This window comes from Musca autumnalis, unplaced genomic scaffold (genome assembly GCF_047663935.1).
Source record: "Musca autumnalis isolate F117 unplaced genomic scaffold, ASM4766393v1 scaffold_4, whole genome shotgun sequence".
Taxonomy (NCBI): domain Eukaryota; kingdom Metazoa; phylum Arthropoda; class Insecta; order Diptera; family Muscidae; genus Musca; species Musca autumnalis.
In genome coordinates, this window is record NW_027411977.1 from 174,348,366 (window position 1) to 174,564,364 (window position 215,999).

At 33.9% G+C, this 215,999-nt stretch overlaps 1 protein-coding gene across 7 annotated transcripts; it reads left to right on the forward strand.

Annotated features, from left to right (window-relative positions):
* Positions 1–70,288: 70,288 nt before the first annotated feature.
* Positions 70,289–212,261, forward strand: sff (BRSK family serine/threonine-protein kinase sugar-free frosting). 7 transcript variants are annotated; one of them, XM_073983488.1, is made up of 16 exons: positions 70,289–70,623; positions 127,414–128,124; positions 140,935–141,029; positions 170,401–170,627; positions 170,694–170,844; positions 171,124–171,339; positions 171,674–171,873; positions 178,465–178,689; positions 182,124–182,647; positions 182,713–182,871; positions 182,937–183,103; positions 210,530–210,634; positions 211,024–211,099; positions 211,170–211,339; positions 211,407–211,537; positions 211,597–212,261. In XM_073983488.1, exons 2-16 carry the CDS (start codon positions 128,037–128,039, stop codon positions 211,700–211,702), a joined length of 2,640 nt encoding a protein of 879 aa, XP_073839589.1. In that variant the 5' UTR covers positions 70,289–70,623; positions 127,414–128,036; the 3' UTR covers positions 211,703–212,261. The 7 variants fall into 7 exon arrangements, with proteins under 7 accessions (XP_073839589.1, XP_073839592.1, XP_073839590.1 ...); XM_073983491.1 differs by having other exon boundaries at positions 211,618–212,261; XM_073983489.1 differs by having other exon boundaries at positions 182,139–182,647.
* Positions 212,262–215,999: the final 3,738 nt, after the last annotated feature.

Sequence of the window (215,999 nt, forward strand, 5' to 3'; positions counted from 1 at the left end):
TTAGAGAGATTTTTATAAAAATATAATTTTTTTCGAATTGTTCCATATCGACACTAATGACACAAATGTGCAATATTGTACACCTTATGGAACAAAACAAAGTGGCAAATTTTACGGAAAACCTGACCAAAACTCTAAAAACGAATGGACTTCGCTGGTTGCAATTTCCATATTTTTTAACCCTCAGACGGTCATTAAAGGGGTCTTTTTGGCGCCTTCTCATATATATCAGATCAAAATATTCTACAAATTTGTTCGCCATCGACTTTTACTATAGGTCTTAGAATACACCAAAACTCTACATCTTACTAAACTTCGCATTTCTACAGTTCTGGAAATATTTGAGTTAAGATTACTTGCAATCCTTACACTTTAGGTATATAGTGTCTTTGGCAACTTTACTGACAAGAATGCGAAGAATATTTTTCATAACAAATTAACCCTCGTGTGAGTCATAAAAGGGATCTTTTTGGTCGCTTTCTCCATAAATCTTTAAAATCTCCTATAAAATGTGAACGTATTAGATTAAAATATTCTAGAAATTTGTTCGCCATAAAATTTTACTATAGGTCCTAGAATACATCAAAACTCTAAATTTCACCGAAACTCCAGGGTTTCGGAGTCGAGGTATTTTTGGCTCGACTCCGACTCCAGACCAGTTTTTTAACGACTCCGGCTCCGACTCCGATTCCGTGTCGACTCCGAGAGTTAATTCCTATACCACTAAAAATGAATAAAATGTGCACACATTTTTAACTTTTTCCTATATTTTGGCCTGTATAGGCTAATGTGTTAGTTTTTCCTTACATATTCATTAGAAAAGGCATTCGTTCGAATACATTCGAACATATCAATATTGTTTCTGCCGAATCTTACCTTGAAAATAGCAAATTTAGAAAGTTTTTTTTTTGAAAATTTTGCCTTTTTAGGCGAAGATGATTTTTAGTATTGATTTTTAATTAATTTCTTGTTGGAAATCGAGTTTAATGATCAATAATGCATCTGAAAAAGGAAAGCCGACGACTCGAAAGTTTTTGTCGGTTTTCCGTTTTTGCACGAGTATATTCTGGACGGACTTCTTCTGCGTGAGAGAATCTTTAAGCTTTCAAAATATGTGAAAATGAAGGGGCAATACAAATCATAAGGACTACATGCAATAAATATTATAAGCAATTCAAACTGGATGTAATCCAACATTTTAGTGCGCTTAACCTTAAAAGGAGACCCCCAGTTGTAAAGCTCAATAAAAGCCATTTTTCATGATTTTTCAGAAAAAACTATGTAACTTTTTGTGTGATTTTTTCCTTCATCTGAAAGCGAAAAATATTACGAAGTTTTGAGACCGTCTACGAAACCCTGTTTTTATTAAAGCATTTTGCGGTGCCAACCAACTCTACCTCGAAAACTCATAAGCCAATTGTCATATATTTTGGTGGCCGATTGTTCCCATCCAACGCTCATACTATGGCAATATTGTTCCGATCGACTTAAAAATTTGATCACATATTCTATGCTATTTATACTAAAATTCAGCGCTCACATTTTGAACTTTGGTGTGGAGTGGATAATTTTATTGAAATATTTGAGATATATTGTGTAAACAACCCATCACGTAGGCAGACAGATGTTTTCTGGAACTGAAAAATTAGCACACGAAAAAATTAGCATGAAAATATTCTACCAAAATGTTGCTAGGAAAATTATATGTAGCGTCGGTACACTAGGACAAGAAATCGATATTGTCATGTTTCCATCTTCCTTTATCACTTTTACTCGATCCTTTCTCATGAAAACTCTATGGTTATGTATTTCATTGAATTTCGTATATGCTATTGATTGTGTAGAAAACTTGGATACACATGAATAATGTCTGTTCCTGGCGGACAGATCCGGTTATTTGAATGTCTACATCTAATGCCCTCATTGAGTACATAAAGAATCCTAGAAGAAAGATTCGCCGTTTGTCAGACTTCTGAGTTATGGCGGGATGAATCTGTCGTTGACAAACAACGAATTTCATCTGAATTTTATATATAGTTAATAGATTATGCGAAATTTACCGAAATACATAGAGACCACAATGCCTTTAATAGAGGACAAGGATGATTTCTCATAAAAAACAGGATGAGAATACCAATGGACCTTTGTGAGAAGACCAGAAAGTCTTCTGACGAAAGAGGTTAAAGGTCCAATCTTAATTTTATTGTCATAGAACTTTACTTTTGTTTTCAAAAATGTAAAGAATAATTTGGATCAACAAAATAGGAATGAATAGACTACACTTCAGAGGATAGTAAATATCCTGTGAATTGTCCTTTAAATTAGTATAAAATACCGTTTGCATATATCTTTTCTTATAATTTTCTTTTAAAATAAATAATGATTTAAAAAAAAATGTTCTTGTTCCATCTTTAATCTTATGTTTCTATAACGTGGAAAAAATTTTGCTCGGAGTCGGAGTCGAGTTATTTTTTCCGACTCCGACTCCAGCAAAATTGCTCGACTCCGACTCGTAGACTCCGACACCGAAACCCTGGTATATACACTGCCGCTCACTTGAATAGAACCCTCTGCAAAATTTTTTCAACCTCCATTTTTTTCCGAATTATACAAGATATGAAGTTTTTAAGTTTTATTATATTTTGTTTTGCAAAATAGTCTGGCTTAATCCCATTGTTGTTGTTTTATTATTTTAAAACAACTAATTTATTAGTGGAGTAGTTTTAGTAGTTTTATTATATTTTGCTTCATGTGTTTTGAGTAAACTTAGTCATTCATTTGCATTCAAATCCAATTTATATAAGAACAAGTAAGCAAAGGCTATATTCGGACATGGCCGACAATACGATACCCTACACCACTACCCGGCGAGTTAGCTTTCAGCAAATCAAAGTTTCTTTTGGACAAATAAGCTCATTGTAAGAAATACATTTTTGGAGTCTGCAACCTTATCACATTAAGTTTAAATAACAATATAATAACTGATCCACAAACATCACAGAAGGGGCGGGGCAATAGTATGGGGCCTACTGTTTATCGCCGAGTCCGAAAGGCATGTCTTAAAACACCACCTGTAGAGAAGTTGTACATGGTTGAAATACTCAGAAAATGTCGCCAACTTTACTGAGGGGTATTTTGCCATGGTTGGAAATTTGATGTTTCCTGGCCGGGAATCGAACGCCCGACCTTCAGCGTGCAAGGCGGGTGTGCAAACAATTGTACTATGGTGGCACCAATAAGTAATTTTAGAACGGACATTTAGTCTGGACCTAATTTTTTGCATATTTTGACATATTTGCTAAACCATATGCAAGACTTTGTATTTGTATTAAGTATTCGTTCATCACAATTTTCGACCTGAAATTTATCGGTATAGGTCCAGGTCTTCATATAGCTCCCATAGAACCGTACCTCCCGATATCCGGTATTTTGAACGTTGTGGCCTCAAAATCAAACTGAAATGGCTGTCATTTTGTATTCAGTCTTCGTTGGAGGTAAAAAAAACTTTCCACCTGAAATTTGTCGTTATATGTCCACGTCTTCATATAGCTCACATAACCAGATCCTACCGATTTTCTGTACTTTGAAGGTTATGGTCTCAATATCCCTCCGAATTGGCTAAAATTTGGTATTAAGTCTTCATTGGGGGTATTAAACTTTCCATCTGAAATTTGTCGGTATAGGTCTAAGCGCTCATATAGCTCCCATACAACGAAAGCTCCCCATTTTCGACATTTTGAAGATTGTGGCTCTGGTTACAGATTTCTCTATTTTATTGACTTGTCTGAAGTGAATTTCAAACAGAAAAATGTACACATAAACATTTTAGAAGATATTATTGAAATATATGTAGCATACGAAAATATGTGAAATACAGAAATTTTCCATATGCAAAAATAATATTTGCATATGCATAATTTATACATTTCGCATATTTTTGCATATGTGATATATTTCGATTGGAATTTAATCAGAAGCCAAAAATATGGAAATTTTACAAAAATAGGTGTTGCATAAAATTCCGCTGTCTACATATCATTGAGCTGATATTAATCGGGGTGCTCTCATTGATATGAGAGAAGTCTCCATTGTCCCTACTGGGATGTTTGTGGAACAATTATATAGTGTACATTTTAAGAAATATTCTTAAATTTGAAAATTGGCGTTGTTTAGCAATTTCTGCTACATCTTTAAATTTTGGACAATTGGACAGGTAATATGATAGGGTTCCACTCAATTTGTAAGAACTGGGAATTTGTCTGTTATTATAGAGCATGGGAGGAAGATGTGGTTCTCTTCACAAAACTCATTATATCTTAGGTAGTAGGTCCGTTGCCAAGCACACATATTATTGCAATTTTCATCAGATGAAAGATCGGTAGTTAATTTTTCATATATAGGCGACTTTGCCGGTATATGGCCTCCAGGGATTCAAATATGGACCAAAAATAAAATGTTTTTATTTAGCTTACAAAAGTAATGGTCCATTGCACCCGCTAAATAATATCAGATCATCATCAAAAATTGTAGGCATCTTCTTCGACCTAAACCCCTACCTCGTGCAAAATTTCGTGACTATTGATCTATAATTGCGACCTCTAGTATGTTTTTGATTACATTACAAGCAAAACACTGGATATATTAGGCTGTAACTCTGTTATCTGACCACGTAAATCAACTTAATTGGCATTAATTGAAAGGGCAAGAGTTGTCCTTCGAAATATTATTTGTGTGGTCGGAATGTGTGGTTCAGGAATAAAGATATTACCGGTATATTAAAAATTTTCACAATATTCACACAAAAGTTGTGGTCCATTTAACCCTCTAAACATCATCCGATCACCATCTCAAATTGCAAGCTTCTTCCTTGTCATATAATCTTACATTATTAAAAATTTCGAGGCGATCGGACTATAATTGCGACATACAGACCCGCTACAAAATCGGATAAAAATGTTGTTTTTGGTCCATTTCACCCGCTAAATATTTCTCGATCATCACCAATAAGAATAGGGATCTATTCTGGCCTGAACCCGACCTCCATACAAAATTTCGTGACGATCGGTCCATAATTGCGGCCTGTAGCGTGTTTACAATTTATAATGGACAGACGGACGGACACACATCTCAAAATCGCTTAATCTCGTCGAGATATGAAGATTGGTATACCACATTGGGGGTCTCCGACAAATATTTCGCGGTGTTACATGAACTTTTACCAAAACAAACTTATAATACCCTTTCCACATTGTGGTGTAGGGTATAATTATACAAGGAAAACAAAATAAAGTCAAAAATTGAGGTAAAAAATTTGGCTCATTTGAATAGAACCCCCCTTTAAAAATTGGGAATACAGAATGATTGTATTAGAATATCGATGCATATTCACTATATATTGAAAACGAAGTACTTTCAGTAACATTCAGTAAAAGTATATCTCCCTCCTGATTAGGGATACACCCGTATATCCTGCATTGGCAATGATTCTTTAAATAATCAAGTGTAATGCCTAACATTGCATTTTTCTTCTAACAAGTTTATTTTTGGAAGCGTACTGTCTGCAAGAGTCGTATATTTTATGCAAAATTCATTCCCATATATTTTAGAGAATATTTACCACTGTATAAGATGGCGGCCCGTCCAGGATATTGGCATTTCTCTTCAAAATTTTAAGTTTTGATGACTCGAACTGTACAAAAGTTTATAAAATCGTGTTGAAATTGCCGCTCGGTATATTCGAAAATGCTTCTCACTACTGGAAATGCCTGTTTTAGAACTCCTTTGTAAATTGTCGTGCACATTTAGGGTGAATGAAATTGACGCCCATGTCCTTCAAAATTAGTAATGCGTTCCAACACCATAAAAACACCTTTATCGCTACATAAACAATTTAGATGGTTGTCTTCCACTCAATATGCGCGAAAACAATAGTTATATAGTTATGCAATTGTTTACTTGATGAGGAGAGTCCTTAATAATTATGAATGCGTACGACAAATTACAAAGGAGTTCAAAAACAGGCATTTCCAGTAGTGAGAAGCATTAAAGTACGCATTAAAGTACGCTTAAAGTACGCAAAATATTCAATTTTTACATGGTCCGTCGTATGTTTTATATATTTTTTCATTATATATTCACTGTAATTATTTCAAAAACTGTTTGTATCGAACGTGCAACATCTCATTAATATATTAGTGTCGAAAAACCTACAAAAAATATTTGTTTGTATCCGGGAATAACGAAATTCTGGGTAAAACACGTAAAAACCGATTTTGAGGTATATCTCAAGAACAAGAGCTGATAGAGAAAAACCTCGACCGGATGTGAAAATTACTAGCCGATTTCATTTAGAAACATCAAAAACTTCGTTTGAAACGAAAGTTGTGTTGACCAGTGTTATTAAACAACGCGGGCTTCGTTTCCCATACGTTTCATTACAATTACAAATTACAATTACAAAAACAAATATTTGTTTATTATAATAATTTAAACAAAAACTTAAATTATGAGAAAAAAATGTTTTTCCAAATAGGGTCATTTTGACCTGCTTTTAGGCCCACTTACTAAACAAGAAACGTATATATATATATATATATATATATATATATATATATATATATATATATATATATATATTCATAACTACACGCAGTGGGGTCTTATAAACAATATTTGACAATATTTAGAGTAAATTGATATAATTGTTTTTCGATTTTTTGGCCAGGTTTTTCGGAAATTTGTCCACTGTGCAAAGTGACAAAAAATTCTTTATTTGCCTCAATAAATTAAAAACTTCTAACCCCCTGTTTTTGTAAAAAAAAATTATTGTTCTCACAGGAATTGTCAAATTTTATAGATCGATTTACTCGCCTTAACGCAAATGTGGAACGCTGATTTTTGAATGAGGAAATTTTAACTATATAGAGAACCTACGAAGAATTAGGTCTGTATGTCATCTAGGGGCTGATCTATGGATGTCCAAATTATTACAGATATAGAAGAACGAACAAAACACAGTTACAAAAACAGGGGGTAAAGGAAAATTAAAGTTCTGATTTTTGAAAAGTGTTTTTAAACTTGTAATTTTTTAAAATATAAATGTTATAGCTCTAAAAAGTTTAGGCTCGAAACATGGATATCTCAGAAGCTAGAGCAGATAGGAGAAAGCCGACCAAAAATTTAGAAAGAGCATACCAGAAAACCCTAGAAACCACATGTATCTCAAAAAGTCAAAAATTGCATATAGAATTCGTTAATTCTGTTAGAACATCAGCCTTAAGGTAATGTCACATTAGGCAAATATTTGCTACAGCGACCGGCAGTGTGCGCATACTGAGAGAAACTGAGCGTAAATAATGCATTGACATTTATGCTCACTTGCTCTCAGTAAGTGCACACTGCCGGTCGCTGTAACAAATATTTGCCTAATGTGACCTTACCTTTAGTTGTACCGATACATCAAGCAGTAGTAATGCAACGTTCTTTCCAAGTAAGAGCTACGCGCTTGTGGAATTCTAAAATTCCTTATAGTGAACGAAATTTTTCTATGTCCTGCAATCATTTTAAAGCAATGTGCATGTCCTGTTTTTAAAATGAATATTATTTAAATGAGAATTTCCTTGTCAATGACATAAATATATTTTTTCTGCCCATGTTAGTTTTGGTGCAGTACTATCCATATTCGTGTTAAAAAAAAAAATAAAAATAAAATAGTTAAATGATATGTTGTATAGTTTTTTAAGACATTAATTTTATATAGCGTCATTTTTATATACTACTTTATAATCGTGTTGGCCTTAATCGGCTTTTGATTATATAATGGTAAATAAATGAAATGAAAATGAAATGAAATTATTTCCCAGGTAATCTAAAGCGAAAATCATATGAAAATTAGACGACATTTCAAATAAAATTTTCTGAAAAGTTTGTTGATAATATTAAAAGTTTTGGATGGGGATTTGATGGGTGGGCTATAAATATACAATTTTAGTACAAAAAGTTGATATCAACTGCACATGGCCAAAGTACCGTTATCAAGAATTAAAAATTTAAATTTGATAGAAAAAATATAAATTCTTAATATTTCGTAGGTATATCTTTTGATTGCCACCTATTGCCACCTTGGCTCTTGATTTCCGTTAATTGGACATCACTTCCGAAGCGAAATGCGTAAAAACATTTTGCCCATCCCTGCAACCTTCGGAGATATAGGGGTTCAGATTTTATATAGCCCGCATATATATCTTTTCCCGATTTTGCTAGAACTTGTTCAATTTTAATCGAATAGCCTTCAAATTTAATATGTGTTATTTTCTAAGACCCTTGAATAGCTACACCGATTTTCACAAAAATCGGTCCAGATTTGGATATAGCCCTCATATATATCTTCCCCCGATTTTGCTATAAATCGCTCCATATGGGAGCTATATCCAAACCTGAACCGATTTTTGTAAAAATCGGTGGAGCTACTCAGGGGCCTAAGAAAATACGACATTTTAAATTTGGATGCTATTGGACTTAAATGGGCCGAGTTATAGCAAAATCGGGGAAAGATATATATGGGGGCTATATCCAAATCTGAACCGATATGGACCAAAGTTGAAATTTTTCATTCCTATGCCATTATAAGTACTTGTGCAAAAATTCATCAACCCAGGTCAACTCCTTCTATTTTTGTCCACCTTTGTATGGGAGCGGCAAGACTGTGCGACGATATATCATGTGATATGCTATTTCAATAAAAAAACGCAGCATAGCAATAGCATATTTTTATGTTTTCAGTGCTGTGCTGGTAGCAAATTCAAACAATGATTCAATCTTTGTTGTTTTATGTAAGCCGTTGTTACACATTCAAGTAAATTTGATTCGTCAGAGACACCTAGGTTTGGCAATGTGAACTACCGAAGCTATATAATACAATAAGATGGGACCTTTTCATTGCCAAAGACATACAATCTTAAAGATTGGACATCATGCAAAATTTTTTAAATTTTCATATTCAAGCATAGAGGGCGTTTATGTATAACATACAATTAACAGAAACAAAAGCGTACACCAATGTGAACTATGTTAAATATAACATAATTCATGTCACAATATTGTAACTTCGCATTATGTTAGACCACCTGCACCATCTGCCGATGTATAGTAGCAATGGAAATGTCTTATCTTGTTATGTTATACATCTTTGTCATTGCTACTATACATCGGCAGATGGCGCTGGTGATCTAACATAATGTGATGTTACAATATTAGGTATGTTCGTTTACTCTATAATTTGTTAAAATTTGTACAAGTCCAGTAACTTCTTGTAAAACTAAGGTCTTTTGCATTGAAGTGTAGAGTAAACGAACAACATCCAGTAACAATTCGTACCAATTTTGAGTAAACGAACACACATATTGTGACATGGAATTCACACTGGTGTACGCTTTTATTTGTGTTGTTTTCTGTTAATTGTCTGCTATACATAAGTGCCCTCTATGCTTGAATATTAAAATTTAACTCCATTGTGCATGATGTCCAATCTTTACCATTGTATTGCTTGGTTTACATTTACGAAATACACTCGATTTCAACTGTCAAATCCAAAGGTTAAACGTCAAATGAAATCCAGATGAGATTTCATTTGACGTTTGAGCTATGGAATTGACAGTTGAAATCGAGTGGATTTCGTAAATGTAAACTTAGCATATGTCTTTGCATACACCTTACATAGGTAGACATCACATGACTTTAGTGACATCTGTTTATGAATATGAATTGTGTTTTGATGTCTACAAGCAGATGGCGCTATAGGACCTAAGCCATATATTAATTAAATATAGACAACGGAATGCTTTTTCTTTATTGTCAGATTAGGATGGCGCTGCTGTGCGAATTTAATTTCCCCTTAAGAATGAGTGAAAACATTAGCTTTGTTCCTTTATGTTAAAGTTTCTTAATGTTTCACCACTCTTATAATTTTTAACTCGAAAAGCGTTTCGTTACCCCAAAAAGTAGTAAAACTTGAAGCAAAAGTTAAGAGAGAACATGCCGAAATGTCTTTCTCTTTTACTACTTTCTGCCCGACAAATTTCGTGGAGTAAAAATCTGTCAAACTGCTGATTTGACATTTATTTGGAAATTAAGGCAAAAGAAAGCAACGCACACGAAAAATAGAAATAAAGAAAATAAATAATAGCAAATTTAAACCAGTAAAATAAAGAATTAAAAAACAGTGAAATTTATTTTGTTTGTTGTTATCTTTTAAGCAGCCGTATTAGTGTTTTTTAATATTGCTGCCAGATCTACTAATTTTCCGTTCCTTTACTTTTGTGCAAAACTTTTTACCTGAGAGCAATTTTGACAGTTTTCTCTTTTGTTACTTTTACTATTAAAAAAGGTAAAGGAACGAAGAAGCTACATGTATTCGTCGGAGGCCCTATAAAGTATATGTATATATTATTGATCAGCGTAAAATTGTAAGTCGATATAACCATGACGGTCGTATGTTGAAATCAAGATACAACTCGCAATTTTAAGATAGATTTTTTTGGTACAGAAGTTTCTATTACTCCTAGGATGTTTGGTATTGAAAATATAGAACGGTAACTCTCGATTTTCGATATTTTGAAGGTTTTTGTCACAATATACCAACGAAATGGTTGAAATTTTTAAACTTTCCACCTGAAATTTGTCAGTATAGGTCCACTCCTTCATATAGCCCCAATAGGACGATACCTTCCGATTTTCAGTATTTTGACGATTGTGGCCTCAATATCCCACCGAAATGGCTGAAATTTGGTATTTAGTCTTTGTTGAAGGTATAAACTTTCCACCTGAAATTTGTCGGTATAGGTCCACGCCTTCATATAGCCTCCCATAAGACGGTACCACAATACCCACCGAAATGGCTGAAATTTGGTATTTAGTCTTCGTTGGGGGAACTAAATTTTCCAACCCAAATTTGTCGGTACATGTTCACGATTTTCGGTATTTTGAAGCTTATAATATTCCAGTGAAACGCTTGAAATTTGATATTTAGTTCGTTGGTGATATCAAACATTTTATATGTCGGTATTGCTCCACGTCTCATATAGCGCCCAGTTAGTGGTCCCATATAACTTACGGTGTTTTCACACTGAAATGGCTGAAATTTTGTACTTTGTATTCGTTGATACAAAAAAAAATTCCAGAAATTGGTTACTATAGGTGCACGCATATCCTACAGAAATTGGTAAAATTCGGTATATATGAGGAAACACGGCATTCCTGTCAGGAATTGTCGGTATACGAAATTTGCAATATAGTATTGCGGGTACACAGAAATGGGTAGAAAACCTCCACGCAGAACATTATCAACATACACGTAGGTGAATACTTTGGTATGTACGCAGGTACCTCCAGTTAGCATTTTACACTTATCGTAGGTCTCGTAGGAAAAGGCATTGACGTGGCGCAGAATTTAGTACTTTAATAAAGATACTAAGTGTTCCATTTTACTTTAATCCAAATTATGGTGAAGGGCACTGAACCCCATTCTTACTTGTTTATATTTAAGTGGAATAAAGGTTATTTTGGTCACTAGTGGACAAAAGTTCAATCATTCTCGCAACAGGAAATCATTTTTGAGAAAAAAGGTCAAGAAGTGTATATAGAGGACAACAAAAAAATTTAACATACATATTAAAAGAAATTGAGTTTATTTGTTAGTTTTTTAATAATTTAAATTTTTTAATGTCATGTTAATACGGGTGTTTGAATTACTTTGTTCGCTCTCACAATGACTTAACCGAATTAACCAGTTCAAACGGCACGATATGTATTTCATGTGACATTGTTAAATTTTTCCTATTTTTTGGGAATGGGCCTAATACCAAAGGTGTATGTAATATATGGGCAGGGTTCTAAAGCGTTCATCCATATTTATGAATAACATGTTTGCTATATTTGACTCCAATGTATCTAGAATCACTTATTGAACTCTATAGACTTCAAGTCCATTGAGCAGTTATAGAAAAAAATCGACAGAGAGATAAGTAGAAGCCTATCTTATTCCAAAATATCACCGGATTACAGCAAAACACTCGTGATTTAATATTTGTAAGCTACAATAGGATGACAAGAAGTTAAAAAGCAAAAATATGCCTTTATTTTTTTTTAAAGAAATACAAAATTTCTTACGTTTGGCGAAAGTGTAAACTTTACTTTGACGCGTCAAATTTTGGGCTTTTTATGGGCTTCATTTATTCCTCAATGAAACTTTGGAAGGGCTTAGTATTTTCTTTACTTCAATTCGTTACTAAATAGTTAAAAAAAAGTTACAATCACATCTTATATGTATGTATAATACCCCTAGATCGGTGTAGTAATGCAATTAAAAATTTTGAGAGGTGTAAAGTTTACTTTGGCGCTCACTACATTCTTGATAAATGCGAAATATTTGTTATTTAGTTTTGATTGAAATATACACTGCCGTGTTTGGATTAAACTTAGTCATTCATTTGCATTCAAATCCAATTTATATAAGAATTATTCAAGCAGAACAAAATGAAGTAAAAAAAAGCTTGGGAATACAGAAAGATTGTATCAGAATATCGATGTATATTCACTCATTTGCCTTAAAAGGCATGTAATTATTGTCAGAATTCATAAAACGGGATATTAACAGATTAGGGTCTCTCTTTGACCTCTCGGCTAAATAAAAATTAATGGATCAAAGAAATTCCAGCTTATGCTTGGTTTACATTCGACGTCTTTTCGTGATTTCGAAGGCGTTTCGTGATTTCGCGCGAAATCAAGCAAAATTTATCATGATTTCGCATACAAAAATGAAATCATCTCATTTCGTGATTTCAGCGAAATCAACATCGAAATCACAGTACTCATGATATACAACCCTGTTTTTGCCTAAAAAAAGTACCAAAAGTAGCAACACTTTTCACGTATCACAATAAACAAGGTCAAAACAAGATGGTCAATTGCTGCAACAAAAAATTTTAGTATCAAAATGTGTAAACAAATGTGAATAAAAATTGTGATCCCGTACTTTTTTAATGGTAATGTTAGAAATGGTAATGTTTCCCATAAAAATTTCCTAAAAAATACTGGAATGAAAAAATGACGGTAATTGCAAAAACTCCAGCAGAAATGTCAAAATCATATTCAGATGCCAATAAACATGCTTCTAGTTTTTACTATGCCAAATTTGTATAGCAGAAAACAGGAGAGGAGGGTCTTTGTTATTCAGCGCTATTTTTGTTTATAGAAAAGTGCAAGTTTTGCTAGATTTCGGAGTACGGGAACGCATTTGTAACACGAAAACTTCTGCAAGTAGTAATATTTTGCAGGTTTTGAACACAACTTTTATCTATCAAAATTTATTTTATATGATGTCTCAACGATAAAATCATTTTTTTTTTATTTTTTCATTTGTTAGTATTATACACAATTAATACGATATATAGACAATTTTTGAAATAAAGCAGTAAAGTTCTATATTGTCGTATTTTTTGATGACTAATTCAATTTACAAAAGCTTGTTTTGAAAATTCATGTTCCATCAGCTGCGCATATGCATCTACCTTGATTATTGTGATATGTTTGAAATCAACAAAAAATAAGTGTAAACACCGGGATGTATTTCAGGATTTCGCGAAATCCAGAGGATTTTGGAGCGTAAGTGTAAACTTGGTATTAATTTCTGTTTAGGTAGGCGAATGTTTAAATAGGGAGGCAAAAGCAAAACGGCATAAGTATTTTGACACGTCATAATTAAGTTACTTTTGGCACTTAGTCGTACATTTTGGTACCAAATTTAATTGCTTTACCTAAATTATTAACTTTTAAGTAAAAATGTGCTTGACAGTACTAGATTTTAAATTAAAATAGGGAATGTTGTTGTCAAAAGCTGTAACGAAATTTTAAATTACAGTTTCGGTGATAAGTGTAACTAATGATTAGATATTGCTGTAGTTATCTATTTATTTTGTAACGAAAAAATATAAAATACTGGAAACTCTGTAAATATGCACGATCTAGGCAGAAAATGTGAAATTAGAGACGTTGCTCTCCGCTAAATAGAACAGAATTACAAATCTAATCTTACTAATGCACACAAATCCTCATCTTCTGAGCAATCAATCATGTCAAAAAAGATCTCTATTAAGACTAGAATATGACGGTCCCTACAGGATATCCGCATTTCTTTTCAAAAATTTGAAGGACTTAGGCGTCAATTTCTTTCACCCTAAATGCGCACGACAATTTACAAAGGAGTTATAAAGCAGGCATTTCCAGAAGTGAGAAGCATTTTCGGATATCCCGAGTGGCAATTTCATCACGATTTTATAAATTTTTGTACACTTCGAGTCATCAAAACTTAAATTTTTGAAAAGAAAAGCGGATATCCTTCAGGGGCCGTCATATTCTACAGTGATAAATATTCTCTAAAATGTATGGGAATGACTTATGCGTAAAATATACGACTAAAGGAGACAGTAAGGTTCCAAAAATAAACTTGTTGACAGAGAAAAGCAAGCTTCGTTAGGCATTACACCCGATTATTTAAAGAATCCTTGCTAAATCAGGATATACGGGTTTATCCTTAATCAGGGGGGATATACTTTTACTGAATATTACTGAAAGTACTTGGTTTTCAATATAGAGTGAATATGCATCGATATTCTAATACAATCTTTCTGTATTCCCAAGTTTTAAAGGGGGGTTCAAATGAGAAAAAATTTTTACATCAATTTTTTACTTTATTTAGTTTTCCTTGTACAAATTGGATTTAAATGCAAACGAATGACTAAGTTTACTCTAAACACACGAAGCAAAATATAATAAGACTTAAAAACTTCATATCTTGTATAATTCGGAAAAAACATGGAGGTTAAAAACAATTTTGCAGGGGGGTTCTATTCAAGTGAGCGGCAGTGTACATATGTTTGGACAGCAAATGAAGACATCAGTTGGTATTAATGTATCAACTTCTTTTTTACAACATGGAAAAATGTATTAAAACACCAAAACTTTGAGAATAAAAATGGAAACATGAATGAACAGAATATACAACCATTAAATAGATAGGGTAAGCGTACCAATAGTCGGCACTTTAAAGCCCTCGGCTCATATGGTCCGTTTAGTGACACGTTGGGACACACGTTGCCCCAAAAAAGTTAAATTATGTTTAACTTTAATGCGGCAAGCCATATTGTTGTTTTTCAAAAAACTTGGCATCACTTACACTTTTTCCATGTGGTTGATGAAACGCGACACTCAACGCACCGTGTGTGCAGAGACCTTAAGGGTTTGTCTAACCTCAATCCTTCTCCATTCCGGGTACATATTTTCAAATGCAATGAACTGAAGCTTATATGCTTCCATATTTCGTTTACTTTACGATGAAATAAAAAAATTGAGTTATTTATTATAAAACTTGTGCAATTTGCGAATTTGTTAAAATAGTGTCATTTTCCAATTGTCGGCATCACATGTTCCAATAGTTGGTACATTGCATTTTAGTAAAGAAATGTTATATGTTTGATGGTAATTATTATTTTAAATAAGAAAAAACCTATTTTTACACACATATATTTATATTTTTAACGATATTGCTATTTAAAAGTAAGTAAATTAAAGATGTTTTAACGTTTTTTATTTACTTAAAAATTTTCTTTTTTACATTTGTTTTAAACATAAATTAAATAATTTAAAAGGTCAACAGTATTTGAAGTATTTGTTAAAATGCCAATTAATTTTGTATCATAAAATACGAAATTTTCAAATAAATAAATTAGTTGGAACCTATAGTCGGCAACTATGACCCCTTTTCCGGCATGCCACTAACGTACGCATATTTTATTCAAGATATCGTTATTTTATTCAAGATATTTTAATTTGTTAGACTTTAAAGTATTTAAAATTTTTGTGCAATTTTGAGCATGTTTTTAAACCAATGCCGACTTCTGGTAAACTTAACATATTGCTGTCCCAACATTCAGCATGGACAAAAATGACAGAATTAAAATTTTTTAACAATAAATTTTTTTAAATTCTTCATTGGACTATTCATTACTAACATAACGAGAATTTTTTTGCGGAATTTCAATAATACTGCTATAAATCCTTAAAGGAATTTAATTATCTGCATCAGGCTAATGCTTATATTACATAAATTTGCAACTATTAAGAAACGCCATTGAAGTTTTCTGCTCAGGAAGGTTTTTTCGTGTGCAAAATAATAGCAGTGAAGGTAAGCCAAATAAAATGAGCATGTTAAAAGCTACTCATTTATAACTTTTTACACTTTTACACAAAGTATTTTGAAATGAAAATAAGACGAAGTACTGACAATATGTGTGCAAATGTGGATCACCACTGCCTTTAGTGCATCATAAGCCCAGATGGCCATTAACATAAAAAATTTAAATTTTTTAAGGAAAAACTTACCACATAGTGGAAGATATCGTTGGTATTTTCTCAAAAATTATTTGTAATGGTGGAAAATCATCGTACGTATCCTCAGAGCAACTAATATCCATAGTACGGATACTATTTTTGGAATTTAATGTAAAAATGATCTGATAAAGCGAAGGAAATAAAACCAAATCTTTTGGAAACATGCTAAAAAACAATTTTTGTGGATTGGCATGGTCTTCATTTTTGTTATCGAGAACTAGAGCTACAAGTTTGCCAAAGATCTAAAAATGAAAATCCAATTGGTTTCCGAGATATGAAACCAACAACTTATAAACATAAACTAAGATTGGCCGGTTGTAGATGAAGTCATAAAGTGACCGGACAGTTATGGCAGATAGATTACACTATGGAACACTTAAAAAGTCATTACGTTTAAAAATAAGAGCATGTCGAGACTATAAAAATCGCCGGTATCGATTTTTAGTGGTAAATAATATAGTCTACCTGCAATAACTGTCCGGTCACTTTATGACTTCATCTACAACCGGCCAATCTTAGTTTATGTTTATAAGTTGTTGGTTTCATATCTCGGAAACCGATTGGATTTTCATTTTAGGATCTTCGGCAAACTTGTAGCTGTAGTTCTGGATAACAAAATTTAAGGCAATACCAATCCATAAAAGTGGTTATTTAGCACGTTTCCAAAAGATTTGGTCTTATTTCATCCACTTTTCCAGATTATTTTTACATTAAATTCCAAAAATAGTATCCGTAGTATTGATGTTAGTTGCCTTGAGGATACGCAGGACGATTTTCGAGTATAGCAAATAATTTTTGATAAAATACCACCGATATATTCCACTATGTGGTAAGTTTTTCCTTGGAAAATTTAATTTTTTATGTTTATGACCATCTGTCCTCCAGTGATGCACTAAAGGCAGTGAAGATCCACATTTGTACACATATTGCCTCTATTTGGTCTTATTTTTATTCCAAAATACTTTTCAACTCTAAAAAGTTATAAATGAATAGCTTTTAACATGTTCATTTTACTTGGCTTACTTGCACTGCTATTATTTTCCATACGAAAAAACCCTCCTGAGCAGAAAACTTTATTGGTGTTTCTTAATAGTTGCATATTTATGTAAAATATTTAAGCCCGTGCGTTCAAGTACCTTATAAGCATTCGCCTGATTCAGATATTTGAATTGCTTTCAGGATTTATAGCAGTATTATTGCAATTTTCGTACATAGCAATTCCACACTGCTATTATTTTGCACGGTACTGTATACCAAAATGAATGTCTCGACGAGCTGAGTCGAGTCCGTCTATCCATCTAAACCTTGTAATCACGCTACAAGTCGCAATTTTAATCCGATCGTGACCAAATTTTGGGTGCTGGTGAAGGTCCCGGAGAGGACCAAAATCAATAGGCTTCTATTGATTTTGGTGACGGTCGGATAATATTCAGGGGTCGGAATGGGCAAAAAACTTGTTTGGAGTTTGAAAAAGCAAAACCTGCTAATGAAAGTAGAAAATGTCACCATTGCAACGATGTAACGTAGGTTGTCGTATGTGGCCAAAGAACGAAGATATCGCAAAAGCTGCTAATAGAACCCAACTTTCATTTTTGCGATTTTAATAATAATGACGAATATTACAGCTTTGGTTGGGGACCTTCCATAAACAAAGTCTGACTATAAAAGTAGAAAATACTATATTTACAATGATGCAAAGTAGGTTGGCGTAGGTGGCCAAATACCGGAGATATCGCAATAGTCGGTAATACATCCCATTTTTCCATTTTTTTGTAATAACGCTACACGTCGCAATTTTGGGTTAATGGTGGTCCTACAGAGGAAGAAGCCTATTGATTTTGGTGATGATCGGATAATATTCAGGGGTCGCAATGGGCAAAAAACTTATTTGGAGAAAAGGCCAAAGATTTATTTCAAAGCGAATATCTCTCTTCTGTAAGAGGGTATATCGAAAGCAAAACCTGACAAGGAAAGTAGAAAATATCACCTTTATAACGATGTGAAGCAGGTTGTTATAGGTGGTCAAACATCAGAGATATCGCAATCGGTAATGCATCCCTTTTTTAATTTTTTGTGCAATCACACTACAGGTCGGAATTTTGATCGGATTCTCACGAAATTTTGGGGGTTGATGGGGGTCTCACAGAGAAAGAAGCATATTGATGGTTGCGTACATCCCACTTTTCCATTTTTATACCCTATACCACAATGTGGAAAAGGGTATTATAAGTTTGTTTTGGTAAAAATTCATGTAACACCGCGAAATATTCGTCGGAGACCCCCAATGTGGTATACCAATCTTCATATCTCGACGAGATAAAGCGATTTTGAGATGTGTGTCCGTCCGTCCCTCCGTCCGTCCGTCCGTCCGTCCGTCCGTCTGTCCATTATTAATTGTAAACACGCTCCAGGCCGCAATTATGGACCGATCGTCACGAAATTTTGTATGGAGGTCATGTTCAGATCAGAATAGATCCCTATTCTTTTTGGTGATGATCGTGAAATATTTAGCGTGTGAAATGGACCAAAAACATAATATTTATCCAATTTTCTAGCGGCTCTGTAGGTCTCAATAATAGTCCGATCAACGCGTAATTTTAAATAAGGTAGGAGTATATCGCAAAGGAGAAGCTTGCAATTTGAGATGGCGATCGGATAATATTTAGAGGGTTAAATGGACCAAAACTTTTGTGTGAAAATTGTTAAAATTTTTAATATACAGCTTATATCTTAATTCCTGGAAGTGACATTCCGGACAAGTGAGATATACTTGAAAGTGGAACGCTTGACCTTTCAATTGATGCCAATTATGTTGGTGTGCATGATCAGATAACAGAGTTACAGCCTAATATATTCCGTTATTTGTTTGTAGTGTAATAATAAACTCGCTAGAAGTCGCAATTATACTCAATAGTCACGAAATTTTGCACTGGGTAGGAGTATAGGTCGAAAAAGATACCTACAATTTTGAATGATGACCTGATATTCTTTAGCGGGTGAAATGGACCATTACTTTTGTATGAAAAATAAAAAATTTTATTTTTGGTCGATATTTTAATTCCTTGAGGACATATATATTTCGCAAAGTAGCCTTCATATGGAAAAAAACTACTGGCCTATCCTCTGATGTAAATTGCAATAAAGTATTTGCTAGATAACGGGCCTACTGCCCAATATATAATGGGTTCTGTGTAGAGAACCACATTTTTATCCCATGCTACATATTGTCTCTCCAAAAGTTTATGTAACACCACGAAATATTCGTCCTAAACCCCTTATTTGGTATGCCGAAAATCATATCTTGACGAGATAAAGCGATTTAGCGATGTGTGTCCGTCCATTAAAATTGTAAACAAGCTTAAGGCCGCAATTATGGACCGATTGTAACGAATTTTTTAATAAGGTTGGGTTCGGGCCAGAATAGAAATGATTAGTTTTTGGTGATGATCGTGAAATGTTCAGGGGATGAAATGGACCAAAAACAAAATTTTAACCAATTATGCAGCGGCTCTGTAGGTCAAAATAATAACCCGCAAAATTTTAAATAAAGTTTGAGATTATGATGAAGAAGAAGCGTACAAACCAACGTGAAGATCAGATAATACTTAGCGGGTTAAATGGACTGAAACTTTTGTGTGAAATCGGTAAAAATTTCAATAACGTAGCGGTTAAACAACGGAAGTAGTAGTACTATATAAGTGGGTTTGATTACATTTTACGTGAACTAAATTTTCCTTTCCTGCTACAAAAATGTCTTTGTCATGCTAGATAATTTTTTGGTTTTGGTCATAAGTATTATACATTACATCTCTGATATTTGATAAATAAATTTTCACAATCATTGAAAAGAAGTTCCATGGAGAGCGATTGTCCAGGGATAGTGGTATAGGGTATCCCATGGTCGGCTCCGTCCGACTATAGACTTTTCTTACTTGTTTTTATTTGAGTTGGACTGAAGATGCACTTAAATGCGTTTCTACAAAATTTACCTGTATTAATGAAGCATTCAGATCAAAGGCGCTAAGCTATCCCAATTTTAATATTTTTAATTTTACCAGTCAAAAGCTTATGCACAGGGGTAGTGGTGTAGGGTATCACATAGTCGGCCCCGACTATAGCCTTGGCTCACTTGTTTTTTTTAATTTTAATATAAACAAGTAAGCAAAGGATAAAGTAGGACGGGGCCGACCATGTGATACCCTACACGACGCTGAATGTTCGGATTTGATCCTCAGGCCTGGCCACACCAAATTTTCAACGGTGGCAAAATAGTAACAGTAATGTTGGCGATATTTCCTGAGTATTTCAGTCATGTAAAACGTCTCTACAAGTGGCAACTTAGGATACGCCTATCGGATCAATAACTTAATGTGAATCCATTGATATAAGAGAAGCCTCCCTTGTCCCTACATGTTTGTGGAACAATTATATAAATTATACGGGTATGTTCTGCGACACACTTCACCTCTCACTTCACGCCTCAAGCATTTTGCTCATCCCATTTACTCCTTTTTGCGAATTTTTTGGGGCTAAGAATCATTAGGGTATTTAAAAAGAAGAGTACACCCTAGTCCGTCCATAAAACACTCGAAAATAACCGTAAATTATGTGAACGAAATGCTTGAGGTGTGAGGTGAGGGGTGAAGTGTGTCCCAGAACATATCCGATACATTTCTACAAAATATTCGAAAATTGGAAAATTCACATTGATTAGCCCCTCCTGCTACACCTTCAAATTGTCTTTGAATATCAGTCCTTTTTGGAATACACCTAAAATAAATAAATAAATATATATACAATGCAATTCGCTATATCTCTGATATTTGATACTTGGGAAAATTGTGAGTTTATTGAAGATCTATCGTACCTCAAATAGGCTTGATAATGCAGTTTTGTGCTTTTCAGGGTATTTCGAACATAGTTCATTGTGGGTATATATTGTGATATCAAAAATATATTTTACACCCGTAGAAATAACTAGTAATGAATAGAAATTCAAATAGTTCAAACAAATTTATAGATCACAAAATTATTCATATTCAATTACTCACTAAAGAAGATAGTATAAATCAGCTGCGCTAACGGTGATATACTCTCAGCCTCTGACAAAACAAAGAAACAAACCCAATAATTATGCCATATAAAAATATATTGATTTTCTATCACGAGTTTTCTTCAAAATACGCGGAATCTGTAGGTATCGTAATGTTGGGCTATACCAAATCAATTTTAGCGAAATAACTTCTGATTTTTGAAAAAATTTTAGTTGCAGGGGTTTTTGGAACCTTTGGACCATTATCTCAGGAAGTATGGACTTACCCCGGAAAAATTGTACCGTTGCAATAAGGACCATGTAAAGAACCATCTTCAAAAAATTGAAATAAATCCGATATGAGTCCTCAAACTGCACTTTTCCCTAATTTTGTGTGGGAATACTCGAAGTAGGTGACCGATATAGTCCATATTCCAAGCTGATACATGACTGGATGAAATAATATGATGTGCAAAGTTTGGACCAATCAGAAAATCCCCTTGAAAGCAATCTTGCCGATTTGCCATTTTCGGCCATAATCTCAGGAAGTATACACTTGCCATTGCAATTTTACCATCGTAGAGTTGGCCGCAAGGACAATCTTCTGAAAAGAAATTCAAAACTGTTCGAAAGGACTCTTAAATTTCACTTTTCAGAATTCTGTGTGGGGGGTACCCGAATGTGTAGACAGATATAATCTTACCCGATCTATATCTGTTAGGAATAATAATATATGGAAAGTGTGGACCAAATCGATTGCTCACTTCGCCAGTTATCGTTCACACAATTTTTCGAAAAAAAAATGAACTTTTGTGGGGGAGGTGTGGACCTACATATACATATAGCCTATATTCGAACTTAAACTAAGTTTGGGAAAAATATTACGAAGTATAAAATTTGGTTCGAATCGGTAGATCCGTTCGAGAGTTATCGTGATCACCAGTAAGAGAGATAGACAGTAAGAGAGTCAGATGAACGAACAGGGCTAAATCGACTCCAAATTGTCTGAAACGAATTTAGTCCAAACAGGCTTGGGTTCTAAAAGCATTATTTCGATGAGGCACATCTTTGGTCGTAGTTTGTACAGTGTCAGGCATAATTATTTTGACAAGTTTGAAAAAAAATGATGTATTTTGTTTTTTACCGTATTAGTCTTCTACAAAAATATGAAAAAATATTCTGGCTAATCCTTTACTAGAGTACTTAAAATTAGTAATAAATTTAATCAATTCAAATATACCCTTGCACTTTTGTAATGGAAATAAAATTTCACTGTGTGGCATAAGTATTTTGACAAAATTGTTCTATTGATTTTTAGACCTCAACAATTAAAAATTTCTTATTTATATTTTTGGTTATTATTAGTTACGGTAAAAATAATATATTTCACACACACATGTACCATTATGGACCCATTTACGGATCTATGTTTCAAGGATATAGGGATAATCACGAGATTTAATATTAAACAAGATTTTCGATGGCTTTTCCCATTATCTCGGAATATTTTGCGGATTTTGACCTTTTTATTAGAGTAAGAATTTGTTTTCTCTTAAAAATGTGATATTTGAAGGAAATATCTTTAAGTTTGAACCGAAATACGCTCCAAACGTGCCCCACAAAATCCAGCCTAACCATAGTAGCAGTGTTCTGCCAATGAATACATAACACTTCGATCAGTTTACTACCATGTTGTTATGAAAGATCGTTCAAAATGCCAAAATATTCATTATAGTCCACAGCAATAACGATAAAAATTAAATATCGCGGTATTTTAAACGGTAGACTATTCTGATGCCTGCCGGCATTTGGGCACGGAAATAGCATCACAAGTACATTAATTTCACAAAGATACCCAACTTTTTGTGGTTTTTTGACTCAACCTCACAGGAAAGGGTATTTTAAGATGAATTATGTTCAAATAGATTTTTATCAGTCCACAATATGCTCTGCCACAATGATTGTGGTGGGGTAAATGATTTTTATTGAAAATCTAATTGAAAATTTTTGTATCTCTGTCTTATCAACCGAGTGGAATATCAAAATATGACTTCAAATTAATATTTGTTCTAATGTCTAGAGGTTCTAGTCTTAACAGAGAACTTGTTTTGACATATAAATTGCTCAGAAGATGAGGATTTGTGTGCATAAGTAAGATTAGATTTGTAATTCTGCTTTATTTAGCGGAGAGCAAGTTCTGTAATTTCACATTTTCTGTCAGAATCGTGCATATTTACAGCGCTTTTAGTATTTTGATATTTATTCCTTACAAAATAAACAGATAACTGCAACAATATCTAATCATTACTTATATTTATCACCGAAACTGTAATTTTAAATTTCGTTACAACTTTTAGCACCAGCATTCTCTATTTTAATTTAAAATCTAGTACTGTCAAGTATGTTTTTACTTAAATGTTAATTATTCAGCTAAAGCAATTGATTTTGGGACCAAAAGGTACGATTAAGTGCCAAAATTAACATAATTATTACGTTTTGCTTTTGCCTCCATATTTAAACATTCGCCTACCTAAACAGAAATTAATCTGGAATTTCGTTGATCCATTAATTTTTATTTAGCTGAGAGGTCAAAGAAAAACCCTAAGCTGCTATATCCCGTTTTATGAATGCTAACAATAATTATATGCCTTTTAAGACCATTGTAGATGCCGGGCACTGTATGTATCCCCTTTACCCAAAACCCTGAGGTATAAAATAGGAGGCGATGCGACCCCATGCTGCAATATTTGTATAAATCCAATTCAATTGGACAATTGAACTGAAAATTTCAGGGTTTAAAATGCTAACGCCATATTAGCAAAAGCACAGAATATTTGCAGCTTTGCCTGCTAAAATTTCTTCGAAATATGTTTAGCAACAATGAACAACGACAACAACAAATTTCACAAAAATATTGCTAGCGATGCTGAAGCTATTTGATATTGTTGCTATAATAAAAAAGCATCGTTCACGCATACTCATATTTTGCAGCACACTTGATCAACACATATCAGAAATGAGAATAAGCAACAAAGTTTCAACGGCTTATGTTTGGTTTACATTCGGCGTCTTTTCGTGATTTCGAAGGCGTTTCGTGATTTCGCGCGGAATCAAGCAAAATTTATCATGATTTCGCATACAAAAATGAAATCATCTCATTTCGTGATTTCAGCGAAATCAACATCGAAATCACAGTACACATGATATACAAGCCTGTTTTTGCCTAAAAAAGTACAAAAAGTTGCAACACTTTTCACGTATCACAATAAACAAGGTAGATGGTCAATTGCTTCAACAAAAACATTTTAGTATCAAAATTTGTAAACAATGTGAAAAAATATTACAAATTTCTTAAAAAATACGTGAACGACAAAATGAAATTGCGAAAACTCCAGCAGAAATGTCAAAATCAACGTATCAGCTATCGTATTTAGATGATAAAGAACATGTTGCTAGTTTCTACTATGCCAAAATTGTATGGCAGACAACAGGAGAATAGGGTGATATCGGCGCTATTTTTGTTTAAAGAGAAGTGCAAGTCTTGCTAGATTTCGGAGTACGGCAACGCATTTTTAGCACTAAACGGGAAAACTGCTGCAAGTAGTAATATTTTGCAATTTCTGTAGTGCGATTCTTTAACTCATTTTTTGAGTTACCGACAAAAATCGGTAAAATTAAAACGCATAATTATGAATGAAAAGTTCTAATAAAAATGACAACTCTCTTGCTATCGGTAGTACTTTACGACACATTTTTATTCGTCGCTAACTTACCGAAAAACATCTGTAATTACCGAAATTATAAGCATTTTAATTTTACCGACAATTGTCGGTAACTCAAAAAATGAGTTAGAGAATCGCAATACTGAACACAACTTTTATCTATCAAAATGTATTATTATGATGTCTCAACGATAAAATAATATTTCATTTTTTCATTTGTTAGTACTATACACAATTAATACGATATATAGATATTTTTACGATAATTTTCGAAAAAAAGTTGTAAAGTTCTATATTGTCGTATATTTTTGATGACTAATTCAATTTACAACAACTTGTTTTGAAAATTCATGTTCGATCAGCTGCGCATATGCATCTACCTTGATTATTGTGATATGTTTGAAATCAACATAAAAATAAGTGTAAACTCCGGGGTGTATTTTAGGATTTCGTGAAATCCAGTGGATTTTAGAGCGCAAGTGTAAACTTGGCATTAGCCAGGTTTTCAGCAAACAATTGTTTTTGATATCAGGGTTACCAGTGTAATGCATTAACAAGTAAAAAAGCGTTAAGTTCGGCCGGGCCGAACTTTTCATACCCTCCACCATAAAATATTCTGAACTAAAATTGAACAATTAGTTGTCATTCCTGTCCCCAACTTTAAGTGGGTACGTTAAAATGTCAGATAATGTACATAAAATGCTTCATTCGGGAGGCCCTTATTAATGGTGCCTATATCTATGTATGTTGACAATTTTTGGTGGGCGAGAGATTGGAAGGTACCGTTATATAGGGGTTATAATAAAACATGGACCTATGTTGACAGTTTTTGATGGGCACCTTTAATATCAAATAACTCCTAATTCGGTTAAAAATTGTAGCTAGAATCCTCAAAATACCGAAAATCGTACATAACGTGGGAACTTCAAATGTCATTAACAGCTAGTTCGGAGGTATGTGGGCTATACGAAAATATGAACTTAAATGAACAATTTTTGTTGCAGAATTTTTGTTGGCTTTTAAATTTCAAATTACAGAAAGTTCATCCAAAAAATAAAGTTAAGGTACGGAAAATCGGGAGGTTTGTTTTGGGGCTATACCAAAACATGGACCTACGTTCATAATTATTTCGAATATAAGTTTTTTGGTCACTAGGAACCCTAAATATCAAATTATAGCTAATTCGGTCTAGAAATGTGAATTTAAACGTCAAAATACCTGAAATCGGGCGGTAACGTTATATGGGAGCTATTCCAAATCATGGACCTATGTCCACTAGTTATGTAAGTTTACTGACATTTAAGAACCATAAATGTCAGTTTATAGCTAAATCGGTCTAAAAATTTAACTAAAACGTCAAAATGCCATAAATCGGGGGTACCGTTATATGGGGGCTATACCAAAACGTGGACCTATGTCCACAACTTTTGTTATATAAGTTTATTTACACTTAAGAACCCTCCCTTAATGTCAAATTATAGCTTAATCGACCTGAAAATGTAGCTAAAAACGTCAAAATACCGTAAATCGGGGGTACCGTTATAAGGGGGCTATACCAAAACGTGGACCGATATAGCCCATCATCGAAATTGACCTGCCTGCAAACAAAAGACGCATTTTCCCAAAATTTCAGACAATTTTGGTGGAGAGGTGTGGTGACCACTAAGAACTTCAAATATCAAATTACAGCTAATTCGGTTAAAACTTGTAGGTAAAATCTCAAAATACCGAAAATTAGGAGGTACCGTTATATACCAAAACATGTACCTATGTTCATAATTTTTTCGAATATAAATTTTTTGATCACAAAGAACCCTAAATATCAAATTTTAGCTAATTCGGTCTAGAAATGCGACTTAAATCGTCAAAATACCTGAAATCGGGCGGTAACGTTATATGGGGGCTATTCCAAAACATTGTTCTACGACCACTAGTTTTGTTATCTAAGTTTATTGACACTTAAGAACCCTAAATGTCAATTTATAGCTAAATCGGTCTGAAAATGTAGCTAAAAACGTCAAAATACCGTAAATCGGGGGTACCGTTATATGGGGGCTATATCAAAACATGGACCTATGTCCACAACTTTTGTTATATAAGTTTATTGACACTTAACAACCCTAAGTGTCAAATTATAGCTAAATCGGTCTGAATATTTAGCTAAAAACGGCAAAATACCGTAAACCGGGGGGTACCGTTATATGGGGGCTATACCAAAACGTGGACCTATGTCCACAACTTTTGTTATATAAGTTTATTGACACTTAAGAACCCTAAATGTCAAATTATAGCTAAATCGGTCTGAAAATGTAGCTAAAAACGGCAAAATACCGTAAATCGGGGGTACCGTTATATGGGGGCTATACCAAAACGTGGACCTATGTCCACAAGTTTTGTTATATAAGTTTAGTGACGTTTAAGAGCCCTAAATGTCAAATTATAGCTAACTCGGTCTGAAAATGTAGCTAAAAACAGCAAAATACCGTAAATCGGGGGGTACCGTTATATGGGGGCTGTACCAAAACGTGGACCTATGTCCACAACTTTTGTTATATAAGTTTATTGACACTTAACAACCCTAAGTGTCAAATTATAGCTAAATCGGTCTGAATATTTAGCTAAAAACGGCAAAATACCGTAAATCGGGGGTACCGTTATATGGGGGCTATACCAAAACGTGGACCTATGTCCACAACTTTTGTTATATAAGTTTATTGACACTTAAGAACCCTAAATGTCAAATTATAGCTAAATCGGTCTGAAAATGTAGCTAAAAACGGCAAAATACCGTAAATCGGGGGGTACCGTTATATGGGGGCTATAGCAAAACGTGGACCTATGTCCACAACTTTCGTTATATAAGTTTATTGATACTTAAGAACCCTAAATGTCAAATTATAGCTAAATCGGTCTGAAAATGTAGCTAAAAACGGCAAAATACCGTAAATCGGGGGGTACCGTTATATGGGGGCTATACCAAAACGTGGACCGATATAGCCCATCATCGAACTTGACCTGCCTGCAAACAAAAGACGCATTTTCTCAAAATTTCAGCGTTCTATCTCCATTTTTGTGGATGCTAGAGTGATTACCACAGACGGACGGACGGACGGACGGACGGACGGACGTGCACAGATCGACTCAGAATTTTACCCTGATCAAGAATATATATACTTTATAGGGTCGCAAATGAGTATTTCAATGCGTTACAAACGGAAAAACAAACTTAATATACCCTCCATACTATGGTGGAGGGTATAAAAATCACGATATAATTAATTCCACTTTTTCGTTCAAAGGACATGTTATTACTGCGTTGGCAACACTAATCACAAAAAACACCCTGTGTGGTTAATTCGCTGCGACGAATGGTCAGCCGACTGCTAAATACGAGTATGTTGCGCGGTTGTCTATTATGCCTAACGAAAAAAAGATTAGGTGTAAAAAACGAAATAAGCAAAAATGTACAAAAATAAATATGCGTTCGGTTGCTTATTTAGCCGTGTGTGTGAATATTAGTTTTGTTCTCGTACTTTTTAATAGTAAAACTCGTAAAAGAAAGAAAGAGAGCAAAATTGTTGTCACACAAAAGTTTTTTCAAAAAGTTCGGGAACGCGAAAATGGAAAAAACGTCAAAAAAGCTGGAACAAATGTCAAAGTCGGCGTAACAGCCAATCAGACACCGGCATTCATGTTACTATTTTTTACACGCTCAAATTTGTCGAGTAAAAAGTTTTTAAAGAGAGCGTCATTCAGCGCCATTTTTGTTCAAAGAGAAGTGAATATTTTACAACTTTTTTGTGTACGGGAACGGGTTTTCGTGTAAAAGTCGTAAAAATCGTAAAAACTTTCTACACCTTTTTCAGATGTAATTCGAATTATTTTAATTGTAATTCGATAATTCTATTTGTAATTCGTAACATTTCATTTGTAATTCGAGAATTCCATTTGTAATTCGAATTATTCCATTTGTAATTCGAATTATTCCACTTGTAATTCAAATTATTCCATTTGTAATTCGACTTATTCCATTTGTAATTCGAATTATTCCATTTGAAATTCGAATTATTCCATTTTTAATTCGAATTATTCTATTTTAAATTCGAATTATACCATTTGTAATTTGAATTATTCCATTTGTAATTCGAATTATTCCATTTGTAATTCGAATGATTTCATTTGCAATTTAAAATAAAATAATTCGAATTACAAATGGAATAATTCGAATTACAAATGAAATAATTCGAATTACAAATGGAATAATTCGAATTTCAAATGAAATAATTCAAATTACAAATGGAACAATTCGAATTTCAAATGGAATAATTCGAATTACAAATGAAATAATTCGAATTACAAATGGAATAATTCGAATTACAAATGGAATACTTCGAATTACAAATGGAATATTACGAATTACAAATTGAATGTTACGAATTACAAATAGAATTCTCGAATTACAAATGAAATGTTACGAATTACAACTAAAATGTTTCGAATTACATCTGAAAAAGGTGTAGTTCTGGAACACAGCTATTGCGTAGCAGTTGAAGTGTAGAGCTAATGCTAATGTTTTTAGATGCTGGCTTTTAAACCCTGGAAAATTTCTCTGTCATGATAGAGAAAATTTGTACGTGTTTATAGCTATGTTCCTTTACTTACCTGAGGTTAAAATTTTTACCATTTGTTACCACTTTTAACCTGCAAAGCGTTCCTTAACCCCAAAAAGTGGCAAAACTGGCAGCACTTTTTAAGAGAGTAAGAGAGAGCACATATGCCTTTCTCTTCTACCACAGGCTACCAGCAAAATTTCTGCAGGTAAAAAATGGTAGAACTGATTTTCCGAATTTGTTTGACGATTATTTCACAATGAAGAAAAAAATGGACGAAAAACAGAAGAAAAAGTCGAACGCTGACAAAACAAAATTAAAAACTGTGAAATAAAAGACGAAAATTGATTTTTTATGTTTCTTTTTGACATTGCTACCAGATCTACCATTTTTTCGTTCCTTTACTTTTCTGTTAAAAATGTTCATGTTAAAATAAATATTATTAGTTTTCACCAGAATAAAAATGTCCCAAACGCCCACGGATACATTTAAAGTGTCGAAAACAGGCAAAAGAACAGCAGAAATTAGTTGGAAATGTTTAAATATCAGAACTTATGAAAATGATGCAATTGTCAATGGAAACTGTGATGGATGATAAGCTGATAAATGTTTCAACGAAAGCTGATATTGAGGAAATCAAAAATCACATAGCTGATATTGATGACAAATTTCAAAAATTAAAAGAGGAAAATCAGTACATGCGGAAAGAAATCGCTGCACCGAGGGCTGAAAGATCAAAAGACCACATTCAATTAAATAGACTGATTGAACAGAGTAAGCGGAAAAATGTATTTGTCAAGGGTATCAAGAACAAAGGATCACCTAAAAATCAGTGGAAAGCGTATTTCGAAATATCCTAAAACTTAACGACGTTAAAATTGTATCAGTCCGGGTGATATTCTCATCCGATGCAAAAATAACCGCGATTGTGGAAATGCAAGACGAAGACATGGCCAGGAAGATATTTCGAAATGCTAATAAATTATCTGGAACAAACATTGTAATCGAAAAAGATTTAAGCGAAAAAAGGCAACAGGACAAGAGAGTGTTGTTCCAGTTAAAAAAGAATTACTTGCCATTGATAATTCACATAAAATATTCATAAAAAACGACTCAATGAAGATTGGATAAAAGTGGATGGCTTGGTCAATGAAGGAAGAATTAATGTGTGGAAAAAATAAAGCAGATAAGGAGCTGAAGGAGTTGTATGGAGAAAAAATAAATACCCTAGATCTTAGTTATAACTCGCTATTAAGTAAAATTACTCAAAAAACTAGATGCCAGCAATATAAATAAAACTAAAATTGATATTGATGATTATTTATTAAAGATTTTATCATATAAGCTGTGTTCCTTTACTTACCTGAGGTTACCATTTTAACCATTTGTTACCATTTTTAACCTGCAAAGCGTTCCTTAACACCGAAAAGTGGCAAAACTGGAAGCAATTTTTAAGAGAGTGAGAGGGGAGAGAGAGCGAAAATGGCTTTCTCTTCTACCACAGGCTACCAGCAAAATTTCTGCAGGTAGAAAATTGCAGAACTGATTTTTCAACTTTTGTTTGACGATTATTTCACAAAATGGACGAAAAACCGAAGAAAAAGTCGAACACTGACAACACTAAATTAAAAACTGTGAAATAAAAGACGAAAATTGATTTTTTATGTTTTTTTCTGACATTGCTGCCGGATCTACCATTTTTCCGTTCCTTTACTTTTCTGGTAAAAATGTTCATGAGAGAGCAATTTAGAACAATTTTGACACTTTTCTCTTTTAGCACTCTTACAATTAAAAAAGTAAAGGAACAAAGCTATAATGTGCACGGCCTAGAAAACAAAATTCTGTATGCTGACTTTTTTAAATTCATAAACTGTTTTGACTTATTCTTTCTATAGAAACCCATATCTGCTAACAAAAAACATACCAATTCAACAAATATTTCGGCGATTTTGATCTATTTTGGAATTACGCTATAAGAAATAATCGTTTTGGAAGAGGAATTGGCGGATATCTAATAGGCATCAAGAAAAGTTTGCGAAATGCAGGACTTATATATAATCATACAAAATATGGAGAAATAAGGATGATCTTATGAAACTGGATTCTCTCCTTAGAGAAATGGACATCGTAAACTCAATAATAATTGGAGACTTAAATGTCAGAATCGGATCTTTGCAAAGAAACATCGATGATATATTTAAAGAAGCATTCTATGCTGGCCTTGAAGAAAGGAAATCCAAGGATATAGAAATCAACACAAGAGGTAGAGAACTAATAACCTTCTGCTACGACCATGGACTGGTAATTACAAACGGGATGACAAGAGGTGATGAAATGGGTGAATATACATTCGTTCGCGCTGTTGGGACATCAGTAAATGACATATGTATGATTTCACAAGAACTACTATCAAAAATAGATACGTTTAAAGTTGTTAATAAAACTTGGTCAGACCATATGCCGATTGTGTTGTCCTTGAGGTTCAAAGTTAACTTTACCCAAAATAATGAAAAAACCCTGTTACCAAAACTAAAGTGGGATAAACGCGGTTGTGTGGAATATCAAAACAGAATCACTGAAATCGTCACAAGTCGTAGACACGAATCGCCTTTTACTGTTACCGAAATCGCCAATATAATAAAAGATGCACATCGTGCTATCCCCACTAGAACAATACCGTTTACAAGAACAGAAAAATTGTTCAATCTGACTTGCTTTAATGCAAAGAAACAGACATTTGCATATTTAAACGAATTCAGGAAGCATGCAACTGCAGAAAATAAAGATAAATATTTACAGTCTAACAAGAGGTATAAAGAAACCTGTCAAAACGCCAAAGCACAATATATGTACTAGTGAACTAGAAAAGAAGATAGACGGTGTAAAAGATACTAGAGATTGGTGGAAAATTGTAAGAGAACTTCGAAATGAAGAAAACAATAGTGGTATACAAGTGCAGGCAGACGATTTAAAAATGTACTTCCAACAACTATTAAATCAAACTCAAATCTCTCCAGACATGGAATATGCCTACATGCACTGGGTAGATGAAGACTTGGACAAGGTAATTAGCATAGTGGAGGTTAAAAATGTGTTGAGTAAGGCCAAGGTAAACAAAGCCCCCGGAGAAGATCGTATACTGTATGAATTTTACAAATATGCCACTACTGACTTACTTATGGAAATAACAAACACCTGCAACGTACTATTTGAAAAAGCGGAAGTAGTAGAACGATACTCCGCCTTTAACACTGAATCAAATCAAACAATGCTGGATACAGAATACAAATTGTCTCTTAGATAACATACGAACCAGACAAAGAAACCTTATACTCTCGAAGGCGAATAATACACAAAGAATCTACAAGAACTTACAACCAAGTCTAGGTGCATCGTATTTTGTTGAGCCTTTAAAGCAGGAAGACATTACTTATATACTTAAAGCTAGAAGTGATATGATTGCACTAAATTCTAATAGATATCAAGTAAATGCAAACCCAGGATGCTCAATGTGCAATACAGGAGAAACGGAAAACATACAGCATTTTCTAGGTCGTTGCCCTGCACTTAAAGAATTTCGCATTCCTTTCTTCAATAAACATTTAATAAATGAATGTGACTTAATAAATATCCTCAATGGAAATGTTGTTCCATGGAAACATTTAGCAAACTTTTTAAAGAATTGTATACGTTATAGAAGCCAGTTGATATCAGAATTCAATGTATAAAATATAATTCTAAAATATCTCTATCATTTACAAATCAAAAATGGACACACGGTCTTTGACCAATGTCATTACCATTTAACAATAACTTATTCTTTTGATATTTATATTGCTGTCATTGTTATAAAAGCTTAAAATTTGAATAAAAGAAATGTTCATGAGAGAGCAATTTTGACACTTTTCTCTTTTACTACTGTTACCAATAAAAAAGTAAAGGAACAAAGCTTTTGATTACACTACAAACAAAAAACTGGATATATTAGGCATTAACTCTGTTGTCTGACCACGTACATCAACATAAGGTGTGTACGATAACTTCGCAAGTGAAAAGTACTTGCAAGCACTCAGCAAGTTCTCAGTAACCTCTCTCCATCAATTTTACTCTCTCGAAGCCAAAAATTTGCAGATTGGTATCGAACAGCAATTTGCAAAAACTTGCAAGAAGTCAGCTGATTTGATAAACAAGAAGTTGGCGGCAATTGAAGGTTTCTACCATTTTGTTTTAATTTCCATTTATCACCACAAACATCGTTTTCAATAATTTATAATAATATTTTTTTTTCCTTTTTTATATCTATTTATTTGTATAGCGTTGGTTTATGTGTTTGCCAAGATGTCCGCCACAAAACATTCGAATTTAAATCAGCTGATCAAACTTGCAAATTCTTACAAGAAAAAGTTTTCTTGCAAAAACTTGTAAACAAAACTCTCCAATATTCTCTGACAATTGTCTCCAAATTCTCTCTCTTTTACTTTGCAAGTTTGTTATCGAACAGCATTTTGTAAAAATTTATGCAAATTTGCTCAAACTTTTGGGTTACATTGTGCAACATTTTTAAGGTGATTTTGTGCAAACAATTCGAACTCAGGATTTTTTGAAAGTACAGACCCGAAAATCACCATCTTCGAACTTTATATAAGGCTCGCAGAAATATCGCGATAAAGTTCTGATGCATAAATTCGGTATTGTGGGAGTCCATGGAAGACGAAAATACCTTTGGTTTCTTTGGGTCACTTCGTTTTTTGATTTTATAACGGTAAATGTACTAAAAAACGGGGTTTTTGGTTTTTCAATTTGATACGGACATAACTTGTTTTTTCCACAGCGGACTTTTGCAGCATATTTTTTAATTAAAAAGTGAAAATCATGTCTTTCGAACAAGCCATAATTTTTAAAAATAGGGTAACAAATGGGTTGTTTATAGTGATTTAAGTGTGACAAAAACGCATTAAAAACAGGAAAATGTTTTTCCTCGTGCTCTAGGCTGCGTAGAAGGCACCAAACTGCGTATTAATTTATTTTTATCAAGAAGGAAATTTAGTTAGCTTTACAAAATGGGGAAAACCAATGAAATCGGTTGAAAAATGCGTGAGTTATGCCATCTTTAGTGTTTTAACTTTTTGGTTTTTCCTTTATAAAAGATTGGTAACTTGTGCGTAATTATAAAGTAGACAAATTCAATTTACAATCATACGCCCAAAGGTACCAACTTTTATAAAGGAAAAACCAAAAAGTTAAAACACAAAAAAATGTCATAACTCATCTATTTTTCAACCGATTTCATTGGTTTTCCCCATTTTGTAAAGCCAACAATTTCTTCTTGATAAAAGTAAATTACTACGCAGTATGGTGTTTTCTACGCAGGCTAGAGCACGAGGAAAAACATTTACCTGTTTTTTAATGCGTTTTTGTCACACTTAAATCACTATAAACAACCCATTTGTTACCCGATTTTTAAAAATTATGGCTTGTTCGAAAGACATGATTTTCACCTTTTAAATAAAAAATAAGCTGTAAAATTCCGCTGTGGAAAAAACAAGTTACGTCCGTATCAAATTGAAAAACCAAAAAACCCCGTTTTTTAGTACATTTACCGTTATAAAATCAAAAACGAAGTGACCCAAAGAAACCAAAGTCTTCCATGGACTCACACAAAACTGTATAAATGCATCAGAACCCTTGCAAAAAAATTTTGTCAACTTTTGTAGCAGAGTGTTATTAGCATAAAGCCATATTTACTAATTATCCAGAGAGGTCTTAAACTGCACCTGTCTGAAAATTTCAGAAATACTCTGTGGAAGGATATCGAAAGAGTGGATCGATATTGTCCATATTCGAAGTTGATCGAAATTTGGACAAAATATCACGAAATCCAAATTTTGGACAGAATCGGTTGATCTGTTCGAGAATTATCGTGTTCTCCAGGCAGCCACCCAAATGGACGAACATAGCTAAGTGGAGTCCAAATTTTCTGAACACATTTCTTCCAAACACTCTTTGCCCTTAAAACCATTATTTCGATGAGGCACATTTTGACTAAAGGCTGAGAGTATAAAAAATGTAGATTGGGAAAATTGTGTTTATGGATTTTTGCTAAAAGAATGTACACATGGATAGACCTTGGATTGGCGCCAGAATTTCATTTCAAAAGAATTCAAGACTGGTTGCAAAAGTTTTCCTAGTTCCTGATCAACTTATGAGAAGATCCACGATAGGAAACCAGAATTTCTGTAAGTGAAGTCCGACAATTGTCCCGCGATTGGGTGCTAGAATTTTATCATGGATAGACTCACCATCGCTCCGCATTAGTTCTCTATCAAGAAAACCACTATCAGCCTTCAGAAATTCTTTGCGATAAAATCTACGATTGGACACCAAAATATACTTAGGGAAATAACTACAATTGGTTTCTTTATGACAATAACAACGATTGAATTTCCGAAATTGACCATATCCTGACACGGCAGCGTGATAAAAGACAAAAAAGAAGACACATATCTCGGTGTTTTTTCCTTTATTTATATAACTCCTAAATATACCTGTAAATATAAAAAATACTACTGGATAAATCTGCATAAATCAATTCTCTACTAGTCCCATTTTCCTTCCATAAATTGCTCAATAGAATTCGAGTGGAAAATTGTAGCCGTGATTTTGAACTTTTGTGAAGTAGGAAACAAAGGAAAGGTCCTCAACATTCCATGTAAACAACAAAATTAAATGTTAAGATATTTCTAAGGTTTTCCGATTGTATATACTTTCTTTTGGTCTTACCGAATTGATATCACTGAATTACATAACATTCACTGTAGTTGTGAGTTATTTGATAAATGATACACCCAAAAATATCTGCGATTATTAATATACCCATTGTTTTGAACATACATATATTAACTCTGATATATTGTCAAAAAGACAAGGAACATTGGCCAAGAAATCTTACGTCATTTTAATTAAAATATAGTAATGAACAATATTTCATTAGTAATATAAGTCTAAAATAAGGTTTACGTCTTTGCTAAATAAGAAATTTTCGCTAGCATGAACTTTCAAAATTTTGGTCAGGTGGCCCCCCCCGAAATGAAATCCTGGCTACGTCCCTGCTCAAAATAGATTTATCTCGTCGAGATATGTAGATTGGTATACCAAATTGGGGGACTCCGACGAATATTTCGCGGTGTTACATGAATTTTTCCCAAAACAAACGTATAATAATACCCTTTCCACATAGTGGTGTAGGGTATAATTACAGACATTAATATGTTGACATCTTCACTAATTTTTTCTTAAAGAACATGCATTTTCGGTTGTGTGGAAACACTCATTAACAAAAACTTAAATTTCGATATAATAAATTAAATTTTACACAAAGTTAGGTGACAATATTAGTTGTGTTTGTTTACTCAACAATTTGTAAAATTTTTTACAAGTTCAGTAACTTCTTGTAATCGGCTAAGGTATTTTGCATTGTACTGTAGAGTAAACGAACAACATCCAGTAACAATTTGTACAAATTTTGAGTAAACGAACACACATATTGTTGAAGCGTTTTTTTAGATTTTGTTAAACGCCTGGTAGACTATACACTTATAACATGTTTAAGAGCATTATCTCGATTTATTTGGCATACATTGACAACTTAAATCGACTGGATTTGCAAAATCCGCCATAGTCTAAACGTGACCTTTACAGTCTACTGGTACATGCCGAACTTAGAATCACTTACCCTATTTAAAGGAAGGAAAATTATGTTTCCAATTCATATCAACTAATTTAATTCGTGTACTTAATTGTGAAGCGAACAGCGTAATTAAAGCAATGGTGTGAACATGGCATAACATTTCTTCAAACGCATCATATTCAATATTATTTTCTTGTACAAATTGATACACTCTAGATTTCTAGTTCTCGAGAAAATCATTGATATTGGAGAAGCATTTAGATTTTTTTAATTTCCAGGCATACGGGATTTTGTGTTTATATAAAAATCCTCTTCGTGACCGCGAAGTTAAATATATTAGGTGTGTTCGTTTACTAAATAATGTGCACAAATTTGTGCAAGTCCAGTAACTTCTTGTAATCGACTAAGGTGTTTTATACTGCACTGTAGAGTAAACGAACAACATCCAGCAACAATTTGTAAACATTTTGTATTAATAGTGGAGTTGTGTCGGCTCAAAAGAAACGTCTCCGTGAAAAGAACGAAAGTATCCGTATCCAGCTCATTCGTTTATATCGTTCATTTAGTCTAAATCTAAATTTTAGATCAAACCCGTTCGTTAGTATTGTTAAGGTTACGAAGTTTTCGGCAAATCACACACACGCGACCCGAACGCAAACTAAGAGAGCATATTTTTTACTTCAGTCTTGTACTGAATGTCATGGAAGCAGGTTGATGCCGCTTTATTTATTTTTTTTTTGGTACACTGAAAAGATTTTGCACTTGTACAGCAAATATGTGGAGGGAAGAATTTGAAAATGATATTTTTTTTGTATTAATATTTTTAATGACGCAGAATGCCTCGTCTGCAATGCAACAATAAAAAATGTACATACAGTGTTGTGCATATCAAAAGCAACAAATCTAGGATTTTGCAGTAATTCAATTTTTGGATCCGTTACAATTTTTAAAAATCTAATATATTGTGGCCAGTTGTTCTTTATTATGTACAGAGAGCTTCCAACAAGTTGTTTCTGTACTTTGTCGATGGATGGGATAACAACAACAATATTATTGGCTGATCCTCGAGAACGGGGATTGCAAAACCAAAGCAACAATAGAATATTATTAAAAATGGCAGTATCATCGGTATAAATTAACTGTACATTTGACTGAAATTTGTCTTTTGGGGCATGGTAGTGTCATTTTAGAAAGAATTTGCATTTGTTATCCTAACAGGGTTGCCACTTTCTACCACTTTCCCCATGGTCTGGGGAAAATCTCATAATACCCTCAAATCAAAAATTTTTTCCTTCATACAAACATTTAAATTTTAAAATATTCATTCGGAAAGTGGATTAATATCAACCGTTCTTTTGTTTGCCGCATAATAAAAAAATTAAACAACCGAATAGTGGTAAAAACGATTCATCCTGGTGTAAACCCCTTGAGGCCATTGGCACATTGTGCCTAGAAACGTTGGGGAAACTTTAAAAATAATGCGAATAGAAACACCCAAGTATTAGTTGGGGCTCTTATTTCCGATACATGGCCCAGAGTACTTCGCAGAGGAAGTTTTGAAACCAATTTGAGAAGTTATACAGCTCCCAACTCAAACAACACAATGGTCAAGAACCCATTGTTTCAACCAATAGTGAGTAAAATATCCTCATATGGCTAAATAATACAGGTTTTTTTTATATTTTTTGTTATTAAATATTATTTTTAATATAATTTATTGAAAATAAAATAAAAAAATCTTATTGGGTCGCTTAAACCATATAAAACATTGAATTTTCTACCAGTGTTTCATAAATTCTCTTCCTTTGGGTATGTCAATGGTTTCTTGACCAGTGTATAACTTTTCAAATTGTTTTCAAAACTTCTTCTGCGAAGTACACTAGGTCATATATCGGAAATAAGAGCCCCAACTAATTCTTGGAAGTTCCTATTGGCGTTATTTTTAAAGTTTCCGCAACGTTTTCCGCCAAAATGCGCCCATGGCCTTAAGGAGTTTACACAAGGATGTAATGTGCTTACCAACATTTGATTTTTTAACTATTTATTATGCGGCAAACAAAAGAACGGTTGATATTAATCCACTTTCCGAATGAATGTTTTAAAATTTAAATGTTTGTATGAGGGAAAAAATTTTTGATTTGAGGGTATTATGAGATTTTTCCCAGACCATGGGAAAAGTGGTAGAAAGTGGTAACACTGTTAGGATAACAAATGCAAATTCTTTCTAAAATGACACTACCATGCCCCAAAAGGCAAATTTAAGTCAAAAGTACATTAATTAACATCGATGACACTACAATTTTTAATAATATTCTATTGTTGCTTTTGCTTTGCAATCCCCGTTCTCGAGGATCAGCCAATATTATTGTTGTTGTTATCCCATCCAACGACAAAGTACAAAAACAACTTGTTGGAAGCTCTCTGTACATAATAAAGAACAACTGGCCACAATATATTACATTTTTAAAAATTGTAACGGATTCAAAAATTAAATTACTGCAAAATCCTAGATTTGTTGCTTTTGATATGCACAACACTGTATATTCATCTTACCTTAGGTGTCATTATAATACGCATACAAAATATCATTTAATGACGGGAAATGAGCGAAAGAAATAATATGCCAGCTTAAAGATAATTTAACAAATAAAAAAATAGGTGTCATAATATTATAAAAATACAAAGGCACTTATGATAATGCCACAATCAAGGCCTCATATAAGATTGCTTTGAAATTGGCCAAGAAATGTAGACCTTTTGAAGATGGGGGGTTTTTAAAGAAGTTTTTATGTCAGTATTACCTTTTTTGTAGATACTGGTAGAAAAATGGAAGACATTTTTAAGGAGGTGCCATTATCTCGGTCCATAATAGTCCGCCGGACCGAGTCAATAGGGAAATTCATAGGACATGAAACAAAGGAGAATATTCGAAATGTATCTATATGTATCTGCTTGCTTTGATGAAAGCACTGCTATAGGGGACACAAGTCAAATGCTAATTTATATTAGAACCATAGACAATTTGTTCAATGCATTTGAAGAAATTTTAAAGTTGAAATCATTTTATGCAAATGTAACTGGAAAAGCCATTTTTGATGCATTCGGAACGGAGGTTTTATCCATAATACCCATTTCAAAATTGTCTTCTATTTGCACGGACGGTGCGACGGTTCTAAAGGAAAGGATAAAGGTTTTGCGGGAAATTTGCTTAGATATGGAATTAATATCCCAATGATACACTGCTTATCCACCAAGAGGCCCTATTTGCAAAAACCCTTGGGTTTTTAGAAATAATGAAAACTGCCGTTAAAATTATAAATCGGTTACGAGGAGACCACAATTCTCTGACTCACAGAAAATTTATTTCATTTTTGGAACAAGTGAAAGCTGATTACCACGAGGTTGTAACCGAAAAGACATCGTACAGTTTTTGAAGTCTGAAATATTGACAAAAGACAAAAAAAAAAAAAAAAAAAACATTGTTCCACAACATCCCATACGGGACAAGGGAGACTTCTCTCATATCAATGAGTGCACCCCGATTCATATTTAGCTCAATGATATGGGACCTACTGTTTATCGCCGAGTCCGAACGGCGTGTCCTAAGACACCACTTATAGAGAAGTTTTTCAAGGCTGAAATACTCAGGAAATGTCGCCAACATTACTGAGGGGTATTTTGCCACCGTTGAAAAATGTTTGGTGTTGCCTGGCCGGGGAATCGAACCACCGACCTTCTGCGTGCAAGGCGGGCGTGCATACCATTGCACCACGGTGGCACCCAAAAGGACAAAAGACAACAGAAAGAAAAAACAAAGATTATATTTCAGCCATTGAATCTCCAAATTTCCTGGTAGAATTTGTTTTCTTAGTATACATACGAGCCATATTAATAGTTTGAATTTAAGCCTTCAAGGCCGAGACAAAGACGTATGCCAATTATTACATTCTCTCGACAGATTCACTAAGAAATTAAGTTTTTAAAGGAACAAATGGAACAAGGCAACTTAACGTACTTTCCAAATGTGGCTGAAATTTATTTTAAATACAACATATGTTCCAAAAATGATATATTTTGTAAGGAAATGAATAAATTTCTAGACGATTTCAAGGTCAGGTTTAAGACATACATGCATTGGAATGGATGGCCAATGTTTTTGATGACCCATTGGAATGTTCTATTGAAAATATCCCCGAAAATACTAAAACGGAATTGTTAAACATGGGACAAGATTTTTCGATACCTCTGGATAAAGGAATAACATTTTGGAAAACCATTTGTCCCACAAAATACCCATCTTCCCGAAATTTGGCATTAAAACTATTTTCAATGTTTGCCACAACCTATACATGCGAATCAACATTTTCCGCAATGCACAGTGCAAAATATGAGCACTTTAGCGGAACTTTACTAATAACTTTTAAAGGAAAAGGTGTAGATTCCTAAAATTTTGCACAAAAGTGTGGGGCTCAAATTGGGCCACATAGACCCGCGGTTTCCTGTAGCGCTCATGTAACGGTGGCTGCCGTTTTTACGTTTTACATTCATTTTTCAATCGATTTTGATGCAAATTGGTATATTGAGTTTTCAGCGGATAGAAAACTTATGTACAAAATATTTTCAATATAGGTTCGCGCTTTGAAAACCTCCTCACACAAAAGCTGTCAACATAGGTCTACTTCTGGGTGAAGCCCCACAACCCTACACATCTATTAAGGAGTAAAATGTCAATATTTTTTGTTTTCATTTGTATCTATAATGTTTATTGGTCCATTCAACAGGTCTGCACCATTAATTTTGTTAATAATGTCTTTCAGATCAAGTTCAGGTCTGCACTGCATTACAATTGTTAACGTATTTTGGTATTTGCACCACAGCATCTAAAAATGTTGCACTATATGTAAATCACCAACATTTAGAGGTCAAAACTATGACAAATTGCGAGAGGTTTCTTAATTTTACAGAAATTATCATTGTTAGAATTAGTGAGTCCATTTCTTCAAAACACAGTCAACAATGTCGTTCATTGTCGCGTTTACCTTCCACTTTTGGAAAATGCAACTGAATGAAATTCCCGAAGTCTTTTTAGAAAATCTTGAATATCTCCAAAGACCGCACGATACCGCACCAGTTTTATAGCTTTGCGAACAGAGGAGAATCCAATCTTTCAGATTATATATATCTTAACACGTGAATGTACGGAACTCACTTTTGAAATGTCCACGGAAATAAAAAATTATAATTTTGAAAACTTCAAAAAATCACTTCTTTCCGACTAAAATTGCACGAAAACAATAAGGGTTTTTTTGCATTTTTTTAAAGTGTAAAATATCATAATTGTTTTGTAAAATGTTAAGAAAAATAAATCATGGCATACTGACTTACCATTTGTCCGCGCCACTCCATTTTTTTAATGAATCAAAAATACATTTCTTACAAAAAAAAAAAAATAAATAAAAGTGCAACTTTAAGTGCATTTTTAAGTCGTTTCGTGAAGTAAATCGGCAAACTGAGTATGGACCATTTGCAGTGGAGTACTTAGCTAACGAATTCAATAAAAGTTTTATTAATTGCATGTACTTCCAAATTTCCCACTGTGCAATGGCCCATATTAAATGCAAATATAGGAATAGCTTAACAGACAGCCACTTAGAGACATTACTAAAAATAAAATGTTATGATAAATACATTGATATAGATAGTGTAATTGAATTTGACAATTCTAATAAATAAAAAAATCAGTTTATAATAAGCATAATTTTATAAATTCTATGAAATAAATTTTGTTTTTTTCATAAACCTAACTCATAGTTTTCCTAATGTCGATTAATTTAATTTTCAGTTTTTGAATAAAATTTTCTGTTTTCTCTGTTTTTGTAATTTTCGACTTTTAATGGCACTTTTGAAAAAAGGCGCTATTGCATTGACAAACATGTTTTTTCTTATGCTTAGAAAGTCTTAAAAAATAATTTGTATATGCAATTTGTTTTTTCTCTCAAAAAAATTAACATATGAAGAAAAAAACTCTTCAAATTATGAAGTTATTTATATTATTTTTAATTTAAGCCATACAAGGCGAACGCACCAACAATATATTTTTTCATTTCACACTCAATATGAAAATCATCACCCTATTCTGTCAGTGTAATTTTACCCACACATAAACAATTTAAGCGCTCGATCTTCTTGGTCGGCTATGGTTTAACGTTGCTCTCTCCACACACACAATTCAACTCATTGAAAAAACATGCATTCACACAATGACACCCCGTAAAGTATGCAATAGAAAAGTATGGTGCCTGACGCTGTATTAAACTCTGCTCCAGCCATGCAAGAGAAAGATGGAGACATACCACACTTATCATTAATGGAAGAAGAAGTAGATTTTTCTGTTAATACAAATTGTAAGATAACGATTTCTGTTAATCTTAAATCAGATAAAAATGTTAAAATCTTGCCAAGAAAGTTTCTAATCGCATAAAAAACAGCTTAAAATTATTAATAATCCAAAAAAGAAGATATCAACAAAAAGTAATACTAAATTTACTAATACTTTAGACGACGAATTATAAATTCTTTTTAACATATTAAAATTTTATATGTATATATATTTTAAAACTTTACTTTTAAAATAATTTCTCTCTTATCTTACGATGGCTGTCAAAATAATACAATGGAATATTAAGGGATACGTAAATAATTATAATGAATTACAAATAATAATTAAAGAGCACAATCCCCACATAATAACTTTACAGGAGACCCATCTATGTTAAATTCGAAATATACCGGTTCCAGTAAACTACAAATTGTACAATATTAATAACTCTGGGAATAGCTATGGAGGGGCTTCTTTGTTCATCCACAGTTCAATTCAACATAAAGCACATATTTGAAACTCGACTTTTGACACAATATATGCTACAATTTCGTCCAAATCAAAATTTACTATTGTCTCTACATATATCCCCAAATATGAATTTTAATTTAGACCAATTAATAAACACATTTCATAAAATAAAAACGCCAACGTTGATAACAGGTCACTTCAATAGTTGGAATAGGCAATGTGGTTCTTTGTCGAATAATTCCAGAGGGAAAACATTATCTAAGTTTATAAACCAGTCAAAAATCATTCTTTTAAATTATGGTTCTCCCACTCATCTGTAAACACATAATTCCTTCTCCCACATAGATTTATCTTTTTCATCTCCAGAATTGGCTATTGGTTGAAAGTTGAAAGGTTCTTACCGACCTCCATGGTAGCAACCACTTTCCAATTTCCATAACTTAATTGCTAAATAATATTTCAGATCCTATTAAAATTCCACCTAAATTTCGTTAAAGATTGTTTGATTTTTTTCAGCAACATGCGCCCTGTCAGTTATAATGTTAACAAAGAAGCAGCAAATATAAAAAATATAGTTCATCAAACTGCGAATGAATCCATTCCATTGGTTACATACCAAAGATCAAAGACCGTTCCATGGTGGAACAAAAAATTAGAAACTTTGAAAATGGAACGAAATAGAAAGTGGAACAAATTTAAGAGAAATATGACAACTGAAAACCTGATAGAGTTTAAGAAATTCAATGCAAAATTTAAGAGGGAATTAAAAGTCTCAAAACAACTTAGTATTGACAAGTTTACGGGGGAAATAATTCCATTATCGTCCATCTCTAAGATATGGAGTAACATAAGAAGATTTAATGGTTTAAATGACAACAGAGATATTCACTGTATAAGAAATAGCGCTGATGACAACAATATCTTGACAAAAAATAATGACATTGCCAACAGATTTGCTGATTATTGGTCGAAGGAATCTGAAGATAGCAACTTTCCAGTAGAACTTGTTCAAAATAAAAGTCAAACCAATCCCACTATTGATTACACCCCAATTGACTCAGCACTATCCATAGAAGATCCAATTTCTTTAAATGAATTTAATGTAATTTTAGTCACTCTTAAGGGTAAAACACCAGGAGACGACCGCATAAATTATAAAATGCCTAATGAATTAAAGATACGACTAATTAAGTTATACAACAACATACTCATTACCCACATACCATAATCCTACAAAATAAGCACAATTATCCCGATTCCAAAACATTCAACAGATAAAACTCTAGTGAACTCGTACCGACCTATTTCCCTTAATTCCTGCTTCTCTAAAATTATAGATAAAATTGTTTCTAATCGACTCCGTTGGTTTATGGAATTAAATAAACTTCTAAGCAGTCGACAAATTGGATTTGTACCGGGAAGATCTGTTACTGATAATCTGCTGTACGTAGATAATCTAATAACAGATGCTTTATCAAATAGAAAACACGTCTCATGATAACATATGTTTATAATTTCATACTAAATAGACAGATGAAGGTAAAAGTCAAGAACAGTGAGTCCAAATTATACCCTCTTCATAATGGAATCCCTCAAGGATCCCCCATATCCGTTATATTATTCCTCATTGCATATAACAAGTTATGTAATATTCTAGCACAATTTAAAGACATTAAATTTTGTGCATACGCACATGATTTTCTTTTAATTAGACAATGTAGCAGAAATACCTATAATTTCGATCTCAACCCTATTTTAAATAGCATCAACAACTGGAGTCATTATTCGGGAGCAGTTTTATCTGTAATAAAATGCAAAAACCTTCATATCTGTCGCAAAAAAATTTTAATTTTATTATGAATACAGATTAATGTAGAATTCCCACAGAGGAATCCATAAAAATTCTGGGCGTGTACTTCAATTCAAGATATACTTGGACCTCTCCCATAGAATACCTTTTGACTTCAGTGTCAAAACGTCTTGATGTTATAAAATGTCTTAGTTCTTCTAAATAAATAAACAAACGTAAATCTATATATATAAAAGAGTAGTGAGGTGAGTGACTGACTGACTGATTGACTAACTGATTCATCAGCGCCCAGACGAAACCGCTGAAGCTAGAAAGTTGAAATTTTGGGTGTAGGTTGCTGTTGGTGTGTAGGGGAGAGATAAGGCTGGGTTTTTGGAAATTCGACCTAGAAGTGTACGAAAAGTACTAAAAGGTACTAAATATGGTACCCTTTGTATTAGGCAAACGGTAAAAGCTAGAATTCTAAAATTTGGAATGAGGGTAACTGATGGAGAGCTAGAAAGATGTACCAACGGGTTTTTGGAAATTCGAACTATAAGTGCACGAATAGTACTAAATGGTACTAAATTTAGTACAATTTGGATTTGGGTGAACGGATAGAGCTGGAATCCTGAAATTTGAAATTAGGGTAACTTGTGGAGAGTAACAATGAAAGGTTTTTGGAAATTCGAACTATAAGTGCACGAATAGTACTAAATGGTACTAAATTTAGTACAATTTGGATTTGGGCGAACGGATAGAGCTGGAATACAGGTATTTGGAATGAGGGTCACTGATGAACAGTAATAATGAAAGGTTTTTGGAAATTCGAACTGTAAGGGTACGAAAAGTACTAAATGGTACTAAATTTAGTACAATTTTGATTTGGGTAAACGGATTGAGCTGGAATACAGACATTTGGAATGAGAGTCACTGATGAAGAGTAACAATGAAAGGTTTTTGTAAATTCGAACTATAAAGGTACGAAAAGTACTAAATGGTACTAAATTTAGTACAATTTGGGTTTGGGTGAACGAATAGAGCTGGAATCCTGAAATTTGGAATGAAGGTCACTGATGGAGAGTAAAAAAGAAAGGTTTTTGGAAATTCGAACCATAAGTGCACGCAAAGTATTAAATGGTACTAAATTTAGTACAATTCGGATTTAGGTGAACGGATAGAGCTGGAATCCTGAAATTTGAAATTAGGGTAACTTGTGGAGAGTAACAAAGAAAGGTTTTTGGAAATTCGAACTATAAGTGCACGAATAGTACTAAATGGTACTAAATTTAGTACAATTTGGATTTGGGTGAACGGATAGACCTGGAATACAGGCATGTGGAATGAGGGTCACTGATAAAGAGTAATAATGAAAAGGTTTTTGGAAATTCGAACTGTAAGGGTACGAAAAGTACTAAATGGTACTAAATTTAGTACAATTTTGATTTGGGTGAACGGATTGAGCTGGAATACAGACATTTGGAATGAGGGTCACTGATGAAGAGTAACAATGAAAGGTTTTTGGAAATTCGAACTATAAGGGTACGAAAAGTACTAAATGTTACTAAATTTAGTACAATTTAGATTTGGGTGAACGGGTGGAGCTAGAATCCTGAAATTTTAAATTAGGGTCACTGGTGGAGAGTAAGAAAGAAAGGCTTTTGGAAATTCGAATTATAAGTTGCCGAAAAGTTCTAAAAGGTACTAAATTTAGTACAATTTGAATTTGGGTGAACGAATAGAGCTGGAATCCTGAAATTTGGAATGAAGGTCACTGATGAAGAGTAAAAAAGAAAGGTTTTTAGAAATTAGAACTAAAAGTGCACGAAAAGTACTAAATGGTACTAAATTTAGTACAATTTGGATTTGGGTGAACGGATAGAGCTGGAATCCTGAAATTTGGAATGAGGATCACTGATGAAGAGTAAAAATGAAAGGTTTTTGGAAATTCGAATTAAAATTATACGAAAAATACTAAATGGTACTAAATATAGTACAATTTGGGTATGGGTTAACTAATTGGGCCGGAATCCTGAAATTTGGAATGGGGGTCACTGATGAAGAGTAATAAAGATGTACCAAAGGTCGAAAAGTCCTAAATGGTAGTGAGTTTAGTATGATTTGGATTTGAAGAGCTGGAATCCTGAAATTTGGAATTAAGATTACTGTTGGAATATAGAATTGAGATATGGAGGTAGCTTTGGAAAATCGTACTAATGTGCACGAAGTAGTACTAAATGGTACGAAATTCGCTATAATTTGTATTTGCGTGAACAGATTATTGTTAGAGTGTAGGATTGAGGTAGTTTTGGAAATTCGTACTTATGAAAAATTGCTAAATGGAACTACATTGGCTATAATTTGGGTTTAGGTGAACGGATAGAGCTGAGATATGAAAGTACATTTTGGAAAATCGTGTACGAAAAGTGCTAAATGGTACAAAATTTGGTACCTTTTGGTATTTGCTATATGGTATAGAATTTTGTACAATTTGTGATTTTGTAAAGGGTAGAACTGGAATTTTGAAATTCGGTATTAGATTAGCAATTGGCGTTTAGAGTGGAGGTAGGGAGGAGGTTTTGAAAATTCGTACTTATTTATACAAAAACTACTAAATAGTCCTCAAATGGGTTTCAGGGGAACTGATAAAACTGGAAAACTGAATTGGGGTTAGGATATATGTTGAATATAAGGAAGTAATTTTTGAAACGTTTACCTATGTGTAGGAAAAGTTGGGTAACATGTTGATACCAAAACCATTTTAAATAGTTAAGGTACTAAATTTGGTGTTGGGTGTAGGAACAAAGCTGGGAATATATAATTTAAAAATACGCTATTTGTACAAAAAATACGAAATGGAAAAATATTTGTTATGAAGATCGCTCTAAAGTTTGAGGCAAAGTTCTGAGTTTGAAAAATTGTACTGAATATTGTCCCATTGATTTGATGTTAACGCCAAGGAGTTTCTAAATAATGTACTGAAATTAAGTAGTCAAACGTGAAGTATCTTTTCAAAAAATGTTTTTTGTTCTGACCGCTTTGGTATGTAAATTTGAAAACGTGGTCCAATGCGACAATTTTGTTAACTAGAAGGTATTTACCCCTGATATTAAAAAATTTTCCGTTATATACGGTTGACATACCGGTGCACATTAAGTACAATATTTTGTAAAGAAATTTTCTAACCTTTCATGCCACAAATTCCGAATTTCGGTAGGAAAATGTGCAGAAGATCTTCAAAATACTCTAAATCTTTAAAATATCTCTTCTAATAAACGTGGATTGAAGTGGAGATTTTTTTAAATTAAACTTCTATATCCTCTGAGTATTCAAGGTCCAAATTTAAAGAAAATTGGACAATATACATTTGTTCTTTTTTAAAAATACACTAAGTCGAGAGGTACCGTTTATGGGGATATACGAAAACGTGGCCGAAAATTTAACGGACCTATTCGGGTTCTGAGCGAAACCGCTAAAGCTAGAACCTTGAATTGTGAATGTGCGTGTTGTTAAGAAGGGGGAGATAAAGTTTAGTGTTTGGAAATTCGTACTGGAAGAGAATGCTGTGTTAGTGAAGGGGTAAAACCAGGAGTCAAATCTGAAATTTGCAATATGATACGTAGTTTTGGAAATTCAAAATAAAAAATATGGTAGTTGTGTAGGGATGCGATACGGCAAATTTTTTTTTTTTTTAAATTCTGACTACAATCGAAAAAATATTGGTAATAAAAATAGGTCTTAGTACAACAGAATCTCCAGTATTCACCATTCCCGTATTAAATATTGTTTATATATATTTCGTTTCCTTTCCGCATACGAAGTAACGGGCATTTGCTAGTACAACGTATAACACTGTGCAACACTGGAAATGCAAACAACTTCTAATGGGCATTTTCTGAAAGTACATATTGAGACTACAAAAACCTTAATTGGGTTTTGTGTTCTTAGATCGGGCTTAGATTTTATGGCCTCATCTAAACCGGTCCTTTTTTCCAGTGATCCGAGCTTTATCTCAGAAACTAATAAGAATTTTGCTTTGGAGTCTTCAGCAATATTGTAGCCCTGAAGTATTAGAACTTATGTGTCAATCAGATGAACTAGGAAAAGTTGCATCCAGCGCATCAAACTCGTTAAAATACAGAAAAGTTTACATAATTTCTGAAATTCTGGTCAGTAACAACTAAACTGTTGGGAGTTGAAACAAGTAACCGTTCTAAAAATTTTCCAAATAATGTGACCATCATTTCTTCAGAACATTCTGAAACTCTTAAATGGTTATTTCACGTTGTTTAAGGGGTATTTCATAACATACCTTTTACAAAACTTATTTCAAACAATGTTCACACAGGCTGTTTATTCTCATGTTGGGGATTTCAATGAATTATTGAAATATTTACCAAATTGTTGTTCCAGAGAATATTTTCCCAAAAGGTAACATTAAGAAAAATTAACCATTTTGGGAGATACGCTGCGAAATATACACGAATTATAGACATTTTAGATTTATTATAAAATTTGAGACAATAAATGCAGTTTTTCGAGTTCCAATTATTTTCTTCTTGCTTTTATCTACAAGTTTGCTGCAGATGTTGAAACAAGATTCGTATTGGTTTCAGAGATAAAGCCCCGATTTGTTTTCAAAATTCGATCTTTAACCATGTTTAGATGAGGCCATAAAAACCGAACCCTATCTAAGAAAACAAAACCCAAATATGGTTTTTGACCATTGGTCCTCTACTTTCATAAAATTCTGGACAGAAGTTGTTTGCACGCAATTGGCTCAAAAATGTTGCACAGTGTGATTAAAGCTATAATAACTAGTAAAATAGAATATGGGATATTCCTCTATGGATGTTCTTAGAAACAAAACATGAATAAAATTAAAACTCTGTGTAACAGCGCTATACGCATTGCATTGAACGCATTTCGGACTACGCCAGTTAATAGGTCTGTCTGGTTACCCTAAAACTTGTAACAACTTGTACGAATTGTTGCTGGAAGTCGTCTGTTAACACAACCAAATCAGCAAAAGAGAGCGATTCGAGAGAGACATTTCTTTCACTGAGAGTTTGCAAATTCTTGCTGGACAAATTTCTTCTAGCAAGCGCTAGCAATTCTTCTTCTTCGTGAAAACAGTCAATCATCTGTTTTTAGTTTTTTGTTGATTTAAGGTTGTGAAAATTAAAAACAATTTGTTGTGGAAATAACATAGTATAATTATATTGTTTTATGGAGAACAAATTTGTAAAGTGGAAAAAAACTTTATTGTTTCATTTTCTTTTTTATTTTTAATAAAATACAACGTGTTTGCTTCCTTTATTGGCGGACAAATTGTTCGGCAGCTGATTGCTTGCTGGTTTTTGTAGGAAGGTGTCTGTTTACTTTTTACAATTGTCTAGCAAAAGAGAATAAAAACTACTTTCTCTCTGAGAAAGTTCTTGCTGGGAAAGTACCAGACAGACTTAATAACTTGTTAATTGGATTAATCGAGCTAACATGGCCTAAGTAGTTTTGTATTGAAAAATGAATTCTAGCGAAATACCACACACTCAACCATTACGCTACGATCGTTTCGCCTGGTGGTTTAAGCTTGTTGTTTGACACCAAACCCCCTACAATTGAAGACATAAGGGATAACGCAATAAGACGTCTATATAAAAATATTTTATTTTGTATAGAAACTCCAAACTCTACCCTAATCGAAAGAAATATAAAGGCAAAAAAAGAAAAGAGAATAATATCGACTAATTTTAGAATTACCACTCATTGCAAAAATAAAAATTTACCTTTAAAATGTAAAAAAATAGCCACTTGCAAATGTTTTATAAGGGACATAAATGATTGTGTATTATTGTTTAAGCTGAGATCATAGCTTAAACAATGAACAATTAACATCTAAAAAGTTTTTTATTCAGTTATTCCAGAAATTAAAAAACAAGTTCAATAATTATGAATTCCTTTACACGGGCGGATCAAAGAAAAACGAGCTCGTAACTTTTAGTATTACTACTGAAAATTGTACTATTCACAATGCATTATTGCCAGGTGAATATTCATCAATTTTTACCGCTGAAATTGTTGCTATATATAATGCTATTAATTATGCTAAAGAGAAAAAACGAAAATTTATCATATGTACAGATTCAGTGGCATCCAATAAAGCAATAACGAATATTAACAATAATGACTACTATCCAAAATATATCAGAACATGTATCTCAAATCATTCCCTCTTTCAAAGGCAATGAATTTGCTGACCAATCGGCAAGGGATGTTTTGAATGCTCCAGTACAAATGTCAAATAACTTTAATCTCAGAGACACCAAACAATTTTTTAGAAGAATTTTGGACACGAATTTCTTAAACGGTCTAACAAACACATCTGCATGGTACAAAGAAATAAATGAAAGCAAGATCACAATTAATGATTATTTAAACAGGAAAATCTTTCGAGATATGGAGAAAAGAGAAGTTGTCAAATTAATATGTCTTAGACTCGGCCATACAAGAATCACTCACGGTAATTATATTGACAAGACACTCCTTTTGGAATGAACTTTTTGTAACTCAGACTGTGTTTCGATTGAACATTTGTTGGACTCCTATTCTAATTTTTATATTTTTAGAGACTCTATTTTTGGAAATGTTATGCCTACATCAACACTGAATTTTAATCAAGATAAATATGTCTTAGAAATGATTAAGTTCCTTAAAATAACAAAAATACTTAATTTAATTTGAACTCATATCCATTAATATTCCATTTGGCTTAAGACCTTAGTTGTCAGGGACGTACGCAGGATTTCATTTCGGGGGGGGGGCCCAACTTGACCAAAAATCATGAAATTAAAAAATGTTGTGTAGCGTTACGTAAAGCTATTTTAATGGGTTATGGCCACTTATAAGAATCCATTTTCATGCATTTGTTTAAGAAATCTATTAAACCTTGAGTTACCTTTTTTTATTTATTTATTTATTTATTTATTTATTTATTTATTTATTTTTTTATTTTTTTGAAAAAATCTTTCTGACAAATGCCCGCCTATAAAGCACTGTTTTTACTAAAGCAGTTTACGGTACCCACTGTAGTTTGAAAACGAATAAACCGATCAGCATATATTTTTGTGGGATCATTACGAACCTAAAAATCTTGTCCATTATCGAAACGGAATTAAAAAAAAATAAATTTTTAAAAATTTTGAACAGTTAAAATCGAAATTTCGATTTTAACAAAAATAAAAAACTGTAGAAAAATTGTGTTTTTGTTGGACTCCGTCAGCAGTTTTTTAAAGACTCTCTCGGTTAATCACATGCTTTATGTGTATAATAGTCCCACAAAAACATATAAAGACCGGAGCATTCGTTTTCGAGCTACAGTGGACACCGGTTTCAAAAGTGCCTCTTCGAGGAAAAGACGTTTTTAGTTTCTATGCTACATACAAAAAACAATAAATGTTTCCCTTCGAAAGCTCATATCTCGGTAAATTTTTGTCCGATGGTCTGGAGATTTCGACACATATTCTATTCTACATGTACTTCAAAATGAGCCAAAAAATTAGATTTTTCGAATTTTATATGAAATATTGATACATAGCATATAAATTCAATAGAAGGAATTCATAATATTTTGGATACAATTTTAAATATTTACAGAGTAGGATATTTAAAATTGAAAATAGAATATAATCATATAAGTCCACGTTATGGTTTATCGCAGAATTTTACAAACACAAAGAATTGCCGTTGTCGTTGCTATAGCAAGATTTTCACTATTTCGATGATCTTAGCCTAATTTTTAAGAATATCGTCTGTCGTTGATATGTTTTCAAATGAAAACATTAAGAAAAATTTAACAGTTTTGGAGATATGGTGCGAAATGTATACAAATTATGGAATTTTTAGATATATTATAACATTTGAGGCAATAAATGTACTTTTTCCAGTTCATTATTTCTCCAAATATTTTAGTCTGGCCCAAGGTATATTTATACAAGGTAGAAGTGACAACCTGCTGTATTCTTACTATTTTTGTAAATTTAGTTTTCAAAATGTAATAGGGTCTACTCATGAAATTTGAAACTTCGAAATTTGCAACCATAAAATTATTCTCTTCACCGTTAACGTGTAATAACAATGAATTACGACAGTTCTGTATGCTCTTTATTTACATTTTGATTCAAATTTGTTCTATTTTAGAGGATTTTCAAAATGTATTTATGTCTTTCCTGAAACAATTTTCGGAACGAACATATTATTCAATATTTATTTTTGACAATTAATTTTCTTCTTTTTCTTAATTTTTCCTTACATAAATTTGCCTTGGTCTGGCCCTTATCTATACGCAGAAAAGTTTATGTTAGAAAGATGTTTGGATCCAAACAAATATATGTTTGGGACCGGTTGCAAACAATTATATGTTTGGATCCAAACATAATATGTTTGGGTCCAAACAAAAATATGTTTGCAACATTTTGTAACATATCTCAATTTGATATGTTTGGGTAAAACATATTTTTTATGTTAGAACATTTTTTTCATGGGTGGAGAGAGGTTTGTCAACGAGAGTAATAACAGTGCTCTCGCGGCTGTGGAATGCTCTTTTATAATGAAGAGTTGTGTGTATTGTATAATAGAAGACGTAGAAGCGAAGAAGGGGGCTTTGGTGCTTTGATGGCGTGTATGCGTCAAACTCGTGTGTTTCTTGTTTTGTTGTTGTTAACCAACGTAGTGGTTAAATGGTATGAATTATTTTGCTTTTTCTTTCTTCAGTGTTTTAGTTGCCAGCGTAGCGTCAAGACGGTAAAGTGAGTGAATTAATCAGTGTTTTGTGTTTTCTTAAACAAATTGTGTTTTTAGTAAATTAAATGCCCAATACATTTTATAATTGAATCGGAACGTTGAATGGAATTATTTTATTGGACAAGGAAGAAATCGCATTTAATATTGGTAATTGCATACATACTTATGTATATTTGAAATATGGCATATCCATATTTATTTAATACATTACATAATCATTTGATTCTAGATGCCGATTCCCCGCTGATGATTTCAACTATGAGGACAATTTGTTTTATTTCACTATTTCAGCTAAGGAGAAGCGTTCAATTAAGTTTCTATATATTTTTCCTTTTTAAAAGTGTGACTATTTACAAATTATTTCAATCAGTTTTTTCTTTTATTAAAGTGTGTCATGTATTTCTTTGGAATTTTGTATGTACCTATGTGTTTGTTGTTCTTTTTCCTTTCAATAAACAACCTCAACATTTGTGTGTATACTATAGAGATAGCCAGTGAGTTCTTACTGAGAGCAAATGAGCACACATTTCAAAGTGTTTTACATTGAATTTTACGCTCCCTTGCTCTCAGTAAGCGCCCACTGGTGAATGTGTTTGTTTTTTTTGGTGCCTTTTGGGTTTGTACTTTTTTGCACCCAAACATATAAAATGTTTGCACCCAAACATAAAATTGTTTCCACCCAAACATATCTTTGTTTGCACCCAAACATATATATCTTTGCACCCAAACATAAATATCTTTGCACCCAAACATATATATGTTTGCACCCAAACATATATTTGTTTGCAGACCCAAACATATATTATGTTTGGGACTGTTGCAAACATATATATGTTTGCTGCAAAATATGTTTGGGACATATGTTAGAGAGCCGTTTTTTTTTGTGTGTACAACTTTGCTTCAGAGGTCAGAAGAAGATTTTCATTGGTTTCAGAGATGTAGACCCGAGTTGCTTTAAAAAGTCAATATTTAACAAGGTTGGATAATCCGAGCTGGATCTGACTCAACAAAACCCAACTAGGGCTTTTGTATTTTGGGTCTGTACTTTCACAAAATCCTCACTTCAAATTGTTTGCAACAAGTTTACCTTAAAAATGTTGCACAATGTTATTTACCGGAGGAGATAGAGTATGATTCCAGGATTATTTTTACTTTTAATATTATGTTACAAAAGAAGCGTTATAATTTTTGTTCTTCTTAATTGTACGATTAGAAGTATTTGGACTCGATGACAAATACTTTGATGGACTTAGTTCTATATAGTTTTGACAAATAACAATCGATCCTTATTGAACCCCACATAATTATTCGCTAATAATAAGATAATTAATTTTGGAAACGGATCTTATTTTGAGAGACACTCTTCTCGATAGTTACCGCGCCCATAAGCTATTTTAGTTGGTCACCGTAGTACTTACATTTTTGTCAGGAAGCATGAACTTGTCCACGAAAAATAGGATATCGCTGTAAACAAAACTACAAATGTCCAAAGGATCCTCGAACAGTCTTTAAACTGCAGCTATGTTAGACTTGTATGAGGGACCTGAAGATGTTGTCCAAAAAAATTCTCTTGGAACTTGATGTACTTTTGGAAGTAAATTTGCGAGTGGACCTAGGTAGTCCATACTAGGTTCGATTTTAGACTGAATCGGTTAGTCCCTTCGACCATTTTAGTTAACAATTTTTAACTTTTATGGCAGAGTTACCGATATAACTTAAATTTAATTTGGACAAAACATTACGAGATCCATATCTTGGACCAAATCGGTTGATCCGTTCGAGAGTTATCATGAGTTCCAACCTGCCAGACAAACAGAGATACAGACGGACGGACGGTGGTAAGTACTTCCATCTTGTCTGAAACGAATATCGTACAAACATATGTGGAGTCTAAAATCATTATTTTGATGAGACCTATTTGTATCGTATCCTAGTGTATATAATCTCGTAACCTTAAAGTCTGAGGCTACAATTATACTTCGGTGATGATAAGGAAAAAAAAATAAAGTGACGCACAAAAATTCATTTGTCTTCATTATTTTCTCATACTGTTTAGCAGCTAATCTGTCTAAAATAGGATAACAAAATTTTGGCGATGCCAGTAAAACAAATTCCTAAATGGCTTTCATGATGTAGTCCAAGACCGACTCTTCATACATTTTATCCAATAGACATTTTTTCATATACTTCCATTCCACAATGGTCCCAAAACTAAATTTTCTGGCCAAAACTATTTCAACGTCCATTTTGTATTGAAATTAATTATTATTTATAATAAATGTGTACAAACAGCTATTCTTACGTTTTATCGATCAAAATGACCAAAAACTGACAAAATTTGTTGAACAGGATGGTCCCGTTTTGTGGGGTCTAAACAAAGACATTGACCTATGTTAATCATTTTTGGTACGAAGGATTCATATCTTCCAAGAGGTCAAAATACTAAATTTCAGCCGAATCGGTCATAAAGTGTCGCTAAAATCCACAAAATATCCAAAATCGACCGGTAATTTTATGTGGGGCCTATGACAAAAAATTGACCTATTTTCAAAAAAAATATACATACTTGTTTTCTACACTCTGAAACCTTTGAATATGAATTTTAAGGAAAATCGGTTGATAGATACTACGCACAGTCACAACAGGTATTTACAAAAAATTCTCCCATCTTAAAATAGAAAAATCCACTTTATTTTAACTGTGGCAAATTTGAGCACGATTTGACTTCTGAATTTATTAGTACAGACCCCTTCCTATCTTTCAAATTCGATTTGGAGGTGGACATATTTGGACAATTTTTTAAAGGTTTAAGTATATTTAAAAAATATTGGTAAAAAATAATTTTTAATATATATAAAAACATTGATTTTCACTTCTGTATATTTATGCAGCGACGCAATACAACAAAAATTGTATATTTTCTGTTCTGTTTTATTTTTACATAAAAAAGTGTCAACTTTGGTACTGCGCCAATCAACGAATACTAACGTTATTTACAAAAACTAATTATTTTCAGATGACTTTATTTTATTATTCTGTGCAAAAAAAATTAAAATTTCGAAACTTCAAAAGTAGGGTTTTGGCCAAAAATTTCCTGATTGAAACCTATGTGCATTCCCAGAATACTCAACTATTTATTTTTGTTGTTACAGAATGAGTTTTAAGCTTCGAGAGCTATATATAGTTCGAATATGACATAAAGTTGGAGTATATTCATTATGGAATTCGCATTTGATAGTGGAATGATATGACATGAAGAATTCAGATTTCATTGGAAGTTTCTCTCAAAAACAGCATACAAACAAAATTTTTTCAAATATTTTCTTACAAAACTTGTTAATGATGAACATTTTCTGTTCAGAAACTTAAGAAAAGTATAAGTTTTAATTTGAAATCTTCAAACATACAAACATTTTTATGAGAAAAAAATATAATAAGTAGTTACAGTAGCTTAACAAATTTTGTTCGACCAAACCATTTCGGGGGGGGCCCGGGCCCCCTGTGCCCCCCCCCCCCCTGCGTACGTCCCTGTTAGTTGTCATAGCCATATTTTAATATTTAGCTTGTAATTATCTTAGTTATAAGTAAAATTTTGTAATAAATAAAACATACGCTTTTTTGGGAAAAAAGTATTTCAATTCACATTGGCTGAGGGTATATGGTAAAATTCAAATTTCCTTTACAATTCCATCGAGAAAAAAATTAAAAAAATGTTGACAAGCACATTCACGATTTTTGTTACATGGGTTAAGAAAAAAATCGTGGTTTCAAATATGTTCGCGTTCACAAAATTGGATGCTGCGCCCAAAAGTTATGGGGGGTTTTATTCCCTTATAAAGAAAAAATATTTAAAAATTCCCTTTGTGTTGCAATACCAAAATTTATATATAAATCGGTAACAACATTTAATATCTATCCGTAGACGCCTAAATATTAGCTAAATTTATTTTCATTTTCGCGGAAAATCAAAAAATAATGAAGGAATCTTGGAGTAAATTTTATTTATTCTTTCTCAGAGTCCATAAAAATCTCTAAAAAATAAATTAAAAATACGTACAGAATCTTGACAATGTCCAGAAAAATGTGAGACCAAAATTTTATTGATTAGGATTTTAAATTGCATATTGCAGCTACAACAAAAGACAAAAGTTTATTGTTGGAACATTATTTCAAGAATATATTTTTTGGTTTAATACGAAAAATTTGAGAAAATTTTTTGGAGTTATTCTACTATTTCGCTAAATTTCCTAACAAAACCTGAATTATTTTGCTAAAACCTCTTCAAGGAAAATAGTTTATCATCGTGAAAGTATATTTGCATAGTGTGATAACCAATAGAATTAGGAAATAAAGAGTGATATTGATATTACAATCAAAGAAAAAACATAAAAGTTAAAAACCGTATAACGCGCGAAATAGTTAAAATCAGTTGAGGCGCATGTGCTTTTCGCATAGAGCGAGTGCATCTCTGTCAATATGTTTGCATTTTTCCATGTTTCATTTAACCGCAAAAGTGTGCCATCAGTTGCATCTTACTACACCAAAATGCTTCATGTGGGCAAAAATAACGCGATGTTCATGTGATTATAAGGCGCATCCGATTTCAGTGACCGCCTGTTAAAAATACGTCAATAAGACAAATTTTATACAGATTCGTCAAGAACCGCGGATGTGCTACCTGATTCTATTTTTGGTTAAATACGAATACTACTCCCGAATCTCTGAAATTCATGACACCCCTTTTTGACAAATATTATAATCGTGCATAAAGGATTCCATTTATGTAAAAAAATTTAAGGGCAATCGCGGTTAAGTATGCGGATTAGTCAAAATAAAATTTTGCTTATTTTCCTATTTTCAGGGTATCTATATCAGCGGTTTTAGTGGATGGATTCGATCGCGGTAGGGCTCATTGAATCCGGCGCGAAAAAAAACTAAAATCACGCGGGGTTCAAGGGTACCTGAGTCATAGTTGTAAATTTTGAAGCCAAAAAATAGGTTTTTAAAGAAAAATTACGCACCAAAAATTCGACTTTGGACTCCTATTACTAGGGAGCTGTGGGGAGCACACTCATGAGATATACATCAAACGACGTGGAATCACGAGTTCTACAATCCAATAAATAGATTAGGTCATTATCTGGTTGCGCCCTCCAATTATAAGAAAAATTCAAATAACCCCGATTTCAAAACTTCAAAATGTCAGCATCGATTTAAGAGGGATGCACTGTATATATCGAGAAGTCACACATTAGCATCATGTTGCCCAAGGGGTATTCTTCAATCCTTTCTTTGAGCTCAGGTCTGAATTTTCCCTCGTTTGACCAGAAATCAAGAAAAAACACAAAAAAGCTTGCTAACTTCAACACATTTTTACCCATTTTTTTATATTACCACCAACGCAGCTTCCACGAAAATTATTTGTTATGGTCCATATTATAAGATCGTGGCTAAAACACTTCAGTTCATGTAAACATATTCATATTTTATAAAATATATTAACAGTTCACGACTTATTAAATGGTGAACCTCAACTTCAACGATTGTAAAACATTTTTGAATATTACCATATCTCTGTCGGCAAAGCCGACTGATACTTTTTTACTTGTTTCAATATAATCTCCTTACGTCATATAGCTCGATTAATTAAACTAATTAACAAGTTGTAACGAAATTTCGAATAATAGTTGTAGCTAATAGCTGTAGTTATCTATTTATTTTGTAACGAATAAATATCATACTACTGAAAACGCTGAAAATATGCACGATGTAGGCAGAAAATGTGAAATTACAGAAGTTGCTCCTCGGTACATAGAGGAGAATTACAAATCTAAATTTACTTATGAACACAAATCATCATCTTCTGAGCAATTTCGATGTCAGAACAAGTTGTCTATTAAGACTAGAAACTCTAGACATTAGAAAAAAAATAATTTGAGGTCATATTCCACTCGGTTGATAGGGCATAGCTACAAAAATTGTCAATTAGAATAAAAATTTAATATAAAGCATTTACACCCCACAATCATTGTGGCAGAGCATATTGTTGACTGATGAAAATATATTTAAACATAATTCATCTTAAAATAAAATTTTCGGTAAGCTTGAGTCAAAAAACGGCAAAAAGTTGGGTATCTTTGTGAATTAAATGTCCTTCTTATGCTATTTCCATTCCCAAATGCGCCCAGGCATCTGAATAGACTGATCCACCATTTAAAATACTGCGATATTTAATTTTTTATCGATAATGCTGTGATCTGTAATGAATATTTTGGGATTTTGAACGATCTTTATTAACAACATGATAGTAACCTGATCGAAGTGTTACGTATTCATTTGCAGAACACAGCTACTACACAGAAAAATAAATTGTAGCCATTTGCCGAGATAATGGGAGAAAATCATCTAAAATATTGTTTAATGGTTAATCTCTTGAATATCCATATATCCTTGAAATATCGATCCGCAAATGGGTCCATAATGGTACAGATGTGTGTGGAATATATTATTTTTACCGAAACTGATAATAATCAAAAATATAAATAAGACACTGTTGAGGTATTAACGTTCTAAGCCACTGCACAATCGTAGCATATTGGTTCGCTAAAATTCACTTTTTCAATACAAACTCCTTAGATTTTGTTAGCTCGATTAATTCAATTAGTTAAAAACTTTCATAAAAAGACAATAAATAAGACATTTTTAATTGTTGATGTCCAAAAATCAATAGAAGAATTTTGCCAAAATACTTATGCCACGCAGCGAAATTTTATTTTCATTGCAAAAGTGCAAGCGCGCATTTGAATTAATAAAATTCATTACTAAATTTAAGTAATCTAGTAAAGGATTAGCCAGAATATTTGTTCATTTTTACAGTGTTTTATTTGTGTAGAAGACTAATCCACTGTACTTTGTGGGCTCAAAAATTATTATTTCGAGAAGTTACAAACGAAATAACAACCCTAATATAATATGGTGGTGGGTATAAAAACATCAAAATACATGAAATGGGGCGTCATCGTTATACACGCAGAGAAAAAAATATGTTTGTTCCAACAATATTCCAAGAGCAAAATATATATTGTTAACATATTGTTGGATTCCTTATGTAGTATTGTCAATTCAACAATCGTTATTGTCACACCGAACTATATTATGTGTTCTAAATATAAATATGTGTTGTTTCTTTGACACTATAACGTTTTGGACCAAACATGTAATTACGATAGTTTTGGTTAGAAGTAACAATATTTGTTGTTGCAATTCACAATAGTTTTGGTCAAAATAGACAATAAATATTGTTAGAACTTACAATAGTTTTGGTCAGAAGTAACAATATTTATTGTTGCAATTCACAATAGTTTTGGTCAAAATAGACAATTAATATTGTTAGAACTTACAATAGTTTTGGTCAGAAGTAACAATATTTATTGTTGCAATTCACAATAGTTTTGGTCAAAATGGACAATAAATATTGTTAGACCTTACAATAGTTTTGGTCGGAAGTAACAATATTTATTGTTGCAATTCACAATATTTTTGGTCAAAATAGACAATAAATATTGTTAGAACTTCCAATAGTTTTGGTCAGAAGTAACAATATTTATTGTTGCAATTCACAATAGTTTTGGTCAAAATGGACAATAAATATCGTTAGAACTTATAATAGTTTTGGTCAGAAGTAACAATATTAATTGTTGCAATTCACAATAGTTTTGGTCAGAAGTAACAATATTTATTGTTGCAATACGAAATAGTTGGGAACAAATTGTATACCTACCTTTTTAATGTGTTACATTTAAATAAAATATAAAACGTTTCATTATATTATTTATTTCATATATGATTTTTAAAAAATTTAAATAACACTGATTTGAGATAATTTTAATTTCGATTGACGCTTATTTTATTTAGTTTAACAAAGATTCGTCTCTTGATGTGCAAATAAAGCATGTTGGTAAACTATTTCTTGTGATTTATTCGGTCAGCAAAATTTTGAATCCAAGTTGTTAGTAGAATTTGAAGCTAAATTAGAAAAAGAAAATATGTTAGAAATATCGCTTAGTAAAAGGACAAAAAGAAGGTACTTACTAATTAATTTTATGCCCAAAACAAAATCTGTTGAAGAAATGTATTGCTGCACCAAATTACTGAATATAACTGGTTTTAGAAAGTATTCTCATTAAAAAATTCCACTTCTGTTGTCGGTTTTTAGTTTTATGTTTTCTTAACTAAATTTAAGAAGTCTGCAACAAAACAATCCATAACCCGCTAAATAAAAAAATAGCATCATGAAGTTAGTTAAAAACAGACACACAAAAATACGCAATAAAATACAAGTGTCCTTAGTATTCGTTTCTTTGGTTTTCATTGAGCATACATTGCAAAAATTATTAGACTGTTGCCACGCGCTCTTTATATTTTAAATTAAAATAGAATTCCGACAATTCGTTCACAAAAGCACAAATAAAAAAGCTGTTTCTATTTTCTCTTCGTATAATAAGTTTCAACCACCTTTTTTGTTTTTAGCTCTCCACAAAACACACACACATAACAACTTACATACGATAGTAGAAGAACAGATTCAAAAGAGGTGATGTCGAACAACAATGAAAAATAGTGTTGGTCAAAATGGACAATAAATATTGTTAGAATTCATAGGAGTATTTGTCAGAAGTAACAATATCTATTGTTAGAATTCAGAACAGTTGAGGTAAAATTAACTATATTTACAATAGTTTTGGTCAAAACTACAAACGCGTGTTGTAAACATTATTCAGTATAAAAAAACCAAAAGGGATAGACGTTTTCAAGAAAATGTAATTTATTGTGTCAAAGATGTATGAGTTATCGGAATTCTTCTTTAATATCGCCAATTCTTCTTCAACCACCACTTTTATATTTAGCGCTTCACAAAAACACATGAGAAAACAAACAAAACAAAAAAAACTACATTGCATTTTAAAAGTAGATAACGCGATAAAAAATGAAAACGCCGACAGTTTTAAAATAATAAAGAATTCAATAGATTTAATAATGTATGACACTTTTATTATTAGATTTTTGCATTTTTGTGTTGGAATGTTGTTTTTATAAGTTTATAATAACTAATGTTTTACTTTTTTTGATCCACTTTCTTCGACTGTTAAACAAAAACTAATTAGGGACAAAGAATGCACAAACACAAATAACTTCACCGGCTGCCACACATAAACTAAAGAGAGCAAAACAAGAATGCAGGTACTAGAATCCAGAGCAAATACTCAACAAGTTAACGGGAGAGAGTATAGTCAAAAATATGTATTTTTGAACTAATAATAGAAATTTTCAATTCAAAATTGTGTATCTACTGAAAAAAAAAACAAAATAACAAAACGTATTTAAAACTACAACAAAAGCTAATTTTTTAAATGACAATACTTTTTGTAAAAATTCCAGAGTATGATAGTTCCTACCAATCGGTATTGTTAATAATTTTTACAATATTGCGGAATTTCGAAAGTTGTTTTTGTTTTTTATGTTTGGAGCAAAAGATTGAATTTTTGGATTTGCAATACAATGCTTGAACAAAACAAATACAATTTTGGAACAACATTTTATATTTTTGTTGCAACAAATGCGAAAAATATTATTTCCCTGCGTGTACGGGTACTGGTAACGTGTTTGACTACTAAGTGTCAAATTAAATCCAATGTGGGCCGAAGAAATTGACAAAACCGTCAAAATACCTGAAATCGGGCGGTACCATTTTCTGTGAACATATTTTATTCTGGAACGTACGCAGGATTTTTTATTCTTATAAACCTTTTAATAGTATTTGGTGTACTGTAATCTGACAAGGTATTTTATTAACTCAGCATTTTTCTCTCTATAAACTACGTTTATAATATTTATCTGAATAGACTCTGCATAGTTTTCTTTAATTCCTAAGTGAAACCTTAAAAAACGCAGAATAATTTGAATCCGAGAGTGCAGATTGGACTTGCATTGAATATTTCCAATCAAGCTATTGTATTGATAACATAAGAAAATAATATTATTTGATGTCATCAAAACAAGAAAACTTTGCTATTTTACCAGAATTGACAGGGTGCATGTAAGCCAACTAAGAACTGTGGAAATTTACATTAAAAAAAGGAGTCGGGATACAGACTACAGCTCATAACTCCGAATCCTTCTCGCAGTATTGTTTGGAACTACAAACATTATTTTTGGGCTTTGCCAAATCATGGTCGAGCTAATATCTCAGAAACCAACTTTCAGAAACTTTTTGCTCCTGACAAAATACTACAAGAAAAATTAAAAGCTTTATGATTTGTGTTCAGGGTGTATTCCCCACTTTTGGTATAATGTTACAGAAAAACATTATATATGTACATATTTCATAAAACTTTGCTATTCATTGTTTTAGTTATTATTTGGAAATAGAAATCACACATTTTGACTTTGATTTTCTGGAAAACAAGTAAAGAAGTATCAGTCGGCTATGCGACAAAGATATGCCCTCAGTCTGTGTGAATTGCGACTTTCATCTATTACAGATCGAATACCGGCTACACAACTAAACTCTTTTGTCTCAAAAGTTATTACGGTGCTCCTTAACTAGGTTTTCACGATTTTGCTTGGAATCCGCAACCCCTATCGAAATGCTATTAAAGAATGTGAAAAAAGTGAAAATTCTTTACAAGATTGTCCTTTATGATGTCTTCGTTGCTATTACCATTTTTGAGATATAGAAGTTAAAATTTTGAAAATTTACTGACTGTATTGTCTCCTTATAAAACAAGCTCATGACTGCAATTTCCCAACTTAAACTTATATATTTCAAAAATGGTACAACCTAGGAAAAAATTACGAAAACCAATCTAATAGAGAATTTTCACAGCCATAAGATTTTTTCTAGTCCCATTTCGATAAGACTTACCTTTTTTAAAGCAAATACCTAACAAAAACAAGTAAAAAAGTATCAGTCGGCCTTGCCGACATAGATATACCTTCAGCCTATATGAATTGAAATTTTTATCTACGGACAGATCGAATGTATTTAGTAGAGTTGGGCACTCTCGTTCAATTGAACGATCCGGATCACTGTCCTCGTTCAAAGACGAATGAGTAACATCATAAAAATCATCTTGTGAAATTAAGTATACGCAGTTTTGTCAAAGAAATTACCGATGTTCATTGAACGAGATAGTGATCCGGATCGTTTAATTGAAAGAGATTGCCCAACTCTAGTATTTGGGGTCTTTTCAGAATTTGTTGCCCTTTTTGGACCTTTGAACTGTGGACTAGGAATAAAGTTGAAAAGTGTTTCGGAGATATTTGACGGAGGGTACCGACATAGTCCATTATGGAAGCGGATCATATATTTTCGATAGATATCGCTCCCACTAGTCATTTCCGCGGGTCATCTTATAACTTTTGGACGAGTATGCTTCCTTGTCTACTGAAAAAATAACATAGCTGTAAAGAAGACCACAACGAACAGCATCGGTATATGTACATTTACATCTTCGAACAAACACTAAAAAACTTTTACCGCCGTAATGGAGGCAGCGAATGCAAGTTGCAACAACAAAAATTAAAGTGATTCGAGAGCAGTCCTTAAAGTGAACTTATCCGAAATTAAGGAGCGGACCGATATGGCTTATCCTCAAACTTAAACTAAGTTTATACAAAATATTACGAAGGCAAATTTTTGACAGATCCGATCGTGAGTTATCTTGCGCACCAACCACTACACACGGTGTCATAGGTTTTTTTTCCACCTTTCAGGCTATTTTCTCAGGAAGAATAGACTTGCCCCTAATGAAACTTGTACCGTCGTGTGGGGTGCGGTAAATACAAGTTGCTACAACAAAAAGCGATTCGAGAGCAGGTCCTTAACTGAACTTTTCCGAAATTTTGTGTGGGAGGCACCCGAAAGAGTGGACCGATTGAGGCCACATTGAAACCACATCTAAGCCTAGCAGAAATTTTACGAAATGCAAAGTATGGACCAAATCGGTTAGTCCCTTCAAGAGTTATCGTGCTCACAAAATTTCCGAACATTTTCGAACTTTTGTTGGGGAGGTACCAGAAGGAGTGGACCGATATAACCCATCTTCGAACTTCAACTAAGTTTGGACAAAATATTACGAAAGCCAAATTTTGGACCAAATCGGTAGATCCGTTCGAGAGTTATCGTGCGCTCCAGCCAGCCAGACAAACAGACGGACGGACATGGCTACATCAACTCCAAATTGTCTGAAACGGATTTCGTCCAAACATACTTGGTGTTTAAAACCATTATTTCGATGAGGCACATTTGCCCGTGGGTGCCACCGTGGTGCAATGGTATGCACACCCGCCTTGCACGCTGAAGGTCGTGGGTTCGATTCCCCGGCCAGTCAACATCAAAATTTTCAACGGTGGCAAAACACCCCTCAGTAATGTTGGCGAAATTTCCTGAGTATTTCAGCCATGCAAAACTTCTCTACAAAGTGGTGTCTTAAGACACGCCGTTCGCACTCGGCGATAGACAGTAGGTCCCATATCATTTAGCTAATATGAATCGGGGTGCACTTGATATGAGAGAAGTCTCCCTTGTCCCGTATGGGATGTTTGTGGAACAATTATACATTTGCCCGTATGAAAGTGTATATACCCTCGTTAGGATAAATGATGAGTGTATAAAAAAACTAAAAATGTGACCTGAACTTCTATATCTCAAAAAAGGTAAACCCTAGGAACAAATCATAACGGACAATCCCCTGGAGAATTTTCACAGCTACACAATTTTTTTTTAGCCCCATTTCGGTTTCCAAGCAAAATCAGGAAAACCTAAAAATGTGAAGTTTGACCGCGATTTATTTAAAATCCCTCCAGAGATTTTTTCTTGTTTTTGGATTTTTCTGATCTATGAACATTGCTGTTTCAGAATCCGCGTAGTTGTAAGCGGTTTTCATTCAAAGTTAGTTAAGGTGCACCCTGCATTACATTTTTTATAGGGGGCCATACAGTCAGTACTTTGTCACAATTTGAACTTCTATATCTCAAAAATGGTAAAACCTACGAAAATAGAATTGAGGATTTTTAGAAAATTTTTGCTACAACATTTTCTTTAATTCTATTTCGATAGTTCTTGCGGTTTCCAAGCAAAATCGTGAAAACCTAATAAAGCCCTAAAAATGTGAACTTTGACCGCGATTTATTTGAAAATCCCACCGGTGATTTTTGAGTTTTTTGATTTTTCTCATCTATGAACATTGTAGTTTCAGAAACCGCAAAAATTTCCCAAGTGTAAGCATGTATTCATGGAGGTTTTAGAATTTTAAAGCTTCTTTGTACGTATGATTTTGCAGATAAAAATATCGAAACTTTTGGGGTATTTATTTTTACGATTGTGGACTTTCCGAACAAATGCTTATATTTGACCTTTGGCAAAAGGTTGCACATTTGCGGAGAAGGCAACTGAAGGAATGTACAGTCATGCCGCGACAATCCATTTTGGAAGCTGGAAACCATTCCTTTCGATAGTTATAACGCAATTTTAATTGGTCAGCGTCTTAAGCCACTGAACATTCATGTGAATGAAGGACACATATGCAATATTAAATATAAGTTATCACCTGGAACGAATTTACAATGGCACATAATAATTTAAGAAGCAATTCAGCTTTAGATTTCAGACAAACACTTCCAGTTATACTATTCCAGCATATGAAATAAATGCATGCCTCAAGTCATCAGCTTTTTGGCGGTATGTTATATGCGACACAAACAAATCTCAAAATTTTTTATTTATAACCACTTGCAGATCCCGACAAATTAGCGATGCAATAAAAATACAATCGCTGACTTAAGGTAACATAAAACTGCTTCAAGGGCCAGAAATGCGGACCGGGTCGGCTAGTTTAAAATAAATTTTTTTATCAATGATTGTACTTTCCGTTAGTTGTATTCGAACAATAACTATTTTTTCTTAGTATTTGTGAAAGATTTGTTATTTTACCAGAAAGGTAAAAAATTATATTAAATAACATTTAACCTTAACAGCAGTTCTTGACATTCAACAATTAACTATTCTTTATTACTATCTAATACTGTTTACCAACAAAACAAAATGACAAAATTTTAGTGAAGGCAGTGAAACAAATTTCTAATTGGATTTCGAGATATAGTCTACGAAAAATTGATTTCTTTCATTTCTTTTTTTTATTCACACAATAGTGAACTCGTAGTTTTCTGGATACAGGATAAGTGTAAAGCGTTGAGACCTCTATTAATCTCGAATTGGCACATCAAATATGGAGTAAATTCGCTACGAAATTCTGCGTTAATGAAGTAATTCATAAATTTGAAAATATTTCTTACAAAACTTGTTAATGAATTACATTTTCAGTACAGAAAATTCAGAACAATGCGCCTAAACCAACCAAGGAGTTTTTGTGGATTCTGAAACTACAATGCTCACCCTGCGTACGTCCCTGATTTTATTGTCATACTGAGTTTTCTTTTCTGTTGGCATCACCATATTGAAATAGTTATTACAAATTCAGGAGCAATATATTAATAACAGTATTCATCGCGATATCAAGCTTACGCAACAGTATAGATATCTGGAATTGTTATTACACTTTTATTTTTGTGCTGATTGTAAGAATTAGTAAGAATATTTATTCTTTGACATTTGGCATCCCTAACAATATTAACTTCTCAATATTGTTTTTGTCAACAGCGCCATCTCTTTTTCATATTCTGCAACAGGAACTGCTTAAAATCTTCGTAGCATAATTTTAGACTGTTATGTTGGAATATGTATTTCCCGCTTAATTTCACCACATCTAATAAGTTCAGTAAATAAGGGTTGCTGATTGCATTGCATTCTTATTGGGGGTTATATTTCGACAACCGGAACATGACGTCACTATTCACGTTTTCTTTACTCTTCATATTATATGTCAACAACTATCACAACGATGACTTAACAACTACAAACCAGAAAAAAACACTGTTGTTCACTATGTCCTTGTCAACCCTCTAATCTGGATGACAATTGTTAATGTTGCTCCGTAGTTACAAGTTGACGGGCTTATTTTGTTGTTCAATGTTTATGTTTTGAATTCATTGTAGTCTGTGTTGAGTTTCCTATGAACCAAGAACGAACAGGGTGAACATGAAATATTTATAGCTCCAACAGGGCTCAGGCGCAAACTCAACCCAGCAGTAACAACATTTTGACGTAAAATCCTCCACATACAGGAAGAAACTGAGAATATGACAATTGCTGAGCTTTCAATTATGGGCGTTTGTCCGTCTGTGTGTGTGCGCCTGTTTTACTCGCAGTTACCCTTATTCGTTGTACCAGCAAAATCAGTTTTAACTCATTTGTCTTACAAAGCACTCGTCTCTCCTTAGAACCGAATACGTTTTAATTGCATTAACGATTTCACAAAAGAATATATATGTTGAAAAAAGTTAATAGAAACAGGCTTTGAAAAAAGGCAATCGAATTATTAAAATATAACTAAACTCGGGTATTTTTTATTCGCACATTTAGACGTGGTGATTAGTGAACAAATTTAAAAGCGAAAAAATTGGAAAGTGCAAAAAATTTTCCCCCATAAAAGAATAATTACCAAATATGTCTGTGAAAAGGAAAAATGTGTGTGCATTTGTATGTGTGTGTGTATAAAAAGTGTAACCAAATGTAAGTGTCTCTCATTCAGGAAAAAAGAAAATTCCATAGAATTTTCACAGCAATGCCACCACTTTGGTGATGCAATAAAATTTTGAAATGATAGAAAAACGAATGGATAAAGGATATCGAAAATATTACCAACAGTAAAGGATAAAGTTATTTTATTGATAATTTTATAAAAATTAAAAAAATAAGAATATTTTCTTTTTTGATTGCGTACAATAAGTGATGTGTATATGTATGTATATTTACCACTAACATTGAATTGTTGTAGCTGTGGTCCCTGCCTCTGGTGCTACATAGCTACATACATATATAGTTTTCAACGTATCGATTTTCAGAGCCAACCCAACAATCTAAGAGCCAAACGGAAAAAAGTCATCACGGACATCAGCTGAATTTTACTCAACACTAGAACAAGCGCCGCCATAGAAAGAAAATAATGTAAAAGAACCAGTATAACAGATATGCCAAATGATGGGAATGTCTGTTAGATTGGCGATTTTCTCAAATCGAATTAAGCCTTTTCTTTCTTTATTTATTTTTTTTTTGTTTGAGCAGGGAAATAATTAAACTTAAAGGAAAACTGAATAAAACAAACTGAAGTAAGAGTGATGTACAAAACATATAATCTAGACTTGTTAGATAAACATAGACAGTATATATTACACTGTTTAATGTACATATGTATGTATGTATGTATTTACAGATGTACGTTAGGGCATAGATATTCTGTCTATATTAAAGCCCCTTCCATTTGTGAAATGCAGTTTCATTAAATGTTTTTATCTGTCATGTTCGTTGCTAAGTTTATAATTATATAATTAAGTACTTAGATATAAAGTCATTAATTGTATTATAGCGGTCATTATAGCGGTCTTTGAATATTTCAACAAAAGCATGTCAAATTAGAGTTCTCTCAACTACATTTGCTGCAAATTTGGATGTACATAAAAGTAGTATGTACATTAAATCTACCTACTAAGTGATAATTTATATTGAACAATTCCACAGAGGTTTGATTACATTCTTGGTAAACTATTTAGAGGAGAATTGTAAGGATTGACGATCAACTGCACCGTGCACTGACAAAAAAAATAGAATGGAACATCACTTTTTGTTATGAGATACACGTTTTTTGTCATTTCTAGGAGGATGGTGGGAATATGTTTAAGAAGGATCAGAAACACATAAGAATCCTCATACCCATCAACAAATTCCCCAATAAATTGCATTAAAATATGGACCTTTGTGTGGGAAATAATAAGACAAAAACATTTTTCATATTTCATGTTGATGCTGAACCTGAAGTGCAACATATTTTAATTTGGAATCTTTCCCAAAGGCCTTCATACACATAAATGTCTATGATTTGGGGGAATATACATATAAATATGTATTATTGGGGCCAACAACTGCCAACTTCTTCTCAAAGTCAGCATAAAACACGAAACGATAGAATCTTCATTTCTAAATGAGCATGCTTAAGTTCGATTGCAGAAATAGACTAATATGAAGAGATAATTAAATCTCCGAACACTCGAAAAAAGAGAGCAGGCATTGAAAACAATTCGAACTAGAACACCACCGAACCTAAGTTGAACGGACGGTAGAACGAAAATACGAAATAGGGAAAATATGACCTTATTCACCATATTTCCGTATAACTCGAACATACTTTCCTTTGAACCCGGATGAGTTGAGCCTCGTTTCTAAGGAACTGAGCAAGTTTTTAAGAAACGTTCGCTGATCTGTCTCGGCAAGTACGCCCTTCTCCAAAAAAATATAACATTGTTATCAGGTCCGCAAGGACCATCCACTGTAAACCTATACACCCAGCAAAAATCCGGATCCGTTGCAAAGTAATATAACAAGATAAAACTATGTAAAACCATGTAATGAGTACGGTAGCACAGAAGTGTACACCCGATTTTTTTTTGTTAACAATATAAACAAGTAAGAAAGTATAGGTCGGCTTTGCCGACAGAGATATACCCTCCACCTATGTGAATTTAAAGTTTCATCTACGGTCAAAACGAATGTATTTAGGGGTTTTTCAGTATTTTGTGGCATTTTTTGACATTTGAGCTTGCCGACAAAAATCTGGATTAGGACTAAAGTTCAAAAGTGTTGCGGAGTAGCTGCTTAAAGAAATGGACCAACTTGGTCCATTATAGCAGTCGATCTTATTTTGGGAGTCATATCTTTTCGATACATATCGCGCCCACTAGTCATTTCAGTGGGTCATCGTATAAATTTGGATCATGGACTTGTCCACGGAAAACATAATATCGCTGTAAACAGGACCACAACAAACAGCGTCGGTATACATTTCCAAGGATCTTCGAACATACCCTAAACTGCACTTGAACAAAAATGTTGAACTTTTGTGGAAGAGGACCGATATGGGCCATTTTAGAAGTTTGCACAAAATATTAGGAGATCTAAAGTTTGGACCAAATCGGTTGACCCGTTTAACAGATATCGTGCATACCATATTAGTGACATTTTTTAGATATTGGTTGGAAGTATCGGAAGTTGTGGAGCGGTATTGCCCATCTTCGAACAGAAACTAAGTTTGGACAAAATATGACGAAGGCCAAATTTTGGACCAAATCCGTTGATCAGTTCGAGAGTTATCGTGTTCTACAGCTACTACTTATGGTGCCATATGGGTTTTTACACCTTTCGCGCAGTTTTCATAAGACTTTGACTTGCCCCTGAAAAAAATTTTAGTTATTGAGGCAGAGAATGCAGGTTGCTTCAACAAAAATCACAGTGATTCGAGAGCAGGCCTTAAAGTGAACTTATCCGAAACTTTGTGAAAGTTACCCAAAGGCGCGAATAAATACAGCCCATATTCCAACCTGATCTATATCTGGTAGATATATTAGGATGTGTAAAATATGAACCAAATCGGTCACTCCATTCAAGAGTTATCATGCGCACATTTTTTTCTGAACATTTTTGAACTTTTGTAGGGGAGGTACCTCAAGGAGTTGAGCGATATGGCTTATCTTCGATCTTAAGCTAACTTTGGATAAAATATTATGAAGGCCAAATTTTGGACCGAATTGGCAGATCCGTTCGAGACAGATGGACATTGCTAAATCGACTCCAAATGGTCTGAAACGGATTTCGTCCAAACAGTCTTGTGGTCTAAAAACATTATTTCGATGAGACACATTTTGCCCGTATGAAAATGTATATACTAGGGTTATGACTTTTTAACTTTTTTTCTCAAAAAGGATTTCCTGTAGTGAGAATTAATGAACTTTGTCCTATTAATGCCTTAAATAACATTCATTCCATTTTATTATAAGAAAAGGTTCCGCACAAACCACTTTTAATTTTTATGATATATGAAATAAAGTTATATATAATATTAAATGATATATATATTATAAAACGATGATAAAATTAGTTAGAAACAAACGGTTATGTCATTTTGGTTACGTCGTGTGCCGCCATACATTGTTTTCAGTGAAATATCTTATAGTGAGTTCAAAAAATTGTCAAAAGTTCTGAAAAATAAAAACTTTAAAAGCTTTTTGAGCGGAAGCTTTTTTCGAATCCAATTATAATTAAGATTTTATGCAATCTTAGGTAAAAACTCATCAAAATATCATACAGGGATAAGAGGTTGCAAAAAAGTCATAACCCTAGTATATACCCTCGGTAGCACAAATGCTGAGGGTATAAAAACAGTTGGCGGTGCACATGCATGCGTTTGTTCCTAGAAGTTCCCATGATCAAATTCAGCAGAGATCAAAATAAAATAAAAATATGAAGTATGTTGAAATTGAAAACAAATTCCACCTTAACTGTTCTTAAGATAGAACATCTGTTTTTTAGATTATTTTTCAACTTCTAGTGGCCATAGAATAACAAGTCATTCAGTGGTTATGGAATAACTAGTTATTCAGTGCGATATGTCCTTGTAAAAATAATGGGTTAGAAGGGTATTTTGTAAGTACCAGCAAAGTACTACCAAAAAGTACTTTAAAAAAAACATTAGTTAGTAATTATTTTTTGCCGGGTTGTTTTCTTATTAGGACGAAGGTCATTATTTATGAAAGTTTTTAATTAATTGAATTGAGCTAACATGAATTAAGGAGTTTGTATCGAAAAAGCGAAGTCCTACATACCTAACCAATATGCTACGATCGTTTCGCTTTTGGTTATTCAGCTCATCAGGCATATCGGATGTGAATGGTTAGAAGATAAAAGGCTGAGTTTGGGACTTCACTAGCATTCACTTTTTCAATACAAACTTCTTCGGTCATGTTAGCTCAATTAATTAAAAACTTTCAGAAATAATGGCCTTTGTCCTAATAAGACAACAATAAATAAAGTAATTTACATATATACAAATTTGATAAGATGTAGATTAAGTATTCAGAAGCAGTATTACTTTTTCGTTTTAAACTGACTTTACTTTCGGATAGATCGATCTGGGAATAGAATTTATTGAATTGGCGTGGTGCATAATTATAATCATAATTAATTTGAAAATATTGAATTTGAAGTGGTTGTAAGTTTCTTGTTTGTGGGGAGATGCCGAAAGTAGTGAACATTTATAAAACCCTATGCCAAAATTCTATTACGTAGGGTTAATGACAAAATCTTGGAGGATGGTTTCTGGCAAGTCTTGACACAGCCTATATATATATGTATTCTTTCTGCTTTCTAGTCCGAAACATGCCGTCTGTACTTTATCGGAATTTTCTATTTTTCTCTCTCATTAAGACTCACACCACTCGGAGAAGGAGAAGAGGCAGCGAAAACTACTCGAACCTTTATGGATAAATAGTAAGTTGAACGGGCCGTATTTTCCGTAGTAGTTCGATCATACTCTCCCTTGTTCGCATGAGTCTCTTGCTCTTTTCATCGTTCCTAAGGAACTGAAACATGACACTGAATCTGAAATGTCCTAAAGCTGCACCATCAGGATTTGCATCCTTGAAAGGCAAACGAACAACACAACATATGTATGTATCTACCATCACCTGTTTGCAATAAAGTTTCGCTGTTCCGTTTAGGGAATTACGTGCTTCCCAAAAAATACCCTTGTGATCAGGACTACAAGGACAATCTACTGTAAACGTATACATATTCCCGATTTCTAAGTAGGCGTTTAAAAAAAGAACAAATATTTAGATTTGTTGTTGTTCAACAGGACTTTATAGACTAAATTCTGCCTTAACGATCATAACATCCAAAAGTATTTTGAGTCTTATGACCGTTGGTCGTTACTTCAGATTGTCACGTTTATATATTCTTTCGTTCTCGTTTTGGTCCCTAAGCTGAATTTTAGACTCAAATTTATAACTTTTGTTCTGGAGGTACCAGAAGGAGTGAGGGTGAAACAAGTCACTAAATTAGGTGGCGCAATATAGAACAAAAATTCCATAACCCGAATTAAGATTAGATTTTTAACCCAATGATAATTTACTTTGTCCTTCCAATTTTGAAAATCCACTTTTCGATCTCATCGTCAATTGGTTGCTCCACCAGAGCTTCTGACTTCCCGCTTTGAGTATACCGAAAGGAATTGATATTGACAAACAACTTCATTCGCGTTCCTCTTGCCAATTGGAGCTAACTATCTGATGAGTCTCTCTCATTATTTAGCATTGTTTTAGCTTATTATTGAGATGCCATATCTTCAATCTAAACAAATTACAAGGCGATAGACCTATATCCTACTTTACAATAGCTTTGTTCCAGAACTAAAAAGTTTTTACAATTTTTACCACTTTTACACATTTTTCCCGAAAAAGCGTTCCCGTACACAAAAAAGTTGTAAAATGTTCACTTCTCTTTACAATACAAATTTGGGAGAGTAAAAAAATATTAACATGGTTGTCGGCGTCTGATTGGCTGATACGTCGACTTTGACATTTGTTCCAGTTTTTATGACGCATTTTCGATTTTTTCGTTCCCGAACTATTTTAAAAACTTGTGTGTGTTCTCTCTTTTACGAGGTTTACTATAAAAAAGTACGGAAACGAAGCTAATATTTTTTAAGACCTGTTTCTGTATTCATATTTTCAAACAAATAAATAACCCCCCATACCAGTTGCTGATATTATTCGAATGTTCGGCACAACTTTCGACAACGACTATCACTGTCGAATGTTTGGCAAATATTTTTCTTGTGTACACTAGCACGTTGTTCTTTTGTTCGTCCAAAGTTCGAAAACGATATCATTTTCGAACATTTGGTGAATGTATGTATATTGAATTCAGATTTGGTGAATATAGTGTGGACAGAATATTAACATCAGAACGCATGAATAACGGTGGCTTTTAAAAATCATTTTACAAATTACCGTAGCGTTTACGCAACATAAGCTATTTTATTTTTCCTCAGGTATTAAATTTTATGGAATTCCAAATTAGTGGACTAGAACTTTTGTGGAACAACATGGAAAGGCTGCTGTATTACCTATCGAACAAAAAGAAATTATGAAAATATCTTTATTCGTTCAAAAGTTACCGATTTTTGACCAGGAAAGCCGATTCTGAACCACTGTGCACCATCATTTCTGGAAATATAATGTGTTATTTGCCTTTGCACACATTTTCGTTTCGACATACAGAAACAGGCTGTAAGATTTTCTGTGTTTTTCGCAATTTTACATTCCACTCGACAGCTACAAAGCAAGTGAGTGATTTTGACATTCTCTTTCTACATAAGACAGTCCGTTCGAAATAGATAAACCCTAAATTTACATGGAAAAGGGTAAGTTTTTGTGTTTTTTTCGCATGGCTTGTCGGTCGCATAGGTTTTCGTTTGGAAGGAGTTTACATGAACAGAAAATGATTTTTTTCAGTTCAGAAGCGAAAGAAGCTTTTCGGTCGACAAACATAAATAGGCTGTAAAAGACTTTTAGATATAACGCAATATTTCTAGTTATTACATTACTTTTGAGCAAAAGGTAGCACAAAAACTTTAAGACCCCGTACATCATTGTAATTTGCATCAATTTAAAAACCGGGAGTTTCTTGATTTGTCAAATTCTCTAACATTCTTGCGACATTTGGTAGCATGGAAGGTAAATGTACATCCTTACAAACAAAACAAAACAATAAAAGTACCAATTTATTTATTTCAGTTATCTAACCGCTACTTTGATGTAATTTTCAAGGAAGAGGTCAAGAGCTGATTTTCAAGTTTAGTTTTCGTAATTTGCTGGAATATGCCCCTAGAAATTAAAATATTGACCAAAAATAAAATTTGGATATTTTTCCTCAAAAATTATGATCCATTTCACCCGCTAAATACTATTCAATCATTATCCAAAATTATTGGCATCTTCTTTGAACAAAAATGTATCATTGGCTGAGTACACATGCGGCATCAAAAGATGCAAGCATCACCATTTTCGTACTTTTAGTGTTGCATATATTCGTAATATTGTAACAAGCGTAATTTTGTTACAATCACGTCGATTTTACATAAATGTTATGGTTGTTATGGTATAAATGGTTAAACCAAAATTATTCTGAAAAAATTTCTTGAAACAGGTACAAATATTTTTAACATTTCTCGATAAATGTAAATAACAACCAAAAAAATTGTTAGGTAAAAATGTGTATACCAAACATAGGGTTATTAATTCTATGAGATACAGGTAATAAACTCCGGCAATTTGTTTCTTTAGAGTAAGATAACCCCCAATTTATAATACTTGGGGGCTGGATTCTTGTTCTACGAAAATTTGAAATGAAAAATATTTTCTTCATAAAAATGTTCATTTGACATTTATTTGCTTTATAAAAGTTTTTATTTCAAATTTTCCTATAACAAGAATTGAGCCCCTGTTGTGCCATTTTTACAGTGTTTTATTTTACTTGCTTTGGTGTCCGTTTAGTTCATATCTGGTAACCCATTTTTAACACAGTTGCAGTTGACCAATCGAAATTAAAATTTGCACACTTTTCAGATTTGGATGACAATACATGAATATGAAATCAAAACCAATATTGGCCCATTTTTTACAGTGTTTTTACGGTGTTTTAGGTTTAGGTTGCTTTTCAAATCTGGTAACTCATTTTCCACACAGTTGACGTATCGAACTGAAACTTTGCACACCTTTCAGATTTGGATGACAATACATGTATATGGTCCCATTTTTTCCTATAGCCCCCATATAGCGGTACCACCCGTTTTTAGGTATTTTGAGGATTTTATCTTAATTTTTAGCCCGAATCAGCTGTCATTTGGCTTTTGGGATTCCCAATGATACAGACATTTCCCCACCAAAAATGGTGAACATAGATCCAGGTTTTGGTGTAGCCCCCATATAGAGGTGCCACCCGATTTCAAGTATTATGAGGATTTTATCTTCATTTTTAGGTCGATTTGGCCATAACTTAGCAATGGGACCCCCATTTGGTACCGAAATTTCCTCACTAAAAATGATGCGCATAGATACAGGTTTTGGTATAGCCCCCATATAGCGGTACCACCAGATTTCAAGTGTTTTAAGGATTTTTCTTCATTTTTAACCCGAATAGGCTATAATTTGGCATTTGGCATTTCCCAATGGAACTGAAACCCGATTTCAAGTGTTTTAAGGATTTTATCTTCATTTTTAGCAGAATTTGCTGTAATTTTGCATTTAGAGTCTCCAGTGGTACAGAAACTTCTCCACTAAAAATTTTTGACATTGGTCCAGGTTTTGGTATAGCCCCCATATAGCGGTACCACCCGATTTCAGGCATTTTAAAGTTTTTATCTACATTTTCGGCCTAAATTGACTATAATTTTGTTCTCAGTGGTCAAAAAAAAAAATTATTTACTAAAAAGTTAAAAATAAAAAATAATTTAAAAAAATAAGTTTCAGTGTTTTATTTATAAATGCACTTCAAACTAGAAAATAATTTGTCGCTTAGCCTCAATAAGTATATTCTTTCTCATGAAGGAATCTCTTAAATAAAACGCTTGTATTTAAATTATAAATGGTGGCAAAATTAAACGGCAAGCGTTTTATTTGAGAGATTCCATCATGAGAAAGAATATATTTATTGAAGCTAAGCGACAAATTATTTCCTAGCTTTAAGTGCATTTCTAAATAAAACACTGAAACTTAATTTTTTAAAATTATTTTTTATATATATTATGTTTATTTGTAACATACAGGTACAAAATTCTTTAAATAAACAGAGTATATGGTTTATATTAAATAATTGTAAAATACCATTTAATGTACGATTGCATCATGATAGTATTTTCGTACATTTTCTTTCCCTCTATCACAACACAGCTAAAAATGCATCTTGCGATGCATGCATCTTTTGATGCAGCGTGTGTACTCAGACATTGTTAAACTATAACTGCGAACTCTAGCGAGGTTATGGTTACACTACACACAAATAAAACTTTTGGACCACTGTATATACTAGGATGTAATTCTGTTATCTGACCCCGTACATCAACGTAATTGGCATCAAAGGAAGGGAAGGTCAAGAGATCGCCTTCCAAATACAACTTTCGTGGGCGGAATGTGTCTACCAGGAATAAAGATATAAGATATACATTAAAGATTTTACCAATTTTCAGAAAATAGTTTCGGTCCATTTTACCCGATTCGCAAGCTTCTTCTCTGTCATAACCCCAAGCCGTATTTAAAATTTAGCGGTGATCTGACTATTATTGCGACTTACAGAGCAGCTACAAAATTGGATAAAATGTTGTTTTTGGTCCATTTCAACCCCTAAATATTTTACGATCATCGCCAATCGATCGATTTTCACCGTAGATATTTGGTCTAGTGGATTTTTTGCTCAGTACAAACCCAAGAATCAGAAACATGAAGCGCTCGTTAAGGTTTTTTCCTTCCATACAAATCGCCCCACCCTAAAACGTATGTATGGACCAAGCCTAATTTTATATATTTAAACGACTTAAGTCAATTTTTTTATTGGCAATAATTTGACATTTTGGATTCCCAGTGTTCTAAAAAAGTTGTTAGGTTAGTTTAAAGTCAACAAAACGTCGGTGTCCACAGATTGGGGGAACTGCAAAATGTCTTTTTTACTTATTGAAACAGTAAAAAAAGGCTAAACGAAAAACTTGGATCTGCTTTAACGAGTCGACAAAAGGAGTAAAGGACCCAGCAAGAATCCATAGGGTACTTTCGAATGCATCGATAGCATCAAACGAAAAGATGGTACATGGACAAACTCCGGTCTATAGGGTTGCTCAACAATGGAATCAGGGCCAAGGTTTCCAGTACTGTTGTAAGTACTGCCCAACATGCATATATCAAAGACAAATCGGTGGCGATGCAAGAGAAATATGTAAGGCTAAAACTAGCAGCAACATAGAAGGTTGAATCCATTCATAATTCACACTCTAATTTATGATTGACGGAATACTCAGCAGCAGGATAATTGAAAGAAGTTTATACCTGGGAATTTTTTGCGGATTCTGAAACTACAATGTTCATAGATGAAAAAAAATCAAAAACAAAAAAATCGCTTGAGCGTTTTTTAAATAAATCGCGATCAAAGTTCACAGTTTTAGAATTTTTTAGGTTTTCACGATTTTGCTTGGAAACTGCAAGTCTAATTGTAAAAATATTGTAGCTGTGAAAATTCTCTACAAGATTGGCCTTTATGATATTTTCGTAGGTTTTACCATTTTAGAGATATAGAAGTTCAAATTGGGACAATACACTGTGTCTATCGCCTCCTTATAAAATAATGACAAGTCCGGAGCGCCACTTTAAATAAAAACCGCTTACGCCTGGGATGTTTTTGTGGATTCTGAAACAGCAATGTTCATAGATGAGAAAAATCCAAAACAGGAATAAATCGCTGGAGGGATTTTAAAATAAATCGCGTTCAAACTTCACATTTTAAGGTTTATTTTAGGTTTTTGCGATTTTGCTTGGGAACCGATATGGGGCTAAAGAAAATGCTGAATCTTTGAAAATTCTCTAGAGGATTACCGTTATGATTTTTTCCTAGGTTGTACCATTTTTGAGATATTGTCGGTGTCATGCCTTAGTGTTCCATACGCCATTTCTGACTGTCAGGGTTTTCGCGTATGCTCTTTCTGAATTTTTGGTCGGCTTTTTCCTATCTTCTCTAGTTTCCTAGATATCCATCTTTCGGCCATTTCAGGTATGACATTAATATTTTAATAACTTACGAATTTAAAAGTACATTCCAAAAATCAGAACTTTAACCCCCAGTTTATGTATTTCGAAACGAAAATGTGTGCGCATGAAACACACCCAAACTTTAGTTTTTGAAATATTATTGCCTTTGCTTTTACTTCAAAACAAAAAACAAATTTGAAAAACACACTCAAATTTGGTAGTTTTTCTTGCGCATTCATTTTCTTATCGACATACATGAACAGGCTGTAAGTTTCGATTTAGAAGGTTTGAATTTATTGAGGCAAAGATGGGAATTTTTTTTGTCACTTCGTTCCATGTGATTTACATTATTTTGCATTTGTGTCATAAGTGTGGATATGGAACAATTCCACAAAAATTATATTCTTAAAAAATTCTCTATAACTATTTTATTTAAACAGATAACTCTATTATTTCAACAGATAACTCTAACTTTTGGCAAATATGTTCTATATACTATTCCTAACAAATCTAGTCAAAAATATAAATATTTTCTTCAGTCATCTCCAAGCAGTTGTGACGCAAACATTAAAATGCGATTATCTCAAAACGGAAAAATGGCGTATGGAACACTTAAGCATGACATCGACGATATATATGTTTAAGTTGGGAAATTGCAGTCATGACATTGTTTTATAAGGAAACGATACAGTCAGTGAATAGTCCCAATTTGAACTTCTGTATATCAAAAATGGTATAACATATGAAAATATCAGAAAGTACAATCTTGTAGAGAATTTTCACTGCTTCAACATTTTCGTTAGTTTCCCAGCAAAATCTTAAAAACAAAAACCCTAAAAATGTGAACATTGACAGCAATTTATTAAAAATGCGCTCCGGAGATGTTTTTGTTTTTTGATTTTTCTCCTTTATGAACATTGTTCCTTTCGTTTAAAATTGGTTCAAGAGCACCGTTTTAAGGAATTTGATAAACTACGAATCAAAACTATTACTTTTGCTGACGATTCTGACTATCCGGAAGTTTCCACAAGCTCTATCAGAACTCCAGCAGAGTTGGACATACAACAATAATTTGGGGTGAATCCTTCAACAACGGAGCTGGTTCTGTTTACGAACAATATGGAGTTACCCTTGAGCTCTATTTAGAAGCCAAGTATCTCGGCAGACTACCAATTAACGTGGTAAAGGAATGTCGAAGAACGTGGGTGGTCAAATAGCTCTACATTAATGTAAAAAATTCATTGGCAAGGCTGGCGACTGAGACCACATTATCCATTGGATTTTTACGACTATCGTACTCCCCAATTCTTAATTATGGTTCCATGGTGGAATGTTTGATTGTATACATAGGCGCCATTTTATGTTCTGCTTCATTGGATCTTGTAGTGTGAGAACTGGAGTTGCAACTGCACTTCAGCTTAAGGAGATTCACGAAACTTTTGTGGTTGCAAAGAATTTGGCTTGGTAGTCCGGATTATCGTAGCCAACCGAAAAATAGGTAGAACTGATAAGAAACATGAAAAGGAACATAGTTGGATCTATCTACGTAGATAGTCAAACAGGTCTCAGACTATAAGTCGGGGGATTTTGGACTGCAAGAACGCCTTGGGTAAAACGGGTAAATCGATGTCTAATGTTCACGTCCTGGAGACTGCAAATAATGAATGATCAAACGGTCCAATCTCGGAAAAACTACTGCTAAGCCGAGCCAACAAGTCTCCTTTCTGATAGCTATAGATTTAATGAAATAGTCACAGAATTTTATATGGAGGGTATATGGAGGGTATAATTAAATTTGTCATTCCGTACAAGTTTTTCGGTATAGGTCCACGCCTTCATATGACCCCATAGAACGGTACCTCCCAATTTTCGGTATTTTGAAGGTTGTGGCCACAATAATCCGCCGAAATGGCTGAAATCAGGCACTTGGTCCTCATTTGGGTTATTAAACGTTCCATATGTAATTTGGGTCCACGCTTTCATATAGCCCCCATAAAACGTACCTCCCTATTTTTGGTGTTTTGAAAGTTGTAGCTTCAATATTCCTCAAAAGTTGTTAAAACTTGGTATTTAGTGTTCGTTGTGGGTATAAAACTTTCTCCTAGAAACTTGCCGGTGCAAGTCTCCGCGTTAGTATAGCCCCATAGCCCCATTTTGATTCCATCAGAAATAGGTATAGATCGTCTTTTTAATATGGCCTCCATGGAACGGTACTTCCCGAATTTCGGTATTTTTAAGGTTAGCCACATTGTTTTACCGAGCTTGCTGAAATTTGGTATTTATGAAGAACATCAACGAAAGGAAACTTATTTTTCCATTTTAGTTCAATACAACTCGTGGTAGAGGGTATAACACAGGCATGCCAACTTGGTGGTTTTCCCGCTACTTGTGGTGATTTTTGACATGCAAAAACCACTGTTTAGGAGTTGTGGCGATTATATTTAAAAAATCGCTACAGTAGCGATTTTGTCGGTTTAACGTAGCGGTTGTAGCGATTTTACGCAACATTGTTTATTGTCATCACTTTTAAAGCAACGAAAAAGAATAACGGATCCTTCTATGGATGAGTTGATGTGTGTGGAAATAAATCAATGGTGTGCACGGCCATCCACTGGTGGTTTCTGTAAAATACTCTTAATTTAATTAATTCAACAAAACTTGGGCGTTTAAGTATTTTTTGTAAAAATTCTTTAATAATTCATTTGTAGCACGATTTTAGGTAACATTAGTGCTTAAAAATGTCTAAATATGTAATGAAACAATAAGAAAAATTAAATATTAATTCTCTCTTAAATTTTCTCTTTTCCTATTTTGCTCACCATTGAAATAAATGAAAGAGAATTTGTGGTAGAGTAATGTGCATTGATGTCCAAAATAAATGAGAGAGAATTGATGGGAGAGTAATGTCCCTTTGTTAAACAACGGCTGGCATAGGAAAAGACAGAGTAAATTTGGTGTGTTTACGAAGTTGACTGACAAACAGATTTATGTACATCTGTGGGTATGCAACTTGTTCTTCTTTTTGATTAGTTTTCTTTATTCTGTGTACTAACGCGGCTGTGTGCCTTTACTTTTTAGTCTTTTGTGTGTACTTATTGTCTTTATTGTGCAGTCAGTGAAATATTCATACATTTAGATGGCAGATCGCGTTCAAAAATATAGGAAGGCATGGGAATCGGATGTTTTATTGAAGAAGTGGATAAAACCGATAAAAGATGAAGCAAAGGCTTGGTGCAGTTACTGCAACTGTGAACTAAAAGCAAAATATACTGATCTCATTCGTCACACAAAAACTCTGAAACATCTGAAAACAGCAAAATCAATAACAAACTGTAAACAAAAAGAAATTTCGTTTAGTCCCATCGCATCGGAAAAACAAGCAAGCCAGGCGATGCTAGCCCTTTACACTGCAGTGCACACTTCGTTCAAATCCATAGATCATCTAGGGGAAATTTGTAATACCGCATTTATGGACAGCAAAGCAGGAAATATTTCTCTTCATCGCACGAAGTGTGCCAATATCATCAGAAATTTGTTAGCTCCACACTTCATAAGAAAACTTTTGGCCGACTTAAAAGATGCGCGATTTAGTCTTATTTTAGATGAAGGTACGGTTAAATGCAATTTGTATATAAGTACGCATGCATAGAATTATTTTTGAAATGTAATGTGTTATAAATATGTATTTTTGTATATTACATTTTGCAATTTGGTATGGCGTTCACTCACACTACCAATTAAATTTAAAAAGTGGCTACACTAAAATTACTTTTTCAATGTTATCATATTTCTTGCTTATCTTTACTTTTATTTATATTTTTTAATTTAAGGTACGGATATTTCTGTAGAAAAACTCTTAGGTGTTGTCGTTCGTTTTTATAGCAGTCAAAAGCAAGAAATCGTAACGACCTTTTTAGGTCTGGTAGATTTAAATGGTGGGAAATCCGAAGAACTTTTGGATGGCCTAGAAAGACTGTTAAAACTATTCAGTTTGGATTTTAAAAACCTTTTGGCTATTGGATCAGACAACGCCTCTTCTATGATAGGTGTAAATAATGGTTTGTTCAGAAAAATTAAAGACAAATACAAATTGAAAGATCTTGTGCTGATAAGATGCGTTTGTCATTCGCTGCAATTAGCTGTGTGTGCAGCAACAGAAAAATCGTTGCCAACCCATTTGAACTTTTTGGTCAAAGAGTCACACAATTGGTTCGCACATTCATCCGTTAGACAAAAGCTGTATAAAAAGATTTTTATGGTTATTAACAACGATGAAGCCATGCCCACAAAAATTGCAAAGGTTGCACCAACTAGGTGGCTTTCAATTGAAAAAGCAGTTCAATCAATTTTGAAGATGTGGCTCGAATTGAAGACTCATTTTAACATTGTAGAAGACAACTCTTTCGAAGTGAGGTCTCTAAAAAACATGTATAATGATTAAAAAAATTTTATATATTTAACTTATTTAGCATCCGTTTTATCAGATATTCAAAAGGTAAATTTGGCATTTGAATCACAAAATGCTGATCATACAAAACTGTTCACAGATTTGTTTAGATTATTAAAAAGTTTAACTAATAGTATTATGTTGCCAGGAATTGAATTCGATTACCTTGAAGGAAATATAGAACTTGTTCTAAATGAGCACTGTTACCTTGGGTACAGTTTTGAAAAATCTTGCCATGACAACAAAATATCTGATAGTGATAAACAGAAAATAAAAACAGATTGTATTATATTTACAAAGTCTCTTATATATGAAATAAGAAATAGAATTCCGTCAAATATAAAAGTATTAAAAAATATTTCATTATTTAGCGTAGAGAATTTTTTGTCCGTTCAAGGACAAAAAGTAATAAATTTTGTTCAAGAATTTATAACTGACGAGGAAGAATTAAATGAAATAGAAACCTGTATAAAGAATATAAAACTTTGTTCTTGGAAGAATTTAGAACGGACTGATTTGTTCTGGATTGAAATTCATAATTTTAAAAACGCATCAAATCAGTTCCCTTTCCGTAAACTATCTTCTTTTGTATTAAATCTACTTAGTTATCCATATTCGAATGCAGAAGTTGAAAGAACATTTAGTATTATGAATTCTTTTAAAAACAAAGTCAGAAATCGAATAGGTTTGAACACTATAAATTCTTTAATTCATATAAAATATGGTTTAAAATATGACAACGTTTGCTGCTCTACCTATAAAATTCCAAATGAAATTTGTGCCAAAATTAATTCCAATGAAACATACAAAAAATCGGAATATTATTTACACACTGTTCTATTTCCAGAGGAACAAGAAGAAAATGACACAGATTTATTTGATGTTTTGTTTTAAGCAGTGACCGTAATAATTCTGAAATAAGAATAATTTAAAAACTTATTAAAAAATGTATCAAATATTAATTTATTAAAAATGAATTAACAAAAAATCTAATATTTTTAACCTAAATGTATATATAATATATAAATGCATACATTTTAAAAAAGGGCAACAAATTTAAAAAAATATTTTTTGTGAAGTGTATGTATGTATGTCCTTTTATAAAAAAATGAGTTTTGTTTAGTTAACTATTTTTTGTTTAAGTTTTTGTTTGTTTTATGTTCAAGACTGATTAAAAAATATACATGTTTAAAAACATGTTTCCAAATAAATGAATTCAATTCTAAAATATGTATACATGACGTGCGATTTTTTATTTCCTCTCTTTAGCTCTGTTCCTTTACGTTCAAGAATCTTCACGTTTTACAACTTTTTACTCGAAATGCGTTCCTTTACTTCAGTCACAATACAATTCATATGGGAGCAGTTTTAAACTTTTACTACTTTTGCCGGTTTTACCATTTTCAGAAGTAAAGGAACAGACCATTTATGTGTAACAATTGATACTCTCCGCCGTTTTAACACTTTTTTGTAGTGTTTTTTGGTAGCGTTTTTGGTCTTAGTCAGTAGAGATTTGTGGTGGTTTTTAACACACCTTATGTGTAGCGATTTTTGGCTCGGAAGAGTTGGCATCCCTGGTATAACAAGTTCGGCCTGGCCGAACATAACTCGGTTCTTACTTGTATTTTTAAATATTAACTTCAGTTTGTGCAACCATCAAGCTAATTTTTTCTAACGCTGCGTCCTTTTCCCCTTCCTAACATACGTATTTCATTTTAAATTAAACATTATCCAATGTTCGCCGCTAAATAAACTTGGGGGAAATGGGGAATTTCAATCTGTTTAAAGCCTAAAGCAATATGAAATAAATTGCATATGGCGGATGTTGATGCCATTCGACATCATAAAAGGCACGAGACCACGAGGCCACAGTGTTGCATTTAATTCAATAATTAACTTTATTTGGTGAATACAACAACAACGAAAAAATGAAAATCTAATATGTATTATATGTGGATGGAGAAGTGATTTAGTTGTCTAGGGAGGCCGAATAGACAAAACAAATAGCTAATTTCCTGAATGGCCATTACACACACATACACATACATACATTAACGAACATTGTCGAATTTTGTTCATTGTTGTAGTTTTTAGGATTTGTTGGATAATTAACACTGGTATACAAAAATACATAAATAAAGAACAACTAAAACAGATAACAGATTACCACAAATATAGTATGCTCCCCCTTTCCATCATTTGTTTGCTTTTGCTGTTAGCAGCTGTGTTTTAAACTTTTACGAATGCTGTCAACGTTGTCTCTGCCACGGTTGGTATCAATGCTGCTGTTGTTGTTGTTATGGGGTTCAGGGTGTTTTAAAACAAACAAATGTCAAAATCAACCCCCCATGTGATTGTCAATGTTGTTGCCTCTGCTGTCGTGCCACTCATTTAGTTCTCCTTTTTGTTGTTGTTTTTGCACTTGTTTCTTTTTGTTTCATTTCTTATAGCCCTCTGGGTGTGTTTGGTCTCCTCCAAACGGCTGTGAGTGTTCAATGTGTACACGTAGTAGTACATGTGCCTGTGAAGATTGTTGCGTGGGTGTGCGGGCGGGCACGGGGCTAAGGTGGATAGCGGCATGTTGTGCTTTCAAATTGTTGTTCTCTCAACAACTATAATTTTCTTCAAAGTCGTCGTTGCCGTTGTTTGGCGACGATGTCTTTCTCTTGCTGTGGTGAATTTTAAATAAAATTACGTTGCTCAGGAAAAAAATCGCTTAAATTTCTCAGGCCTTAGGTATCATACGGAATACGAATACGAAGAACAAGGAAATAGGGGAAAATAATTCAGAAAGAACTGAGCATTCCAATGCGTTGCTGTTTGTAATTTTCAAGTCCCATTCATTTTCGGATTTTCTTTCAAAAATGTGTGTGGGAGTTACGCATACACGCGCACAAACACATTTAAGCACAAAAACATGTCCTTGTTACCTTATCCATCGGAACTGTTTTGTATTTGTTCGTATTTTTTCGCCTTCCGCTTAAGTTATTTTTAATTGCACTGATCCGTAGGTATAGTTCAGTGTATATTACTTAGGGTTGAGTGTATTCCATGAGATTGAAGGCAATAAAAAATCGCTGTAATCGAATATTGTGGTACTTTTACGACATTCTTTATGGCAACCCGCAACGTTCAAATTGTTTTCTTTTATAAGAAGAACATACACACACACCCATATAAACATAGATGTCCAATTTTAAAGATATTGGATAGTAGGCTCCTCTAATTGGCTCTGAGTGGCTTGGTAATATGGAAATAAATCTACTAAAGAAAATGAGCAGATGAATGATGTGCAACTAGAAAAAGGAGAGAGTGTTATGTTGAGATTACAGTAAATATAATATTTATAGATATGGCCAAAAACATATGGCACAAATAAGAAGTCGTTTCTCATCGTTTGAAAATGATATAAAAATAACTGATGATTACTAAAATATCTTTTTTATGTAAATAGTTATTTTCGGAGTTGTGCTAGTCATAATAGTTGACTAGTTGACTGAAACTTTTTGGGAGAATTCAATAAATATTTGATACAATGAATATAAAAGAAAATGTGTAAATTTAGATTTGAGGTCTCAGTTTTATATATAAGTTTGCGAAAATTTTCACGGAATTTACTGAAGACATTTCTCATCCAACCAAACCAAAAAGCACAATTCGTATCCCAAATTACAGTCGAAATCGCTTATAACGACGGTCAAGGGACGGGCGGAATTCGGTCGCTATAAGCGATTGTCGTTTAAAATGATATTTATAAAACTAGGTGAATTTATATTTTTTGCTATTTAAAAATGCATAAGCGTTGGATTTAACGATCAGATCTGAGTTTTGAAAGGTTTTTTAAAACAATTTGTTTGCTTCTAACATCTTGTGAGTAAATATGGGGGCTATACCAAACCCTTGACCGTTTTGTAACGTATAGGAAACCGAATTTCCCCAATACATCTAATTCGATCTGAAAATATTGCTTAAAACGTCAAAATTCCAGAAATTGGGCGGTACCGTTATATGGGGACTATACCAAAACGTAGACCTATGACCATAATTTTTGGTGGTAAAGTTTCTGTATCACTGAACCTAAGTCCATGACTTTTGGGGGAAAGTTGTTGTTGTTGTAACAGTATTTGATATGCTTAATCTGGTTCTGGGTCTGTCTACTGTTCGAGGAATATTCTGGAGTTAGTTGAGTGGGTTTGGCAGGGCAGATGAAAAGGTGCAGTGTGTCGGGCGGGCATCATCGATCTTTGTCCTATAGGAATTTAGAGGGCTGCACCATCCCGAGCGTATTTGAGCCAAAACTATAATTTAACACTGACCAAAAAAGCCCCTCAAAGATCTATCTACAAAACTACTCTGGTTTGTCGTGTCAGTTGACGCTCCTCCACTGCGATAGATGGAGGAAGTCTCCAAGGACCGCATTAGCACGATAGTTGTTTAGGGCATCTGCGACTGCATCCTTGTGAATGTTATTTAAACCTGCTTGCCAGGCTTGTTGATCTAGGGGTTATCTCTTGTAACGTTGGACCTTACTTTATAGATCACGAAGATCCCTCTTGACATAGGATGGCTCTCACGGTAGCACCCGAGCAAGTTCTGCAACGTAAGCATGTCATTGTGTTGCTGTACCGGAAGAATCTTTGTCTCTTCTTTGTAGATTGTCCACTGAAGATATGACTGGGCACCTTGTCGCAATCCTCAGGGTGGCATTCTGACAAGTTTGAATATTTTTTCATCGCGTTGTACTTATAATCGCGGACTATACTGGCCCCGCATAGCTTATCACAGACCAACGTATCGCGTTATATGTGGTCAACAAGGATTCTTTATCTGCACACCAAGTGCTGCCGGCTAGGGACTTGAGGTCCTTGTTCCTACATCTCAGCTTTGGCATGCGTGAACGACATGAACATGTTGTGGATTATGACCCCTAGAATTTTGGGGTTGTTTCTTGTCGGAATTCTACTGCCATCGATCATGACATTCAACTCTGTTTTCAACTCTGTCGTCCATTTGGTGGCGTTTTCCTCTCGTGGAAAAAGGTGGTAAGATCGGTCAAATAGGAGATCAGCCATTTACAAATGACATTAGGGACGGTACCTGACGCTAAGATCGTACAATCATTCGCATACTTTACAATTTCAATGCCGACTGGAGAGTATGGAATATCAGAAAGGTAGAGGTTAAACAGCTCCGGAGATATCACCCCACTTTGGGGAACTCCCTTTTTTCACTATAAGGGACTTGGAATTCTTGTTCCGGAATTCCACATATGACTGGCGTTTCATATTTGGCCGGATGGTTGTCTGGTCCATGTGCTCAAACAGCCTGCTTGACCAAAAACCATGAAAATTTATAATGTTGTGTAGCGTTACGTAAAGCTATTTTAAGAGGTTATGGCCACCTATTGCGCCAAAAAAAAATATATTTCATGATTTTTTTTACACGAAATCTTCCTAATTTTTAGAAGATTTTTTTCATTTGGAATGTCGAACCTAGAGCTACCTTCTGAATTTTTCTGTTGAAAAATCTTGCGTAGCTGTGTGACAAATGCCCGGCTACAAAACACTGTTTTTACTAAAGCAGATTGCGGTACCTAGCGAAACATTTAAAAAAATATATTAACTGTTAAAATCAAAATTTCGAATTTAGCAAAAAAATTATAGTTTTTTCGGCGCCCGTCAATAGTATTTTTTAAAGTCTCTCGGTGAAGCACAATATTTCTGTCTATAATAGTTAAACAAAAACATATGAAGAGTACTCGTTTTCGAGCTACTGTGGGCACAGCTTTCAAAAGTGCCACCTCGAGGAAAACACGTTTTTAGATTCTATGCTACATACAAAACATAATAAATGTTTTCCTTTCAACGCTCATATCTCAATCAATTATTGTCCAAACGACTCGCAATATTTTGCTATATATACTATCAGTTAGTTAATTAAATCATAAATTTCGATTTTTTAAAATTTACTATATGCTTTAATGTGTTGGAGGGTACAGTTCGACCCGAATATAATGCGAACATAACGCGGATAACTCGAATCCGCGAGTGTAGATTAGACTTCTATATCCAGCTAGTCTGTCGATAACCTAAGAATATTATACATATTATTTTATGTCATAAGAACGCTACAATTTTACTTCTTTGCCAGAAGAGATGGAGTCAGTGCAAGCCAATTAAAAACTTCAGAAATTTAAAACCGTAAGATACAGATATAGACTTCGAATCTTTTTGCAGTACTGTTGGAGACTACAAAACTCAGAAACCAATCGGAAAACTGTTACCTAAATCCTGACAAAATGCTAAAAGTCGGGAAAATGCCATGATTGTTGTTCCGGCTGTATTCTGTATTTTAATATAATGTTATAAAAAAAGGGTTGTAATTTTTTTTAATTGTACGAGAGATATCGTACGCACTACTTTATTGAAACATTTTGAACTTTTATGGCAGAGATACCGATATGACTTAAATTTAATTGGTCAAAATATTACGAGATCCAAAACATGGACCAAATCTGTTGATCCTTTCTAGAGTTATAATGAGCTCCAACCTGCCAGACAAACAGTGATACAGATACATATTATGTACATACATATGTGTAGTCTAAAATCATTATTTCGATGAGGCACATTTGTATCGTATCCAAGTGTAACTCAAACCCTAAAGACTGAGGCTACAATTATACTTTGTTGATGATAAGGTAAAAATCAAGTGACGCACAAAAATGAATTTTTCTTCATTATTTTCTCATACGATTTAGCAGCAAATTTGTAAAAAATAGAACAAAAAAAATTTTTGCATATTACTAACTCGATTTTAGATCGTAACATCTTAATAATGGAGTTTTTGCATTTGGGACGAGCGTTGTTTTAACATTGAATAACCCTGACATATTTTTAGATATTGGTCAATACCGTGAAGACCAACAAGACTTTTGTAATGTTTCATATAGAAAAACAAACATTCACAATTTCATATGCAGTATTTTTATAAATTTTTATTTCAATGAATCATTTTATATAACTAAGTGAAAATTTAATGTGAGAGAAATGTAATAAGGCCCTTTTTCATATTTTTATTCCACCTATGATGATCTTAAAGTTCTCACTCACAGTACGTAATTTCATTTCGTCATTTCATGTTTCATTTGTTGAAGATTCGTAGGCATGCCTCTGTTCTGCAAGCGCTTTTAATTGACATTTTGTTAACAAAAATAACATTATATAATTACAATGACCATATTGACATCTTCTGAATGGATGCATCACTCCTTTGAACGTAATAATTAAGTATCAATGTTGTAATCCGAGTAAAATAAATTTTTATAAAGGATTTCCGTCTCCGCTTCAAATTTGCTTTATCCATTTATTGTTTTTTATTTTTTTTTTCTATTTATGGACAGCAATAACGACAGCCTCAACATCAAGAATAAACTGTGATATACACTCGTGCATACAGTTTGTGTGGGTGTGTGTGCACTTGCAAGTTAAGTGTCATTAAGAAAAGTAGAAGCATTTCTCGTCTTTCGTTTCATTCGTGATGTTTTCAATATTTAAATTGAGGTTAAGGAGGGTAAGAAATGTTTATTGCATTGTGTGGGTGAGTGAGCATGGCTTTGTTTCATTCTTTTTAGGATGAATGGAGAAAATAAAAATTTAATGTCGTTTTATGTATGTACCGGTTGTTAATTAACAATTTGTGGTTATTGTTTTTACGGAAGTGTTCTTGAGATGCGTTTGTTTTGGATAATAATTAAAAATCATCTTTCTTGATATAGTGTAATTAACATTTTACTGATATTGAGAGAATACTAATGCCATTTCCAGGAATGCAATTAAATATTAAATTTCGTATTTTTATATTTTCTTCTAGTTGGAGATTCTGTAAATATCTCAGTTTTTGTAATTATTCTCTTTTTAATAGGATATAACTAAGAAATAAAGCAGTTCCAATGGTACACAAATTTCGAGGAGCTCTCGAACTATTAATTTCTGATTATATTAGGGCTTAGAAAGAGGATAAAATCCTCAAAATACCTAAAATCGGGTGGTACCGTTATATGGGGGCTATAGGAAAAAATTGACCAATATTGGTTTTGGTTTCATATTCATGTATTGTCATCCAAATCTGAAATGTGTGCAAAGTTTTAGTTCGATTTGAACTAAACAGACAGAAAATAACGCAAGTTAAATATAACACTGTAAAAAACTTTCGTGTAAAGTAATCATTCGTTAGTTGGCCCTCAACAGAAAATTGCTTTATTTTTTCATTTTGGAATATCGTGTTCGACCTCGTCTTCCACTTGGAGCCATCGAAGCCTTGACCTTCCAGTTCTACGTGTACCGCCATGCGGCCCACAGTCTATCAACATATTTTTTCCCGGTGAAAATTCTGTAGTTTGTGAACGGGTAAAGATGTGTATTTTCATAATTTTTGGTTCGACAGGTAATACAATCTGTTGTTGCAGAGGAATTCAAGATTGAAATTCAACTTTGATTCGATTGATTTTTTTATATCTTCCTATTTTTTAAATGTCATTTTCATTTGTTTTTCATGTATTTATAATTTTTACACAAAAGCTCAGATATTTCAAATAAAGAATAATAAAAAATTAATCTACAGTGTTTTATTTATAATGCTTTAAAAGCTAGAAAATAATTTTTCGCTTAGCATCAATTTGTATGATGCAATCTCCCAACAAAACGCTTGAGTACCGTATAATCCAATTACTGCCAATGATCGCCGAAAATGTTGGTAAAATTTTTAAAGTGCCTGAAATCGTATTGTGCCGTAATATGGGAGCTATACCAAAAACGTGACCTATGTCCATAATTTTTGGTGGGGAAGTTTCTGTATCTTTGGTAACTCCAAATACCAAGTTACAGCTAATTCGGGCTAAGAATGAAGATAAAATCTTCAAAATACCTGAAATCGGGTGGTACCGTTATATGGGGGCTATAGGAAAAAAATGGACCCATATTAGTTTTGGTCTCATATTCATTACTTCGATTGATCAACTGCAACTGTGTTAAAAACGAGTTACTAGATGTGAACTAAACATACAGGAAATAAAACAAGTAAAAAACACTGTAAAAATGTCATTTGTGTATGCCACGCCACTAGAGTTACAACACACAGTCCTATCTCCTTTCTTGTTACTAACTTGTGCTAACTAGCTGATGCATACACCTTATTAGCGTTTCGCCTCCGCACAGTGGAAAAAATGCAGATCTGGCGTGCAGAAAATAAAAGTAGATGTTTTACGTTATGTTTTTAAGTAATTATGATAAGAATAGCTGTAGATTAACAATTTTACTTCATTTATTGACTTATTTGTTCAATGTATATAATTTATATATATTTTTGGTATAATTCCCATAAAACGGTACCTCCCGATTTTATTAATTTTAGCCGCATTATCCAACTGAAATGGCTAGAATATGGCGGTTAGTCTTCGTTGGTGGTATAAAATATTCCGACAGAGAATTGTCGGTACAGGTCCATTTTTTGATATAGCCCCCATAGCACGGTACCGCCCGATTTTGGCAATTTTGAAGATTTTAGCTGCATTATTCAATTCAAATGGCTGAAATTTGGCATTTAGTCTTCGTTGGTGATACAAAATGTTTCTACAGACAATTGTCGGCACAGGTCCATTTTTTGATATATCCCCCACAGCCCGATTTTCGGTATTTTTAAAATTTCACCACATCATCCAACCGAAATGGCTGAAATATGATTTGAATATACATAATTTGTAGGGGAGTGTATAATAGGACTTCAAAGTCACCCCATCCTGCACTTTTTAGTAAAAAAACCTGTATTTGAGAGTTTGTTTGGAGACGCATCACTACATTAATTTGAATACTTTCACCCATGTTACAGGATGCGTAGGACAGCCATTATCAATTTGTGTTTTCTTATCTGCTATGCTGTGACCAATTCCAAGCGATATCTGATCTATTTTATCAAAAATTTTCCCAAAATCATGAGTTTATTTGAACCAAACATTAAAAAGCATCCTTCACCAAATTGACATTTTTCCTTAAAATTGGCAAAAAATTAAAAATTGAGAAAAGGTCGCAGGAAATAATTTAGGACGTTATTCTACACATGATATATAATTATTTAAACAAAAAAATCGAAGCAGAACTCTATACATTCCCACACTAGCACCCTATTTAAATTGAGGAAATAAAAAAATTTAACTTACATTTATTTAGCCCGAAACATCGATATTAAAATAACCTATGGGGTTTAAAACTATTTAATCTAATTAAATACGATACTATTACGGTATATCAATAATATGTTTAAAGAATACATACGTCTATCGCAATTCATGGTTAACATTTAAAAAAAATCTATTTTAAATGTACCTTTATTACGTTCTCACTAACTATTCTAATTATTATATATGCCGTTAAGTAAAGTCAACACTCTACTTCAATAATGTACTAACGTTTTATAGTTTCTTTCAAGTCCATTTTTTTGATTTTCTGCACGCTAGATCTGTATTTTTTCCACTGTGCTCCGGTTTTAAACAGCTTGTCTTGTAAGCCATCGGCGCCTGCTGCCTTATTATTCTTCAGCCTGTTTATTGCCACTATTTTTACATAATCTCGGCCGGGCGCTTACTTTCAATACCATCTTCTGGGATTGGATCTGTAGCATTTTCATTGTCTCTGTTATTATTGGATACCAAGAGTTTGGAAAAGTGCTACATCCATATCCTGAGCATACTAGTTATATCTATTACCAGATTATTTTCCTATTCCCGCTTTCTCATTTCACTTTTTTTCCTGCGGAAAATACGTTTCTCCTCTCTTTTTTTCTCATGTGCTACTGTACATGTAGCCCTGTATGCCTGCCATATTCTTCTCCTTGGTAGCAGCACACCACCCCTGTTTATGCCATGAGTTCCTTGGTGGAGGTCTTTGGTATGAAAGTATGGATTTTATGGCTGTTTGCATGGAGCGGGCAATACTTTACCACGGTGCCGATATGTTAACGGGACGAGTAGTGCTTTGAATAAGAAATTGGACCAGTTGGGTGGGAAATGCTGTGGCTATCTGTTGCGATTGCAGCTTACATATGTCGATCTTCCGTGTTGTATTTATCTTTGCTGCAACAAGGTGGTGATCCTAGTCGATGTTTGCTCCTCGGGTCGACCGTACATCCAACACGCTCGATGAATGTCTTCCATCTATTACAACGTGACTAATTTGATTTTTTTTTTTTTTTTTTTGGTGTGGAGACAGCCATTTGTCCTTTTGAATCTCGAGATGCTTAAATCTGGTACTGCTAACAACCAAGTTTTTTGTCGCTGTAAAGTCTATCAGCCTCATTCCATTGTCAGACGTTTCACTGTGGAGACTAAATTTGCCGACATTTGAAATTTTTAAATTTTTGTATTAAAATCGTCTAGAATAATGGTCATGTCATGGGCAGGACAACGGTCTTCTAAACGCTTTGGTCTGCTCGCCTTGTCTTCAGTGGGATCTTGGAAAATTTAGCATTTGCCCAAATTGTAGCAAGTCTTTAATTCACCGCAACCAAACTTATGCATTATGTCATGGTAGCTATAATACAGTGCCTTACCTTTAGGTGTTGCTGTGACGCCTTTCCAAATCCATTGTATTTCCTGTATGGCAGTAATATCGAATTTGTACTTTGCAAATACATCTGCCAGTGCTTAAACTGTGTTAAAGTCTTAAACCTAGATAATGCAAAAACTGTGCCTGTGCCGATTTTAAGCACGTCTAGAATTAAGGACATGGGCAAAGAATTGAAGCTAGTAAAAAAAGCGTCGAGTTCGGGCTAGCTCGACATTTTACACCCTCCACCATAAAATATTCTGAACTTATATGAACTAATATTTTTTCTTTCTGTGAAGAAAATACCAATGGCCACAATTTTAGGTGGAATGGTTTTTTGACAACTTAAACCCGCAAAAATCCTAATTAATAATTCGGTCCGCTAAAAACTTGAAATCGGATGATACCGTTATATGGGTCTATGTCCATAATTTTGGATGGAGAAGTTTTTATGCCCTGGGAACCATAAATGCCAAAGGATATTCAATCTTCGTTTTGTTGAAACATACCAAAATCTGGACCTAACCATTTTTGTTTGTTAATTTTTATGAGCACTGGTAACCTCAATTGTCAAATTACAGGTAGTTCGGTCAAAAATTAAACTATCATCACAATACCTAAAATCGGGAGGTATCGTTATAAAGGGGCTATACCAAACCATTGACCTATGATGAAAATTTACAAGTTTTGTGACTAATGGCAACCTCAAAGGTCAAATTACAGGAAGTTCAGTCAAAAAATGTAGCTAAAAGCCTCAAAATACCGAAAATCGAGCGCACCTTTATATGGGAGCTATACCAAAATATGGACATATGTTGACAATTTTGCTAGAGAAGTTTTTCGACCACTAGTGATTTTGGTTTGATAATATTCCGGGTTCGGAATGGGTAAAAGCTTCTGCGATCAAATTGCCAATGTGTTAGTCTTCGAATTTTCTGCAAGACTTAGAATTAAAGCAATTGAAGTTAGGATGGGTTAAGAAGAGAGGCGATACAAAAAATTGACGTTCCCAATTTTTTGTATCGCCTCTCTTCTTAACCCATCCTAACTTCAATTGCTTTAATTCTAAGTCTTGCAGAAAATTCGAAGACTAACACATTGGCAATTTGATCGCAGAAGCTTTTACCCATTCCGAACCCGGAATATTATCAAACCAAAATCACTAGGCTTCACCAACAATTTCATGTATAAAAACACATGAATAATTCTTTTTGTACCTTACCTCGTATTTTTGTTTTTCTCAACAATGACATTTATTATTATATAAGTGGAAGCATTTGACTTTTTATCGATTCAGAGGTTTTGCTGGCAATGTTATACAAGAAATTATTTTTTTCGTGTTAGGTTAAGTGCTATGCAGGTGGGGCAAGTCCTTGCAACAAATTAAAAGCTATATAATACAGGTGTTTTCATAATAAAGTCATCTCACATACATTTATATAGATATGTATGTATGCATGTATGGGCGAAAAAAAGACTCATAAAATAAAAATCATTTTGTGAAACGTGTTGTGCGGATTTTATTCCTTTCGACTTTGATAAAAAGAAATGGTTTGGAAGAAAATATTTTTTCGATTGTGGAATGTTGTCGATACAATAAGAAGTGGATTTTTATTTTGAAATGTGTGTGTATTTTCATGGGTATCGACTAATCCAACATAATGTCACCGACTGCGAATGTATGTATGTGTAGCGATGTAAAGAGTAGTAATCGTTAGAGTGAGGCTTCTCAAAATACTGATGAGACAGCAAAAAATGCCAAATATTGCATGGAAATAATAAAGAATAACAGAAAACATTCAAATCATGCAGCGGCAGTAAACAATTTATTCTGATGTAACCAATTTAGTTTGACCTAAATTGTATAGAAGGTTATTGTGTGGTTAAGTAATAAAAAAGGAATTTCCAATGAATGCTACGAATTCCTGTAGTATTAAACGGCTGGTCTTGTTTACGGTCTTGATTGCTGTATATACTTTACGGATTTTTATTGAATATTACTTATTTCCTTTTTGTTTATTTTTCTGTATTTTTGATAAAAACAGGGAACTGGTATTTGTCTTTTTAGGCACAGTTTCGTAAAAAATATTGTTATCGAAATTCAATTCATTGACCTTAACAATATATTTTCTTGGACTTTTATACATATTACACTTTTTATATAAAAATAGTTTTGTAGTCTTTAATTTTTTTTTCAATATTTGTGTAAACTATTACCTATTATATAGAAATTCGCAGATTGTAATGGATATAATTGATAGCTTTTTACCTGTGGGTACATAGGTTAGTGGCGATAATTTTGCCATGATACCAGGGTTTCGGAGTCGAGGTATTTTTGGATCGACTCCGACTCCAGACCATTTTTTTTACGACTCCGAGTGTAATTTAATAATGTAGTAATTTTAACTTTTTCCTATATTTGGGCCCATATAGGCTAATCTGTTGGGTTTTGCTAACGTATTATTTAGAAAGATCATTCGTTCGGATATAATACTCAACTACAGAACATAAATATGAAGTAAAATTAATACCAATATTGTTTCGTCTGTATCTTACTTTAAAAAACGACAACAAAATACAATATATAAAGTATTTGTCGGTTTTGCCGGTTTTTTTGCGACCGAAATGGCTGCCGGTATACGACTTTCTTTCTGAGATTTGTTGGTATTGGTCCATGTCTTCATATTGCCTCCATACAATGGTACCCAGCAAAAATTCGGATCCGTTAGTCATTACGTAACCCATTACAAAGTAATGTAAACAAGCTTCTTTTCGCATTACAAGTAACCTGAAAAGTAATGGGTTACTTCTTAAAAAATTAGAAGACAAACCTACTTACTTTACTCCTCACTTAGTAATGAGGACGGTGGTACAGAGTGTGTGTCCGACTATAAATCCTAGGGTTGTGTGTTCAACGCTCACCGTCGGCACGCGAGTTTTTGTTAATAAAACTAACAGTTCGTGGTGCACATGTGCACTGCCCATTTTAGTTCTTAAGCATCCCTTAATATTCGTAATGCGTCTTTGGCTAGAAATCAGAGGGTTCGTGGCTTCAATTCGCGCAGACAGCGAAATAAAATAAAGTAAAATAAAAGTAAGAAGTGTGATGGAATTAAAAACAAATTCTCTACATAAACTGTTCTAAAAATATAATTTTTTCACCTTACTTTTCAACTTCTAGTGGCCACAGAATAACTAGTTATTATAGTGATCATAAAATAACTAGAAACTGAGTGCGTCATGTCCTTGTAAAAATAATGGGGAAGAAAGGGGGTTTGTGAGTAATTACGACTGCCAAAAATCCTTTACAAAACCCATGATTTTGGGAGGACTTTTTTTGCTGGGTACATCCGAATTTTCGGTATTTTCTAGGTTGTGGCCTTAAATGGATGAAATTTGGTATTTAGTCTTCCATGGGGGTATGAAATATTCTAGAAGAGAATTATAAATATATTTCCATGTCGTCATATAGCCCCCATAAAAGCGTACTTCTCGATTTTTAAGATTGCGCTCTCAATAATCGAAACTGCAGAAATTTGGTATTTAGTCATCGTTTGGGGTTGTACAACTTTCCACCTAAAATTTGTCGGTATTGCTCTACGATTTTCCGTATTTTGGAAGTATAAGCACATTGTTCAACTGAAATCACTGCAATTTGGTATTTAGTCTTCGTTGTAGTTACAAAGCTTTCCTCCAGAAATTTCTCGCTAGAAGCCTTCGGATTTTCAAATAAATCGCGAGTCCTATGTAAATGGGCTTAAAAAATGTTGTAGCTGTGAAAATTCTCCACAAGATTGACCTTTATGATATTTTCGGAGTATTACCGTTCTTGAGATATAGAAGTTCAGTTCAAATTTTTAGGTTTTTTTCTTAAGTCTTCAAGATTTTGCTTGGAAACCGCAAGTCATATCAAAATGGGTCTAAAGAAAATGTTGAAGCTGTGAAAATTCTCTACAAGACTTACTTTTTCCTAGGATGTATCATTTTGGAAAATTGCAGTTTTATTTCGAAAATTGCAGTAATGACATTGTTTTATAAGGAGGCGATACAGTCAGTGCATTGTCTCAATTTGAACTTCTATATCTCAAAAACGGTAAAATCTAAGAAAATGTCGTAAAGGTCAATCTTGTGGAGAATTTTCACAGCTACAAAATTTTCTTTATGCCCATTTACTTACGACTCGCGGGTTCCAAGCAAAATTGTGAAAACCTAAAGAGCCCCAAAAAATGTGAAATTAAATCGCAATTTATTTGAAAATCCCTCAGGCGATTTTTTTGCTTCTTGATATTTCTCATCTATGAGCGTCGTAGTTTCAGAATCTGCAAAACCTTCCCAGGTGTAAGCACCTTCCATTTAAAATTAGTTAAGGCGCACCGTGATATAGTTGTAGTCCCCATTTCTGTTTTTCTTGAAATTTTATATCACAAGTGCCTATAGAATTGGTTGTTAATTTTAATTTTGCGTTCCCAGAAGATAGAAAACTTACTCACAAAAAACTATCCATATATGTATATCTAGGCTTAGCCCTAGCCTCCACGAACCGGTATTGCCTAATCTTATGTTTTTCAAGGGTTTTTGTTATTAAAGTTTCGAACCGAATTCCGTTAACGGCCGTCCATACTTGTTATTAAAGTGTTTTGCGGCGCCAACTCAAGATCGAAAACTAATAAACATCAAACATCAATTTTACGGATATGGTGGTCAGAAAATTCGAAAATTCAATTTTTGGCTTAAAAAGCTGAAGTTTTTGCTCATACATAAAACGGACAAACAAAATTTGAAAAATAAAATGAATCGATTAATTATTAGATTTTGATGTCCTTATTAATTTTATTATAACTAGGATTTTCCATAATTTTTTGTAAAAGCTCTTCACAATATCATATAAGGATATGAGGTTGTAAAAAAATCATAACCCTAGCAAGCATCTGCAATTCATACATAGTTGAGCCTGCCGCTCAGTGCACACATAGATTAAATCTACTTTTTAAAAATCTTAAATTTCATTGTCAAAGCTTATATAGAAGACATTAAATCTCCAATTATAATTCGATTGTAATAGATCTTTTCGTTTGGTTTAAAAAAAATAAAGGATCAATTGGACCAAAAATATTCTCGACTCGCGTTTTGTGATCAAAATAGAGATGAAAATATCTTCCTCTAACTTAGTATAATATACCGTTTGCTTGTATGTTTCTTATAGATTTTTTTTTAAAAACAAATAATGAAAAAAATTTTGGTGTCCCTATTTTAATATTATATTTCTATAATGTAAAATAAAATTTGTCGGAGTCGGGTTATTTTTTTCGACTCAGACTCCGACTCCAGCAAAATTGCTCGACTCCGACTCGTAGACTCTGAAACCATGCATGATACCATGTACGTGATATATTTGCCATCACATTTTTGGGAATATTTGGAAATTTAATCGATTTTAACATGCGGCCAACATGTAGAAATCTTTATTATTTTTGGTTAAAAGAATAAATAATACGTATATTAAATTTTAACTTTTTCTTCCATACCAAATTATATATTATATGTTACATATAAGTTGTGTTCCTTTACTTGCCAGATGTTATCTTTTTATACCCTACACCATAGGATGGGGGGTATATTAAGTTTGTCATTCCGTTTGTAACTACTCGAAATAATCATTGTAGACCCCACAACCTATATATATTCATGATCAGCGTGCAATTCTACATCGATATAGTCATATCCGTCCGTCTGTCGGTCTGTGGAAATCACTCTAGCGTCCGAACGGATTGAAGTAGGTGGATGAAATTTTGGTAAAATCTATTATATGTATGTAGGACTTTTGGTATTGAAAGCCACACAAAGCGACGCGTGACGGCGTGCCATTTCTCATTGACCACCGAATTGGTTGTAATTTGGTATTTTGTGTCTCCAGAGGCTAAAAAATATTTCTACCAAATTTTGTTAATATGGGTCCACGTTTTGGTATAGCCCTCATATAACGCCCCATATATAGTACGCGTCATTTTAAGATATTTTGAATGTATTTGTCCCATTTGACCACCGAATCGGTTGTAAGTTTGTATTTTGTATTTCCAGAGGCTAAGAAATATTCCTACCATAAAATGTTTATATAGGTCCAGGTTTTGATATAGACCCCATAGGACGATATCTCCCGATTTTTGGTATTTTGAAGGTTTTAGCCTCATTATCGCAGCGAAATGGCTGATATTTGGTATTTAGTCTTCGTTGGGGGTATACAACTTTCCCCCAAAAATTTGTCGATATAGGTCCACGCCTTCATATTGGCCCCATAGAACGGTACCTCCCGATTTTCGGTATTTTGACGGTTGTGGCCTTCAAATGGCTGAAATTTGGTGGTTAGTCTTCATTTGGTGTATGAACAATTCCATATTAAATTTGTCGGTATAGGTACATGTCTTCATATAGCCCCCATAGAACGGTACCTCCCGATTTTCTACATATAGCTCATTCTCCTCCAAAATATCTGATATTTGGTATTAAGTTTGGTATTAAGTTAAGTAATGTGCCGGTATAGTTCGACGTCCTCAAATACCCCCATAGGACCGTACCTTCCGATTTACGGTATTTTGAAAGTTGTGGCCTCAATATACCACCGATATGACTGAAATTTAGTATTTAAATTGTCATGAGTGTATAAAATATTGCAGAAGAGAATTACCAGTATAAGCCCTTTTCTTCAAATAACCCCATAGAAGCGTACTTCCCGATTTTCGCTCATTTAAGGTTGTGTCATCAATATCCCATCGAAACGGATGTTGCCAGATCTTTAATTTTCGTTCCTTTACTTTTCTGGTAAAACTGGTCATAAGAGAGCAATTTTGGCAGTTTTCTCTTTCACCACTTTTACCATTAAAAAGGTAAAGGGACAGAGCTATAATGAATAATAAATATTAAAAAATATTTTCTTATATCAGAATTTTATATAAGGACATAATTCATTCAATGTATTGTCGCTAACGAAAGATGCATTGTTTATTGCTTTGCAAATAGCTTGTTTGATCGGTTACTTGATGGCACTTGAAACGACACAAAGGACATACTAACGTTGACATGCACAACCACAATCACACACATAAACACTTATACAAATAAACACCTTCGTCGGTATGAGTCTGACAAGATTGATGTTGGTAATTGACTTTTATTGTGCCGTCACTTATTTTGCCTATTTGCATCCGACAGGTGTTCCATTTTTATAAATTGACAACAAACTTACACTCATCGTGTATTCACATCTGTTTTTTACATGTAAACGAAATATTTTCAAATCACTTGACCAGTCAACGCTAATATGAAGTGTCAATCTATCATCAAGTCTGTGTATATATAATTGCATACATACATATCTACAGTATATAAAAAAATACATTCCCCTCTAATATATTGATGTGGAATGTGAATACATTATTACATTGCTATGCACCTGTGTGCAGTATGAATAGTAGGGTTATAATTTGTGGCAAATTTGAAATTTTAAGTCTTCTAGTCTATCTATTTATTATTATCAATACTACTACTATTATTATATAATTATTATTATTATTGTTATTATTATACATTATTATTATTGTAGTGTTTATTCTTCTTTTTTATCACACGAATATGCAATAATACAATTTTCCACATACATACATAGTGCGGTTGTGGAAATTTTACACACAAATAAGAGCAATAAATATATATCCCTAATGTACATCTATTTACATATGTATGTGTATGTATATTAAAAGGACATGATGAAATAACATGGTGAATAAGAGAAATATTAATAATGAATATTTGTGTAAAAGAAAGTAATAAATTAGCATTTAAAAAGTTTAATCTGTTGTGAATTTTGAAACACTTTAATCTTTATGAGAGACCTCACTTCTATAACTCACACATTGTCTGTATTAAAACAAGTAGGAACGGCGCTAACTTATCTGCAGAAATGTTTTATACGCATATCAAATACTAAATACCAAATTTCAGTCATTTCGGTAGAATAATGTGGCTAAATCCCTAAAAATACCGAAAATCGGGAGAAACCTTCCTATAGCATCAACGCGTAGACCTATACCGAAAATGTTGTATATTCGTGTTGTTATATACGTAAAGAAAAAGATACAGGAAATAAAATTGAAAGTAAATCAACTAAATTGGATTTTTGCTGCAAGATCAACTGTTACCATAATCAATAAGATTCTGATATATAATCAAATATTAAAACAGATATGGATTATGGTCTCCCATTATGGGGATGTACAAATCAACATGAAATTCAAAAAATTCAAAAGTTACAAAACAAAATTCTTCGATCCATTGTAAATGCCCCATGGTACATACGAAATGATGATCTTCACCGCGATCTTCGTATAAATTGTGTCACCGACGAAATAAAACAACAATCGCAGACGTATGTTAACAAAATTTGTCAACACAGAAATGAAAAGCATATACCACGAATATATCACGAGTAATTCCCGAAGACGTACGTTTTGTAGCCCGAAACAAGACTAAATACAAAAATTTGGGTAAAAACATCAAAATACCGAAAATCGGGAGGAACCGTTCTATGAGGACTATATCAAAACATGGAGTTATAGAAACTTCTGTACCAAATTAAATTGTTATATCGACTTAGAATTGTATGCTGATCAAGAATATATAATTGATAGGTTTCCGACGATACAGTATAATCTCGATAATCCGGACACTCGTTAATCCGGACAACGCTGCAATTCAGACACTAAAATTATCTATAAAATGGACCCTAAATTTGTTTACATTAATAATCCGGACACTCATATACTTTCACCTCTAAAATTTGCATTTGGCTAAATTTAACTATTCTAATTACGAATTCCGGGCAACAATTTCCCAATTAAATATCTAACATCTTCTGTGGAAAAAACTAAAACAAATAAGAGAGTACCCTCAGCCTCTGAAAAAAAAAACAGTAATTATGCCGTATATAAAATATATCGTGGCATACACCAAACATTTTAGTAAGATTCATAGGGAACTCGAAATATTAAATTACGTGAAACTAATTACATATTTCACTAAGACGATTCGAATTCAAACTCGTTCGAAGTACTACCAACCAGCTGTTTTTGTAGAAGTTTTTGTTTGTTTGAAAAGAAAAATTAATCATATATTTTTCAAACAACAGAACTTTTATAGTAGTTCGAATGAATTTGAGTTCGTATCGTCTTCGTGAAACCGGTGATAAGTTTGGAAGCAAAAAGTTTGATAGTTATCTTGCACCCTAGAATATGCAGACAGGGTTTTCTGGGGCTTTGGGGCCGTTATCTCAGGAAGTATGGACTTGCTCCAGAAAAAAATTATACCATTGTAATAGGGACCGGGAAAACAACCTTCTGCAAAAATTTCAAGTAGATCCGAGACGAGTCCTCAAACTGCACTTCTTCCAAATTTTATGTGGGAGGTACACAAAGGACAGGACCGATATAGTCCATATCTTAACTTGATTCATGACTGGATGAGATAATACGATGTCCAAAGTTTGGATTAATTAGAAATTCTCTTGCGGATATGCCACTTTAGTTGGTGTCGTCAGGGTTTATAAGGCATTATCTCAGGAAGTATTGACTTGCCCCCGAAAAAATTGTACCGTAGTAAAGAGGGCCGCAAGGACAACCTGTGGAAAAAAGTTCGATAAGTTCGAGCTCTTAAACTTAACTTTTTCCTTATTTTGTGTGGGAGGCACCCGAAGGAGTGGACCGATATAGTCCATATTCGAACCTGATTTATTTCTGGAAGGAATAATATGATGTGCATAGTTTAAGCCAAAACGATTGCGCCGTTCGAGAGTTATCGTTCATACCATTTTACAGGCAAATTTTGAACTTTTGTGGTGGAGGTACCCCAAGTAGGGGACATATTTATTATATTAATTTTTTAATACAAGTGATCAAAGGCTATAGTCGGGACGGTGCCGACTATGTGATACCCTACACCACTACTCCTGGGCATACGATTTTCACTCGTAAACATTTATTTTAGGGAGATACTAAAGTTTTCACCTATGTGGCTTTTATGCCAAATGACTTAAAGCGAACTGAACCAAAATAATTAATATTTAATTTTTTAGTTGACTACTGTCGTCATCTACTTGGTACTGATTGAAAGCTTTGCTGGTCCTCTTGATTAGCATTTTACATGTCTTCAATAAACCAAGTAGAAGCAGAGGTATTTGCCATTAGAGTAAAAACTTCAAAATATTAAAATTATGTGTGTATTTTACCATAAATGCCACATTGTGTATTAATTTAAAGCTCAGATGGTTAAGTTTCACTATCAAGATCTCTCCTCGGAATATGTCCAACAGAAGCAGAAGTATCTGACATGGAAATAAACTTCCATTAGTGGGAAAGTAAAATATCCCAGCGTCTTTTTCAGCACCACAAACAATTCGCCAATATTGGTAACGCAATTGGGAACATTTTAAAGTTCAGAATGTATTCATTGTTGAAACGCATCCAACCAAAGCTGATATACTTGTCAGTACAATTCAAATAAAGGTAATGTTTTCCTCATTCATTGACGTGTTTTCCTTTTGGAATACAAATAAAATAAGAATAAAACTTTAAATTTTTGTCTGCATAAGTTTTTTGCCCATTCCGACTCCTGAATGTTTCCCGACCATCACCAAGCTCAATATGGTTCTTCCTCTCTGGGAGCCCTATTAAGCACCAACATTTCCTATAAAAATTGCGACCTGTATCGTTACTACAAAAGATGGAAAAATGGGATGCATTGCCGACTTTTGCGATATCTCTGTTGTTGGGCCACCTACGCCAAACTACTTTCAACAATGTAAAGAAAATCTTATCTTCTTCCATTGACGGTATTTGCTTTTGGAATACGCCTACTAGAAGCAGAGATATTTGCATATTAATAAAACTTGAATGTTCTCCACATAAGTTTTTTACTCATTCCAACATTCCTGAATATTATCCGACATCACCAAAATAGGCTTCTTCCCCTATGGGACCCACAATAACTCTCAACATTTCGTGACGATCCGATCAATATTGCGAGATGTAGCGCGGCCACCTACGTCAACCTACTTTGCATGATTGTAAAGATGTAATTTTGTGATATTCGTCATTATAAATAAAATAGCGATATACTTGTTGTTTGACCGTTAGAAAGGTGATATTTTTTACTTTCATTGTCAGGTTTTGCTTTTGGTATACCCCTTATAGAAGCTGAGATATTCGCTGTGTTAAAAACGTGATATTATCCGACCATCACCAAAATCAATAAAATCCGGGACCCCCATCAACACCCAAAATTTGGTGACGATCCGATCAAAATTGCAACCTGTAGCGTGATTGCAAGGTTTAGATGGACAGACGGACGGACATACATAGCCAGATCGACTCAGCTCGTCGAGACATTCATTTTGGTATACATAAGTATGGGTCTACGACCATTATTTCGATGTGCTACAAACTTTTTGGCCAAAACCTACTTACAATACCCTCCCCACATAGTGGTGTAAGGTATAATAATCGGATGATGCGCTTGAGAGTTATCGTGCGCACCAGCCAGCCTAACAGACGGACGGACAATGCTAAATCGACTCTAAATTGTGTGAAACGAATTTTGCCGAAACATACTTAGGGTCTAACAAGTAAGCAAAGGCTATAGTCGGGCAGGGCCGACAATGCAATACCCTACACCACCACCCTGCGAATTAGCTTTCAGCAAATCAAAATTCCTTTAGGACAAATATTATTGTAAGAAATAACTTTGTGGAGTCTGCCACCTTATCACATCGATTTTAAATAACAATATAATAACTGTTCCACAAACATCCCAGAAGGGACAGGGAGTGCACCACGATTAATATTACATCAATCATATGGGGCCAACAGTTTATCGCCGAGTCTAAAAGGCGTGTCTTTAGACATAACCTGTAGAGAAGTTTTACATGCCTGAAATACTCAAAAAAATGTAGCCAACTTCACTGAGGGATATTTTGCCATCGTTGCAAATTTGATGTTGGCCGGCCGGGAATCCAACCCCCGACCTTCAGCGTGCAAGGCGGGTGTGCATACAATTGAACCACGGTGGCACCAATAAATAATTTTACCATGAAAATTTGAGGAAGTTGATATAGCTCCACTCATAATATTAAAAACGAAGATACGTAATGATTGTTTTTGGCATGGATCATATTAAATGTATAGGACATCTATTCTTTAAAAATCAGAAAATGTAAAATCTCCATTTTATGACATTTCTAATAGGGTGCCAACGGTGCAATGGTATCAAAATTTCAACGATGGCAAAATACCTCTCAGTAATTTTGGCGACATTTCCTGAGTATCTCAGTCATGAAAAACTTCTCTACAAGTGGTGTCTTAGGACACGCCTTTCGGACTCGGCGATAAACAGTAAGTCCCATATCATCAGAAAGCGTAATCCTATGCAAATGCGTATATGGTTAGGAATGTCGTAGAGGTAATGTGATTAGACAAAAACTCGTTTTACAATAAAATAAAACGAATTAGTCTGGACCTATTTTTTGCATATTTTGTCATATTTGCATAAAAATGAACATATGCAAAAACATATGCAAGGATTTGTGGCCCAAATATCCCACAAATTGGCTGATATTTTGTATTAAATCTCCGTTGGGGGTAAAAAACTTTCGACCTGAAATTTATCGGTATAGGTCCACGTCTTCATATAGCTCCCATAGAACAGTACCTCCCGATATGTGGTATTTTGAAGGCTGTGGCCTCAATATCCCACTGAAATTTTATATTAAGCCTTCGTTGGGGGTATAAAACTTTCCACTTGAAATTTGTCGTCAAGGTCCGCGTCAACATATAACTCCCATAGAAAGATACCTCTCGATTTTCGGCATTTTGAAGGGTATGGCCTCAATATCCCACCCAAGTGGCTGACATGTTCTATTAATTGTTCGTTGCGGGTATACAACTTTCAACCTGAAATTTGCAGGTTTTCTGTATTTTGTAGGTTATGGTCTCAATATCCCTCCGAAATGGCTGGAATTTAGTATTAAGTCTTTTTCACTTGAAATTTGTCGGTATAGATCTAAGTCTTAATATACCTCCCATAGAACGATATCTCCTCATTTTCGATATTTTGAAGGTTGTGGCTGTGGTTACAGATTTCCCTATTTTATTGACTTGTCTGAGGAGAATTTTAACAGAAAAATTGTGAACACAAACATTTTAGAAGATATTATTGAAATATTTATTGCATACGAAAATTTGTAAAATACACGAATTTTTCTGTGATATATTTCGTTTGGAATTTAATCAGAAGCCAAAAATATGGCCAGTCCCAAAATTTGACAAAATTAGAGGTTTTATAAAATTCCGCTGTCTACATATCACTGAGCTAATATTAATTGGGGTACACTCACTGATATGAGTGGAACAGTTATATATTATACATTTCTAAAAATTATTTTAAATTTGAAAATTGGCGTTCTTTAGTCCCTTCTGCTACATTTTTTACTTTTGGACAATTGGACAAGTAATACGCTAGGGCTCTACGCAATAAAAAAACTGGGAATTTCTCTGTCATGATAGAGACAATTTGTAGCATGGGAGGAAGATGTGGCCTTCTTCAGAAAACTCATTATATATTAGGCAGTAGGCCCGTTATCAAACACACATTATTGCAATTTTCATCAGAGGAAAGGTCAGTAGTTATTTTTCCATATATAGGCGACTTTGCCGGTGTATGCCCTCCAGAAATTCAATTATCGACCAATTTTTTTTTATTTTTCGTACAAAAGTAATGGTCCATTTCACCAGCTAAACAATATCAGATCTTCATCCAAAATTTTAGACATCTTCTTCGACCTAAACCCTTACCTCGTGCAAAATTTCGTGACTATTGAGCTATAATTGCGACCTCTAGCGTGCTTATGATTACACTACAAGCAAAAAACTGGGTATATTAGGCTGTAACTCTGTTATCTGACCACGTAAATCAACATAATTGGTATCAATGGAAAGAGCAAGAGTTGGCCTTCCAAATATTATTTACGTGGCCGGAATGTGTCTTCCAGGAATAAAGATATAACCGGTATATAACAAATTTTCACAATTTTCCCAAAAAAGTTTTGGTACATTTAACCCTCTAAACGTCATCCGATCACCATCTCAAATTGTAAGCATTTTCTTTGTCATATACTGTTATCTCCACCTACAAAATCCAATAAAAATTATGTTGTTGGTCCATTTCACCCGCTAAATATTTTACGATCATCACCAATTAAAATAGCGATCTATTCTGATGTAAAACCGACCTCCATACAAAATTTCGTGACGCTCGGTCCATAATTGCGGCCTGGAGTTTGATTACAATTTATAGTGGACAGACGGACGGACGGACGGACACACATCTCAAAATCGCTTTATCTCGCCGAGATATGAAGATTGGTATACCACATTGGGGGTCTCCGACGAATATTTCGCGGTGTTACATGAATTTTAACCAAAACAAACTTATAATACCCTTTCCACATAGTGGTGTAGGGTATAAAAACATTATTAAGATGAAGCACATTTTGTCGTATCAAAGTGTATATTCCCTCGTTAGATTAAAGGTTGAGGGTATAAAAATGCGTTGTCTTTACATTTGTCCAAAAATTATATTTAAATATGAGAGATATGTGAATAATATTCACCGTACATAGTATATACCGCAGACAAAATGGCGTTGTTTGAACGGAAGTCTGAAAACCGATTGTTTTATTGAAAGATAATAACTAGTATTGCTGCAAGCAAGGAAAATATAAACTTCAGATATTAATGATGGAAAATTTCAAGATATCTATAGAAGTCCTAAAAGGAATATACCCAGCAAACCAAATGTCTGATGTCCGACACGTCTGAACAATTTCGGTATCAAAGTCGTTCAGATTTCGTTCCGATTTCTAAACGATTTTTCGGATAGGAAATAGTTCAGATTTTGTACCGATGTCGTTCCGATTTCGAAACGAATGTCGGAAAGAAATTTCCTATCCGAATTTCCCAAGCATTTTCTTCAGATTTCGTTACGAAATCGAACCGAAATCGATCCGAAGTCGCTAAGACATTTCGTTCCGAAATTATGTCAACCAATTCATACAACTTTCGTTAAGATAATGTTACGATTTCGGATAAGATATCGGACGTATCGTCCTATTTTTTTTAGTTACGATGTCGGTACGTTTGGTTTGCTGGGTACTTACTCAAAGAGTGGCATTTCCATTTTTTTTTCTAGAAATCCGACTTTATCATGTGTCAGATTTTTATGTTGATATCTCTAGAACTTATTAATTTGGACATGGAAGAATTGCTAGAGGATATTGCTAAAGACGAATTCAGGATTAAGGTAATAACTTAATCGAAATAAATGATTTCGATGATGACAGTGTATAAATCGGCAAGCCTTATTAAGTATTATAACTGATTATAAAAAGAACTAAAAAAAGACTCCTTGCCAAAGCAGGATATACGAGTGTAACTTTAACCCGGAGGAATATAATTTTATTGAATATTACTGAAAGTACTTCGTTTTCAATATAGAGTGAATATGCATCGATATTCTAATACAATCTTTATGTATACCCAAGTTTCTAAGAGGGGTTCTATTGAAATGAGCCAATTTTTTAACAGCAATTTTTTACTTTATTTTGCCCTCGTCGCATAATTTTTATATAAATCAGATTTGAATACATATGAATGACTAAGTTTAGTCCAAACACATAAAACAACATATAAAAAACTTCAACAATTCTAATTTTGTATAATTTGGAAAAAATGGGGTTTAAAAAAAATTTGGTAGGTAGATGAAGAACAAAAAAAAAAAAAAAAAATAAATCAAAACCTTCCTTGGATAAATTTAAACATTTTAAAACATTTTTATTTCATTTTATGGTAATGCTGAGTATCCCAGATTTGATTGGGAACATTTCAACAAAAGTTCAAAAAGTCCTTCTGCACGCAGAGAAGAGATATTGTGGGAGCAATCATATTCTATGATCAAAATAGTCTATTTAAAAAATTTGAAAAGATATATTGTTGGTGCAACAATATATTTTGTGTCAATATGTTTCCTGACACAAAATATATGGTTGAAACAAAAATATATATTTTAAAATTTTTAAAATACACTATTTTGCTCTTGCCCAATTGCGTTACCAAAAGTGGCCAAATAGTCAAATATGGCGGATACCGCAATAGACGTCAATTCATATATTTAATTTTTGGATTTTGATAGCAAACACGTTTTTATTGACAATTTTTTAAGATTAGACGTTGTTCATTGCATTGTCTTTAATATAAACGTATTTCTTTGTCGAAGTCGAAGAAAAACGACAAGACTTTTAATTTCGTGTGTCTTTTCAGACTTTAGACATATTTCGAGTTTTCTATAGGACATAGCTTTGAAGTAATCGATGTGCATTTATACCAATATCTTGATTTCGATAATTACCTATGATTTATGTCGGAAATTATAACTGCCAGAAGAAATGTGAAGTTTGATTTCGTTGTGTTATTTTCGGTTAATACATCTTGTACGGACGCTTGGGTGCATATTTAATTAGAAATTCTCCTTCGAGGTTTAGCTTTAAAGTGAAATGTATCTTAAATTCGACAATATGTATCTGCAGACATTGCTGTATATGTGCAATTTGTGAGTAAAACGAAGATGTATGCCCTAGTGAATTTGTATTGCAGACCTTCTGCGAAGATAAGCTAATATTGTTCGTTGCTTGAATACCATTGTACATGTTTTTAGTTTAGCCCGAAAAACTTTTTCGGACAACATTTCGAAATATCCAGAAGTGCAATATGGAAAAGTTGCTTACATTGTACAAACACTCTTTTAGAAACTAGATTTGTACATGCATACATAACACAGTCACAAGTACGCACACCAATATACATAAATATGTACATATGTGTTTGTACTTACTGGTGAATGAATGGGTTTTAATTGTTTGCATGTCAGGCATCAGGATACAAATTTCACAGAGTACTAAATAGAAAAGAACACCAGCGCTTTGGATCTACAACAAATATGCCAACAGAATCGAAAGGATACAAATGCCACTATACAATAAAAATGTTTGTCTATATGGTTGTCCTACATTTTTGGAACGACATTGACTTGACAACTATTTTCCGGACTTCCTTTGCGAATTGAAACATAATGTCCATGGAGATTTAGGTCCTATGCATTCAATAAATAAACAACATTTTCACAATACCAAATAAAGATCGATAACGGTTTTGTGAAATTAGTTTACTAATTTATATTGCAGTATTGAATAATAAATATTGAATGGCAAAATCACAGTGGAAGCAAAAACAAGAAATGCTACAAATCTATGTACTATAGGGATATGAGTTTTGGAAATACAAACTTTTAAAATTTATTCCCTTTCTGAAAGCATGTTTTTAAGATTTGTTTTTTTAATATCGAAATATCGACTATAGATTGCATTACATTAATTAAAAAGTGTTATTATTGAAGAGCATTTACGTAAATTTATGTGCCAAATAAAACATTGATGCTATCCGCGTAGAAAGGCAAACAGTGACACAACTTACTTACTCAGGTGCACAGAAAAGAATATTTCAAGAATTTTTACATATTTTCGTCGTGATGTAGTTTTTTCATACGTTACAGGTACCTCACATAAGATACATGTGTACTTTCTTATATCCATCCGAAATCCACTATTTTTTCAAAAGTATGTAAGATTTTCATGAGATGCAAAATCACTTTCTTATTTTTCTCTATATTCTCTCACATTTCCTCTCTTGTTTGGTAAACGCTCTCAACTTTGTTCTCGTTTTCTTTTGTATGGTCTCGTCGTCCGGGACGATTCGTCCCACCATCCAAAAACCACGACACAACATCCACCATCGTCTCACCATCTCATTGAGACATTATCAACAAACCACACACACAACAACTACTACTGTCACCACCCTGCCAACATTTTTTCAATTTTTGGAAGATTACTGGTTTTATATACCCATTATATTATACTTAAGTGTATAACGAATCATCCTGAATTGAAGTATTAGCTGTTACCAACACATTATTCAACGGAATTTGTTGCAATCCGGTATCGGGATTATTGCATAGCAAATCTCCCCGCGAAAAATTGTCAGTATTGGTACAAGATTTGGTATACCCTTTATTTGGGTTATATCGATCAATTTCGACAGATGTTAACCAAATATTAGGCTTTAATTACACTATGCGACGCGGAAACTATTAACCATATTTGACACCGCATCGTGATTGAAGACCAAAAATAAGGCACATATCTTCTAAACCGCTTGGAATTTGGGATTACTCGTGGAGGAAAGGTTGTATCTCTCGTCCTATGAACTAAGAGTTCAGAACACCACCGTAAAAAGAAATGTGATATCGATCAACATCCATTTTCCAGTAGTTCAAAAGATTTCTGCAGAATTGCCTGTACTAAAATATTTTTGGCTCTCATTGCGGGGAAATCTCCACGTTTTGGCGTGGACCAACAGTCCAGTGAATATCCCCAAAAGTGAATATACCCAAAACGTTTTCCTTTTCTTTCACGAGTTTTCAGTGCGGCTCCATGTTACCATGACAATAGAAATCGCTAATAGCACAAAAAAATGATATTGAACCTAAATATAAGAAAGGATAATAAAATTACTTAAAAATATTCCAAAAAATATAAACTCAGCACCTAAAAACCGAGTTAAATTTTGATCATAACTGCTCAAACCGCAAATTTTCGCAAAAAGTCTAAACAATTTTCAATTATACATACCATTGGCTTCATTTCTGTACTGGTTGGAAAATAACTAAAACTTTAAGGAAATCCATACTTCTATGTTAATTATTTTGATTTTGAGCAATATTATAACTAAAATATTTGGTAACCATTGCAAATAAGAGGAATTGTTATATGTAGGGTACCACCGTGGTGTAATGGTGCACGCTGAAGGTCGTGGGTTCGGTTCACTGGCCAGTCAACATCAAAATTTTCAGCGGTCACTAAATACCCCTCAGTAATGTTGGCGACATTTCCTGAGTATTTCAGCCATGTAAAACTTTTCTACAAAGTGGTGTCTTAAGACACACCGTTCGGACTCGGCGATAAACAGTAGGTCCCATATCATCGAGATAATATGTATCGGGGTGCACTCATTGATATGAGAGAAGTCTCCCCGTATGGGATAATTATAGGAAAACGAAGCTAAGGAAATTTACTAAATTATTCAATTTAAGTTAAAGCGTGAATTATAGTCCTTTGTATATATAGTCATAATATAGCCATATTTTTAATTTTAAAACATTTTTTCCGTAAGAATAGTCCCCATATAACTGTTCTGATTTTGAAGATCTTATCGATGTTTTCGGCCAAAATTTGATGTAATTTGGAATTTATGATTCCCACTGGCCACGAAACTTCTCACATAAAAGCTGTGGAAAAAAGTCTGCGATTTCTAGTTTCTTGAAATTTGTATCGAAGTTTTTGCCCCCAATGTTGGATGTACTTTGGCACTCATGGTTACCAAGTTCCATGGTTCCCAGTGGTCAGGAAATGTTTGCTCCAAAAATTCTGGACATAAGTACATGTTTTAGAATAGCCCTCATACAGGGACGCAGGATTTCATTTCGGGGGTGGCACACCTTGACTAAAAATCATTAAATTTAAAAGCGTTGTGTAGGGTTACGTAGAGCTAGTTAAAAGGTTTTATATGCAATATTGACACAAAATATATAAATTCAATAAAGAGACTGGACAATATTGTAGATACAAGTTTGAAATTTGAAATAGGGTATAGTAGTCTTTGGTCCTTGGACGTTTAGAATTGGAAATGAACCATATTAAACCACGTTCGGTATAGTCCACATACAAAAGTTCCGCCCGTTATTTTGAAGTTTTTAACCAATTTCTCCAACAGAATTGACGCAATAACTAAAAAATCTTTCAAATGAATATTAACGATACAGGTTTTCATTTTGCTGTATCCCAGAATATTTAACCACATTAGCTCTTATTTCGCTAACATAGATCCACATTTTCGCTATCGTAAGATTTTCGATATTTCGAAGCTATTATTCTAGCTATTAAACATATCGTCCGTAATATGGATTTTGGAAATCTTTTTGGTGGGAGAAAATAAAAGCAGAAAGTGGTTAAAATATATCCACGTTTGAATACAGGGATTGCATTCGGGAATATGTCGAATAGAGTTAGAGACAGTGTTTTAATGTGGTGGAGAAAACATAACGCATTTTCTTTTTCTTTTAAATACATATCCAGATATCACGCACTAACTTCGGTCCCATTAAAAAGTTTTGTATTACTTTTGCCTTATTAAGTTTTTAATTAAACACATTTTGACCACGGGGACTGATTCTGATAAAAAGATCTATGTCAAAAACCGATTAATGCTATTTGTATACGAGGGCTGAACGATAACGATCTGTCCGAACAATGAAAACACGAATATTTACCATCAAAAACGTTTTTATTGTTTTCTTAAGTAGTCTCCAGCATGATTCATATACTGTTTCGTGCGCTCAAACCTATTGGCGAAGCACTTTTTCCACTCCGAATGAGACACCTCCAAAACATTGTTTTTGAACTCTTTTACACCATCTTTCTTTCTTTATGTGCTGAAATCAAATGAAGTCATTGGATCCCCAGTCAAGGCTGTACGGCGGATGAACCATCAATTCCACGTTTTTTTCGATCAAACATGCGCTGCACGGTAGTCGAAAGCACTCATCTAGCGGCGCGAAATTCATAACTTGCAAACGAAGTGAGATACGTCACTGAAATTTTGCACAAACTCAGCTTGTATCCGTGGGTAATAATGGGCCAAATATGAACAATATCGGCTAATGTTTTGATATAGCCCCCATATAACGGTACCTTCCGATTTTCGGTATTTTGAGGATTTAAGCCACAATTTCGTAGCAAATTAGCTGTAATTTGGTATTTAGGGTTCCTAGTGGTCACAAAATATTTTCACCAAAAATTATGAACATAGGTCCACGTTTTGATATAGCCCCCATGTAACCGTACCTCCCAATTTAAGGTATTTTGAATATCATGACCACATTTTTAATACAACTTGGCTGTAATTTTGCATTCCGTGTTCTCACTGCGTTTAAAATCTTCTTGCAAAACATTTTCAATACGGATATATGTTTCGATGTAGCCCCTTTTATGGTACCCCGGATTCGTTGAATTTTTACTTGTTATTCCATATTTAATAACATATTTAGCTATAATATGGTATTATAGTGTCTCCGGGGGTAGAACTCCTCCTTGCAAACATTTCTTAAGATATGTCCATATTTTGATTTAGCTCCCATACAAATGCACAGCTAAATTTGTATGAATTTCATGCAAAATCCCTTATTTTAAAAGTGCAGTCATCAAAAGATTTGCAAATATTTGCAGCCCGAATGTGGTTATTCAGTATCCAGGGAGTCCAATTTCATTCCCCAAAAAATAATCGGACCTAAGTTCGGCCAAGTTTACAAGATGCACTCTATGGAACAAGCGCGTACAACCCATAAAAACACTAAAAAATTGAATTTTTTGAAAATTTGTTGCTATATAACTAATTACCTCCAGACCCTAAACTAATTTTTATAATTTAAATCACACCCTCTGCTATTAATTAAAAATATATCTTGTCCATTTTCATTACGAATTTATTTAACATTTAAACAAATATGAAGTTAATTTTTTTGCAACCATTTTTTAAAATCTGATGCAACAAAAACTCTTGTATTTGATAGTGCATAACTGAGTGAATATTTACAACAATAAAAATTAAAAAAACAAAATCTTTGTCTGCAAAGTGTCTGTAATCGATACAATGGAAAATATTTCGCAATTTTATAGTTCGATTTTTTGACTTTCGCGCCGCTAGATCAGTGGTTTCGTCCAGTGTGCGCTGGTTTGAATCGATGTGTGAGAACTCGCATTGTCATGATGCAGAACGATTCGTCTTCTCTTGTTCGTTTTTCGAATTTCTCAGGAGACTTCAGACAAACAAATTGTAGTGTACCACTCAGAATTAACCGTTTGAAGGTCCGGAACCAAAGCTGTGATATTCGTCATTATTATTAAAATAGCAAAACTGAAAAGTTGTGTTCTATTAGCGGCTTTTGCGATATCTTCGTTGTTTGACCACCTACGACAACCTACGTAACATCTTTGCAAAGGTGATATTTTCTACTTTCATCAGCAGGTTTTGCTTTTGATATACCCCTTTTAGAAGCAGAGATATTCGCTTTGAAATAAAACTTTGGCTTTTTCTCCAAATAAGTTTTTTGCCCATTACGACCCCTAAATATTATCCGACCATCACCATTAACCCTCAAAATTTCGTGACGATCCGATAAAAATTGAGACCTGTAGCGTGATTACAAAAAAATGAAAAAATGGGATGTATTGCCGACTATTGTGATATCTCCGTTATGTGGCCACCTACGCCAACCTACTTTGCATCACTGTAAAGATGGGATTTTCTACTTTCATAGTCAGACTTTGTTTTTGGAAGATCCCCAACCGAAGCTGTGATATTCGTCATTATTATTAAAATCGCAAAAATAAAAAGTTGCGTTCTATTAGCGGCTATTGCGATATATTTGTTGTTTGATCACCTACGAGAACCTACTTTACATCATTAGAAAGGCGATATTTTCTACTTTCATGGTTCTGCTTTTGGTATACCCCATATTGAAGCTGAGATATTTGCTTTGGAAAAAACGTTGTCTTTTTCTTCAAATACGTTTTTTGCCCATTACGACCTAAATATTATCCGACCATCACCAAAATCAAGAGGCTTCTTCATCTGTGTGACCCCCATTAACCCTCAAAATTTCGTGACGATCCGATCAAAATTGAGACCTGTAGCGTGATTTCCAAAAAAGTGGAAAAATGGGATGTATTACTTACTATTGCGATATCTCCGTTATTTGGTCACCTACGCCGACCTAGTTTACATCATTGTAAAGATGGGATCTTCTACTTTCACAGCCAGGCTTTGCTTTTGGAAAGTCCCCAACGAAAGCTGTGATATTTGTCATTATAATTAAAATTGCAAAAATGAAAATTTGGGTTTTATTTGCGACTATTGGGATATCTTCGTTGTTTGATCACCTACGAGAACCTACTTTACATCATTAGAAAGGCGATATTTTCTACTTTTACTGTCAGGTTTTGCTTTTGGTATACCCCGTACAGAAGCTGAGATATTCGCTTTGGAAAAAACGTTGTCCTTTTATCCACATAAGTTTTTTGCCCATTCCGACCCCTAAATATTATCCGACCATCACCAAAATCAATAGGCTTCTTCCCCTCCGGGACCCCCATCAAATTTCGTGACGATCCGATCAAAATTGCGACCTGTAGCGTGATTACAAGGTTTAGATGGACAGACGGACGGACGGACTGACGGACGGACACACATAGCCAGATCGACTCAGCTCGTCGAGACATTCATTTTGGTATATATAAGTATGGGTCTACGACCATTATTTCGATGCGTTACAAACTTTTTGGCCAAAACCAACTTATAATACCCTCCCCACATAGTGGTGTAGGGTATAAAAAAAGATAAAATTTTTATCAGGAGTCGAGAGATACAAACTACGACTTATATACTCCGAATCCTCGAATACTCGCAGTACTGTTTAAGACTACGAAATCCATATTTGGGATTTGCAAAAATTTTAGCAAAGTCCTGACGAAATATGTTATGCCGAAAAAAACTCCATCTGATACCCCAATAGTTGTTGTTTCGGCTTATTTATATCTTAATGGTACGAATAGATGTTTATGGACTCGATGACATTAAAAAACTTTCCAAGGACTATGCCCAAAGATTAATCACTTCTGTTGGCACAGCGGAGGCAAACTTATGAAAATTCATAACTTTTGTTTTCTGGAAAATAAGTAATCAAATATCAGCCGGATTCGCCGACAGGGACATACCCTCAGTCGGTGTGAGTTGAGGCTAACAAAAATCTTTTCCCTAAAAATTGTATATTCATAAACTTTCCGACAAAAATATTGAAACATTTGGGGTATATAACCTCACGATTTTGGGCGTCCCGTATAAATTTGATAAATTTGACTTCGATAAAAGCGCAAAAGAACGGGCCGTAAGATTTACAGCTTTTGGACCAGGAAGCAAGACCGCAAGTTGTACCATTGGTCAAAATGTCCAATGGAATCTTGAACATCTCATAAACTGCGCTTATTTTGAACTTTGTGAGGGAGGTATCCGAAGATGTTGTCCCATATAGATCATATTGGTACTTGATATATATACGTCTGGGGGTAATTTTAGGATATTCAAAGTTTCGGTGCAAGAACTTGCAAGTACAGTACAGTCGCGATAATCCGGACACCACATGTTTCGGCGATGTCCGGATTATCGAATTGTCCGGATTACCGAGTAGTTACAAAAACATATAATTTTGTAAGTTAAAATCATTAATAACGGTCGTTCACTAGATAATAACAGGAGATCTAAGCAAAACGAATTCATGTTAAGCGGGTTGCGACCATTTTTAGACCGGGAGCAGCTATCCTGGGTACAAATTTACTTGTTAATTTTACTCCTCCAGAGTAATTTAGGTGAAATTCCCCGTGTATTTTTGTTGCCTACGACTTCTCTACTATTGGTTTATATGTATTCATAGATTTTTTTAAGGATATAAATTTCGTAGCCCATGTACGGATATTGATTTTCAGAGTACATGGAACACGATACTCTTACGAATTGAGATATAACTTCAGAATTCGAATGCACTCATCTCATTATGGTGAATATATTTTAGCCATTTCTATGAACGTCAGAAACTGACTTTATCTCGTCGGCGAAACCAAAATGTATTGCTTTATATTAATGTATGGAATTTGAATATATTGGATGCATAATTACGAGAATACAACAACAATCCATAGTAGCCGGTAATTTTGTATATCAAAGAATGAAAAAAGGACTCATACCTATTTTTAATAATTTATTGAAATTTCTATACCAGTAGTGGGATTCTCTAACTCATTTTTTGCGTTACCGAAAAAATCGGAACAATTAAAATGATTATAATTAACTATAGTTTTCTGTAAGGTGGCGACCAAAAAAGTTATCGTTAAGTTCTACCTATTGCAAGAGCGCTGTCAACTTTTATTTTAACTTTTCATTCATATTTTTTAATGTTACCGATTTGTATCAGTAGCTCAAGAAATGAGTTAGAGAATCTAAAAAATCTAAACCTAAAAACTAAGCTATTAACCTAACGCTTTATATATTTTAAACATTTCTACGTAAAATGGCCTTGGAATACATTACATGCTCCTAAGGGATTTTTCAGTAATGAACTAATTCCTTTAGAGGAAACAATATCCAACATAGATTTAAAATACTGTTGCTTACCATAATCATCCATCAATGATTGAACGGTAGAAAAATCATTCGACAGATTCTGATAGTGAGTTCCATATTGACTGTATAACTGAGTCAACAGTGAACTTGCAATTTTTTGAGTACGGAATGAGTTTAAATTCTCAATATTCAGTACAAATTTCCGCGATAATGAAATGCCATGGCATAAAGAAATTACTTAGATTGTACTGGAAGTTTCTCTCAAAAAGTATGCGTACGTCCCTGCCCTCATATAAGTTCACTGCCCGATTTGAGCTATTTAAAGTTTTTATCGACATTATCGACCCAAATTGAATGTAATTTGTAGTAATTTTCTGACATTTCTTAGTGATTGCCAAAAATTGTGCACATTGGTATAATAGAACTTAGGTCTGCTCACCCGTGTCTTCGTTAGGAAACGGGGTAAAGACAAAACTGATATTGTGCATGATCTCTAACGTCAATATAATGATCCCGCACATTTCATGTGCAATTGGATGTTTATAACATTTGCGAAGGTTGTTAGCATTGTGCCAATCTAGTTCAAAATCTAGCTTTAACTGGCCCAATCGAAATTCATAAATCCGTGTCCCAAAAGTTAGATCAAACTGATCAAACTGCGGTACCTCCACCACAAAAGTTGAAAATTTTTTGTTAAAATTGGGCGCACGATAACTCTCGAAAGGAAAAATCGATTTGATCCATACTTTGCATATTGTGATTTTTCTATCAGACAAATATCAGGTTAAAATATGATCCAAAAATTGCAGTTTTTGATCAGTTTTCGAATATTTTTAATTTTTTGTAACAGCTTGTCCTCGCACCACCTATTACGACGATACAAGTTTTATTCTGCGGCTAGTACAAACTTCCTTAGTAAATGACTGTAAAAACCCCTACGGTCACCATGTGTAGCGGAACACGCGAGAACTTTCTAACCGGATACTGTGTTGGTCCAACGAATATTCATTATATCCGTTCAATCCTCCGAGTACCTCCCCTATACAATTTTAATAAATTTTCGCTTAAGTACTCTTTAAAGACATGTATCGGGTAGTTTTGACATTTTTTGCAGCACCCCAGCAAAAATTCGTATCCGTTAAGTTGAGTACACATTGTCAGTTTTGAATGACAGCTTTGTTGGTGCTTGCTAGTGTGGCCGTTCATTTTTGTCATTCATCATGCAACCACAAAATGTTTTGTGGTTGCTGGACGGTTGGACAGTTATCGATAACTGCAAAATATCGACATTCAAAACTGACAATGTGTACTGCTCTTTAGTCATTATGTAACCCATATCAAAGACATGTAAACAAAAATAACTACATACTGATATTACTCCTGATTAAGTTATGAGTACGGTGGCGCAGAGGGTGTGTGTCCGACTACAAATCCTACCCAGGGCATGTCGCACACGGGCATGACGCACTGAATAACTAGTTATTCTACGACCACTATAATAACAAGTTATTCTATGAACACTAGAAGTTAAAAAATAAGCTAAGAAACATATGTTCTGATTTGTAGCCGAACACACTGCATACTAGATCACTCGTACGAACATTATGGGTTGTTTAAAAGCTTACATGTGCACTACCAACCGTTCTTTGTTTTTTAACAAATAGTACTCGCCCGACACACTCTGGTCGAAACCAGATGTAGTGGCGCGAAAGTCAACAAATCGAACTATAAAATTGCGAAATATTTTCTATTGTATCGATTACAGACACATTGCAGGCAAAGATTTTGTTTTTTCATATTTGTTATTGTAAAAATTCACTCAGTTGTTTTTGTTGCACCAGATTTTACAAAATTGTAGCAAAAAAAAAAAAAATAACTTCATATTTGTTTAAATTTTAAATAAATTCGTAATGAAACTAGACAAGATTTTTTCTTAATTAATAGCAGAGGGTATGATTTAAATTATAAAAATTAGTTTAGGGTCTGGAGGTAATTAGTTATATAGCAATAAATTTTCAAAAAATTCAATTTTTTAGAATTTTTATGGGTTGTACGCGCTTGTTCCATAGAGGGCATCTTGTAAACTTGGCCGAACTTGGGTTCCATTATTTTTGGGGAATGAAATTGGACTCTCTAGATACGGAATAACCACATTAGGGCTGCAAATATTTGCAAATCTTTTGACGACTACACTTTTAAAATAAGGGATTTTACATGAAATTCATACAAATTTAGCTGTGCATTTGTATGGGAGCGAAATCAAAATATGGACCTATCTTGAAAAATGTTTGCAAGAAGGAGTTCTTCCCCAGGAGACACTATAATACCATATTATAGCTAAATATGTTATTAAATAGGGGATAACAAGTAAACATTCAACGAATCGGGGGTACCATAAAAGGGGCTACATCGAAACATAAATCCGTATTGAAAATATACACTAGGAACCCTAAGTACCAAATTACAGCTAATTTGCTACGAAATTGTGGCTTAAATCCTCAAAGTACCGAAAATCGGAAGGTACCGTTATATGGGGGCTATACCAAAACATTAGCCGATATTGTACATATTTGGCCCATTATTACCCACAGGTACATGTTGAGTTTGTGCAAAATTTCAGTGACGTATCTCAATTCGGTTGCAAGTTATTAATTTCGCGCCGTTAGATCAGTGCTTTCGACCACCGTGCAACGGTGAGCTTTGAACACACAACGCTCGGATTTGTAGTTGGACACGCACGCTCTGCACCACCATACTCATAACATAGTAAGCAGTACATAATATAAGTAGTTAATTTTGTTTACATTACTTTGTAATGGGTTACAAAATGACTGACGGATTCGAATTTTTGCTGGGTAGGGTTATGTAAGCAACGCTTACCGTCGGCGACTTTTGTGTTAACAAAATAATGGTGATGCACATGTATGCATTTAAACAACCCTTAATGCTCGAACGCGTGGTGTAGTGTATTCGTCTATAAATCAAAAGTTCGCATGATCAAATCCAGCAGAGAACGAAATAAGGTAAAATAAAAATATGAAGTGTGTTGAAATTTAAAACAAATTCCACCTCAAATGTTCTAAAAATATACATTTTTAGCTTATTTTTCAATTTCTAGTGGCCACAAAACAACCAGTTATGACAAATATACATATGACAAACATTTTTATACATGTCCATGTTTTACCACATGATTCTGTGAGCAGGGTCCTTTGTAGACAATTTAGGGAAGGGAGAATCCGAAAATAATATTTACAGCCAATTTAATTCGATGGTTAGGTAAAACGCTTCGGAATAAATAAGATCGAGTGGTTATGATGTATGCAGCCACGTTGACAATTTTTTGATAAGATGGTTTAAAATATACAGAGAAACCTACATACAAATACACAGCCATTGCGACTGGAGAATTTTGTTGAAAATTTCAACAATCACCAAAACCGAAATATAATATGCCAGAAAGGACTTTTGTCGGACCTTTGCGAACGTTAAATAATCTAGACCACTACCTGAGCTTACTAGCTTTCCGTAAAATTTCTTTTCAATTGCTGGAAAGCTAGAGACTTCTTTTCTCCATTTTATAATGGACAGAAAGAACACTTTGGCTAAATCGTTTTATCCAATCAAAATATGAAGATTTGCATACCAAAATGTCTGTCGGCAGCTTTCGAGGTGTTACATGAATAAGATAAAAAATATATGGCGGTAGTTCGTTCCTTTATATGAATACAGCTTAAGACAATATTTTTTTAAAGATGCTTAAATGTTACTAAACAATTACTAAATATGTATTTGATTTTGGCTTATAGACAATAACTTTGCGGTAGTTCGTTCCTTTATATGAATACAGCTTAAGACAATATTTTTTATAAGATGCTTAAATGTTACCAAACAATTACTAAATATGTATTTGATTTTGGCTTATAGACAATAACTTTGCGCTTCCATTTTTTCAATTGGTATATTCAAAATAAACACGATAAAAGTTCGTACTAAATTTTTATTACATACCAATTATCACAGTTAATAATAATATTAATCACAGTTTATTTACACAAGACCATATAAATACATTTACATATGTACATTCATATGTAACTAAGATGACATTAACAACATAATCAACAAAATGTTCTCAATTAAAGCGACGTGAATAATAAAACTGACTGTTTCTTATTTTTTCTGTCTTTTCATTTTAGGTGCTAATTCATGTTTTCCGTTCATTATTCCCTAAGAAGCGACAACAACAACAAATAAGAAGAATCCTCAACTCAAATGCAATCATCTCATCCGTCTGTGTTGGTGTGCAAAGAAAACTCATGAATAAAACATTCATTTCTTAACTGGAACGACTAACAAGTACATGAAGCTGGTCAAAGCAACAAGGAACCATATACAGCAAAGAGAGCAGTAACAAAAAAAGAAAGAAAAAACAAGCAATAAACATTTTATACACGCCAAAGTAATTAAAAGGCAACTTTAACCCAATTTGCCTGCAATACGGCTCTAACAACAACAATACCAACAACGATAACAGCAAGAACAACTTGCAAAAAACTGCAGCTATTCTATAACCAAGAGGGAAAACTCAACAACGACAAGAACAATATCATCAGAAGCAACAGCAGCAGCTACGAAAACAATAAATAATCGTGGTAAAGCGGGAAGTGACAACGAACGTCCTTATACGAGACGAAGACCGAACATACAGAGGACGAAGAGGCGCAGAAAGGCATTTGGGACAGCCTCTGGTGGCCAAAGTGCATGGAATTTTCATGTGATTTAAGAAGTGTGAACGCGGGCCGAAGCCAGAGATAACAAAATGCAGAAGGAAAACAATACAACAGTAGAGAATTGCCAATATGTGGGGCCATATCGTCTGGAAAAAACGCTCGGCAAAGGACAGACCGGTATGTAGACCAATAAAAGTTTATGCACAAATTCAAGCACAATTTTCTTTTGTAAGTTTGTCTGTGCGTGTTTGCCAGCAGATGTGAATTATCATTCATTAACATGAAAATTGTTGTTGAAGGCATAATAGCTTTCCTAGCTCAAGACATTATAAGCAGTAACGTAATGGGTTAATGTATTATATAATTACGAACAAGTTAATTTAGACCAAATAAATTGCTAACACTTAAGTAACTAATAAAATAATGTTAATCTAGGAAACTTGGGTAGATTAATTTCAAGTCAGGTCGCGATAATAGCGCATCTTGAATATCCATTTGGCATTGCAATATTCGAATATTAGGTTCATCGTATAAAGGCTCAGCTGAAAAAAAAGACATTTAGCTTTTAGTTTTATTTACTGACTTACTTTCTCAAATCCACAAAAATAGAAATCGATAGACAAAACTATCTCTCGATATTGAATTAAAAAAAAAGAATCGAAACTATCCCTAGTGCCATCGATTTTTTGTCCTTTCTATTTTGACCACCGAATTGGTTGTAACTTGGTATTTTGCATTTCCAGAGGCTAAAATATATTTCTACCAAACATTGTTTATATATGAGCCGCTCAGCACCAAAACGGCCTATCCCTCATGTTCAAAAAATTCAACTTACTATAAAGATCTAACCGGAACCTTTTGAAATAAACACTAACAAAACTCCCTATTGCATTACACGTTCACGTTTTCATATAACCCCCATATAAATTGACGCGTAATTTCAGGAATTTCGAAGGTTTTAGCTACATTATCCTACTAAAATGACTGAAATGGTATTTGGTCTTCTTTGTGACTAAAAAATTTTTCCCAGAAATTTGTCAGTATAGGTCCATATTTTTATATACCTCCCATAGAAGGTTCCGCCTGATTTCCTGTATTTTCAAGGTTTTGGTCGCATTATCCCACAGGATGGGTAACATTCGTTTGGGATAAACAGTATTCCAGCAATAATTTTCGGTATAGGTCCATGTTTGATATAGCCCCCATTGAAGGTACCTCCCGATCTTCCGTATTTTGAAGGTTTTAACCACATTAACCGAAATGGGTAAAATTTGGTATTTAGTCTTCGTTGGTGGTATGAAATATTATTTCAGGGAATTGTCGGTATAGGTCCACGTTTATTCATTTTTTATGTTCTCCACCATAAGATGTGCAACACCACAAATTCCAAAGTATATATGATAAAAACCAAAAATGTTTTACAATCGATGAATCCGAGCTTCACCCTTCCAGAATTCGCGAGCTATTAACGTATTCTATATAGTATGACTGAAATTCTTTAAAATGAAGTGTTTTAGGAGGGATCTCATAATGTCGACCATTAAAATGTATTTACGTGGAAGCGGTGTTGGCATTAATGTAGAAAAATGAGTAAAAATGGGTTGAAGCCAACAAGTTTTTTATGTTCCCTTCCAATTTCGGGCTAAATCTTACATGATATTGACCTATGCCCAAAGAAAGGCTCAAAGAATACTCTATGGGTAACATTATACTAGTGCATGATTGTTCGAAGCTGATATTTTCAAGGGTTTTTTGATTTTTTATAATCCGGACGAGCAACAATATAATATTCAAAACTCATAATAGGATTATATAACTCGTTTAATGTATATCTTATGAGTGTGCTCCGTATTGCATCCGAGTAATTGTAGTCTAAAGGACAAAATTTGATGCGTGATTTTTTTAAAAAAAATCTTTTTTTGCGTGTAGAATTTACAAGTGTCATTTAATTTCCTTTAAGCCCTTCCGCATTTGACTCCATCCACTAAAACGGTGGATATAGATACCTTGAAGGTAGGAAAATCCGCGAAAATATATTTTGACAAATCCGCGTACTAAGCAGCGATTTTCTTTCGAATGCGCATCAAAATCGTATGCACATTGCGCGACTTTTACCCACTTTAAGCTTTTTTGCATTGTGTGATGCAAGTGACGGCATAATTTGGTCGCTGAGTGAAACATCAAAATATGCATACATATTGAAAGAGACTGATTCGCTATATCCAAAATCGAACGATTTTAACACATTCGCAAATAACAGGCTTTTTGATTTTTACACTTTTTAAATGATTGTAATTTCAATATTATTCTTAATTTCTTATCCTTATAAGGTATCACTGTAATCAACTAAGCCTTCGTGATTGTAAACAGAATACATTTTTTGTTGCAGAACTCCCAAATATTTTTTTCTCTAATTTTTCTAATCAAACCAAAAAATATATTTGGAACAATATTCCAACAATAAATTTTTCTCTTTTGTTTTTGCTATAATATGCAATTTATATACCTAATCTCTATAAATTTGGTTTCATATTTTTCTACGCATTGTCCAGACTGCATATATTTATACCCTACACCACTATGTGGGGAGGGTATTATAAGTTGGTTTTGGCCAAAAAGTTTGTAACGCATCGAAATTATTATATAGACCCATACTTATATATATATATATATATATATATATATAGCTGAGTCGATCTGGCTATGTGTGTCCGTCCGTTGTCCGTCTGTCCATCTAAACCTTGTAAACTACTGGTCGGATCGTTACCAAATTGGTTGTTGATGATGGTCCCAGAGAGGAAGAAGCCTATTGATTTTGGTGATGGTCGGATAATATTCAGGGGTCGGAATGGGCAAAAAACGTATTTGGAGAAAAAGTCAAGGTTTTATTTCAAAGCGATTATCTCCGCATCTATAAGGGGTATGGCAATAGCAAAACCTGATAATGAAAGAAGAAAATATCACCTTTACAACGATGTATAGTAGGTTGTCGTTGGTGGTCAAACAACGAAGGTATCGGAATAGTCGCTAATACAACCCAACTTTTCATTTTTGCGATTTTAGTAATAATGACGAATATCACAGTTTTGATTGGGCAGCTTCCAAAAGCAAAGCCTGACTATGAAAGTAGAATATCTCACCTTTACAATGATGCGTAGGCGTAGGTGGCCAAATAACGGAGATATAGCAAAAGTCGGTAACACATCCAATTTTTAAATGTTTTTCCAAATCGCGCTACAGGTCGCAATTTTGATCGGATCGTCACGAAAATTTGTGAGTTAATGAGGGTCCCACAGAGGAAGAAGCATATTCATAATAATGATCGGATGATATTCAGGGGTTGGAATGGGCAAAAACTTATTTGGAAAAAAGGTCAACGTTTTATTTCAAAGCCAATATCTCTGTTTCTTTAAGAGGTATATCAAAAGCAAAACCTGGCAAGGAAAGTAGAAAATATCACCTTTACAACGATGTAAAGTAGGTTGTCGTAGGTGATTTGATCGGATCGTCAGGAATTTTTTTGGGAGTTGATGCGGGTCTCGCAGAGGAAGAAGTCTATTATGTTTGGTGATCGGATAATATTCAGGAGTCGGAATAAGCAAAAAGCTTATGTGGAGAAAAGCCAACGTTTCTTCCTTATGCTAATATCTCCGTTTCTGGTAGGAGTATTCCAAAAGCAAAGCCCGTCAATGGAAGAAGAAAAGATCTCCTTTATATTAATGCAATGTATGTTGGCGTAAGTAGGCAAACAACCGAGATTCGCAAAATTCAGTAATATATCCAATTTTTCCATTTTTTTGTAATCACGCTACAGGTTTGATTGATCGGATAGTCACGAAATTTTGGGGGTTGATGGGGCCCCACAGATTAGGAAGCCTAATGATTTTGGTGATAGTCCGATAACACTGGTCAACAGGACTTTTGTTTCAACCGAAGTTGCAGTTGTTTCTAGATGAAATCGGCGAGTTATTTTCAAAACCGGTCCCCGTTTTTCTCCATCAGCTCTTGTTTTTGAGATATAGCTCAAAATCGGTTTTTACGAGTTTAACCCAGACTTTCGTTATTTTCGTATACAAACAAATATTTTTGTGGGTTTTTCGACATTAATATATTAAGGAGATGTTGTACGCTCGATACAAATAGTTTTTGAAATAGTTATGGTGAGTATATGTCAAAAAAATATAGAAAATGTACGACGGACCTTGTAAAAATTGCATATTTTGAGTATTTTAAGCTGTAATTACGTCATCGGGGAAAGTCATAGGATCTTCATATGGTACTCCGGATATGCTTAGGGTGTCTACTATAAAATCCAGTATTCAAGTGTATAATACAAAGTTCATAGCCCCCATGATACGGCCATAACCTAAAAATCGCCATCAAGACTGCTAAAGGGAATTAATTTACCAGTGATATAATTAACACATAAGCCATTTACTTTTCAATGGCAGTCTTCATGATGATTTTTAGGTTATGGCCGAATCATGGGCGCTATGAACTTTATATTATATATTTGAATACTGGACTATATAGTAGACACCCTAAGCATATCCGCATTACCATATGAAGATCCTATGACTTCCCCCGATGACGTAATTACAGCTTAAAATACTCAAAATAAGCAATTTTTACAAGGTCCGTCGTATATTTTTTATATTTTTTTTGATATATACTCGCCATAACTATTTCAAAAACGATTTGTATCGAGCGTACAACATCTCCTTAATATATTAATGTCAAAAAAACCCACAACAAATATTTTTTTGTATCCGAAAATAACGAAAGTCTGGGTTAAACTCGTAAAAACCGATTTTGACCTATATCTCAAAAACAAGAGCTGATGGAGAAAAACCGGGAACGGATTTGAAAATAACTCGCCGATTTCATCTAGAAACAACTGCAACTTCGTCTGAAACATTCAACCTTTTCAATTTTGTTGAGCAGTGTAATATTTAGGGGTCGGAATGTGGAAAACTCATGTGGAGACAAATTCAAAGTTTTATTCTTTGTCAATATATCGGCTTCTAGTAGGGGTACTCCAACGAAAATGCCTGTCAATGGAAGAGGTTGGCGAAGGTGGTCAAACAAGGGAGATACCACAATTGGATGGTAATGCATCCAATTCTTCCATTTTTTGCAATCGCGCTACAGGTCGTAATTTTGATCGGATGATCACGAAATTTTGGTTGCTTATGGGGGTCCCAGAGAGAAAGAGGCATATTATGTTTGGTGGTAGTCGGATTATATTCCCTAAAAGAAATGTTTACCAGTGAAATGCTTATGCACAGGGGTAGTGGTGTAGGGTATCACATGGTCGGCCCCGTCCCGACTATAGCCTTTGCTCACTTGTTTTAATTTATCTTTTAGAGGTTCGCACGGTGTCTGAGTTAGGAAAATTTGGATTTACTGAAAGATTTTTTTTTACTATTTGTTGAAATAAATTGAAAACTAAAATAAATGTAGTAAATATTTAACCGTCTATGAATAGATATGGAATGCTGTTCTTTATATAAGAATAAAAACCGCTATAACTTTTGCGCCCATCGCCCTATTGTATGAACGCAAACGGATTTGAAACCAGTATTTTTTCCTTAACGTCTCTACCAAAAATCGTAAAATGTGCTCGCAAACAATTTTTCTAATTTTTTTCAAATGGAATTGCAAAAGAAATTTGGTTTTTAACATATGGGGATTTCGGAGCGAAATCGAAATGATAACGTCTTTATTATTTGTCCAAATAGAAAAAATCTTTTTTAGTATGTTTTGCTGTTTTATCAGCTAATTAATTAAAAAATAGAAAAAATTGCATATTGGGCTTGAATGCAATTTTCCGGATTTAATATTTGAAATCAATTTTTATCAATGATTGTACTCTTCGATTTTCTTGAAATTGTTTTGCATTAAACTACGATCAATTACAAAAATGTCAAGTCCTATTCGGTAGTGGGATTCGAATGATTACTATTTTTCCTCAATTTTTTTAAAATTTGTCAATACAATTTTTCCTTTATACCAGTGTGAAACATTTGCTGTTTTCCCAAAAAACATTATTTAAAATTTGACCCCAAATCCATCGACAGTATCAAACGAAAAGATGGTACGTGGACAAACTCCGGTCTATAGGGTTGCTCGACCGTGGAATCAGGGCCAAAGTTTCCATGCATACATATATCAAAAACAAATCGGTGGCGAATGCAATGAACGATGTCGTAGCTTTAACGAGAGATATATGGAAGGCTAAAAATAGCAGCAACATAGACGGTTGAATCCATACATAATTAAATCTATAATTTATGTGTTTCCTCTACTCTGTTCAGTTGGATTGACGGAATACTCAGCAGCAGGATAATCAGCTCAAACATAGGTCAGAGTTCCATTTAGAGGACTGTCGCCAGGGGCACACCACAAGTGGAGTTCTATCACCACTGTTGTAGTTTCTATTGATGAACTAAATACTTAACACGGTGCTCTTGAATCATTAATAAAAGCTTACACCTGGGAAGTTTTTACGGATTCCGAAACAGCAATGTTCATAGATGAGAAAAATTCAAAAACAAGAAAAATCGGTTGAGGGATTTTAAATAAATCGCTGTCAAAGTTCACATTTTTAGGTTTATTTTAGGTTTTCGCGATTTTGCTTGGAAACCGCAAGTCCTATCAAAATGGGGCTATAGAATATGTTGTATCTGTGAAAATTCTCTAGAGGATAGATATAAGTTTATATAAGTTTACGTTGGGAAATTGAAGAATTTTTCCAATTTGAACTCAAAAATTGTAAAACCTACGAAAATATCATAAAGGATAATCATGTAGAGAATTTTCACTGCTACAAAATTTTCTTAAGTTCCATTTTAATAGGGCGGTTTCCCAGAAAAATCGTGAGAACCTAAAAAAACCTAAAAATGTGAACATTGACCGCGATTTATTTAAAAAGCGCTCCAGCGATTTTTGTTTTGTTTTTTATTTTTCTTTTCTTTAAAGTTTCAGAAAAAGACAAAATTTTTAAAGGGTAAGCCTTTAATTGGCCGAGATGGTGCTTCCCACACAAGCAACCAATCACAACTCCACAAATGGGTACATCATTACACCAACATACTTTCCATAAACCACACAGTCTAGAATTTAAATATCTGCAACTGCGAACATCATGAAACTAGAGTCCACATATGCACAGCACCTCCTTCCATATATGAAATATTCCATGCCATATGATCTTAAAAAAACAACAAAGCAGCGCATTAATCTTACATTCAGTCATCAACAACTTTTGGAATACTGGGGAAATGCCATCCGACCTAAAGGAAGGTCTGGTAATAAATATGCCAACAAAAGTCAACCTTTTTCAATGCTTAAACTACAGGGGCATAACTATTCTGGGCAAGGCAAATAACACAATTGGATGTATTCTAACCGATAGAATTTCATAAGCAATTTCACCCGAGCTAAGAAAGCAACTAGCTGACTTTCCTGTGTGAATCACATAAATACACTTAGAATTACACTGTGCAACACTGAAAATGCTAACAACTTCTAGTGGTTGTTTTCTGAAAGTACATATTGAGACTACAAAAACCTTGGTTGGGTTTGCTGTTGTTATATCGGGTTGGATCTTATGACCTCATCTAAATCGGGCTGCAACGAGCCTTTTTTCACTGATCACTGATCGGGCCTTTATCTCAGAAACTAATTAGGATTTTTGTGTGGCAGTCTTCAGCAATATTATAGCCCTAAAGTAGTAGAACTTATATTTCACGCAGGCGAACCAGGAAAGACTGCGTGTAGCGCAACGTTAAAATATAGAAAAGTTTACATAATTTTTGGAATTCGCAAAATTTTCCAAATAATGTGCTAAGCAATTCTTCAGATCATTCTGAAACTCTAAAATGCATACTTCACGTTGTTTGAGCGGTATTTCATATCATACTTTTTACAAAACATGTTTAAAACAATGTTACCGCAGGGAGTTTATTTATGCTCATGTTTGGGGTTTCAAATTGTCGTTTAAAAATTTTCTAGAAACAATGCATTAGAGGCATTTTACAACAATGTAATGTTCTGAAGAGTTGTTTATTACATTCCAGCTAATATTTTTCCAAAGATAACATTAAACAAGTAAGAACGGCGTTAAGTTCGGCCGGGCCGAACTTGTTATACCCTCCACCACAAGTTGTATTGAAGTAAAATGGAATAATTTGTTTCCTTTCGTGTATGAAGAAGACTTACCGCCTGTTCATGTATGTCGCACGGAAATCTGTACGAACGGAAAGCAGGCACTCACTTCCGTCTAAAAATGCGTTCATGTATTTCGCAAACTATCGTGCGACTGTCGTTACGTATCCTATGCGAAATACTACTAATTTGAATGTACATTTGTACAACTATGTTCCATAAATGAGAGCCAAATGAGAAATGAAAACAAAATCCACATATACATATAAACATTGGAATATGTGTGATTTGTTTTTTTGAGAAAATAAAATGTGTCGGTATTTTGAATTATTTTATTTGATTGATTTCTTCAAAATAACGAATGAAAGCGCCACTGAAACGTATCTGTAAAATTTTTATTTTGTTTCAAGAATGTGTTGCATAAATTTGTTTTAAGATTTTCGGTGTTACTCGCGAGTTTACGTTCTACTCGGCAGCTACAAAGCAAGTGAGTGATTTTGACATTTTCTTTCTATAAGAGACAGTCCTTTCGAAATACATAAACCCAAATTTAATGGAAAAGTGTACGTTTACGTGTTATTTCGTAGGGCTTGTCGGTCGCATAGATTTACGTTTCGAAGGTGTTTACGTGAACAGAAAATGATTTTTTTTCCACTTCCGAAGCGCAAGAAACCTTTCGGTCGACATACATGAACAGGCTGTTAATACTAAATTTCAGCAATTTCGGTAAAACAATGTGAGGCACCATTCTATGGGGGCTATTTCAAAACGTCGATCTATACCGACAAATTTCTTACGGAAAGTTTTTAGGCTCAAAGAAGACTAAATACCAAATTTCCTATATTTCGGTAAGAGAATGTGGCTAAAACTTAAAAAATACCGAAAATCAAGAAGTACGCTTCTATGGGGATATAGGAAGACGTGGACCTATACTGATAATACTCGTCTGGAATATTTTATTACTCTTGGAATACGAAATAACGAATTTCAGCCATTTCTGTTGGATATTGACGTCGCAGTCTTCAGTATTACGAAAATCCGGAGGTACCGTTCTATGGGGGCTATATCGAAACGTGGACCTATACCGACGAATTTTAGTCAGAAATGGGTCAATATGAAGGAGTGGACCTGTACAGACATATTTCTGGCGAACAGTTTTATATTACATTGAAGACTAAATACCAAATTTCAGCCATTTTGGTGGAATATTGAAGACACAACCTTCAAAACACGAAAAATCGGGAGGTACCTTTCCATGGGGACTATATAGAGGCGAGAACCTATACCGACAAATTTAAAGGGGAAGTTTAAGTACCCCCAACGAAGTCTAAATACCAAATTTCAGCCATTTCGGTGGAATATTGAGGCCACAACGTTCAAAATACCGAAAATCGGGAGGTACCGTCCTATGGGGGCTATATGAAGACATGGACCGACACCGACAAAATTCTGGGAGAAAGTTTTGTACCCCTAAAGAAGACTACGTGCCAAATTTCAGCCATTTTGGTAGGATAATGAAGCTAAAACCTTCAAAATACCGAAAATCGGGAGGTACCGTTTTATGGGGGCTATATGAAGGTATGGACCGACACCGACCAAATTCTGGGAGAAAGTTTTGTACTCCTAAATAAGACTACGTACCAAATTTCAGCCATTTTGGTAGGATAATGAATCTAAAACCTTCAAAATACCGAAAATCGGGAGGTACCGTTCTATGGGGGCTATATGAAGGTGTGGACCGACACCGACAAAATTCTGGGAGAAAGTTTTGTACCCCTAAAGAAGACTACGTACCAAATTTCAGCCATTTAGGTGTGATAATGAAGCGAAAACCTTCAAAATACCGAAAAACGGGAGGTACCGTTCTATGGGGGCTATATGAAGGTATGGACCGACACCGACAAAATTGTGGGAGAAAGTTTTGTACCCTAAAGAAGACTACATACCAAATTTTAGCCATTTCGGTGTGATAATGAAGCTAAAACCTTAAAAATACAGAAAATCGGGAGGTACCGTTCTATGGGGGCTATATCAAAACGTGGACCGATATATCCCATTTTCAATACCAACCATCCTGCATGTAATAGCAACTTCTGTACCAAATTTTGACTCTCTATCTTTAATATTGCGAGCTGTATCTTGATTTCAACAGACAGACAGACGGACGGACTGACGGACGGACGGACGGACGGACAGACGGACATGGTCAAATCGACATAGAATTTTATGCTGATCAATAATATATATACTTTATAGGGTCTCCGACGAATATTTCGATGTGTTACAAACGGAGGACGGAAACAAAAATTTAATTATACCCTCCATATGGTGGAGGGTATAAAAAGTTTAACAGTTTCGGAGATACTCTGCGAAATATGTACAAATTATGGATTTTTTAGGTGTATTATACAATTTGAGGCAACAAATGTTGTTTGCAGAGTTCATTATTCCTCTAAATATTTTCTGCTTACCTTATCTACAAGTTTGCCGCAGAAGTCAAAATAAGATTCGTATTGGTTTCAGAGATGTAGCTCCGTTTTGCTTTAAAAAGTCAATATTTAGATGAGGTCATAAAATTCGAATCCGATCTAAGAAATCAAAATCCAAAAATGTGTCTTTTGGTCAAATAAGATTAGATCCAAAATGTTGCATAGTGTTAGATAAGTCTATAGAACTAAGAACTATATATATAAAGAATAGAAGTCTATAGAACTAAGTCCGAACGGCGTGTCCTAAGACACCACTTGAAGAGAAGTTTTACATGGCTGAAATACTCAGAAAATGTCGCCAACATTGCTGAGGGGTAGTTTGCCACCGTTGAAAATTTGATGTAGCCTAACCGGGGAATCGAACCCACGACCTTCAGCGTGCAAGGCGGGTGTGAACAAAAATGTTGCACAGTGTTAGATAAGTCTATAGAACTAAGAACTATATATATAAAGAATAGAAGTCTATAGAACTAAGTCCGAACGGCGTGTCCTAAGACACCACTTGAAGAGAAGTTTTACATGGCTGAAATACTCAGAAAATGTCGCCAACATTGCTGAGGGGTAGTTTGCCACCGTTGAAAATTTGATGTAGCCTAACCGGGGAATCGAACCCACGACCTTCAGCGTGCAAGGCGGGTGTGAACAAAAATGTTGCACAGTGTTAGATAAGTCTATAGAACTAAGAACTATATATATAAAGAATAGAAGTCTATAGAACTAAGTCCGAACGGCGTGTCCTAAGACACCACTTGAAGAGAAGTTTTACATGGCTGAAATACTCAGAAAATGTCGCCAACATTGCTGAGGGGTAGTTTGCCACCGTTGAAAATTTGATGTAGCCTAACCGGGGAATCGAACCCACGACCTTCAGCGTGCAAGGCGGGTGTGAATACCATTGCACCACGGTGACACCCAATCTAACGTTCAAAGACTTCTAAAAAGCATTCGACACTATTTCGACACTATTAAAACGGCAGGCTGACTGATTTAGGCTACGCTGATGATACATATATGCCTTTAGTCGCATTAGGTTTCAAACATGAAACACCAAATAAACCAAGTGCAAGAGTATGCATAGAGAGCTGGGCTTCAGATAAACATATCAAAGACTAAATGCATGCGCATTAATGCTGGGAACGCAACACAATTACCTTTAGGCAACACCGTTTTGGAAGAAGTAGATTAATTTAATTATCTCGGCTGGATGCTCTGAAGAAGATATAAATAGACGCATGTTAAAAGGCAAAAAAAACATACGGAGCACTCAAAATATATGAAGATCATCGCAAATAAGACAAAAATACGACTATTTAACTCAAATTTAAAGTCAGTCTTATTGTACGGAAGCGAAACATGAAATATGTCCTCAAGAACCGCTAATAAACTCCAGGCATTCGTCAATATATGCTTAAGAAGAATTTTAAGAATGCTCACCACTTTGCTGAAGAAACTGTCTTTTTATTTCCAACAATCAATCGCTGATACTTTTGAGGGAGTTACCACCACTACAACTGCTATAACCGCATACAGTCCACTCTAGCCAACTCAGTCTCAATTGTACAATTCCATTTAACTAAATTCATTGAGTTTGTATTGAAAAAGTGATATCTTGCGAAGTCAACACACATCCAACCAATATGCTACGACCGTTTCGCTGGTGGTCAATTTAGCTCATTATGCATATCAGATGTGGTGCTAGACAAAGGCTGAGTTTGAGACTTGTATATATAATAAACTTATTGCAAATTTGCACTTGTGAAGTACTTTTGAAGCCTTTTTTACCTAGTGTCTCTGGTCTTCCTAGAATCTTTTTTCAATAAAGAAACATATACAATTGAAGGTATTTTACCTTCATGAATTATGATACCTTCCAGTTCGGAAGTTTGATAGATTGGCAGTGGTTTAGACTTCGACAACAATTTTGTTGCGGTATTATATTTCACCTAGGAACCTGGATATTAATAAAAATAATTACATGTATGTATATGAATCGGAAAATATGCACGTCTTTTAATTAAGTATTTAATAAAAACATTGTTATCTTGTTGTTTTTTTAGCTCTATATTTATGTAGGAATATTGCTATCAACTCTCAGTGATATTGATAGGTGAAATAAGTAATGTAATATTCAGATTTTTTCAAAAAGTCTCCAATAAATATATGTGAGTGTTGATGTAAAAGTGTATGATATCACATATTTCATTTAATATTTAAAAGATGCCCTTAATTTTCAAATTATTTTAAAGCAATTATACTATCTTAATAAATAAGTACATGTCATTCCATATCTCCTGCCTAACTGTGGTCTCACATTTTCTCTTTCAAACAGGTCTTGTCAAATTGGGCGTACACTGTGTAACCGGGAAGAAAGTGGCCATTAAAATTATCAATCGGGAGAAATTAAGTGAATCTGTGTTAATGAAGGTAAGTTTGTAACGATAAGCCTTGTGTCTGCTTCTAAAAAGGTGAATACATAACTTATACGATTTGTATTTGTTTTATTTCGAAATATCTTTGTTTTCGTTGTTAATCCTTGCGTGCAAAACTATGTTTATAAAAAATGCAGGCACGAGTATATATATATGAACACGCAATGTAATATTTGTTTACCTTGTCCTCCATTGTCCTTCTTCTGTTTGAGGTTAAAAGTTCAGGTTTTCAATAATAGTTTTACCGTGCTTTCATTCTTAATGCGGTCATTTCTGTTCTCGACTTGATGTGTTTTATTCTTCGAGTTTTAACAAAGTTCCTAATTAGTTTTTGTTAAGTTTATATCCGATAGTAATTAATATAACGAAAACTTTTGAACATTCAAGTTAACATACATACATACATACATACATATACTGTAAAGACAGTTTATTGAAAGGGCGGTGGTATAAATGGCATTTCATTTCAATTAAAGACAATTTTGGAGAAAAACAATGACATTCTAGTACGGCATAAGAAATAAAATATGTTCCTTAAAGCAATATTATTATGAGATGTCTGCGCCAGTTGTCTTACTATTGAGTCTTAGTGTATAATCGTATCCTATCTACTTCTATGTATTGATTTATTTATAAACATTTACTTTATGGGAGTTAATTTCTTTTAATAATGAACCAAATAAATAACCTAGCAACTTATCGTTGCTATAAAATAATTTCGTTTTTGTTCTTTTCTCCGATAACTATAAAGAAGGCATTGAACTATGTATATTTACCATGGACGCGTAAAATTCTATTTTTAAATTAAGATTCTTCGTTTAATAAAAATATTCAAATATGATGTTTTGGTATTATTTAGAAGCAAAACTTACATCTCTGTAATAAAATTTAATAATGAGGTACATATGTATGTGTATTATTAGATAGGAGTTAGTTTAATTTTATTTATCTTGTCATAACTGCTTCTACTCTGTTATAAAAGTTACACTAGTTGTTGGTAATTTCGTTTTGTGACATTTCGTATAATAAGCCCTTACAATTTAATAAAACTAAAGAAAAAATCTTTTAGAACTAAAATAAACAGATTTAAGTGTACAATACCCGAAATGTTTTTTTTTTCAAATATCTTAACCTATGAAATTAACCGTAATAGTAAAAGGTACAAAACTGTGGTTCTGTTCTAAATGTCATCCCAATGGAATGAAAGAAAAAGTGTCCGAAAGTTTTCTTCTATCTAGAGAATAAGGTGACCAGGTTGGTTGAAAATGTTATGGTTTATATATAGTCAAAAACGTACATTTTGTGAGCTCACCCACCGTAACCCCACTCCTATGTTATATGAGGCGCTCAGCGCCAAAACGGCCAAATCCACATGTTCAAAAAAATCAAGGTTACTATAAAGTTCTGGGAGACGTAGGGGATGAAAGATACGAAGGAACGGTTCTGACCGGCTTTAACATGGCAAAGCCCAGGATCTATCTTCGTCCCTCTTTCATCACAAGTGGACACTGACCTCCTCGTGGTCTCACCTTGGGAGCTAGTTTAACACCCGTTAAAGGTAGTGAACTAATATGAGCCGTGCGTTTACCCATAAGAACGTAAAAACTTGGGTTCGCGCGTCGGGTTTGTAACCCTCCCTTAGAAAAAGCACCTTACTATGAAAAAACGAAAGAAGGGAAAAACAAACCCCTCTAAAGTTGACGAACCCCGCAAACCTTTTATGGACCATGAACATTCACCTGGAATGTTCGCACTCTTTATAGAGAAGGTACAGTCTGCGCATTGTCAGATGTACTTGAAAAGTACACGGCCGAGATTATATATAATAATTGTTCCACAAACATCCCATATGGGATAAGGGAGACTTCTCTCATATCAATGGGTACACCCCGATTCATATTAGCTCAGTGATATGGGACCTACTGTTTACCGCCGAGTCCGAAAGGCGTGTCTTAAGACACCACTTGTAGAGAAGTTTTACAGGGCTAAAATACTCAGGAAATGTCGCCAACATTGCTGAGGGGTATTTTGCCACCGTTGAAAATTTTGATGTTGACCTCCATACAGGAAATACGATGGAAGCACGACATTACTGCAATACAGGAATTACGATGGATTTGGAAAGGCGTCACAACAACACCTAAAGATAACGCTCAGTACTATAGCTGCCATGACACAAAGCATGAGTTTGGTTGCGGATTTGTAGTTGGTCGGAGGTTAAAACATCTGTTCTCCAGCTTCAACCCAGTGAATGAAAGACTCGCTACAATTCAATTAATATGCTGTTTATATTAGAGCTTTTTGCAGGGTTAACTTTCTTTATGAGGATTTGTTTGAAATATAAGCAATGGAATTGACATTTAAAACCCAGTCGGTTTGTTAAATCCGGTTATATATAAACGGGGTATAAAAGCAAAATTTCTACAACATCAGCTTTATTTGGGCTCATGCGCATTTTTGTTGATTATAAAGCAACCTTCGACAGCCTCCTACGTTCAAAGGTATTCCAAAGCATGTCTGAATTAGGTATCCCTGCAAAGCATAATTCTTCAACATCAGCTTTATTTGCGCTCATGCTCCCACTGAAGACAAGGGCGAACAGACTAAAGATATATTTTTGTCGATTATAAAGCAACCTTCGACAGCATCTTACGTTCAAAGGTATTCCAAGCCATGTCTGAATTTGGCAAAGCTCATTCGGGTTTATAGAATGACATTAACTGATAATCGGTCCTCAGTTAAAGTAGGAAAGAACCTCTCCGAAGAGCTTAGTACCAAAAGAGGTTTCAGACAAGGAGACAGCCTCTCATGTGACTTATTCAAAAAGGTTATACGAGATTCTAAGGTCAAAAGAAGTGGCACAATGCTTATGCCGATGACATTGACATCATGGGTCGATCGGTAAAGGAAGTAACTGATACCTTTGCAAAAGTCGAAAGGGAATCTGCTAAAGTGGGTCTGGCGGTAAACGGTAAACCAAGTTGATAGTATCGACGCGCAATGCGTCCATACACAGAAAAAAACTGTAACCATTTGATAAAAAAAATTCAAAAATTTGATTAATTTTTAATTGATTTTTTTCCGATATATGTAAGTAATGTTCATATTGGCAATCGTGAATAAAAATTTGTTGTTTTCATTAGAAATTATTTTGATAAAGCAATTCTCATATTAACTAAGAATTTTGTTGAATTTTATTTTTTTTTTTTTTTCAATCTATAAAATAGTTAAAAACTGGTTTACCGATTTTTATTTAACAAAAAATGGTCACATATACAATAATGTTTGTTAAATATCAAAGTAAATATCGATAAAAATATGTTCATATTTACAATTATTTTGTTGATTTTTTTAAATACAAACCCAAAAGCCACAAAAAGATAGATGCATACACACATTTATCAATGGTGGTTGGTTCTTTTATTGAAGTGTATAAATGCCAAACACAAAAAACACAAAAGCAACGCTAGGTATATACACAATTATGAATCATACAAGAAATAACAAATGAAAGAAAAATGGAATGGAACAAATTATAACAAAATAATAATTTAGCGTCACACTTCAATTTAAGTGGAAGAAAACAAATAAAACCCTTTTAAATATGAAATACAGGAATCTCGTTGAACACTTCTCGTTAGTTGTGAAATAAAACAAATTCTCCTGTTAAATTAAACATCATCAGCGGAAAATCGGCATCTGGAATAAAATATAATAAATAGGTACATCATATTTCAAATATATAAAACTAGCAAAGTGCCCGCTACTTCGTATGCGGAAAGGATATATAAAACAAATAAACAATATATAACATGGAAATGGCGAACCCTGAAAATTTTATTGTACTTATACCAATTTTAATCAATAATTATTGCTATTTTAGTACTGTTCGTACCGCTTTAGTTCGATTTTCAAAAAATAAGCCGTATCTCACCCTTACATGTCAACAGCGAGACCAACATTGCACACCAATACTCACACTAAATCCAAAAAAGTACAGAGTCCAGCACTGTCCCTACACCAAACAACACATTGAGTACCATTAAGTACTCTTCGTACCCATAAGTACGATTTTCTACAACTACCTCAATCCTTCACTTCGCCAGTAACCTTAATTCCAAAAAACAGGATTCCAGCGCTGTCGGTGCACTCAAATTCAAATTGTACCATTGGGTATATTTCGTGCCCATAAGTACGAATTTCAAAAACTATCCCAATCCTACACTCCAACCGTAGTCTTACCAAATTCCAGGACTGTACCAAATTTAGTACCATTAAGTACTTTTCGTACCCATAAGTACGAATTTCCAAAACTACCTCAATCCTACACTTCAACAATAATCTCAATTCCAAATTTCAGGATTCCAGATTCCAAATCCAAATTATACCAAATTTAGTGATTTTCGTATCCATAAGTACGAATTTCCAAAATTACCGCAGTCCTACACTTCAACATTAATCTCAATTACGAATTTAAGGTTTCACGCTCTATTCGTTCACCCAAATCCTAACTGTACCAAATTTAGTATTTTACTTACCCTTATGTAAGAATTTGCAAAACTAACTCCATCCTACACCCTAACAGCAAGCTTAATTCTAAATTTCATTATTTCAGCTCTGTTCGTTCACTCAAATCCAAATTTGGTACTTTTTGTACCCATAAGTACGAATTTTCAAAACTACTTCCATTGTACACTCCAAATGTAGTCTACGAAGTACGAATTTCTAAATTATCTCAATCCCATACTCTAACATCAATGTTAATTCGAAATTTCACCCTAAATCCAAATTGTACCAAATTTAGTACCACTTAGAACTTTTCGTAACCTTAAGTACGAATTTCCAAAACAACTTCCATTCTACAATCCAACAGTAGCCAATCTTATATTCCAGCAGCAATTTTTATTGCAAATTTCAGAAATTCAGATCTATCCGATGATCCAAAACTTAATTGCACCAAATTTATTACTTTTCGTAACCCAGAAGTACGAATTTCCAAATTATCTCCATCCCATACTACAACATCAACCTTAATTAAAAATTTTAGGATTCCAGCTCTATCCGTTCAACCTAAATCCAAATTGTACAAAATTTAGTACTTGTCGTATCCAAAAGTACGAATTTTGAAAACTACTTTCATTCTATTCTCCTAACAGTAGCCTTAATTCAAAATTTCAGGATTCCAGCTCTATCCGTTCGCCTAAATCATGATTGCACCAAATTTTGTATCATTTAGTACATTTCGTACCCATAAGTACGAATTTTCAAAAATAATTCCATTCTACTCTCCAACAGTATCCTTAATTTCAAATTTCAGGATTCCAGCTCTGTCCGTTCGCCCAAATAGTAATTGTAACAAATTTAGTATCATTTAGTACCCATAAGTACGAATTGTCAAAACTACTTACATTTTACCCTCCAACTGCAACCTTAAATCAAAAATGTCAGGATTCCAGCCGCTCAATCCAAATTGTACAAAATTTTGTACCATTTAGTACTTGTCGTACCCATAAGTACGAATTGTCAAAACTGCTTCCATTCTACTCTCTAACAGCAGCCTTAATTCAAATTTCAGGATTTCAGCTCTATTTGTTCGCCCAAATCGTAATTGTACCAAATTTAGTACCATTTAGTACTTTTCGTACCCATAAGTACGAATTTTCAAAATTACTTCCATTCTACTCTCTAACATCAGCCTTAATTCAAATTTCAGGATTCCAGCTCTATCCGTTCAACCTAAATCCAAATTGTACCAAATTTAGTACCATTTAGTACTTGTCGTACCCATAGATACGAATTTTCTAAACTACTTCCATTCTACTCTCTAACAGCAGAATTAATTCAAAAATTCAGGATTCCAGGTCTATCCGTTCTACTTAAATGCAAATTATACCAAATTTAGTACCATTTAGTACTTTTCGTACCCATAGGTACGAATTTGTAAAACTGCATCCATTTTACTCTCCAACAGTAGCCTTAGTTCAAAATTTCAGGATTCCAGCTCTATCCATTCGCCCAAATCACAATTGTACCAAATTTAGTACCATTTAGTACTTTTCGTACCCATAAGTACGAATTTTCAAAACTGCTTCCATTCACTCGTCAACAGTAACCTTAGTTCGAAATTTCAGGATTCCAGCTCTATACGTTCGCCCAAATCATAATTGTATCAAATTTAGTACCATTTAATACTTTTCGTACCCATAAGTACGAATTTTCAAAACTACTTCCATTCTACCCTCCAACTGTAGCCTCAATTCAAAATTTCAGGATTCCAGCTCTATCCGTTCAACCTGAATCCAAATTGTACCAAATTTAGTACCGTTTAGTACTTGTCGTACCCATAAGTACGAATTTTCAAAACTACTTCCATTCTACTCTCTAACAGCAGCCTTAATTCAAAATTTCAGGATTCCAGGTAATCCGTTCAACCTAAATCCAAATTGTACCAAATTTAGTACCATTTTGTACTTTTTGTACCCATAGGTAAGAATTTGTAAAACTACATCCATTTTACTCTCCAACAGTAGCCTTAGTTTAAAATTTCAAGATTCCAGCTCTATCCGTTCGCCCAAATCATAATTGTACCAAATTTAGTACCATTTAGTACTCTTCGTACCCATAAGTACGAATTTTCAAAACTGCTTCCATTCATTCTTCAACAGTAACCTTAGTTCGAAATTTCCGGATTCCACTTCTACACGTTCGCCCAAATCATAATTGTACCAAATTTAGTACCATTTAGTACTTTTCGTACCCATAAGTACGAATTTTCAAAACTATGTCCATTCCACTCTCCAACAGTAGCCTTAATTCAAAATTTCAGGATTGCAGCTCTATCCGTTTGCCCAAATCATAATTGTACCAAATTTAGTACCATTTAGTACTTTTCGTACACATGTGTGCACTTTCCCTAAACCACCTCCTTATGTCAACCGTACCTTTTAACCTTGATTCTCACACCAAATTTCAACCTTTATCCGTTCACAAAATACGAATTGGCACCAAATTTAGTACACTTTAGTACTTTTCGTACACTAATAGTTCGAATTTCTAAAAACCCTTTAGCACATCTTTCCTACACTCCATCAGTGACCTTCATTCCAAATTTCAGAATTCTAGCTCTTCGCGTTTGGCTAATACTAATGGTACCATATTTAGTACCTTTTGGTACTTTTCGTACCGTTCTAGTACGAATTTCCAAAAACCAAGCCTTATCTGTCACCTTCGGACCAAGAGTGACCCTCACCCAAAATTTCATGATTCTAGCTTCAGCCGTTTCGTCTGGGCGTTGATGAATCAATCAGTCAATCAGTCAGTCAGTCAGTCAGTGAATCAGTCACTCTACTCTTTTATTAATATAGATAGTATAACCGTGCGATTGCTTCTTCGTCCAATAAAATATTCACATTCTCCTTTTTTAGATTTTTCGATTGATTTGGTTCCAATCATAAAATTTATAAGCACCATTATTTACACATAAACACTGTTTTATTTTCACACTTTTCGATCTGATCACAGCAAACGTCTTAAATAAACTGCCACCAAACTGTTGGTAAAAAATAAATGCTTTTTGCGAACAAAACATTTTTTCCTTTCCCTCTTCTTTTGTTAGGTTTATAAAAACAACAAACCAAAGTTTTAGTATACATACAAGCATTCGCCGTGGCAACAAGTAGATCATAGAAAATAAACTAAACGCTACACACACATGCCCTTCATGCCGCAAAAATGTCATACCCATGCTTTGAAATAAACATAGCAACGACACACACAAACACAGCACATTGTTGTAGCGGAAAATCTCTCTGTAGTCCAGAAATAATTCTAGGCCGAACTAGTACCAAATCGTCACAAAGTAATGTAAAGGGAACCAATTGTCACATTTTTATCCCCAAGTAAACGACTTTTTATCTCAAGTAAACGACTAGGCGTCAGTTGCGACCATTTACTCTTATATTAAGTCCACCACTTTTTTGAACAACAACAGAAGAGAGGAATGAGAAACATACTGGTATATAACTGTAAACTTGGAACTAGTACAATACTGTATACAGGTAATGCTTAAAAAGTCAAATGGTTGCCTCCTATGACATCCCCATGTTAAAGTTTACAGTTGATTGCACTGTGAGGGGTCTAAAGTGGAACTAGTTACTGTAACCCTAAGAATCGACGAGTTACTGATGCCGAACTAGTTCATCCTGCAAGCGGGAAGTTATTTTTTCTCGCTCTCAAGAGCGACAAACGATGAAAACCATTCTAACAACAAAAATTACAATGAATTATTCGTTTGAACTCGTTTATCGTTCGCTTTTTAGTAACATTTTCATGTTCGATAAATATTTTCCCAGTATGTTTAAAATATTTTATCGACATTCAACAAAAATATGGTGATGAAGCTTTTAATCAAAATTTTCGGGTATTTTTTTCTGTGTAGAGATCGGACCAACTGTTGACGTTGGTTCCTATAATTTTGAGGTGGTAAAAGAATTCGTATACATCGGCACCTCCGTAAACACAACAAACAACATCAGTTGTGAAATAAAGAGAATACTTATATTGCACAACGGATGCTACTTTGGCTTTAACAAGCAGCTTAAGAACTAAGCCACATCTCGTCAAACAAAAACAACTCTTTACAAAACATAGATACTACCTGTGCTTTGACGGTGAATATCGACGTCGTATGAACCACGAGCTCTATCTTCTATACAATGACATCCGTATAGATAAACGTATAGAGATGCAACTATTGCGTTGGCTAGTCCATATCATAAGAACGGCGATGATATCATAAGATTGGATTGCTCCAAACTTTTCATATCGTGATATCGAATATGGTACTTATCGGTCCGCTCCTTTCGGCAAAGTTCAAAAATACTCGTAAACATGGTATTCGCGATATCTTATAAGTGGAGCAACCCATTTGGTTCAAACTTTGAATCTCGCAATATTTTTCCAAACTAGGTTTAAGTTCGAAAACGTTTTTAATTAATTAAATTAAACAAACTAAAATGACTGTATACATAAAAGTTATCAAACTCAGCTTACTACTGCCGCACCGATATTTTTAAATGGTTTTATTTAGCTCACCCCGTTTGTTTTATTTATTCTTGGGTCAAATTTAGTAATTCAAATTTCACCCTCTTCCTGTCAACCGATTAATCTGAAATTTTGTATACACTTTGGATTTTGGTGACAATACAATTATGTTTATTCAAGATGGCCGCCGCTACAAAATGGCGGATAATTTATGTTTTATTAATCCCATAAATATGGGTATCAAATGAAAGGGCTCAACAAACAGAATACAATATACTATAAAAAATTTAAATCCAAGATGGCGGCCGCTACAAAATGGCGGATAACGTAGGTTTTATCAATCCCATCAATATGAGTATCAAATGAAAGTGCTCAACCAGTAGAATACAATGTACTATATAAAATTAAAATCCAAGATGGCGGCCTCTACAAAATGGCGGATAACTTAGGTTTTATCAATCCCATCAACATGGGTATCAAGTGAAAGGTCGCAACAAGTAGAACACAATTTACTATGCAAAATTGAAATCTAAGATGGCCGCCGCTACCAAATGGCTGATAACAATTTTTTTATCAATCCCACCAATAATAAAAGGGCTTGACAAGAAGAATACAGTGCACTATACAGTACATCTTATACACCCGAAAGCCATACAGTTTCCAGCTAAGTACAAATACAGGACGACTGAAAGAAGAATGTTGCCTTTAATACAATACATAAAATGCAGGGAAGCACTGTGGATCACGCAGTCGTATACTTAGGTGCGAAACTTTTTGAAGAAGGTCAAGCCTACGTGGCTCTTAGTAGAGTAAGATCTTTGCAGGGACTACGTATAGAGGAGTTGGACTGCAATAAACTAACGGGCAAGAAACCTTGCAATAATGGAGCACTAAATGAATTAAACAGAATGCGAAATAAAAACTAAAAACTAGAAAATAAAAATAGGTAAAACAACTTTTTAAGTTAAACGGTTTTATGTTAAACATACATTGCAATGTTTAAGATAAATGTACTAAAAACCAAAAAATAATAAAATAGATACAGTCGTGGGAATTATAAACATATGCAGAGACTAGACTAAAATAAAACCCTGGGGCACGTCAATTGTCTACAAATTATCGACTTAATGTGCGATAGAAGAATCGTTTAATTCGTCGTTAGGCAGTTGGCCCGCAGACGGTGAGGAAATTACTTACTATTTTCTTGCTCATGGAAATTCCAATAGTTATACACTCCATGTAAATAAAAGAGATGTTTCAACTAGTTTATCGTTGGACATTCACACTGCTGGCTGGCTAGGAATCGTTTTACTGCTCGTAGTTTGTCTTTAATCGACAAAGTACTACTCGCTCACCACTATGAAACGCTAAAACTCGCTTATAATCGAGCTTGTTTGCACATTCTATCCCTACTTATCATACGTCCATCGCAGTCGGTTGAACAACTGCCTTATTATAGTGTAACATTACAAAACGAACATTTTGATCAACGATTGTAGACAATTGACGTGCCCCACGGTTTTATTTTAGTCTAGTCTATGCATATGTTTATAATTCCCACGACTGTATCTATTTTATTATTTTTTGGTTTTTAGTACATTTATCTTAAACATTGCAATGTATGTTTAACATAAAACCGTTTAACTTAAAAAGTTTTTTTTTATCTATTTTTATTTATATTCATTATTTTGCATGGTAAATTGTATTCTACTTGTTGAGACCTTTCATTTAATACCCATGTTGATGGGATTGATAAAACCTAAGTTATCCGCCATTTTGTAGAGGCCGCCATCTTGGATTTTAATTTTATATAGTACATTGTATTCTACTGGTTGAGCACTTTCATTTGATACCCATATTGATGGGATTGATAAAACCTACGTTATCCGCCATTTTGTAGCGGCCGCCATCTTGGATTTCAATTTTTTATAGTATATTGTATTCTGCTTGTTGAGCCCTTTCATTTGATACCCATATTGATGGGATTGATAAAACCTACGTTATCCGCCATTTTGTAGCGGCCGCCATCTTGGATTTCAATTTTTTATAGTATATTGTATTCTGCTTGTTGAGCCCTTTCATTTGATACCCATATTGATGGGATTGATAAAATCTACGTTATCCGCCATTTTGTAGCGGCCGCCATCTTGGATTTCAATTTTTTATAGTATATTGTATTCTGCTTGTTGAGCCCTTTCATTTGATACCCATATTGATGGGATTGATAAAACCTACGTTATCGGCCGTTTTGTAGCGGCGGCCATATTGAATTTATAATGATAATGAATAAACATAATTGTATTGTCACCAAAATCCAAAGTGTATACAAAATTTCAGATTAATCGGTTGACAGGAAGAGGGTGAAATTTGAATTACTAAATTTGACCCAAGAATAAATAATAACACAAACGGGGTGAGCTAAATAAAACCATTTAAAAAACGGTCAAAATCGGGTTTTAAAACTTAGTAATACCAATGCAGAAGACTTTCAGTAATGTGTTCTAGGTGGCAGAAACACTGCCAAACATGTCCAATTTAGTAAACGTCTATATGAAGTGAGTTTAAGAAAAATAAAATATTTATTTCTGACTTTTTGTGTTTTTAAGTCGCTACACAATATGTTTAAGCTATATCATTTATTAAATAAATTCCAATCGCAATTGCCAATCTATTCCATTTTATATATATTTAAATTTGGTTTATTTTTTCCACGGTTTCAAACGCATTGAAATATGCCATATAATTTATTTTTGTTTTAGTTTTTCTTCGAAATTCGCACTTTGACTGCAATTTAAACCCGAATAATGGCGATATTTTGAAAAATATCATTCATATTAATAAAATTTTACATGTTCTTTTTTCAATGCATACTAAAAATTTGTTATTATTAAAAGTTGCAAAATCGGCTTTTCCCTCAAAAAACTGGGCAAATTACCTATAGTGCAGTATAGGCAAACTTATGAAAATTCATAACTACTGTTTTCTGGAAAACAAGTAACCAAGTATCAGTTTGGTTTGTCGACAGAGATATACCCTCAACCTGTGTGAGTTGAGACTTGTATATATAGACACTTATAATATGGGCTAAAATTTGTTTCCTAAATATTTTATAGTCAGGGAGCTCCACTATTTCGTGTCCTTTTGTTTGTTAGTAGACCTAATTTTGGAGGTCATTCCTTTTGATAGATTTCGTGTCAATATTTAGAGCTTTTGGGCCATTATCCCAGCAAAGAAAATCCTTACTAAATAATGGGTTTTTATAGTACGTTTTGGTAGTCGTCACTACTTACAAAACCCCCTCCTAACTCATTAGTTTAACAAGAACATGTCGCACTGAATTACTAGTTATTCTATGGTCACTGGAAGTTGAAAAATAAGCTATAAAAATATTTTCTACATTTCGTAGAACAGTTGAGGTGGAATTTGTTTTCAATTTCAACACACTCCATATTTTTATTTTATTTCGCTCTTTGCTGGATTTGAAAACACGAACTTCTGCTTTGTAGCCGAACACACTACACATTATGCCACGCGTACGAACATTAATGATTGTTTAAATGCTTACGTGTGCTTACATGTGCACCATCAATTGTTCTTTGTGTTCTTAACAAAAAGTACCCGGCCTACGGTGAGCGTTGAAGACACAACCCTACGATTTGTAGTCGCACTCAAAACTTAGTACGAGGGCGGTTCGGAAACTTCTTAGCCTATCAATGAAAGAGAATAGTTAGTTTTTCAAAAATATATTTATTTTTCAATATAATCTCCTGAAACTTCAATACACTTAGTCCAACGCTTTTCTAGCAATTCTATCCCTTGATTAAAAAAGTTTTCCTCAAGGTCTTCAAAATAGTGGTTTACAACTGTAATTGCATCTTCATTTGAGGTAAAACGATTGCCAGCAAGGATTTTTTTTAGATTTGGGAACAAGTAAAAGTCACTGGGAGCTAAATCAGGAGAATAAGGTGGGTGGTCAAGCAACTCGTACTTTAATTCATTGATTTTAGCCATTGTTAAAACACTCTTGTGCGCTGGTGGGGTGTCTTGATGAAAAATTATTTTTTCGTGTTGTAAGCCAGGACGTTTTTCTCGAATTTGTACATTTAATTGATCCAAAAGCTTGCAATAGTACTCTGAATTTATTGTTTTACCCTTTTGCAGGTAGTCAATCAATAAAATACCTTTGAAGTCCCAAAAACACGTTGCCATAACCTTACCAGCCGATTGAATTGTTTTTGCCTTCTTTGGGGCACTTCCTCCAGCTTCAGTCCATTGTTTGAATTGTTCTTTTGTCTCTGGAGTATAGTGGTGGGTCCATGTCTCATCAACAGTTATGAAATGACGCTTAAAATCCATTTTATTTCGCTTAAAACGATCCAAACAAGCTTGAGAAATGTTCAATCTTATGCGTTTTTGATCGACTGTTAACATATGCAGCACCCATCTTGCAGAAAGCTTTTTCATCTGTAGTTCTTCATGCAAAATTAAATAGACTCGATCATTTGAGATGCCCATGATATTAGCAATTTCACGCACTTTTATTCGTCGATCATTTAAACCATATCATGCACTTTGGCTACAATTTCTGTTGTTGTTGCTGATTTTGGACGTCCACTACGTGGTTCATCTTCAATGCTTGTACCACCACGTTTAAATTCAGCAAACCCAATTTTTTGAGAAATGTTCATTCTTATGCGTTTTCGATCGACTGTTAACAAATGCGGCACCCATCTTGCTGAAAGCTTTTTCATCTGTAGTTCTTCATGCAAAATTAAATAGACTCGATCATTTGAGATGCCCATGATATTAGCAATTTCACGCACTTTTATTCGTCGATCATTTAATACCATATCATGTACTTTGGCTACAATTTCTGTTGTTGTTGCTGTTTTTGGACGTCCACTACGTGGTTCATCTTCAATGCTTGTACGACCACGTTTAAATTCAGCAACCCAATTTTTTACTGTTGCATATGAAGGAGCACTTTCACCTAACACATTCACCATATCATTATGAATTTCTTGTCCCGATAAACCTTTTTTATGTAAATATTTAATGACAGCACGCATTTCCAATTTTTCCATTGCAAAAAAATTGCGGATGCGTCTTTTTTGAACACCTGTTTCTATATGAAGGAGTTGCCAAAATTTAACATGTGTTCATAACAGAGATTGAAATTTCCAAAACACTTAACTTTTTTCTGTTTCTACCGCGCTTTTTGTGCTAGGCTAAGAAGTTTCCGAACTGCCCTCGTAAGTAGTAATATACGTAGTTTTTTTGTTTACATCACTTTGTAATGGGTTACATAATGACTGACGGATCCGAATTTTTCCTGGGTATGTTAGGAAACATGGACTTACCGACGAAAAATTGAATGTAGATGTAAACAAGACCGCAAGAAATTCCATTGGTCAAAATTCCCAATGGATCCTCGAACAGCCCTTGAACTGCACTTGTGTTGAACTTTTGTGAAGGAGGTAGCCGAAGATGCTGTCCTATATAAACACTCTTGGAACTTGGATATGTGTATGTCTGGAAGTAATTTTAGGATATTCAAGTTTCGGTGAAATCGGATATTTGAAATTTTGTGTGGGAGGTAACTGAAGGAGTTCACCGATTTAATCCGTATCCGAACCTAATCTATGTCTCGAAGAAATCTATTTGTTATTGTGAGCATCATTTTAGCGAAACATGTTAAAGTCTTTTGGGGAAGTGCCCGAAGGAGTGGACCGATATGACACAAAGTTTGGACAAAGTATTGCGAAATCCAAAATTTGACCAAATCGGTGGACCTTTCGAGTGTAATAATGAGCTCGAGCCAGACAGACGGACGAGCTGGGCTAAATCGGTTCCAAATTCTTTGAAGCGAATTTCATTAAAACATATGAAAAGTGTAAGACCATTATGTCGATGAAGTACATTTTTATTGGTAGCCTAAAGGCTGAGGGTACAATATACAATACAAATTACAGCAGATTTAAATACCATATAACCAATGTTTTGAGCATAAATTTCGTTTACGGTTGTTTTCAGCTACAACTTTGTAGATATTAGCACTTTATGGCGCACAACAATAAATTTTTCTCCATTATTTTCTACTACTATTTATCAACATATTTAAAAAAATGGATACAGAATTTTTATTAAGACAGTAAAACAATTTTATTTATTTATTTATTTATTTATTTTATTTATTTAATGTAAATATAGCACAATGAGAATAATAATATTCTTATGAATTAGTGCTAGTGGTACAGAGGACATTTCTTGGGGTACAATGTTTGGGAGCAAATTATATTAATAACAAACATTATAATTGAATAATAAAATTAAAAGTAATAATGAAGAATTAAGTTTGAACAACATTTCTACTGAGATATTTTTGTAAATAATGTTTAAATTGCAGGTTGTTGCTTATATTTTGAATGCAGGGTGGAAGACAATTCCAAAGACGGATAGTTGGTACGAAAAATTGTTTCTCAGATTTTGAGTTTTTAAATTTTAATTGAATAATTTTCCTACCTCTCTCGGACTGAGCAAATTGTATGCGTTTTATTAGGTATGAGGGTTCCTTCTTTGTTAGAACATTGTGCAAAAATATTAGGCTCCTATATTTCAGGTAGTTGTCGAACGACATATTGAATATTTTATACGCAAATTCTGAAATCCGATCGCTACGTTTTTTATTAAATACATATCTTACAATATTGTTGAACGTGACTTTCAGCTTGCATTGGTCGGCATAGTTGCAACTATAAAAAACTTCGCATCCGTACAAGAGTGTGGGTATGAGGTATGACTTTGCAAGTAACATCCTAATTTGAATGGGAGTGGTGGTATGGACTGTCCAAAGATTCCGTAGCATTCCATAAACTTTTCCGGTTGCCATACTGATGTGATTCGACCACGATAGTTTTTCATTGAAAACCACACCAAGATTAGAGGCGGAAGTTACATACTCAATTACAGAGCCATTAATTTTTAATGCATCAGTATCAGTTGGAGATTTGTTTCTCGCGATGTAAATACATTTTGATTTAGAGGGATTTATTTGTAATTTATTGTTTTCAGCCCAGGTTGACATATGTTTTAAATCATCATTAATTTTATTTAATGTTGTTTTCATATCCCTCGAGTTAGATCCTAAGTACAATTGTACATCATCAGCATAAATATGCAATTGACAGTGTTTCAACGCGTCTGGTAAATCATTAATGTAAATACAGAACAATAACGGGCCCAAAACAGATCCCTGGGGCACGCCATTTCTTACGGGTAACTCCAGAGAATATTTATTGTTAAAAGAAACAGTTTGTGATCGATTTGTTAAATACGAGTTTATCAGGCGACAAGCAGATGCGGAGAAGCTGAATAGTTTTTCGAGTTTTTGTAGGAGAATCGAATGATTTACGGTGTCGAATGCCTTGCTGTGGTCCAAAAGTATAAGAAGTGAATCTTGCTTACTGTCCATGTTAAATCTGAGGTCTTCTGCGACGTTTATAAGAGCGGTGACGCAGCTTCTGTTTTTCCTGAATCCGGATTGATGTTCGGTTAACAAGTTATTTTTTGAAACGTACTCATTTATTTGTTTATAGATCAATTTTTCCATAACTTTGGATATTAGGGACAAAATTGATATGGGACGGAAGTCATTGTTTGATTTTGGCAGTGGAATAATTTTGGCTTTTTTCCACGAATCGGGGAACACAGACTTAAGAAGAACAGTATTAAATATGTGTGTTATGTAAGGCAGTAAAGATGGCAAGATTATTCTTAAAAGCTTTGGATGTATACTGTCCATTCCCTCAGCATTAGATGAAATCTCTTTGAAACTTGAAAAGACTTCATCTTGTTGAATACATCTGAATGTAAATTCATTTTCAATTTGTACGGTGTTTAAGTTTGAATAGTAATGATCATAGTTGCAGACTGAGTTATCACCAACAAATTTTAAGTTTAACTGGTCAATATCAACGTCAACATTTGAATGAGACTTTGTCTTGTTTCCAATGCCAATTTCACGTATTTTTGTCCATTTAGCTTTGCTGCCTATTGCTGTGGAAAATTTATTTTTGTAATAAGTAGATTTTGCTTTTTGAATAATACTTGCGACTTCTCGTCTAAGAACTTTAAATTGTTCGTGAAGTTCTGACGTTTTGTATCTTTTCCATCTTTTGTAGCTGGCATCTCGTTCGGAAATGAGCTGTTTGATGTGGTTATTAAACCAGGGTTTCTCCTTATATTTGGGTGAAATGCTTTTTATGGGTACACATTCATTTAGAATGATATTACATTGTTCTTGAAGAAATTGTACTTGGTCATTCACATTTGTCATCGCATAGATCTCATTCCAATTAGTGTTTAATAAGTGATGGTTTAAAAGGTTGTAATTAATTTTGCTAAAATCATGATACGAAATTATTTCTTTAATGGTGGGAACATCGATATCATAAACCATATAAAGAAGATCATGTTTTGAAAACACTGGAGCTAATAGTTGATCATACAAACGTATTTTTTCCAGTTGATTTGAGAAAATAATATCGATGAGACTGTTCGAATAGGTATGGAAGTGAGTAGCAGATGTTGTGTTAATAGGGTATAAGCCCAGCATTCCAAACTCGTCTGATAGCGTTTTTTCGACTAGGATATTACTGTTGAAATCACCGCATATAATTATATCATTGTACGATATTGAGATATTTTGTAAATTTGACAGCAAATCTGTAATATCAGAATGTTTATTGGGTCTGTAGACGCAACCAGCAAGACACTTTTGGCACTTTTTAAGAATCAGCTCCAAGAATATGTATTCAATTGGGCTAACATTATTAGATGTTAGTATAACCCTACATTTAATGCCATTTTTCACGTATATACAAACGCCACCAGCGAAAGATGTTCTATCAGCACGAAACAGCGAATATCCGGGGATATTATAGATTCCGTCATGTACTTGGCAGTGAAACCACGTTTCAGAAACGCAAATAATGTCAATATCTGAAGAAACGAATATTTGCTGAAATTCGTCAAGTTTGTTGTTTAGACTTTGAGCGTTGATGTGCACAAACTTTAATCCATTCCTTTGCTTGGATAGAATTCTTAAGAGGGTAAATAACTCGTCTTTGGAATTATATCTAGTATCAAATATCATTGATGACTGTAATATATGCAACAAATACCTGCATTCTCGAAATTTGGGTTGAATTTAAAATTTTGGTTTTATATAAAAAATTATAATTATGTGAAGGTATCTTAAATATCAATAATTTGCAAATATTGTAATAAACTAATTTTGTTAATTGATGATTTACGTTTTTTGTATAAAATTTTATGTAATAATGAAGCAAGGTATAGTAAGAGATAAATTCAGAGTATAACGGCCAGATTGGCAACTTAAATTTATGAATATATAATTGGCAATGCAGTGATATCACTGTTGGCAACACTGGGATAAGACAGCAATGAGAATGAAAGTCAGTTGACAGCTTCATCGTTGTAAGTGTGGTGATGAGAGGAGCGAAATAAACTATTAAGCTTCTCTATTGACTCAATGTTGATGGGGGTATCAGCATCAAAGCATTTCACATAGACGAGCCCGCGTAATGTGAAAGCAGCTGTTATTTGTTTTTTCTTTTTTAGCGTTACTGCGGATTTGAGAATTTTATAATTTGTGTTGGTGAGATCCTCATTAATAAAGAAGGGAACATCGGTGTCAAAGCCAACAAGACGTAGGGGAAGTTGAATTTTGTTTTGTCTTTTAAAAATATTTGCAGCTTTGAGTAAGTTATTTCTCTCTTGTGCAGAGAATAACTTTACCAAAATTACGCCGTCGTTTGTTGTTGTTTTTCCAATGTGGGTTTTATTTTATTTTAAGCGATAGATCGATTTAATATTAGGAGGAATAATATTTAGTGAAGAACACAAATTTTGTAGTATGTTGTGTAAATTTTCATTCTCTAATTGGTGTTTGAGATATACTCCATGGAAAACCTTGATATTCATACATTTTGTCCAATAGACATGCCATTCCATGCGCTTCTAATCCGCACAACACTGAACTCTGAATTTTTTGAATACAGGGCCTAATTACTACATTCAATTTGATCCAATATTTGCTCGTGAATGAAAAAATCGAACTATGAAACCAAATGTGTTTATTTTAAAGCAAAAACTTAAAAACAAAATTATTAATGAAAAATGTAATTATTTGTTGAAATCGTTGAATAATACTTTGGGTAATAATTTCGGAATGAAGTTGTGCTAGCAAAACGTACGAAATGATTTATTTTTGTAAAACTTGTTGATATTGTTGTAACAGATGCTAATGCATATACCATAGTAAATGTATAGTTGGTGGCGCGAATAGGTTTTCATAGTTCGATTTTTTCGCTAGGTTGGCACGGATTAACGTTAGCCGATCGCCATAAAATTTCATATATAAGGTTTTTGGATCAAATGGAAAAAAATTTTGGGGTTGGAGTTCAAAAAAAAAAAAAAGAAATGTTGTTTTTTTGGGTCACTCTAGTCTAGAACTATGTATGTATGTAAATGAGGTACATACCAAAATTTGAACCTATATAGATCATTTTCGGTGTGGAGGTTATCTGCCTATTGAGAATCCGAAGTACCAATTTAAGCCACTTCAGTAGAAAAATCCTTTGAAGGACTTCACATCGAGGGGTACCTTTGTACCATCAAATCTGAGTTGTGGGTTCTCAGATTGGAAGGATTACTTAGGTATGTCGGCCGAAAAAATATAGTTAAAGTCAACAGAGTAACTAAAATCGTGAGGTACCGCGGTATGGGGATTATACCAAATTGTTTACATGTAACACCAATTCTTCGTAGAGAAGTTTTCTGACCTTTCGGAACCTAAAATGTCGAATAACAGCTATTGTTCTTTGAACAATTACCCAAAATCCACAAAATACCAAAATGTGGACCTTTGTCAACAATTTTTGGGAATACCAATCATCATAGGACCAATACTAATCAACTAAGGACTACTACAAGTGACTACACAAAGGGCTGTTCTTATATCGTATTTTTAAAGTCCGTTATTGTTATCGCATTACTAGGGATTTGTTATTACATCTTCCAGTTGCAACAAATGTTATATTATGTAAAAGTATGACAACGTCAAGCCAAAAAACAGTATTCTCCAAGTCTACTCGAATCTGATTGGTTGATTTGAATTTGGTATCAATTTTTTCTCGTGCGCAATTTATATGTGTAAGAATAAAAAAGGGTTATCTGTCCGATATCGCCCTTAATTTACCTACGGAAGGGTTATAATAATCGGCCAAGATGTCGTTAATTGTGGCTTCTACCTTCATTTCAACAATTCTCTGAAGGAATGTTGTATATCCTTAACGAAAGCCATACTCATTTCTATACGGATTATCCGGCCAAAAATTTTTAAAAATCAAAACGTGAACCTAAGAAAACTTAATACTAAATTTCAGCCATTTCGGTTAGATAATAGGGATATACCCTTCAAAATAACGAAAATCGGGAGGTGTTGTTCATATGGACTATGTGTTAAACGTTAAATGATATAATACCTACTTTAACTAATATTACACTATTGTATTGTTTTTCATCAAGGATTATTATTTTAAACGAATCTAAAGATATTTGTCACAACACCTTGAGATACTGATGAATTAGTCGCTCATAAGTTAGTTAGGAAGGTACCATTGTCTTCCCAATGTCCTCGAAAAGCTTGGCACGGTCGATACCATCGAAGCCCTTTGATAGGTCAAGAGCCACCATGTCGGTACGGTTGCGCGGCCTGTTTTGTATTAGTATGGATATGGCATGTACTGCTATACTGTACTGTGGTACTGTGCATTTTCCGGATTTCACTGTGATATTGGGAAGCTGGGAAAAAACTGGTACTCATCATGGGTAGGAGTAGTGTCTTTTGGATAATAGCTACAAACGACAGTCGGGATATCGGCTGGCCTCTGCTGCTACAACCTGCCAACTTTCCTGGCTTCGGGTACAATATGTTTGCCGATAAATTGAGGACACTTGTCAAATACTCAACGCCGGATTTATTCAGTTGCTTGAACACTACCATTGAGATTTCGAGTCAGCTTTGGATGATTTCGTTCATCGCAAATTGTGGTGCTATATCATCGGCTGAAAGGGCTCTATAAATTGTCGGTTTAAATGCAATGCGCACTTTTTGGAATATATGATGACTTTTAAAGTAACAGGTGGATTAGTCACTTTTTCGCATATGCCTGTTAGCCTGTTAACGTTAAAAGTTATAAAGTCGGGTGGTCTGTTTATGGAGACACTGATAGGGATTGCCAGCACGTGTCATTTATCAGACCCATATCATTTATTAGAAAATGTTGATGTCTGGAGAGCTGTGGCAATCTCCTCGTAGGACCGTTTTCGTTCTCCGTGCAAAATGCTGCGGAGATTTCTCATATTCCGACGACGAAGTTGGAGACATGTCTGAAGATGTTCTGGCACAGCCGGCAGCAACATTGCTGCAATAGCCGTAGTCCTGGTGGCGACTTAAACCAGATCTGCCTCGGAAGTGCACCCATTTCCTACATCTATTACAACTCATCGGTGTTGACATGTGAGAAACAGATCCAATGCCCGGGATATATTGCCCCCCATGCTGAAAAAATACAAAAGCACATGAGTGTTTTAAAAAAAAACAAATACATTAAAAACAAGTAAGAAAAGTCTATAGTCGGACAGAGCCGACCATGGGATACCCTATACCACTATCCCTGGACAATCGCTCTCCACGGAACTTCTTTTCAATGATTGTGAAAATTTAATTATCAAATATCAGAGATGTAATGTATAATACTTATGACCAAAACCAAAAAGTTATCTAGCATGACAAAGACATTTTTGTAGCAGGAAAGGAAAATTTAGTTCACACAAACTAAAATGTAATGAAACCGCTACGTTATTGAAATTTTTACCAATTTCACACAAAAGTTTCAGTCCATTTAACCCGCTAAGTATTCTCTGATCTTCACGTTGGTTTGTACGCTTCTTCTTCATCATAAACTCAAAATTTGTTCAAAATTTTGCGAGTTATTATTTTGACCTACAGAGCCGCTACAAAATTGGTTAAAATTTTGTTTTTGGTCCATTTCATCCCCTGAACATTTCACGATCATCACCAAAAACTAATCATTTTGGTCTATGTCACCAGAAAATTTAGCTAAAACAGTCATGGGTGCTGTCGTAAAACATGGACCGATACAGTCCATCTTCGAACTTGATCTAAGTACAGACCAAGTACACATTAGGGTTATGACTTTTTGACATTTTTCCTCAAAAATGATTTCCTGTAACAGGGATGAATAAACTTTTGCGTATTAATCACTATGCTATCGTTTATTCCATTGAAATATAAAAAAAGTTCACGCACAAATCGATTTTAAAAAAATAATTTTTTGAAAAAATATATGAAATGAAAAAAAAAATGTTTTTCAAAAAATTATTTTTTGTTGCACGAATGAATAAATATAAGCCTACTAATAACTATAATAACGTTTATTTCATTCAAATATTAAAAAAGTCGCGAAAAAAGTCAATTTGAAAAAATTTTAAATTTTTTGTTTTTTGTTAAAAAATTATATTTTTGAATAAAAGCGTTTACGACATTTTTACGATTCTCAGAATTGAAGAAAAATAGTGAGAAATAAATTTTATGTCATTTTAATTATCTCATGTGGCTCTAAAGTTTATTTTCAATTAAATATCTGTTTTCAGTGACTTCAAAAAATTTTCCATAATTTTGATCAATTCAAATTTTAGAATCATTTTGTGCGTGAGGTTTTTTCATCGAATCACCTTATAATTAAGATTTTTTGTAATCTTATGGCAAAACTCATCACGCTATGATACAGGGATATGAGGTTGTAAAAAAGTCATAACCCTAGTACACATGTGTGCAAAATTTCCTCTATTTCAAATCATGCGGAAGATAGCGTGATTACAACAAACGGACGAACATGGCTAAATCAATGTAGAATTTTACTCTGATCAAGAGTATTATACTTTATTGGGCCGCAAATGATTATTTCAATTCGTTACAAACGGAAAACCAAACTTTCACTATGCGTCGTTCGATTTTCCATAGCATGGAGGGTATCATGCTATGGAAAATCGAACGACGCATAGTGAAAGTTGGTATTAACTAAGAAGCGACGCAATTTCGAAAACAACGCAAAGGGAAAAGACGCAAAGCGAGGTCTTGGTGTAATATGGATTAACAACTCATTTAAAACCATTTGTATTCCCGAAGATACACAAGGAGACTAAAGTTTGTCTAATTTGAAGCGTGTTAATAAAAAATGTTTTACTTCGAGTTCCCATCAATTGGATTTTTAAAAGTAAACTGTCTAATATATTCTTCCTGTAAGCTTAAAATTAAATTAATTTACATATATGTACAGCCAAAATTACACATGAACCGGACTTTATACGTCTGAAGCAACAAGCAAAATGGAGTAAAATGGCACATACGAGTTTTCGTTGTCTCACCCTGTTGACCTTTTAATGGACATTCAAATTTCAAAGGACGACATTTTTCAAAAAAAAGTTTTAAATGCTTGGTGTTGGTGTCTTATTAAAGAGGAGAATATTGGCTTTTTATAATAATTTTCATTTATTGTATTCAAGGATAACAAGGACATCAAATATGTTCTAGAAAAATTAAATACTAAAAAATTTTTGAAAACATCATGCAATTTTAAAAATATATGTTAAAAACTTTCATGTACTGCAACACTATCCGAATTATCAGTATTCTAGCATTGCAGTTTTTTTTTAACAAATATTTGCATGAAATTCTTTAAAGAAAACAAAGAATTTTTTCTACATTAAAAAATTATTTTTTCAAAAGGCTTATATCGACACCTCCAAATAATAGTATGCTAAGTCTAAAAAGTGAGTTTTGCAGGAGAAGCTCTCAAAGTGTGGACATTTTTTTGAACTTCAGTACTATGCTAAGTCAATATTTGTTTATAACTTCTGTTCGGATTGACCGATCATTACCAAAATTTGACAGAATTTAAGTTAAAGGACGCTCGACACCTCCAAATAATAGTTTGCTAATTCTGAACAGTGAGTTTTGCAGGACAAGCTCTAAAAGTTTGGAAATTTCTTTGACCTTCAGTACTATGCCAAGTAAATATTTGTTTATAACTTCTGTTCGGATTGTCCGATTATTACCAAAATTTGACAGAATTTAAGTTAAAGGACGTTAAATATAAAAATGTAAAGAACTTGAAAACATGTTAAGTCGACTTAGCATACTATTGTTTGGAGGCGTCGATATATAAATGGAACATATGAAAAAATAACATATAATATAACACAAGTTCGACAAAGTTTTTGACAATACATTTGTAGTTTTGGGATTTTTTGCTGCCCAAACAATTTTTCATCGTTTGGTTAAACGTTGATAGGGCTTAAATTTGTATCGTTATATTTTTAGCCCTTTACCACAATGTGGAAAAGGGTATTATAAGTTTGTTTTTGGTAAAAATTCATGTAACACCGCGAAATATTCGTCGGAGACCCCCAATGTGGTATACCAATCTTCATATCTCGACGAAATAAAGCGATTTTGAGATGTGTGTCCGTCCGTTCCTCCGTCCGTCTGTCCATTATAAATTGTAAACACGCTCCAGGACGCAATTATGGACCGATCGTCACGAAATTTTGTATGGAGGTCGGGTTCAGATCAGAATAGATCCCTATTCTTATTGGTGATGATCGTGAAATATTTAGCGGGTGAAATGGACCAAAAACATAATATTTATCCAATTTTCTAGCGGCTCTGTAGGTCTCAATAATAGTCCGATCAACCCGTAATTTTAAATAAGGTAAGAGTATATCACAAAGGAGAAGCTTGTAATTTGAGATGGCGATCGGATAGTATTTAGAGGGTTAAATGGACCAAAACTTGTGTGTGAAAATTGTGAAAAATTTTAATATACAGCTTATATCTTAATTCCTGGAAGTGGCATTCTGGACAAGTGAGATATACTTGAAAGTGGAACGCTTGACCTTTCAATTGATGCCAATTATGTTGGTGTGCATGATCAGATAACAGAGTTACAGCCTAATATATCCCGTTATTTGTTTGTAGTGTAATAATAAACTCGCTAGAAGTCGCAATTATACATCAATAGTCACGAAATTTTGCACCGGGTAAGAGTATAGGTCGAAAAAGATGCCTACAATTTTGAATGATGATCTGATATTCTTTACCGGGTGAAATGGACCATTACTTTTGTATGAAAAATATAAAAATTTTATTTTTGGTCGATATTTTAATTCCTTGAGGACATATATATTTCGCAAAGTAGCCTACATATGGAAAAAAAACTACTGACCTTTCCTCTGATGTAAATTGCAATAAAGTGTTTGCAAGATAACGGGCCTACTGCCTAATATATAATGGGTTCTGTGTAGAGATCCACATTTTTATCCCATGCTACATATTGTCTCTCCAAAAGGTTATGTAACACCACGAAATATTCGTCCTAGAACCCTTAATTGGTTCATATCATTTAGCGATTTGTGTCCGTCCATTAAAAATTGTAAACCAGCTTAAGGCCGCAATTATGGACCTATTGTAACGAATTTTTTAAGGAGGTCGGGTTCGGGCCAGAATAGAAATTATTAGTTTTTGGTGATGATCGTGAAATGTTCAGGGGATGAAATGGACCAAAAACAAAATTTTAACCAATTTTGTAGCGGCTCTGTAGGTATTTTGACCTACAAAACCCGCAAAATTTTAAACAAAGTTTGAGTTTATGATGAAGAAGAAGCGCACAAACCAACGTGAAGATCAGATAATACTTAGCGGGTTAAATGGACTGAAACTTTTGTGTGAAATTGGTAAAAATTTCAATAACGTAGCGGTTAAACAATGGAAGTAGTAGTACTACATAAGTGGGTTTCATTACATTTTAGTTTGTGTGAACAAAATTTTCCTTTCTTGCTGCAAAAATGTCTTTGTCATGCTAGATAACTTTTTGGTTTTGGTCATAAGTATTATACATTACATCTCTGATATTTGATAATTAAATTTTCACAATCATTGAAAAGAAGTTCCGTGGAGAGCGATTGTCCAGGGATAGTGGTATAGGGTATCCCATGGTCGGCTCCGTCCGACTATAGACTTTTCTTACTTGTTTTTAAATAATGTTTTGGGGGCACATATGACAAAACTAAAAGAAAATGTCAGTTTATTCCAGCTTCTTTAAGGTGCCATCAGACCATCTGCTTTTTTACGTATGTTTTGTAGCTTGTATATTCACATGCAAATTCATATGTACAAAAATTTGTTGCTATCATACCTGGTTATGTTTTTTGGTTTGACATAACCTAAGAATGTAAACAACAGCTTTGACAAACAAACAAAACAGCTGTTCCCTTTATGTTTACAGACGAGAATAGAGCGCGCTCTAATTGAAAAAATTTACATATGTGTTGTCATCTCATTTTCATTCATCAATTTTTTTTTAATGTATCACACGACGAATAGATCTTACAGATCCGAAAAACAGATACATAACACGAATAGATCTTACAGATCCGAAAAACAGATACATAACATACGAGAAACAGATGGTCTGATGGCACTCTTATGTGGATTACTGCAATTTAAAAAAAATATTTTTAGCTACTATTGACTAATCAAGTTAGAATACTGACACATCGGGAAGTTTTGCATTACATAAAGGTTTTTAACATATATTTTTACAGTGCTTTATTTAACTGGCTTTGGTGTCCGTTTAGTTCAAATCTGGTAACTCATTTTTAACACAGTTGCAGTTGACCAATCGAACTGAAACTTTGCACACTTTTCAGATTTATATGACAGTACATGAATATGGAATCAAAACCAATATTGGTAAATTTTTATAGTGTTTTAACGGTGTTTTATTTAAATTACATTTCAAATCAGTTAACTCAATTTTGACACAGTTGACCAATCGGACTAAAACTTTGCACTCTTTTCAGATTTGGATGACAATGCATGAATATGAAATTAAAACAAAGATTGGTCCATTTTACAGTGTTTAACGGTGTTTTATTTAACTTGCTTTTCAAATCTGGTAACTCATTTTCCACACAGTTGCAGTTGACCAATCGAACTGAAACTTAGCACACTTTTCAGATTTGGATAACAATACATGAATATGAAACCAAATCAAATATGGGTCCATTGTTTCCTATAGCCCCCATATAGCGGTACCACCCGATTTAGTTCAAATCTAGTAACTCATTTTTAACGCAGTTGCAGTGGACCAATCGAACTGAAACTTTGTACACTTTTCAGATTTGGATGACAATACATCGCTCATTTACTCAAAGAGTGACATAACTCAAAAAATGTGTTTTCTGAGTTAGCAATTTCTATTTTTTCTACGACTTCTACTTTATCTTGTGTCAAATTTTCATGTCGATATCTCTAAAACTCAACGAGTTACAGGTTATTTACTAGGAGTTTGGCATAAATCAAAGTTTATAAAGCACTAAAACATTTCAAATCATGCTTCATATTGCCCATAAATTTAGCACTGATATCAGGCTACCACTTCCCAAAAGATGGTCGAAGTAGCTATTTTATTTTTTGTGTAATAGTCTTTTTAAGTTGGGATGTCAAATTTCAATCGGCAACTTAAAACGTGTTTTTCTCGAAACTCGATTTTTTGAAATGTGTCACTCTTTGAGTAAATGAGCGACATGAATATGAGCCCATATAGCAGTACCACCCGATTTCAGGTATTTTGAGGATTTTATCTTAACTTTTGCCCGAATTAGCTGTCATTTGGCATTTGGGATTTCCAATGATACAGTCATTTCCCCACCAAAAATTGTGAACATAGGTCCAGTTTTGGTATAGCCCCCTTATAGCGGTACCACCCGATTTCCAGTATTATGAGGATTTTATCTTCATTTTTAGGCCGAATTGGCTGTAACTACAGCCCCCATATAGCAGTACCACCCGATTTCAGGTATTTTGAGGATTTTATCTTAACTTTTGCCCGAATTAGCTGTCATTTGGCATTTGGGATTTCCAATGATACAGTCATTTCCCCACCAAAAATTGTGAACATAGGTCCAGTTTTTGGTATAGCCCCCTTATAGCGGTACCACCCGATTTCCAGTATTATGAGGATTTTATCTTCATTTTTAGGCCGAATTGGCTGTAACTTGGCAATGGTACATGATACAGAAACTTCCTCACTAAAAATGATGGATGTACATAGGTACAGGTTTTGGTATAGCCCCCATATAGCGGTACCACCTGATTTGAAGTGTTTTAAGGATTTTATCTTCATTTTTAGCCAGAGTTGGCTGTAATTTGGCATTTGGGGTTCCCAATGGTACTGAAACTTCCCCAACCCACGGTTTTGGTATAGCCTTTATATAACGGTACTATACGATTTCAGGCATTTCAAAGTTTTTATCTGAATTTTCGTCCTAAATTGACTATAATTTTGTTCTCAGTGGTCAAAAAATGTAATTACTAAAAAGTTAAAAATAAAAAAAAAATAATTTAAAAAAATTAAGTTTCAGTGTTTTATTTAGAAATGCACTTAAAACTAGTAAATAATTTGTCGCTTAGCCTCAATAAATATATTCTTTCTCATGATGGAATCTCTCAAATAAAACGCTTGCATTTAAATTATAAATGGTGGCAAAAATAAACGGCAAGCGTTTTTTTTTGACAGATTCCATCATGAGAAAGAATATATTTATTGAGCCTAAGCGACAAATTATTTTCTAGTTTTAAGTGCATTTCTAAATAAAACATTGAAAATTAATTTTTTAAATTATTTTTTATCTTGAAAAAAAAAATTGCAGGATTTTTGCAAAGGTTTTTTTAGTATTTAATTTTTCAAGGACATACTTGATGTCCTTGTTATCCTTGAATACAATAAATGAAAATTATTGTATAACCCTAATTTACTCCTCTTTAATATGACACCAACACCAGGATCGTGCGATGAGTACAAGTATTTAAAATATGTTGTTGAAAAATGTTGTCCTTTGAAATTTGAATGTCCTTTAAAAGGTCAACAGGATGAGACAAGGAAAAGTCTTAAGTGTCATTTTACTCCATTTTACCTGTAGTTTCAGACATATATAGTCTGTTTCAAGTGTGATGACATTTTTTCAAAATTGTCGGACGGTGTAATTTTATCTTAGGTTTGAGTCGTTTGGGAAAAATGCTGCAACTTAGTTTATTTCCTTAAATTAATGATGATGACGATAATATTAACAGTAATTATTATTTTCTATTTCAGGTTGAACGAGAAATAGCTATTATGAAATTAATTGATCACCCACATGTTCTGGGCCTAAGTGAAGTCTATGAAAATAAGAAATACTTATATTTAATTTTGGAACACGTATCCGGTGGTGAACTCTTCGATTATTTAGTTAAAAAGGGCCGACTAACACCAAAAGAAGCACGTAAATTTTTCCGCCAAATTATATCAGCATTAGATTTCTGCCATTCACATTCAATATGGTAAGCACTTTAATGTCGAAAACAAAAAACATTTCTCTTGCTTTAACTGTTGACTTTTTTCCACAGCCATAGAGATTTGAAACCAGAAAATTTACTACTGGACGAGAAAAACAATATTAAAATAGCTGATTTTGGTATGGCCTCACTGCAACCGGCCGGTTCCATGTTGGAAACGTCATGTGGCTCACCACACTATGCCTGTCCCGAAGTTATAAGGGTATGTAAATAACCGCTTCTGGTGTGTCCTTGCATGGTTTTTGTGTGCATAGTAGCCATTGGTTATATTTTTTCAACATTTTCGAGATGACCCCAATTCAAGTCAATATGAAATTATTATTTTTATGATGGTTAATTGTGTCGTTGATAGCATACTCCAACGTATAAGGCGGAATGGCAATCGACAAGTTGACCACAACGCTACGTTGCCACCGCAAACAAACAAACGAATTGAGTTGAAAATGTGAATTGCAATAAAATATTCATTTCTTAATTTAAGGGTGAAAAATACGATGGCCGGAAAGCGGATGTATGGTCGTGCGGTGTTATCCTGTACGCACTTTTGGTTGGTGCGTTACCCTTCGATGATGATAATTTACGACAATTGTTGGAGAAAGTAAAGCGGGGAGTGTTCCATATACCACATTTTGTGCCACCCGATTGTCAGAGTCTACTGCGCGGCATGATAGAAGTAAATCCTGAACGGCGACTAACGGTGAGTCATAATAGAGCCCAAATATTTATTGATACAAAATAGTATTTCATTGTTGTTGTTGATACATACTTACAAATATACACACCTACATAAATGTGTTGTGTTATATTTACCCGATGCGTTACTTTAATTATGTTTCTGAGAATTGAATTGAAAGTACAAACAAAATGCGCAGACAACATCAATACAACAATAAATTATATATGAGTCAATCTGTAGACGGAAAATGTTTATGACCCCTCCTCCCTTTACGATTTTCGCATACTGTGAATCGGAATTATGGGGTGGCCAGCAGAATATGTTTGTTAACATTTATTTTGTTTTGTTTTTTTAGTTGGCAGAAATCAATCGACATCCCTGGGTAACGGCCGGCGGCAAGGGTGAACTGGAATTGGAATTGCCTATGATGGAAGTTGTTCAGACACATGTAATACCATCTGCCTCGGCTGTGGATCCTGATGTTTTAAATGCCATCTGTTCCTTGGGTTGTTTTAAGGAAAAAGATAAACTAATACAAGAATTGCTGAGCACAACGTGAGTATTATATAAAACATGTATGTATATACGTACAGTAATTAATGAGTAATGACATTTAATGGAAAACAAACCTAATGAACAAATATACTGTGGTGACAATTACACTGTGCAACAATTTTCGGGTCATGGTCTGGGGTGTGGAAAATTCCAAGTGGAAGTGATAGTATTCAGTTAGTAGATCAGAACCCCAAAAAGGGTTTTCAGTTCTCAGGCTAAACTTTTTAGAGCCCCTTGTATATAAACTTAACCAAAAGCAATTGGTCCCCAATATTATGCGTTATATTCATTGGTACAAAAAATGGGTTGAGTCGGTCCACTTTTTTTATAGCCCCCCATATAACGGTATACCCCGATTCCTAGTATTTTTACGTTTTACACATATTTTCCAACGAATTTCGCCAAATTTTGGTATTTTGAGTTCTGAGTAAATATCAACCATCTATGCAAAAAATCATCAATGTAAGTCCACTTTTTTGTATAGCCCTAAATTTATAGGTACCCTCTGATTTTAGTTATTTCCATAGTGATAGGTAGGTCGACTTTCGATTAATGGATTAGTCGACTTTTGCAGTTAAAAGTCTAAAAATCGTGGTCGACTTTTGGCTGCAGGGAAAATCGCATAATCGATTATCTTGTGATCGATTTTCGAGTTTGCCCATTGATTGCTGACTTGGCGGTTTTACAGTTTTGGCGGTTTTACATTTTCAAAAGAAAACTCGAAAATCGACGATAATCGATCATAATTAGGGTTTTGGGTTTTCCCGGTTTTTATCATTCCCAGGAAACGGGAATCATAAAATCGGCATTCCCGGGAATCCGGGATTTCCCGGGAATTTTTAAAATACGAGAGTGGATTAATATTTCCCAGATTTTTTTATCGGCAGCTTTTTTTGAGATTTTGGCTCTTTACCTCAGGAAGAGTGGACTTTCCCTTCCAAAAAATCGAAGTGAGCTGTTAAGCTGCACTTTTTCTAAATTTTGTGTTGGAGGTATCCGAAGGGCTGGACCGATATAGTCCATATTCCAACCTGATACATGACTATATGAAATAATATGATGTGCAAAGTTTGGGCCAATCAGAAACTTCCTGCGGAGTTATCTTGCCAATTTTTCATTTTAGTTGTTGCCGTCAAGGTTTCTGGAGCTTTTAAGGCATTATCTCAGGAAGTATGGACTTGCCGCCCGACAAAATTTGTACCGTTGTAAAGGGGGCCGTGCGCACCATTTTAGCGATAATTGTTGAACTTTTGTGGGGAAGTTACCGGAAGTAGTGGACCACCGATATGCTCCATCTTCGAACTTGAACTAAATTTGAAAAAAATCTCTAATGCCAAATGTTTGACCTGATCGGTGGGTTCGTTCGAGAGTTATCGTGCGCACTAGCCAGCCAGCCGGACGCTCTTAATGGCTGAGGGTATAAAAATGGGACTTTAAAATAGAAAACATTGTTTCGCACTTAAATGAAACAGAATAAAAATCCGTCTTTATAATCCATGTTTTTGGTGTGGCTTTTATAACTTTTTCCATGAAAACATTTTTGTAGATTAACGTTATTTCCAAATCTTTTCCAATTTATTGATTCTGTAAAATATAATCGAATTCTGATTCTATGGTATAAAATTGACGGGCATAGTTTATTCATTCATTCAATATTAGTTGTGATAAATGTAAAAAGACATTTCCCGATTTCCCGGAAAATATGATTTTCATTCCCGGGAAAATCCCGTAATCAAAAAACCGAGAATTCCCGGGAATTCCCGGTGCTGGATTTCCCTACCCAAAACGCTAATTATTAATTATGATTCATAATCGATTTTCTGCGGTTATGAAAAAGTCGAAAGTTGAGTTTTATGACAAGTGAAAAATCGATTATTGCTTTCCATTACATATCCCTAATTTTCCAATTGATCAAGCTCAAATTTGGCATCTTCGTTTCTTAGGGGTTAACACACCTTTTCGAAGAAAATATTCAATGTAGGTCCGTGTTCCGGAGTAGCGCCCATATAACACGAATACACGAAGTGAGCTATATTATTTTTCCTCAGGTACTACATTTTAGTGAAATTTCATCTTTAGCGGACTAGAACTTTTAGGGAACAGCACGGAACAAAGTTTGGTTTTCGCAGAATGATAACTGAGAGTGTCTTCTTTCAGCTCATATACAGTATACAAAACTCATATTTGAACATTCTTCAAAAATGAGTAAAATCGATATTTATGGCAGATATGGCAGAAACAAGCGCATTTATTTATTGGACAGTTAAGAATAATTGCATGAACCAAAAATATATATATTTTAACTAGTTCCATCATTTAATGGTAGATGGCGTTCAGAGTCGAGGAAAAACTCTTGCTTTTTTCAAGGATTTTTCTAGAAAAAGTGTAACTTTTTTGAACTTGAATATCCTTGCTAAGGCCTCTGATGTTCAAAAACATAAATTTAGTAAAGTTAATAAACGAAATTTTTAAACCATTTAATTTATTAAAAATATAGTAAATTGTTTACAAAACTAAGCAACATTGTTCAAGAAATTAACAGTAATGGCAAATTTTGGATGGATATTGCTAAAAACAGCTAATCTAAGTTGTTCTATGACGAAATTCGTTGTCCTTATTAAAAATAAATAATGCCACCTCATGAGAATTTGAGCCTGTTTAGGCAAATGGTAGGACATTTATACGATTAAAAATGAACGCGAAATTCACGTCACTGCAAAAATTATGGAAAATCATTAGGTAAATCCTGGATTTAAATATCAAAAAGCAATCTCAACAAAACTTATTTGCTCTTTGTGTGATCCAAGATGATTTTTTCGCCATTTTTCACGCTTATGAAATATTTATATTTATTATTTTTTAATATTCTGTAACAAATGACTTACTTTTCAGATAAAAAAATCATTATTGCGGAGTTTTTTGAAAGAAATACCTCATTTCATTACTTACCTAAAAACTCAGTTCTACTCTGTCAACATTACGACCTTAAAAATTATTTTTTCGTTGCGATTATCCATAATTATTGTTGTAAAATTAATATTAGAATTGCACTCTAAAATTATTATGAATTTTAAACCACTTAGTGAAGGATAGGTGTTCATGTTCACACGTAGAAATTAGAAATGCCCTACCATAACCTTAGACAGGCTTAAATTTCTCATGAGCAGGCAGCATTTGTTTTTGATAAGGACAACCTATTTCGTCACACAACAACTAAGATTAGATATTTTTTGCAATATCCATCCAAAAATTTGCCATTACTGTTCATTTCTTGAACAAAATTGCTTAGTTTAGTAAAATTTTTTTCAATTTTTAAAAAATTTTCTTCGTTAACTGTATTAAATTTTTTTTCTTCTGAACATCAGAGGCCTCCGCGAGGATATTTAAGTACAAAAAATTGCACTTTACCTAGAAAATCCTTGCAAAAAAGGAAAAATGTAGTGCCTTAAGGTTTTCGAATATGAATTTTGCCTCGACTCTGAACGCCATCTACCTTAAATGATGGAACGAACTAAAATATATTTCTGTTTCATGCAAATTATTCTTAAATATTCTCTATCCAATAAATTAATGTGCTTGTTTCTGCCATAGCTGCTATATATAAGGATTTTACTCATTATTGAGGGGTGTTAGAATATAAGATTTTGTACCACTCCCGCTCCGTCCGTTTAGCACTTTTTTTAAATTTATTGAAATTTCATTGGTAAAAATATGTATGTGTTTTTCCACACCGTTTACCATATTAATTATAGCTTTTTTACACAAATGGTCATTTTTTTAATGTTTGATATTTTATATGCGTTATATGGGTTTTATGAAGACCCAAGGAGTATTTTTAAACTTTTGAACAAATTTTCAATTTTTTGAAAAAAAAAACTCTAATTTTTTTCGTATTTTTATGGGTTTTTATTAGTGTTTGACATATCGGCTTGATTCCCAAGATAAATTAACAGGAGCTGTATCAGTAATAAGTAGATTTGCGGTTATAAATCAAAATCCTTTGCTATCTAAACGAAAAGTCAGGAGGGAGAAGAGATGTTTGGTGTTGAAAATATATCGGTCCATGTTTTCAGGGGTTCAGCATTTAGTTCTCTCTGGGGCTACAAAACTTCCCCCCAGAAATTGTTCAGCACATACTCACTTTTTGATATAGCCCCACAAAACAGTACCTCCCGACTTTCGGCATTTCAAAGGGTATGGCCTTATTATCACACCGCAATACCTGAAAATTTGCATTTTATCTTCTTTGGGACCAAAAAAACTTTCCCAGAAAATTGACAGTACAGATCCAGGTTTTGTATAGCCTCCATAGAACGTTACCTCCCGATTTTCGCTTTTTTTTAGGTTTTAGCCACATTGTCCTACCGATCGATTTAGTTGAAATTTGATAGGGATATAATTCCTTATTTTGATTTTCGGTATATTAATGGATTTTATCACCTTATCGAACCAAAAAGCTGTAATTTCGTACTTAGTCTTCGCGAGTGGTATACAATATTCTCACTGGGAAATTTATGTACAGGAACACGATTTTATGTAGTCCCCATATAAAGTTACAGCACGGTTTTCGGTATTTTGAAAGTTTTAGCCACATTATCCTACCGAATTGACTGAAATTGGGAATACAAAATAGCACTCATATAAGAGGTACACCCGATTTTCGGATTTTTGTTTATTTTTCACACAAAAATAGCAGTAATTCGATATTTAAATTTACAAGAGGTCAACAAATTTCTCTACGAAACATTAGCGCCGTATGTCCACATTTTGGTATTACGACAAATCTTAGCGTTAAAACGTTAATTTAAAATGTTTAATTTTAAAAACATAGTGGACTATCAAAGTTAATTGGTCAACAATTAAAAAAAGGATAATTCTCTCGTTTACAGACAAGATCTTTGTACCCTCAGCATTTATTCTAACGAGGGTACTACACTATCATACGGAGAAAATGTATCTCATCGAAATAATGGTTTTAGACCCCAAGTAAGTTTGGACGGAATCCGTTTCACACAATTTGTAGTCGATTGAGCAATGTCCCTCCGTCTGTTGGTCCGTAGGTCTACCTGCCTGTTTGGAGCGCAAGATAACTTTCAAACGGATCAGAAGATTCCGTGTTTTGTCCAAACCTAGTTTATATTCGAAGATGAGCCATATCGGTCCATTTCCTTAGGTACCTCTGCCACAAAAAATCAAAATTTTTCGCAAAACTGGTACGCAAAATAACTCTCGAAGGCAGTAACCGAATTGGTCCCTATTTTGCACGTCGTAATATTTCTACGATTTATAGATCAGGTTCGAATATGGACTATATAGGACCACTTCCTCGGGTACCCTCCACACACAATTTCCTCTCGAATTGTTTTGATTTTGATTGCAACACGTTGCTCTCGAGGTCTCTGTTACGGTGGTACAATTTTTTTTGAGGGGTAAGTTCATACTTCCTGTGAAAATTACCAGAAAGCTGTAAAAAACCCCTGTGGCACCATGTGTAGTGACTGGAACGCACAAACGAATGAACCGATTCGGTCCAAAATTTGACAGTCTAATATATTGTCCAAACTTAGATTTAGTTTGAAGGTGGAACATATCGGACCATATGGGTCCAAAATTAAGTCATCGTAATATTTTGTGCCACCGTGGCGCAATGGTATGCAAGCCCGCCTTGCACGCAGAAGGTCGGGGGTTCGATTCCCCGGCCAGGCAACATCAAACATTTTTCAACGGTGGCAAAATACCCCTCAGTAATGTTGGCGACAATTTCCTGAGTATTTCAGCCTTGAAAAACTTCTCTATAAGTGGTGTCTTAAGACACGCCGTTCGGACTCGGCGATAAACAGTAGGTCCCATATCATTGAGGTAAATATGAATCGGGATGCACTCATTGATATGAGAGAAGTCTCCCTTGTCCCGTATGGGATGCTGTGGAACAATGTTGTTTTTTGTAATATTTTGTCCAAATTAAAGAGTTCAAGTTCAAGAGTTCAAAACTCCTAATATGTTGTCCAAATGTAATTTAACTTCGAAAATGGTACATATCGGTCTTCTCCATCAGGTATCTTCCCTAAAAAAATCAACATTTTTGTTAACGTGCAGTTTAGGATTTGTTCAAAGATTCTTTGGAGAATTACTCTACGCCTTGTGGTCCTGTTTACAGCGATATTAAAACTTCAAAATTAAAATCCACTTCCAAAATGGATTATATTGGTCCAGAGGAGGACTTCAGGACGTACCTGAAGTCCTCCGCAACACTTTTGAGCTTCAATCTAAATCCATGTTCTTGTCGGTAAGTTCATACGTTCAAAGAGGACCACAAAATTCTGAAAAACCTCCTAAATCATATTGTTAGAGAAAAAAAGAATTTCAATTCACACAAGCTAAGGGTATAACTGTGCCCCAGAGTGAGCCCCGATTTCATTTCGAGCAAAAACTCGTTTTAAGTGTTTATATACATACAAAACACAACGGATTCTTCTCTTTCAAAGCTCACATATCCGTAAATTTTTTATTTTGGGATTTCATGGCATGTATATTATTTACATGTTATTTATTTATTAACAAAACGACAAAATTTTTTTTTTTTATTTTCAGTCACAATACCGAAAAAGTTATTTATTTTTTACTACTGGATCGCAAACGTAGACGTCCAGCATTAGAGGATGACGATGAAATTACTCAAAAGTCTCGCAGTGAACTGGATTCTGCAGATCCGCCCCGCAAACGTTTGGATACATGCCGCATTAATGGCACTAATTCCCCCAGCTATGGCCAAATTTCCGAAGGATCTCCGTTGACACCAAGAAGACAGGCATTTAAGTGAGTATCATCGTGTGTGTGTATCTGTGAGTGCAGAAGATTGTATCTATTTATCGGTGTGAAAGTTTGTGTGTGCAATCCTAGTTAAATTTTAGTGTTTAGTGCCAATAGCGATTATTTCACAAAAGCCATACCAGCAAGTATCGTTGTTTAGTGATTGTTGTTGTTGCACCGCAAAGGCCTTAACCCCGCCTGCAGGCATGCAAATAAATTATATTCAACTTGTAACATTGAATGTATGCGTCAAGCTTTCTTTCCTTAGGCAAGGATATTCTTATTATAGCATCCTATTATCCCCTTTTGATTTCTATCATTTTCCATTCGTGCATTTAGTGTGAATGAATGTTTATGTGCAGTGGCATTTCTTTGAGCTACCGAAGCTATTTTACGCCAGACATCTCTGGCATCATCAGATAGATTCTTCTTTAGTTTAAGCAAATGCATGTTAGTGTATGCGAGTGTGTGTGCTAAGAAAAATATCGAGATTTAGTGTGTGGTAAATAACTTAGATTACATGTTGGCTTGCATTTCATCATTTGCTAAAGTTCAGGGTAGTTTAATGGTCAATGTACAGTGTGGCTTCATCATAAATTAGAAATGATAGTTCAACGTTATCTTGATTAGGCCAATAACTTAAAGACTTTAAATTATGTACAGTGGTGGCCAATACGTTTGCAACAAAATTGTACGTTTTAGAAAAATGTCTACAATATATATTTTTAAAAGTGAAATTAAGTATTTTTTGCAATTATTTATATAGTTTAATGTCTCAAAAAAAGGAGAAGAAAAGTAAAAGTTTTGACTCGAAAACAACAACAATTATGACAAAATTTGAAAATACATAACACGCCTTAAAATTCAATGGTCAAAACATGTGCAACTGAACTAAATCACATGCAAAAATCTTAAATATTTTGTAAAATATTATTTTTTATATGATTCAAGTTATTTCCTTTAGTTGTTGGAAAGTCTAAAAGCGAGTAAAATTTTTATACTGATATCAGTCATACGTACTTCACCGGTGGGTGGCTGGTCTAAGGGGAGAAGCATGAACATGGGTTCAGAAGTCAGAAACTGCGGAAATAATGGAAATTTCTTCACACTTCAGTTCTCGATTTTATAAAATTCAGAGTCTAGAGTGCAGTTATATCGTTTATTAGCAAAATTCAGTAGTCTAGGTCTCGATAAACATTTGAGCGCACGAATTGGACCCTTATCAGGGTGAGTAATATTGACAATATAACGGGCGGTATCATTGGAAATTCGGAAGTCTATAAACTTGGAATGTTTTAGAAAGCTCATCAGATGATAATTTACCACACAAGTTTATTATATTATATATACATTTCTGGGAGAAGTACAGGTATTCCCAATAAAAGAAAATGTTTCAACACATTTAGTGCTCGCCAAAGCCCATTAACATTGTGTTAAAAACAGCGTGTTTATAGTCTTCTGAGTGAATTTTTGATAGTATTCTTGTTACTTAGAACTAAAGAAAATGTTCTTGGCATCTAAATCCATTACCTAAACATTTTTTCATAAAATTATGGGATATCCATAACGTATTCTAGCGAGCACTTCATGTGTTGAAAAATGGTCTTTCATTTGGAAGCCTCTGCTCTTCCTGGAAATGTATTTATACTAAATGTGTGTGGTATATTATTATCAGATGACTTTTCTAAGTCCTTTCAACTTTAAAGACTCCCGAATTTGAAATGATACCGTCCGTTATAAGGACTATAGATCAGTATGACTCACCCTGACAAGGGTCCAATCCCTACTATCAAATGTTTTTCGAGACCCAGACTTCTGAATTTTGCAAATACAAGATATAACTGCACTTTAGACTCTGAACTTTATTAAATCAAAAACTGAAGTGTGAAGAGATTACCATTATTTCCGAAGTTTGTGACTTTTGCACCTATGTTCATGCTTCTCCCCTATGACCCGCCACCCTGCCGGTGAAGTGCGTATGACCGATATCAGTTTAAAAATTTTACTCACATTTAGACTTCCCAAATCAAAAGGAAGTGATTTGAATAATATAAAAAATTATAGTTTACAAAATATTTAAGATTTTTGCGTGCGATTCGGTTCAGTTGCATATGTTTTAATTGTTGCTGTATATCGAGTTAATACTTTTTGTTTTCTTATCTTTGAAGCATTAAACTATAAATAATTGCCAAAATACCTAATTTCACTTTCAAAAAAATATTTTAGACAAAAGTTTCTAAAATTTGCAATTTTGTTGCAAATGTATTGGCCACCACTGTACATATGTATGAAATGCTTCTTAGCATGTATGTAGGTACGATTGATAAATAGGTGAAAGTTGCAGCTGGGGTCCATTGAGCGGTTTAGGTTTTTTTTAGTTATATCCTTTTGGGGAACGTGCTCAGCGTTAAGCTATAGAACGATTTCAAATATAAAACATATAACAAAAGGCGCAAAGCCAATATTCCATTTTTGGACATTTGTTGCAATCGACTTTTGAGATTTTAAAAGTTTTGACATGTTATTATCTGAATTCGAGAAAACCGTTAAACGTGAAATAACTAGACTTTAATTCTCGAGCAGCTGTATGTTGATATTGTTGGCCCAGTTCTTCAATGTACTTTTATGAAAAGACTTGGATTTCGATAGTGCTGTAATTATTTTGGCTTCAATTAGCGTTAAGTCAGCTGTACTAAAAGCCAGGGCGGCAAATTAATTTAGTAAATTCTTACAAGAAGTGTCAGTGAGTGAAAGGCTTATGAGCAAGGCTAGTGGCGGTGTAGGATATCACATAGTCTAACCCGTCTTACTATAACCTTTGCTTGCTTGTGTTATTGGTACAAATATTTTAAATTGAGGATTTTAAAGTACAAGTTTTCGAATGTTTAACTTAGATGAGGGTACATAATGTTTGTGTTCCAAAAATAATCGTCGGAGTTTTTTTTCATATATGTGTGTAATTGCCTCTGGAAATAGTTATTAACTAAATTTTGTAGACAAAATGCTTACTTAGTTATTTTTAGTTTAACAAGCAGTTAACTTTAATACACATCTATGCCTATTCTTTGTATTTTCATGTCGTTACACAAATACTAAATTTCATTGTCATATGTACATCTGCAACAACAACAACATAAACCACACTATCATTTGGTAAATGAATGTTTAAACATATTTTATGTACATATGTGCCAATACATATACATTAATAAATGTGATGTCACCTGGCTTTTCTCGGAACAACTACAATAACATTGGTATCTCGATAACATCAACATTATTGTCATTATTACTGAACACAAATGAATGAAACAAATCACAAACAACAAATCAAATCAATCAATCATTTGTATAACTATGTCACTATGTAACAAACAACAACAATTGCAATGAATCACATATATCACCATAAATCAAACTCGAACGCCATTAACAAACAGCTTCCGGTCCTACAGTAGCACACGTAACCATCAACGACGTTCGCCGACTTCGGTTTCTTCGATGCGTTCTTCGTCATATCATAGTCCAACGAGATGTAATTCACCTATTAATTCGGCACAACAACAAGCAAATGTCTTATCGAGGCCCTCATCACCGGCCGCTTCATCAGGTCATGCTTCACGTCATTCTTCCTATGGTGATAGGGAACGATCAGCTTCGGTCCATCATCCACCTAGTGGACGATCATCATCACATTCGTCTCAGACATGTGTCGAGGGCCACAGTAACAGTGGCAGTAGTGGTGGTGGCGGCGGCAGTGGTAGTAGCGGCAGCAGTACCAGCAATGAGGTTGTGGCTCGAGAGATCCGAGAACGAAGGGAATCACGCAACGAACGTTCATCAACAGTGCAAACTAGTTGTGTACCTGGAAGTCCAGGTGGTAATTCAGCTACGGTACACCAAAGAGCTAATTCGGGACCCACAATTGCCATAAGCATGTTCCATGATCCCGAAGCAAATAATGGTAAATATTTGCAGTCATTTCCTTGTATCCCACTTCCTAATATTTTCATGTTTGCTAAATTGCAGTTATGAATCCTACAACATCACCGTTAATGAACAACAGTACAGCTGCCATGCCAGGCTCACCTTGTAATGCACCTGGTGGACAATTGTGGAAAACTAGACTCACCAATATTAAAAACAGTTTCTTAGGCAGTCCACGATTTCATCGAAGAAAACTTCAGGGTATTTATAACAAAGAAGAAAGTTTCTCATTTCGTTTGGTTAATTAACATTCGATTTTTATTTAGTTTCCGCAGATGAGGTACATTTAACTCCAGAATCATCACCCGAATTAACCAAACGATCCTGGTTTGGTAATTTGATAACAACCGAAAAAGATGAAACTTTTACAATTTTAGTTAAGGGTAAACCAATTGCCACAGTCAAAGCCCATCTTATACACGCCTTTCTATCGGTAAGTAATCACTAGACATCGGATTTTGCATATTTGCATATTTTTTATTAATAAAGATACGACAATTCTGATTGGGAGGAAATTCGTTTCGAAGAAAACTAAATGCAATGACAAGCTCATATTTTTATTTTATTTTTTAGCATATCTGCATATTTTGCATATGCACAAAATATGCAACACATTAAGACAAACAAAATATTGAATTGTACATAAAATCTTTCATATCTTATTATATTTTATATTTTTCATACATAGTTTAATATTAAAAAAATTGGTATTACAATATATGTACACTAGCAAAATGCCCTCTACGTATGCGGAAAAGGAATAATATTCAAAAAAAAAAAAAAATATTTAATATGGCGAACACTTAAAATTTTGATGTACTTATACCATTTGAATTGATATTTTATATCTTTCAAGTACTGTTCGTACACGTTTTGTTCGAATCTCAAAAATAGACCTCTACACTTTAACAGCGGACTACATTTTAAATTTCAGTCCATGTTTTATTAGAACAGTATGCGTATTTTAAAAATTTTATCCACATTTTCCAACCGAATTTTGCAACTTGTGATATCAAAATGTAGCAAATAGATCGATTCCCCGGTCAGTCAACATCAAATTTCACAATTTCAGCTCTACTAATTTACACAATAACAATTTGAACCAAATTCTGTGCCATTTTGTAATTTTGTACGTATATCCACAACCACATCCATATGTCAACTCTACACATCAAGAGGGTCTATAATACCAAATTTCCGAATTCCATCTCTATTCATAATACCATTAATACTTTTCGTATGAAAGTACGAATTTCAATAACTATCTCCAACAGTAATTCCAAATTTCAGGATTCTACCCTATCCATTCACCCAAATCTAAATTATACCAAAGTTAGTACCATTTAGTACTTTCCGTACCCAGAAGTACGAATTTCCAAGACTAACTCAATCCTACAGTCCAACAGTAATCGTAATTACAAATTTCAGGATTCCAGCTCTCCGTTCACCCAAATATAAATTGTACCAAATTTAGTACCCTTTAGTACATTCCGTACCCATAAGTATGAATTTCCAAAACTTACTTAACCCTACTCTCCAACAATAATAGATTTTGTTTTAATAGATTTATTTAAATTTAGTACCATTCAGAACATTCCCTACCCATAAGTACGAATTACCAAAGTACCTCAAATCTACACTCTTTACGTAATCTTAATTATAAATTCCAGGATTCCAGCTCTATCTGTTCACCCAAATCTAAAATTTACCAAACTTAGTACCATTTAGTACTTTCCGTACGCATAAGTACGAATTTCCAAGACTAACTCAAACCTACAGTCCAACAGTAATCTAAATTACAAATTTCAGGATTCCAGCTCTATTCGTTCACCAAATCTAAATTATACCAAAGTTAGTTTTATTTAGTACTTTCCTACCCATAAGTACGAATTTCCAAGACTAACTCAAACCTACAGTCCAACAGTAATCGTAATTCCAAATTTCAGGATTCCAGCTCCCTCCGTTCACCCAAATCCAAATTTTACCAAATTTAGTACCATTTAGTACTTTCCGTACCCATAAGAACGAATTTCCAAAACTACACTCCAAAAGTATGTAATCTTAAATCCAAATTTCAGTATTCCAGCTCTATCCGTTCACCCAAATCCAAATTGTACCAAATTTAGTACCTTTTACAACTTTTCGTACACATAATTACGAATTTCCAAAACTACCTCAATCCTACACTCCAAAAGTAAATAAATTCAAAATTTTAGGATTCCTGCTATATCCGTTCACCCAAATCCAATTTGTACCAAATTTAGTACCGTTTAGTACTTTTCGTACCCATAAGTACGAATTTCCAAACCTACCTTAGTCCTTCACTCCATCAGTAATCTTAATTCCAAATTTCAGTTTTCCAGGTCTATCCAAATCCAAATTTTACCAAATTTAGTACCATTAAGTACTTTTCGTACACATAAGTATGAATTTCCAAGACTACACCCATATTTCACTCCGATGTAATCTAAATTCCATCGTCTGGGCGATGATATACATGTCACTCACTCACTCACTTATCACTAAGCTCTTTTATATATATATATATATAGATATATCCATATTTTAACACCCCACACCACACTATGATAAGTAAATTAGTTTGCAACATACAAAAGGAAACGAAATAGACCCTCAGTTAATTTTGGTGATTTGCATAGATTCACTTTCTGTGTCGATTTAGGCATGTCCGTCTCGCCATGTATTTTTGTAAACAGAGTACAGGCGAACCCTATTATGGCGTTTCCAATTTATTTTGGTAAGATTCGGTTCAGATTTGGATATATCTATCATACATATTTTCGCCCGATATAAGGTATTTGATGCACCAATTTTAATGAAATTTGTAATGTGTGACCGAATCTGGTCTAGATAAAAGTTTGCCAAATTATATTGAAATCTCTGCAGTGAATATTACTCCCATATGTACAGTATAATCCCTATAATCCGGACACCACATATTTCTGCGGTGTAGTACCATGTAGTAAAAATTAATTATTTTCTCGTGGTAGGCGTATAATACTTTTTAACCCATCATTGGACACCCATATTGTTTTCCACATTCGCTACACATGAGTCTAGCCAGACCCATATAATTTCTTAAACTTAACTTAATTAACATCTTCGCAAAAAAAATCCCCTCAGTGTATTAAAATGGCGGATGTTTTCATATCAGATTATCTTCCTCTAAATATGGAGCACATGTCCAAACCTTTAAACGGTAGACTTGTTCGCGGAAAAATCATTTTATTGAAGAAAAAATCAAGGTTTTTATAAGAAATTTTGACCTTTTACATACTTATTTTGAAAATGTTCCATCTTTTCAGCATCCGAAGCACTCGATTGTATCCGTCGAGGTTATCTGTGTCATATTTTATCTTATTGTGAAGAAATATGACATAGCTGCGCGACTCTTATTGATATTCCGAGATGTTTCTATTATCTGTCAATTTACGCTGTTATTTCGAGGTCCGCGAAATTATTTATATGATTTTATTGGTGAAAAAATTATTAGAAAGCCCCGCTTTATCGACTGAAAGAAAATTCGGCGTTAATATCTCCACAATTCACGAAAATAAAATGACTGTTCTATCCTGATGACCGAAAATAAATGCCTATTTTTCATAGTACTATCGGAAAAATGATCAGAAAATCATTTCGCGAAGAGCTAGAAACATAATTCTTTCTGTGTTTGATACGGAACATCATAGGCTTTAAATCCCTATAAGATTAGAAACGTAGATTTCTTCGCTTCGGGATAAATACGGTTCATCTGAATAGAACCAACCAATATTTGTCTACAAATACCGTTATATTTGACGAAAGGAGAGGAATTGTAAATTATAATTTTGTGGACATGTAGAGTATATAGTAGCCGATATTTACAATACCTAACATGTTTCACATATGCGTTATAACGGTAATTTTTACTCGCTTTATGAAAAAATGTCAAAATATTAGCATTTTTAATGGTTCACCAGGATAGAACCACCCTAAGAATTTACACAAGTCCTTTGTTAGATGTGGTAAACTTTAACAAAAAACTATTTATAATTATAAATAAATGCCGTTCGTGTTGATTGCCAACAAATATTGTGCAAAAATTTGTATTAGGGTCTTGAAATTTAATGAAAATCGAGGCTTAGAACTCCAAAAAATATTTTTATGAAGAAATCGGTAGAAATAATTTATAAAGTCAAAATTTTATACTGAATTATGTTTACCAAAAAAGTCACATTTGATAGGTTTATGAGTCCGAAACAGAGGAAATATGGTAAAGATAACTCAAATTTCTACCTTTCCAATCCAAAAATTGATATTTTATCTCAGGAAAGTGAATGCGAATCGATGGGTTCCACCCAGTTTCGTTGGCTGTGAACAACCATAGGTCCAAAAAAAAAAATAAATTAAAAAAATTAAGTTTCAGTGTTTTATTTAGAAATGCACTTAAAACTAAAAAATAATTTGTCGCTTTGCCTCAATATATACATTCTTTCTCATGATAGAATCTCTCAAATAAAACGCTTGCATTTAAATTATGAATGATGGCAAAATTAAACGGCAAGCGTTTTATTTGAGAGATTAAAATGCTTGAAATTGGGTGGTACAGTTATATGGATGCTATATTAAATCTTGACCTACGTCCACAATTTTTACTGGGGAAGTTCCTGGACTATTGAGAACTCCAAATGCCAAGTTACAGCAAATTCGGGCTAAAAATGAAGACAAAATCCTCAATATACCAGAAGTCGGGTGGTACCGTTATATGGAGGCTATAGGAAAAATGGACCCATATTGGATTTGGTTTCATATTCATGTATTGTCATCTAAATCTGAAAAATGTGCAAAGTGTTAGTTCGATTGGTCAGCTGCAACCGTGCTAAAAATCAGTTACCAGATTTTAAAAGGGGGTCAAGTTAGACACCGTAAAAACACTGTAAGAATGGACCAATATTAGTTTTGATTTCATATTCATGTATTGTCATCCAAATCTGAAAAGTATGCAAAGTTTAAGTACGATTGGTCACCCGCAACTGCGTGAAAAACGAGTTACTAGATTTGAAAAGCAAAATACCGGAAATCGGGTGGTACCGTTATATGGGGGTTATAGGAAGCAATGGACCCATTTTTGTTTTGGTTTCATATTCATGTATTGTCATCTAAATCTGAAAAGTGTGCAAAGTATTAGTTCGATTGATCAACTGCAACCGTGTTAAAAATTAGTTACCAGATTTGAAAAGGGGGTCAAGTTAGACACCGTAAAAACACTGTAAAAATGGACCAATATTAGTTTTGATTTCATATTCATGTATTGTCATCCAAGTCTAAAAAGTGTGCAAATTTTAAGTTCGATTGGTAAACTGCAACTATGTGAAAAATTAGTTACCAGATTTGAAAAGCAAATTAGATAAAACACTGTAAAACAGTGCAAAAATGGACCAATATTGGTTTTGATTTCATATCCGTGTATTGTCATCCAAATCTGAGAAGTGTGTAAAGTTTTAGTTCGATTGGTCACCTGCAACCGTGTTAAAAATGAGTTACCAGATTTGAACTAAACACACACCAAGGCAAGTTAAATAAAACACTGTAATAATAATAAAAATAAAGAAAATCCCACCGCCGAACGCTTCATGTCAACATCAAGGGCTTTGATTTAGAAGATATCGCATGACAAGGAAAGCACAGAAACATAGGCGCTAACTTTTGTGTAATAACGGTTTAGAAATATTTTTTCGGTACTGATACTATGAGGAAAAGATGTGTGAACATCATAACCATCAAAATTAAACCCTTTCCTTTCAAAAAAATTAACGTCTGCCTTCCCTATCGCTAAGCTGTTTCTTCACATCAAATGTCTTAGAACCTTTTGAAATTCCAAGGACTTGATGGTAATATATATATATATATATATATATATATATATATATAAAAGAGTAGTGAGGTTAGTGACTGACTGAATGATTCATCAACGCCCAGACGAAGCTAGAAACTTGAAGTTTTTAGTGTGGGTTGCTGTTGGTGTGTAGGGGTGAAATAAGGCTGGATATTTGGAAATTCTAACTAGAAGGTTAGTACCAAAAGGTACTAAATATGGTACCCTTTGTATTACGAGAACGCGTAGAGCTAGAACTCTGAAATGTGGAATGATGAAGAGTAAGAAAGATGTACCAAAGGGTTTTTGGAAATTCGAACTACAAGGGCACGAAAAGTACTAAATGCTACTAAATTTAGTACAAATTGGATTTGTGTGAACGAATAAAGCTGGAATCCTGAAATTTAAAATTAGGGTCAATTGTGGAGAATAACAAAGAAAGGTTTTTGGAAATTCGAACTATAAGTGCACGAATGGTCCTAAATGGTACTAAATTTAGTACAGTTTGGATTTGGGTGAACGGATAGAGCTGGAATCCTGAAATTTGAAATTAGGGTCACTGATGGAGAGTGACAAAGAAAGGTTTTTGGAAATTCGAACTATAAGTGCACGAAAAGTACTAAATGGTACTAAATTTAGTACAATTTGGGTAAACGGATAGAGCTAGAATCCTGAAATTTGGAATGAGAATCACTGATGAGTAAAAATGAAAGGTTTCTGGAATTCCAACTATAAGAGTACGAAAAGTAATAAATGGTACTAAATTTAGTACAATTTGGGTTTGGGTGAACGAATAGAGCTGGAATCCTGAAATTAGGAATGAAGGTCACTGATGGAGAGTAAAGAAGAAAGGTTTTTGGAAATTCGAATTAAAAGTATACGAAAAGTACTAAATAGTACTAAATATAGCACAATTTGAATATGGGTTAAGGAATAGGGCCGGAATCCTGAAATTTAGATTGGGGGTCACTGATGAAGAGTAAGAAAGATGTACCAAAGGTCGAAAAGTCCTAAATGGTAGTAAGTTTAGTATGCTTTGGATTTGCATTTGAAGAAAGATGTACCAAAGGGTTTTTGGAAATTCGAACTACAAGGGCACGAAAAGTACTAAATGGTACTAAATTTAGTACAATTTGGATTTGTGTGAACGAATAGAACTGGAATCCTGAAATTTAAAATTAGGTTCAATTGTGGAGAATAACAAAGAAAGGTTTTTGGAAATTCGAACTATAAGTGCACGAATAGTACTAAATGGTACTAAATTTAGTACAGTTTGGATTTGGGTGAACTGATAGAGCTGGAATCCTGAAATTTGAAATTAGGGTCACTGATGGAGAGTGACAAAGAAAGGTTTTTGGAAATTCGAACTATAAGTGCACGAAAAGTACTAAATGGTACTAAATTTAGTACAATTTGGGTAAACGGATAGAGCTAGAATCCTGAAATTTGGAATGAGAATCACTGATGAGTAAAAATGAAAGGTTTCTGGAATTCCAACTATAAGAGTACGAAAAGTAATAAATGGTACTAAATTTAGTACATTTTGGGTTTGGGTGAACGAATAGAGCTGGAATCCTGAAATTTGGAATGAAGGTCACTGATGGAGAGTAAAAAAGAAAGGTTTTTAGAAATTCTAATTAAAAGTATACGAAAAGTACTAAATAGTACTAAATATAGCACAATTTGAATATGGGTTAAGGAATAGGGTCGGAATCCTGAAATTTGGATTGGGGGTCACTGATGAAGAGTAAGAAAGATGTACCAAAGGTCGAAAAGTCCTAAATGGTAGTGAGTTTAGTATGCTTTGGATTTGCATTTGAAGAACTGGAATCCTGAAATTTGGAATTAAGATTACTGTTGGAATATAGAATTGAGATATGGAGTTAGCTTTGGAAAATCGTACTAATGTGCACGAAGCAGTACTAAATGGTACGGAATTCGCTACAATTTTTATTTGCGTGAATGTAGGATTGAGGTAGTTTTGGAAATTCGTACTTATGGAAAATTGCTAAATGGAACTACATTGGCTATAAATTGGGTTTAGGTGAACGGATAGAGCTGAGATATGAAAGTACATTTTGGAAAATCGTGTACCAAAAGTGCTAAATGGTACCTTTTGGTATTTGCTATATGGTATAGAATTTTGTACAATTTGTGATTTTGTAAAGGGTAGAACTGGAATTGTGAAATTCGGTATTAGATTAGCAATTGGTGTTTAGAGTGGAGGTAGGGAGGAGGTTTTGAACATTCGTACTTATTTATACAAAAAGTACTAAATAGTACTCTTATGGGTTTCAGGGGAACATATAAAGCTGGAGAAGTGAATTGGGATTAGGATATATGTTGAATATAAGGAAGTAATTTTTGAAACGTTTACCTATGTATACGAAGAGATGGGTAACATGTTGGTACCAAAACCATTTTGGTATTGTGTAAGCGGTTAAGGTACTAAAGCTGGGATTATATAATTTGAAAATACGCTATTTGTACAAAAAATACGAAATGAAAAAATATTTGTTATGAAGATTACTTTAAAATTTGAGACAAAGTTCTGAGTTTGAAAAATTGTACTGAATATTGTTCCATTGATTTGATGTTAACGCCAAGGCGTTTCTAAATAATGTACTGAAATTATGTAGTCAAACGTGAAGTATCTTTTCAAAAATGTTTTTTGTTCTGACCGCTTTGGTATGTTAATTTGAAAACGTGGTCCAATGCGACAATTTTGTTAACTAGATGTTGTTTACCCCCTGTTAATAAAAAAAGCCTAAATTGAAATGGCTCCAAACTTATTTTCCGTTATATACTGTTGACATACCCGTGCACATTAAGTACAATTTTTTGTAAAAAGTTTTTCTAACCTCTCATGCCACAAATTCCGAATTTCGGTTGGAAAAGGTGCAGAATATCTTCAAAATACTCTAAATCTTCAAAATATCTCTTCTAATAAACGTGGATTGAAGTAGACATTTTTTAAATTAAACTTTTATATCCTCTGAGTATTCAATATCCAAATTTAAAGAGAATTGGACAATATAGATTTGTTCTTCCGTACCGTTATATGGGGATATACGAAAACGTGGATTTTTATGGCCATTTTGAATGCCGAAAATTTAACGGAAGCTGGAACCTTGCATTGTAAATGTGCGTGATTGTTGTTGTGAAGGGGTGAGATAAAGTTTAGTGTCTGGAAATTCGTTCTGGATGGGAATGCTGTGTTAGTGAAGGGTTAAAGCCAAATCTGAAATTTGCAATATCATACGTAGTTTTGGAAACTCGAAATAAAAAATATGGTAGTTGTGTACCCAGCGAAAAGTTTGCCTCCAAAGAGGCAGTTAAATGATATGTACAAGTGATTTGGAAGTGCATCAAATTATGCATTTTCACTCATGATTTTTACAAGGGAGTGACCCCGGAAAGAGGCACTCCATTGCACCGCATTTTAACTGACCCTTTGGCATTGCATTTTAACTGAACCTTTGGCATTGCATTTTAACTGACCTTTTGGGGTAGAATAGGAGGCAGTCCAGAGCACGTGTTTTGAATAACAAAATAAAATGCATTTATTATTTGTGTAAAACAAAAATATTAATAACTTTATTAAATTAACACAAATTATGAAAATTCTCTATTGAATTCAATCGCAAACATGTGTGTTTCCTCCGCTCTTCATATAATCCAAGCTTAAGTGCTTTTGCTTCATCTGCTAAATGGGTTTGATATTGTCTTCCCATCACCAGTTAAGATTTCGACATGTACTCCAACAGCACTCCATTGGGAAATTTTCTTCTCGTGAGTTACCGGAAAAATGTTCACAAAATAAATATTATTTCGTTTGTATTAACAAATGTTTGGAAATGTTAACACGATTATCTCTTTTTGGACTGCTGACTGTAGAGATGTACAAACTGATTTATGTACATGTAGGGATCTCTAACAACTGCTAATAAAATGTAGTGAACGGAGTGCCTTTTTCACGACTCCGTTTGAACTGCATCCGGATGCTGTTAAATTGTGAGGAATTGGAGTGCCTTTTTCACGACTCCGTTGAACTGCCTCCGGATGTTATTAAAATGTGACAAATGGATGTGATTCTTTGGATTGCATCCAAATGCGGTTAAAATGTGAGGAATGGAGTGCCTTTTTCACGATTCCGTTTGAATTGCATAAAAACATGCCGTGAAGGAACTAGTCTACATTGCACTACTTCCAATTTATTTTGCTGGGTAGGGATGCGATACGGCAGCTTTTTTTGGTAAATTCTGACTACAATCGAAAAAATATTGGTAATAAAAATAGGTCTAAGTACAACAGAATCTCCAGTATTCACCATTCCCGTATTAAAAAATTTGTATATATATATTTTGTTCCCTTTCCGCATACGAAGTAGCGGGCATTTGCTAGTATATGTATATATATATCTATATATATAAATGAGCTTGGTGATAAGTGATTGACTGACTGACTGACTCATCATCAACGCCCAGCCAAAACAGCTAAAGCTAGGAGCTTGAAATTTTACCAGTGGGTAACTGTTGATGCAAATGTGCGAGATAAGGCCGGGTTTTAGAAAATTCGTCCTGGAACCACAAAAAATAACAACAACAAAAATCCTTATTTTTCATTATTATTACGTACTTATGCACTTAGTTTGCCCTCTGCAAGACATGTGTCAAATTAACAATGCTATAACTTCATGATACCGTAAACGATCACACATAATTTCAAATTTTGTAGTTTACTTCTAGGCGCACTTATTTTACCGTAAACCACTAAATAATAGAAAGACAAGACATTTGTTATCTTCCATTGCAACAGATGTCGTGAATAACTAAATGTTTGCAAATCAATGAAAGTGCAATAAAATTGTGCATACTACCACTATTTATTTGCAATTAAGAATTTTATCGTATATGGAGATGTACAGTCATAACTATTCAATTTCAAAATCTGTAATTTGAAGAAATCGATAACTAATTAATGAAATCAATAATAGGCCCCAGGAATATAGGAATTTGGTATGGAAATCAAGGTTGGGAAGTGGTGCTTCTAAAAGGAAATGGTTTGGAAAATTACCAATCATGTGTACGAAAAGTATTAAATGGTACTAAATTTAGTACAATTTAGATTTGGGTGAACGTAGCTGAAGAGCTGGAAACCTGAAATTTGGAATTAAGGTTACTGTTGTAGTGTAGGATTGAGATATGAGGGTAGTTTTGGAAATTCGTGCTTATGTGTATGAAAAGTACTAAATGGTACTAAATTTGATACAATGGGGATTTGGGTGAACGGATAATAGCTGGAATCTCGATATTTGGAATTGAGATTACAGGTGGGGTGTAGGATTGAGGTAGTTTTGAAAATTCGTACTTATGGGTACGAAAAGTACTAAATGGTACTAAATTTAGTACAATTTGGATTTGAATGAACGGATAGAGCTGGAAACCTGAAATTTGGAATTAATATTACTGTTGAAGTGTAGGATTGAGATATGAGGGTAGTTTTGGAAATTAGTACTTATGTGTACGAAAAGTACTAAATAGTACTAAATTTGGTACAATAGGGATTTGGGTGAACGGATAGAGCTGGAATCCTGATATTTGGAATTGGGATTACTGTTGGAGTGTAGGATTGAAGAACTTTTGGAAATTCGTACTTATGTGTATGAAAAGTACTAAATGGTACTAAATTTGATACAATGGGGATTTGGGTGAACGGATAAAAGCTGGAATCTCGAAATTTGGAATTGAGATTACTGGTGGGGTGTAGGATTGAGGTAGTTTTGAAAATTCGTACTTATGGGTACGAAAAGTACTAAATGGTACTAAATTTAGTGCAATTTGGATTTGGGTGAACGTATGTATGTAGCTGGAAACCTGAAATTTGGAATTAAGATTACTGTGAAGTGTAGGACTGAGATATGAGGGTGGTTTTGCAAATTCGTACTTATGTGTTCGAAAAGTACTTAATTTGGTACAATAGGGATTCGAGTGAACGGACAGAGCTGGAATCCTGAAATTTGAAATTGAGATTATTGTTGGAGCATAGGATTGGGGAAATTTTGGAAATTCGTATTTATGTGTACGAATAGTACTAAATGGTACTAAATTTAGTACAATTTAGATTTGGGTGAAAGGAAAGAGCTGGAAACCTGAAATTTGGAATTAATATTACTGTTGAAGTGTAGGATTGAGATATGAGGGTGGTTTTGGAAATTAGTACTTATGTGTAGGGAAAGTACTAAATGGAACTAAATTTTGTATAATGGGTATTTGGGTGAACGGATAGCTCTGGAATCTCGAAATTTGGAACTGAGATTACTGGTGGAGTTTAGTATTGTGGAAGTTTTGGAAATTCGTACATAGGGTACGAAAAATACTAAATAGCACTAAATTTGGTACAGTTTCGATTTGTGTGAGCGGATAGAGTTTGATTCCTCAAATTTGGACTAAGGATCACTGATGAAGAGTAAGAAATATGCACCAAAGGGTTTTTGGAAACTTGAGTGTACGAAAAGTACTAAATGGTACTAAATTTAGTACAATTTGGATTTGGGTGAACGGATAGAGCTGGATTCCTGAAATTTGGAATTGATATTACTGTTGGAGTGTAGGACTGGGGAAGTTTTGGAAATTCTTACTTTTGTTAATGAGAAGTACTAAATTTGGGACAATGGGGATTTGGGTGAACGGATATAGTTGGAATCTCGAAATTTAGAATTGAGATTACTGGTGGGGTGTAGAATTGAGGTAGTTTTGAAAATTCGTACTTATTGGTACGAAAAGTACTAAATGGTACTAAATTTAGTGCAATTTGGATTTGGGTGAACGTATGTATGTAGCTGGAAACCTGAAATTTGGAATTAAGATTACTGTGAAGTGTAGGACTGAGATATGAGGGTGGTTTTGGAAAGTCGTACTTATGTGTTCGAAAAGTACTAAATTTGGTACAATAGGGATTCGAGTGGACGGACAGAGCTGGAATCCTGAAATTTGAAATTGAGATTATTGTTGGAGCATAGGATTGGAGAAATTTTGGAAATTCGTATTTATGTGTACGAATAGTACTAAATGGTACTAAATTTATTACAATTTGGATTTGGGTGAACGGATAGAACTGGAATCCTGAATTTTAAGTATTTTAATTTAAAGTATGAATTTTAGTAAACGGAAAGAGTTAGAATTTGAAACCCGTTCGCGGTAGGCTATAGAGTAGAATTTGGATTTGGGTGACGGATAGTGTTTGAGTCCTGAAATTTGAAATTAGGATAACTATTGGAGTGTAGGACTGAGGTAGTAAGGGTACGAAAATTACTAAGTGGTACTACCTGTGATACAATTTGGAATCCTGGAATTCGGTCAGACTGCTGTTGGAGTATAAAGGCCCCCACTCATTTATCAGTCTGTGCCGTCAATCCGATGAACCCTTTCTGTATGTGTGACTGACAAGTGTGTAGCACGAACCATCAGTCAAGTCTAGAAAACTTGAATTTCTCCTCCAAAAATGAATGAATTCTACGTTTTTGTGTTCCAACACCAACATTATTTTCTGTTTTTCAAAATTATTTATTGACAATTTGAAAACAAACACAATTCACCCAGACTGATGGGGGTTCATTTTGAAATCAAAACTATTTTGATTTTCATCAGTCTTGGAAAACTCACACATACATTCTCAAAATTTCAAAAATTTACACATACTACCATAAATGCTGGCAGTCAGACTGACTAATAAGTGGGTGCCTTAAGATTGAGATGGAAGTAGTTTTTGAAATTCGTACTTATGGGTACGAAATGTACCAAATGGTACAACTTGGATTTGAGTGCACGGATAGCGCTGGAATCCTGTTATTTGGAATTATGGTTACTGTTTAAGTGAAGGATTAAGGTTGTTTTGGAAAATCGAATTGTACAGAATTTGGTACAATTTGTTTTTGTGTAAAGGGGTTTTTGGAAATTCGTCGTAGAAAGGTACGAAAACTGCTAAAGTGTACTAAATATGGAATCCATTGTATTAGGCAAACGCGAAGAGCTAGAATTCTGAAATTTTGAACGAGTGGTCATTGGTGGAGAGTTAGGAAGATGTACCAAAGGGTATTTAGAAACTCGACCTATAAGTGTACGAAAAGTACTAAAAGTTTCTAAATTTGGTACCAATTGCATATTTTTAATGGATAAAGCTAGAATCTTCAAATTTGGTATGGGAATCAAGGTTGGGAAATGGCGTTGAAATAAGGATATGGTTTTGGAAGTTCGTTTTTGATTACGAGCAGTAATAAATTTGGATTTGGGTGAACGGATAGAGATGGAATCCTAAAGTTTTGAATTAAGATTACTGTAGGGGTGTAGGATTGAGATAGTTTTGGAAATTCGTACCTTTGGGTACGAAAAGTACTAAATGGTACTAAATTTGGTACAATTTGGATTTGGATGAACGGAACTAAGATTACTGCCGGACAGTAGAATTGAGGTAGTTTGGAAATTCGTACTTATGGGTACGAAAACCACTAAATTTGGTACAATTTGAATTTTAGTAAACGGATAGTGTTGGAATTAAGATTACTGTAGGAGTGTAGTATTGAGGAAATTTTGAAAAGTCGTACGTATGGGTACGAGAAGTACTAAATATGGTACAATATAGATTTGGGTGAACGTGTAGACCTGGAATCCTGAAAATTTTGTTTGGGAATGAAATGGTACTAAATTTGATACAATTTGGATTCGGGTGAATTAATAGAGCTGGAATCCTGAAATTTGGAATTACGATTACAGTCGAAGAGTAGGATTCAGGTTGTTTTGAAAAAGCAAACTTATGGTACTAAATTTAATACAATTTGTATGTAGGTGAACGGATAGCGGTGGAATCCTGCAATTTGAAAGTATGATTATTGTAGCCCTGTTGCGTTGAGGAAGTTTTGAAAATTGGTACGAATATTCTAAATTGTTCTAAATTTTGTACAATTTTAATTTGGTTTAACGGATAGAGTTTGAATCCTGAAATTTGGAAGTAAGATTACTACTAAAGTGAAGGATTGAGGTAGTTTTGGAAAATCTTACTTATGGATGCGAAGAGTTTGACTTGATACTACGTTTGGTACAATTTGGAATTGGACGAACGGATACAGCTGGAATCTTGAGATTTGGAAATACTGTAATTATTATGGAATTTACTGTAATTATTTTGTATTAATGTCTGTGTATGGATGAGATATATCGTCGAAATACGTACCATAAGTATACGAAAATTATTTAATGGTACTCAATTTGTTTTTGGGTGTAGGGACAGTGCTGGAATTTTTATTGTTTGGAGTTAGGGTGTGTATTGGTGTGCAACGTTGATCTCGCTGTTAATGTGTAAGGGTGAGATACGGCTGATCTTTTTGAAAATCGAACTTAAAGGGTACGTACAGTACTAAGATAAAAATAAATATTGATTAAAATTGGTATTAGTGCGACCAAATTTTCAGTGTTTGTCATTTCCATAATATATATTGTTTATTTCTTTTTATATGCTTTCCGCATACGAAGTAGCGGGCATTTTGCTAGTATATATATATATATATATATATATATATATATATTATAAAATGGTTTGGTGATAAGTGACTGACTGACTCATCATCAACGCCCAGCCAAAACGGCTAAATCTAGGAGCTTGAAATTTTGCCAGTGGGTCACTGTTGATGCATATGTGCGAGAACCACAAAAAATAACAACAACAAAAATCCTTATTTTTCACTATTATTACGTACTTATTCACTTAGTTGGCCCTCTGCAAGACATGTGTCGAATTAACAATGCTATAACTTCTTGATACCGTAAAATATCACACATAATTTCAAATTTTGTAGTTTACTTCTATCGTAAACCACTAAATAATATAAAGACAAGACAGTTGTTATCTTCCATTGCAACAGATGTCGCAGTTGGTGATAATGGTATAAACATCAATTACGCAAACATAACAGGTGTCGCACAAAAGATTTTCATACGTTAAAATCCAGTTAGAAAAAATGATTACAAACGATGCATTTGTAAAAATTTTGATTTTCAATTTAAAATTAAATCAAAAATTCTTTCAATAAATAATGTTGGGTTTGTTGAACAAATGAGTTGCTGTTGAAAACAACATTAGGGGAATAAATTCAGAAATCGGCCAGAAATAACAACAACTAAAAACTGTATGGACCTGACTTTTGGTAATAACTAAATGTTTGCAAATCAATGAAAGTGCAATAAAATTGTGCATATTACCACGATTTATTTGCAATTAAGAATTTTATCGTATATGGAGATGTACAGTCATAACTTTTCAATTTTCAATTTCAAAATCTTTAATTTGAAGTAATCGTTAAATAATTAATGAAATCGATAATAGGCCCCAAACCAGTGACAAAATATTGGTTCTGTAATTGAAGACGATTTTGGAGTATGTGTGTTACGTGAAAAAGGCAGAAAAGTATTACATAACAAGTATTCATCACGAAGGGTTAGGAAAAAGTTCTCTCCCCGCAAAATATAAAGGAACGAATCAGATTTGCTACTAAGAAGATTTCAAGCCCGTTAAAGTTCTTTGATGACGTTATATTTTCTGATGAGATGAAAATTATGTTGCACTATTACGACGGAACCCACAAAATATGGCGCAACCCTCTCACAGTCCTGGAAAATAAAAATGCAATACATACTGTAAAGTCCGGAGAACTGTAAGTTATGGTATGGGCATAGACAAATGAAGTGTATAGACAAAGGATTACTCATGTTGAGTGCTGTCAACAGACTCAAACCAAAATACTCAACATTTTTCGAAGTCGTTTTTGAGAAAAATTGCAAGATTTTCTTTTACATCTGAGGATGTAGATTCCGTCAAAAACTAACCCCATACAGTTTTTAAAATTGTGTTTTTAATTGAGTTGTTCTGTAAACGAACTCGATGTTAACAAATGAATCGTATAGACAAAAGATTACTCATATGATTTGTTCCTAGGTTTTACCATTTTTGAGATATAGAAGTTCAGGTCACAGTTTTAGGTTTTTTGTTAGGTTTTCGCGAGTTTGCTTGAAAACGGCAATTAATTTTATAGCTGTGAAAATTTCGTAATTTTTTCCTAGGTTGTACCATTTTTGCGATATATAAGTTAAAGTAGGGAAATTGCAGTCATTGTTTCATATGGAGACGATACAGTCAGTGAATTGTCCTAATCTGAACGTCTATATCTCAAAAATGGTAAAACCTACGATAATATCATAAAATACAATTTTGTAGACAATTTTCACTGCTACAAAATTTTATTCCATTTTGATAGGGCGCGGAAACCTAAAAAACCCCAAAAATAGTGAACTTTGACCGTGATTTATTTAAAAAGCGCTCAGGCGATTTTTTTTATTCCCAGGTGTAAGCTCCTTTCATTTAATGTTGGTTCAAGAGCACCGCATCATGTTATATGCTGTTAACCGACCCAAACCAAAATACTCAATGTTTTTCGAAGGCGATTTTTTAAAAAAAAAAATTGCGATATATAAGTTAAAGTAGGGAAATTGCAGTCCTGACATTGTTTCATATGGAGACGATACAGTCAGTGAATTGTCCTAATCTGAACATCTATATCTTAAAAATGGTAAAACCTACAAAAATATCATAAAGGACAATTTTGTAGAGAATTTTCGATGCTACAACATTTTCCTTATTCTATTTTGATAGGGCGTGAAAACCTAAAAACCCCCCAAAAATGTGAACTTTGACCGTGATTTATTTAAAAAGCGCTCAGGCGATTTTTTTTATTCCCAGGTGTAAGCTCCTTTCATTTAATGTTGGTTCAAGAGCACCGCATCATGTAATATGCTGTTAACCGACCCAATCAAAAATACTCAAAGTTTTTCGAAGGCGATTTAAAAAAAAAAATCAAGATTTTCATTTATACATTTATCTGAGGATGTAGATTTCGTCAAAAACTAACCCCATACAGTTATTGTTTGAACAAAATATGATTGCAATTGTATTTTTAATTCAGTTGTTCTGTCAACAAACTCAATGTTAATAAAATTGGTGAGAGCAGTCCTTTGTCTATACAATCCGTTTTTCTGTGGCATGGGGTTGTATATAAAGCAAGGGCTTTGGTAAAATACGGATTTCGGAGGAAACATTGAAAAATTATTTAATCGACAACGTCAAAATTGGGTTTTTGGACACTGAAAATTATAAATTATAATATAAACTCTACCAAGACAAGACAGTCTAGACAGACGTAAATCTTATTTACGTAGGACTTGGTTGTTATACAACTACAACGAAGACATCGACACTAAAATCCAAAGTCCAAATATTAACCCCATTGAAAATTTATGGGTTCATCTGAAGACAGAAGTCGGGAATAAGACAGCCCACTAATATGAGCGACTTAATAAAGGTCAATGGCACAAATACCTATAAAATATGACATTTCGAATTGTATTTTTTTAAATCCCAGGGGTTTACAAGCTGTAATTGATGCCCAAAGTAGGTATACGTTATATTAAGACCAACTTTTCCTGAAAGTCCCGATACGATAAATGTTATACAAATAAAATTTGTATAACATTTAGATAACTAAAACAGTCAAATGTATACATTTTTCGCAGAATACTTTCTTCGGACATCCTCAATGTTCCTGTGAAAAAGAATGACAAAAATCGACCAACCCTAAATATGTGCACACAAAATGTATATGCAAAGTTTCAACACATATGTAAAAACATATCGTGTAAAGTATCCATTACATATGTATATAACACGTATTTAAAATTACAGCGAAAATAAATACATTTTTGCTCTGCAGAAAAATTGCAATTTTCAATACATTTACTATTCAGTGAAAAAAAATCTGCGTTTTTGAATAATGGTTATTGAATGATTATAGTATAGTAGATTTCTATTAACGCTGAATATTTTAAGACCAAATAATTAATTAATGGCCTGTTTCTCTAAGATGATTCGAAATCAAATCCGTTCGAATTACTACCAACCAAACTCCTGATGTTGTAGAAAATATTTGTTTGACTGAAAACAAACATGACTCGTAAATTTTTATATATTTTTCAAATAAAAAAGTTTGGTAGTAGTTTGAACGAATTTGTATATCTATCGTATTAATGAAACTGGCCATAAATCTTCTTATGGTAAAGTTTGTCGATTTTAGAATTTTTTATTATACCCTACACCACACTGTGTTAAGGGGTATTATCAATTTGTGCATTTGTATGTAACATGCAAAAGGAAACGAAATAGGTCAATGGTTCCTTTCGATGATCTACATAGCATCACATTCTGAGTCCATTTATACGTGCCCGTTCATCCGTTAATGCACTTTTGTCGCATTTATTATCCTATCCGGGTTAAAATTTATGATGGTCGCAATTTTGACCAAAGGACTATAGCTATTGCTTTTGACGAGAATCGGTTGAGATTTGGATTTAGCTCCCATATATTCTCCCGATTCCGTATATTCTATCCACCAAACAACTATTTTATAACAAATGTGTAATAAAATCGGTTCAGTAGTGCGATTCACTAACTAATGTTGTGAGTTACCGACAATTGTCGGTAAAATTAAAATGCTTATAATTTCGGTAATTACCGATGTTTTTCGGTAAGTAAGCGATGAATAAAAAGCAGTCGTAAAGTTATACCGATAGCAACAGTGGTGTCAACTTTTATTTGAACTTTTCATTTATAATTTTGCGTTTTAATTTTACCGATTTTTGTCGGTAACTCAAAAAATGTGTTAGAGAATCGCACTACAGATTTGGATATAGCTCCATACATTTGAATTCCTAATTACTGCTTGATATGTTTAAGGCATTGTCATTGTTTGCACTTATTTTTAATGCCAATCATAATGTAAGTAGGCAGATAATCGAACCATGTTTAATGAAATACTGCATAGTGTTGTACAATTCAATTGTTTTGCCCCTCCGAGGAACATTGAAGTGACGGTTCAGCTAAGTACTTTCATTACTAAAGGGGTTTAGTTATGCCATATTCCAAGTAGTGTAGGGTACCAAATGTTAAAGGAATATGTAGTTTTAACAATAGTCGTTGAGAATATAGTTTTAAAAATACTACGACCCACATTTTCTGAAAACAGATTTTTGCCGTTGATAGCTTCTAGCTACTTCTACGCGGCATCAATACAGCAAAATTAACACAAATCGATTAATCGATTTATGTAGTTCTATTTGAAAACCTCAGGTATGATTTTTAGAAAGAAAATGTGGTAAAACCTTAAACTGTCGTACTTTACTAAATAAATAACACTGTGCAGCAGCATTTTTGGGGGGTGGAAAATTTCTTTTGGAGATGAAAGCCCTTGATGAGTATACTAAGAACCCAAAAGGAAATTTTCGCCATAGGTCAAGTTTCTGAGATATCGCGCGATGAAATTTTTGATTTTTTCCCTATAATACTTGGGAAAGTAGCTCCATATCTCTGTTTGGCGTTGTTGTAGCTTCGTTTTGAGGTGACATGTCTTCAGTGAAAGCGATTGGCGAATCTTTTTCATGTCCTTTTCGTCCTTTATTTCTTGAACCGTAGTGAAAGTACCACAAGATGAGATTTTTCAGCATCCAAATATCCTAAAAAATGTTGCTCAGAAGATTTTAGGTACGGTTCTCTTTGACAACTAATCGATTTTGTCCCGTTTTCATTGTCATTTTTGACATTAATTCGGACTTGGTTCAGAATTAAATTATGTTTTGTTTTTCTGTATATTCATTATTTGTTATGTATAGGTATGTAGACAGAACAACTGGTTATTGCTTATGCAGACATCTGGGGTGCTTCTAAAATATTTACGACAAATAGCTCTTGTAATGACGAACACGTTAATAAATTTTTTTTAGAGGATAGATCCGGTTATCTCAATTTGTGAACCGGATATTCCGACATTAAAACCGATTTTTGAACCGGTTTTAAGTAACCGATTAAACTTATATGTATACCATTAAAAAGCTTATAGAGTTGTCAATCAAATTAAATTAATTCGCTTATGAAGACTTTGTTAGTTGCGGTTCTAGAACAAAAAACCCGTTTTCTTAAACCGTTTTTAAGGAAAAAAAATATCAGTACGTGCAAATATGGAGATCAAAGGCTGGGGGGTGAAAAATTCTTTTTGGCGATGAATGTCGATGAAAATAGTGTGATGAACCCGGAAGGACAGTTCTGCCATAGGTCAAACTTATGAGTTATGGCGTGATCAAATTTCGTTAGGTTTCTTGTCATGTAGGCATGTATAGTTTGTTAAGAAAGAATTCATTTCGCCAAAACTCAGAAGTTTGACCTATGGCAGAACTGTCCTTCCGGGTTCATCGCACTATCTTCATCGACATTCATCGCCAATTTATATTTTTTCTTTAAAAACGGTTTAAGAAAACGGGTTTTTTGTTCTAGAACAGCAACTAACAAAGTTTTCGTAAGCGAATTAATTTAATTTGATTGACAACTCTATAAGCTTTTTAATGGTATACATATAAGTTTAATCGGTTACTTAAAACCGGTTCAAAAATCGGTTTTAATGTCGGAATATCCGGTTCACAAATTGAGATTATTTCAGAAGCACCCCAGATGTCTACATAAGCAATAACCAATTCTTATGTTTACATACCTATACATAACAAATAACGAATATACAGAAAAACAAAACATAGTTTAATTCTGAACCAAGTCCGAATAAATGTCAAAAATGACAATGAAAACGGGACAAAATCGATTAGTTGTCAAAGAGAGCCGTACCTAAAATCTTCTGAGCAACATTTTCTTAGGATATTTGGATGCTGAAAAATTTCATCTTGTGGTACTTTCACTACGGTTCAAGAAATAAAGGACGAAAAGGACATGAAAGGCATTGAGTTAGAAGAATGAAATGTTCTACAAAAAGATTCGCCAATCGATCACTGAAGACATGTCACCTCAAAACGAAGCTACAACAACGCCAAACAGAGATATGGAGCTATTTTCCCAAGTATTAGAAGGAAAAAATCAAAAACTTCATCGCGCGATATCTCAGAAACTTGACCTATGGCGAAAATTTCCTTTTGGGTTCTTAGTATACTCATCAAGGGCTTTCATCTCCAAAATAAATTTTCCACCCATCAGACTTTGAGTTCCATTTTGTGTCACAGTGTAATTTGTAAATAGGAACGGGTGAAACTATACTCTGCATTTTAATTTATTTATTTATTATCCTCCTTTATATTCGTGTGAATTCTCCGCTAACGAAGTAGCGGGCACTTGCTAGTATATATATATAATTATTTGAAAATTTTATCCCCCTCCATGGTGCAAGAAAGAAGCTGACACAATAATAACAACTGATGTCTTCATTTGCTGACAAAACATATTTGTAATTAAAAATAAATAACAAATAATTCTCTTCTTTAAAGAATCCATGTGTACAACATGTTAATTTAAGCTTCGCGAAGAATATTTTACCGTTTTCTTCTACCTTTTGTGGATATTTCGTTCAAAAATTTTTGACAGCAAATGAATACTACGGCCTGAATTCGCCTTTGGATCTCCTTCTTAAATTCGCCTTGGTGATAACATAGAAACAATAGCGCACTATTCAGTACAATTTTTAAAATCCAAGACCTTAGCTCAAATTTTACAGTTTTACCTCTACTTGTTCACCCAATGCCAATGATATTAAATGTAGAAACCATTCATTCATTTAAAGACGGATTTGAATATATATTCTGATCCAATCTCAACAGTGATCCTCATAACAAATTTCATTTATCGATTCACTCAATACCAGTGCTTCAATATTTATTAGTATTTAATACTTTTAGGACACTTATTTTACGATCACCTCTAACAATAAACTTGGCAAATAAATAAAAAATCTGAATTCCATTTCTGTTAATAACCCATTACTAAATTTATTGCAATTTTGTACTTTTCACACACTAAGTATATAATTCCAGTTTCATTGCCACACCCAACGTTAAAATGAATACCATTTAGTACATTTCATATTTCTCAAAAAATCAGTCAGTCCTCAGCATAATTTCAGAATTTGTATGCATTTAAAAAAATCCTTATCTAAACAACAACACAAACCCTCATACAACAATTCGAAATTCCACCTACATTTTTTAATTTAATTTAATTTATCTGGTAACCAAGCCTTAAAGACCACCTATATTACAGAAAATAACTTAACCTAGACTACTCTAGTTAGACTAAATCACTAAATACAAATATTGAAAATAACAAATAATGACGTTTCCAAAAAAATGTATAGCACTGTAAACTCCCAATTCCTATCCCTCGAAATTCATAATTCCTATCCCTTCATGCAACACCAAACTCGTACCAAATTTAGTACTTATAATATGTGTAAGTTTCAAAAATTACTTCTCTATATCCAAAACTATATCCCAACCGCGATTTAGTATTTTTCGTATACATACGAATTTCCAAAACTTCCTCTCCATCTCAACTCTAAACGCCAACTGCTATACTAATACCGAATTTCGCAATTTCAGCTCTACCTCTTTACTCAATAACAATTTGAACCAAATTCTGTGCCATTTAGTAATTCGTAGTTCGTACAACCACATCCATATCTCAACCCTATGCACCAACAGCGGCTATATTACCAAATTTCCAAATTCCACCTCTCTTCATAATACCATTAATACTTTTCGTATGAAAGTACTAATTTCAATAACTATCTCCAACAGTAATTCAGGATCCCACCATAAGTACGCATTTTCAAAACCACCTCAATTCTACACTCCAACAGTAATCTTAATTTCAGATATCAGGATTCCAGCGCTATCCGTTCGCTCAACTCAACATTGTACCAAATTTAGTACTTTTCGTACCCATAAGTACGAATTCCCAACACCTCCTCAATCTTACACTCCAACAGTAACCTTAACTCGAAATTTCAGGATTCCAGCTCTATCTGTTCACACAAATTTAGTACCATTTAGCACTTTCCGTACCCATAAGTACGATTTTCCAAAACAACCCAAACATAAACTTAATTCCAAATTTCAGGATTTCTGCTCTATCTGTTCACCCAAATCCAAATTGTACCAAATTTAGAACTTTTCGTACACATAATTATGTATTTCCAAAACTACCTCAATCCTTCACTCCATCAGTAATCTTAATTCCAAATTTCAGGTTTCCAGGTATATCCGCTCACCCAAATCCAAATTGTACCAAATTTAGTACCATTTAGTACTTTTCGTACACATAAGTACGAATTACCAAAACTACCTCAATCCTACACTCCAAAAGTAATTTAATGCCACATTTCAGGTTTCCAGGTCTATCCAAATCCAAATTGTACTAAATTTAGTAATTTTCGTACACATAAGTTTGAATTTCAAAAACTACCCCCATGTCTCAATCGTACACTTCAACGATAATCTAAATTCCATATTTCAGGTTTTCATCTCTATCCTTGCAACCAAATCCAAATTGTACCAAATTTAGTACTTCTCGTACACATAAGTACGAACTTCCAAAGCCATTTCCTTATAGTAACACCACTTCCCAAAAAATTTTGCCAAATTATATTGAAATCGGTTCAGATTTGGATATAGCTCCCATATATATATTCGCCCGATTTGAGGTATTCGGTGCACCAAATTCAGATTTGAATATATCTCCCATATAATTTTTCATCCGATACACTAAATTAGTAAAATAAGTCCTATCCGGATTAAATTCGGTACATCTGGCCGAAATCAGCCAAGAGTACAGTCGGTCAATTTTTGTTATATTCAGTTCAGAGTTAAATATAGCCCTTATATATTTTCATCCTATTTAATGTTAAGTTGATAAGATAAAGTATCACATTGTGGTCCCGTCCGACTTTGGTCTTTTCCTGCGCACAGAAGTTTTTTATTTAGTTAAGGCGTGCAGAAATGTTATTAATTTGTTGTTTAACTCCCGCCATGTAGTAGTTGTCTTTGACACCTCTATTAAATTTCGCAGAAGTAAAGCCTATAACACGTTTAGGTTTTCGTAGGTTTTCCAACCAAAAACTAAAAATATCCAAAATTTTAAGTTTTACGAAATCTGGAAATTGATTTTTTTCTAATTCGCAAGTATAAGCAAAATTTCTTTTCAAAAACTGTTCCCTGCTATCGTCACATTTCACCAAATATATATGGCGAATAACAAAATTCCTTTACAATTCCATTTAAAAAAAATTAAAAAAATTTTTTGCGAGCACATCTACGATTTTTGATATAGAGGTAAAGGAAAAAAATCCGGTTTCAAATCTGCTCGCGTTCGCGAAATTGGCCAATGCGCGCAAAAGTTATAGCGGTTTTTATTCTCATATAAAGAAAAAACATTTAAAAATATATTTTTTGTTTTTATAAGAAAATGTATGCATAAATCGTTAACAGTATTCCATATCTATTCGTAGATGTTTAAATAGTTATTAAATTTATTATTATTTTCGCGGAAAATCAACAAATAATAAAAAAAATTTGAAGTACATCCAAATTATCCTGTCCCAGAATCCGTACAAACCCTCAAAAAATAAATTAAAAAATATATGCGGAATCTAGACAATGCATAGAAAAATATGACATCAAATTTATAGAGATTAGGTACATAAATTGCATATTATAGCAACAACAACAGAGAACAACTTATTGTTGGAAAATATTGTTGCAAATATTTTTTTGGTTTGATTCTAAAAATTAGAAAAAAATATTTGGGAGTTCTCCAACTATTTTGCTAAAATCCCATAGAATAATGAATGTATACTGTTAAAACTTCATCAAAAAATATGGTTTACCATCGCGAGAGTTTAACTGATTACTGTGATAACTTATAAGGGTAGGAAATTAAGAGTAATATTGAAATTACAATCATTCAATTAATATTAAAATTAAAAAGCCCGTTATTGGCGAATTAGTTAAAGTCGGTTGGTGCACATCCGTTTTTGGATACAGCGAATCAATCTCTTTTAAAATTTATGCATAAATATGCCGCCAGTTGCATCATACACTGCAAAAAACCTTAAAGTTGGTAAAAGTCGCGCAATGTGCATACGATTTTGATGCGCATCCGGTTTCATCAGCGCCTATCAAAAATACGTCAAAATATACCAATTTTAATTAGATTCTTCAAGAACCGCGGATGTGCCTCCACATTCAATTTTTTGTGAAAGACCCATATTACTCGCGTATCTATTTTCTTTTATGACACGCGTTTTCGCAAATATTATAATCGCCAGTAAAGGATTCCATTTATGTAAAAAATTTTAAAGAAAATCGGGATTTAGTACGCGGATTTGTTAAAATATATTTTTGCTGATTTTCCGATTTTCAAGGTATCTATATCCGCGGTTTTAGTAGATGGATTCGATCGCGAAAGGCTTCATTAGAACCGTCGCGTAAAAAACTAAATTGACGCGGGTTTCAAAGGAATGGAATGACAGTTGTAAATTTTACACGCAAAAAATAGGTTTTGTAAGAAAATTCACTCATCAAATTTTGGCCTTTCGACTCCAATTACTAGGATGATGTAAGGAGCACACTCATGAGATATGCATCAAACGACGTAAAATCACGAGTTCTATAATCGTGTTAAGAGTTTGGAATATTATCCTCTTGCGCGTCCGGATTATTAAAAAAATTCAAAAAACCCTGAAATTCCGGCTTCAACATGTCAGCATCAATTTTAGGTGGATGCAGTGGATATATCGAAAAATGATACACTAGTATCATATTGCCCATGAAGTATTCTTTGAGTCTTTCTTTGGACATTTGTCTATAAAATGTAATGTAATATAAAAAACTTGTAGGCTTCAACCCATTTTTAACCATTTCTCCACATTGATGCCAACACAGCTTCCACGAAAATTAATTTTAATGGTCGACATTATGGGATCCCTCCTAAAACACTTAATTTTAAAGAATTGTTGTAATACTTTATAGAATATGTTAACAGTTCGCGAATTCTGATAGGGTGAAACTCGGATTCATCGATTGCAAACCATTTTTGTTATTTACCATATATTTACAAGAATACGCTGGGATACCGAAAGTTCTACTCCAAAGAACACATGGACGATACCACAGACTACATCAAAAAACATCACTTACTGACACAACAAATTATTGACCACATTTAATATTACATTTACAATTTTAATAATAATCTTAATTTACATACTATTACCCGTATTTACCATTAAAACAAAACAATATCAAGAAGTTCACAAGTTCAAATCGAGCAAAGATCAAACTTTAAAAATAAAATAAAATTGAAGTGACTATACTGATCTTACCGGAACCTTTTGAAATAAATATTAAATTACTTCCCATTGCATTCTATAACAAACTGACTATGATTTTTTGAACTTAACGGTTTACCGAATAATCCAGTCAAAATAGACGATGAAATTTAAAAAATTCCCACTATGCTGAGAGCTAGGATTTGTCTTTAATGTTATAAAAGTCCCCATTGATTCCATGTGTGCAAAAGAAGTTTTTCGGGGTCAAAAGTAAAATTGTAAAGGTTTTTTAGGTTTTCGAATTGTTTCTTGAAAACGTCTCGTCCAATCAAAAAGTGACTAGAGTAAATGTTGTGGATGTAAAATTCTCTACAAAGGGTTTTTTAAGTTTTCGAAATTTTTCTTGAAAACGGCTGGTCCAATCAAAAAGTGACTAGAATAAATGTTGTGGATGTAAAATTCGCTACAAATGTGGTCTTTATGATTTTTTTCTAGAACGAACCATTCTTGAGATATAGCAGTTCTAAAAGACACATCGGACTGCAAATTGACCCTTAGATACGGACAAAAATGTTAACTCCTTTCTTAAAATCGTATACACCAATCCTGTGGACAATTTTTAAATCCACAACTTGTTTTATTTATTAACGGTTTTTTTAGTTTCAGTTTATTTATTAACGGTTTTACCTTATTAATAAAATTTAATTTATTTCTTGTTTTTTTTTTTCATGCAGATGGCAGAGTTATCACACAGTGTGGTTTCCCCTACATCATTCCGCGTGGAATACAAACGAAACGGCAATGGTCCAGTTATGTTCCAAAGACACGTTAAATTTCAGGTATGTATTTACAAGATATTAATCGGCGGCTTATGTACGTGAATAACTATAGTCTAGCGTCAACATAATATCGTGAAGTAAGTCCCCGTCCACACTAGCGTGAATTTCATTAAAAAATTTCATGATTATAGGTGTTCTTAGATCGAATTCAACACTACAGCAATTTCATGATTTTACTCTGCTATGAAATTCACGCTAGTGTGGACCGGGACTAAAGAAATCTTTAATATAAGAAAAATATAAAAAGATTATAAATATTCTTGTTTTTGTCTGTATTTATTTTTTTAAAAGAAACAAGAAATTTAAATCCCATGTCAAACTTTCCGAATCATTGTTTTAGCATGTGAATTTTCTATTGTTCTAATTTTGACTCATATTCATAATTTTAGGTTGATATTAGTGCAATTTGTAAACAAGGTGATGTGGCCGATATGTTATTTGCTTTAACATTTACACTATTATCAGGTAAATAAAATACCTAAAATTTTCTGAAAAGAACATTTCTCAAAAATATTAATTTGTATTTGTGTTTCAGGAAATATAAGACGTTTCCGACGCATATGCGAACACATACAATCACAGGTGTGTTCAAAACGTTTTCCTGGCCCTAACAGTCCGCCATCAGTAACAACCGTCACGCAAGCTGTGTCGGAAAGTTCATCGTGCGGCTCGGTTTCCAGTGAGCGACTTTCTTATAAACGTCAGGTATGTGTAGATTGAACAACCAGTTTTGAAACTGAACTTCTATTAATATTTTGCTATGGTCAATTAGATTGAAAACGAAGTGGAAAATGACTCAATATTCACATACAAATCTGGCAGCAGTCGTCGTTCCTCAGCTACCAACAACAACAATGCCAATCCAATCGATATACCTGGAAGTCCTATAGCGGTGAGATCCAAGTAAGTGCTCATTAGCGAAATGACATCCCAAAGTAGTGTAGCCACAAAAATGTGAACAGAAACAATCTATTCTTTGCTAGCTCCGAATCGGCTGAACAGGAACGCACACGCGAACTGCAGAGTGATCGTCAGGCGACAACAATGTCCGGGAGTGCAATAGCATGAGAATTATTTCTCTGATTTGGTTATACTTTTATGCAACCGGTTTTATTTCAACAAATCTCCAAAATTGTATTACCACTACTACTACAAAAACAACAACAACTACAAAATCATCAACAATTTGTGGAAAAAGTCAGCTGCAGCAGCCTTCATCGCTAATCCCTATGTAGCAAAATCAGAGGAAATACCTAAGCGGAATCCAAAGTTTGACAATGTTCACAAATGAATGAATAATGTATCGTAAAGTATTTAAACATAATCCGTACGTATTATTATATCTGAATTGTTCTTTTTAAGTTTTAAATGAAACCAAAGAAAAAGAAAACGAGTGGCAAAAGGAAACTGAAACCAAATAAAGCAATACCGAAGTAATTTTATTCAATTTCCTTGAACCTCAAAATATTAGCAATTTCAGATATTCAAAACATAAGCATAAAAATAATCAACCAATGAAGATAACTCTATGCATTTAGAACAAAATAAAATTGTGTTTTCAACAGAGAAGATTCACAGACATTTTTTATATTAAAAAATTTGCTTAAATATTGACAAAAAAAGAAAATAACATCATCTTAGAATTTTATCTAAATGCTTCAAATAAAATCAAAATGGCCTCCCTGTAATGCAAAAGAGATATGTATAATTTTTAATCTGTATACTGTTTAAAAAAATATTATTTTTTGTATTCGACGTTATGTATTGAATTTAAAGTAATTGGTAAATATTGATCTTAACAGAACAAACACAAAATTAAGACTTTATGGGAATTGTAAAAGAAGTTTAGAGAACGATTGGCTTTTAACTGTCAAGCAGAACCAGAGCTCCGCAATACTCGCTCAAGAAATCGAGTATTGTATATGTTTTCTTCGTCACTCGCAAGGCAAAGTTGTGATTTGCTCGACTTTACTCGCGAGGTAAAAATGCTTGCGAGTGGGAGTACTTGAGGAGTACGAGTTTTGCAAGAAAATAAGAGTGGGAGTCAAAATGTTCGAAATAGAGTAGGAGCTTACTCTAATAATAAAAGCGGGTGATTACGGCATTTTTGACATTTGTGCGTTATTTTTATACAAGAAGAACTCGCAAGCGTCTACTCTTCGAATACTCCCATTCGCGAGTCAAATTGAGCAAATCGGAGCTCTGTATAGAACGGAATTAAAATTGGTGTATCATTTCGAAATTATCAATTTATTGTCAAAATTCCCTCACAAATCCTTTAACATATTTATATCGGGAACTGGGAAGGAATTAGCGTCACATGAGCGCACTTATATAATAATGAACATTAAGTCTAGTTACGTTTTGGGTCATTGCCTTTCTTAAATTGTTCAATGATCTATTTTCCACCCAAGAAATGTGACTCATCGAAACAATGTCTTTAGACTGCAATTATGTTTCAACGAAATCTGTTTCAGACAATTTGCCACTCGTAAGATTTTATATATCGGTCCACCATTTCCCACCAAAACAAAACCCTAACTGACAGTGGGCCAAACTTTGGATGTTCTTCTTCTGTTAATGTTTTTCAAAGGTAGTCCGTGTGATTCTGAAAACTAGAGTTGGATACAAACGAACGTATGAAATCAGACATACTTACTTACAGAACAGTTGTTCCATAGACCGAACTAAGAAAAGATATCCAATTCTCTCTGTATAGTGCTTCGCTTTCTGGAATACCGCGCCTTGTCATCTCTTCATCCACTTGTTTGCGCCATCTATTCTTTGGCCTGCCAATTCTGCGTGCACCGCCATGCGGCCCGCCTTTTTTAAGAGGTTCATCATCGCTCATTCTTATGATATGGCCTAGCCAACGCAATCGCTGCATCTCGATACATTTATCTATACTGATGTCGTTATATAGCTGATGCAGCTCGTGGTTCATGTGACATCGATATTCATCGTTAACGCAGATTGGTCCGTAGATCTTTCGAAGAATTTTTCTCTCAAACACGCCAAGCACTGCCTTATCTGCTTGCGCAAGTATCCAGGCTTCGGAACCATACATCAGCACGGGTAGTAACAGTGTTTTGTAAAGCGTTAGTTTTGTTTGACGAGTTGAGGCTTTGTTTTTAAAGTGCTTACTTAAGCCAAAGTAGCATCTGTTGGCCAATACGATTCTTCTTTTTATTTCACAATTGATGTCGTTTGTTGTGTATACGGCGGTGCCGAGGTGTACGAAGTCTTTTACTACCTCAAAATTATAGGAACCAACTTCAACAGTTGGTCCGAGCTGATCGTCCAATGATGTCAGCATAAGCAAGTAACATGTGGCTATTGGTGTAGATTGTGCCACTTCTTTTGACGTTTGACGTTTGCCTCTCCTATAACTCTCCAGGATGTAAAAAGATCACACGAAAGGCTGTCTCCTTGCCTGAAACCTCTTTTGGCACAAAACTCTTCTGAGAGGGTCTTTCCTATTTTAACTGAAGATCTTGTGTCAGTTAGAGTCACCAAATTTAGACATGGCTTGCAATACCTTTGAACGTAGCGGGCTGTCGAAGGCTGCTTTATAATCGACATAAAGGTGGTACTTGTCGATCTGCATCTCTTAGGTCTTCTCCAGGGTTTGCCGCAGGGTAAATATCTGGTTGATGGTGGACTTGCCAGGTCTAAAACCGCATTGTTAAGGTCCAAATATTTCGAGCGTGTCGCCTCTGGTTTTAAACAGCTCGGCTGGTAGGCCATCAGCTCCTGCTGCCTTATTATTTTCCAGCCGGTTTATTGCTGTCTTTACCTCATCTTGGGCGGTTGGCATACATTCAATACCATCTTCTGGGATTGGATCAGTGGAAACTTCGTCGACTTCGCTACTATTGGATATCAACAGTTTGGAAAAATGTTCTTTCCATATCCTTAGCACACTATCTGTATTAGTTACCAAATTACCTTGCTAGTCTCTACAGGAGGATGTCCAGTGTCTTGCTCCTGTCTCCTGTACATCTCGATTTGTTCACACTCCCGCTTTTCCATCTCTCTCTCTTTTTCCTGCGGAAAATATGTTTCTCCTCTCTTCTTTTCTCTCGATACCTCTCTCGTGCGCTAGGTGTTGCTACTGATTGTAAAGTAGCTCTATATGCCGCATTTTTCTCTTCGGTAGCAGCACGACACTCCTAGTCATACCATGGATTCCTTGGTGGAGGTCTCCGGTATCCAAGTACTGATTGTGCGGCTGTTTGCATGGAGTGGGCAATGTTTTGACATTGTCCTGCTATGTTATCGACACGAGGAGTGCTTTGATTAAGCAATTGGGCCATTTGAGTGGAATATGCTGTGGCTATCTGTTGTGATTGCAGCTTACCGTGTTGTGTCTGTTCGCACTTTGTTTGCTACGTTCAATCTGGTACGTACCTTTGCTGCAACAAGGTAGTGGTCCGAGTCTTTGTTTGCACCTCGAAACGATCCTACATCCAACACGTTCGATGCTTGTCTTCCGTCTATCACAACGTGATCAATTTGATTTCTTGTTCTTTGATCTGGCGACAGCCAGGTGCCCTTATGCAGCTGCAAAGTCTATCAGCCTCATACCATTGTCAGATGTTTCGCTGTGGAGACTGAATTTCCCGACTTATGGGCCAAATAAAGCTGATGTTGAAGAATTTAGCTTTTAATCGAATTGCAAATCCGCAACCAAACTCATGCTCTGTGTCATGACAGCTATAATACAGTGCGTCACCTTTAGGTGTTGTTGCGACGCCTTGTCCAATCCCTCGTATTTCCTGTATGCCAGTAATGTCGGCCTTGTACTTTTCAAGTACATCTGCCTATGCGTAAACACCTTCTCTATAAAGAGTGCGAACATTCCAGGTTGAGATTCGCAGATCATGGTCCTTAAAACGTTTGCGGGGTTCGTCAACTTTAGAGGGATTTGTTTTTCTTTTCTTTCGTTCGTCGTAGTAGGCTGCTTTTTTTCTAAGGGAGGGTTACTAACCCAGCGTCCAAACACAAGTTTTTAACGTTCTTATGGATGAACGCGCGGCACATTTTAGCTCACTATCTTTAACGGGTGTTAAAGGCAGCTACCCCAGGTGACACCACGGGGAGGTCAGTGTCCACTTGAGATGAGAGAGAGACCAAGATAAATCCTGGACTTTGCCAAGTTAAAGCCGGTCAGGACCGTTCCTTGGTATCTTTCGATATTCGACAAAAATTCGACAATCGCTAAAAAAGGCTCTTGTGGATTGGTGCAAAGAAATTGTCAATAAAAACAATCGCGGTGCTTCAAACGACGTTAATAAGATCGGCACAGACGACGAATCGTGATCTATGCTTTGGAGCCCGAAATAAACAGGAATCGACCGTTTGG

Coding starts and splice junctions, on each gene's coding strand:
- sff (XM_073983488.1), top strand. CDS start 128,037: ATGCAGAAGGAAAACAATACAACAGTAGAGAATTGCCAATATGTGGGG. Junction 170,628..170,693: donor TGCCATTCACATTCAATATG/GTAAGCACTTTA, acceptor TTTTTTCCACAG/CCATAGAGATTTGAAACCAG. Junction 171,874..178,464: donor CAAGAATTGCTGAGCACAAC/GTGAGTATTATA, acceptor TTTTATTTTCAG/TCACAATACCGAAAAAGTTA.